This window comes from Nicotiana sylvestris, chromosome 7 (assembly GCF_000393655.2).
Source record: "Nicotiana sylvestris chromosome 7, ASM39365v2, whole genome shotgun sequence".
In the NCBI taxonomy this organism is placed as follows: domain Eukaryota; kingdom Viridiplantae; phylum Streptophyta; class Magnoliopsida; order Solanales; family Solanaceae; genus Nicotiana; species Nicotiana sylvestris.
In genome coordinates this window covers 30,633,492-30,921,849 of record NC_091063.1, presented here as the reverse complement: position 1 = coordinate 30,921,849, position 288,358 = coordinate 30,633,492, and the positions used below count along the sequence as shown (strand labels likewise).

The window sequence follows — 288,358 nt, the reverse complement described above, 5'->3', positions numbered from 1 at the left end:
TAGGAGCACAGAACCAATTATATCACATATAGGGACAATTCCCTCTTACAAGGTTAGAAAGGAGACTCACCTCGCTCCGAAGATCCATAACCGGCATTCCACGCTCTTCCGAAGACTCGAATCGATGCACAATGCTCCAAAACTAGCCAATCATTATGTGAATCCATTAATATGTGTTCAATTACTCATTACAATCCAATTTATAACAATCCCTAATCCCGATCAAAAAGTTGACAAAATTGCCCTTGGGCCCACGTGCCTGGATTCCGAAATTTTTCGAAGATAAAGTTTACCCATAGCCTCACAAACTCAAATATATAATTTACTCTCAATTTCATACCCAAAATCGTGGTCAAATTCCAAGAATATCAATTTTTAGGTTTTTCGCTCAAACCCCAAGTGTTCTACCAATTTACATGCTAAAATCCATACATAATCGATATATTTAACTCAAGATAGTGGCATTAGCTTACCTTATCGTTGATGATGAAAATCCCTTCTTGAAACTCTCCAAGAATTGCCAAGCCAAGAAAATATGAGAGAAAATGGCCAAATCGCGATTTTTAAAAGAACCATTCTGCCTCCAGCACTTCCGCACCTGCAGTCCCTCGACCGTTTCTGTGGTTCCGCAGGTGCGGCACTTCTACCGCTTCTACGGATATCTCACTAGGCCCTCCATTCCGCTTCTGAGACTCAACCGCCGCAGGTGCGGTCCCGCTTCTGCGGCTGCTCGACCGCATCTGTGGTCCCCTTCACTTTTGGCCAAAACCGCATTTGCGGCTCCTCTGGCCGCTTCTGTGGCTCCGCACCTGCGACCCTTTTCTTGTAGGTGCGGTTATAACAGCAACCAACAACTTCAGCCTTCCAAAATTTTTATTTTGGATCCGTTAACCACCCGGAATCCACCCAAGGCCCCCGGGACCCCAACCAATCATACATACTAGTCCCAAAACACATTACGGACTTGCTCAAGGCCTCAGATCATATCAAAGAACGCTTAAACCATGAATCAACCTCCAATCCAAGCTTTATGAACTTTAGAATTTCAAACTTCTATATTCGATACTGAAACCTATCAAATCATATCCGATTGACCTCAAATTTTGCATACAAGTCATATTTGATATTACGGACCTACTCCAACTTCTGGAATCAGAATCCGACCCCGATATCAAAAAGTCAACTCTCGGTCAAACTTCTCAAAAAACCTTAGAATTTCTATCTTTAGCCAAATGACTCCAAAATGACCTATGGACCTCCGAATTCACTCCGATCGCGCTCCCAACTCCAGAATCACCATACGGAGCTACTCCGAGACTCAGAATCCCAAACGGACATCGATAATGCTGAAATTCACTTCAACCCAAACTTATGAAATTCTTCCAAAATGCTAACTTCCACAATAGGCGCCAAAACGTTTCCGGGTCTTTCAAAACTCGATCCAGACATACACCTAAGTCTGAAATTATCATAAAAACCTATTGGAACCTTCGAATCCCGATTCCAAGGTCGTTTACTCTAAAATTCAATCTTAGTCAATTCTTTCAACTTAGAGCTTCCAAAATGAAAATTCTCTTTCCAAATCAACTCCGAACTACCCAAAATGAAATTTCGACTATGCGCATAAGTCATAATACCTGAAGTGATGCTGCTCATGGCCTCAAACCGCTGAACGACGCGCTAGAGATCAAAACGACCGGTCGGGTCGTTACATCAACGACCAGGATTTATTTGGTGCTGGGTCGGGTAGGCGGGTTCAGGGTTTGGGTCAGGTATTTTTAATACGAAATTGGGCTGGGGTTGGATTTAAATTAGGCTACAATTGAAATGCAAATCTGGCTATATTTTAAATAACCAATTTTCCCTATATAATTTATAATAAATGATAAATAATTTCTAAAAAATAATTTCATGTACTAAAATAATTTAAAATAAATATTTAACATTTTAAAAATATAGGAGATCAATTTTACGCATATAAATGTAATTATTCATTAATGGGGTTAATATTGCAATTATATGCAATTTAGCTTTAAAAATACAAAATGCAATTATAAAAATGCATAAAAATATTTTAACCATATTTGGGCAATATTTTAACCATATTTTGGCATAAATATAGAAATTAAATGACTAAATCACCACAACAATATCTTGAGGGATAATTATTGGGGATTTTATGAATAAAAGGGAAGGAAATAAATCAATTTAAATCCTTAAAATTATGGAAAGAACTATAAAAACCTTGTGCATGCTTATATATGCATATGTATGGTGCATGCTATTTGCTGATGACATAGTTCTGATCGATGAGTCACGAACCGGTGTTAACGAGAAACTGGAAGTTTGGAGACATACTCTTGAGTCTAAAGGTTTCAAGTTGAGTAGAACGAAGACGGAATAATTGGAGTGTATTTTCAGCACTGAGCCGGGGGAAGTGGGTGTGGATGTGAGGCTTGAATCATAGGTTATCCCCAGTAGAGGAAGCTTCAAGTACCTTGGGTCAGTTATCCATGGGGGAGGGGAGATTGATGAAGATGTTGCACACCGTATTGGGGTAGGATGGATGAAGTGGAGGTTAGCATCCGTAGTTTTGTGTGACAAAAGAGTGCCAACAATACTCAAAGGTAAGTTCTATAAAGCGGTGGTTAGACCGGCCATGATGTATGGGGCAGAGTGTTGGCCTGTTAAGATCTCACATATCCAAAAGATGAAAGTAGCTGAAATGAGAATGTTGAGATGGATGTGCGGGCACACCAGGATGGACAAGATTAGAAATGATGATATTCGGGAGAAGGTGCACGTGGCTCCCATTGATGACAAGATGCGAGAAGCGCGGCTCAGATGGTTCGGGCATGTAATGAGGAGAAGCCCATATGCTCCAGTGAGGAGGTGTGAGTGGCTGGTTGTGGAGGGCACGAGAAGAGGTAGAGGGCGGCCTAAGAAGTATTGGGGAGAAGTGATCAGGCAGGATATGTCGAGACTTCAAATTTCCGAGGACATGACACTTGATAGAAATTTGTGGAGGTCGAGTATTACAGTTGTAGGCTAGGAGCTAGTTGAGTCTTGCGTTACTTTGTTCCATTGTGAGCCTAGTCTGGTAAGGTTTTAATCGAAAATTACTAGGGGCATTGTCGTGTCTTAATATTTTCTCTTTTCGGTGCTAGATCTATTTACTAGCCATCATTTCTGTCTTGTATTTTTCTTATGCATTTTAGGTTCCAATTTTTCCTATGATATCTATGGTGAAACTAATATTCTCCCCTTTTGTTTTTCTGGTTTTTCTTATTATCTTGAGCCGAGGGTCTTTCGGAAACAGCCTCTCTACCCCTTTGGGGTAGGGGTAAGGTCTGCGTACATACTACCCTCCCTAGACCCCACTTGTGGGATTTTCCTGGGTTGTTGTTGTATGTTATTTTGAAGGTATTTATGCATATAAAAAATATAGGAAAAAATTGGGTATCAACAACTACACCTCTTTACCCGGGAAGGATGAAAGAGTTTTCGGGTAAAGAAATGATTGTAAATTTTGACCGGGCGGATGTTTTGAAGGACAGAGGCCAGACTCTGGTTTTTGAGTTGCCTACATATCCTTGGTTTTACAGGAATTAGGCCATGTGTAGTTCTGGATTCACCTGCGGAGTATGCCGATGAAATTATTGCAAGAACGGACACGCGATGTGGAAGCGGCTACGGTAAGCGATTAAAGCTCAGGACGGTTGGAGGGAACTGGAGCGAGATCGCTACCTATAGGATAGTGGTTGCTTGCCGATTACCTGCAGATAAAAGATGCTACAAACATGTGTTTGCGAAAATTTAAACATGATGCAGATTCCCTTTGGACCATGAAGGTTGTCTTTGGACAATTAAAGATGATGCCCTTGGACCATGACATACTGGGCCATGAATTGTTTAGCGAGGGATTCGCAGGCCATGAAATGATGTTCTCGGGCCATGAAGATAGTGCCTCCGAACCATGACGCCTTTGAATAATGATATGCAAGTTTGAGAGATCCTCAGGACATGGCATGGTGTCTACCGGCTATGAGGATGATGCCTTTAGACTATGATACCTTTGGATAGATTTGCAATATTTCAGGCCATGATATGCAATAATATGATGTTATCAAGATAATTGATTAGTCTTCTGAATTGGCGGGCAGGACTTATCCTGATTAAAACAAATAGATAGTAAAATAAAGCAAGATCTATGCAAAGAGGGACAGTGCTTAGTCTCATGCAAGTGGGAAGGAAAGGATTATCCTTATGCAAATGGGAGGAAGGGATTAACCTCATGCAAGTATGGAGTCAAGGATTAGACTCATGTCAGTGGGGAATCAAGGATTAGACTCATGCAAGTAGGGAGGCAGGGATTAGCCTTATGCAAATGAGGAGGCAGGGATTAGCCTCATGCAAGTATGGAGTCAAGGATTAGACTCATGCAAATAGGGAGGCAAGTATTTGCCTCATGCAAATAGGGAGTCAAGGATTAGACTCATACAAGTGGGGAGTCAAGGATTAGACTCATGCAGGTATGGAGGCAAGGGTTAGCCTCATGCAAATATGGAGGCAGAGATTAGCCTCATGCAAATGTGGAGGCAAAGATTAGTCTCATGCAAATATGGAGGTAGAGATTAGCCTCATGCAAATATGGAGTCAAGGATTAGACTCATGCAAATATGGAGGCAAGGATTGGGCTCATGCAAATGGGGAGGCAAGGATTAGACTCATAGAAATAGGGAGTCAAGGATTAGACTCATGTAGATAGGGAGGCAGGGATTAGCCTCATGCAAATGGGGAGGTAGGGATTAACCTCATACAAGTATGGAGTCAAGGATTAGACTCATGCAAGTGGGGAACATGGATTAGTCCCATGAAAAGTGCGAGCGGCGAATAAGAGTAGTATATGTCTTAGCTGGAGATGTATTCGATGTCCGATGGCCGGTCGGATAGTGAATTTGCTTTGCGTATATATGTTTGTGAGTGCTATTGTCATGTCAAATGTACCTGCGTTTAAAGAGAAGTTGTAAGTTTTGTGGGTGGGAGGTTGGTTCGCGCCTTCGTCTGCCGGCCTTGCTTTGCTTCATTTTGAAAGCCTTTTAAGTTTCCCTGGGCGACACCTGACTGTTACGGAATAGAGTTTTTGAAAATATACAATTTGATAAAAATAGAGTTATTTCAGAAATGTATTGATAACTTAGATGAACTAGTGATTATAACACGTCTCAAAGGCATTGCGGCTATATCATATTAGAATTTTGAGGGTCCTCCTCAAAATTTTGCCCTAGTTTGGTAGATGATCTTATGACCATTTGTGGATAGTAGATCTTGCTAAGCCTTCTCCGGAACTTTGAGAATCCTTTTCAAAATTATGCCCCAGTTTCTTGACCGTCTGACACATGTTGGCGTTGGGTTGGACTTGCTCCGAAATGTTAAGGACCCTCCTCAAAATTCTGCCCCAGTTTCTGATCTTGGGGGGGAAATGGAAATTTTATTATGATATGATTGAACCCGTAGGGCTGCCTACGTATCCCTCTTAAATGGGAATCAGGTCAAGTGTAGTTCAATTACATCAGAAAAGAAATATGAAATTATCTATGCATAGTATCTCTTGACTGCGTCTGAATTGATTGGTTTTGGCCAAACTTCTCCATCCATTTCTGCAAGTATGAGTGCTTTTCCTGTTAGCACCCTATGGACCATGTACGAACCTTACCAGTTGGGAGAGAATTTTCCATTGGCTTCATCTTGATGCGGGAAGATTTTCTTCAATACTAGCTACCCTGGTGCGAACTATCTTGGTTTGACTCTTTTGTTGAAAGCTCTAGACATTCGGTTCTGGTAATGTTGGCTGTGACACACTGTGTTCATCCTCTTTCCATCGATAAGGGCCAATTGTTCATAGCGACTTCTTATCCATTCTGTATCGCGGAGTTCAGCTTCCTGTATGATTCTTAAAGAAGGGATCTCCACCTCAGTTGGGATGGCAGCTTCGGTACCATAAACCAACATGTAGGGAGTTGCCCCGGTTGATGTGCGAACCGTGGTGCGGTACCCCAACAGAGCAAAGGGTAACTTCTGATGCCACTACTTGTGGTTCTCTACCATTTTCCTTAGTATCTTCTTAATGTTTTTGTTGGCGGCTTCTACGGCTCCATTCATCTGAGGTCAGTAGGCTGTGGAATTCTTGTGCTTGATTTTAAAAGCTTCACATATAACTTTCATGAGATCACAGTTGAGATTGGCGGCGTTGTCGGTAATAATGGACTCGGGAACTCCGAATCGACAGACAATATGATCTTTGACAAAATCTGTGACTTTCTTGGTTACAGCTTTGTAAGATGCAGCTTCTACCCATTTTGTGAAGTAATCAATGGCTACCAGAATAAACCTGTGTCAGTTTGAAGCAATGGGCTCAATCAGACCGATAATATCCATTCCTCAGGCGGCAAATGGCCAAGGTGAGCTTGTTGCATTGAGCTCATTTGGCGGCACTTTTATCATGTCGGCATGCACTTGACATGGAAAGCATTTGTAGACATACTGAATGCAATCTGTCTCCATGGTCATCCAAAAGTAACCCACCCTGAGTATCCTCTTAGCCAAGACGAAACCATTAATGTGCGGACCACAGGTCCCAACATGCACATCCTCAAGTAGCTTAGAAGCTTTATTTGCGTCGACACATCTTAGTAAACCCAGGTCATGAGTTCTTCTGTACAAGTTTCCTCCACTGTGGAAGAAGTGATTTGACAATCTCCGGAGCGTGCATTTCTGAGTGTGATTTGCATGTTCGGATATTCTCCTTTTGATAAATACTCCTTGATGTCATGGAACTAAGGCTTTCCATCTGCTTCTTCCTCAACATGAGCATAATATGCCGACTGAATATGGATCCTCACCGGAATGGGATCAATGTAGTTCTTATCTGGATGTTCTATCATGGATGACAAAGTGGCCAATGCATCGGCAAACTCATTATGAATTCTGGGAACATGCCGGAATTCTATCTTTGTAAACCTCTTTCTCAATTCCTGCACATGGTGCAGATACGGCAATATCTTGGAATTCTTGATGGCCCACTCTCCTTGTACCTTGTGCACAAGCAAATTTGAATCACCGATCACCAGAAACTCCTGAACGTTTATGTCGACTGCCATGTTGAGCCCTAGTATGCAAGCTTCATATTTCGACATGTTGTTGGTGCAAGGAAATCTGAGTGTAGCAGATACAGGATAGTGTTGGCCCATTTCTGATACCAAAACTGCTCTAATGCCCACTCCTTTGAAATTTGCGGCTCCGTCAAAGAACATCCTCCAAGCATCATATGCTTCGGTAATGTTTTCTCCTACAAATGATACTTCTTCATCAGAAAAATACGTTTTCAAGGGTTCGTATTCTCCTCTCACCGGATTTTCAGCAAGGTGATCTACCAATGTTTGTCCTTTGACCGTCTTTTGAGTTACATAGATGATATTGAACTCACTTAGTAGTATCTGCCATTTGGCCAACTTTCCAGTCAGCATGGGTTTCTGGAATATATACTTCAGGGGATCTATCCTAGATATGAGGTAGGTAGTGTAGGCACAGAAGTAATGCCTCAATTTTTGGGCTGTCCAGGTCAAAGTACATCAAGTGCGTTCAAGCAACAAATACCGTGCTTCATAAGGTGTGAACTTCTTGCTCAATTAATATATGGCCTGCTCCTTCATTCATGTCTCGTCATGTTGTCCCAAAACACATCCAAAGGCTTCATCCGATACGGATAGATAAAGTAGCAAAGGTTCTCCTGGTTCTGGCGGGACCAGAACTGGCGGTGTGGACAAGTACTCCTTGATCTTGTCAAAAGCTTTCTAACAATCCTCGGTCCAGCTTGTTTCGGCATCCTTTCTTAGCATCTTGAAGATGGGTTCACATATGACTGTGGATTATTCTATGAAGCGACAGATATAGTTGAGACGCCCTAAGAAGCTCATCACATCCTTTTTGCTCTTAGGTGGTAGTAACTCCTGAATAGCTTTGAATTTGGACAGATCTAGTTCGATCCCTCGACAACTGAAGATGAATCCCAGTAATTTTCCTGCGGGAACCCCGAATGCACACTTTGTGGGGTTCAATTTCAAATTGTACCTCCTTAGCCTATCCAAGAACTTCCTCAAGTCTGCTATGTGATCTGCGCCCCTCTTGGATTTGATAATGATGTCGTCCATATACACCTCTATTTCCTTGTGTATCATATCATGGAAGATGGTTGTCATGACTCTCATGTAGGTAGCCCTAACATTCTTCAAATTGAATGGCATCATATTGTAACAATACACACCCTATGGTGTAATAGAGGTTGTCTTCTCTGCATCTTCTTCATCCATCCAAATCTGGTGATAACCCGCGAAGAAATCTACAAAGGATTGGAGTTCATGCTTGGCGCAATTATCGATCAGGATGTGTATATTTGGCAGTGGGATGTCGTCCTTGGGACTTGCTCTATTTAAATCCCAATAGTCAACACATACTTGGACCTTCCCATCCTTCTTTGGAACTGGCACAATGTTAGCTAACCAGGTTGGGTACTCAACCACCATGATAACTTTGGCTTTGATTTGCTTGGTAACTTCCTCCTTGATTTTCAGGCTCATGTCTGGTTTGAACTTTCTGAGTTTCTGTTTTACTGGCGGACACATGGGATTAGTAGGCAACTTGTGAGCCACTATGGAAGTGCTCAAATCGGTCATGTCATCATATGACCAAGCAAAGATGTCCTCATATTCCTTTAGGAATTGAATGTACTCTTCCTTCTCTGTTGGTGACAAGTGAATGCTGATGCGGGTCTCATTGACGGTCTCGGCATCTCCCAAATTTACTGCTTCGGTCTCGTCCAGATTGGACTTAGGCTTATTTTCAAAATTTTCAACCTCCCAGATGATTTCCTTGGATATCTCATCTTGTTCCTCTGAGTCACTATTCTCATGTTGTGTTGCCTCATTACATGGCACAGTCACTGGTTCGTCAAGAAAAATAATAATAACGTTGTGCAAAGAAAAAGTGTAAAGATAGTAGTAAATAATAAAGAGTAAATGCATTTAATTAAAATTTGAAAAATTGTTCAGACAAAGCACGGCTCGATGAATCGAGCATTTATTTTGAAACAAGTAAAGATTAAAACGAAACTACAGGAAATTTTAAATGCCTAGAACGGCTATAGAAGTAAATTCTGCAAAGCTACCCAGGGACTTGGCGGGCTCAGGATGTTGTGGCGGTCCAGTTTCTGAGAATAGCTCCCTTCGCCACAGTCTGAATAGTGAGGCCTTCTTCCTCCTCCTCCTCAATTATGGCACTGCAGTCCATATCTTCATCCTCCAAGAACAAATTCTTCAACCCAGCTAGTGCTTCTTCCTCTGCAGTCCCCCATATTGTATCAGTTTGGTGAAAAGCTTGTTCCAAATGTGGCACTGGCTGCTCAAGAGGGGTAATATGGTCCACGCCATGGAGGCGACCAATCATTGTACTCTTACCATATATATTGGTATCCGAGCCCAAAAGTGGTACCATGTTTTTTAGCTCTATTGGTTTGGTGATACCTTGGAGGTTCTTTCCCAACCCTTTGCCGGGTTCATATCCGGACCATGCTAGTATGCTTTATATTTTGTTACTCCACCACTTATCCTTCTCGATGGCATTGACTCGCTCGATGTGATGATATGTTTCCCCTCCTAGCCTTCTTCTATGTCCAATGGCCGGGATGGTTTGACTAGTGTAGATGGGGTTACTTCCATCTCCGTGAATGATTACTTCCTGGCAGTTCCATTCAAACTTCACGTCTTGATGTAGTATGGAACGCACGGCTCCAGTAGCATGGATCTAAGGTCGGCCCAATAGAAGATTATATGAGGCTGGTATGTCAAGCACTTGGAATTCAACGTCGAACCAAGTTGGTCCCATCTGCAAGCAAAGATTGATTTCCCCGATCGTGGCTCTCTGGGACCCATCGAAAGCCTTCACATTCATGTTTCCTATCCGTATCTCGTGGAAACCTTTGTCCAACCTCTTCAATGTATCCAATGGACAAATATTTAGGCTCAAACCCCTATCAACCAGGACCTTGGCGATGAACTTGTCTTCAAATTGCACTATGATATACAATGCTTGATTATGATTCAAACCCTCGGGTGGTAGCTCATCTTCGTGGAATATAATCTTATGGCTCTCCAGCACTTACACAACCATGTTGGTCATTTCTCCACCAGTGATGTTATTGGGTACATAAGCCTTGCTCAGTACTTTCATCAGAGCGTTCTTGTGTGCCTCTGAATTCTGCAATAGTGACAAGATAGATATCTGAGTAGGGACTTTGTTCAGATGGTCAATAATAGAATACTCCTTTGCTTGTAATTTCCTCCATAGATCATCTGGCTCAGTCTCAATGATAGGCTGCCTAGTTTTGGCCTACTTACTTGAACCTCCAGGTGTTTAGGCGTATAGACTCTTCCAGTTCTAGTCATCCTTTGTGCAACGTCAGATTCCTCTACCTTGGTTTTCCCTTTCCTCCGAGCCTCGGCAACATAATCCCAGGGTATTGCTTTTGAGTTGAATAGGGGTGTGGTTGATATTGTCATAGTAAAAGGTATGACCACTTCTACTTCAAATGGAGCGGAGGTGGCTGCGGGCGGAGCCACTTCCACCTCAAATGGAACTGATGTGGTTACCTCAACATCAATTGGTGACTGAGTCTGAACCGCAATAGGAGTAAGTGTGACTGCAACCTTAAAGTCATCGCCTTCTCGAATGAACCCAATCGACCCCTTGGGGTCCCATTCTTCATTTGTCTCTATCACATGTACACCATCACCTCTATGATTAGGGAGGGGATTGTTGCGGACATTAGGTGCGACTTCCTTTGCTTGTATGACCTTGTTGTCAATTAGTGTCTGGATTTTATCCTTCAATATTTGGCACTCAGCAGTGGTGTGCCCTTTCATACCGGAATGGTATGCACAAGTTTTGTTCGGATTGACCCATTGGGATAGATTTTCTAATGCCACAACGGGAATAGGAGTGACATAACTTGCAGGTTTTAGCCTTTCATACAGTTGGTCGATGGGCTCAGCAATGGCGGTGTACTGTCTGGGTGGCTTGCGGTCGAAGTTGGGTCTTGGTCTTGGATAATTTTGGCGAGCTGGTGGTGATTGGAAGTGGGATGGTTGGGAGTTATAGGTGTGATGGATAGTGGCCGGTTGGGAATATCTGGGAGATGAAGGTTGATATGTAGGCAGTGATGCTTGGTATGTAGGTAGAGGTGTTTGATATATGGGTAGAGGTATTTGATATGGAGGTGGAGGTGTTTGATATGGATGTGTTTGATAGGTAAGTGGAGATTATAGGCCTTGGGCCACCATTACTGCCCCAACATCTCTCTTCTTTGATATGCCACTTGATTGTAGTACCTTATTCGTGGCTTGCAGTGCCTCGAAGTTCGTTACCATCCCACTCTTGATTCTCTCTTCGATTCTTTCTCCGAGTTTGATGATGTCAGAGAACTTGTGACTTTTGATAACCATCAACCTCTCATAATATTGTGGATCCTGTGCCCTAACGAAGAATTTATTCATCTATTCTTCGTCCAAAGCGGGACTGACCTTGGCTGCTTCCGACCTCCAACGAATAGCATACTCACGAAAAGTCTCAGTGGGTTTCTTCTTAAGATTATAAATGTAGAAGACATACGGTGCATTCTCTGTGTTGAACCTAAACTGGTCCATGAAATCTAACACCATGCTTACCCAATTGGACCATTTCTTGGGATTTTGGTTGATATACCAAGACAAAGCATCCCCAATAAGGCTCCTCATAAAGAGCTTCATCCGGATCTTTTCATCTTTCTCGACCCCGACAAGCTTGTCACAATAGGTCCTTAGATGAACCCTGGGACCACCTGTACCATCGAACATTTCGAACTTGGGAGGTTTGTACCCCTCTGGCAGTTCGACATCTGGCTGTATGCACAGATCTTCATAGCTCAAACCCTTTATTCCTCTATCGCCTTCAACACCTTGAACTTGTCTTGTCAACTTCTTGAGTTCTTCAGCCATGTTCTTAATGAGCAGGTCCTTCTCAGAGGATCCCGGTGCACAGGAGATCGGTTGGGTAGAATGAGGTATAGTTTCCACAAATATGGGGTTACTTTGATAGGTGCTAGGAACTTGGGTGTAGTGATGGTCATTGGTGGAGTTTTATGGATCGAGAATGGGTTGTGTGTTTTGGGAAGTGTGGTAAGTGGTGGTTGGTGGGTACTGAATTGGTTGATGATGATGTTGTGGTGGAGTTGGTATTGGCAGCGGATTGATATTTTGGGGTGGAGTTGCGTATTGATTTGGTGCGGTAGGATTTTGTGGCTGCTGGTTTTGTGTGTTCTGAGGAGGTGCCGGGTTCTTTGTGTTTTGTTGATGGATATCAGGGACATTGAGGGTGTGTGACAAATTTTCCAAGTTGCGAACCTGCTCAAGTTCTCCTTGCAATTCCAGTATCTTTTGTTCCAGTCTCAAAACCAGATCATTTGGGGTCGGAGTACTACGGCTATCTGAAGTCTCTATATTCTCAATATTCTCCTTTCGGATTCCACTTAAGTCGTCCATCTTTGATTTTCCTCTGCCTTTTGTGTTGTTTGGAGGAGGAGGATGTGGAGGGCCTCTAGATCTGGTATGATATGCTGATGAGGCTAGTATGAGTGAACCAACCTAAGGGGATGGGAATAATAAAAAAAAAAGAAAAAAAAGGTAACAAGTCAGTGAGGATTCTGAAACGTTTGCAGTATTTAAACACATATTGCGGAAATGTAAATTTGTGTCCTATTTTGGGAACCTTGTTGTGCCCGAGGTATGCCTAGTGACAAACAAACTTGGAGAACTTTTAATGCCAATAAATGCTCATTTCATAATATAAAAATAGACGAATCTCAAAACGACACTAAGATAATAATAAACTAAGTTACTATTAGCACTTGGCCTTATTACATTTTAGGAAAAGCAAGTAAATCTAGCCTATTTGGTCCCAGAAGGACCTTCCCCAGATTCTATCTTCTGAACTCCATCATATAGATCCCCTAGCTTGTGCAGCCCCAGCAGCAAGTAGGCTCTAGCCAGATGTCCCCCTTCATCTCCTTCAGCGTTCTGACAATTTTCAATTCTCTTTATGACTTTGCCTTCCAGCTCCACTATTCCTCGCACCAGGTATTCCAGTTTCCTGTTGGAAGTTATTGCCATCTCTTTTCACTCCTCAATCAACCTCACATTCATCTCATGTATTTCTCGGTGCTCATTCTCAGAGTCATGGACCCTCTTGCGTAGCCTGTTGTATTTGACTTGAGCTTCAACTTCCTCATCTATGATTATGTTCCCTCGACCGGTCCCTAGTGTCACCATTCCTTTCAGATTGTCTTTCAACCATGCCGAATAGAGAGGCTCTCACCCTGCATGATACCTGTCTAGCTCAATGGTGTTTTTTCCACAATGATTTTGCAGTGCCACATGTTCTGAGCTTGGCACTTGTAAGGGACGTCGTCATCTTGAAAGTCTGCCTTGAAATGACTCATCTTGACAACCCTTGGTACAACATGTTTTCTTTCTGCCTGCCTCATAAATCGCATAGGGACATATGGGTATATCCCTCTCAACCCAATCAGCACCAAGTGTGGAGCATCCCTAGATCTGATAATAAACTCGTCTGTTGGGAACCATTCAAACATCCACTGCACTTGTTCCTCGGTCAGATTGTCGAAGAATTCTACCCATTCTTTGGCACTTTCCGGCTGAGCAAATCTGTCTGGAATGTAATTCATCTGCTTTGGGTGATGGAAGGCAATATGGTCGTTCCAAGCCCTCCGCGAAAATTCTTGACGATAGCGACCCTTTTGGAAATGTTCCAGCAACCATAACTGTAGTAACAAAGTACAACCCTCGAAATTCTTGACCCCTCTTTGACAACGCTCCAGAGCCCTATAGATGTTGGCTATGGTCATAGGGACTATGGTATATGTCTGTAAATTAATCCCTTCCATCAGAGTCTCGGTGACTATGGCCAACCTAGTGTGGATTCTTCCCTTTTTCATTGGGAACACTATCAGGCCTAGAAAGCACACAATGAATACAAATACTCTACGGTGGATGTGACCCAAAGAAGTAAGAGAGATATCATCATGATAAGTGCAAAAAGACTTGCTATGGCCATCCCTTTCGTATAGGTATTCGAAAGGTATGTAAGATTCCTTCAAGAACACTAGGTCGACATTCTTCTTCAGCCCTATCATCTTCAAAAATCCCCTTCCCGCATGATTTTCTGGTACCAATAGCTCGGGGCTGTCCTAAGTCAATCCCGCAAGCCCTCCAATTTCCTCTAGAACAGGTGTCATTTCTATGTCACCAAAATGAAATATAGCTCTTTCACTATCCAAGAATAAAGTGGCAGCCTCGATCAGTTTGTTGTTTGGCTCAATATCTAGCAAGAAAGGCAGGTTACCCAGGTATTTCTCACATGCTTCTTGTCGCTTAAGGAAAGGTCCTCCAACCAATCTAGCAACAATGGTGGGATGTTGCTAGCCATACCGAATCTGGGGACCTCGTACCTCATTTTCTGCAAAACAAAAAGGTTAGACCTTACCCCCACCTGACTCGACTATTTATACATTTATGATCAACATATCGACATTTAGTTCTCCAAATTAATGCACAGAATGTGGTTGTGTCCGTTGGGGTTATGGAAAATCCAATAGACTTTGGATAAGGCTTATCTTAAGGACATTATGTGGACAACAAAACTGATTCGACTAGGTTTGACCATGATGCATGCATAATTTTAACCAGAGTAGGTTTCTATGCAGTTTTAGACTGGTACCCTCAAGCGGATGACTCGAGGGGGAAGGCACGAAACCATTGACTACACCGTTGATCGACTGGTTTTACTGCAAATAAGTCTTTCCGAATTTAAGGGTAGTAAATAGGAAGAGCGTAACCACTCATCAAAGCATTGCTATAGGATTTGATACGCACGAGTGGAATATAATGCGGAGCATGATTTATGCAGCAATTAATATCATGTAGTCAAGTATTTTCACGTAGGAAAAATAAATACAGCATTTAAATAATTGAAAGATAGTTACAGGAAAAAGAAACAAAGAGACAAGTCAGTTTTTGAGATAAAGAACCATAAATGCTTAACAAATAGACAGTTAAATTCAAATAAGGGAGAAGGGAACGGGATAAAGCATGTTTGGACTAATTAGTAAAAAGATAAGTTCATTATGGTAAGAGCCTAAGTATATCCCCAGCAGAGTCGCCATGTTGTCGCGCCCCCTTTTTTCCCTCCGCGGAGAGAGGTCTGGGTTTCGACATTCATGGGGTGTGATAACTCCTTTCCTTTTGGGAATTGGGTATTTGAAGAGTCTCCACCTAATGGATTATGGTGCGTTAGGGCACCTAGAGCGATTAACTCTTGGATTGGTTTGCATTACCAGAGATTAGGGTAAGGGTTCCAAGTGACCTCGATGGGAAGGTGTTAGGCACCCCTCTTGGTCCACAACTGTGGGTCTCGGCCGAACTTATAGTTACGATTTACTCCAAATAAATACTTGAAACAAATAATTACAAATAAAGCATGTTTGTATAACTCAAATAATAATAAGACAGAAGTTTTTGGACAAGTTCTATAAAACAAAGTCTTAAACAAAAAGGAATTTCGGGAAAGGGGGGAGTCCTAGGTTGGTTAGCCTATAGGATCACCCCACACAATGTCCGGTAAACACTCCTCAATGAGGGGCTACACTTGACATTAGAGCGTAGTCATCATATCCCATATCTACCCTTCACATCCCCTTAGTGGCCATTTAATGCGAGTGTTTGGTTAGTGATCTCTATTGCGTGCTATTACCCATCCCTTCTTAATGGTCCTGGAGGGATTTAGAACCTCTACCTATAGGTGGTTCTAGACAGACCCCTAAGGTTTTAAAGGTGAAAATACTAAGGCGGCAGGTAAGAACAATTAGGACTTTAGCACATAAGATAAAAGGGAGCAATTAGAGGCTCAAAGTTAGCTCCTCAAACAATACACATAAACAACACGACTCAAGCACAAATAAGGGCCTTTTGTTTAACAGTATCCTAAGGCATGATGTCTAAGTGAATATATAGAAGACATGCACTTTATTTTATTAACTCAAAAGTGACGACCCTATCAGTTGCCTACTGATTTTAAAAGCCTGTTAAACCAGAACAACATTAAGTCACAGAAATAGTCTCAAAGTTGCGAGATTTGAAAATGCCCCATAGGCTTTCCTATATGCGGAATACTGATGACTATGTTTTATATAGTGAAAGAAGGTAGGTTTTTAAAAAGGACTATTTAATCCCTATAGGCATGCTGTCTAATGATAGATTAAGGCAGTTTTGAAAGAACTCATTTTAGGGAAAATAAACCATTAATTAAACCAGATTCGAAGTGAGCCATTTGTTAACTAGATTAATTTATTTAAACTAAACTTAGGTGAGATCTATAGGCAGAATTTCTGGTGTTGTTCCCTATAGGCATAATATCTAGTTGTTTAATACTGATTCCTGAAACTTTGCAGGCATGATGACAAATGAAAAATACATGTGAACACTTGTTATAACAGAATTTGGATTGAATTATATCCTATAGGCATGGCATCTACTTGTGAAGATGATTTTAAGACTTATAAACATGGCTTCTATTATGGAATCACCTGAAACCTATAGGCATGATTTCTAACATGGTGAGACAAACATGACAAGATGTAAAAGTCCTATATGCATGTTTTCTACTTGGTAAGGTAATCATATCAAAATGTAAAGTCTTATAGGCATGGTTTCTACCCGTATTACCCCAAAAACATGTAGTTACCCACCCTTTTCACTAATTACCCCAATATTCGTTAACAAATTATTACAGACCATATGAATGAATTACATAAGTAGATAAGAAAATAAGAAGTTATTCTATAGGGAGCCTACTGATAGGCCCATATTTCCAAAGCCTCTAATAGCCTGAAATGCTCAAATTCCATAGACAATGTCATAGTCTAGGTGCATCAAAGTTCCCTAAGGATCTCAAGGATCCCGGGCAGTGCTTACACCAAGACTTGGTAACCAAAATTGAATAAGTGCAGTGTAGAAGGGCCAGCCTCAGTATGCCAGAGTTCAGAGAATTCTCAAGAGGATCCCAAGATAGTACACATACTGGAGGGGCAAAACCTATTGACTTAGGAGTAGAGTGAGAGTGTTTGACACAGTTTGAAAGGTTTCAACAGGAAAACAGTATAAAAAGGAGGTTTGTTTGAAATCGTTTATGGAGTAAAAGTTGGAGTCATGCAGTAAAACAATTTTGATAAGAGAGAGAGTTACATGACTATACAATAGTAACTCAAACATGGAGTCCAAAACTACATCAGCAATACTCAGAGGACCAAAACAGAAGGAACAAACCTACACACAGGGGTGATAGGGATTGAGGATACATAGAACACATAATTGTAAACACATAACAGGCAAAGGTCTTAGGAATTAGTACAGACATGCTCAGACACAACTGATCAGACATAGTCACAGAAACAGCAATGCTTAAGGGGGTTTAGCATAGGATTAACATGATTTCAGGTCACTCCAGAACCATACAAGTTTAGGAATGTATACTACTTGACAAGGAGACTCATACCAGAAACCAGATAGAGCAAAATCACATGGAGACAGACTACATAGAGGTGGTAACATGTTTATACTAATCCTAAGGAAGGGGAGTATATGACATGCTAATCATGCAATCATATTAATTGCAAGTTTCACAGCAAAACCATAAGTAAAAGCAAACTAGAAACCGGAGGAACTGAAACAATAAGAGAACCATATTGTTTTTGGAACTTGAACTGAAATTAGAACATACCAGTAAAGAAGACAGTAATCAAAAATGAAGGAGCAGTTGAGCATAATAGTTAGCCTTGGCTTGCAGCCGGCTAACTTAGAATAGTAGCAAGTAGCACAAAAGAGAGAGAGCAGAAAGTTTAAGTGTGAGAGAGAGAGCTTTTGAACCAAAGTGTTCGTGTGTATGTGTTAATGAGAGAGCGTGTATATATAATAGTTCGAAAATTAGGTAAAATAAGGCAAGAATCATAGTAGCATAGTAATTATGGAACTCAGAACTAATTAGAGCAAAATCAAGACAAGTACTCCCTTAAGTTAAGGGAATCAATTCAAACGGTAAGAACAAGTAACAAATAAAGAAAGAAATCAGTGTATGACTAATAGGGAAAGATTCAAACTCAGTAAGTATAGGGTAAACAATTAGGACTAAGTTCAGAAAATTTAATTAAAGAAATAGTCAGTAAGAATAAAGTACCACAACAGACAAGGTAGGCGAATCAGTTAATTTGAATAGAAGAGGTAGGAATTGAGTGTTTAAAGGGAGGTCTTCCAATCAAACCATAAAATAGGGAATCCAGAATCAGTCAAAGAGGAAGTCATGATTCAGTATTCAGCATATAAATAGAGTAAGAATAACCAGACATAGCAAACATGCAGGTCAAACAGTATCGATAGAAAGAGGCAAGTCTGAACAATCAAGATGAACATAAGCACATAGAGGTGATATAAGTTACGCTAAAAACTCTGTAAGAACATATTCGAAGCAAGATAGTCACAGAAACTCAAACAAGAAATGAGTAGTCATGCTAATACACAGAACCAAACGAAGAAGTCTAGAAAATTAGGGCTTTCAACATAGGCGAGTTGAAAAGGTAGTAAAATCATAGAATCCATCGAAATATGCAAGACATAGAAGTTTTAAACATAAAAATCGGTTTAAACAAGGTTTTAGAAGAAGTTCCGAAAATCCTAATTTTAGAAGAAGGTGAAAACACTTTGAAATCGATGATTCTTGTAAAAGAGTTCCAAGAACAGCGTAAAACATCAAAGACGCAATCTCAAATCATTTTAAAATCTTACAAATCTAGGAGATGTAGGCAGAAGTTAGGGTTTCAGACCAGATAGAGATAAAAGAACCTGTCTAGAATCCAAAGGATCTTAACAAGTACAGCATGATTTTGCTAAAAATCATACTAAAGTAGCCAAGAACATACCAATGACGAACCCTAGGTGCAAGTCGGCATGGCCCTGGGCCCTTGAAGACCTTAGAGAAGGCAAGCATGACAATAGAGGAGCCATTGGAGGCTTAGGAGTTGAAGGGAGATCACCGGAGAAGACAGGAGAAGAAGGTCAGCGGCTGAAAGGGCTAGGGTTAGGTTGAGTTGCTGAGAGAGGAGAGGAGATGAGAATACAGATGCAGCGTATTTGGACAATGAGATAGGGTTAGAGGTCGTTTGGAATAAAAAAGGTAATGGCTAATACGGGTCGTTGATCTCTCAGATCAACGGTCAGGATTTAATTGGTGTTGGGTCGGGTAGGTGGGTTCAGGGTTTGGGTCAAGTATTTTTAATACGAACTGGGTTGGGGTTGGGTTTAAATTGGGCTACAATTGAAATGCAAATCTAGCTATATTTTAAATAGCCAATTTTCCCTATATAATTTATAATAAATGATAAATAATTTCATGTACTAAATGATTTAAAATAGATATTTAACATTTTAAAAATATAGGAGATCAATTTTACGCATATAAATGTAATTATACATTAATGAGGCTAATATTGCAATTATATGCAATAGTTTTAAAATACAAAATGCAATTATAAAAATGCATAAAAAATATTTTAACCATATTTTGGCATAAATATAGAAATTAAATGACTAAATCACCGCAACAATATCTTGAGGGATAATTATTGGGGATTTTATGAATAAAAGGGAAGGAAATAAATCAATTTAAATCCTTAAAATTATGGGAAAATTTATAAAAACCTTGTGCATGCTTATATATGCATATATATGCTATTTTGAAGGTATTTATGCATATAAAAAATATAGGAAAAATTGGTTATCAACAAGGTAAGTGAAAATTGCAAGTAACAAAGAAGAAACGATAGAGAGCTTTTAAGTGTAAGAGAGTTTTTTGAACTAGTGTTCGTGTGTAGATGTGAGAATAGAGGAGAGTATATATAGTAGTCAAGAGTTAAATAGAAAAAGGTAAAGAATCAATTATGTAGCATTTAGGAAAATTTAAAGAATCAGTCATACGTAAAATCAGTAAAGTCTCCCCTAATCAAGGGGTAATCAATCAACGGTAAAGAGCGGGACAAATATTTAAGGAAAGAAATCAAGTAAGACTTAGGTACGGAGTAGGCAATTAGGCGTAAATAAACAGCAGTTCAATTAAGGAAATAATTAGTAAGAATCAGCAAATATCACAGTTAATTCAAATAAGGCAAGAAACTAAATAAGGTTGCAAATAAAGGAATAATCAAGGATCAACATATAAGTTTTAACGAAACAAATTAGTAAATCAAGAATTCAAAACAACACAGATTTAAGGAGAAAAAATATAGGTTTTCCATGAATAAATAAACAGAATGAATATAGACACATAGAATCAGTCCAGAAATTAACCCAGGAACCTTAATAAAGGCACATTAGGGTAAAATCACAAGACATTCAAATTAAATGAAGGAGAAACCATGCGAATCAAAGAGCAAAACAAAATCATGTAGCAAGTAATACTGACAAGTTCAAAAATGTCAAAAGATTGAGGTTTTAGCATAAACTAGTTAGGGTTGAGGAAAACTCAACATAATCAGTCAAAAACACATAAAAATAGAAGATGAAACATTTAAAACCAGAAAACGTTTTGGAGGAAAAAGATTTTCAGGAAACCCTAGTTTAGGAAAGTAAAAAGCCACCCGAAAATTAGAAGATTTTCACAAAAGTCATGTGAAATAAGTTCAACCCATCTCAGATCTTGTACAGATCTGAGAAGTTCAAAGGACGAAATTAGGATTTAAAAGAAATAACACAGAGATGAAGACATAGGCTTAGAAATCCATAGGTTTAAGGCGAAATAGGAAGATCTTACTCGAAATAGAATTAGAATGGCCTGAAACAGGCAAGAAAGGGCCAAAGGTGTAAGCGGACTGACCTTGGTCCCTCGAGGACCATAGAGACGGCGGTACCAGCATTGGAGAGGCCATTAGAGGCCTGGGGGTGGTGAGAAACCACCATGGACGGCGGTGGACGAGTGACAGCGAAGGAGAGTAAGGGTTAGGATTAGAGAGCATCTGAGAGAGAAGGGGAAGGGGTGACGGCGGGGTGAGAAGAGAGAATGAGTGATTTGGGGGAGGTCTTTAGGTTTAATTATGGTAGGAATAATCTGGGCCATTGATCAAAATGATCAACGGCCAGGATTCTACAAGACTTGGGTCGGGTAGGTAAGGGTTTGGGCTTGAGTTTACTAGGCTAATTTATAAGGGTATTTGGGCTAGTTAATTAGGCTGAAATTGAGATTAAATAAGGCCACTTGTCAAATACCCCAAATAAATTAATTAAAATAATTTGTAAAATAATTACTAATTATAAAAATGAATTTCATGCATAAAAATGTTTAAAAAAAAGGTTATTTAGTATTTAAAAATACAAAAGACTAATTTCTGAAAAACTAATGCAAGAATTGTATGCTTGGGCTATAATTGCAAAGTCATTGCAATTATAGCCAAAAGATGCCAATTTGGCTATTTATGGAATAATTTGGACTTAATTGGACCATAAGTAGTAAATTAAATTGAGAAATGCTTTTGAACTCATTTGTGATGTGATTTTGTAATTATTTATTAGAAATAAAATACTGGGCGAATTAACAAAAGGGGTAGAAATTATGAAAAAAATACCAATTGATGCTAATGCATGATTTTGAAGACATAGATGCATTTTAAAATTATTTTGGAAAAGATTGGGTATCAACAGCTGCCCCTCTTTATTCGGAAAGGATGAAAGAGTTGTCGGGTAACGATATGATGGCCAATTTTGACCGAACGAGATAGTTTGAGAGATTTTAGGCCGCACCTGGTTTCTGAGCTGCCTGCATATCCCTGGTTTTACAAGAATCAGGTCGTGTGTAGTTCTAGGTTCATTGGCGGAATATACCGATGAAGTCATTGCAAGAACGGATACAAATTTCGGGATAGGTGAAAGAATGGTTTACGGAAGCGGTCAAGTTTGAGATAGTTGAAGAAACTGGAGCGAGCTCGCTCCTGCTGGGATAGCAGTTGCTTGCCAGGTCACCTGCAAATAAAAATACTACAAGCATACACTTATGATTAGAATATTAGCATTTAGTTCTCCAAATTAATGCACAGAACGTAATTGCGCCTGTTAGGATTATGAAAATCCCGGTTGACTTTTGGATAAGGCTTGTCTTAAAGGGTTATTATGTGGACGACACATTAACCCAGCTAGGTTTGACCATGATGCATGCACAATATAACAAGAGTAAGGTTTCTATGGGATTTTAAACCGGTACCCTCGAGCGGACAACTCGAGGGGGAAAGGCACGGAACCATCGAATGCACCGCTGATCAACTGGTTTTACCGCAAATAAGCCTTTCCGAATTTAGGGGATGATATAAATTAGAAGAGCGTAATCACTCATCAAGCGTTGCTATAGGATTTGTTTAGGGACGAGTGGAATATGATGTTGAGCATGATTATGCAGCAATAAGCAGTAAACAACATGTTGTCACGTATTTGCACGTTATGAAAGCGATAAATACAATAGTTATAATTGAAAGCGGTCATAGAAGAAAACAAAGAAGCATGTCAGTTTCGTATTGGGAAAATAAATACTTGAAAAATAAACAGTTAAACTCACATAAAGAGGAATGTGAAAGGGTGCAGGTATTAACAAAGTAAGTCACACTTAGACAAATTCACAAAGCGGTTTGTAATGGTAAAATCCTAGAATCTCCAGCAGAGTCGTCATGCTGTCGCGCCCCCTTTTTCCTCTCCTTTCGGATTAGTCAGGGTTTTTGACATTATTGGGACAACTCGTTTCCTTTTGGGAAAAGGGATATAAGGAATTGAAGAGTCGTCATCTAACGAATTAAGGTGCGTTAGGAAACCTATTACGGGTCATTTATAACACTAATTATACAACCAGAGATTGGATAATGGCTTGAAGTTACTTCAAGGGGAAGGTGTTAGGCACCCCTCAAAGTTCACAACGGTGGGTCCCGACCAAACTTACTTTGTGAATTAATCCGATGCAAATAAACAGTCTAAGCACACATATGTAAAGGAACATTAGTTTTAATAGTTAAGCAGTCTAAGCACACATATGTAAAAGGAACATTGATTTTAATAGTTAAGCAATCTAAGCACACATATGTAAAAGGATAAGGGAGGTCCTAAGTTTTTTATCCTATAGGATCACATCTATGCAATGCCTGGTAATCACTCTTCAATGAGGGGCTACATGTTGCATTAGCGCACAAGTCATCATATCCTTTTCTACCCATTATCCCACCCTTAGTAGTTATTAAGCGAGTTTTACTTAACGAACTCTAAGCGTGATGTTACCCGTCCCTTCCTTGTGGTCCCGAAGGAGTTTGGGACCTCTAAATCTGGGCGGTTCTAGACAATCTTAAGGTATTTAAAAGGGCAAAATCTAGGCGACAATCAAATAACATGTAAGACCAGCAAATAGGGACAAGAAGCAGTTAAAGGCTCATGTTTACCTCCGCACAGATACAGCATATAAACAGCACGTCTCAAACACAGATACAGGTAGTTTTTTAGAAAGAATCCTAGGACAGGATGTCCAGGTGAACATTAATACACAGAATATGCAAAACATTCATTGGCATGGTCCTAATTGATTTGCCTACTGATTTTAAGTCCTGTAAAACTTAAGCAGTTTAACATAATCAGAACACAGTTTCCAGTTTTATATAGAGATTGGTTACCTAAGGCTTTCCTAGGCATGGGATTGTATGTAATCACAATTACAGGAGATGATTAATAGTTTTAGAAATTATTCAACCTACAAACATGTTGTTCTAGGTGACACTGATTACAACAGGTGATTTATACTGATTCATTCTTAAAGACATGATATCTATAGGGGAAGTTGCTTTTATACCTTTTTATGGGCATTGACTTATTTTAATCAAAATAAGCAGGTTCAAATAAATGCAAACAAAGTTCCTAAAAATATGGTATCTAATGCATACAAGGATGACAGTTTATTAAGGTGAGATTATTAACCTAGTAGCAGGATTTCTAAGTGGAATTATTTATGCGAAATTGAATTATGGAATAGTGATGTAAAGCATGCTGAAGTAATGAGCATATCAATCCTAAGACATGGCTTCTAATGCATATTCACAAAATATAAAACCTATAGCATGTTTTCTACCTAGGATTACCAACAATATCATATAACTACCCTCCATTTTTACTAGCCACCCTAATATCTGTTTACAGTTAATTATTACAGACAGATGATCGAATAAATTACATAAATAAAATAGAAATTAAACTATAGGGAGCTTGAAGTAGGCCTAAAGCAATCTGGTAATGCCAGGCCTTCAGTAGTCTCAAATTCCAAGGATTTCATAGCCAATTTCATGTCCATGTGTGTCAAAGTTTCCTAAGGACCTCAAGGATCCCGGAGAGTGCTCACACCCAGACTTTTCACAATAAGGATTGAGTAAGTGCAGTATGGAATAGTCAGCCCCAGTGTGCCAGAGTTCAAAGAGATCTCAAGAGGATCCCAAGGCAGTACACGCACTGGAGGGGCAGAACCTAGGGACTTAAAAGTAGAGTGAGAGTGCTTGAAATAGTTTTGAAAAGTTTTGACAAGAAAATAGTACCAAAATGGCTCTATAACTAAAGAGGTTTTTTAGAAAAAATAAGAACTGATTTAGTAGTAAAACAGTTTGAGAACCAGATAAACACTTTTGAAAAATCAGCAAGCAGCCTAATTGGTTATAGGACAAACAGGTTTAGCACCATTCAACACAAATTCCACACCGGGATATTGGGGGATTGGGGACACATAGAATACACATTAGTGTATGGTAGCAACACACAAACAACATGATGCACAGAAGTTTTTAAGAATTTTATAGGATTAAGAAGTTAGTCATAAGAATGGGTGGAAGAGACATAGAGCAAAGATCACAAACAACCATGTAGAAAAAAAACATATTAACACTGTAAAAGTTGGCACACAGTCAAAGTTACTTTGAGATACTAGACAACTTAGCAAAGTAGATTAAGCAAGAACCTAAGTGAACAGCTTAGGCAAACATCATGGGTATTCCTAGTTCAAACATGTTGGCATACTTAACAAGCAGATTGAAACATGTTGGATAAAGCAGTAGGCAGAATTAGACATACTAATCACAGGTTTTAATAGAAACCAAATTTAGACATGCTAGGTGAAACAGTAATCAGGTAGTGTAATTTAGATATGCTAGTTACATATTGAACAACATGATGGTAAACAAGAAACTGGATTGGGAGTCATAACTAATGAACTAGAACAGCAATGAAACACATAGAGTTTTGGACTTTGAAACTGAATTAGGACATACCCGTTAAGAAGAAAAAACACAGAGTATAGAGTAGATGTGGTGCAATAGCTAGCCTTGGCTTACAGCCGGCTAGGTCAGTGAAAATTGCAAGTAACAAAGAAGAAAAGAGAGAGAGTTTTTAAGTGTAAGAGAGTTTTTTGAACTAGTGTTCATGTGTAGAAGTGATAATAGAGGAGATTATATATAGTAGCCAAAAGTTAAACAAAATACGTAAAGAACCAGTCATACGTAAAATTAGTAAAGTCTCCCATAATCAAGGGGTAATCAATCAACAGTAAAGAGCAGGACAGATAGTTAAGGAAAGAAATCAAGTAAGACTTAGGTATGGAGTAGGCAATTAGGGGTAAATAAATAGGAGTTCAATTAAGGAAACAATTAGTAAGAATCAGCAAGTATCACAGTTAATTCAAATAAGGCAAGAAATTAAATAAGGTTACAAATAAAGGAATAATCAAGGATCAGTATATAAGTTTTAACGAAACAAATCAGTGAATCAAGAATTCAAAACAACACTGATTTAAGGAGAAAAAATATAGGTTTTCCATGAATAAATAAACAGAATGAATATAGACATATAGAATCAGTCGAGAAATCGAACCAGGAACCTTAATAGAGGCACATTAGGGTAAAATCACAAGACATTCAAATTAAACAAAGTAGAAACCATATGAATCAAAGCACGGAACAAAATCATGTAGCAAGTAATATGGACAAGCTAAGAATCCAAACAAAAATGTCAAAAGATTGGGGTTTTAGCATAAACTAGTTAGGGTTGAGGCAAACTCAACATAATCGGTCAAAAACACATAAGAATAGAAGATGAAACATTTAAAACAAGAAAACGTTTTGGAGGAAAAAGATTTTAAAGAAACCCTAGTTTAGGAAAGTAAAAAGCCACTCGAAAATTAGAAGATTTTCACAAAAGTCATGTGAAATAAGTTCAACCCATCTTAGATCTTGTACAGATCTGAGAAGTTCAAAGGACGAAATTAGGATTTTAAAAAAAATAACACAGAGATGAAGACATAGGCTTAGAAATCCATAGGTTTAAGGCGAAATAGGAAGATCTTACTCGAAATCGAACCAGAATGGCCTGAAACAAGCAAGAAAGGGCCAAAGGTGTAAGTGGACTGACCCTGGTGCCTCGAGAACCTTAGAGACGGCGGTACCAGCATAGGAGAGGCCATTAGAGGCCTGGGGTGGTGAGAAACCACCATGGACGGCGGTGGACGAGTGACGGCGAGGGAGAGTTAGGGTTAGGATTAGAGAGCATCTGAGAGAGAAGGGGAAGGGGTGACGGTGGGGTGAGAAGAGAGAATGAGAGGTTGGGGGTCTTTTGGTTTAATTATGGTAGGAATAATCTGGGACGTTGATCAAAATGATCAACGGCCAAGATTCCACAAGACTTGGGTCGGGTAGGTAAGGGGTTTGAGCTTGGGTTTACTGGGCTTATTTATAAGGGTATTTAGGCTAGTTAATTAGGCTGAAATTGAGATTAAATAAGGCCACTTGTCAAATACCCCAAATAATTTAATTAAAATAATCTGTAAAATAATTACTAATTATAAAAATAAATTTCATGCATAGAAATGTTTTTAAAAAAAGGTTATTTAGTATTTAAAAATACAAAAGACTAATTTTTGAAAAAATAATGCAAGAATTGTATGCTTGGGCTATAATTGCAAAGTCATTGCAATTATAGTCAAAAGATGCCAATTTGGCTATTTATGGAATAATTTGGACTTAATAGGACCATAAGTAGTAACTTAAATCGAGAAATATTTTTGAACTCATTTGTGATACCATTTTGTAATTATTTATTAGAAATAAAATACTTGGTGAATTAACAAAAGGTGTAGAAATTATGAAACAAATACCAATTGATGCTAATGCATGATTTTGAAGACATATATGCATTTTAAAATTATTTTAGAAAATATTGGGTATCAACACTTCCTTAACAAAATTGGCACACTTTGCAACCCATGTCAGTATTTACATCTAGTTGCTGCAGGAAAAAAGGTACTCAAGTACAACATGATACCCAAAGGGTATATCTGTATATCTGATTGGTATATAGTTGTACTGCACTAATATACCTAAACCAAAATCTTTGCAGAATACAACTGGTGTAACAATGCAAAATCTGTACATAATTTCTTAGATTCAACTACAACTAAAAACTACTCTCAATACAAATTCAAAACTAGTTCAATTTCTAAAAATATTTCTTCTCATTCAAATCAATGCTCGCCTGGTTCCTTAACCAAATAACAAAATAGTTCCTCTTTTTGAACGTCGTAACTCCCTTAAAAATACACCTCCAAAAATAACTTTTGTTGGTGTATTACAACAAACTAACAATGCTCTTACTACTACAAATGGCAGTAGGAGTAGGAACTAACAGTGCTACTGTAACAACCATGTTCTGCACTAATGGCTTGACTTCAAGTGCTGAAAAAATTTTGTCTCCGAAAGGCACTCCTAATAAACCAACAACTTTGAAGAAGCCGAAGAAAAGCCTAATAAAACAAACTGAAGATAGATTCCAACATTAAAATAGTTATAGCAACATATTGTACTATTACAATTGTATTCCTAGAACACACTTTTAAAAGCTAGCATTTTTACAATCTAATAATGCAAAATACCATACTTCAACCAAAACTATTAAAATCCTACAAAGTGTTCATGTTACGATTAACTAAAACCAAGAAGAGACCTATACTACTTCTTGCATTTCATTCCACGAGTATTTTTATTGCAACTGGAGCCTCAGATTCACTTGATTCGCCATGCAACTGATTGTTCCTCCCATAGTGCCATAATAGTATACCAAACCTAGCTCGAGGACCATCAACATCAAACTTGGCAACAGGGATTGGAAGACCTTCAATAATGTACTCAACAAAGCATGCAACATATACTTCACAATCTCTTAAATAAAACAAATGAATAGATATATAAAAATCGATTAGTAGTGAAAAATGTTAATATGAATGAGGAAAATAAAGTAAAAAAAGTAACTACTCTTACGAATTTTGCTGTGTTGGAAGATTTGTAATCAGTTCAATCTCAAAAGGATCAGTCAAGTCCTTCCCTATGTGCAGACCATTTTGTACTACAATGTCACTTCTTTTGTTATAAAATTCAATGTGAACTAGAAACAGTGGGAATCAATACAGCATATGCCTCTGCCACCTTTTGAATAGTTTTTTTTTCTTTCAACTACGTAGCGAGTCATATTCATAAAAACATCTCTTGTGGAATGATACATGTCCCAATATCCAATGCCACTTTTCTGTCAAATTAATTGGAAAGAGGACATGATCAACCTGGTGCCATGGAGTGTTGCAATGCATCCTAAATCCTTTGATATACTCCATGATATTGTCTGATATATCAATCAAATGATCTTTTTTCCCACCTTTTACAAATTTTGTGAAAACCCTTTGAATGATATTATTAAAAAGAGCATCTGTAGTTCTGACTTTGATTAACATATTAATTCCATATTTCACCTTCTTACTAAGATAGTACAATATAATACTCAAGGGCTGCAAAAAAAGAGTAAGAAAACATGACTAACACTAACAATATGAATGAACTACTACAACAACAAAAATAAAAATCAGTACACATACTGAACTAGATAGTGGCCTGCTAGAATAGTTTAATGTATGAAAAAACGTCTTATCATTAATCTGTTCAACTTCAAAGTCAAAAAGGGGTCCAGCGTTTGATCACCAGGTAAATACACTTCCCTATTTCGTATAAAAGAAGATATGGATAAGAAATATATCAACAAAAAGTAAAAAAAATATTAAAACAAAAGTACATGAAAATGAATACGCACTCTCCCAATTGCATGTTTGCTTCAACAAAGTTTGAGAATGCAGTCGTAAGCTTATAATCAACGGCCACTGAAATGTCATATACAAATGAAAATCTTCCTTTGATAATCTTCGAGGATCCCCCAATTGCACTAACACCAGATTGCTAGTCATTCCTATACGGTGACTGTTTTACAGCTGCAGGGCGCCTTCTCCATGTGAAAATTGCAGGAGTTGTTTCAACATCTGTTTGTGTCTAGACAATAGTTCTTGATATCAACTGATCAGGTTTAGACTTATTTACATCACGAGTTGCCAATTCATTTCCAGATTGATTTACATTACGTCTCTCTCCTTATGTAATGACAGCTTAGATCAAGTTGAGAATCAGTATATTCAAAATTAAAATCCAAGCAAGATCACCCTCGTGTCGACGTGGAGCTTAAATTAGAAAATGTTTGTGAATCAACAAATATACAAAGTTAAAAAAAATTAAAAAAAGAATTAATGAAAAGTTATATATAGAAGACATTATCAGAAGGCAAATTCACGTTACTGCCACCAACATCCACTTAACCAACACCATCAACCCGAGATGCTGAACATATAAAAGCATTATCAGCATCACTATTTAAATAAATAAAAACTATAAAAAATCTCTCATTTACATACCAACTTCAGAATTAGTAACATCAACAATCGTACCCTGTGGAGCAGTATTAGACTCAATAACAACATATGGTTGTGTCTATGCAAGGATTCCTGATGGCAACGGAGCAGGTCCAAACTTTTTAACATCATGAGATGGGTGCTTATATTTTGCTTATTGTGTAATGGCGGTGATTTGATCAATTGCAGACAAACAGTTCAAAGTTAGAATCCAAGCCAAAATCATGCTCATTTATGAAGGGGGCTGAAAAAAGTTTTAAAAAAAGGTTAGTGAATGCACAAATACACAAAGTTACAAAAAAAATAAAAACAATTTACATATACAACATTTTACCATAACACAAATCATCGTTAACTAGGACATGCCTTGTTGTGACGTTCTTCACATTGACACCATAGGGACCTCCATCTCGACCAACCACATCAAAACCATACACTAAACATATAAAAGTATAATCAAGAGTGTTATTTTCAAAAAACAACATCAACAAAAAAAATCAAATCTGTGATTTACATACTAGAAGACGCTTTGGGCATGCTATCTCCAATAACTACAGGATCATTCCAACCACGACCCCTTTCAAATTGGTCATAATCATTAGGCAACTCACGAAAGTAAGGATCATTATCCTGTTGCTTATGATAAAAATGACAAAATAACAATTTTATTATTATGTATATTACAAGAATATTATGTGCACTAAAAGTAAAGAATGTAATAGTACCTATAAGCATATATTGCATCTTTGAACAATATACTATAGCATTATATTATATAAAAGATTAATACCGCTAAATTTTCCTCTAGTTTCATTGAGTGTCTACAAATAGCTGCAAGCACCTCCTCAAACTTGGTCTCTACAAAAAGCTTCAAAACTTGTAACTTCTTCATTACCTCAGCATTGATAGGTTCGGAATCACCTCCAGCACTTTCATGCATACTTTGTGTCTTTGGTAATTGAGTGACAAAAACCTGAAAGCTATCAGGCTGTGATGACCCGGTCAGTCGTCTCATGAGTTACCGCTCTATTTTCCCCATTTATGCTTCTTTACGATTTGTTATCCGTGTTTTGTGGTATCGGGTTGGTCGGATCGAATCCGGAATGATTTTGGTAAGGTTTGAGACACTTAGTCTCTTTTAAGGAATCTTATGCTGGAAATTCAATCGGACGTTGACTTATGTGTTAGAGGGTTCGGATGTGAGTTCCGATGGTTCCGTTAGCTTTGGGAGGTGAGTTATGACTTAGGAGCCTGATCGAAATGAGGTTTGGAGGTTTAGAATAGATTTAGGCTTGAATTGTCGAAGTTGATATTTTGGCGATTTCCGATTGATAGGCGAGGTTTTGATATAGGGGCCAGAATGGAATTATGAGAGTTGCAGTAGTTCCGTTATGTTATTTGGGATGTGTGTGCAAAACTTTAGGTCATCGGACGTGGTTTGGTTGGGTTTTTTATCAAAAGTGGAATTTGAAAGATTTTAGAAAGTTTGGCTTGAATCCGATGTGTTTTGGGTGATTTGATGTTGTTTGAGGTGTTTTGATGATTGGAACAAGTTTGAATAAGGTATTAGGATATGTTTGTGCTTTTGGTTGAGGTCTCGGGGGCCTTGGGGTGATTTCGGATGGTTGACAGAAAGGTTTGAGACTTGTGAAGTTGCAAAATCTCAACTGCTTCTAGTATTTCCGCACCTGCGGATTTTGGAGGAATCATCAGGAACTGCAGATACGGCAGTGTGACCGCACCTGCGAAGGTGCAGGTGCAGAGAGTTGACCGCATATGCGGATTAGGCCTTTTAAGTGAAGAACCGCAGAAGTAGTAATTTGGCCGCATATGCGGTACCGCAGAAGCGGGTATTGTGTCGCAGATGCGAAAATGCCTGGGCAAAAATTATAAATTGTGGCCTTCGTGAATTTTAGCTAATTTCACCATTTTTATCTCGGCTTTGGAGCTTTTTGGGCCATTTGAAAGATGGATTTCAAGGGAACTTCATTGAGGTAAGGAATTGGGACCTAAAACTCATTCCTATGCTATTATTTCATGGATTGGAGCTAGAAATCATGGAAATTAAGGGTGAAAATTGGGAAACTAGGGCTTGGGAACTTAACCTTTAATTGAGGATTTGAAGGACCATTTGATGTCGGATTTCAAAACCTTTGATATGTATGAACTCGTGGGGAGATAAGGAATCTATTGATGTAAAAATTATTGAATTCTAGGACGTAGGCCCGGGGGTCGGATTTTGGTAATTTCAAGATGTAGTATTTTGATTATTTTCGTTTGGGCTTCATTCCCTTAGCCTATTTTGACGTTCTCGTTCTAATTTTGGATAGATTCGACGCGAGTAGAGGCCGATTCGAGGGGCAAAGGCATCGCGAGCTAGAGATTTGACCGCTCCGAGGTGAGTAATGATTGTAAATAATGTTCTGAGGTTTTGAAACCCTGGATTGCACATCGTAGTGCTATATTGAGGCGATGCACACGTTTGATGACGAGCGTGGGGTCGGGCACCATTGGGGATTGTGACTTAGTCCGTCCCGAATAACTACTTTACCGCGTATTTGACTGAAATCTATTTGCTATCATCATGATTTGGGTTGAATGTCATATTTGGGCCTTGTGCCAACTATTTGAACCCTTCGGGGATTTTTACTGGTATTTCCTCAATATTTTGACTTTATACTTGAACTCAGTCATGTTATATTTCACTGTTTTCGTACTCAGCCATGTTTACTCTGTTTTAACACTACATAAAATGATATTTTTTGGGCTGAGAATCATATTTTACTATTGCCCAAGTGGCTTTGAGGATTTTGACTGAGTAAGGCCGAGGGCCTATGTTATGAGGAAACATTTGATATTGATTATGAGGTCGAGGGCCTGAGATATGTACGTCACGAGGTGGCTTGATTAATTTGAGGTCGAGGGCCTAGTGATGATTCCATGAGGTGGCTTGATATTGCGCTTGGCCCGTAAGGGGCCCCTCCAGGAGTTTGTACAACCCCAGTGAGCGCGGGTACCCATTGTGATGTGAGATTGAGCCCGAGGGGCTGGTAATATTCTATGTGATTGCCTGAGGGGCTGGTACTATTCTGAGATGTTGCCCGAGGGGCGGAATTGTTGATACTGTGTCTGAGGGGCGAGCCTTTATGTGTTTACTTTTCATAATTGACTGTCAATTACCTACTTATATTGAAAAATGCTTTTCATGAAAATATATTTGAGATGAGGGATTTTACCTATCTTTCACTGATTTACTGATTTCAAATGATTTTTACTACTTCATTATAGAATGCTTTGTGCCTTACGTGATTTCTTGCTTTCAGTCTTTATTTGCATTTGTTACTCATTGAGTTGGAGTACTCACTTTACTCCCTACACCCTTGTGTGAAGATTCAGGTGTTGCTGATCCTGCCAGTGTGAGTTGAGAGCTCCCGGCGGACATTCGGAGTTCACGAGGTAGTTGTTTGACGTCCGCAGACCCGTGTTTCTCCCTCTTTATCATTTCTATTTTTGATCAGACAATTGTAATAGTTTATAGACTTATCGGATTTGTAGTAGGATTTATAGATGCTCATGACTAGTGACACCCCGGTATCGGGCTATGTTGGGTCATTCTTCCACGTATTTATGATATTATCTACTACTTCAGATTATTTTATCATGTTTCAAATGTTTCTTAATGCTTAATTGTTAATAAATTGGAAAATGGGAGGTGTCGGCTGGCCTTGTCTTCACGAGAGGCGCCATCACGACCGGGTCCGAGTTTAGGGTTGTGACAAGTTGGTATCAGAGGCTAGGTTACATAGGTCTCACGTGTCATGCGCAGGTTTAGTAGAGTCTCGCAGATCGATACGCAGACGTCTGTATTTATCCTTGAGAGGCTGCAGAACCTTTAGGAAAAACTTCATATTCTTGAAACTCTTGTCGTGCGAATTTGTTGATCCGAGTACTAAACTTCTGTTATTTCACTCTCTCATAGATGGTGAGGACACGTGCTACCGGGCAGGGTGGATGACCACCAGTTCCACCAGTTGTGGCCACCAGAGGTCGAGGACGCAGTCGTGGTCGTTGTAGGAGCAGAGCAGCTAGGGCAGCACCTGGAGATCCACCAGCTGCCCTAGTTCAGGATCAGGTCCTAGTTATGGATGCTCCTGCAGCACCAGCTCAGGCACCAGCTATGCCCATTGTGATTCCGGGTCTTCAGGAGGCCTTGGCTTAGATCTTGTCAGTTTGCACTGGCCTAGCTTAGGCGGTTTCATCCACTATAGCCACAGCTACTTCTCAAGTCAGGGGAGGCAATCAGACTCCCGACGCTCGCACACCTGAGCAGGTCGTCCAGGGACTTCAGACGCCGAGGGCACATCCAGCCTAGCCGGTTGCAGCTGCTCAGGACTATGTAGTTCCCGCTATGCCGGAAGATGAGCAGAGTAGATTGGAGAGGTTTGGTAGACTGCACCCTCCGACTATTAGTGGTGCAGAGGGAGAAAATGCCCAAGGTTTCTTATATAATTGCCAGAGGATGCTTCTTACAGCGGGTATTCTAGAGACCAGTGGGGTTTCTTTCACTACTTATCAGTTTTCTGGAGTTGTCTTTACTTGGTGGGAGGCTTTTGAGAGGCGTAGGCCTGTTGGTGCAGCACCCCTTACCTGGCAGCAGTTCTTCATTCTCTTTCTGGAGAAGTATATGTCGCAGTCCCGCAAAGAGGAGCTGCATAGGGAGTTTGAGTGGTTGCGTCAGGGAGAGATGACTGTGATGCAGTACGAGATGAGGTTCTCCGAGTTAGCTCATCATGCTATTTGGATGGTTCCGATAGACAGAGAGAGGATTATGAGGTTTGTTGATGGCCTCACTTATCAGCTTCGTATTCTCATGATCAAGGAGAGGGTGATTGGTGCTACTTTCGAGGAGGTTGTGGATATTTCCCGTGAGATTGAGTCTGTTCGTCTGCAGGAGCACGAGGAGAGAGAGGCCAAGAGGCCTCAAGGATCTGTAGTTATAGTGGTACTCTTTCGAGAGGTTAGTTTCAACACGGCAGAGGTCGTCCATTCAGGCATGCTCATCCAGCTCACCCAGTTTATCATGGGGCGTCATCGGGTCACGGTGCTCGTAGTTCTCATTAGGGCCAGTCATCACTTCCAGCTCAGAGTTCGTCCCGTGCTCCATCAGTTCAGGGCTCTTCTATGCCGAGTGCATCGCTAGTCACTCTGGTGCGAGGGTTTCCCTTCAGTCCCCTTCTCCAGTACCTAGGAGTTGTTATAAGTGTGGTGAGATGGGTCATATGTGGAGGCAGTGCCCTCGTCGTCTTGCGAGTTCATCTCAGCAGAGGGGTCAGTCATCGACTTCAGCGCCAGTTAATTCACCACCACCCGCCCAGCCAGCTAGGGGTGGAGGTTAGTCAGTTAGGGGTCTCCCTAGAGGGGGAGGTCAATCAGGTGGCGGTCAGGCCCGTTTCTATGCACTTCCAGGCAAACCCGATGCTATTGCTTTAGATGCTATTATTACAGATATTGTTTCAGTCTACCACAGAGATGCCTCTGTATTATTTGATCATGGTTCCACCTTTTCTTATGTGTCATCATGCTTTGCTCGTTATCTGGGTACACCCTGTGAGTTTCTTGCTTTACCTGTTCATGTATCTACCCCAGTGGGCGATACTATTATTATAGATCGTGTGCATCGGTCGTGTGTGGTGACTATTGGGGGTCTGGAGACCCGTATGGATCTTTTATTACTGTGTATGGTGGATTTCGATGTCATTTTGGGCATGGATTGTCTATTTGCGTATTGTGCTATTCTGGACTGTCATGCTAAGGCAGTTACATTGGCTATACCGGGTGTGCCACGGATTGAGTGGTGAGGCGTGACTAATTATGTTCCCAGTAGAGTGATCTCATTCTTGAAAGCCCAGCGTATGGTTGGTAAAGGTTGTCTTTCGTATCTAGCCTTTGTGAGGGATGTCGATACTGAGACTCCAGTATTGATTCTGTTCCGGTTGTGAGGGATTTTCCCGATGTGTTTCTTGCAGACCTGTCGGGCATGCCACCGAACAGGGATATTGATTTTGGTATTAACCTGGTGCCGGACACTCAGCCCATTTCTATTACGCCGTATCGTATGGCACCAGCGGAGTTGAAGGAATTAAAAGAACAGCTTCAGGAACTCCTTGATAAAGGGTTCATTCGGCCTAGTGTATCACCTTGGGGTGCGCCGGTTCTATTTGTGAAGAAGAAGGATGGCACTATGAGAATGTGCATTGATTATAGGCAATTGAACAAAGTAACAATTAAGAACAAGTATCTCTTGCCTCACATTGATAATTTATTCGACCAACTTCAGGGAGCGAGAGTGTTATCCAAGATTGATCTCCGTTCAGGTTATCACCAGTTGAAGATCAGGGACTCGGATATTCTTAAGACAACTTTCAGGACCAGATATGGTCATTATGAGTTTCTTGGTGATGTCTTTTGGGCTGACTAATGCCCCAGCAGCGTTCATGCATTTGATGAACAGTGTGTTCCGGCCTTATCTTGACTCGTTTGTCATAGTCTTCATTGATGATATTCTCGTGTATTCGCATAGTCAGGAGGAGCACGCGGAGCATTTGAGAGTTGTGTTGCAGAGATTGATGGGGGAGAAGCTTTATGCAAAATCTGCAAGTGTGAGTTTTGGATCAGTTCAGTGGCTTTCTTGGGGCACGTGATGTCCAGCGAGGGTATTCAGGTTGATCCGAAGAAGATAGAGGCGGTGCAGAGTTGGCCCAGATAGTCCTCAGCCATAGAGATTCGCAGTTTTCTTAGTTTGGCAGGCTATTATCGCCATTTTGTTCAGGGATTCTCATCTATCGCATCACCCTTAACCAAGTTGAATCAGAAGGGTGCTTCATTTGTATGGCCGGATGAGTGTGAGGAGAGCTTTCAGAAGCTCAAGACAGCTTTGACCACAGCTCCAGTGTTAGTTTCTCAGGTTCATATATCGTGTATTGTGATGCTTCGAGAGTTTGTATCGGTTGTGTATTGATGTAGGAGGGTAGAGTTATTGCTTATACTTCTCGTCAGTTGAAGCCCCATGAGAAAACAAATACCCCATTCATGATTTGGAGTTGGCTGCCATAGTTCATACGTTGAAGATCTGGAGGCATTACTTGTATGGTGTGTCTTGTGAGGTGTTTACTGATCATCGTAGCCTCCAGCACTTGTTTAAATAGAAGGATCTCAATTTGAGGCAGCGGAGGTGGTTGGAGTTGCTTAAGGATTATGATATCACAATATTGTACCATCCGGAAAAGGCCAATGTGGTGGCCGATGCCTTGAGCCGAAAGGCGGTGAGTATGGGGAGTCTGGCATATATTCTAGTTGGGGAAAGACCTCTTGTAGTTTATGTTCAGGACTTGGCCAATCGGTTCGTGAGGTTAGACATTTTGGAGCCCAATCGGGTACTGGCTTGTATGGTTTCTCTATCTTCTTTATATGATCGTATCAGAGAGCGCCAGTATGATGATCCGTATTTACTTATCCTTAAGGACAGAGTTCAGCATGATGATGCTAGAGATGTGACCATTGGTGATGATGGGGTATTGAGGATGTAGGGCCGAATCTGTGTGCCCAATGTAGATGGGCTTCGGGAGTTAATTCTGGAGGAGGCCCATAGCTCGCGGTATTCCATTTATCCGGGTGCCACAAAGATGTATCAGGGTCTGAGACAGCATTATTGGTGGAGAAGAATGAAGAAAGACATTGTGGGATTTATAGCTCAGTGTCTCAATTGTCAGCAGGTGAAATATGAGCATCAAAGACCGGGTGGCTTGCTTCGGCAGATAGATATTCCTGAGTGGAAGTGGGAGAGGATCACTATGGACTTTGTTGTTGGACTTCTAAGGAATTTGAGTAAATTCGATGCCATTTGGGTGATTGTGGATCGGCTAACCAAGTCTGCACACTTCATTTCCGTATGTACCACCTATTCTTCAGAGCGGTTGGCAGAGATCTATATCTGGGAGATTGTTCGTTTGCATGGTGTCCCAGTTTCCATCATTTCAGATAGGGGCACTCAATTTACATTGCAGTTTTGGAGGTCTGTGCAGCGAGAGTTGAGTACTTAGGTTGAGTTGAGCACAACTTTTCACCCTTAGACGGACGGGCAGTCCGAGCGCACTATTTAGATATTGGAGGACATGTTGCGTGCTTGTGTCATTGATTTTGGAGGGTCATGGGATCAGTTTCTACCGCTTGCAGAGTTTGCTTAACAACAGCTACCAGTCAAGTATTCAGATGGCTCTGTATGAGGCTTTGTATGGAAGGCGGTATAGATCTTTCGTTAGTTGGTTCGAGCCCGGTGAGGCTAGGCTATTGGGGACAGACTTGGTGCAGGATGCCTTAGAAAAGGTGAAGGTGATTCAGGAGAGGCTTCGTACAACGCAGTGGAGGCAAAATAGTTAATGCTGACAGGAAGGTTCGAGATGTGTCCTACATGCTTGGCAAGAAGGTTCTGTTGAAGGTTTCGCCTATGAAGGGTGTTATGAGATTTGGGAAGAAAGGTAAATTAAGTCCCCGGTTCATTGGGCTTTTTGAGGTGCTTTGAAGGATTGGGTAGGTGGCTTATGAGCTTGCTTTGCCACCCAGCTTGTCGAGTGTGCATCCGGTATTTCATGTTTCTATGCTCCAGAAATATATTGGGGATCCGTCTCATGTTTTGGATTTCAGCACGGTTCAGTTGGATGATGATTTGACTTATGATGTGGATCCAGTAGCTATTTAGGGTCGTCAGGTTCAAAAGTTGAGGTCAAAGGATATAGCTTCAGTGAAAGTGTAGTGGAGAGGTCAGTCCGTGGAGGAGGCTACCAAGGAGACCGAGCGGGAGATGGGGAGTTGATATCCTCACCTGTTTGAGGCTTCAAGTATGTTTCTTGATTCGTTCGTGAACGAACATTTGTTTAAGTTGGGGAGGATGTGACGACCCAGCCAGTCGTCTCATGAGTACCGCTCCGCTTTCCCTATTTCTACTTCTTTACGCTTTGTTATTCGTGTTTTGTGGTATCGGGTTGGTCGGATCAAATCCGGAATAATTTGGTAAGGTTTGAGACACTTAGTCTCTTTTAAGGAAGCTTATGTTGGAAATGTCAACCAGATATTGACTTATGTGTTGGAGGGCTCGGATGTGAGTTCTGATGGTTCAGTTAGCTTCGGGAGGTGAGTTATGACTTAGGAGCGTGATCGGAATGAGTTTTGGAGGTTCGGAGTAAATTTAGGCTTGAATTGACGAAGTTGATATTTTGGGGATTTTCGGTTGATAGGCGAGGTTTTGATATAGGGTTCAGAATGGAATTCCGAGAGTTGCAGTAGTTCCGTTGTGTCATTTGGGATGTGTGTGCAAAATTTCAGGTCATTCGGATGTGGTTTGGTTGGGTTTTTTATCAAAAGCGAAATTCGGAAGATTTTAGAAAGTTTGGCTTGAATCCGATGTGTTTTGGGTGATTTGATATTGTTTGAGGTGTTTTGATGATTGGAACAAGTTTGAATAAGGTATTAGGATATGTTTGTGCTTTTGGTTGAGGTTCCGGGGGCCTCGGGGTGATTTTGGATGGTTGACGGAAAGGTTTGAGACTTGTGAAGTTGCAGAATCTCAGCTGCTTCTTGTATTTCCGCACCTGCAGATTTGGGGACCGCAGGTGCGACGCCGCATGTGCGGAAGAGGAGCTGCAAAATTGGATTTTGGAGGAATCGTCAGGAACCGCAGATGCGGTAGTGTGACCGCACCTGCGAAGGCGCAGGTGAGGAGAGTTGACCACAAATGCGGATTGGGCCTTTTAAGTGAAGAACCACAAAAGCGGTAATTTGGCCGCATATGCGGTACCGCAGAAGTGGGTATTGTGTCGCAGATGCGAAAATGCCTGGGCAAAAATTATAAATTGTGGCCTTCGCGAATTTTAGCTAATTTCACCATTTTTACCTCAGTTTTGGAGCTTTTTGGGAGATTTGAAAGAGGGATTTCAAGGGAACTTCATTGAGGTAAGGAATTGGGACCTAAAACTCGTTCCTACACTATTATTTCATGGATTATAGCTAGAAATCATGGAAATTAAGGGTAAAAATTGGGGAAACTAGGACTTGGGAACTTAGGCCTTTAATTGAGGATTTGAAGAACCATTTGAGGTCGGATTTCAGAACCTTTGATATGTATGAACTCGTGGGGAGATAAGAAATCTATTGATGTAAAACTTATTGAATTCCGAGATGTGGGCCCGGGGATCGAGTTTTGGTAATTTCGGGATTTGTGTAGTATTTTGATTATTTTCGCTTCGACTTCGTTCCCTTAGCCTATTTTGACGTTCTCGTTCTGATTTTGGATAGATTCGACGCGAGTGGAGGCCGATTCGAGGGGCAAAGGCGTCGCGAGCTAGAGATTTGACCGGTTCGAGGTGAGTAATGATTGTAAATGATGTTCTGAGGGTTTGAAACCCCAGATTGCACATCGTAGTGCTATATTGAGGCGACGCACACACTTGATGACGAGCGTGGGGTCGGGCACCATTGGGGATTGTGACTTAGTCCGTCCCGAATGACTATTTTACCGCGTATTTGACTGAAATCTATTTGCTATCATCATGATTTGGGCTGAATGTCATATTTGGGCCTTGTGACAACTATTTGAACCCTTCGGGGATTTTTACTAGTATTTCCTCACTGTTTTGACTTTATACTTGAACTCAGTCATGTTATATTTCATTGTTTTTGTACTCAGCCATGTTTACTCTATTTTAACACTACATGATCTTTTAAATGATATATTTGGGCTGAGAATCATGTTTTACTATTGCCTGAGTGGATTGTGAGGATTTTGGCTGAGTAAGGCCGAGGGCCTATGTTGTGAAGAAACATTTGATACTGATTATGGGGCCGAGGGCCTGAGATATGTACGCCACGAGTTGGCTTGATTAATATGAGGCTGAGGGCCTAGTGATGATGTCACGAGGTGGCTTGATATTACGCTTGGGTCGTAAGGGGCCCCTCCAGGTGTCTGTACACCCCCAGTGAGCGCGGGTACCCATTGTGATGTGAGATTGAGCTCGAGGGGCTGGTATTGTTCTGAGATGTTGCCCGAGGGGCGGAATTATTGATATTATGCCCGAGGGGCGAGTCTTTATGTGTTTACTTTTCATAATTGACTGTCAATTACCTGCTTAATTATTGAAAAAGGCTTTTCATGAAACTATATTTGAGATGAGGGATTTTACCTATCTTTCACTGATTTAGTGATTTTAAATTATTTTTACTGCTTCATTATAGAATGCTTTGTGCTTTACGTGATTTCTTGCTTTCGGTCTTTATTTGCATTTGTTACTCACTGAGTTGGCGTACTCACTTTACTCCCTGCACCCCTGTGTGCAGATTCAGGCGTTGCTGATCCTACTAGTGCGAGTTGAGAGCTCCCGGCGGACATTCGGAGTTCATGAGGTAGCTGCTTGACGTCCGCAGACCCATGTTTCTCCCTCTTTATCATTTCTATTTATGATCAGACAATTGTAATAGTTTATAGACTTATTGGATTTGTAGTAGAATTTATAGATGCGCATGACTAGTGACACCCCTGTATCGGGCTGTGTTGGGTCATTCTTCCGCATATTTATGATATTATCTGCTACTTCGGATTATTTTATCATGTTTCGAATGTTTCTTAATGTTTAATTGTTAATAAATTGGAAAATGGGAGGTGTCGGCTGGCCTTGTCTTCACGAGAGGCTCCATCACGATTGGGTCTGGGTTTAGGGTCGTGACACAGGCTGACAGTCAGTGCAATCAACTTCAATTTCAAAGTTTAGACACGTACATCAAATGGTTGTTTCTCAGCATCAATTGGAGTGATGTTCTTTAGCTGCAATTGTTAAGCACACTAGTTAGAAATAGAAATGATAATAAAATATGGAAAGATGAAAGAACCTTATTACCATATGATACCAATATGGTATACATATATACCAACAGAGTATATCATTGATTTAGGATATTGCTACAACTACCTGTGACTAAACTATTGTACCAAAAACATTAAAAGATGCAATAAAAGTATGAGAAAATTAAAAGTATAAGTACCAATAAAACTATAAGTAGAAGAAAAGATCCCTATTACCATATGATACCATTATGGTATACATGTATACCAATATAGTATATCATGTATATGGGATATTGCTACAACTACTTATGACTAAACTATTATACCAAAACATTAAAATATTCAATAAAAGTATGAGAAAATTAAAAGTATAAGTAGCAATAAAAGTATAGGTAGCAGAAAAGATCCATATTACCATATGATACCAATATGGTAAACATGTATACCAATAGAGTATATAATTAATATGGGATATTGCTACAACTACCTTGACTAAACTACTGTACCAAAATATTAAGAGAGGCAATAAAAATATGAAAAAAATTACCTGCTCACATTGCAAGCTAGACATTCGCAAAGCAACTCGCTCATTCAGTATTGACCCATGACTACCCAATTCAAAATTTGTGGAAGTTTGTTTCCATTATGATCAGCAAAGTAACCATCCAAACTTGGGCAGCATTCATACAACTAAATCTGTAAAGCCAACGGGAAGCCACCGAGTCTATAAAAAGAAGGCTTATCTTGAAACTTGTTGGAACACAAGTCGATTGTAGTGTTATAAACATCTGTGTAATTATTAAAATTACCTCACTCAACCAAGTCATTGTAAGACCATAAAATAAACTTTGTTTTGAGTTGAGAAAATAAGAAGTTGTTCACAAAATAAAGAACTATTATCTTCAATGCATCATTTGTTTCCTATTTCTTCTTCGTAAAACAATCTACTAGGTGGGCCAATGTCACAGATGCAATCCCAAAATATTTTGAACCAGCCTATTCTCTTCTACGCTCTCTATACTTGAATCACCCTTACATTTCACCCCAGTAACGAGTGCAAATTCACCCAAACCAAAGCACAACCCAGAATCACTCACTACAATTCGCATATCATTTTTCACCTCATGATATACTTCTCTAATAAGCAAATGGTGCATAACCCGAATCTGCACAATAACTGATGGCAGATTCAAAAAATATCTAAAGCATATTTTCTTAAACATTCGAAGTTGTGTCTTTGATAAATTCTCTTTCAACTGGAGAACAACATGGCAATTGGTATCCCAATCAACCTTTGGTTTATAACTATGTCCATAGGCACAAGAAAATCCCAACACTGCAAAACATGTTCATATAACATAATTTCAAAAATAGAATTCACTTGAAAATGCAACGAAAACAACCAAAAATTTTACAACTACCATACGATACCAACACGGCATATAACTATACCAACAACGTATACAGTTCTATTGGCTAATTCCCGGCAACTATAAATGACTATACCACTATTACATAACAGATAGGTATAAAGAAAAAAAAGCAACAAGGTATGCAGTTATAAAGTATTTTCAAGATATTGTACGATACTACTATTATTAAATGAAAAACAAATAGCGAACACAGCCAAAAATGGATCCAAAAGTATATAATTGTATATAGCTATACTAACAGGGTATATAGTTGCACGAGGTTGTTCCAACAACTATCTATAACTATAAAAACTATTACATAACACACATACACTATGTCTATAGGCACAAGGGAATCTTAACAATGCAAAACATGATCATATAAATCATTCCAGAAATAGAATTCACTTAAAATTAACACAACTGACTGTAACTATAATATAATACAAAAGCATACTAGGAAATCAAAAAATAACAATATACTATATTTCAAAAGTATAGATCCTAAATTTAGGAAAATTACCTTCTTGGGTGCGACACCAATTTTTTTCTTCTTTAATTGAGAATCATCGCTACAATCAACATCTATTGGTTGAGTCTCTGTTTCAGGCGCGGATTCACATCGGCTTCCCCCTAACTCAGAACCCTCAACAACTTTACATTTTCCCTTATCATTCACAGTAACACCTGCTATGACTGGTTCAGAATTTGTGTCGAGTAATGACTGGTAAGGAATTCCATCGACTTGCGAAGCATCAATATTGTTGCCTTTTTCACCCTCTAATTCTATCTTTTTAGTTGTGTTTTCAATATGACTACTGCTAGGGTTAGGACTAAACACAGACGGAGAATCAGAAAATAATGAAAAACTAGGACCGGACATGGCTTAGGCAACAAATTCAGCAGCCACTTGGGTTGAAGAATGATGTTGTCCATGGCGCTACCATCTACGCGCGCAATGCTTCCGACCCATAGTAAAAACAACAACCCATAAATATTGATACACAAAAGTACAAAGAAAAACACAAATTCTATGATTTTGAAACCCCACTTTCACTAAAATGTACTTTCAGGCGCAAATATTTCACCCAAAAATTACTATTAGATGAAGAGATAGAACGGAATCTGAAGAAAAAATTAAAAACTCGAATCTGGATGAAATATGGGTTCTCATGGTTTGGCAATGGAGATTTGGAAACTGTTCTCTAGTGTTAAAGGACGAAGACAAGGCATTAAAGACGGTGGATTTAGGAACTGCTAATTGTGTGGGTTGCTGTGTGAAATAGTTTGGGCCGGGTGAAATAGGTAGGCCGCATAAATAGTCTGGGCCGCATGGGTAGGAACAGTAAATAGTTTGAGCATGAGTATTAAAAGGTAAATAGTTTGGGCTTAATGGGTATAAAGTGATATTTTTCATTGAAAAATAGTCACAATTTAAAAAGTAATCAAAATTTAGTCCAAACACTATTCAAAATTCGGAAAATATTTCATTGTAATATACTGGACTTCCAGCATAATATTATATTGGACTTCCAGCATAAGTTCATACACAGATACTCCAGTCTCTATTATATTATGCTGGAACTTTCCGTGTGTTGGAGTTCTAGCATAATATGCTGGAAGTTCATATGCAGGTGCACCAATCTCTAGTATATTATGCTGGAACTTTCCGTGTTACAAAAAAATAGTGACTATTTTTCAATGACTTTACAAAAACTGACTATTTTTTCATTACTAGTCCAAAAACTGGCTAGCCCGTGCAATTTTCACTATGTTTAGTAGTGATGGTCCTTTAGACCTTTCAAGTTTCAACGTTTGTTTTAGAAGAATTAACTAAATAGCCACTCACCCAATCACTTAAACTAAAAATAGTCGGTGAATGTATAATATATGCATACACTAAAGCAAATTGAAATACCAATTATACCCCTGGTCGACCATCATGTCATTTCTATAAAATAGAAATGTATAATTGCGGACAATTAATGTAATCTATGTATATGGCTAAAAAATAATGAATATGACCGACTATTTATGTAAAAATCCCGTTTTATTGGTGGAAGTAACAAGAGCCCTTATGGCCCTAGGATTTAGTTCAAATGCAGTAGCAACCTTCAGTTAAACGGTAACGCCCTGGAACAGGGAGTTCCATACTACGAGTACAACTTATTAGGCAAATAAGAGTCTCATTGTCTCCGCAATAATTTAGCTAACCACCTAGGGGTTTTGCCATGTTATAGAAAAAGATAACCAACCTTCAATTGCAATCAAAGACATTTTCTGCAGTAGGAACCAAAGCAAAGGCCTTGAATTAACAATAATAGCATACAGAAACACGATTAAGTTACCTGCTAAATGGTTGGCAGAGACTGAGCTTTTTGATTGTGCCTTGAACCAATCCTCCATTCCTTTAGAAAACGTATGAATGCAAGGCATTAACATGCCAAAAATAGATGAAAATTGTAGAGTACGAGGTGAAAGGTTTGGGACCAAACATTTCTTGACTAAGAATTGGTTCATATGAAGAGTGACGGAAAGCTATATATATAGTATAAAGAGCTAAGAAAATTAACTGATTTTGAGTCATACATCTGTACATTTTGTGACATTTGCGAGTTATTAAACGCTACTAAGCTAGTTGTTAAGTTGCTTCCCGGGAAAACAAAATAAGTGATGAATAATTAAGAACAAATTCACATTCTAGATTTCTGAGCTTCCATAAGAATAAGTATATCCGTAAAATGTAATTAAAGAAACAACATCATGTTGGATACTTGAAAATCCATTTATCTTTTCTTCCTTTGGAGATGAGAATGAGAATAACTTCGAAGCTCGTAGGAGAATATGTGCTTTAATTAAGGTGGGATCTAAAAGCTCTCCAATGACTACTGAAGTGACTGAATGAAACTAAGGAGTGATTCATTACGAATCTCAGATGTCTATAGACGACCAATGGCAAGTATGCAGAGACTCAGTAACGATAACATTAGAAAAGATCAAATGTTACACATGATTTTCTAGGAGTTCAGTTCCTATTGGAAAATATTTTCTATTGTTTCGTTAGCCAGGTATACTCATGTAACGATCCAGCCAGTCGTTTTGAGAATTTAAGCTCCATTCGGTGACGTAAGATCTTGAACAGCTTCATATTATGCATATCGACTTGCTTACATGGTTGAATTCAGTTACCGGATGATTGAGAGTCGAATTGAAAGAAGGAATCTAGTTTTGGAAGCTTAAGCGATGAGAATTTGACCGGAATTTGACTTTTGTGTAAACGGTTCTGAAATTAGTTTTGGATGATGTCAGTAGCTTCGTATGGTAATTTTGGACTTAGGCGCGCGTCCGGATTCGGATTTGGGGGTCCGTAGGGTAATTTGGAGCATTTCGACGAAAGTCGAAAAGTTGAAGTTTGGAAAATGGAGAGTTTGACCCATAGTTGACTTTTGTGATATTGGGGTCGGAATGCGATTCCGAGAGTTGGAACAACTCCGTCTTTTCATTTGGTATTTGTCTGCAAAATTTGGCGTCGTTCCAGGTTGATTTGATAGGTTTCGGCACCAGTTCTAAAAGTTGGAAGATTTGAAAGTTCATAAGTTCGATTCATGGCGTGATTTGCTTTTTTGGTGTTGTTTGATGTAATTTGAGACCTCGAGCTAGTCTGTGTTAAGTTATAGAACTTGTTTGTGTGTCTAGATGGGGTCCCGGGGGTCTCGGGTGTGTTTCGAACGAGTTTCAGATGTTTTTGGTGTCTCACACCTGCGACTTTGGAGCGCAGGTGCAACTCCGCTTATGCGTGAGCCTGATCGCATTTGCGATCTTTGAGGCCTGAAAGCTAGCTCACTTCTACGAATGTTGGAACGCAGGTGCGAAACCGCTTCTGCGGTTGATCTATCGCATCTGCGAAGGAGTCCGCTTCTGCGCTCCCGTTATTGCTTCTGTGGCACCGCTGATGCGGCTATATTGTTCGCAGATGCGAACCTAGGCCTGTAAGTCAAGTTCACAAATGCGAACGTCTGCCCGCAAATGCGATAGCGCAGATGCACTTATGTGTCGGCAGATGCGGAAGTGCTGGGCAGAACCATTTAAATCGAGGGTTTGGCCATTTTCTTCATATTTTGAGTTTTAAACTTCGATTTTGGGAGCTTCTTTTTGGGTTTTTCAATCAAATCGATTGGATAAGTTTCTTCATCTAGTATTTAATACATTCCATGCTTTATCTTCATTTTTATCATTTAATTTGTGTTTTGGGTTGAGAAAAATTTAGTTTTTGAAGAAAATTTCTAAAATGAAAAATCATGATTTGAAGGACAAAATGGTATCGGAATTTAATAAATTTTATATGATTGAACTCGTATCGGAATGGGTGTTCAATTTTTGTAAAATTTGTCGGGTTCTGAGGTGCGGGCCCGAGGGTCGGCTTTTGGACCGATTTTTGGATTTTGTTAAAGATTGAGACTTTTATGATCCAGAATAGTTTCTTATGAATTTTATTTGTGATTTGAAGTTATTTTGGCTAGAGTTGAGCCGTCCGGAGGTTTTTTCACCCGAGAAGTTTATTTTAGAGTATCGGTTTGTCTTCTTTGAGGTAAGTATCTTGCCTAACCTTGTAGGGGAATTTTTCCTTAGGATTTGAGTCTTCTATGTTGATTGTAGTCCGTGTACGCGAGGTGACGAGTGCGTACCCGGACTTATTTGTGGAAAACTGGCCTTTTAGGGTTATTAGGTCCTTATATTCACTATGCATGACGTTGTTCTTGATATGACTGAGTTCCTATTTACTAGTTTCACCTCTACATGCTTAATTTGGAATTAATTGCTTTAGGATTCACTCTTATTGCCTATTTGACTCTTATTTGACTTAACTGAAGATTTTACATCTTCTATTGTTATGATATCTTTTCATAACTACTTATCTTTATTTGAAATTATCATCATCTCATCCTATAATTGTTTAGTCTTAATTGAGGTTATGATTATCTTTCTGCTGTCTATCTTAAATTGAATTGTTGAATATTCTTCGTAATTGTCCAACCTTAAAAGAAGTTTAAATATCCATGTTTTAGTTGACTTGCCCTTATTTGGAACTATTTGACTCGTGTTAGTTTTCCTTGTTGCCAAACTGTATATTGTGGAATCGTTATAGCATATTAGTTCCTTCCTTGTTGAGCTATTCTCTGTACGCCTATCATTTTTTTACTGTGGTGATTCCTTGTGAATGAGTTCTACAGTTTCTTTGTGATTTAAAGCTCTTGAGTTGATTTACTTATCGTACCTTGTATTGCTGTCATTGTTGTTGTTGTACTTGTTGTGGTGATGCACGGGGTTTCTGCCATATTGTAACTGTTATCGCTATTGGTTGCGTTGCATATTTACTTTGGGACTACGGAACGGTATTCCGGGAGATCCCCTTGTTCTGCATATTTATTTTGGGACTACAGAACGGTATTCTGGGAGATCCCTCTGCACTGCATATTTATTTTGGGACTACGGAACGGTATTTCGGGAGACCGCCCTGCACATTTACGTTTGGGACTATGGGACGATATCCTGGGAGATCCCATGTTATTATATTTGTGTTCTGAGTTGTTGATCTTCTATGCTTACATTCTTGTAAACATTCTACGTGATGTCCGTTCTTTTCCTTATATTTACTAGCTGGTATGAACTATATTAGGATACTTGCATAGGCATATACGTAGATAAGTACCCTTATCGGATAAGAGGTTTTCTTGATATTGTTGAGTATAAACGCACACCCTTATTTACTTGCCTTCCATGTGAGAATGGCTCTATTTGGCACATGAGTCGTCAGTGCGGTTATAAGGTGTGATAAGGGCACATGATGCCAAGTGTTAGGTTCAGGTATTGAGACACGGATTATATGATTATGAGACGAGGTGTCACAGGGTGACTTATATTCGAAAGATATTTATTTGAAAAGATTATATTCGAAAGGTATTTATTTTGAAAGAACTATGTTTGAAAGATTTTTATTTGAATGAAGTATATTTCAAAATATCTTGGAAAATCTAAAGATTTCTATTTGAAAATTTATAGGTGAAAGATTTATACTTGAAGGATTTGACTAATTGATTGGAGTTTGTTGGCTAAGACCTGATGTGAGAACTGTCGTAGATGCTGAGTTATTACTTGTCTTTACTGTATTTGTGATTTTGGTTTTGGGTTGTGTTTCCGTTCTCTCTTATGTGTCCTTATTGTGGTGCTCTGCTGTTACTTTTTGTTTCCTTCCTTATTGCAATTACTGTATTTCTTAGCCATATCGCGTAGTCTTTAGGTAGAAATCATGTATCATTGTCCCTAACTTATACTTGTTCGGTTTATAAGACCAGTAGGTGTCTTGACTGTTTCTCGTCACTACTACACCTAGGTTAGTCTTGATACTTACTGGGCGCCGCTGTGGTGTGCTCATACTAGACTTCTGTTCATTTTTGTCACTATTCCACCGAAGTTAGTCTTGAGTACAACTTATTTTTGTTGCCAAATAGATTTCCAATTTTGTATGACAAATTTACTTTGTAAAGTATGTTATTCTAATACCATCTAACAAATTTATGAATTAACCATGTCGCTTACAAGTTCGATTTTGATGACGTTACTCATACTCCTATCGATAATATAATGGAAAGGAGATGTAATTTTCTTTCTAATATTAATGAAAAGGAAATGTCAATAAAAGGCTATCAATGATGTGAAGACATTAAGCATATATGGAGCTCACAAACCTTGATCATGTTTTAATTAGGAATTTTTACATTCTTATGCCATATAGTAAACTATATTACCCTTCATGCTTAACTTTTAATATAATTACCTTCTATATATCTAATTACTATTTATGTACCATTTTAGGATTTTAATGGTGTTAATTAGTCTCCTAATTTTACTCAACCGTATGTTCCCACTCCCCCAAGTTTCTCTCTCCAAATCTCACCACCTCACTCACGTATCAAACCACACCCCCACGATTTTCTCTTCAATCACTCACGATTTCTTCTTCTAAAACCAGCGTAACTCTGTAACTCCTCCACCATTGATAACCAATAAAAAGCTTTGAAGCTTTGAATTCGAATTTGGATTTTCAAAAGACATTGTTTGTTTAGATTGTATATTGTTGCAAAGAATTGAGAATTCTCTCTACGTCTCTCTCTATCTCTCAATCCCAAATTTCGGTAATATAAGAGGAAAGGAAAAGAGAGCAGCAATTCTACCATTGACAGCCATTAAAAAGCTTTAAAAACTTTGAATTCGAATTTGGGTTTTCAAAAATCATTATTTGTTTGGATTGGGTGTTGTCGCAAATAATTAGGAATATGGTTTGGAGTTTATATCTCAATTTTGAAGGGTTTTGGTGAAGATTAGTCTTGTTTTTGGCTGAATTTCAGATTGAAACTCGTCGAAGAAGAAGAAGAAGAAGAAGAAGAAGAAGAAGAAGAAGAAGAAGAAGAAGAAGAAGAAGAAGAAGAAGAAGAAGAAGAAGAAGAAGACATGACATACATTATATTATAGAAATTGTAGAAAAATTGTATTCTGTTGTTTATTTATTTTTCTTTTATTCATTTAACTATTGTATGAAAGTTGAACAACATTGTACAAAAATTATATTTAAGTGATATTATATTGTAGTTGTATATAACTTAGTAGAAATAATATACGAAAATTATAGATAAGTTGTATAATATATAAATTAGTTGTATGAAATTTATTTTTAATATGTATAAATCAGATAGAAAATATACAAAAGACATATTGTATAAATTTTGTATAAATTTTTTATTTAAGTTGTATGCTATTGCAGTTGTATTTAACTGGGTGGAATAATGTGTGAAAGTTATAGAAAATTGTAGATAAATTGTATTCCTCTCTAACGGGAGATGTTGGCATATCAAGTAACTTTAGTGTTCCAAACGAACTTGCATGAAAATAAAGATAAATTCTGTTATGAACAGTTTGTATAAATTTTGTAGATGTAAAAACATTGAAATTCAGTATTTTCATATTAATTTTTCAAATGATATGTAGTTTTATTGTAGAATAATTGTAGAAATTTGTAGATATTGTGAAAATCCATACTAATATATATTTACTCTGATATGTAGTTTATTTGTAGATAAAGTGTAGGACATTTATATACAACCAGAATTTGATATAAAATGTAACAGCACAAACATGCAACTGTGTTCTCATTGGTGATACTCAATTCCATATTGAAATCGCGAACAGTTATACACAGCGGATATGATCTTAAGTTTTTGTTATCCCTTTTCATCTCCATGTATATCGTTCCTAATTTCCATTGGAGGACAATGCTCGTTGACAATGTATTTGATTCCTATAATTTTTTTGGATATATACAACTACAATATAATATCACTTAAATACAATTTTTTACAATGTTGTTCAACTTTCATACAATAGTTAAATGAATAAAAGAAAAATAAATAAACAACAGAATACAATTTTTCTACAATTTTGCAATATAATGTATGTCATGTCTTCTTCTTCTTCTTCTTCTTCGAGTTTCAATATGAAATTCAGCCAAAATCAAGTCTATCTTCACAAAAAACCCTCAAAATTGAAATATAAATTCCAAACCATATTCCCAATTATTTGTAACAACACTCAATCCAAACAAATAATGATTTTTGAAAACCCAAATTCGAATTCAAAGCTTTTTAATGGCTGTCAATGGTGGAATTGTTGCTCTCTTTTCCTTTCCTCTTATATTACTGAAATTTGGGATTGAGAGATAGAGAGAGACGTTCTCAATTCTTTGCAACAACATCCAATCCAAACAAACAATGTCTTTGGAAAACCCAAATTCGAATTCAAAACTTCAACGCTTTTTAATGGTTGTCAATGGTGGAGGAGTTACAGATTTTCGCTGGTTTTAGAAGAGAAAATCGTGGGTGATTGAAGAGGAAATCGTGGGGTATGGTTTGATACGTAAGTGACGTGGTGGGATTTGGAGAGAGAAACTTGGGAGAGTGGAAATATTTAATTTCCCAATATTAGCACGCCTAAATAAAGAAGCCTACAGCTATAATGATTCCTTATTTAATGAATTATCTATATTTTATAAAAATACTATTAGCATGACGGGTAATATGCAAACTATAAATATATTTGGTAATATAGTTTCTTATATGTATAGGAATGAAAATTTTCCTTTTAATTATACTTAATATTATCTAAATGGTAAAATTAAAGAAAATAGACTGAGCAGATAGTGATAATTTCTTTACAAAAAAATAGGAAATATTAAAGAACACTTCTTCAATTGTAATGTAAGAAAAAACCCTTGCAACACTATTTGTCACCACGTACCATCTTCAATTTCACTCCTCGTATAACAATAAAGAAAAAGAAAGCTTATCTATTGAAGCGGACAACAATAATAACAACATACCTAATACTTCATAATCCTACATAATGAGATATGAGAAGGTTAATGTAAGGGCATAAGCAGAAAATTTTGTAAGCGGTGTCGAAAATTATAGAATAATAGAGATAATAACTTTAATTATCATACTTTTAGATAAGAAAGCTTTTAATCTATTAGTTTTGTTGAGTCTTAAATTAGAAAATGTCTTGAGTTCAATTCTACTTCATCACAACTTTTAACCACAAGATTCTCTCAAATATTTGCAAAAAATGATGTGCTAGCCGAGGAGAAAAATTAAGCACATAACCAACACAACTAAAGATAATTTATGTCAAGTGGTATCATTTTTTCTACTTATTTATTTCCTCACATTATTAATATATATATATATTTAGTAAATAAATTCGACGAAGCGGCGTTGCGTGACACTACTTCGATAAATATGCATCCGTCCCAGGATTAATGTGTACGCAAATCTTACTTGTAACTTATGGAGATAGATATAGGGGTGTTCGTTGGTTGGTACTGTTACGCCCCGCAATATCACGTCAATATTACGTCCCGCGATATTATATTACGACGATGTTATGCTCTGCAGTAATATGTTACGGTGGTGTTACCCTCTGCAGTAATATATTACGATTGATGTTACGTCCTGCAGTATTAAGTTACAACAGTGTTGTACCTGACGGTATTATATTACGGTGATATTACGCTTCGCAGTAATAAGTTACGACAGTGTTGCACCCTGCTGTATTTTACGTTGAATTTGTCGTAAGGTAATTGACATCAGTCCAAGGAAAAGATTATTTAGGGATTATAAGGATTATGCTATTTCACAAGTGATTAGTAAATTCATGAAGGTGAAAGGGGGAGCAAGTCTAAGAAAACAAATTTTATCAAAGTTAGGCATGTTAGTATAAAATACGGCACGAGCTAAAATACTCGGTATTTATAGACTAGTAATATACCACATGACCATAATAGAAAGATGTATAAAGTGTGTTAAAAGTAAGTGGTATGATAAGTAATAAATTTTTAATTATGTGATAGTTGAGTAATTGTTTATTTTAGTGGAAGATTAACTAATTAATTGATATAATTGGATAAGAATTCAACGTGTCACTAACACGTGATCCAACTAAGTGACTATTGAATCAATTGGATAAGGTGATATGTATAACTCTCATTGTTAATCCTTATCGTTGATTAAGGTACAAAGACTTGGATTGTTTGAATTATAAACCAAGGATTCTGATGGCTTGTCTCTTAAAAGAAAAATCTCAAAGAAAAATAATACACACCCTGTGGAGTTTTTGACTCAAAATCGTCATCCAGTTTTGGAGTTGTACTAAATTTGTCTCTGCAACTCCTCACCAAAAAAAAAGAAAAGAAACTAGGCGGTGATGATACTTTCTTCTCTTTTTTATCTGAGTAAATCAATGAGCAAGAGAAATACAGGGACCCGTATCTTGGAAGTGCAACACCACCTTCTATTTCACTGGTTCATGCGGCTCAGGTCTCAATTACTTATGGGGTTCGGGTATGTTAAAGCTATCCCTTCTTTCTTTTGGCATGATCCATACGATACGAATGAAACGTGCAAATGCACAAATTCCATAAATGACTCTAATCATAGAATTATTAGAGATAAATATGTTCTTGAATTTCCGTGTGTCATAATATTTTATCTTCTGCTCATGGGTCTCAGAATAATATGCAGTTGGAAAAATTTATCCGAAAGAAATATTAAAGTTATTACATATTTTTCATGCATTTCATACATGTGCATTGACCCATGACCAGATGGCGTTATATACGCGTATATATATAAATATATGTATATGGGATATGGGAAAAGGTTACGGCGTTATATACGCACCACCACCTGATCAGTTGGTATATGATGATGTTGCCCACAGTGGCTGAAATATGATTAAAACGGCGTTATATACATGTATGTATGTATGTAAATATATGTATATGGGATATGGGAAAAGGTTACGGCGTTATATACACACCACCACCTGATCAGCTGGTATATGATGATGATGTTACCCACAGTGGCTGAAATATGATTAAAACAGCATTATATACACGTATGTATGTATGTATGTATATGTATATGGGATATGAGAAAGGTTATGGCGTTATATATGCACCACCACCTGATCAGCCGGTATACGATGATGATTTTGCTCACAGTAGCCGATATGATATGATGGGATGCCCTCAGAGGCTGATTATGTTATGAAATATGTACATATGCACGACATGACATTCATGCGCATATGCATGACGCTAGAAGTAATTTATGATTTACAAAGTTAGTCAGACTTACAGGTTGAGTCATGTACTCTATATTTCTTCCATGTCTCTTATGTACTTATTTATGTGCCTTACATACTCGGTACATTATTCGTACGGATGTCCCTTTTGCCTGGGGACGTTGCGTTTCATGCCCGCAGGTCCAGATAGACAAGTCGAGAGCCCTCCAAGTAGGTTATCAGCTCAGCGAAAGATGTTGGTGCGCTCCATTTGCTTCGGAGTTGCGTGTTTGGTTAGTATGATTTAGACGTATATTGTTTGGTATGGCGGGACTCTATCCCGACCTTTATGGTATTTATGTACTCTTAGAGGCTTGTAGACATATGTCGTGTAAGTGAAAGATTGTACGGCCTTGTCGGCCTATGTTTTGAGTTTATAAATGATCATGTTGACCTATTAGGCCCGTATTTCACGAGTATATGCTGATGTAATAAGAAAGATATGTTACATTAGTACTCGGTTGAGTAAGGTACCGGGTGCCCATCATGGCCCATCAGCTTGGGTCGTAACAAAAGTGGTATCAGAGTAGTTCTGTCCTAGGGAATCTACAAGCCTTGTCTAGTAGAGTCTTGTTTATGGGTGTGTCGTGAACCACACTTATAAGCAAGAGGCTATAGGGCATTTAGGACTATCACTCTTTCTTTTTACTCTAGATCGTGTGGTAGAGCTAGTTGTAAGAATTCAAATTCCTAACTTCTATTTTACTCGTAATAAAACGATACCTACATCCACAAAGACAGTTGGTAAAAGACATGGCTATGGAAGAGTTGAGTCAGAGGAACTCGACATTGCATTATGCTTATAATGAGTAACTGTGAGGTCTTCAGCAGATCATGTGTGTACTGAAAGATGTAAGCCTCTTGATGAGGAGCCTTAAGGCAAGAATGCATATCCACCTTTATGGTGAAAGACAATGAGAGATTAAGAAGATAAATACAAGTTTCAACAAGCAAAAGAAGCAAGATGAATAAGGGTACGAGGCACCCAGTTAATGAAGGTTAACAGCATTTATAATGAGGCAGAGAAACATAAGCTTTTTGAGTTATATTCAACAGTAACAGAGGTATATACAATGGTCGCACCCATTCCAGATATGCCCTGTGGAGGTTAACAAAAGTAGTATAAGAAGATATGATGGATGAATTTATTGTGTTAGTCGACTTTTTCGAAGGATATTGCAAATGTGCTAATAGATCTCTTTATAAGACACCTAGATGGTGCACTCTAAAATAGTGCAGCCAGATATGAGTACTACTAAGACATGCACTATAAGCCTTGAAGAGATAAATATTACCTTAGTATGGCTCGCGTCCCTAGTAAAGTGAGAACGTTAAGCAACTTGAAGAGTCTCTGGATGGAGCAAAGGAAAGCTAAAAGCGAAGAATGTTGTATTGAAGTTTTCACAAGAAAAAGGATATGTAGAAATATTAGCAGAGTAATGAGAAGAGAGATAAAGAAGCATTATGAATAAGATGTGATACATGGATGAAAACAGTAGAGTGTTACAAAACCTATAGTCAAATGACGAAAGAGACAAAAAGTGATGGGCTTTAAGACAACAAAAAAGTATAGGCCATAAGGTTATATCCTCATTTCGAGAAATAAGTTCGTGACTCCAACGCAACTACCAAAAGAGAGATTTCATCCCCAGAGTAATAGAAATCAGTATGGGCTGGTAAACAAGGTAAACTAAATATGAATTAGGGACTGAATGATTGGAAAATACTCGGCATCATGGGAATTTCAGATTTCGTTCCGGCGGTAATAGAATGGACCACAGAAAATTCATGATGAACTCAGAGAATGGTCATTAAGGGAGACGTTTCCCTAAAGTAAACAATGTGAGCAAAGTTAAGCATAAGAGACGGTATGTGCCAGTTACACTAAGTGTCACCCTCGCAAGTAAGGGAATTTGTCATCCTTGGTATAGAAGGATTGTCGCAAGGTGAGTAAGGATCATTGATGTTGAGAAACGACGCTAAAGATGAAGAGGTAAAACATCTATAGGTAGATCCTCGTGGCTTCAGTTCTTAGTACACCCCTAAAGGGGAAATATGGAGTGATGTGACATTAAGTCAAAATTAAGTGGTTATAGTGACTATGGAATGGTAAAGGAAGAATGCAATAAATGAAAGAGGAATGAGATGACACTTATGCAAATCTTACAAATACGCTACGATTCGAGAATATTGAGCAAGCACGACATCAAAGAAAGGAAGTGAAGGTTCCTGCCCTAGCTGTTATTAGTAAATAAGGAGCCAGTGCGAGACATAAGTTAAGACAAAGGAAATAACCCAAGAAAGATTAAGAGGAGTATTGGTATGAGAATGGTCCAATGAGTAGTTAGTAATTGGTTAGGAAGATCCCAGTTATGGCAAAACAGGAGGTTACAGACGAGTCATCAGATCGTGTAAGATAAACATAGTAGAACCTAACATGGAGAATTCAGCTTCGAAGAATATCATTATAATACTTGAGATATATTCAAACAAGAGTCAGGTAGTTAAAGGTACCGTATGATGTTACAGGGATAAGAGAAAGTGTCACTGGGAAGGTAGTTAAAATATCAGTTCAGAAGCAACCATACAAGCACAAGGGCATAGAAATAAGCAACTACGGATGATTATAGGCAAGTAAGGACATCAAAAAGGTCCGTAATAAGCTCACAGCTTTACGAGAGTCAAGGGTTCTCCCTAAGTACTGCAATGAAAGACTAGCTGAGGAGATAAAAAAGAAGGCTTCAACCTAAGCACAACGACTGAAAGAGGAAATGGTTGTGTAACAACAATCTCGCAACAACATTGTAAGCATTCCAAAGGAAAGTGGCACCTACCGTGGCTAGTGAACGGGAAGTAAAAAATTAAAGCAATATTCGAGATTATATGAGTTGTATAAAAACTCTGGCAAGTGTGAGCACTAAGATAAGCTAAATATGCATGCAACAAAGGGGAAGAAAGATCAGGAAGGGTAATAGCTTACGTTAAAAGAAAGCTGAGAATGAACGAAAGGAATTATTTGATCAATGAACCTAAGTTGGTGACGTTATGAACGCACTTAAGAGTTTGGATTTTTATACATGCAGCATATATGTTGACAATCATACAACCGTAAAAGATTCCGGTATAAGTTAAAAGAAAGAATGGAGCCCAGGTCATAGATAAAGGAATGAATTGTTAAAAGATTGTATTATGGATATTCCATAGCGTCCATGGAGGGCTAAAGTAATAACTAATACCATGAGCCACAGATTGGAAGATAACTTAAGCTAGCATAAAGGCCGATCAGAAGAAGAAGGAAACTAAAGAGTTACGTCAACAAAGAAAATCAGGAATCTGATTATTGGACCCAGAAGTTATAGGAATCATGATTGAGAACATAGCAAAATCACTCTTAATATCAGATGTTCAAGAGAAATAACAGAACAACCATAATCTATAGTGGCTCTACAAGGAAGCCAGTTAGAAGAAGTATTAGCCTCATAAGAAGTCAGTACGAAGCTCCTACCAGATTGTGTATGTACCAAAGGTACGAGTATTATAATAGAGCTTCAAGTTATGGACGTGAATTACACCTAGGTGGAAGGGAGGTTATGAAAGAGATAGAAGATATGATATGAGATTTTAAGTAAGTAAGGTAAAAGTGAACAACGTATGAGATACTCAAATGCAGAAAGTTGTGAATAGTCCATACTTCGGATAGAAGGTTATAAGCACGGGGATTTAATATCCAGGAATAACAAGGCATCGTTAGTGGCATATCTTCCTGCCTATGGTTTCTACATATCGAGAGGTGTAGTTAAAAGAGTATAGAAGAGTTAGAGACAATGTGATGTCTCGCTTGATATTCCGGAATAACACAAGGAAATCTATGGTGCAAGCAAGTTGAAGAAAGGTTGCAAGTAGTATAAATGGATAAGTATAGGTTGCAAGCTAAAGTATGGTAGAGCAACAAGGTTTTAGGAAGACAGGAGTAAGGATAAGAAAAGGCGAGTGAGAAGGTGATGGATTAAGCCCATGAAAACAAGAAGAGCTTATGGTTTCTCTAAGTTGTAGAAAGCTCAGTATAGCCTGAATGAACTCAAAGGAGTCTAAGACTAGTAGCCTTTAGAAAAGATGGAATGCTGCCCTGGTAGTACAATGACTGTGTAATTGTGATGAATAAAGGATGACGTTTAGGCCTTCGAGTGATAATGATTTGAAGAGGATTTCATGGATTGTACGAGATTAAAATACCCACATAAGCGAATCACATTGGGATGCTATAAAATACGGTCATTGAAGTATAGTATCGCCGCTAAGTGGATTAGGAAAATCATTTCGAATATTCCTTGATGTAACGTAAGCCCTAGTGGCAAAGTATTGCGTAAGAAGTTTCAAGTTATCAGTGGTATATTGTAGATCAATAGTGAAGTGAATCAACAATGGATGGACAAAAGTCACAAAGTATGAGATGAGATTAAGTCGTCATTCTTAAGACGAACGGTAGTGAAGGTGCATTGAAGGACTGAGATTTATACCTAAAGGGTAGGCAACAAAAGTAACTGGGAACTTGGTACGCATACCTCAGTAAATGTAGATTGAAGCAAAAATTATGGTATATTATAACCCATATAAATGCAATAAAGTCATGTGAATGGGTAACCAGATCTATGAAATAAGATATGGCCATATTTACAAGTTCTACAAAGTATCGAGCAAAGGACTTCAGTATACCTATAGAGGCCCAGAGAGGCATCCTATTAAACCTTGTATATACAAAGTAACGCCTACAGATTGACTAAAAGACAAAAGGAAAAAGGAAGGATGAATCGCATAAGTGAACCTACAAAGCCAGGGTCATACAAGCTGCATGACAGGAGGTAACGGAAGTTGAAATATTAGGAAGATTTCGACCACAGGTCATGATATGAGCAAAAAGACAAAAGGGGGGGCATACCCTAGACTTTGGATTTATTCATAGAGCAACTACTTAAATGGCAAGAAGAGTATTAAGGTATTAACAAGAGCTATAAGTTATGAAAATGATAAGAGCATCAGTCAACATTCGAGGACGAATGTTCCAAAGGGGGGAATGATGTTACGCCCCGCAATATCACGTCAATATTACGTCCCGCAATAGTATATTACGATGATGTTATGCTCTGCAGTAATATGTTACAATGGTGTTACCCTCTGCAGTAATATATTATGATTGATGTTATGTCCTATAGTATTAAGTTACAACAATGTTGTACCCAACGGTATTACATTATGGTGATATTATGCTTCGCAATAATAAGTTACGACAATGTTGCACCTTGCTGTATTTTACGTTGAATTTGTCGTAAGGTAATTGACATCAGTCCAGGGAAAAGATTATTTGGGGATTATAAGGATTATGTTATTTCACAAGTGATTAGTAAATTTATGAAAGTGAAGGGGGAGCAAGTCTAAGAAAATGAATTTTGTCAAAGTTTGGCATTTTGGGATAAAATACTGCCCGAGCTAAAATACTCGGTATTTATGGACTAGTAATATACCACATGACCATAATAGCAAGATGTATAAAGTGTGTTAAAAGTAAGTGGTATGATAAGTAATTTGAGATAATTTTTAATTATGCGATAGTTGGATAATTATTGATTTTAGTGGGAGATTAACTAATTAATTGATATAATTGGATAAGAATTCAACGTGTCACTAACACGTGATCCAACTAAGTGGCTATTGAATCAATTGTATAAGTGATATGTATAACTCTCATTGTTAATCTTTATCGTTGATTAAGGTACAAAGACTTGGATTGTTCTTTAAATTATAAACCAAGGATTCTGATGGCTTGTCTCTTAAAAGAAAAATCTCAAAGAAAACTAATACACACCCTATGAAGTTTTTGACTCAAAATCGTCATCCAGTTTTGGAGTAGTACTAAATTTGTCTCTGCAACTCCTCACCAAAAAAAGAAAAGAAACTAGGTGGTGATGATACTTTCTTCTCTTTTTTATCTGGGTAAATCAATGAGCAAGAGAAATACAGGGACCCGTATCTCGGAAGTGCAACACCACCTTCTATTTCACTGGTTCACGCAGCTCAGGTCTCAATTACTTATGGGGTTCGGGTATGTTAAGGCTATCCCTTCTTTCTTTTGGCATGATTGATCACTGCCGACTCGACACTACACTATGGTAGGAAGAGCGGATCGCAATAGCTTTTACCCGAATAGAGGTTCGGGATCGAATTTCCACAGGGAGCTAGTAGTGGAGTTGTATTTTCTATCTAGCCTAGAGTTATGGTTGTGCTTCTAATGTCACTTCAATCATCTTTTAAGTTTTTGTATTTATAACTACTATTATAAAACTACGGATTAAAGCTAGAATATGCTAGGAGAATATTGCTAAGTTGTAATTAATGAGAAGGAAGAGCACTAGGGTCGTGGCATTACCTTGGTGGCTAATTGACAGGTAGATGTTACTTAGGTTCGATTGACTTATTTGGGGCTTATGCTATAACCATTGCACAATTTTATCCACTCTCACACCTCTCGGTAGAGAGAGTGATTTTGCCCAATTGACTCTCTCGAGACCAATTGGGTTGCCAAATTAGACCAAGCAACTAGGGTTCAAGTAGGGTGATTACTCTCTCGAGATTTAACCCGTTAATTGGGACTATCATTTCTCATGAGTCCATCCCAATTCCTTGTTGGGTCAATTTTGAGGTCATAAACTCTCTTTCTCAAGAAGAGTTAAACCCACAAAGCTTGAATCAGTGTTTGCAACCACCAATTCTAAATTAAATCATAAAATCAACCCAAATAACAAACACTCATAGTCAATCTAACCCTAGATGGCAACACCCATCAATTACCCACACTAGGGTTGAGCCACAACCCTAGCTAATGGGTTTAGCTACACATAATTAAAGAAGAAACTGAAGAAATAGATGAAGAACTACACATATTAATTAATTACTAAGAAGAAACTACAATAATCTATTGTTAATGGGAAGCAAATATGCCAAAAATGGCTACAACACCAAGCGCAGCTGTTCTTCTGTTCTCAGATCTAACCGCTCCTTTAAAAAAAATAGTAAAATGTTCTATTTATACTAGGTTGGAAAAACTGGACAAAAATACCCATGTATTGTCAGTGTGGGCCGCATAAAATGGATCACGGCTGCGCTGGCTCTTGGGCTTCAGTTGTTTGATGACTTGAACTGGGGGATGCGGACCGCGTGGGAGTGTACCGCGGCCGCGAAGGCAATTGGCGCGGTCCGTGCAGATGTGATAGCGGACCGCGTGAGGAAAAATGCCCTTTGCTGAACCCTATGAACGCGGACCGCACAGAGCAGGAGTGCAGCCGCGCAACTTCTCTGCGGGCCGCGTGAATCCTACCGCGGCCACATGACCTTAAGCTTGAAAATGTCCAGTCTCTGAACCTCCTAGTGCGGCCGCGGTCATTGTTATGTGGTCCGCACTAGGCCCCTTTTTCTTCACTTCTCTTGGTCTTTGATACTTGAGCAGGTTTCACTCCTTTTTGAGCCGATCTTTGACATTTCGTCACTTTGTCAATCAACCCTGCGATCAAGCACAACTTGTGAGCATTTTGGGATTGTTTTTGTATCAATTTATACTCAAAGCATAGGCAAGTAGGGACATAAACACTTTAAAATCTTAACTTATCAACTCCCACAAACTTAAACCTTTGCTTGTCCTCAAGCAAATAAATTAAGACTCACCCCTTAAAGGAACATCCAAGTAATTCCAGCTATCCTAAAATAACCTCAACAAGCATCAATTAGGACTAACAATTGCCCTCAATGCGAATGCATCATTAACACATTTAAAACTTTGAAAACTATGGATCAAGTGTGACACAAGAGCATCAAGAGTTGACACATTTCATCAAAGAGCTTTTCTCACTTACTTTGGTCATTGTGGAACCCAAACTCTCACATCCTCAACTCTCCCTAAGTGAACCTCACCTTTTAAATATTGACACACAAATCTAAGCAAATGAAATTTCACTCATCTCTCTCAAAAAGGAAGGTCACAAGTCCGACTCTAAGTACCATATGCTTTCCCCTTATGTAAGTATCCACTAATGTAAGTTCCCTTCAACTTGAGATCAAATAGGGCTTTTGTGGAGTCATTGTGAAGGCTTTTAGGCAAGGGTCGGACATATTTTTATTCATGTGGGTTCAATCTTCCCTTAATAACTTCTTTTGATTCATTTCGGCGCAACTTTCTTGGCTCTTTTTGAGGATTTCACTTCTTCACAAGGGGTTAGAGAGACACATTGTCACTCTTTCTTATACAATTCAAAACATTTCTCCTTTTTATACTTTCTCCACACCTTTTTCACTTTTATTTTCCTTGAATCCCTTTTTATTTTTGTTCACATGGGACTTTTTTTTTGTCCTTTTTCTTTTCTTGCTTGTTCATTGCCTTCTTTTCTTTCTTTTGTACCTTACTGTTTTGCTTCCTTTCTTGTCTCTCCCCCCAGACTTAGATTTTTGCCATTACTCAAGGGAAGATTTGGGTGCCAAGAGAGGGTAATCATTTAGAATGGTTATAGGCTTGTAGCATTGGTTCTTGAAAGAAAAAGGTTTAAGGCTCAAAAGGGTTAACTAGGGATTATTTCATTGGAAGGCTATGAAATTGTTCAACTTAGCATTTGGATCAAGGAGAGCCTATAATCATTTCTCAAGTCAAATTTCACCTAGGATTTCGCCTCAACAGACATTCAGGGCAAGTTCTAGACCATTGGCTCGGGACTTGGACTCAAATTTCAATTCCTCACCACACACGCTAGGGATTTGCTAAAGACATCAAGTCAAGGGACCACAATGACCTTAGTTATGATTTAAACAACAATGGTCCAAAAAGACCACATGATGATCATTTGGTCAACGCAAGAGTCTCAAAGCCACGACTTTCACCATCCTAAACACAACATTATGTCTTTGACCATGGGATCAAAGGCAAATGTGCTAGTCCCAAGTGAAGCTTTACTTGATGTGACTTTAACTACGCTATCAAAAACAAAAGAAAAATCAAAGAAACGGACTCAAACCCTTAAGAAGGTTGTCACGCCATCTATCATAGGGAAGAGCCACCCGGTTCGCACAATACTCCACCCTTGGAAAGAACCGTGGAATTAAGAAAACCAAGGGCTTATTGGAAACGCCAAAATCAAAACAAGCGGCTACGAGCCTAACTACAAAGCTAAAAACGAAAATTTTGCAAAAATAGAAAATAGAATGAATATGTACAATAGGGGAGTAGAAAATACAACGGGGGATGAATATATACAGAAATGTAAAGTTATATACAGCCCAAAGTAAAAAAAAACACAAAATCAATAAAAATAAACTAAGAATCTATAAATATACAGTCATCTAGAAAAAAATAGGGCGCACCCCTATGAATAAAAGCTGGCATTGTCCTCAATGCCAACTATCAAATAAATATCAAAACAAACGAAATGATATAGGATCTCCCTAGGCCTGGTCCATCTACATGGGATCATCAGTGGTCCCCAAGTCCTCTGTATGTATGGGAACCTCAGACTGGTTCCCAATCTCCTGCTGCTCAGCTGCTGGGACTGGGGCCTGCTCCTGAACCAGCTGACTGATAGGTGCATCACTGGAGGGGGTCTCCTGTGGGTATGGTAGCTCAATAATTGCACCAACTGAACTGGGGAGCTTCCTCTTCTTTCTTGGGGGCCTGGGTGCCTACTCCTGCTCCTGCTGTGGCTGTGGCACTGGTGTTGCTGCTGGGGCTGGAACCCCGAATAACAAGTCTAAAGGCATCTGGTCTGTCAATAGCATGTCCACATCAATCCGTAGCACTCTCACCGACTTCTTGGATGCCTTTGACTTCCTCATCTTCTTGTGCTCCTTGGAAAGCTCATTCAAAGCCTTGCCATCTGAATCCACCGCCATAGTCAAGGCGTCCTGAGTCCTCATAATCTTCTCCTGATTTTTCAGGAGCTTTTTCAGTGTGTCCTCAATGGACTGAGGAAACTGAGTAGTGAAAGTTGCTGAATGGGCCTTAACTATAGCAGACAATGTAGACAACTTGGATGTCGCAGCTGACATCCAGTTGTTCAAACTGGCTAGTGTCCGGCTCAACTGTTGGGCCGTGAAAGGATGAGTCCGGGAAGAAGGGACCCCCATGTCAACTAAAGTATTGGGGACAGCAGAGGAGGAGGGTCATGGAGGCAAATCATCAGTGGTGACAGTAGGCATGGTGGAAGGCTCTGTGGGGGGCTCAACCGAAGACACTACCACCACTGGATCCTTAGACTGGCCAGCTGGAGTAGAGGAAGGCGGCTTGTAACTTTTATCTTTGGGGTTGTCTGGCCCCTTCAAACTGTACCAGGAGAATGGAGCCACAGGTTTTACCTTGACGTCAAACGGTCTCTTTTCCACCTCCAAGTCCCGGAAATACATAGTAAGGGTGCTGGGAAAAGGGTAGTTCTGGTCATGCTCGACCCCTACTGCAGAAATGGTGCGGGACATCACATGGCCCATATTGATAGGATAACCTGCCATAATAGAGGCAATAAGAACCGCCCGGGCAAGTGGAATAGTCTGATCATGAGTAGTCGGGTCGAGCTGACTGCATACAAAGGTCAACCACCCTCTAGCCTCGAAGTTGAAAGTTATCCGAAGTATTTTGGTCCCTAATTGTAACCATTTTGGAACCGTACCTAGGATTGCCAGTTACGAAGCTAACCACGGACGAACCTCCTCGCCCATTGCTAACTTTTCATTGTACAGGGACTCATCTTCATCAATGAACCCCAAATACTCATTCAACGCCTTCCCAGTGAAAACCATATTTTTGTTTCTCACTTTCGTCACTTTAGTGCCTTTCAAGATATGAGCCACATTGCTGTAAAACTCCTTGACCATATGCTCATTTGCCTTCAAACAATTGTCTTTAAAGAACTCCCAACCCACTCGATCCAGGAACTGTCTATGCACATTGGGGTTTAGGGGTAGAAGGTCTTTGTCAATAAAGCTCCGCTCAAGTATCAACTTCCGTGACGGCCACCATTCTCTAAATTTGTGGAACGCCACCTAGCTGACAAATCGATCTTCCTAAACTTCAGGTTTTCTAGTTCTCTCAACACCCCCAACCTGGGGCACCCCACTATCCGGTACCTCATTATCACTATTAGTCCCGCCTTCTGCACTCTCCTGAGATACTGAAGTAGTGGGGGAGGTGGAGTATTCACCACTGCCTGCTGCTGAGCCATCAGACGACTCAGAAGGTATACGTTGTGGGGCTTAGGCAGTATGTGAAGTCGGGACTACAGTAGCTGGCCCTGAATCAGAAGAGAGGTCCTGAGAGGGTACGTACTCACTCCCCAATTGGTCATCTATAACAATTTGTTTCCTTGTTTTCAGTTTAGGTCGGGAAGTGAGTTTAACTTGTTTCCCTTTTCCTCCCCGGGAGGAGTCACCTCGGTCGGGTTGTTTAGCACCTCTTCCTCGTTATTTTACCATTGTCTGCAAACAAACACATCTAACATTATTAGTTGAAGCATAGGCAGTGAAACATGCGACTGAATTAAAATTGCAGAAGCAAAATGAAAGTTGCAGACACTGCTGCAGAACCAGGCACCGCGGACCGCACCATCAGGAATACGGCCGCGTTGGAGGCATTGCAGACCGCGCTAAGGTGACCGCGGGCCGCACTGAACAAAACCCCAGGAAGGGTCTTCTCTAAATCTCACACCGCGGTCCGCACAAAATGGGGTCGCGACTGCGGTGGGCCAACGCGGACCACACAAAAGTTACCGCGGCCACGTTGGACACAAGTTATTCCTTAGTCATTCAAGCATCGTGGACCACGTGGAAGCATAATGCAGACCGCGTTAGGGCACTGCAGACTGTGCTAAGGCGACCGTGGGCCGCACTGGGTTAGATTTAGTGAGTAAGCTAGGGATTGCATGCTTTTGTTCAACTTTTTACCCCTACTTGTCCCTACTCATGTACCCAATCCTTAGTTATTTCAAACTAACATGGAAGATACCCTAAACTAACAATTCAAAGACAATTGTGAAGGCAAAGAAGTTACAGACTACTGGCAAGCAATTAAAATAAAAATAAAAGAGTAATAATAAAAAATGCATGAAATGTTACCAGGATTATGAAGAATGAATGCAATCTATCCACACAAGCAAGAATCTCAGTCTTGGACGGGGATGAACAGTAGAATTAGGGTTCTGGGTTTCCAATTTGCAAAAAGGGTAAAATAAAACCCTTGGTCTCTATTTATAGAGCCCCAGTAGGACCTGTACTTACCTACCAGCGCGGCCGCACAAAAGTGACCGCGGACCGCGCTGGGTTTATTTGTGTGACCCCTCATGATGAAACCTACACAGACCGCACAAACGTGTATCGCGGCCGCATCAGCCCACCGCGGACCGCACTAACTTGACCGTGGCCGTGGTGAAGAACTTCAGAGAGTCCCCCTTTTGACTCATGCCAGCGCGGACCGCACAAAATGCATCGCGACCGCGCTGGCAATCTTCAAAGACTGCCATTTTCCAACTTTGTTTTGCACTGCTTCAACATCTCATAAATAGTTAGCTCAAAAATCCTAAGCTACACATGGGTTGCCTCCCAAGAAGCGCATGATTTAACGTCGCGGCACGACGCATGTTACCATCACATCACTTTAGATGAAGAAGCACCACTACGTAGCTGCCATCGAACTTTCCAAGATAATGCTTGACCCGGTGACCATTGAATCTGAAGACTTCACCATTTTTGTTTTTTAGATCAAGAGCACTAAACGGGGTTGTGAGCATGTGATTTTTGCCCTACAAGAACTACTCCCAAAAATTCAAAATAAAATAGTTTTGTGTTGCTTGTGATTTATTTGTATTTGTCTGTGCATGTTTATTTTTACTTTAATTAAGAAAAAATACAAAATATGTGTTGCATGTGCATTTAGGATATAATTTTACAATTAGGAATTAATTAAACAATATTTGGATTTACGAGAATGAAAATCACAAAAATATGTACTTGGCATTTTTTAGCATTTAATCTCCAATTGTGTTATTTTATTTTAGTTTGCATTTAATTGTGTGTGATAACTGTTATTAGGAATTAATTAGTATTTTTAATTTGGTTTATAATTTAATTTAGAATTTTAGTTTTATTAATTAGGAAATAAAAGAAAAAGAAGGAAAAGGAACAAAATGGAAACCGGACTGGGCCAAATTGGCCACAGCCCAATTCTTACCCAAATATGAGCCCAATACTCGCCCCAATCTAGTCCACCCCCAGCATCGAAGAAACGACGCCGTTTCAAGCCTGTCGATCCAGGCCGTTCATTTCATTTAATCCAACGGCCGCAAATCGCCCCCATGCCCCAACCCATTCCCATCCAAAGACCGATCCGGTCTCGAGGTAAACGAAACGACACCGTCTCTTTAAGTGAGTTGATCCAAGTCATCGATCTCAATTGATCTAACGGCTAGGATCAAATCACTTCCCCAGATATATAAGCCCAAACCATACCCCGCCCCCCAAGCCAAACCCCCCCCCCCCCACCTCTTCGTCTCTAAGCCTTAGAGACCAAACGAGCCCTCTGCCCCTTACCATCGTGCTCCGCCCACGAGAAATCACCTCACGGCGGTTCCGGTGGTCCAAACGACCCCATCTTTACACCACTAATTCCCCTCGACCTCCCCATTCCGAATCTCTAACCCTTATCCCTCGAATCCTGATCAGGGACTTCGAATCTTCAATCAAAGATCGACCAAAAACCCCTAACTAATCCAATCGATTCCAGGCTAACACCCAACGTCCACCTGACTTCCCTCATCCCTAAACCACCCCTAGTTCCCCTCGAATCAAACCGGAGTTTGTCGAATCTCAATTCGAATGAACGAACGCTGAGTTTTCAAATCAAGAGCATGTATTGAAGATTTGAGGCCGAAATAGGTTTTATTCGTGTGTTCTCGTTTGAGAACTCGTGATTAAGACCTATTCTGACCAAAATTGAAAGATGCCGGATTTTGTTCAAGCCGAGCTGGTCGTTCATCTTAGGTATTTCTATTCTATGTTTCATCTCATTTTTTAGGCTTCATTCGATATGTGTCTTTTCAGATTAATTTCCTGTCACGTCAATTTGTTTTGGTTTGGTAATTGGTGTGGACTCGTTAATTTTAGTCAATTGAAGCTAGTCAGTTTGTCGATTTGTTAGAACATTTTCCGATTTGTAATCGATAAATTAAGGATTAGTTCATCACAATGTTTGAATCGCTTAGTCGATCATCACATTGTTTTGAATTGCTTGGTCAGTTGAAATGTTTTGAAAATACATGAACTGTTGTTTTGGTTGTCACCTGAACCTACTATGTCATTCCCTGTAAGGATGTTCTGAATCATTAAAATCCTTGGCCTTTATTTTGTTGTTATTTGATTCAACCTGGTTCAAGCTTAAGCTGTTGTTGAGTTTGATGAATTGAATCCTACTGTTTAGGGTCTGAAATGAATCTGACATTGGTTTGAATTCAGTGTTGGTATGATAATGTTCATTAGATAGTAGTGAGTTATAAGGTTGCATTCAAAACTTAGGAGAATTGGTTATAGCTGTAGTCACAAGGTCTTCTGGGGTATTTTGGGGGTTTAAAAGTTTGGTAAATGGTCTTGCTAAGTGGGCTGTCAGTAAAGTACTTAATTAACCATTAATCTAATGTGTTAGTCGGGAACAAGACATAATGGTATGGGGGATAATGATAAAAGCTAAAAGGATACACATAGTAGAGGAATATTACAAGCTGGAAAGTAAAAGAAACATGGGGGCAATAATAAAAGATCTCTTTGACAACTGTAAAGAAAAAGGGGGCTGGAAAGGGGTTCAAGAGTTGGGTATAAATATGGGGGATCAATTTTAGAAAAAAAAAGGAAAAAAAGAAGAAAAAACAAAATTTTGGGAGCTTTGAAAGTGATCAGTTTCTTTTAGAGAGTGCTGGAGAGTTTAAGAACAGAAAACAAAAAGAAAGATATTGTTTCATTGCATCCGTAGATGTAATTCGAATTTTGGACAGTGATTCTCATTCCTTTTGATTGCTTAAGTGGTTCAGTGGTCTACTGGTTCAGTTTTGGGTTTAATACAAGCTTGGTTGAGTCTGTTTGTCTTGGTATTTGCTGTTGCTGTTGGTTTACAACCTTTCTAGGTTTTTTTTTCTGGAGTATTGATTGAGTTGCTGCTGCTGGTGTATTGCTGTTGTATTGACTGCTACTAGCCTGCTGCTGACTATTCTTTCTCCTCTTCTTGTGTTGCATTTCTCCAGGTACATATTTTAACCTGTTTTGGTGTAATTTCTCCAGTGGAATGGAAAGGCAATTGCTGTTTGACATTCATTAAAGCTTTACCGTTTTTTTAGTTTATTATGATACAGTTAGCTTTAAGATTTGTATGATAAATTTGTGCATTAATGCGCCTGTACGGGACTAGTTGGATTATTAACATGCTATGTACTGTTCTGTAACTTGTGGACAATAGGTACCTGTATAATTAGGATTGTTGTTTAACAGATTTGAGTTGTTTTGAATTGTGATGGACTGTTAACTCTAATATGTAACTCATTTCTGTTGAAATCAAGTCCATAGTGTTAAATAGTTCAGTATTCGGGTTAATTGCTTGCCACACCAAAAATTAAAGGCAAATCACAGCAAATAGGTGCATATTCACGTTAGTCCAGGTCACGTATGTTTAGTTTCGAATTGGAAATTATCCATGACTCCATGTGTGATTTAAATCATTATTGGATAAGTGATTCGTTAGAGTGAGTTATAGGTAAGACCATTCCTACTCTAATAGGGATGAGCAAACAATTGTGAGTTATGTGCTAAACCAAATGAGAATTGAGCTATGTGTTAAAATCAGTGCTACAATAGCTTAAAATGATGTCAATATCGAGTGCAAAAATTAGAAATTATGAGTTTGATGCAAGTATGATTAATTCTGTAAATTAGCTCCCCCCCTACACCCATTGATCAAGTTGGACTGTCATGACCCCTGAGGCCTAAATAATTCCTGCCCTGGCTATAGAAGTTCAATTGATAGGATACTAGGTGTATGAACCATTGCGGGCTCAGGCGGCCCATTTTCTGTGAAATGAAACTTTGGTCATGTACTGGAAATGTCCCGCTCTCTTTGTTCAACTCTGGGGCTTAACTGTTTGAAATCGAGTTATGTAATTTCGGATCTTTCACGCACATTAATTAACTAGGACTGCTTTCATTTTAGAGACGAATTAAATCGAAAATTATAGATTGTTTTAGGATGGACCTTTAAAAATAATAAAAATAAGGCGAGCTTCGCTTAATAAAAATGCATAAATTGCGGGGCCCTCATGAGATGTATATATTCAAATCCTTAAATTTCGGGAATGGGCTGTTCAGCGAATTTCACGGCTTTCCCCAAAATAATAATGCGTTAGTCTCTTTAGGCGCGTATTTTAATAACATTGCCTCCTTAAACTCGGGTGCGCATTTATGTGACCCAAATCCAAACCTCAACGGAGTCGATATGTGTCAACAACCACGGGTACATTGATGTGATATGGTTTGAGACGCGTTTTTTACGACGTTGCAATTCTCTTTTAAAATAATAATAATAAAGCGGTAAAAAGTTAGAATTTGCACATAGGTTCAACATGTATTAAAATCAGACAAATAAGCCGAATATGACAGTTGAGCGACCGTGCTAGAACCACGGAACTTGGGAATGCCTAACACCTTCTCCTGGGTTAACAGAATTCCTTACTCGGATTTCTGGTTCGCGGACTGTAATATAGAGTCAATCTTTTCCTCGATTTGGGATTCAACCGGCGACTTGGAACACCATAAATCTCCCAAGTGGCGACTCTGAATCTTTAAATAAAATCTCGTTTCGATTGTCCTTTAATTGGAAAAACTCTCTTACGCCCTTTCGGGTATAGGTAAAAAGGAGGTGTGACAGCTCTGGCGACTCTGCTGGGGACAATACCCAGAATCTCTGGTTCAGGGTTCAAGAATTCTAGCTTAGAATAATTGTTATTATTTGACTTTACTTATTATCTGATTTTATTACATGTTTTGGTTTAAATGTGCGAAATGTTGCTTTTACCGCTTTGATATTATCTGAACTGTATATAAACTGTTACGAAACCCTTCTTTTCTCATCTTCGGGGGTGTGCTCGTTGGTCGAGACTCCCTATTCTGTTAGTGTCATAACTTGATATAAGAAAGAGGCTCGGACAAGTTACTAAGCCGGATGGCCTTTTGGTTCCCGGTACGTAGCCCCCTCCTCGACTCGAGTTGTCCGCTCGGGTACACAGTCTAGAACAAATACCCAGGTTATAAACCTAGAATAACTCAGCTTCATGCCGGATCCCTAGTAGGAACGTTTGTTTGCATCACGTGCATTTGACTTTGGAAGCTCAACACAGGGGTTGGGTTTGTCTAGGACACGTGTACCAAAAATGACAAAAGACCATCCTGATGCATCTTACTTGCTACTTGTGAATTTGTTTGCTTCGGACTTGCATGCTGACCGGCTTTTGAATATTTTGAGGAAAGAGAGATAGAGGTACGAGGGATAAAGAGAGTTAATCGCCTGTTTTAAAAAAAAAACCAATGTCCAAATAGTGTCGAAACTTTGCCAAATTTTTGAGAAAATAAAAAAAAATAAAAAAAAAAGAGAGAGAGAAAAAAATAGTTTTATTTTCCAATGAAAAGAGTCTTGTTTTCAAAAGAAGTTTGTTTTATCGGCCTGAACTACGCCAGTTTGATTCTCACAGGGTGTGAGATACGTAGACAACCCCCATCGGGTCCAGCTTCACTTTTTGCGAAAATAGCCAAGAGCACAAAATCTTTACTTGAAAATAATCAGGGTGATGCCATTCTTGTTAGGAATAGCCGAATGTCCCTAAAAGGGCGCCGGAAGGCTATTTTTGCAAGAACAGCCGCATGTGGTCATTTTGTCAAGGCTTTCACCGGTTAGCCGACACAGCCTTAAAATCTTCGACCCCGAGGTGCTGAAAGGCCGTATTGGTAAAACCGGGTTTTATTTTAAATAGAAAAATGTCTATGTTGTCCTTGAGTCAATTGAATCGTGATTTTTGCTTAACCACCCTAATAAATGTGCAGAATGAGCACAAGTCAGAATTTGCACGTAACAATTGTGAACAAAATCCCTTTGGAGTTGCACATGTGGTGGGATGACTTGGGCAAATCAAGGTGCGACACAGTCAATCTATACCTGGGAGGCCTCACTGGGTTGTTGAAGATTAATCCTAGGGGGGATATCATAAAGGCCTTGGTCGCATTCTGGGATCGGGCTCACAACGTATTTCACTTCTCAGATTTTGAACTTACACCAACATTGGAAGAAATAGCCGGATAATCGGGATTCCCAAAGTTCCTCTGAGACACCAGTACCTGATTGCTCCGAGGGCCGTAGCCGTACACAGGTTCCTAGACTCTTTGAAAATAAGTAGGGGGTCCACAACCTAGACTTGGCAGCTAGATTTTGTACTTTGAAGTTTATATACAATAGATATGGTCACATAGGGGGGTTCAACAAGCCAGAGAACAAAATCTGTAGCAAAGAAAACCGCCTTAAGTGGGAAGAACATAGGTGTTTTGCATTCATGGTAGCCTTTTTGGGACTCCTGGTGTTTCCTAGAAAATACGGGAACATTGACATACGAGTATCTGGGGTTGTCAGCACTTTGCTTACTCAGGCCAACAACACCCTCGCACCCATGATAGTAGCTGAAATCTTCCGTGCTCTCACAGCCTGCAAAGCCGGGGAAAACTTTTTTGAGGGGTGCAACGTGTTGCTGCAGATGTGGATGATCGAACACCTATGTCGTCGTCCTCAATTTATGAGTTATGGGTCGATGGAGAAAACGTGCATACAGGAATTTCCTATGAGGGTTGACGGAATCAGCTTACCAGAAGGGGTCACAAAGTGGACATCGCGCCTCCGTTCTGTCACTGCAAGCCAAATAGAATGGACATTTGGATGGTTGCTTGTGGATGAAATCATATATATGCCAGCCACTGGACCCCATTTCCTTTTGATGGGACTTAGGAGTATTCAGCCCTATGCCCCATATCGAGTATTGAGGCAGTTGGGGAGATGCCAAAATAGTTCCGAAAGATGAAGATCTTAGCGGCCAAGTGGTCGAGATCGGGCCTAACGGACAATTTCATGAAGTAGCAGTCTGACAAATTTGGAGCGAGTGTCAATACTTAACAGCAAATACATGTGTACATGATCGGTCCAAAGGTGAAGTTTCACCAAGATACTTTGCTTGGTATAGGAGAGAAATCGAGTTTGGGAGACCGGCCAAAAGACCCCATCTCTAGGAGTTCGTCAAGGCATCGCAAGAACAGTGGGATTGGTTGGCTAAAGAACATGGGTACAGGGTTACAATAGGCAAATTGGAGAAGCAAGTCATGGATTTGCAATTTGAGAAAGATCTGCAGGCCACCACAGATGAGGGCGAGAAAAAGAAACTAGCTAAAGAAAATGAGGCCCTCCGAGCTCAAATTCAAAAACTAAAAGTAACGGCAGAAAATCCAGTCCGAAGTAACAGAGATGAAAAGCTCGTAGCTAACCTAAGGCAGAAAGTGAGTAACTATAGTTTCTATTTGAACAAAGCAAAAAGTGAACTGGCCGGGGCTCAAAAACAATTAGCCAAAAATGCAGATGAACGGGTATGCTTGGTTAAGCAGTTGAGAGAAAGGTACGACGATGAGGTCACGGGGTTGAAGAAAAGGGTCATCGCCACGAGAAACAAAATGATCAAACAGGCAAAAGACTTCAAGGTTGAAAGGGAACACTGTCACACGACATTGGCACAGTTAGAAATAGACTTGCAACAACTTCAGGAACAAAACTATGCAGCCAAGCAAACCTTGGAGGCCAGGGCCCAACAGATTGGGCGTTTGTTACAAGAAAAGGGCATCATAAGAGAGAAAATTAGAAACATCGCTGATTACATCATTATGAAGTTCCACATTTGTGAGGGTATGACCCGCACTACATTCTTTGCGACAGTGATGACCTTTGTTAAACAAATAATGAACAATTTGGACCGACTTCAAAGGGATCTTGCACATAGGCCCGTGGCGAGACCGAATGATGTCCCATGGACACCAGGAGCATTGATGTACTCATAATTTTCCATTTGAATCTGTATTTCCTTTTCTGTCAGAGTCTGTGAGTCATGTTGGGTTTGCATTTTCTTTCTGTTCTGAGTCTGCATTTCTTTAGAGTATGATAGCTTAATTTCGGAGTTTGTTTGTCGTCTTTGCGTCAGAGTCTGTTGGTCTTTTGAAATTTGTTGATATTGAGTCTGTGTAATCGAAGCATCTGTTTTATAAAAGCTAAAAATCCCAAAAATATTTTATTTACTTGCACACTTATCTGACAGAACTACGCACGGTCTGATTCATAAGGGGACATGATACATAGGCAATCTCTATAGGATTCGACCACCACTAAAAGGGGAAAGGAAAAATAAAGAAGGATAGAATAAAGAAAGTTTAAAAGAAGAGGCACAATTGTGAGAGGCCGGAATGACGCACGCAACCGAAGCAAATTCATGATAGAAATGGTTAATTGCCTAGGTGCATTGCATCCCAACGTGTAATTGCATATGTGTTAAACTCTAAAAAACTAATAAGTTTGTTGATTTCTAGAGAATTCAAGCAGTTAGTTTATTTAGAGGATACTGGCACATTATCATTACCAAACCAGATCAAAGGGACCAATACCAGAAATCATGTCTATCCCGGAGGTTGACACTAGTGTTGAGGTAGAGGAGTTGGACGTCAATAAAATGAAAGAGAAGATGTTCAAGCTTAAGCAACAGATGGCCGAAATGTACCAGGCCTGGTCCCAAGGGCAATCACCACCATCTTACCCAGCCAACCCGTCTTTTACCCCACCATTAGCTCAGTTTCAGGATCATCCCGCCACCAATCCAGGTTTTCCCATTTATCAACACTACCATGGCACTACTTCTCATATGCCGCAAGCTCCACCACCAAAATCGACTCCCTGCCCTCCTTCGCCAATCACCCATATCTTTGTGACATCTCCACCAGCTGCACTCCATAGATCCCCGAGTGAACCCATGTTCCAAGCTCAGGACAACCAGTATTATCCCCCGGAACCCACCTTCAAAGCTCCCGAAACCTACCCCTACGATCCACGTTCTGATCCCCCGAGAGAAGCTGAGAGACCAGCCAAAAATCCCGAACATGAAGAGATGTTCAGAAAAATGAAATGCATAGAACAATCCTTCAGGGATATGAGAGGGCTAGGAGGTCAGGTAAGTGTGGCTTACAAAGATCTGTGTTTATTCCCAAATGTACAACTACCGGCAGGGTTCAAAATGCCCAAATTTGACTTGTACAACAGACACGGTGATCCGGTGGCTCATTTGAGAGGTTTTTGCAGTAAGATGAGGGGAGTCAGAGGAAAAGATGAATTGCTAATGGCTTACTTCAGTCAGAGTTTGAGCGGAGCAACATTGGAGTGGTACACCTTCCAAGATCACGGAAGATGGTACACATGGGATAATCTGGTACAAGCATTCGCTTGTCACTTTCAGTATAATCTTGAGATCATTCCAGACCGACTATCTTTGACTAAACTAGAGAAGAAGCACAGTGAAAGCTTTAGAGAATATGGTTTCTGGTGGAGGGAGCAAGCAGCAAGGGTAGATCCCCCAATGAAAGAGAGCGAGATGGTCGATTACTTTTTGCAGGCTTTGGAGCCAACTTACTTTGGTCATTTGGTGTCCGCAATTGGCAAGTCTTTTAATGAGGTTGTAAAAATGGAGGCATGGTCGAAGAGGGGCTTAAGTACAACAAAATCATGAGTTATTCAGTGATCAAGGCAACCACTCAGGCCATTCAAAGCGGCACTGGGGGTGTACTTGGGAAGAAGAAGAAAAAAGATGTCACGACTGTTGAGTCCGGAGCCTGGTTCAGATCTAGAGGCCTGTCACCCTACTATAGCCAACCACGACCCTACCACCAAAATTACCCCCACACTCCATATAGCCCTCCACAACATTACTACCCACCGCCAGATCCCCATTTTTTCGTCTATCATGCACAAACCTATACCCAAACTCCGGCATACGCACAATGGCATGCGCCGGCTCCACAAAATCCATACCCAACTCCACAAAACACATATCCACCCCCAAAGGCCGACAGAAATCCCCCCGGGACAGGTTTTCGACCAAACCAAGCCATCAAGAATGAGAGGTCACAGAAGCAAAAGACTTTCACTCCACTGGGAGAATCATATACCACTCTTTTCCACAGATTGAGGCAGTTGGGCATGTTGAATCCAATTGAGCCTAAAATGCCAAATCCTCCCCCTAGAAATCTTAACCACTCGGTGAGTTGTGAGTACTGTTCAGGGGTCCCTGAGAATGATACAAAGAAGTGTTGGAAACTAAAAAAAATTGTGCAAGAGTTTATTAATACTCATCAGATCGAGGTTCAAGCCCCAGAAGCACCAAATATCAATCGGAATCCACTACCAACTCAACACGAGACACACATGATTGAGTTGATACACAAAGAGGGGGAGCCCAGGAAGCCCTCACAGACGGTAATAATGATCCGTTCCAGCGAAACCAGCTCAAAGGAAAAAGTAACCAGTGGGAAATCAGTGGCCCAGTTGAGAGGGGTAGATGATAAGCCAGCTGTGGTAGCCGAGAGAGGGTCGTCAAGCATTGTTGCAGTGAAACCAGAGAAAGCTAAAGTGATAGTGTCAGGGGTTGCAAGTAAACCTGTTGTGGTCGTGAAGGGTGCTCGCACAGAGCCTGTTATTATAAAACCAGTAACTCAACTTCCAGTAATCAACAGCAAAGTTGTTCCTTGGAATTATAAACGGGTGACGGTGATTTACAAAGGGAAAGAAATCAAGGAAGAAGTTTGCGAAGCACAAGGTTTGACTCGCTCGGGAAGGTGTTTTACTCCCGAGGAGTTAAGAAGAACTAAAAATGATCCAACGCCGGTGAAGAAAGCTGTAACTAAAGAAGAGACAGAGGAATTTCTGAGGAGAATGAAAGTGCATGACTATTCTGTTGTAGAATAGTTGAGGTAAACACCCGCTCAGATTTCATTACTCTCATTGCTAATCCATTCAGATGAGCACCGCCAATCACTGATGAAAATCTTGAATGAGGCCCATGTTCCTGACAAGATCTCGGTAAACCATCTGGAAAAGATAGCCAACAAGATTTTTAAAGTAAACAGTGTCACTTTTTTCGATGATGAATTGTCGGTAGAGGGTACTGAGCATAACAAAGCCCTTTACCTAACAGTGAAATGCGAGGATGTCGTGGTTACCCGGGTATTGGTTGACAATGGTTCAAGTGTGAATATCTATCCTCTCTCCGCTCTAAGCAAGCTGAAAGTACAAGAGGAGAGGATCCATAAGAACAGTATCTGTGTGCGGGGATTTGACGGCGGAGGCAAAGACTCAATCGGGGACATAATGTTGGAGCTGACCATAGGTCCAGTAGAATTCACAATGGAATTCCAAGTGCTGGATATAGTTGTTTCCTACAATTTGCTATTAAGGCGACCGTGGATTCACGCCACTAAAGCGATGCCATCAACACTCCATCAGATGGTCAAGTTTGAATGGGATAGACAGAAAATAGTGGTGCACGGTGAAGATAATTTGTGCGCTCACAATAGCACCATTGTGCCATTCATTGAAGTGGGAGATGACAAGGGACCATGGGTCTACCAAGTTTCTGACGCAATGTCAGTCGAGAAAGTTCCAGAAGGGAAATGTATCCCGAATCCAATGATAAACGCCGCATCAGTCATAGTAGCGTATGAATTGTTGAAGAATGGTTTTGTATAAGGAAAGGGTTTGGGATCAGCATTGCAAGGCATCATACAGCCCGTGTCTCTTTCTGAAAACTTGGGAACATTTGGTCTGGGATTCAAGCCCACAGCCGCAGACATAAAAAGAGCTAGGAAATTGAAACAAAAGACATGGGTCCTTCCAAAGCCGGTCCCACATCTTTCCAGATCATTTGTCAAGTCCGGTACGAGGAGTCGCCCAGTGACAGCAATTCCCAGTTCTATGATTAATCCTGACAAGGAGTTGATTGAAAGATTTGAGAAGTTGTTCGATAGTGTGAACATGGTGGAAATTGGAGAGGGTTCTAGCAACGCGGAAGTGCAATTTGTCGGGCCAAAAACAAAGCTTAATAATTGGAAGGCTACTCCTCTCCCTACTCGGAAGGAGTCTTGGTAGTTCGCTTTGATTTTCCTTTAAGTCTGTACGGATTATTCCAGGGTTGTAATCCAGATTTTGTTTTTTTTTTCTTTCTGTTTGAGTGTGCAAACTTTGTTATCTTTTATCATTCAATGAAATACAATTTCCATTTCTTCATCATTACTGATGGTTTTCCTTTTTGTTTTCTTTTCTTTTCTGTACAGTTCTTTTTACGCTGGTTCTAATGACATGTCATGCATAATAAATTCTCAGCCCAGTCTTAAAAATCAATCTGATTCCGAAATATTAGTTCAAGAAGTAAATTGTGATTACGAATCAGAATACGATAATGAGGATGAAGCCTTCGAAGAGATTAGTAAGGAGTTAATTCACTTCGAAGAAAAACCCAAACCCAACCTGAATGAAATAGACGTCATCAATTTAGGGTACACAGACAATGTTCGAGAGACTAAATAAGTGTCCACCTCGAGCCAGAGATCTAGAAAGAGTTAATCAAAGCACTCATCGAGTACAAAGATATTTTTGCATGGTCATATGATGACATGCTGGGTTTGAGCACTGATTTAGTGGTCCACAAATTGCCTATTGATCCAGCATTCCCTCCCGTCAAGCAAAAGTTGAGGAAGTTCAAAACTAATATGAGCGTGAAGATCAAAGAAGAAATTACCAAACAGTTGGATGCAAAGGTTATTCGGGTCACCTGATATCCTGTTTGGTTGGCTAATGTTGTGCCTGTGCCGAAGAAGGATAGCAAGATCAGAGTATGCGTCGATTACCGCAATCTCAACAAAGTAAGTCCGAAGGATAACTTCCCACTACCCAATATCCACATTCTGATTGACAATTGTGCCAAGCGCGAGATTGGATCTTTTGTGGATTGCTATGCCGGGTATCATCAGATTTTAATGGACGAAGAAGATGCGGAAAAGACAGCTTTCATCACGCCATGGGGAACTTATTGCTACCGAGTAATGCCATTTGGGTTGAAGAATACTGGGGCAACTTATATGAGAGTAATGACTACTGTATTTCATTATATGATACACAAGGAGATTGAGGTATATGTAGATGATGTGATCATAAAATCAAAACATCAGGCCGACCACGTCGAGGATTTGAGGAAATTCTTCCAGAGGCTTCGCAGGTCCAACCTCAAGCTTAACCCCGTCAAGTGTGTATTTGGTGTTCCATCCGGGAAACTGTTAGGATTCATAGTCAGTCGGCGAGGCATTGAGTTGGACCCATCAAAGATCAAAGCCATACAAGAATTGCCCCTCCGAGGAACAAGACTGAAGTGATGAGTCTGTTAGGAAGGCTGAACTACATCAGCAGGTTTATTGCGCAGCTCACGACAACTTGTGAGCCTATCTTCAAGTTGTTGAAGAAGGACGTTGCGATCAAGTGGACTAATGAGTGTCAAGAAGCGTTTGATAAGATAAAAGGTTACTCGACAAACCCACCTGTGTTGGTTCCGCCAGAACTAGGGAGACCTTTGATTCTTTACTTGACAGTCTTGGAAAATTCATTTGGTTGTGTACTGGGGCAGCATGATGTCACCGGCAGGAAAGAACAAGCCATCTATTATCTTAGCAAGAAGTTCACAGCTTATGAGGTTAAGTACACTCACCTGGAAAGGACATGTTGCTCCCTAACTTGGGTGGCATAGAAATTGAAACATTACTTGTCATCCTACACTACCTACCTCATTTCGCATTTGGATCCGTTGAAGTATATCTTTCAAAAGCCTATGCCGACAGGAAGACTTGCAAAATGGCATATTTTGCTCACAGAGTTTGACATAATCTATGTGACTTGGACTGCGATGAAAGCCCAAGCATTGGTCGATCATTTGGCCGAGAACCCGGTTGATGAAGAGTATGAGCCACTGAAGACTTATTTTCCTGATGAAGAGGTGATGCATATTGATGAACCAGAACAGGCCGAAAAACCAGGCTGGAAACTTTTCTTTGATGGGGCTGCTATCATGAAAGGAGTCGGAATAGGAGTTTTGCTTATTTCTGAAACAGGGCATCACTATCCTGTTACGGCTCAGCTGCAGTTTTATTGCACCAACAATATGGCTGAATACGAGGCATACATTTTGGGTTTGAGGCTAGCTGCAGACATGAATGTTCGGGAAGTTCTGGTCTTGGGAGACTCGGATCTTCTGGTGCACCAAATTCAAGGAAAATGGGAAACGCGAGATTTGAAGCTCATACCATACTGACAATGCTTGCATGATATTTGTTAACGGTTTAGATCAGTGAAGTTCAGACATATTCCAAGGGTCCATAATGAGGTCGCCGATGCTTTGGCTACCCTAGCGTCAATGCTGCACCATCCGGACAAAGCCTATGTCAATCCTTTGCGCATTCAAGTACGAGATCAGCATGCTTACTGTAACATGATTGAAGAAGAATTGGATGGAGAACAGTGGTTCCATGATATCGAGGAATACATCAGAATGGGAATATACCCAGTGCAAGCCACGGGGGATCAAAAGAGAACAATACGATGGTTGGCAAGCGGATTTTTCTTGAGTGGAGGAGTTTTGTACAAAAGAACACCAGACCTGGGAATGTTAAGATGCATAGATGCTAGACAAGCTACGTCTGTCATGTCCGAAATACATTCAGGAGTCTGCGGACCACATATGAGTGGATATGTGTTGGAAAAGAAAATTCTCCGAGCAGGTTATTATTGGCTCACCATGGAGCGAGATTGTATTAGTTTTGTGCGCAAATGTCATCAGTGCCAGATACACGGAGATTTGATTCATTCTCCGCCATCGAAATTACACACAATGTCAGCGCCATAGCCCTTTGTCGGTTGGGGCATGGATATCATTGGACCAATAGAGCCAGCAGCATCCAACGGGCATAGGTTCATTCTGGTAGCCATTGATTATTTCACCAAATGGGTTGAGGCCAAAACTTTCAAGTCTGTGACTAAGAAAGCAGTGGTCAATTTTGTTCACTCAAATATCATCTGTCGATTTGGAATCCCGAAGGTGATCATCACAGATAACGGTGCTAATCTTAACAGCAATTTGATGAAAGAGGTATGTCAATAGTTTAATATTACACACTGCAATTCTACCCCATATCGTCCCAAGGCGAATGGAGCAATTGAGGCAGCCAACAAAAACATAAAGAAGATACTTCGGAAAATGGTAGAAGGTTCTAGGCAGTGGCATTAAAAATTACCATTTGCGTTGCTGGGTTATCGCACTACTGTTCATACTTCAGTAGGGGCAACACCTTATTTGTTGGTATATGGAACTGAAGTTGTAATACCTGTAGAAGTTGAAATCCCGTCCCTTCGGATTGTCGTTGAGGCTTAGATTGATGATGATGAATGGGTCAAAACCCGACTGGAGCAGTTGAACTTGATTGATGAAAAAAGATTGGTAGCTGTGTGTCATGGCCAGTTATATCAAAAGAGAATGGCAAGAGCATACAACAAAAAGGTGCGTCCCGAAAGTTTGAGGTGGGTCAGCAAGTGCTGAAACGCATCCTTCCACATCAGGCTGAAGCAAAAGGCAAGTTCGCCCCGAATTGGCAAGGGCCATTCATTGTAACCATAGTATTGTCCAATGGTGCTTTATGTTTAACAGATATCAAAGGAAAATGCATAGACATGACTATCAATTCTGATGCAGTAAAAAGATATTATGTATGATTTCTTTGGTATAATTGTTCATTGTTTGTATTTGGCATTATTTCGAAGATCGAAATGACGAAGGCAATTTGTTATACTATCTAAACACTTTACCCTTTGTCCCCCTTTTTTAGCCTTATTTATTTCTTTCATACCCTCTTTTGGAATCAATAACGAAAAAGAGAGAAAAAGAAAGAAAAGAAAAGAGAAAAGAAAAGAAGTGGAAAATATAACAAACAAGGAAATTCAGGTGTCAACTACGTTTGACCTGATCCCTGTTAAGGGTACGTAGGCAGATTTACGGCTCGGTCATAGTAAAATAAAAATCAAAACATCCCCAAGCAAGAAACTGGGGCAAAGGTTGTATTTGTAATAAGAAATGTGATTCCAAAAGTTGTAATTTTAAACCCATGTCAAATTATTTTGGGCCTTTGATACCCTTTCTTTCTAATCCCATCCAAAAGCCCACATTACGGTCCAAAGAAAGACCTTCTGATCAGTTTTTGAGAGATGACAAGTCGAGCAAATAGAGTGATTCATATCAGGGTAATACTCCAATCCAAGCAGGGAAATTAATTAAAATGAGAGAGTCTTATTGGTGAAAACCTTCACAAGCACCCTAAGACGACGGAAGTTGAGAGAAATAAAATGAGAGAGTCTTATCGGTGAAAACCTTCACAGCCACCCTGAGGCGACGGGAGTTGAGAGAAACGAGAGAGTCTTATTAGTGAAAACCTCTCAAAGGGCACTATAAGGCGACAAGGAATTAAAAGGGGGCAAAAGAGATAAGCTTGATGGGATCCGTCGAGACATCAAGCAGAATAAAGATGTTGTTTTGGCAAAAGAGATGGGTTGCGGGACCTTTGAAATACAAAGTAGGGACATCAGAAAGATTAATTGATGTGAATATCCTGGGTTGATTAATCCAAAAATGCACGACATGACCACTGGGATCGGTTATACCATTCAGATAAGTTATTTTCTCTTCAAACAATTGTTCAAAAAGATTTTTCTTGTTCTATCTTTCGAAGTCATCGTTTTCCATTTCTTTTTTATCAATAGTAGTTTGTTTTTAAGAAGGATTTTCAGAGCTAACTACCAATTGCCAACATGGTGCAAGGTAAATGGGGATAAGACATGCGAGGATAATGTGATGGGACGAGAAAGACATCGTTGTAAGACCAAATGATGGATTGGTCTAAGTTTTCGGGGACAGTATGGAGCAAAGGTGGAAAACAACGGTTGAGAGGTTGGTGAATACAGAATCATCAAGAAGGTCGGAAGTTATCAGCCAAGTTTCAAGATGGTTGAACAACGCAGAGCATGGAAAAGAGCGAAAGGGAAAACCGTCCCCAGCAGGAGCATCCCCACGTTTTAAACTAACAAATTCTCTTTGATTTTAAGCATGGATAGGAAATGTTATTGTTGACAGAAAGACATGCCACAAGAAAGATTGTCAAACTGGGGCAGAAAATTTTCTTTCATTTTGAAAATTTTCTGGAAGTCAGGTACCCACTTGGGGAAGAAGGAAGATAACACAAGTTTGGTGAAAAGCAGTATCCCCAGCAGTTTTCGGAAGAAGGCAAAACAAGTTTTAAAGAAAGCAATTTTAGGAGGAAGATAACACAAGTCTTAAGGGAAGTAGTTCCAGAGGAAGGAAAACACCAGCTTTAAGGGAAGTAGTCTTTGAAGGAGGAAAATAACATATTTTTGAATGAAATACCGGTGTTATCCCCAGCAGTTTTCAGAGGAATGAAACATCAGTTTTGAGGGAAGCAGTTCTGAAAGAAGATAATTCAAGTTAGAAGGAAAATGGTTCAGGAGACAGGAAAGAACAACAACAATAGAACGCATTTTTAAGAAGTTGTTGAAGTCAGGAGCTCGCCTGGAGAATGGAGGTATTATATTTTTAAGAAGTTGTTGAAGTCAGGAGCCCGCCTGGAGATTGAAGGTTGTTATATTTTTAAGAAGTTGTTGAAGTCAGGAGCCTGTCTGGAGAATGGAGGTTGTTATCCTTTAAGTTATAGTTGAGGTCAAGAGCCCGCCTGGAGAATGGAGGTGTTATATTTTTAAGAAGTTGTTGAAGTCAGGAGACCGCCTGGAGAATGGAGGTTGTTAAATTTTTAAGAAGTTGTTGAAGTCAGGAGCCCGCCTGGAGAATGGAGGTTGTTATATTTTCAAGTTGTAGTCGAAGTCAGGAGCCCGCCTGGAGAATGAAGTCGTAGTAGAAGTCAGGAGCCCACCCGGAGAGCGAAGGGTTACAACAAAGATCCCCAGCATAAATTAAAGTTCAGAAGTCGGAAGGAAGGCAACACTAGTCAGAAGAAGGCGGTTCAAGCTTCGAAGGAAAAATAATTCGAAGCTCACAAGAAGGAAATAAGCAGTTCAAATTCGTCAATCAAGAGAAGACTACGAGTCAAGACAGAAAGAAAGAAACATCAGAGGAAACACCAGTCACAAAGACGTCAAAGCAACAAGAGACACAAGAGCACGGCTGAAGATCTAGATAAGATTTTGTAATTCATAGACTATAGTTTAGTCTAGCTTCTTATTTTCTTTTAGCATGGTGTAATAAGGAGGTTAGTAAGTAGCGGCAGCAGCAGCAACAGCAGTAATAGTAAAACCACAGCTCTATGGTAGTCCCAGCTACCAAAACTTCCCGAACTACATTGACCTGATTCCCTTTTAGCCAGGGATATGTAGGAAACCTTTGAAGCAGAGGTTCGGTCAAATCTTTCAAAAATGCTTCACACGGAGTAACCGAACGGGCAAAAATCGCTCGTATCCGCTCACTTTATCTTTGCACGAAAACTCTTCATGTTTCTGGACAAAGAGGGGCAGCTGTGAGCACGTGATTTTTGCCCTACAAGAACTACTCCCAAAAATTCAAAATAAAATAGTTGTGTTGCTTGTGATTTATTTGTATTTGTCTGTGCATGTTTATTTTTACTTTAATTAAGAAAAAATACAAAATATGTGTTGCATGTGCATTTAGGATTTAATTTTACAATTAGGAATTAATTAAACAATATTTGGATTTGCGAGAATGAAAATCACAAAAATATGTACTTGGCATTTTTTAGCATTTAATCTCCAATTGTGTGATTTTATTTTAGTTGGTATTTAATTGTGTGTGATAATTGTTATTAGTAATTAATTAGTATGTTTAATTTGGTTTATAATTTAATTTAGAATTTTAGTTTTATTAATTAGGAAATAAAAGAAAAGGAAGGAAAAGGAACAAAATGGAAACCGGACTGGGCCAAATTGGCCACAGCCCAATACTCGCCCCAATCCAGTCCACCCCAGCATCGAAGAAACGACGTTGTTTCAAACCTATCGATCCAGGCCGTTCATTTCATTTAATCCAACGGCCGCAAATCGCCCCCATGCCCCGACCTATTCCCATCCAAAGACCGATCCGGTCTCGAGGTAAACGAAACGACATTGTCTCTTTAAGTGAGTTGATCCAAGCCGTCGATCTCAATTGATCTAACGGCTAGGATCAAATCATTTCCCCACATATATAAGCCCAAACCATACCCTGCCCCCCAAGCCAAACCCCCCCTCACCTCTTCGTCTCTAAGCCTTAGAGACCAAACGAACCCTCTGCCCCTTACCACCGTGCTCCGCCCATCGAAAATCGCCTCACGGCGGTTCCGGTGGTTCAAACAACCCCATTTTTACACCACTGATTCCCCTCGACCTCCCGATTCCAAATCCCTAACCCTTATCCCTCGAATCCTAATCAGGGCCTTCGAATCTTCAATCAAAGATCGACCAAAAAACCCTAACTAATCCAATCGATTCCAGGCTAACACCCAACGTCCACCTGACTTCCCTCATCCCTAAACCACCCCTAGTTCCCCTCCAATCAAACCAGAGTTTGTCGAATCTCAATTCGAATGAACGAACGCTGAGTTTTCAAATCAAGAGCCTGTATTGAAGATTTGAGGCCGAAATAGGTTTTATTCGTGTGTTCTCGTTTGAGAACTCGTGATTAAGACCTATTCCGACCAAAATCGAAAGATGCCAGATTTTGTTCAAGCCGAGCTGGTCGTTCATCTTAGGTATTTCTATTCTCTGTTTCATCTCGTTTATTAGGCTTCATTCGATATGTGTCTTTTCGGATTAATTTCCTGTCGCGTCAATTTGTTTTGGTTTGGTAATTGGTGTTGACTCGTTAATTTTAGTCAATTGAAGCTAGTCAGTTTGTCGATTTGTTAGAACATTTTCCGATTTTGCAATCGATAAATTAAGGATTAGTTCATCACAATGTTTGAATCGTTTAGTCGGTCGTCACATTGTTTTGAATTACTTGGTCAGTTGAAATGTTTTGAAAATACATGAACTGTTGTTTTGGTTGTCAGCTGAACCTACTGTGTCATTCCCTGTAAGGGTGTTCTGAATCATTAAAATCCTTTTCCTTTATTTTGTTGCTATTTGATTCAACCTGGTTCAAGCTTAAGCTGTTGTTGAGTTTGATGAATTGAATCTTACTGTTTAGGGTCTGAAATGAATCTGACATTGGTTTGAATTCAGTGTTGGTATGATAATGTTCATTAGATAGTAGTGAGTTATAAGGTTGCATTCAGAACTTAGGAGAATTGGTTATAGTTGCAGTCACAGGGTCTTTAGGGGTATTTTGGAGGTTTAAAAGTTTGGCAAATGGTCTTGCTAAGTGGGCTGTTAGTAAAGTACTTAATTAACCATTAATCTAATGTGTTAGTGGGGAACAAGACATAATGGTATGGGGGATAACGATAAAAGCTAAAAGGGTACACATAGTAGAGGAATATTACAAGCTGGAAAGTAAAAGAAACATGAGGGCAATAATAAAAGATCTCTTTGACAACTGTAAAGAAAAAGGGGGCTGGAAAGGGGTTCAAGAGTTGGGTATAAATATGGGGGATCAATTTTAGAAAGAAAAAAAAAGAAAGAAAAGGAAAAAAATAAAAGGAAAAAAAGAAGAAAAAACAACATTTTGGGAGTTTTGAAAGTGATCAGTTTCTTTTAGAGAGTGCTGGAGAGTTTAAGAACAGAAAACAAAAAGAAAGATACTATTTCATTGCATCCATAGATGTAATTCGAATTCTGGACAGTGATTCTCGTTCCTTTTGATTGCTTAAGTGGTTCAGTGGTCCACTGGTTCAGTTTTGGGTTTAATACAAGCTTGGTTGAGTCTGTTTGTCTTGGTATTTGCTGTTGTTGTTGGTTTACAACCTTTCTAGGTTTTTTTTTCTGGAGTATTGATTGAGTTGCTGCTGCTGGTGTATTGTTGTTGTATTGACTGCTACTAGCCTGCTGCTGACTATTCTTTCTCCTCTTCTTGTGTTGCATTTCTCCAGGTACACATTTTAACCTGTTTTGGTGTAATTTCTCCAGTGGAATGGAAAGGCAATTGATGTTTGACATTCATTAAAGCTTTACTGTTTTTTTAGTTTATTATGATATAGTTAGCTTTAAGATTTGTATGATAAATTTGTGCATTAATGCGCCTGTAAGGGACTAGTTGGATTATTAACATGCTATGTACTGTTTTGTAACTTGTGGACAATAGGTACCTGTATAATTAGGATTGTTATTTAACCGATTTGAGTTGTTTTGAATTGTGATGGACTGTTAACTCTAATATGTAACTCATTTCTGTTGAAATCAAGTCCATAGTGTCAAATAGTTTCACTATTCGGGTTAATTGCTCGCCATACCAAAAATCAAAGGCAAATCACAGCAAATAGGTGCATATTCACGTTAGTCCAGGTCACGTATGTTTAGTTTCGAATTGGAAATTATACATGACTCCATGTGTGATTTAAATCATTATTGGATAAGTGATTCGTTAGAGTGAGTTATAGGTAAGACCATTCCTACTCTAATAGGGATGAGCAAACAATTGTGAGTTATGTGTTAAACCAAATGAGAATTGAGCTATGTGTTAAAATCAGTGCTACAATAGCTTAAAAATGATGTCAATCTCGAGTGCAAAAATTAGAAATTATGAGTTTGATGCAAGTATGATTAATTCTGTAAATTAGCTCCCCCCTACACCCATTGATCAAGTTTGACTGTCATGATCCCTGAGGCCTAAATAATTCCTGCCCTGGCTATGGAAGTTCAATTGATAGGATACTAGGTGTATGAACCATTGCGGGCTCAGGCGGCCCATTTTCTGTGAAATGAAACTTTGGTCGTGTACTGGAAATGTCCCGCTCTCTTTGTTCAACTCTGGGGCTTAACTGTTTGAAATCGAGTTATGTAATTTCGGATCTTTCACGCACATTAATTAACTAGGACTGCTTTCATTTTAGAGACGAATTAAATCGAAAATTATAGATTGTTTTAGGATGGACCTTTAAAAATAATAAAAATAAGGCGAGCTTCGCTTAATAAAAATGCATAAATTGTGGGGCCCTCATGAGATGTATATATTCAAATCCTTAGATTTCGGGAATGGGCTGTTCAGCGAATTTCACGGCTTTCCCCAAAATAATAATGCATTAGTCTCTTTAGGCGCGTATTTTAATAACATTGCTTTTTTAAACTCGGGTGCGCATTTATGTGACCCAAATCCAAACCTCAACGGAGTCGAGATGTGTCAATAACCACGGGTACATTGATGTGACGTGGTTTGAGACGCGTTTTTTACGACATTGGAATTCTCTTTTAAAATAATAATAATAAAGCGGTAAAAAGTTAGAATTTGCACATAGGTTCAACATGTATTAAAATCAGACAAATAAGCCGAATATGACAGTTGAGAGACCATGCTAGAACCACGGAACTTGGGAATGCCTAACACCTTCTCCCGGGTTAACATAATTCCTTACTCAGATTTTTGGTTCGCGTACTGTAATACAGAGTCAATCTTTTCCTCGATTCGGAATTCAACCGGTGACTTGGGACACCATAAATCTCCCAAGTGGCGACTCTGAATCTTTAAATAAAATCCCGTTTCGATTGTCCTTTAATTGGAAAAACTTCCTTATGCCCTTTCGAGTGTAGGTAAAAAGGAGGTGTGACAGGGGTCACGAACACAACTTCAAATGTCCCACTCCACTTTGACTTGAGCTTATCCGGAAACAGACGTAACCGGGAATTAAACAAGAGAACCATATCCCCAACTTTGAACTCTTTGCCCCGAGCATATTTGTCGTGAAAGTACTTCATTTTGTCCTTATACAAGGATGAGCTGGAGTATGCATGAAATCTAAACTCATCGAGCTCATTAAGTTGTTCAACCCTCAGATTTGTAGCAACATCCCATTCTAAGTTCAACTTCCTCAAGGCCCACATAGCCTTGTGCTCCAATTCCACCGGAAGATGGCAAGCTTTCCCAAACACCATCCGGTACGGGGACATACCAATCGGAGTCTTGTAAGCTGTCTGATAGGCCCAAAGAGCATCATCCAATTTTTTAGACCAATCGGTCTTATTTGCATTTACAGTTTTAGACAAGATACTCTTAATTTCTCGGTTGGAAACTTCCACTTGACCGCTAGCTTGAGGATGATAGGGGTGGTTACTTTGTGATTAACTCCATATTTGGCTAGCAATGAATCAAAAACTTTGTTGCAAAAGTGAGATCCCCCGTCACTAATGATAGCACGGGGAGTGCCAAACCTCGTGAAGATACTCTTTTTAAGAAATGCCACAACACTCCGGGCTTCATTGTTGGGCAAAGCCACGGCTTCAACCCACTTGGAGACATAATCTACCACCACCAGAATGTAAGTGTTTCCACAAGAGCTCACGAAAGGACCCATGAAGTCGATGCCCCAAACATCAAAAATGTCTACCTTGAGAATTGTATTGAGGGGAATTTCATCCCTTTTTGAAATTCCACCGACTCATTGGCATTAATCACATCTTTTGACCACATCACCGGCATCTTTAAACAAAGTAGGCCAATAAAATCCGCAACTAAGCACTTTAGAAGCCGTTCTCGCCCCACCATGATGGCCATCATAGGGTGAGGAATGGCAAGCTTCCAAAATACCCAATTGCTCCTCTTCCGGGACACATCGTCGAATCACACCATCGGTGCAAATCTTAAACAAATAGGGCTCGTCCCAATAATAATCCAAGCTATCCTGTTTGAGCTTCCTTCTTTGGTTAAAAGAGAGCTCACACGGGATGATTCTGGTAACAAGATAGTTTGCAATATCGGCGAACTACGGTATTCCACTCATTGACACCGCAAGGAGTTGCTCGTCGGGAAATGTATCATTGATCTCAAGGATGTCACAAGGCCTCCCCTCCTCCTCCAAATAGGACAAGTGGTCCGCCACTTGATTCTCGCTTCCCTTCCAGTCAACAATTTCTAAATCAAACTCTTGAAGGAGAAGAACCCATCTCATCAATCTTACCTTTGAATCTTTCTTGGTCATCAAATACCTAAGGGCGGCATGGTCGGTGTGCACAATAACTTTAGCCCCCATAAGGTAAGGACGGAACTTTTCCATAGCAAAAATAATAGCCAACAACTCCTTTTCGGTGACTGTGTAGTTCCTTTGAGCCTCATTCATGGTCTTGCTTGAGTAGTACACCGGATGGAACATCTTATTGATCCTTTGGCCTAAAACCGCCCCCACCGCAACGTCACTCGCGTCGCACATGAGCTCGAATGGTAAGCTCCAATTTGGTGCGGTGATGATGGGGGTAGTTGTCAACTTTTGTTTAAGGAGATCAAAAGCCTCCATGCATTTCTCATCAAAAACAAACTTGGAATATTTCTCTAGCAATTTGCACAACGGGTTAACTACCTTAGAAAAATCTTTGATGAACCTCCGGTAGAAACCCGCGTGCCCAAGAAAACTCCTCACCCCTTTGACAGAAATAGGGGGAGGAAGCCTTGAAATAACCTCGATTTTGGCCTTATCAACTTCAATTCCTCGCTTCGAGATCTTGTGACCCAACACTGTACCCTCTTCTACCATAAAATGGCACTTTTCCCAGTTTAGAACAAGGTCGGTATCTTCACACCGGGCCAACACTCTATCCAAGTTTACCAAGCACTCCTCAAAAGAATCCCCAACCACGCTAAAATCATCCATGAAGACCTCCATGATATCCTCCACCATGTCAGTGAAAATAGCCATCATGCAATGTTGGAAGGTCGTCGGAGCATTACATAATCCAAATGGCATTCTGGAGAAGCGAATGTGTCATAAGGACATGTGAAAGTCGTCTTCTCTTGGTCCTCCGGGGCAATGAAAATTTGTTTGTACCCTGAGTAACCATCCAAAAACAATAGAAAGCCCGGCCCGCAAGACGATCAAGCATTTGGTCAAGGAATGGCAATGGGAAATGATCTTTTCTAGTCACCTTGTTCAGCTTTCGGTAATCCATGCAAACTCTCCAACCCGTCACTGTCCGAGTCAGAATAAGCTCATTGTTGTCATTGGTCACTACAGTCATTCCACCTTTTTTTGGTACGCATTGCACCAGAGAAGTCCATGAACTGTAGGATAAACCACACCTGCGTCAAGCCACTTGATAACCTCTTTCTTTACAACTTCTTGCATAGCCTCATTTAGTCTTCTTTGATGCTCAAGTGAATGCCTCACATCCTCCTCCAATATGATTTTATGCATGCAAAAGGCGGGGCTTATACCCCGAATATCCGCTAGAGTCCATCCGATTACCCTTTTTTGCTTTTGAAGAACCGCCAAGGTGGCCTTAACCTGCATGTTAGTAAGGCAAGAAAAAAGAATGGCAGGTAAAGTAGAATTTGAACCCAAGAATTCATACCTGAGGTGTGGAGGAAGTGGCTTCAACTCCAACACCGGTGTCTCCTCAATCGATGGCTTCGTTGGTGGAGTTTTGCGGTTTTCAAGATCTAAAGATAGCCTTCTAGGCTCATAAGAATATGAACCCATACCATGCAATGCATTCACGCACTCCACTCTACTAGCATCATCATTGACATCCATGTTAAGAAGCACGACCTCAAGAGGATCTTCAACATTGATCATGGAACTTGTGTCATCCACTATCACGGCTGTGACAATGTCCACAAAAGAACACACCTCCGTGCTATTTGATTGTCTCATTGATTTGCAAACATGGAATACCACCTTCTCATCTCCCACTCGGAATGTCAACTCACCCGCTTCAACATCAACTAATGTCTTCCCCGTAGCTAGGAAAGGTCTTCCAAGAATAATCGACACTTCAAAATCCACCTCACAATCTAATATGACAAAGTCGGCCGGTAATATGAATTTATCAATACGGACAAGAACATCATCGATTATGCCCAAGGGTCGCTTCATTGATCGATCCACCATTTGAAGTCTCATTGAGGTAGGTCGAGGTTGCCCAATTCCCAAAGTCTTGAAAACTGAGTACGACATCAAATTAATACTAGCCCCCAAGTCACAAAGGGCTTTAACAAAATCCGCACTTCCGATAGTACATGGGATAGTAAAAGCTCCGGGATCCTCAAGCTTGGGTGCTATTGAATGCACTATGGCACTCACTTGATGAGTCATCTTAATTGTTTCATACTACATCGACCTCTTCTTTGTAACCAAATCTTTCATGAACTTTGCATACCCCGGCATTTGCTCAAGTGCCTTAACCAAAGGGACATTGATTGTGAGGCTCTTCATCATGTCAATGAATTTTTTGAATTGATTGTCACTCTTTTGCTTTGCTAACCAATGAGGATAAGGTGGAGGTGGCCTAGGCAAAGGTGCCTTGGCTTTTTGTACAACCGGCTCGGGCATGTCAATCACGTGTTCTCTAGACGGGTTCACGTCATCTTGAGTCTCTACCTCAGCCTCATCATTAATATCAATCCGCACATCATTGTTCGCATTTTGATTAACCACATCATCAACAATCAAAGGTACATCATCATCCTGCAACTCAACATCTTCATCCATAACTTGCTTTTGCATTGAGGCATTTACATCACCGCCTCTCCCACTTCTTGTTGTAACCGCCATCACATGATTATTATTCCCACCCTTCGGATTCACCACCATATCACTTGGTAGCGCACCCTTGGGACGAGTATTCAATGCTTGAGAGATTTGGCCTAATTGCACTTCTAAGTTCCGGATAGATGTGTTATGCGAAGCTAGTTGGGCCTCGGAATCTTGGTTCTTTTTCATCATTTGCTCGAACATGCTTTCAATTCTCCCCATATCACTTCCGAACGAACTCGGACCTTGATAAGGAAAAGGGATGGGTTGTTCTGTTGTTGGTACATGGGGGGCCTTTGAAAGCTTTGCCCCCGATTACCTTGGTTCTATTGTTCCACCCTCATTGATTGTTGTTGTTGCCCCAATTATTGTTACTACCATTCCAATTTCCTTGGTTACTTTGATTACCCCAATTGTTATTTTGGTTGTTGTTATTCCAATTACCTCCGCCTTTTTGTTGATTGCCCCAATTTCCTTGAGGACGCCATTGTTGATTTGAAGAGTTACCTATATTCCCTTGGTAGTTGTTGACATATTGGACCTCTTCACTTTGATCATCATAGCACTCATTTGAATAACCACCACCATCATTGTTGTTGTCATATTGTTCACAATTACCTTGAGGTTGTTGTCCTCTTTGTCTCCTTTTCAACATAGAAACACCTTCCATTGCATTGGCTTGGCGCGGGTTTTGGACTTGTTGCAATTGCGCCTTTGCCAATTGATTCATAGTTATTGTAAGCTCGGCGATGGCTTGGCCATGATCGTGCAATTCCTTATGCAAATGAATGACCGTGGGGTCACCTTGGGGCATATTTGCTCGGCTTTGCCATGCCGAAGAGGTGTCGGCCATTTCATCAAGTACATCACATGCCTCTTGGTAAGAAAGTTTCATAAAGTTCCCTCCGGCCAATTGGTTCACAATGCATTGATTTGTGGTGTTGATGCCCCGATAAAATGTTTGTTGAATCATAGCCTCGGTCATGTCGTTATTAGGGCATTCTTTCACCATTGTTCTATATCTTTCCCATATCTCGTGCAAAGGTTCCGTTGGCTCTTGATTGAAAGCTAGAATTTCATCCCGAAGAGCTGCCATATGACTTGGAAAGAAGAATTTGGCAATAAATTTGTCCGCCAATTCATCCCATGTTGTAATAGAATGATTGGGGAGCCTTTCTAACCAATCCAATGCTTTACCCCGAAGAGAGAATGGAAAAAGTCTCAATCTCAACGCATCCTCGGACACGTTTGTCTGCTTGCTACCCCAGCATGTATCTACGAACCCCTTCAAGTGCTTGTAGGCATTTCGATCAGAGGCACCCGTGAAATACCATCTTTGCTCGAGCAAGGTCAACATAACATTTGTGATTTGAAAGTTCCCCGCCTGGATTCGGGGAGGAACAATAGCACTGGCGTATCCTTAATTTGGTAAAACTCTAGGAGCCACTCTCGGTGGTGCCGGAGGAGGGTCTGGAATATTGTTGTTCTTATTTGCATTTACATTGACATGTCGGCCTCTCCGTGGAACTTGAGGTAAGACCTCATCTGGTTCTAGATCCTCTACCTCCTCCCCCGCTATCACATTGCCGAGAGGGTCATTTGCATTAAGAGACATTGTACCTGATTGATCGACACAAACAAAATTAGTAAACAAGAAGGAAAGAGAAGCAAAACACAAAACTAACTAAACATATAGTCAACATCGTAAGCTCCCCGGCAACGGTACCAAAAAGTTGATCGCTGTCGACTCGACACTACACTATGGTAGGAAGAGCGGATCGCAATAGCTTTTACCCGAATAGAGGTCCGGGATCGAATTTCCACAGGGAGCTAGTAGTGGAGTTGTATTTTCTGTCTAGCCTAGAGTTGCGGTTGTGCTTCTAATGTCACTTCAAGCATCTTTTGAGTTTTTGTATTTATAACTACTATTATAAAACTACGGATTAAAGCTAGATTATGCTAGGAGAATATTGCTAAGTTGTAATTAGTGAGAAGGAAGCACTAGGGTCGTAGTATTACCTTGGTGGCTAATTGATGGGTAGATGTTACTTAGATTCGATTGACTTATTTGGGGCTTATGCTATAACCGTTGCACAATTTTACCCACTCTCACACCTCTCGGTAGAGAGAGTGATTTTGCCCAATTGACTCTCTCGAGACCAATTGGGTTGGCAAATTAGACCAAACAACTAAGGTTCAAGTAGGGTGATTACTCTCTCGAGATTTAACCCGTTAATTGGGACTATCATTTCTCATGAGTCTATCCCAATTCCTTGTTGGGTCAATTTTGAGATCATAGACTCTCTTTCTCAAGAAGAGTTAAACCCACAAAGCTTGAATCAGTGTTTGAAACCACCAATTCTAAATTAAATCATAAAATCAACCCAAATAACAAACACTCGTAGTCAATCTAACCCTAGATGGCAACACCCATCAATTACCCACACTAGGGTTGAGCCACAACTCTAGCTAATGGGTTTAGCTACACATAATTAAAGAAGAAACTGAAGAAATAGATGAAGAACTACACATATTAATTAATTACTAAGAAGAAACTACAATAATCTATTGTTAATGGGAAGCAAATATGCCAAAAATGGCTACAACACCAAGCGCAATTGTTCTTCTGTTCTCAGATCTGACCGCTCCTTTGAAAAATAGTAAAATGTTCTATTTATACTAGGCTGGAAAAAGTGGACAAAAATACCCCTGTGGGGTCAGTGTGGGCCGCACAAAATGGACCGCGGACGCACTGGCTCTTGGGTTTCAGTTGTTTGATGACTTGAACTGGGGGATGCAGACTGTGTGGGAGTGTACCGCGGCCGCGAAGGCAACTGGTGCGGTCCGCACAGACGTGACCGCGGACCGCGTGAGGACAAATGCCCTTTGATGAACCCTTTGAACGCGGACCGCATAGAGCAGGAGTGCGGCCGTGCAACTTCTCCGCGGGCCGCGTGAATCCTACCGCGACCGCGTGACCTTAAGCTTGAAAATGTCCAGTCTCTGAACCTCCTAGTGCGGCCGCGGTCATTGTTACGTGGTCCGCATTAGGCCCTTTCTTCTTCATTTCTCTTGGTCTTTGATACTTGAGCAGGTTTTACTCCTTTTTGAGCCGATCTTTGACATTTCGTCACTTTGTCAATCAACCCTGCAATCAAGCACATCTTGTGAGCATTTTGGGACTGTTATTGTATCAATTTATACTCAAAGCATAGGCAAGTAGGGACATAAACACTTTAAAATCCTAACTTATCAATGATCCATATGATACGAACGAAACGTGCAAATGCACAAATTCCATGAATGACTCTATTCATAGAATTATTAGAGATATCTATGTTCTTGAATTTTCGTGTGTCATAATTTTATCTTCTGCTCATGAGTCTCAGAATAATACGCAGTTGAAAAAATTTATTCGGAAGGAATATTAATATTATTATGTATTTTTCATGCATTTCATACATGTGCATTGACCCATGATCAGATGGCGTTATATACGCGTATATATGTAAATATATGTATATGGGATATGGGAAAAGGTTACGGCGTTATATCCGCACCACCACCTGATCAGTTGGCATATGATGATGATGTTGCCCACAATGGCTGAAATATGATTCAAACGGCGTTATATACGCGTATATATGTGTGTATATATATATATATATGGATATGGGAAAGGTTATGGCGTTATATACGCACCACCACCTGATCAGGTGGTATACGATGATGATTTTGCCCACAGTGGCCGATATGATATGATGGGATGCCCTCAGAGGCTGATGATGTTATGAAATATGTACATATGTACGACATGACATTCATATGCATATGCATGACGCTAGAAGTAATTTATGATTTACAAAGTTAGTCAGACTTATAGGTTGAGTCATGTACTCTATATTTCTTCCATGTCTCTTATGTACTTATTTATGTGCCTTACATACTTGGTACATTATTCGTACTGACGTCCTTTTGCCTGGGGACGTTGTGTTTCATGCCCACAAGTTCAGATAGACAAGTCGAGAGCCCTCCAAGTAGGTTATCAGCTCAGCAGAAGATGTTGGTGCACTTCATTTGCTTCGGAGTTGCGTGTTTGGTTAGTATGATTTAGACGTGTATTGTTTGGTATGGCGGGACTCTGTCCCGACCTTTATGGTATTTATGTACTCTTAGAGGCTTGTAGACATATGTCATGTACGTGAAAGATTGTACGACCTTATCGGCCTATGTTTTGAGTTTATAAATGATCATGTTGGCCTATTAGGCCCGTATGTCATGAGTATATGATGATGTAATAAGAAAGATACGTTACATTGGTACTCAATTGAGTAAGGTACCGGGTGCCCGTCACGGCCCATCGGCTTGGGTCGTGACAGGTACGGTACGGTATTTAGATATTTCGGTTCGGTATTCGGTTTCTTAAAATGCAAAACCAATATACCTAATTAAATTCGGTATGGTTCGATTTTTCTCCTTTCAGTTTCGATTTATTCGGTTTGAATATTAACTAATGCATATAGTCATAGACTGTAGTATTCTAAATTAAAGTACTCAAAAGTACAAAACTAAACATTTGTTGACAAAAGTTTTGTTCAAAACTAGCAAATATCAACTTAGAAAAAGAAAACTTTACATAAAAGAATAAATTTGATCATTAGAAATGTCTTGTTACTTGCTTAGAGTTAATTGATGAACTTAGAGAATAAAGGAAAGCAAAATTTTAGATTTTTATATTTATGTTATAATAAATAATATGTGTAATATAATATATATTTCGGTATGGTATCGGTATTTCGGTATTCCATTTTAAAATACCTAATACCAATATTTTTAAAACTTAAACCAAATACCATACTGAATATCAAAATATTGAATACCAAATACCAAAATTTTCGATTTCGGTACGGTAATTCGGTATTTACCAAATTATGCACAGCCCTAGATAGAGAGATTGTTTTCAATAAATCTCCGGCTCAAGAAAAGCATAAGTTCAATAGTAATGGAAAAGAAAAACGATATTGTAGAAGCCATGAGAACAAAATAATAACAACAACAAGCTATTAGAGCAGGTAATTATCTTTAATTTATTTCCTTTTTATCATTAATCTTCTTACATTGATTCCCAGAAGAAAAAAAACCTACCGAATAGATCAGTTGAGAATTGAGCATAATTCTCATTTGTCAGTAGACTCACTAATCTTTTGTGTTTGGTCACAAAAAAATCCTAGAAATTTGGGAAGCGCGGGATCCCAATAATAAACTTTGAGACTCCCTCCAACTTTGAGATATTTCCCTCCAAGTTAAGCGCCAAAAGACGTTTTTACCCACTCTGGTCTGCTTTTACCAAAATGTCCCTGTAACCCTTTCATTTTATTTCTCAAGATCAACGAATGTTAAAATAACTGACCCAAAATAACCCGCCACTTAAAACATCAAAAAAGAATAAAAATAAGTCTTGTACTTTTTGCCGGAGTCAACTGGCCAAAATTTTTAAATTTTTGAAGATCCAAGATTCAATATTTTTGCTACTTCCATTTATAACAAAATTAGAAAACGAAAAAATATTCTTTCCTGCATCATTGAGGATTCAAAATATTTTGGATATTTTTTTGAGCGAAAATAGGAAACTTATATTATAGCTAGATAGGATTCAAAATGTTACAACCATAGTTAGTGTCACATAGGACACATTTGTTACCGTAGCTTACTAGACTATTACAAGCATCATTACTTAAGTTTTTAACAAAAACTACTTCTTCCACTTGGTCCCTCTTCAAGGTTGATTCCACAAAAAGAGGCGATTGAACAAAAAGTTTTCTTTTAGTTGGTTGAGCCTCATTTTGTTTTGCCATCTGGTGTGCTACTTCATTCCCCTGCCTGAAGTTGTGCCTGAGGATCACGTCCTTCTTCTGGTGCATTAACGATCTGCATGCAGCTACAATATCGTTAAATATGTTGTTTCCTTTATTAATGCATTGGATTACCTGTATACAGTCTGTTTCTACTTCGAGGGGAAATAGATTCCATTCTTGAGCAGTTTTGAGTCCTTCAAGTAAAGCAAGTAGTTCTGATTCCAGTGCTCCATTTGTATGAATGGCTTTTGCGAAGCCTACTATCCAACTACCATTTGTGTTTCTGAATACTCCTCCCAGGCCACTTGGTTGGTTTTTGTAATAGTTGGCATCAATGTTAAGCTTGTACCAACACTTAGGGGGTTTATGCCTTCTTATATGTATAGGTCTCTTTTTTAAAGGGCTTTTTGTATTGTTAGTTAGGAGCTTGTATTCAAGGGTTTTTTGTAATATAAGATTTATGTTAATGATGTTGGAGGTATTATTTTGGTTATTGTTGTTTCTATTAATCCAGGTATTTCAAAAGATAAAGGGGAAGAGGGCGTTCCAGTCTAGTAAAGCATTATGAATGTTAACGTTTAAATGTCTCACTTGGAGTAGCCAGTGAACATCATTTGTTTTGTAACTAAGATGTCATCCCACTTTATCCCAGAAAAAACCATTTGCCTTACATTTGAAAAAAATATGGAATAGTGATTCCTCTTCCGTTTTACAAATAGGGCACATTGGATCAATATTTATGGTGATGTGAGCTAGATAGGCTCTACAAGGAAGTCTATTGTGAAGGCATTGCCACTTAAAAAAATTTATTTTGTTTGGACAATTTTGTTTCCAAATCTAGTCAAAGTCTATGGGGCTAGGTTTTGACGACTCTATTAAACTATAGCAAGATTTAGCGGTGAAGATGTCTTTATTAGTTATTGACTAGATGGGGATATCCCATTTTGGCCCAGATTTTCGAATCCTAACCTTAGAAATCTGGTACTTTACAGTGTCCGGAAGGTCTATTGAGAGAGTATTAAAGTTCCAATTTGTACCATCATGAATATCTCTGAGTCTTATGTTTAAGTCATTAATTGCAAGAGGTCCTCAATTAGGCATCGTAAGTTTTTAGCTTCAGGAATCCAGTTTGTGTTCCAAACATCCATATTGGTTCCTAAATGAGGTGACCAGGTAATTCCTTTATTATACACACACCATCCCTTTAAAATGCTTTGCCAAATAAAAGAGTGATTTTTGATGGTTTTTCTGTAACCATACGTTGTGGTAATTAGGTTAACCCAAAGAGTCGTAGTATTTGAGAGAAGTCTCCATGCTAGACTTGATAACAAGTTGATATTTTTTGTTTTTGCATCTTTTATACCTAGTCCTCTGCTTGATTTAGGGTGACAAAGAGTACACCACTTTATTAAGTGAAGTCTTTTCTTTTCAGATGTAGTACCCCAAATAAAGTCCCTTTGAATTTTGTCAATATTTTTTAGGATTTTTGTGGGGAGGAGTGTGTATTGCATATAGTGGTTTGGGATTATATTGTGACATGCATTTGCTAGGGTCATTCTGCCAGCTATGTTTACAAACCTAGTTTTCCAATTAGCCAACTTGGCTCTCATTTTATCAAGGATAAAAATGTAGTCCCTAGGCCGTGGGTTTTTGGTTAGGATTGAAAAACCCAGATAGGTACCAAAATTATTGCTTTTTTTAAGCCAAGGGTAAAGACAATATCCTTAGTGGTGTTTGGATAGCAATTGTTGGAGAAGATAATTTTTGACTTAGTGGTATTTATATTTTGTCCTGAAAGGTTGCAGAATAATCCTAGACCTATTTTAATTGCCTGGCAGGATGAATTGTTTGTTTTAGCCATCAGAGTTAAGTCATTTGCAGAAAAAAAGGTGGGAGAATAAAGGACTTTTCCTGCCTATTTGAATTGGATTCCAATTTTTGACATCCACTTGATAGTTAATATACCTATAGAACATTTTCATGTAAAGTATAAAAATGTAGGGAGATATGGGATCGCCTTGTCTAGTGCCCCTACTAGGTTCAAAGAAATTTGTGATTGACCCATTTACTAGAACCCTTATTGACCAGGTGGTAATGCAGCTCATTAACATCTTAGTAAATTTTGGTGGGAATTTGAAATATCTAAGGGTTCGGTATATAAAGGACCATTCTAGGCGATCAAATGCTTTTTCAAGATCAATTTTTAAAATCATCTAGCTCTGCTTTCCTTTTATTTTTTTAAAATTGGAGATTAATTCTTGAATAATGATCGCATTGTCGGACGCTCTTCTATTCTTCATGAAGCTTGTTTGAAAAGAACTAATAATATGTTCTAAGAAGGGCTTTAAGCGATTTGCAAGAATTTTCGTAATCGTTTTGTAAATAATATTGCATAGGCTAATAGGCCTAAAAAAAATTTGACATTATTAGCATTTTGAAACTTAGGTATGAGGCAGAGATAGATTTTGTTGATGTCAGACGGGATACATTGGGTATCAAAAATTTTGTGACAAAAATTTATCACTGATTGGCCAATGTTATGCCAATATTTTTGAAAAAAGAACGGGTGTAAGCCGTCAGGTCCCGGGGCCTTGAAAGGTTTAAATGAGAAAATAGCCCTCTTTATTTCAATATCCATTAACGGGTTATCAAGAGCACCTAGGTTATAATCATAATTGTTTAACCCAAAAAATGGTTTTCAAGGTCAAAGCAATAATTTTATATGACGGGCCACAAGCAACCGATTCAATCCGAAAGATATAAAATTTTATTAATACAACGTGATAGAGAAGTGGAAAATAAATTCAATGACATATAATATAATAAAAATAAAGCATAGAAGAAAGAATTCTTATTGAATGATCCTTGATAGGATAATGAGCCGAACAGAGCTTGAAGGGCCGAATTATGGCTAACTTAGGAGCAAGATGCTATGAATTACAATGTATAGAATTATAGAGAAGAAAATTAGATTTTCCTGATGATGATAAAAGTATGTCTATTTATAGGGCTACATCTAAGTAACTAGTCTCCTTGAATTTCGGGTCCATTATGAGCATTTACTCAATCCATCCATTACTTTTGGAAGACTTGTAACAGCTGTGTAAATGCTGAAATTCCATAACTGATGAGTTAATTCCATAACTGATGAGTTAATTCCGTAATTAATGAGTCAATCTCGTGCCTGTTGAATCAATCTCGTGCCTGTTGAGTCAATCTCGTGCCTGTTGAGTCAATCATGTGCATGTTGAGTCAATCTCGTGTCTGTTGAGTCAATCTCGTAATTGATTGCCTTGTTCTGACCGTTACAATCATTTATTGCATTTATTAATAATTGATTTGTAACTGATGGTGTAATGATGGTAAATTCCATATAATCCGAAATTAATTTATTCCTTTCTCATTTGTAATTATGAGATATTCTCTCACGCCTAATCTGAGCTATTTCATGATGATCAGTTCCGGGGCTAACAGGCACGGTATGAGTATGTTCGGTCCCGGGGGTGTTTCACATATTATCTTTACATGTCATTCTTCACTTTTCTTCAAACTTTACTGACACATGTCGCCATTTAATAGACCCACATGGCAGTCTAATTTTATTAATACAGATAGTCCCCCCACTTTCCGGTTACTCACTATGATGTGACCGAAAAGTGGAAGATTTTATCCTTTTCATCCTTGCCTCTGCCTCATCAAAAACCTTGCCAGAAAAATCCAATAGGGACAAAAACCGAACAAAGGAAAAAAGAGTGCAGAACTTATATATTCAGATGATAACTCTGTCGCTTATGTTCCTTTCGTCAATAATCGGTTGGTTTACCCCTGTCTTGTTTCGGGGTTTGAAGACAAATCTTTGCCTTATGTTTGCAAAGTTTGATATATATATTTCGGCTTTATTTTCTGCCTATTTTAATGTTTGGGTTTTTGTTTCACCCTTTAACTTTGCATTAAAAATGCTTCAATGCTCCGTGACTTTTTTGAATAAGCACGAATTATAGGCTCTTTTATGAACGACACTTAATGAAGAAGATGTCTCAACTTCATAATGGTGTAAATATACAAAAGAGAGATAGGAATTTTCACATGTTTTTCTTTAACAATGTTTTGAAGAAAGTTTTTACATTTAAATTTCATAACATTTCACATATGTTTGTATATCGTATATAACTCATTTTGCAACTGTTTTTTCTTTTAACAAATTCAATATAAGCTTACATTCGTAACTGTTTTTCTTTTGCAACAGTTTTTTTTTGAATTAGTACAAGGAGATAACTATTTTTGTTTACAACAGTTTTAAATATAAGGGTATGAATTTTTATCCATAACTATTTTTATTGATAACAATTTTCAAATGAATACAAGGGTAATGCTTTTTCATCTATAATTGTTTTCAGTTACAACAGTTTTTAAGTAAGTACAAAGATGTGCATTTTTACTTGTAACTAATATTCTGCCTTTAACTTTTTTTGAAACATTTGTTTATATTTACGAATATGTTTTCAAAGGTTTTCGAGTCATGCTTGTGTTTTTGGCTCGTGACTTTGCTCTTAACTTTCGATTTTGTTGGGTAGACCTTAGGCTTGACTTGAATTTTGATTTTTCTAGTCTTCTTTGCCTTCCATATATATAGTCCCCAAGTGTTAGAGCTTTGAAGTATGAAATCTCGAGCATTTGATTATTCCTTCCACGTGGTCCATTTCCTGAAAAGGAAAAACATACGGGACTCGGAGGTATATATTTAGTGATGACTGCTTAACCCCCTTTTTTTTACCAAAAGGGTTGTAACCTAGACCAGGATTAATACAATGTTCCTCGTGTCTTTCGGGTCTAATATCATCATTTGGTATTTTAGAGAATTTATCCGAGTACTAATTTTTCTTGACACTTTAAAAAATTATTTGAGTGCTCATACTTAATCTTTTAGACTTAAAATATGTATTTGGATGCATCGTTACATGTGCGATGTCTTAATGTTGCACCTTTGGGTGTCTAACTTTTATATAAAAGAAGGCTCTCTTATATACTTTAAACGCTATGAAGAGGACGTCTCCTTTTCATTCAGGCGTAGAATAGGGTCGATTGATCCGAGAAGACTTTTAGTTTGAGGGAATATTAATCCCGGTAGTATTTACAAGAGTATTGACCCCATTAAAATTTATGGGAGTATTGACCCCGGTAAGACATTGAGTTTGAGGGAGTATTGATCCCAAATAAATATATATCTTAGTAGATTTGTCCTGAAGAGACATTTAATCTGATTGGATTTTGAATCTAAATTGGAGTATATGAACATACTTCCAAGTAGAGAGGGACACATGTCCGAAATAATATTTGAGATTTACGGGATAATCGATCCGAGTCATAATACAATTAGCCATTAAGAAAGGCTTAGATATTTAGCTTGAATGGACGTTGTTGGACCGATATAAATCGCGTGTTTGTTCAAAGTGAACTTTATTCTAGTGGCTTATTTGCATATATTTATCTTGACTTAGATGTAACATTCTCGTTTTTTTATCGTGGGATTCTTGACTCTAACATAGAGTTCTTGATCCTTTTTGTGTACGTGTAGTATATGTATTTTTGAAGAACTCATTCAACACTGTTTGAAGTGTTTATACTTGATATGAGTAATACAACTAACTGAGTTGAGCTGGTAAATAATGTCAGGTCAAATTGACTAATCTTCATGTATGAGTAATCTCCCTAGTATTTGAGTTTTGAGGTATGAGAACTCAAACACTGAAATCATAATTTGATAGTTCGCAGTCTAATAGTCCCCAGTAGGATAGTTAGTTTCGATATTGATGGACTTTCAAATGGTCCAGTTCCAACATAGGGATGGTACCGAAGCTCTTTTTATCAAATATTTTGTACTCTGGCCGGGAACTACGGAGGTTCCAAAATGTTGTCGAGGATCATGCCATATCTTGACTTGAGCTATTCATACTGACTTTGATGAGTTTTTGATTTGAAGCCTTATTACCGGAGTAATTTTCACTGCTTTCTTTATAAATTTCTCGCATTATATATTTTGTTTGTTTGGTCCATGTGGCATTTTAGCTTTTGGAGCCTTGAATATTCTCAAATATAATTATCCTCCAACAAGGCAGGTATTACGGGATGAGACGCACTCAGAGTTATCGAGAGCATGCTCATCTTTGGGTAAAGTCCCATTCTACAAGTAATAAATGAATTTATTATGCCAATTCCAAATTAAATTAGTCAGGCTTACCTCATTTTCATTCTAATTGATGATAGATCAAGAATCGCCTAAATAAGAGATGGCTCGATCCTGAGACTGTTTGATCCGGAAACGATATTTCCCAATAAGTGCTCGGAGTTGCTTTCTAAGTCAGTGATATCAGCAGTAGATCTGAGACTAACACATCCGACTCTATTTTCTTGGGCTGCATAGTTTTCTTGGATTTGATCAATCGCTAAATCGATATTTTTGCTCTGAGTCCCCAAGCTAATTTAAGCCCTGTAGCATATGCTTCATACTCGGCTTTGTTTTTAGTAATAAAATAACTTTTATGAATTATCTAACTACATTCCCTGATAGGCATTAAGCATTGCCCCTAACTCGGGAAGTTTAGTACTTGTGGACCTAATTGTGTAGAAGGTCCAGATCCCGAGAATTATCCTAGAAATAACATGTTCGGGTAATACATTCGAGCTAAAATTAATCATGAAATATACTAAATTTGTGATTTTATAGTCGTACGTGGCTGATAAACAATATCATATTCACTTAGTTCGACTACTCATTTAGCTAGCCTTCCTAACAGTTCATGTTTATGCAAAATATTGCGTAATGAAAATATAGTGACTACGGGAATTGAATGATATTGAAAATAAGGCCTTAGATTTAGGGAAACTACAATTAATGCCAATTTATCAAAATGTAGATATGTAGTTTCCGTATCTAAGAGTATTTTATAATAGATAGGAGAATGTGTACCTTTATCTTCTTGAATTAAAATTACATTTACCGAGACATCCGAGATAATTTGGTGTACCGGCAATCATCTTTCTCCTCGGAATTTTGAAAGTAATGATGCATTGTTGTTAGATAGCAAGTTTGAATGATTCGACTTTTCGGACTAAACTAATCTTTCGAAGATCTGTAACTTTATCTTTTATGATTTGACTCTAGTTTCTTCTTTTTCTTGGTCGGATTATACCGCGGGTCAATATTGAGCATATAAAACTTTTCCTCCGGTGGTACACCTGCTATGTTAGCATGGAGGCAAGTAAAGCAATTTTTGTTAGCATGTAAAAGTTTAATCACTTTACCTTTAAATTCGGTATCGAGTCTCGACCAACGTAAACCTTCCTATTTGGGAAGTCAATGATAATCTCTAATTCTTCAGCATTTGGCCTCGTGGCTTCTAATGCCTTCGGTTCAATAATTGCTTCCGAAAATATTTGTATAATTGTCCAAGGTTATTAATGAACCTTCCTTCCTCGTGTCTATTCCATCCCGCAGCTATCTCTTCTTTTTCAGTTGTTAGGTGTGGTATCTTTGTAAGCAATCTCGTGGGTGTTTTACTCATGTTCTTCCTAATCTTCGTTCTTCTCCTGTGAAATTTTATAATTTAGCAAGGTAATTCCTTGCCTGTTCGGGTAGAGCCGGATCTTTTCCAGCCCGTGAAGAAAATCTCGTATCTCTTTGCTCGGTCCTATTTTTTAGATTTTTGCATTTAGATTCGAATCACCCAAGAATCACATCCACTTGATCTCTGGACCTGTTTTTGACTTTCAATTGAATGAACATGCCTTCCTCTATTCGAAGCTTTGTATTATATCGAATGTAAATTTTACTCCTCAGTTCCGGGAAGGTCCGACATTATTCTTCTGACTCCTTCAATCATATCCGGAATCACATCGGTTTGGTTTTCGAACCTGTTTTTGGACACTTATTAGTGTCGATTCTACTTACCGTGTCTTCTTCTGTTTAAATTCCGGTGCTACAACGGTTATGCATATCATTCTTGTAGGATAGATAGGAATTCCCGGAGGTGTTCTATCGGCTCGTTCTATTTCTTGATCTGTTTCTGTAAGGTTAGAACTAAATTTTGCAAATTAAAATTACATGGTGTATCTGAACCTCCTGTTCCGGAACTGTTTCGTACAGATCCGTTATAATCAGTTCTGGTACAGATAGTTGCGGTACCAATATATCAATGTACGTTCTCTATTTTTCTCTGCTTATTACTTACATATCATTATCATGGCTATTCTTCCCTTTTTATTTTGCATGGTATGCCATCTCCAACTTGGTTGTCCTCAACTGTGTTGATTGGTAAATTTCGGCCATGATGAAGGTTTAAACTGAAAACAAGCGAATATTAACAAAAAATGTTACTATCTTTGGATGAATACCAAGTTTGCTTGAGTTCCCGGTAACGGAACCAAATTGTTTAACCCAAAAAATGGTTTTCAAGGTCAAAGCAATAATTTTATATGACGGGCCACAAGCAACCGATTCAATCCGAAATATATAAAATTTTGTTAATACAACATGATAGAGAAGTGAAAAATAAATTCAATGACAGATAATATAATAAAAATAAAGCAGAGAAGAAAGAATTCTTATTGAATGATCCTTGATAGGATAATGAGCCGAACAGAGCTTGAAGGGCCGAATTATGGCTAACTTGGGAGCAAGGTGCTATGAATTACAATGTATAGAATTGTAGAGAAGAAAATTAGATTTTTCTGATGGTGGTAAAAGTATGTCTATTTATAGGGCTACATCTAAGTAACTAGTCTCCTTGAATTTTGGGTCCATTATGAGCATTTATTCAATCCATCCATTACTTTTGAAAGACTTGTAACAGCTGTGTAAATGCTGAAATTCCGTAACTGATGAGTTAATTCCATAACTGATGAGTTAATTCCATAACTAATGAGTTAATTTCGTAATTAATGAGTCAATCTCATGCCTGTTGAATCATCACGTGCTTGTTGTGTCAATATCATGCCTGTTGAGTCAATCATGTGCCTGTTGAGTCAATCCCGTGCCTGTTGAGTCAATCTCGTAATTGATTGCCTTGTTCTGATCGTTACAATCATTTATTGCATTTATTAATAATTGATTTGTAACTGATGGTGTAATGATGGTAAATTCCACATAATCCGAAATTAATTTATTCCTTCATTATTTGTAATTATGAGATATTCTCCCGCGCCTGATCTGGGTTATTTTATGATGATCAGTTCCAGGGCCAACAGGCACGGTATGAGTATATTCGGTCTCGGGGGTGTTTCACATATCATCTTTACATGTCATTCTTCACTTTTCTTCAAACTTTACTGACACATGTCGTCATTTAATAGACCCACATGGCAGTCTAATTTTTACTAATACAATAATGACTAGGGGTGATTTTTTAATATCAACCCAATTGGTGCTAGTATGTGAGGAGGTAAAAGCATTCATAAAATAACTGCTAACATGGGCTATAATTCTGATATGGTCATTAAGCCAGTTTCCTGCTTCGTCCTTAAAGAAGATTATTTTGTTAATTCTTTTTCTATTGGAGGCTGTTATATGAAAAATTTTTGTATTAGCGTTCCCTTTATTTAACCATAATACTCTATCCCTCAGTTTCTAGTAACCATCCTCCATCCTAAGGATATCATTATAGTCCCTTTTCAGGTTGATCTCTAATTGTTGTAAAAACAAACTATTAGTGTAGTTTACTGAATTTTGGATTCCTTGGAGTCTAGCAAGAATTTTTTTTTTTGGCTTTAAGGTCCCCAAACGTATTTTTCTTCCAGGCTTAATGTTAGTCACAAAGCTTTCACTAGCCTTGCAATAATCATTGCCTTCCCAATGTCTTTTTACTATATTTTGAAAATCTGGGTGCCTACACCAAAAAGTTTCTAATCTAAAGGGTTGTTTATAATCTAAGATATTTTTCCTAGGGATTAATTCTACCAACAAGGGATTATGGTCAGAGTATGTTTTAAGAAGGTGAATAATCGAGCAGTTAGGGAACAAATCAAGCCATTGCTCGTTTGCTAAGACTTTATCAAGTCTTTCCATTATTAAACCTCTATTTAGCTTCCTATGATTTGACCAAGTATATTTACAACCCTTATAGCCAATATCAATTAGGTTACAGTTATTAATTTTTGACCAAAGGAAATTACTCCTATTGTTGTTAACCGGTCTACCCCCAAATTTTTCATTCGCTCCCATTATATCATTTAGGTCTCCCCCTACCATCCAGGGTCCTTTGTAGGAATTAGAAATACTTTCTAGATTTTCCCACATATTATTTCTTTTATTCTTATTAGTGCTAGTATATTAGAGGAGAAAAGCTAGGAGTGACGATTAGGAAGTACCTCTATAATAGCATGAGTTTCCTGATTCCTTCGCACAAAATTCTGGACAGTGACGATTTTGTGGTTATACATTACAACCATTCCTCCTTCTTGACCTTCTGATGGAACCTCAATCATTTCTGTGAAACCAAATTCACCTAGCATTTGTGCATGGTTAGCCATCCTAGTTTCCAATAGAGTTACCATGCAAGGCCTATGGGTATCAACCATCTCTCTGAAGTTTCTTCTAAACTCATAGTTATTACCACCCCTAATGTTCCATATTATGAAGTTAGTTGGACGATTCATGGCTAGGTTCAGTTGTAGGTTTGCTGGTTCCCCATTCTCCCTTGCTCTTTGTTGGAACACAGGGTTCCTCCTTATTGCTGGGACCAGAATCATGGCTCGATTGCCCACCGTTGGGTCTTGGGGAAGCCTGATGTCCATTGAGCACTTGTACAATGCTAGTGGACAGCTGAGTACATGCCTCTTCTCTTGCATCTCCATGAAAAGAAAAACTTTTACCTCGTTTATGCTTGAGAATTCCAAGATTTGTTCCATTATTGGGAACCAAGGGTCTCCCATTTCCTCATCTGGATCCTCTTCTCCTTTTGCCTCATACACATTCTGTGGTTGGAGTACAGGAGGTTGTTGTTCTACTAGTAGTTCTTGGTGGACTTGTGGCTGGGGAGGGTTCTCCCAAGGTATAAAAATTGGATTCAAGTGTGTGAGGGTTTCTGGGGAGAAAAAGGGCATGTTTCGGTGAGGGTTCTGTGGTTGCATGGGGTTGAAGTGTGGGGGCATATTCCATTGATGCATCATTGCATGCAGCAGGTGTGGGTTCATTGTTGGCGCCAACGGGTTTAGTATATTGTTTAACCATACCTGGTTCAAGTAGTTGTTCATCGCGAGTCTCATTCCTTTGAATATCATTAGAGCAAGATATTGAGTGTTGTGGAGAATGACAATGGCTTCTTGTCCATTTATTTGGACATTGAATGACACTGCATGGCCCAACAGACCCACTTCCATCCACGAGAGTGGTTGGTAATCCTAGTTTTGAGGTGGTTGAACTAGGATTATTTCTGGGTCTACCGCTTGGTGTGGGGCAGGTTGTTGAGTTTCCATATTCTACGCTCTGTGATGCCTTAGGATTTGGATTAGCATGTGCCTTCTTCTCAAGGTAGATGGTATTCTTGGCATTTTCCAGAGAGGGATCGAGGTTTCTTGTAGAAGTATTTTTGGGCGTGGTTTTTTGATTTTCAGTAGAAGTGTTGGGATATGGGCTAATGATTGGCAGATCATTTGCATGTCTAGTGTGTGGAGTGGCGTATTATATTGTGCAATATCCTTTTCAGATTTTGCTTGGATTGAGTTCTTGGGTTCTGATGCCATTTGTCCATAATGGGTGGAAGGGGTTGACATTTGGATGGCATGCTCGAACTCTTCATTACCACAAGCTATTACAGTCATTATATTAGTAGCTACTGGGGTTATCGAGTCATTAGTGGTATATTGGTCCTTTGATTGGGTAGAATTAACGGTCATAGAGTCCCTAGCTTTGGTATTAGTAGTACTAATTATATTTTTTGTGTAGTTTTCCTGCATGGCGTTAGGAACTTTAGTGTTCACCATTGCCACATGTGAATTTGATATATCCATACTGCCCAAAGAAGTTTCCAACGGATTATTAGTGTTTAAAAAAACTTTATTAATGAGATTAGTATTTTTATTATTGTTATTTTTATTTTTGACAAAAACAATGGTTTCACCCAAAACCATTTGCTCTTCTTCCAAAAGAGTAAAGTTGTTTTGAGTTTTGATGGTGGTATTCTCCATTGCTGGAGTTTTAGAGCTTTTAACAAGGAGAGACTCTTGAGTTTTAACCATATTTATGGACTTGTAATGTAAGACTTTTGTGTCTAAGTACTTACGGGTTGTTGCATTGAAACGTTTTACCGGGACACCTGTGTTGTTGTCATTTTCCACTGACTTAGGAAGCTGGTCTTTGTTGTTTTTTGGTTCCGGTCTCTTTTTTTTGTTAAAAGAGGCTGTCTTCCATCCCCCCTTTTCTTCTTCCCATTGCTCGACTGGCTGTTCCTTGTCTGGTTGGGCATGATCCGTGACTTGCATTTTGTTATCTATTTTTTCCTTGAGGATGAAGTTATACTGGGATTGGATGTGGCCCAGACGCCCACAGTTCTTGCATAAAAACTTACTCCCCTTCATAATGTATATATTGCTTGTGTTGTCCAATATAGATATAGGGTTGGACGGGGGTTTCCAGTGGGAGCTCAACACAAAGCCTAGCATAGCGGCCTCTGGCCGTGGTGGAGGTGCAAACATCAATTTTTAATAATCTAACTATAGCATTCCCAATTTTCTTGAGGAGCTTTCCATCATAAAACTCAGTTGGCAATTGTGGAAGACGGATCCAAACTGCCGAAACTATCATCTTTTCTTTATTTGCGACAAAGTCTGGTTTCCATTTAGTAATTGACAAGTAGTGGTCGTTTATAAACCATGGACCATGAGTGAAAACCTTCTCCATATTCTCTCTCTTTGTAAACTTTATGATGTAGTGGTCGTCCCCTAGATCAATTAGTGGGAAATTTTCCGTTGGTCGCCACAGTTCTTGGATCTTCTTTTTCAGGTAATGATGTAAAATTCTTTTGCCAAATAGCTTGACTATTAGTGAGAACCTCTAAGGTTCATAAATTCTTTGCTTCTCTTCTTCGGTTAGTGTTATTTCTTTAATGCCCCGTGTATTGAGCTCGATTAAATGCTCTTGCTCTTCCTTTTCTGGTAGGATTTCTTCCATTGGGTCCTCGGATAGAGTTAGGGAATTTGTAAAGTACATTGGGTTTGAGGCTAACAACATATTCTTAAAGGGCGCTTTGTCTTCCACGCCATTAATCATGGCATTATCATGGGTGATGTCTGGTGGTTTTGGTGGCGGGGGAATGGGTTTTTCTTTATTTGAGTATTGGGAGTTCATGAGAGAGAACTTAAGGTGTCTTCTTTATCCCCAACTAAATTCATGAATTTAGACTTTAAAGAGCATTGGGTAGTTCTTTTTTCTTTGAACAATAAGGACTTAAAATTTATAGTTTGGACATTGATGTTGAAAAAAGTACTCCTTTAAAACTAAAAAGCATTATTTAAAATTGATCAATTGTGTATTAATATGAATACTACTGACAAGAAAAATCAATTTAACGGAGAAGATGCCATATTTTTTTTCCCGACCAAAAAAGAAATTTGTGAAGAATAATCATTATTTCCTTTTAAAAACTTTCTAAACAAATATTTCAATACTGAAATTTAGCTCCCGTTTGGCCATAGATTTTGGCTTTACCTTTTTTTAAAAAAAAAATTTAAAATATTGTTTGTTTATAAAATATGATCATGTTTTGGAATTTCAAGTTCTCAAAAACTGGTTTAGGATAATTTTTGGGTGAAATTTATTTCTCCACTCACAAAATTTCAAATTTTCTTAGAATAAAATATATGTTCAAACATAACTTTAATTTTCAAAAATTATTTTTTAATATAACTTTATTTTTTAAAAAAAAAAATTTCATCTAAATCAATATCCAAAGGCAAGGTCAGCGTTTTGAAACATCAAATATGGCCAAAGGGCTTGCATCAAACCAATTGGAAAATAAACTCTGCCCGCTGCCCGAACCGTAAGAAGAAGAAGTTGTGCATTACCACTTCAACTTCAAGTATGAATCTATTACCACTAGCGCCTTCATAATAATACGAAGTAGAAAAGGGGCGAATCAACGTAAATACAGACCAGAGGTTTCTTCTCAGGTCAAAAGCCCACCTTATACCAATAAAGCCCGAATCAGAAAATTCTTGGAAATAAAAAAGAAAAGAAATTATATATCTACACATACAGTGAAAGAGAGAGAGAGAGAAATAAATAAGAAGGCGAAATATAGAGATTCGTCATCTGCTAGGAGTATTTCCTTTTTTTTCTTTCTTTCTCTCTGCGAAATCAACAATTCCATTCGATCCCCGCGCTTCCTCATCTCTACACAATCAAACCTCAAAGCTTATTAATACTCTTCGATTCGACTCGGAGCTTTGACTCGGCTCTGCTTTTCGATCTCTCAACTCAGCTCTCTCCCAATTTCAACTGGTATGTTCTTCACATTCTAAACCCTAACTTTCTGTTTTTTTTCTTTGATTTAATCTTTCAATTTTAATTCAATCACAACTCTACGTACTGTTCTTTCAAAACACTACATTCTATTTTTGTTCTTAATTTGATGGATTTACGTTGATTCTTCGATTTTTTTAATGTTTTTTGTTGTTCGTGGATTTCTAGGGTTTTTTCACCTGCGGAGATTGGAATTGTGCAAGTTCAATTACTTGAATTTGTTTGGGAGCAGCATGAGCATAGACAACCCTGGCGAAGAAAAAGATTATTAGGGTTTGGTTCTGGCGACTGTATTGCGGTTTTGGCGGCGGGATAGAGAAGCTCTGAGCTTTCCATGGGCGATGGAGGCGTTGCATGTGTGCCTATACAACAGCATATTATGGAGCGTTTCTCAGTTTGTGGAGGCAAGAGTAAGAACAGCAGCAGCAGCAACTTCAGTACTCCTTCATCAGCAAATTCTACTTCAAAAACTGTGAGGAAGAAGATGAATGGTAAGATGGTGAAGACGAAGAAGGCGAAAGGAGTAAACTTGAGTTCCAAGAGTAGTGGTATTAATAAAGAAATTGAGTGTAATGGTGACGTTGGTAAAGATGAAGTCGAGGAAGGTGAATTGGGTACTTTACCTGTTGAGAACGGAGAATTTGTTCCTCCTGAGAAGCCTTTTTCTCGAAAATACGAGATAAAGAGTGAAATTGAGAAGGGGGAGAGTGCATCTGATGTTAAAAGGGGCGATTATGTCAAAGGAAGGTGGCGCAAGGGGGAATGGGAGAAAGGTGACTATATTTCTAACAGAAAAGGAGAGCTTGATAAGAATGATCCCGGGTATGAACCAGGCGAATTTGTACCTGATAGGTGGCGGAAAGGTGACGGGGCAGCTGCAAGAGATGATTTCAACTATAGCAGAACACGCAGGCATGATTTTGCCAAGGATAAGGGTTGGAAAGGGGACCTTGAATGGACAACGCCACCTTTTGCCAAGGACAAAGGCTGGAGAAACGACCGTGAATGGACGCCACCTTCTGCCAAGGACAAAGGATGGAGAAATGATTGTGAATGGACGCCACCTTCGGCCAAGGACAAAGGATGGAGAAATGATCATGAATGGACGCCACCTTCGGCCAAGGACAAAGGATGGAGAAATGATCGTGAATGGACGCCACCTTCTTCAGGCAAGCATTCTGGGGAGAAAGATGTTGGTAATAGAAGTGGTGGAATTCAGCATGTGAAAAGGTTATCTAGATATGAACCTAGCATCCCAGAAAGGAATCCAAGAATTAGTTCCAAGATTGTGGGAGAAGAAGGCTCTTCCAAGATCGAACTGAAGAATGGCAATGCAAGAGAATACTTTTCAGCTAATAGGTTGAAACGGCATGGTACTGATTCAGATAAAAGTGACCGTAAGTACCGGGGTGAGTATGATGACTTCTCAAGTTCAAAAAGCAGGAAACTTTCTGATGATGGAAGTCGAGCTGTATACACGGCAGATCATGGTTTGCGGCGCTCTACTGAGAAGTTGCACAGGAATGCACCTTCTAGCCGGAGCATTCCATCAGACAGGTATTCTTCCAGGCACTATGAGACATCTAAAGGTTCTTATGACAGACATAATAGCAGTCCTCGTCATTTGGAGAGGTCCCCACGTGACCGGGCCCGCCATCTTGATAACTGGGATCGGAGCCCAGCCCGCCATCTTGATAACTGGGATAGGAGCCCAGCCCGCCGAGAAAAGTCTCCCTATGACCGAGGCCGTCACCTTGATCACAGTCGGTCTCCTTATGACCGGAGCCGTCATTATGATCACAGAAGCCGGAGTCCTAGTTATTCAGAGTGGTCCCCACAAGATCAAGGCCGCCACCATCATCGGAGGGACAGGACACCAAACTTTCTGGAGCGGTCCCCACTTGATCGGAGTAGGAATGTTTATCATCGAGACAGTGGTCGGAAAAGTGGACCAAGTGATAGAAGGGAAAATCAATTTGAAGGCAAAAGGCATGAAGGAAAGTGCAGCAGCCAAAAGGATGTCAGTGTGAAAGATCAAATTGTTACGGATTCTGAGGTTAGAAGCTGTCCTGAAAATAGTAACTGCTCAATTGTTAAAAGTGGCAATCATCCGGTAAACAATGAAAGTCTGCCTCAATGTCCTGCAGTGAATACCTTGGAGCTTCCACAGGAAAATGGAGCTGTTGAGGAGGTGGCTTCTATGGAAGAAGACATGGATATATGCAATACCCCACCGCATGTTTCAACTGTGGCAGAAGGAGCCACCGGGAAGTGGTATTACCTTGATCAGTTTGGTGTGGAACAGGGGCCTTCCAGATTATGCAAGCTGAAGTCACTGGCGGAAGAAGGATATATTGTGTCTGACCACTTTGTCAGACACGCAGATAGTGACAGGTGGGTTACTGTTGAGAATGCAGTTTCCCCGATGGCAACTGTAAATTTCCCATCAGTTGTTTCAGATGTTGTTACACAGTTGGTGAACCCTCCCGAGGCTCCTGGTAATGTCTTGGCAGATAGTGGTGATCTAGCTCAACTCGATGATCTGGCACGTGAGGATAGCTTTGCCCTTTTGTCAGAGATTGTATCATGTCATGCGGATAGTTTGGCTGCATCTGAGCCTTCAGACGAACATCATATTGATGAGAGAGTAGGGGCACTATTAGAGGGGTTTTCTGTAATTCCAGGCAGGGAACTTGAGATTGTTGGTGGTGAGTAACTCGTTCCAAGAATTCTCTCTTTTCACAGCAGGGCTTAAGTTTTTTCTCTTATAACACTTAATTTTTTTTCTTTTTCTTTTTCTTTTTTGCAATTCTCTGCTGCAGAAGTGCTGCAAATGACCTTCGAGCATGTGGAGTGGGAGAAATGGGGAAGTGCTGAAGGTAAGTGGTTTTTTTGTTTCTATTTCAACTCTTATCTTCTGGGTGATGGATGAAGGTGTATTGTTCTCCCATGTTCTTGATAAAGGAAGTTATTTGTCATCTTTTAATGAAGCTTAGGTGTAGGAGTATCTAGCTCGTGGGGCATTCAAAAATACGTCAGTAGTATGATAAATATCTTTGTTATGGATAAAAGACTCGTTATATACATTCTTTCTGGTTTCTGTATCAAAACTTGGGTTATGCAATTGGTTTATTTTGTTTCTAACTGTGTTTTCATATCTGGAGTTTGGTTTTTCCATGACTAGTAGCTTTAACATGACATTTTCTTTATATGCTTTTGGATTGCCTTAACCACATGCGGTAAGGTTCTATTATTTTGTGTGCATAGGCTGTATAGTTTATTTCCATCTTGTTGGTAAGGAACTTTATGATTAAGTATGTATTGGTTTCTCTTATGTAGGTGAACACTGTGTTCAAAGTTCTGATGAGTGCTTGTTTAGTTCGGAGGCACTGAAGGAATCCTCAGAACCAAGGACCAGTGTACCGTCATCCTGTGACAGGGAAAATGATTTAAGCTGCAGTGACACTGCTGAATTGTTTTCTGGTCTGTGGTCATGCAAGGGTGGGGATTGGAAAAGAAATGACGAAGGTACACAAGATAAGTTGTGGAAAAAGAAGCTTGTTCTTAATGATGGCTATCCTCTATGCCTCATGTCAAAATCTGGAATTGAAGACCCGAGATGGCTGCAGAAAGATGAATTGTATTATCCATCACACAGCAGAAGGCTTGATCTCCCATCATGGGCTTTTCTCTCTCCGGAGGAGTTGAATGATAGTAATGTTGTCGGAAGACCCAGTCAACCTAAACCTCCAGTGTTAAGGGGTATTAAAGGAATGATGCTTCCAGTGATCAGGATAAATGCATGTGTAGTTAAGGAGCATGGGTCATTTGTATCTGAGCCTCGCACTAAAGTTAGAGGGAAGGATAGGCATCCTCAGAGGTCATCACGACCATATGTGGCGACAGGTGATACTAAGAGGTTGTCAGAAGAAGGCATGTATCACTCGAAAAGCAGGCAGGACCAAGAATCACATGGTTCCCGTAAGAGCAGCACACCCTTAAATATTCCGAAGGACCGTATTTGCTCAGCAGATGAGTTACAATTACATTTAGGTGAGTGGTACTACCTTGATGGTGCTGGGCATGAAAGAGGGCCTTTCTCGCTGATTGAGTTGCAGGTATTGGTTGATCAAGGTGTTATACCAGAAAATAGCAGTGCTTTCAGAAAGGTGGATAAGATCTGGGTCCCAGTTGCTTCAAGTGCAAAGACATCTGATCTTTCAAAGATGTGCCAAACACCTAGTGAGACTCTTGGAGCTTCTGTGTCAGAGTTGTCGAGTTCTCTACAAAGTGCACCTGGTGGTGTTCCCTGCACATTTCAAGGTATACACCCTCAGTTTATTGGGTATACCCGAGGAAAGCTTCACGAGTTGGTAATGAAGTCTTACAAGAGTAGGGAACTTGCAGCTGCTATTAATGAGGTCCTAGATCCCTGGATAAATGCAAGACAACCAAAGAAAGAGAGCAATCCAGGTATGTGGTCCATGCTCCGGAAGATTCCCTTGTTTGCTTTCATTGTAAAGTGATTGGTTCTCTATAATGTCTAATTCATATACCCACTTTCTGTTACAACTTTGTTGCATGTATGGGCTGCTTCTTTCCTCAATTTCCTTGGACCTCCTCCTCTCCTTCCTTCATGTCCTTGTATGCATTTGTGATTTGAAAGAAATCTATTTTTGTTCCTAATTATGTCAAAAAGTCATAGAGCCTACCTGGATTCAGAATAAGACATGCTTGTGCGATTCACAAATTATATTCTAATGGCAGTTACATATTCTTTATAATGTGGCCTATTGTGACACAAAAGACTCTGATTACTGAACTAATTCTTCTTTCTTGTCTGTTTTTCTCCCCCTCTTTGTATGTTGCTTCTGATTCTCATAAGTATCTCTACCTGACAGATTTCCGTGCCAGCAAAAAGGCGAGGTTTCATGGAAGTGAAGAAGAGTATGAAATGGAAGAGGACATATCGGGATTCCAGAATGATGAATGCCAATTTGATGACTTATGTGGTGATGAAACTTTCAATAGAGAAACCATTACCAAACCTGGAATCGAAAGTGGAAGCTGGGGTCTACTGGATGGTCGTGTGCTTGCACGGATCTTTCATTTCCTTAAAGCTGATGTTAAATCTCTTTCTTATGCTGCTTTGACTTGTAAGCATTGGAGATCCACGGTAAAGATTTATAAGGGTATCTCCAGTCAGGTTGACCTGCTATCTGTTGCTTCCAGTTGCACTGATTCCATGATACTGAAAATAATGGTATGCTTTTGCTTTCATGGCATTGGACTGCTCATCTCTTCTCCTACTAGCTCCCTAACACCAACACCAACAAACCCAGTGTAATCCCACAAGTGGGGTCTGGGCAGGGTAGTGCATACGCAGCCTTACCCCCCTACCTTGTGAAGGTAGAGAGGTTGTTTCCGATAGACCCTCAGCTCAGTAAAGATGAAAAAGAAACATTAGCAACAAGCATTAAGAAAGTAGCTCCTACTAGCTCCCTAAGGAAATTTTGTAAGAAAGTAGAAACTTGTCAAGAAATTATGATTCTTCATGTGTAACACATTTTTTGTTTTTTTTCTGTCATTTTGCAGAATGGTTACAACAAAGAAAAGATAACTTCCTTGGTTTTGCGTGACTGTACCGGCATAACTCCCAGAATGCTCGAGGATGTTCTTCATTCATTCTCTTGTTTATCCTATATAGATATTAGAGGTTGCAGCCAACTTGAAGATGTTGCTGTTAAGTTTCCAAATGTTAACTGGATTAGGAGCAGGAGCTCGAATTTGAAAGTAAAGAGCCTCAAGAACATTTCTGATAAAACTTCATCATCCTATAGAACTTTTAATAGTCAGGAGAGTCAGATGGATGATTCAATTGGACTGAGGGACTATTTGGAAAATTCAGAAAAGAGAGAGTCTGCCAACCAGTTGTTCCGCCGAAGCTTGTATAAACGTGCGAAGGTTTTTGATGCTCGAAAGTCCTCCTCCATTCTGTCTAGGGATGCCCAATTGAGGCATTTGGCAATGAGAAAATCGAGAAATGGTTTCAAGAGGATGAAAGAATTTCTCGCTTCAAGTCTAAGGGAGATAATGAAGGAAAATACTTTCGAGTTTTTTGTTCCAAAGGTACTATTATATCCTCTTTGCTTAGCTGCTTTAAAATACTGTTTGAGATGCTTCTAAACCTTGACCACCTTTCCTTTAGGTTCGAGGAATTGAGGAGAAAATCAAAAGCGGATATTATGCTAGCCGTGGCTTGAGCTCTGCCAAAGAGGATATAAGTCGAATGTGCCGGGATGCACTAAAGTAAGTTTCATTTTACATATTGTGTATGATTCTTTAGCTTCACTGGGTCTTTGCAATAGCTGAATTGTGAATTTTCTTGTTTGGGAGAAAAATGCATATGTGGTCCCTCTTATCATATCCTACTTGTACCTTTGATTCCTCTACTCAATCAATCAGTCAACTACGACTCAATCCCTAACGAGTAGGGATCAACTGTATTAATCCTCTCTCAATTGTCCCCAAATTAACTCCAGGAAACTGTGTCAATTTAGTCGAATAATAAACAAAACTAGCTAAATTCTCGTAACTTCGTCAACCTGTGATCAATAGTGATTGCCTTTTCAAAAGAGGCATATTTGTGTTTAGGTCTCTTTTTTAGGGAATAGTATGTTCCTAAAGGAGTATGGATCTGATAAAATCACTATTCCCTGTTAAAGATGAGACCTAAAAGATGAAAAACTCCTATAGACAATGGATCAAATTCGTCATGAGTCCTGGGTTTACGGAACCATTAAAGCCTTGTTTCTTTAGGATTTGAGTGACTGCATACTCTTACTGAAGGCTAAATGTGCAACGAGGGACTAAAAGTGCAAATGAGGGTCAACAAATGCAGCAAAGCTGGATGGGTTTAGTAAGATTTATTGAGCACCAAGGAAGTGCTAGTACGTACATCAAAATGACTTTCATTTCCTTCAGAGGAAAGCCGTCAAAAGTATTTACATCAGTCAATCTTGATGTTACACCTAGAGTACCGAACTGTTAGGCTCTAATTTAACTAAGTGTACTGCTGTGTATTTGTTTTCAAAACATCTGAAATTTATTCCCTCCATCCTGACCAAAAATGCATAGAGGGACAGTGTTCCTACCGTCTTTAAGCTGCTTCTTCATTCTCTGCCTGTACCAACTGATTATAGCCACTGCCAATGTTGCTTGATGTATCCAGTGCACCCCAAGCACATTAACGAACAGAGTGACATGTTCCATGTTCTAGGGGATGCTTTGTCTTCCACAATGCTTTCCAAGGCTAAAACTGCATTTTTGTGTTTTAGGTTTTCCGCTTTCTCTCTTTTTGGCTGATGCATGAAGGGTAAGGTGGTAATGGAGGAATCACATACTAGAATTGTTAATATTTGTGGGAAAATTGTTCGTTTGGCACTATTGTTCTATTTTAACATAATTTCTGATAATTTTTATTGATATTTTACAAATGCTGCGGCTCAGATCTAAAAACCGTGGTGATGCCAAAGACATGAATCAAATTATTGCATCATTTATCCGTCTTGCTACTAGTTTGGAAGAAGGTCCCAAGCCATTTTGTACAAGAGATGAGATGATGAAGACTTGGAAAGATGAGTCACCTCCAGGCTTCTCTTCTAGTACAACAAAGTACAAAAAGAATCCTGCTAGAATGTATGAAAAGAAATACTTCAGCAGAAGCAATGGATCTTCCTATGTCAATGGTGTTTCTGACTATGGAGAGTTTGCCAGTGACCGAGAAATCAAAAGACGTTTATCCAAGTTGAGTGTAAAATCCTTAGATTCAGGAAGCGAAACATCTGATGATCTTTGCAGATCTTCTGGTGATACCACAAGTGATAGCGAGAGTACTGCTTCAGAGACAGAAAGTGACATGGATTTAAGATCAGAATGTGGAACAGCAGAATCAAAAGAAACTTATTTCACTCCAGATGATGGGTTTGATTCTTTGGCTGATGATCGCGAATGGGGTGCTCGCATGACAAAGGCCAGCCTGGTTCCTCCGGTTACAAGGAAATATGAAGTCATTGATCATTATGTTATTGTCGCCGATGAGAAAGAAGTGAAAAGAAAGATGCTGGTTTCTTTGCCGGAGGATTATGCTGAGAAGCTTAGTGCACAGAAGAATGGCACTGAGGAGTCTGATATGGAAATTCCTGAAGTGAAGGATTATAAACCAAGGAAAATGCTTGGAGATGAGGTGATTGAGCAGGAAGTCTATGGTATTGATCCATACACTCATAATCTTCTTCTTGATTCCATGCCAGATGAATCGGATTGGTCTCTCCTGGACAAGCATTTGTTTATTGAAGATGTGCTCCTTCGTACTCTTAACAAGCAAGTTAGGCGCTTCACTGGCAGTCACACACCAATGATGTATCCTCTGAAGCCTGTTTTCGAAGAGATTCTGGAAAATGCAGACGAAAATCAGGACAAGAGAACTGTACGGTTATGCCAATTCATCCTGAAGGCCATTGATACTCGTGCGGAGGACAATTATGTTGCCTATAGAAAGGTGAGGATAACAATTACTAGTAGTTATCAATTTTACATTTTGGGCCTTTTACTAAATGCTCATCCTTTCTTCCAACATTTGATGGATGTGCCCGTCAGGGTCTTGGGGTTGTGTGCAACAAAGAAGGTGGCTTCAGTGAGGAGGATTTTGTCGTCGAATTCTTGGGGGAGGTAAGAACAAAATGTTTAATTCTTGATTATATTTATACCTACACATTCCATCAGCTTTTCTGAGTATCCTTTTACTTAGTGATGCTTTGAGTAGTGATCGTACATTCTGAAAGATGACCTGAATTCATCTCTCTTAACGAGACATACAGGTTTATCCTGCTTGGAAGTGGTTTGAAAAGCAAGATGGAATTCGCTCCTTGCAGAGGAATAACAATGATCCTGCACCAGAATTTTACAATATATATCTTGAGAGGCCAAAGGTATCATTGGTTGATATGGAGGGTTCATTCTTTTCTCTTTTTATCTTCAAACGTTTTTCTCCAACCCTATTAATAATTTCTCTTGTTAGGGTGATGCTGATGGGTATGATCTAGTAGTTGTTGATGCAATGCACAAAGCAAACTATGCTAGTCGAATTTGTCACTCGTGCAGACCTAATTGTGAAGCAAAGTAAGTTTTGTCTTTCGCTCTAGTATTATGGTTTCCCTTAAGAGGTGTTGTGTGTGTATATATGTGTTTTTATGTATTATCCCTCTTTATTTCCCCGTACTGGATTTCAACTAACATCTTTCTCGTGATACTTATGTACCTTTTTGTGAGCAGAGTAACAGCTGTTGATGGTCAGTATCAGATTGGAATTTATAGTGTACGTCCAATTGCATATGGTGAAGAGGTCACTTTTGATTACAACTCTGTTACAGAGGTGAGTTTTTAGAATGTGTTAAGGATCTGTTTAGCTTGAAGGTTAAGCCTTCTTCTTTTCTCTCTTGTGGATAATTTGTGTTAAATGATGATGTTTCATGCTACAGAGTAAAGAAGAGTATGAAGCTTCCGTCTGTTTATGCGGCAGCCAGGTCTGCCGTGGAAGTTACCTTAATCTTACAGGCGAAGGGGCCTTCCTGAAGGTACATTCTCATACATTCTCCATCTTAATTTTAATGAACTATCTCGGTCTAGGCTGCTCCTTAAGCTCTTACTGAGGTTTTTGGTGGTTTAGAATTTTCACTTTTTGTGCTTAACATGGTATGCTTTAATCATTATGATCGACGCCTATTGTTCCAGTTCTATCACATTTGTTGGATTCAGTTTCATGCCTTTTCAGCAGTGCCACTTCTTGTCTGTCTGCAGGTGCTCCAGGAGTACCATGGGTTACTTGACCGACACCAGCTGATGCTAGAGGCATGTGAAGTGAATTCAGTTTCTGAAGAAGATTATATTGATCTTGGTAAAGCTGGACTTGGAAGTTGTTTGCTTGCTGGTTTGCCAAATTGGTTGATTGCTTATTCAGCTCGTTTGGTATGCTTTTGCTCCGAATTGACTATGGATTACCATTATATCATCTCTGTGCATTTTCTGAATTATCTATTGTGGTTGAAGGTGAGATTTATCAATTTTGAGAGGACGAAACTTCCTGACGAGATACTTAAGCATAATTTAGAAGAGAAGAAGAAATACTTTTCAGATATTTGTTTGGAAGTAGAGAAGAACGAATCTGAGATTCAGGTAAGGATTCTGTCAGCTGGAGTTTTATACTTGGTTTATATTCCCTTCTCCATCTGCATGTGCGAAGGATTTCTTTTCTTTATATAATCTTTCTTGAATGATACAGGCTGAGGGTGTTTACAACCAAAGGCTTCAGAACTTGGCTCTGACACTTGACAAGGTTTGTCTTTCTCCTTTTTGACCAAGTCTATTTTTCTTGTTTAGAGAATGGCCGAGTGAAATCTAAGAGTTGCTGGGTGCTTTGGCAGGTGCGTTATGTAATGAGATGCGTTTTTGGTGACCCAGAAAAAGCTCCCCCTCCTCTTGAGAGGCTCAGTTTGGAAGAAGCTGTTTTTTTTATCTGGAGAGGAGAGGGGTCTCTTGTTGAGGAGCTTCTTCAATGCGTGGCTCCTCATTTGGAAGATAGTGTGCTAAGTGATCTCAAGGCCAAGATTCGAGCTCATGATCCATCCAGGTTAGATGATCTTGAGACGGGCCTTCGAAAATCTTTAATATGGTGAGTGGTGTCAACCATGGTATCCTAGCTATGCACTTTTTATCAAAAAAACAATTTTCTTGACTTGTTGTTTCTTGTTCTAGGTTAAGAGATGAGGTTCGAGATCTTCCATGTACATACAAATGTCGACATGACGCTGCTGCTGACTTGATTCATTTATATGCTTACACAAAGTGTTTTTTTAGAATACGAGTATGTGCTCTATCCTATCGAAACTTCTTTTGCATATCATTTTCACTGGACATTGTGTTGGTTTTGACCTGTATATCTTCTCTCTTTGCAGGAATACAAGACTGTAACTTCACCTCCTGTATATATAAGTCCTTTAGACCTGGGACCCAAATATGCTGATAAGCTGGGCCCTGGTGTTCACGAGTATCGCAAGACATATGGCGAAAATTATTGCTTAGGACAGCTGATTTATTGGTATAACCAAGCAAATGCAGATCCAGATAATTGCCTTTTCAGGGCGAGCAGGGGTTGCTTGTCTTTACCTGAAGCTGGCTCTTTTTATGCTAAAGTCCAGAAGCCGTCCCGCCAACGTGTTTACGGCCCAAGGACTGTGAAGTTCATGCTATCTAGAATGGTAAGCTTTATATTAATTTCAGCAGAGCATCCTCTCTATTTTGTGTATTGCTAAAGAAACCTACGGGTGGATATGCCAGAAAAAAAATGCAAAAGAAACCGACAGCTAGACGTATATGTTTTAGTAGGTGAATGCCTTCTGATCATAATATGCCTAACATATCCTATTGGAGTACTCTAGAATATCAGTGTGTCCTGGTTGTGTTGGTTGCTATGCTGTTTTAGGTTTTGCTCTTCTTTCTTGGTGTGAATTTTCTTACCAAAGTATCTCATTGTTTATCTCGGCAAAAGTCTAGCATCCCACCTATGCTTGAACTGTAGCTTCAGTCGATTTCAAAGTTCAATTATTATACTAGGTTGAGTTCAATTATTATACTAGGTTGCTTCCACTTAACGCGAGTTATATTCTTTTGCCAGGAGAAGCAGCCCCAGAGACCATGGCCAAAAGACCGGATATGGTCATATAAGAGTAGTCCCAAAGTATTTGGCAGTCCTATGCTGGATGCTATTTTAAACAAGGCTCCACTAGAAAGGGAAATGGTACATTGGCTGAAGCATAGACCTGCAATCTTTCAGGCCATGTGGGATAGATGAAATTTTTCAGGCATCAGGAGAGCAGCATTAGAATGCTGCTGTGTAGGGTACTGATTCCTTAGAGGAAAGTGTTCGAGCTGTTAGTATTAACTCCTCTTCCTATTGGAACGGGGTAGGTGATTGCTTAGAGTCCCTGATTTCTTATGCTTTTTCCTCAGTTGATTCTTATGTACAGTTTTATTCGTCTTTCATTCTTGAGCAGTTTTGTAACATGTAATTCATTATGTGGAAATGAAAATTAGTGAATGAGTTAGTTCCTAATCTTTAATTAGATGGAAAAGGCTAAGGCCACTTTGTTGTCTGCTGGACGTGTATATTTTAGTGTAAGCTACGTCGGTAATTGACACAAACGAAGACAATCTACTCAACTTCATACTAATTACTAGCCCTCATTGGTAAGCTGCGTGTTGTCCTTTTAGGTGAAAATAGTTTCGATATTTTGGGCTCAAAAATATTGTCAATTCTAGCTGAAATCTCTAAAAGGGTGGCATAGACCCAAAACCTCACCCCCCCTCCCCCTTACCCACGTACACAGCTCACAAGGATAACGCTAATTTTTATAGTGTCCAGTCATCAGAAACCGTATTTGCCAGATCCAGGTTCTGTAAAACAGTACTTTCTACAGTGACGTGTACCCGAATCCCAACATAATCATCCCCTTTCCTTTTTTCTATTTACTTCAATTTCTATTTTAACCCTCCATTTTTGTGATCAAAATCCCTTTCTTTCTTGTCCTTATACAGATGAGCTAACATCGGATGAGGGTTTTTCCGTACTATGGCACGATCCAACCGCAAGCATACGTTTCCACCGTTGGATCAAAGTCCATCTAACGGCTGAAAAATAATCCGCCAAAATATTGTAAAAAGAAAAGGAATTCAAATGAAACGGCATAGTACTATTAGAGACAGACTCAACAGTAAATCACAGCTACTTGTCGGTTATATACCTCTATTTCGCTCCCGCCACGTGTCCCCTAAACCCTCTCAGCAAAAATATATAGATGAATCACAGATACCATCATTTTATAGAATCATATTTCCTCCCCCCCGTGTCTTTCTGCGTGTGTGTGAAGTTTGTTGTGTGTTTCTTGTGAGCTATGGAGAGAAAACCTCTACTTCAACCGGAGTTCAATGCCGGAGAAGCGTTTCTGCCACTTATGGCGTCTGATGAAGCCTTCATCAATGGCTTGTACAACGGCCTGAGCTATCAGTCCGTTTTGAGTTTGAGCCTCGACCACTACAATCACGGCGAAGAAGTGAAACCTCTCTCACTTTCATATTTTCACCCTTCTCTCGCAAACGATATACCATACGCTGCTGCTGCTTCTCAAATGCAGCAAAGTTCGGCGACTTTTGATTTCTCTACTACTCGAGATTTTCCATGGGTTAAGGAGACGGAGAATATTCTCGATGCTGATCAAAAGCTGAAATTACCGAAGCTGGAACCAGTAACGGAGAATCTCCAGTTGTATCCGTACAACAACGAGATATTTTTGAATGAGCCGCCGTTCAACTACTTCTCCAACGGTATCTCCGACGACAGCGGCTTAGGCTACGGCCGTCTTCCAGATCTCCGTTGCCTCGAAATGCCAAACTATTTGGATTTTCACCTCGGTGACTCATCGTCCACTGTAAACGGAGTCGAACCGGTGTCTGTTAATTCACAAGTACTCATGAGTAACCAGCTCAGTACCATGCCAAAAAGCTGCAAGCAGTCTGCTTATGGTTCATCTACAACTCGAATACGAAGACAGAAGCTAAGCGAGAAAACACGATCTCTGGAGAAGCTGTTGCCATGGGACAAAAAAATGGATACGGCGACAATGCTAGGAGAGGCGTACAAATACGTCAAGTTCCTACAGGCGCAGGTTAGAGTCTTACAGAGCATGCCTGTGCTGGTAGAAGGAGGTGCTTCGTCGTCTTCCTCTGGTTCCGAGGACAGAAATGGAAAATTCAGCAATGTAAACGAAGTGAAGGCGAATAGCTTTTACGGGCCATTGGCGAGGTTGAATAGGCAGCAGCTTTTACAGGTGGTACTGAACTCGCCTGTGGCTCAGACGTATCTGTACTCTAAAGGCTGCTGTGTTTACTCGGCTGAACAGCTGCTTCAGCTCAGGAAAATTGCTCAGAGGAACGCTTTGTACCGCCAAACGCTGTTTTACTCCGGCATGTTCTCTTAAGCCAGACCATTCCCCAGGTGCTTCAATTTGAAAATTAAACTGATCATTTTTTGTTCTCTCTGAGAGAAAGTGAAAATATAGGCTATAGGAGTAAAGGGAAAATCTGTAGATGTGTGAGAAATTAGGAACTACATTGAATAGGAACCAGTTGTTTGGAAAGGGAAGTAGTGTTAGGACTTAGGATCAATAGACGAGTAGTAGTAATAGCTTTCAGTCTATTATTCTCTTTTGCTAATCATTACATGTAAGCACGTGATATGAATCGCTTTTGGCAACTTCTTCACCTTGATCTATTGATTCTGAACCCTCAACCCCATTATGGTGTAGATCATGTCCAATTACCTCTTCAAAGAGAACAAGAATGAAACTATTATTAGATGGAAAAAATCAAACAGTGTTATCTTGTGATTTTATGTAATACCTAAATGTCTAGCATAAAGTTTAACTGTAGTTTATGGAATAATACTTTTATATAATATCTAAATATATAAAGTATATATCTAAGTTTTACAGTTGATGTCCGAATCGACACTATAATTAAAATGTACACACTCTCACAATCGAATTTCATTTTTAAGTCGAGAGAGTCGGAGCATGAAGTTCCCATTTCCTTCATATCAGTATTTTTCCACGTGGCCTCTTTAAATGATATCTAGCAGAAAAAAAAATGTAAAAGAAAAAATTTGAACATTTGCAATCATCGTTAAACACGGAAAATTTGGCAAGAGAACATCAATGTTCAATTGCTCCACAATCCACAGCTAATATTTCTACACATTGTTCAACAAAAGCAGAGGAATTAGAATATTTAGGAAGGCCACTTGCGTAAAGTTTTTTTTCTTCTTCTTCCAATGGTTAAGCTATTAAGGCGTTATATAACCTAACAATTTCAGTAGACTTTGCAAGTTCCGACACAATGCTCCTGAAATAGACAAAAACAACTACGTTTAAATCCCAAGCAATCTTCACTAACCATGCCGCTTCAATTAAGCTGATCATTTCTCCTGAATTATATGCTACTGATGATATGCTATAATTACGTATTTTAGTCGATTATTACACTCTAATTTATTGCACTTTAATTGAGTTTGCGCTTTAATCGCTAGTGTTTTACACTAACGGTGTGTTTTATGCCTTGTAAGAGTGATTTCGAGCTATATAGATGTTATGGAATGAATTTAAGTGATTTGGAGCTTTGAAGTCTGAGTAAGAGCTCAAGGAATTAAGCCGGGATCGCGTTCGGGGATTAACGGATGATAAAACAACAAAACGAAAACTCGAAGAGGCATATTGCGCACTGTCTAGTAAAATAGACCTAACGTTTTGCTCAGAACTCCATTTGGGCTCCATAATATATGGTTGGAAAGATAACTCAAAGGGATACAACTTTTATGTTTTACGTTTTTCCAAATTCCAAACAGAACAGGATGAAGAACCGCGGTTACGGTAGGACCGCGGCAGAACCGCAGCAGAAGGCAGTCGCGGTCAAATGAAGAATCTGAGAGGGTGTTTGGCCGCGGTTCTGGCGTAACTGCGGTGGAACCGCGGCAGGATGCGTAAATTTCAGATACCAAAGTGCAAAACACGGGATTTTAATCCCTAAACCCTATATTAAACCAAGGAAGCCGACCAAGAAAAGGAATTGGACATATTTTTGACATAGATTTGACCTTAGGATGCAAAGACACAATAGGAGCAAGGCTTGGGAATTCTTCTACAAGTTTTTTCTTTCCTCTTCCTATTTTTCATTGATGGTTATGACTTTTAGTATTGTAGTTTTACATACTATTATGAATAGCTAATTTGTTATCTAGGATTTTGATGGAACCTTTTGTAGGATAAATTCTTGTTATATTTTTATATAATTGAGCCGTATTATAATCTCTATTTGTTCAACTACGTTCTTATTGTAGTTAATTGAAGAACTCTCAATTAGCTGTGCCTATTTAGTATGCATAACTCAAGAGAGAGTGCATATTTAGGTAATTGTTGAACAACACCACTCCCAAAGTATATGATGGATCAATAACCGAGGGTTTAAAGGTGGGATTAGGGATAACGAAGCCTTGGGTGCGATATGAAGTGAGCTGTATTAAAAGTCAGCTAGCGTAGCTCGGGAGAGTGCGTCTAGTAAATTATCATAATTACTCGGGAGAGATTTACGGTAATAAGAGTGCTCATGATCGGTAGAGAATACTTAGGCGAAATTATAGAAGACATAGCGAGAAGGATTCCGACAATTGGGGAAATCATAACTCCAGACTTCCTTAATCTTGTCTCTAACCCTTAGTATATTTAGTTGTTAATTGAGTATTTTAATTTATTAGTTAATTAGTTAAACACAAGAATCTAAATATCTATAAGTTAGGAATTGTTCAAGCTTGTCTTCTTGGTGATAGTGAACAGTTGTAGCTAAACTTTAGTTCTCCGTGGGATTCGACTCCGGACTTGTAAACCAAATTATATTTGCAACGACCGCATTGTCCTTTTTATAAGGCATAGTTGGGCGTGATCAAATTTTGGCGCCGTTGCCGGGGAACTAACGGTGTAGCTGTAGGTGTACATATTGCTAGGTTTCAAGTTTGAACTTTTATTTTTACTTTTTTGTATTTGATTTTTTTTTCTTTTCTTTTTTCGTTTTACTTGTTGATTTTAAAAAAAAAATATGGCATCATGGAATTATGAAAGTTTTGATGTTGGTAATTCTATTTTTAATCCTCCTTATGTATATTGTGATGAAAACCACCCTTGGCAAAATTATCAAAATATGCCCGAGAGCGAATTATGTGCACCAACTCAATCTTATGTGTGAAATGTGTGTGATATGAGTGGTGGTCAAGATGGTCACTTTCATGGTTGTGCTTATATTTCTTATCTTCCCCCAACCCCTTATTATGATGATTCTATGTTTTCTTGTGAGGATAATAGGAACAAAGAACCTCGGGAAGCTGACCTAAAGAAGATCGAAGATATGTTAAAGTGTCTTATAGAACAACAAAGTAAAATACTGCTGCAGATAGAAAGGCAAGATGAAACTATTTACAACTTAGAGGCTCAAGTGAGTCAATTAGTTGAAGCTTTTAATGCTCAATATGTCAATATTATGGATAGTAGCCAGGAGCAGTTTGCATTAGAGACGGAAATTGAGGTGCCAATGGAGGGGTCCAAAGTAGAACCCCAACACTCTAACCATCTAGAATTTGAGGATGCCGATGTTGAAGAAGTAATACTAGAGTCAACCAGGGACGTTGAAGATACAAATTTAGTTGACTCTAGTGTTTTGGGTGTTGAGGAGGTCGAAAATCTTGAAGTTCATGTATTGGAACGTGTTGGACCTCATTCCAAACACTTCTCTACATTATGTTCGGACGGTGAAATGGGAATGGATCTTTACGAGCATAAAAAGGAGTCCAAGGAAGAGGTAGATGGGCCTTATATTTTGAAATTCTCAAGGCCGTCTAAGCAAGGTGCCACTCCTCGGTCGAGAGCCAAAAAGTGCATAAGACTCTATCTAATTTTTGGCTCGCAGGAATTTGTACTGCCCCAAGAGCATAATCATAAGCTTGAAGCAAAACTTGGGGTGCGATTCATAAGTTCGAAGTGAAGGCAGAAAGTGATTCACGTCGTGCCACGACGTTAAATCAAGCGCTTGTTGGGAGGCAACCCAGCTTTACTGCTTTCTTTTATTTTTTGTATTAATTTTTTTTTAATTGTATTATTTTTGTAGTGTCAATTTTTTTATTTTCTAGGAGCATGGAAAGCAAAGGTATTGGAAGGATGCAATAATAAACCAAATGGATGGAACTAAGTGTGAGGTACCCGCACGAAAGACCAAGCTTGAGAGAAGTCTGAGTATCCCATGAGCTGTTAGTGCTTCGGCCTTTGGCCTACCAAGGAGTCTCTTTTACCCTTTTTATTAGTTATGGTGTGCATTGGGGACAATTCCTAATTTTAAGTGTAGGGTGAGGAGATTGACTGGGTGACTTTCTATGCTATTTTAGTTGTGTTAGTTTAATTGAATACTTTTTTTTAAAATAGAAAAGATTGGACTTTTCCCAACGATGGATCTATTAGATAATTTTCTTGAGGGATTTAAGTCTAAAGAAAAAGTACAAAAAGATTTTCTTTTGTTAGGTAGTGTAATAATTACCCCTTGATTTTTCTTTAAACCACGGTTCTTTTCCAAGGGTTTTATTTGAACCGGGTGTAGTTAGTTTTTTTGGGAGTAGGAGCCATTGTGTTGTGTTTTGAATTGAAGCAATATCTCTTGACTTTGTTATGCCTTGAGAATAGTGAGTACTTTGGTTGTGACGCTTAAGCTCAGTTTTTGACTCTTGTAGAAGTACCTTAAATTGTATGATCTTAAAATTGCTTAACTGCTTTGACTAGAGTGTCCGTGAATCCAATCCTGAGTGAGTTATGTGTCATGTGTGTGTGAGGTTTGTTGTATTATGTGCATTGCATTTGATGCCTAGAACTTGCCCCGTGTATTTGCAAAGCAAAATAGTAGTTTTATTCAGTCTAGGAAGTGATATAGGTATTTCCTTGTTGAGCCAGATATGTATACTTTACCCGCCTAATTGTTATGTATAGTAGTTAACCCCTTTGAGCCTATAATCTTGTTTCTTTGGCAACCACATTACAAGCCTTACCCATTTGTTTGAATTAACCATCTATTTGAACCATTGTAACCTCTCATGAGCACTTGAATTGTTTATGAACTTTGTAAAAGTTAAAGTGTGGGGTGATTGGTTTGGCTTTTGAGTGGAACTAATGAAATAAGGAGAAAGGGTACACTGATTTGAAAAGCAAGAGCTACTTGAATTGAAAAAGGAAAAAAAGTTGTATTGCTGTAAAAAAAAAATCTTTGATAGTGGTGACTCTTGATATAATTGGGCTTAAATAATTTGGGAGTTGATGTATATTGATGCGAAGGTGGAGTTTGGCTTGACATAAGTATGTGGTTTGAATGTTAAAGTATATGTATTAAAGTGTTAAGGGAGGTGTAGTCACTCTTATATCTAAATGTATCCTACCTGTCCCGTATCCTACATTACAACCAAATAAAGTCCTAATTGATCCTAGATTGAATGAGCTCGATTAGTGGAGTAGTACACTACGGCCAAGCTTATGGTGCATCTTTTATGGCATATGAATGTTATTTCTGAGAGTGAGTGAATTCTTTCTATCTTGAGTTCCTAAGTGTTCTTAAATTTTATTATGTGGAACTACTCTCTTTTGTTGTGTGAGGGCACTTGATTCATGAAGGAAAGGTAATGTCAGTGACCTCTATGTTAGAGTAAGTAGGTGGGTTGTGAATAATACGTGGTACTTGTGAGTCAAATCTTGAGGTGAAGATGTTACGCTTTTGTGCTTAGTCTATTTTAAATACTCTTGGTGTGATGAGTTAGGAGAATTGTTTAAAAAGGCCGTGTCTATAAAAAAAAGTGTAGTTTGATTGCTCGAGGGCGAGCAATGGTTTAAATGTGGGGTGTTGATGATATGCTATAATTACGTATTTTAGTCGATTATTACACTCTAATTTACTGTACTTTAGTTGAGTTTGCGCTTTAATCGCTAGTGTTTTGCACTAACGGTGTGTTTTATGCCTTGTAGAAGTGATTCCGAGCTATATAGATGTTATGGAATGAATTTAAGTGATTTGGAGCTTTGAAGTTTGAGTAAGAGATCAAGGAATTAAGCCGAGATCGCGTTCGTGGATCAACGGATGATAAAACAACAAAACAAAAACTCGAAGAGGCATATTGCGTACTGTCTAGTAAAATAGACATAACATTTTTCTCAGAACTCCATTTGCGCTCCATAATATATGGTTGGAAAGATAACTCAAAGGGCTACAACTTTTATGTTTTACGTTTTTCCAAATTCCAAACAGAACAGGGTGAAGAACCGCGGTTACGGTAGGACCGCGGCAGAAGGCAGTCGCGGTCAAATGAAGAATCTGAGAGGGTGTTTAGCCGCGGTTCCGGCGTAACCGCGGTGGAACCGCGGCAAGATGCGTAAATTTCAGGTACCAAAGTGCAAAACAATTTTAAGCCCTAAATCCTATATTAAACCAATGAAGCCGACCAAGAAAAGGAATTGGACATATTTTTGACATAGATTTGACCTAAGGAGGCAGAGACACAATAGGAGCAAGGCTTGAGAATTCTTCTACAAGTTTTTTCTTTCCTCTTCCTATTTTTCATTGTTGGTTATTATTTTTTGTATTGTAGTTTTACATACTATTATGAATAGCTAATTTGTTATCTAGGGTTTTGATGGAACCTTTTGTAGGATAAATTCTTGTTATATTTTTATATAATTGAGCCGTAGTATAATCTCTATTTGTTCAACTACGTTCTTATTGTAGTTAATTGAAGAGCTCTCAATTAGCTGTGCCTATTTAGTATGCATAACTCAAGAGAGAGTACATATTTAGGTAATTGTTGAACAACACCACTCCCAAAGTATATGAGGGATCAATAACCGAGGGTTTAAAGGTGGGATTAGGGATAACGAAGCCTTAAATGCGATCTGAAGTGAGCTGTATTAAAAGTCAGTTAGCGTAGCTCGGGAGAGTGCGTCTAGTAAATTGTCATAATTACTCGGGAGAGATTTACGGTAATAAGAGTGCTCATGATCGGTAGAGAATACTTAGGCAAAATTATAAAAGACATAGCGATAAGGATTCCGATAATTGGGGAAATCATAACTCTAGACCTCTTTAATCTTGTCTCACCCTTAGTATATTTAGTTGTTAATTGAGTATTTTAATTTGTTAGTTAATTAGTTAAACACAAGAATTTAGAATATCTATAAAAAAGATTTTATGCTTGTTTCTTTCTCTTGTTTGAGACAAGTCGTGAATCTAGAATATTGTAGTCTTTTACAGTGAAAGAAGTTGGGACGAGGTTGTCAATAATAGATTACCTAGAGAAATAGGTAAAAGAAATTTCCACCCAAGATTTAATAGTTGGTCCATTCTCAGCCTCGGTAAAGTCCATCTTGTTGCAATAGGAATGAACAAAAACAAATAAGTTTTGGCTAATGTGATAAAGATACCAATTAGTGTTCCAAAGACTTTACCCCTTTTATTTATGCCAAATAGCTCAGGAACAAATATGTACGGAATAGAAAGATTCCAACCTCCCAAATAAAGAACTGTTACAAATAATGAAGAAACTAGTAGATTCAGATATGAAGCAATGTAAAATAAACCAAATTTGATACCTGAATATTCGGTTTGATACCCTGCTACTAATTCTTCTTCTGCTTCTGGTAAATCAAAAGGTAATCTTTCACACTCGGCTAGAGAAGAAATTAGAAAAACGATAAACCCGATGGGTTGACGCCACAAATTCCACCCCCAAAAGCCATATTTTGACTGCGCTATTCGCAACAACCAGATTTTCGGCGAGGTATAATCAAAGGCTCTATGCGGGCTCAAAGGCGCAAAACAGTTATTTGGAAACTCTTTCAAGCAAATGTGCATTCCCCCCTTTTTCTTGACAGCAACCTGGTGCACAAAGATCTTACGTTCACGGTCTCGGGGAAGGGCTGATTGAAAAATACAAGATAAATCAAACAAATGATGTGCTGCACTAGAAAAGGTTTCTCCATGGGACTCAATTGAGTGTCTTCTCTACCATTGTCAGGCAGTTTTCAAATTAAAATGCCATTTAAGTGGAGTTGGCTGCTGGGGAAAACTTACCAAATATGATTTCCTTGATTATTAGACAAGGATAGACACTTGTAAGCAAATGTTCTCAAATATTCAAGCATGGATCACCAAAAACGTGTAGAATGATGGATGGGGCAGAAAAACATAAGGCAAGAGAATAACTAGCAAGGTACCAATAACCACATTTCAGGGAAAGACGGAACATAATGTAATCAAACAGTTAAAAGTATAATAATAACTAGGAGTACTACTTTCTTTGAATCCTTGTTAACAGAGGTATGCTCCGTGAAATCAGAGTAAGCCATAATGCTTTCTTGTTGGATGTAAAATTACTGATTTTATGGGAGAAAAAATGGAGTGTAATTGACGCAACGGAGATGTGCCTGGAGAACTACTCCGAGTTCAGGATATGCTGTTAATTTTACACTTTTGCCTTTGGCACCCCACAAGGGCTTTTTGAGGGAGATTATTTCCACATAGTCGGTGTGAGTCATTCTCAATTGCACGAGGAGAGTAGTACAGAGTAGAAATCTTATATAACAAGCATTTACGGCGTTCAAACAATTTAACAGCCAAATCTGAATAATTGAGCAGTATCCTCAAGTATTTTGATATAATCTAGAGAAGGATTATATGCATTACAACATAACACATGTTTTCTGGGAACCCCAAGATAGCTCGTTAAAAGACTCTATATGCTATCAATAACAACGGACAAATAGCACCTTACAATATGCCTTCAAACAAAGCTCGTAAAGAAGGCATTCCATGATGCTCAAATACTAAAACTGGAAACGGATGACATATACACGATTCAGTCTATTTCGAATTATAGTAGAAAGTGATTACCTTTTATCTTCTTGTTGATCCAAACTTCAAGCAGCATTCCTGCACCAACACCAGCAGCAATAAATGACCCGTAAAAGGCGATGTTGTATGGTAAGGATCTTCGTGGAAGAAAATAATACTCAGGAACTTGTCGAATTTTTTTAGGTAGCCGTTTCTTCACAGCTGGTCCAATACCAGATTCATTACTTTCTGTTCCACCCAGACTTTTCCAGTCCATCTCTTTCATTGAGTCTTTTGGCTGTTCGGCACACATTACAGGACCCTAGCCTAGTACCCTGTTTATAAATGAAAAAACAAAAAGCTTTCAGAAAGATTAGAGCCTAAATTTGAAATTGAGGGAAGTCTTGGCACACTAGTACATTACAACATTCACTCATACAACAACATTTTGGTTTTTCATTTTGAAGATGGCTGAACCGTTTTAGGCTAACTTTTTTTTATGACAATGGTGTTGGGGCCAGCTTATGTGCACCTCGACTATGCCACCGGATACTCTCCCTCCAACCAGCATAAGTATCAAGTGACTCTATTCACAAACACGCTTAGGCATATGGGAAGAACTCACCTAGTCTCTTTTGCCTCCACCGAGATTTAACTTGAGACCTCATGATTCTCCTCCCACTTCATTTACCACTACGCCACACCTTTGGGTTAGTTTGTAAGCTACAATTAAGGCACGTGTCCCCACCTATTCAGTGTTTATGAATGACAGCAGGAAACTCATTTCATGGAAATGAAATTATGTTCCTAAATGATCTGTATACTCTTGACGGTAAGCAAGTCTTGGGTTGTTAAACTTGTCCTGTTATTATTTTAAGTTCATTAACTCAGATTAGTGAATCAGCTTTAACCAAAAATCTGGATCTCCAAGCCAGAAGACAAATTGAACAAAAATAAAGTTGAGCAACTTCATTTATCAACATATAAGCTTGTCCCCTATATTAAATGGATAAAGAGAAAAGTAGAAGTGGTTGATTCAGTGTAGCTAGCAAGAAAACTAGCATCGTACTGTTGCTCCTTTCAGTTATACTCATTTGCTTCCTTCTGATCATCCTACTCTGAAAGTCCAAATTCAATCAAAGCTTCTGTTAACATTGGAAAATGAACAAGTCCCACCCGTATAAAAGTTAACATAATAGGGATTTCAATTCTTACTAATTCTAACAGTAAGTCTTTACAAAAATTTCAACAGTAGAAATCAAGAATTACAATTGGACAAATGACATGAAATGAAATTACAATCAACAGTGTCCTGTGAAATTATTGACGAGGACTAACTATGCGAATCCATAAGCGAAAGAAAATGAAAAGTTAAGACAATTTTTTTTATCTATGCATTAGCAGAAAAAGGGATTAGGGCTTTTGAACAGCTCGATTTCAATCAAAGACAGAAATTGCGAGGAGGAGAACAAATTCGACGCAGTTTTGATTGCGTGGTCTTGGAAAGTAAACTGGCAATTAATTGAATTTAGGGTTTTTGAAGAACATACAGCTCGATTTCAATCAAAGACAGCAATTGCGAGGAGAAGAACAAAGCAGTTTTGCTCGCGAGGTCAACTAAAAATAAACTGGCAATAAGGAACAGTAAAGGAAATTTACGACAAGGAAATTACATAATTGTGTCTTCCATAAACATAAAAAATAACTTCACAATAATCTCAAGACTTGTAGTGAAATTCTACCTTTTATTTTTTCTTTAGTTTGTCCCAATTTGTCCTACACATATATGGATTCTTCTGCGCAATTAGTATTTTTCCTCTTTTATATCCATCAATAAATTATATCGAAAGTTGAACTACGAATGAAGAATTCAAATTGCTATGTATAAGCAAATCATAAATCAGAAGGGGAGATTTAGCTCTGATCAGCAATAGAAATAAGCGGAATAGAAAGTAAATGAGAAAACAAAATATATTGAATACAAATAGAAATTTGTTACCTATGGCGCGTGAGGAGGGGGAAGAAGAAAGAAGGCGCAAGAAAGAGGAGGCTTATTAGGACGACGACAAGGAGCCCTAATCACTCGAATTGGCAGGCCAAAATCACTCGGATTTTGGGTCCGAATTTTGATCCGTTAACTCAACTGGTGGTAGTCCTTCGGTTTTTTACTTTCACTAGTCGCACTAATTTAGTGAATATACCACTTTTTAGAAAATCGTAAATACTATCCTATATATATATATATATATATATATATATATATATATATATATATATATATTTATATTTATATTTATATTATATTTACTTAAAAGGCTTATCTATAAAACCTTCCATGTTAATTTTTCTATTTTTTTTATTTTCATTCACCGCCAATATGAAAACCAATTTAGGCATCTAAGAGTTTTTTCAACTTAGAAAAATAATTTACTTGTATGATAAATTTGATAAATAATTGAATTGGATTTTTAGACTTAATTATTTGGTTTTTACATTAACAAATTTATTTTTTGTTGATTCCAAGTTTTAAATATTTAATTATAACTTAAAAGAGATTATAATTATGTTACATCGTTCCAATAAGAAAATAATTATATAAGTCAATTAAAATTTAATTTGTTTAAATTACTGAATAAATATTTCTAACAGTTCAAATATGAAATAATCTTAGTTAATTTTCAGTCCTAAATATTAAAATAATTAATATGAAATATATTATAATTATGTTAAATAGTTCTAATATGAAAGGATTAAGAAGCTATTAGCTAAGATAGAACACCAAAATATTGGTCAGCAATTCCCATATAATTACTACGTTTGACCCAAAAAATATATAATGATACGACATTTTATTATAGTATCAATAAGATTTTGTTAATTGAATCCTTCCTTTGGTATCTAGCATTAAAGTTTTTACTAATAAGCTTTAAAGTAGTTACCGTAACAATGGCTGCATATATATAATTTTTAATTTTTACAGCACTTGTAGAATAAGATTGTACTTGTTCCAATGCGTAATGCTTTTTCTCTTTGACATCCTAGCTTTCGTTTGTAGTCTATATAAGTAAACTTTGATTTGAGTTTAAATTTTTAACTATTAAGATTTTACATAATTTAAATAAGGAGGGATTTTGATTACTGAATTTTAGCTAACTTGAAAGTTTAAAATATTAGGAAAATAACTTAAATTACTATTTTGTCCAGTGTAAAATCTGTTTTTAAAGGGTAAAAAAGGCGAACAACATTTCGCTAAGGGTCTTCGTGCTTTTAATATAGTATAGATAGATTATTTTAAAAAGGGTTTACGTTAATACACAAATTATGGTGTAATTTAATATATTATAAAAAAATATTTATTTTTAAAATTTATTTAATTTAAGTAATTTGATTATATAAATATTTCTTGTACTGTCAATATACTTAACTTAAATGCTGATTTAAGAAAGACAAGATTGTGAACAAGTAATTTCCGGTGTCTACTATGATGCTTCGTCTTTGGTTAACACTATTATATGAAAAATAACTTGATTTAGAAATTGGAGGTTTACTTTACCTCAATTGCAGTGATATCTTTCTTTTATTTAGCCAAATTTAAACACAAGGATAGAAAATGTTACAATATGAATGATATTGTTATGAAAATTTGGTAGCCTCGTAACTAATTCGACCAAATATAATTTTTGCTAATCCCTGTTAGCTATGTTAAATATAAAAATTACCATTTCAAATTAATTTACTTCCATCCCTTCAACCCTCCATGTTACACCTCAACCATACATGGAGATAATATATTTGAAATATATGATGCAAAAATCCATGACACTAGTTAAAAAGTATGTTTCGTGCTCAATAAACTTGCGATTGATTTTCTCCTTATTGTGCATTCATTTCCAAAAAATGAGAGATGCATATCTTTAATCATAAATAATAAAAATTTATTTAAATTCACGTGTAAGACGCACTTGTATGGGCCAAAATCTGCCCTAAGGAAATTTGGTGCAAAGCGGCACTAAGAAAAGGATCGGTCGAGGTCGACTAGGAAGCAGTGAGATTCGTAGTCAGGCTGTCAACAACGACCAAGGTCGAGCACCAAGAACAGAATAATACGGCTAGTTTTTGTAATAGGATAGTAAGGAAAATATTCTATTGAATATTCTCTGCACTTGTACTATTATGGTTTGTTAGACCATTTCCAATCCTAACACCAAATTTCACACCAAAATGGTGTAACACCCAATTTACTCCAATCACTAGAGAATTTGCCGCACTTTGTGTGGTTACAAATGACAGAAATGTATAGTTAGAAATATTTTTTTTCTAAATTTTGTTGAGATAAAGATATTTTTATTGCATAAAAATCAATTTATATGGTGCAATACAAATTTCTATTTTAGTTCTCAATCCTCTACAGAATTCGAAAAGTTTTGTTTCTTTCTATTTTAATAGTCCTTGAACTCGTCTTATAAATAGAAAAAGGTAATTCCATAACTTACTGAAATAAGGACAAACAAAACATTTCAAATAGATCTTGCTTACAGTAAGTTCTCTCTTTTTCTTTGATACCAATTTAGTTGCGTTGCCCTTCAAGCATCAAGAATTTAAAGTTCAAAACTTTTAACTAACCCACAAAGAACTCAGCTTTTGTATTCACATAAGAAGAAGAAAGGAGCATCAAGAATCTAAAGTTAAATTTTTTTCCTAAATGACCAACAAAAACTTAGATGTGTAGAGTCAGTCTCATAAAAGGAAATAAATCTAAAGTTCAAAACTTCAAACTATTTCAGTAACGGAACAATAGAAGAGTAACAGTCATTGAAGAGTTCAACATTCCCACTCTGAGGTGCCTTGTGATCTATAAGAATTTTAGTCAAAATATGGAAGCCATACTCTGAAAAGCTGATTCGACACAAGTGAATGGTGGATACGATCCAACTCAAGAGCCATTGTTAATACCTACTGGTACATGTACAGTTTAAAGAAGAAAAAAATAAAGTGAGAGTCTGACTTGTTCACACACACGTATTGCTCAAGTGACAGACAGGCCATGAGTTGAGCTCTCTACAATTCAACAAATTTGAATAAGTTGGACAGAAATAAAAAGACCGAGACATACTTCACGTGGGCATATAGCATCACAAGAGAAACCTTTCAATAGCAGGAGTTTAACCATGTCTTGGAGTACATACCTTAGATTGCGAAATCGAGCTAATTTGTAGATTCTTAATAAGAAGCGGCGTTTCAATATGGTGACTTTTTTATTTTCAGATACGGATTTTGTGAGAATTTTGAAATCGCCGCTTTATCTGTTTCCTTATTATTAGGGGCTGTAATTGAGCCTAATTTTTTAATAGTAATTGATTGATTTGTTGAGTTAAAATCAGAGGAAAATTTTGAAAAACTGAGAAATTAGATAAATATATTTGCTGGGATATGAGAGTGCCATATCAACATTCCATTCCCCTGCTTTATATATATATATATATATATATATATATATATATATATATTACACTTTTTTTTTTACACCAAAAAAGAATATTTCTTCTTTCTCTTCTATATTATATTATTATCTTCTATTTAAATTTTATTTCCTTCAAACAAATTCTATCTTTTTTCTTTTTTCCATATAATTCACATTCACCACTTATATAATCATTTATTACAAAATTATTTTAAAGGATAAATCAACTAAAAGTGAAATCATTGATAAAAGATAATTAAATAAATATTACATCATAGTCAAATTTAATTTAAGTACCACATAAATATTCAATTTTCGCCTCTATTCTCCCATAAATGCTCGATTAATGCATTACGAAGTGCGAAATACGCATCTTTATCCTTAATTTTTTTTTTGTGTTGAGCTAAAAATTGTTCAAATCAGTGATCTTCATCTACTGCCATTTCTACCGTAGGAGCTGGACATTCACATGCATCTTCAATTGGTGCATTAAGATCACGCTCGTCCTCAATTATAATGTTGTGCAGTATAATATATGTGGTCATTATATCACGTAGCACCTCTTTTCTCCAAAAACGTGATGGACCTGCAACAATTGCAAAACGAGATTGCAAAACTCTGAATGCACGTTCAACATCTTTTCGACATGATTCTTGTTTCATTGCAAAATATTTCTTCTTTGCTGAACGTGGCTCCCGAATAGTTTGCACAATAGTAGACCATTTTGGATATATACTGTCAGCTAAATAATAACCGATGTCATATTCTTTTCCTTGAATAACATAACACGCTGGAGGAGCAATACCATTAGCGAGATTGGAAAATAAATGTGATGATTCTAAAACATTAATATCATTATTGGTGCCGGGCATACCAAAATATGCATGCGATATCCAAAGGTCGTAATCAGCTACAACTTCAAGAATAATTATTGGGGATCCACTATGACATGCATATTGTCCAGCCCATGCTGTTGGACAATTTTTACATCTCCAATGCATGCAATCTAAACTGCCTAGTATTCCTGGAAAACTACATTGTTCACCGATGTACAGAAGCCTTGCAACATCGTTAGTTGTTGGTGATCTCAAATACTGATCGTCAAAAACCTCTACGACAACTCGACAAAATCTCTTCATGATTTCAATTATAGTTGACTCTCCAATTTTGACATATTCATCAGTGGCATCTGCTGGCAAACTATATGCCAACATTCTAAACACAGCTTTAATTTTTTATAGAGTGGATAATCCAAATCTACCCACCGCATCAGTGCATTGTTCGAAGTACATATCATGACCTTTAATTGCATCAACAATTCGAAGGAATAAATTTTGGGACATTCGAAATCAACGACGAAACATACCCTCATTAAAGTGTGGATTATCCGAAAAATAATCGAGAAATAAATTATTATCAGCACCATCCCGATCTCGATGGATTACCAAGTGACCTGAAATGGAGCCAACTCTCGTAGGATAATTATTTTGATATTCTTGGAAATGCTGCAACATATAATTGTTCATTTGAGTATTTTGCATGAATAGTTGCTGCTCAACTTCATCATCGGCAGTGAAAGAGATATTTTTTTTTGTTTTTTTAAAGATAATTTAGAGAATGAGGAAATCTATCCTATGGTTGATATTGGGATGAAATCCATCCAACGGTTGATATTAAGATAAAATCTATCATTTGTGTCTACTGGGAACATACTAATCCATAACCACAACTAGCTTTTATTTTTTTGTAATTATATAATCTATTTTTCCTCTAATCAATTAAAAATGCCCGTCGATCGGCAGGATACACTACAAATGAAAATAAATTATTATGTCAAGTTTATTTAGATGTTTCTCAAGATTCTGTAATGGGAATCTATCAATCTAAAGATAATTTTTGAAATCGATTCGTCGCAGCTTACAATCGTGGAAAGGAAGAAAATTAAACAAAGATCGGTGCAATGTCGACTTCAAGCAATTGAGAAGGCTGTCAGAAAATTAAATGGATGTATTCGTCAAGTCGAAAATTTAAATCCAAGTGGTTCTTCCGAAAAAGATATCGTAAGTATTTTTTTAGTTACTTGATTATACTATATTTATATATATTTGCTTATTGTTTATCTTACTTTTACTTAAATACTGCAGATTGCACAAGCAAAAACTTTACTTATGCAAGATCCGAACTTTAAAATAGGCTTTAAATTTGATCATGTGTGGGATATGATGAAATATTTTGAGAAGTTTAGCGATGTTGATTTTGGAAGAACAAAAGTAAGAAAGCATGGCTCTACTTATGTATCATCGGAGTCTGAGGCTCGTACTCCATCTTCACCGTTGGTATCGTTTCCTAACTTATCATCATTTTCACTAAAGTTAAATGAGGATGTTGCAGGTGAGGCCACATCATCACAACGACTTATTGGGGTAAAGAAAGCAAAATTGAAGAGAAAAATTGACGAAGATTAAGTGAAAATGATCCAATCGGAAAATAGTCGGCTTGTTGAAGCGATGTAAAAGTCAAGTAACTCAAGAAATGAAGCTTCGAGACAAAAAGAATACAAAGAGGAAAATAAAATTTTATTGACGAACTTGAATTCCATTGACGATCCAAATCTTCGTGAATTTTTGCGACAATAAATAAAACAAATAATCGATAAAAGAAGTCAACAATTTCAATAACCACAAGCACAACAATATTCTACCCCGTTTTCTCAAATTTTTGGTACTTTTGGTGCACCTGGAAATGACATAGCGGATTACTAAACTTATGTTTTATGTTTTTAATGTAATTTCAATTTTAATGTATCCTCCTTTGATGTACTTTTAATTATAATGTATTTTTATTTTATGTATTGTTAATTTTCTTTTTTAAATTTTAGTTTTCACTTTTCAATTTTAGCAACATTAGATATCTTACATTTGCATTTTTCATTTTTAAATAATGGTTATATTTCTTTTTATACAATTATAATAATAGTAAAATTAACTTATAATTTTATATAAATATAATATATACAAAAATTAAAATATCAAAAAAATAGGATATAAAATTAAAATTATAAAGATCTTAATATAAAAATTAATTGTATACACAATATATGATAAATTAAAAATCTAAAAAAGTAAAAAGATGAATAAAATAATAATAAATTAAATTTGGTGTTGATGAATAGTGTCACACCAAATTTGGTGTGACACTATTCACACACTAAAATTGTGCAAGATTTGGGGTTCCATTGGAGCAAAAACAATACCAAATTTTACACCAAATTTAGATTTGGTGCAAAAAATAGTGCACCCTTGGAGATGCCCTTAGAGATATGACTCATATAAATAGAAAAAGAGACAATAGTGTAGGATATGTAATATTCACTTGATAAAAATACTTTTTGAGAAGAAGATTCTCTCTCTAGCAAAGATACAAACTTTACATTTTCATCAAGATTCTTACTCACATTATTCCATACTTTTACATCAATCGAGAATAATTCTAACATTCTAGGATTTGTCTGTCATTGTCAGAAGGAGGAATCATCCACCTCATTCATTATTAGGTGAATCATTCTACTTATTTACATAAATACCATTTATTGCTTAATATTCCCCTATTATTACACACATCTTTTGGAATATTAAATGTGCATTACTCTCAGTTTTCCACCGACTTTATCTTACTTCAATGGGGCTTATGAAATAAAAGGTGAGGATATAACACCTAATGCCTCTCCCAAGCGAGGCGGGTCACCTCCTCCCCACGGCAGTATCGCAATGTACCGCAGTAAAGGAGCTTCCACGTCCGTGATGGAAGAGACGCTGCCAGCATTAAAAAAAGGTCTTCGAGTCTTGGCTAACTGACACGCTAACCAGCATCTCCACAAGCCCGCTCAGGATACAGTTATAGAAAATGCAAGGACTTGCGTTACACCAACAACAGGCGAGCAGCATGGCCCGTTTCCTCATTCGATGACAGGTATTACTCACAACACCGTTAATAGTGCAGGTGACGACACCTCACAGCCATTTTGAGGAAAATAGAAGAAATGGAGAACGAGAACAAAGCACTTTGAGACCAAATAAGAGAAAACCAAGAAAGGGTCGACAAGATAACAGGTGCCCCAAAGCTCTTACCAAAGAGAGATGTTGGTCGGTTCGTCGAGCAATAATACAGTGATGAATCCACCCTACATGCCATACCAAAGACCTTAAAATGCCGCCCTACCTGAAAATATATGATGATACGATCGATCCCGAGGACTATGTAACTCACTATGTCACCGCCGTGAAAGACAATGACCTCGCCAAGGAACAAGTATCCTCCATTTTGTTGAAAAAATTCGACGAAACCTATACAAGAGGACGTATGACGGCCCCCTGGAAAAATGCACTTCCAAATTGTGTGGTCTGCACTTTCCTATGTGTGGCCGCACTCACAATTATGCGACCGCACTTCTTTAACTGCATCTATTTTTTCCTGCAATTGTCTTATACTGTGAGTTTGAACTTAACTGAATTTTGTTACTATGTATTGGAGACAATGGTTAGATCTTGTGGAAGAGGTGATACATCAAAAGGGAGGGGTGAACCCTCCCGAGGCCGAGGCAGGGGTAGCATGCCACTCACAATGCAAAGAGCAGTAGCAAAGAAAGCAATAGTCGGGAGAGCCCCGGAGCCTGCTGAGTCCAACTCATATGTCCCATCTAAGGATGCATCAGAAGGCAATTCAGTGCAAGAACAGCCCGATGCACAGTCACAGCAAGGCAGTTTTCGAGTATACTCTAACTTAGAGATGAGCCTTCCACCTCAGCTAGCTCTTCTAAGGATTCGGAAGATGGCAGCCAGGGTTCAGAGCCCTCATCTACTCATACCCCCACCTCACCTGTTATAGTTAATGATGATGATAGTATTCTGGATGATAGTCGAGGAGGAGATACCCGAGTTGCCGGTGGTGAGAGGTCGAAGAAGAAAGAAGTATGGGAAGATATATTTGTGAGCCTGACAGCTTTTAATAGATTCCGTGAATGGTGGACTCAAAGATCACTCACTCATGAGCATAAATTTGATTTGAAAGATTTGGATAGATACAACCCCAATGTGGCAAGACAGTTCCGATAGAGAAAAGGGTGGACATGGTTCACTCAAAGCATGGTGGATGCCAAGGAGCACTTAGTCCGGGAATTCTACACCAATATGGCGCATATCAAGAAGGGGACTAAGGTGACAACGATGAGGAATTTGAAAGTTAGATTTGATCAAACCTCCCTGAACACATACTTGGGGCTGAGGATGTGGTGCCGGTACAGTATTTGGAAAAGTTTGCACTGGGTGATGCGGCTCGCCCTTGGCTAGATGAGATACTAGCAGCTCCAGGACCACCACCACCATGGATCACAATAGGGGTTTAATGGAACACCCTCAACTTTGAGGATAAGTGTTGACAGACATTTGTATATAGTCGGATAGACCCAAACCAGAATGAGAACATTCTCCCTATCCCACAGGCAGTCTTAGTTGCCTCCATCATGGTCGGGTACCCAATAAATATGGGTGCCATCATATCGGTCAACATGTCTCTAATCGGCAGGCAGGGTGAGAGCTCCTACCCATATCCAAACACCATCATAGAATATCTTAAGGATGCGGGAGTGGAGTCAAAGAGCTTTCATCCAAAGGTTTGGGCAAAACATCCCTTTACATGGTACTCTCTGAAGGACCCAAGGAACCCCAAGAACAAGGGTAACACAACTACTACTGTGGGCCAGTCTGATGAGCCTTCGATGGTAGCTGCAGATTCAGCTACCATGCCTTCCACAGTAGCCGGGCCTTCTAGCAGTACAACTGCCATATCTCCACCTCCATCTTCCGAGCCATCAGCATCAGTGTCTTCATTTTCTACTTATCCATTTACGGTGCTACGAGTCTCCCACACACTGGCGAGTCTCAGCAACTGGATGTAGACAACTGCTGCAAAAATGTCTGATCTATCAGTTCTGTTGCAGCCCAGGCATCTACCCCTGCTCCCTAGATTCCTCCAACAGTGGAGGAGACTTTGAAGACGCTTCTGGACAACCAGAAGACTATCATGGACATATTGGTGGCACATGGAATAAAAATTGAGGAGTTTGGGAAGCAGGTGAAGAAGATGAGGAAATCCTAGGTTTCAAAGAAATCATTTGACAGATTGAGACGAGAGGTGACAAAGATAGAAGCAGTTGGGGATCTTCCATTTGACTTGATAATGGAAACAGCTCCAGCAACACCATCAGACCCAGCAACACCATCAGCACCGGAGGCATCGGTTGGCCAGTCTGAGGAGCCAGACCTCGCTGTCCACACTGCTGAGGCATTGTTACAGATGTTCACCAACCCAACTACTCCTCGAGCAGAGGATGATGAGATACAATTGGAGGAGTCTGAGGGTAGTTATGCTGTTGTGGACACTGAGACCACATATGGAGTCTTCTCTATTCTTTTCCTTCCTTGATTTTTATTTTGTTAAGCATTAGGGACAATGCTTATTCTTATTTGGGGGGGAGGGGAGGGGGGAGGGGGTGTAGTCTATTTGATTTGATGACATTGTCCTGTAAATAAATGATAACATTTTCTTTTTCTTTTTATTATGTATATATTCTTCTCTCTCTAATGATGTATATATTTTCTCTTTCTTTCTCATCTTGTATATTCATTGATGCTTTCACTAGTTTACTTTATAGCTTCTTTATTTTATTTTCTTAGTAGTTAAATGTTTAGTCTTATATCTTCTTATTTACTTTAATAGCTTCTTATTTACTTTAATAGCTTCTTTTTCATTTAGTAATTTCTTTTCATGTTTAAATGATTAATAAGCCTATGGTTTTCTTAATGCCACAAAGGTAATTTTTGTGTAAACCGGGTGACTCTTCCCAACGATGGATGGCGTGACAACCTTCTTAAGGGATTGAGTCTATTTTTGGTGTTTTAGTAAGAATAGTAGTAATAATGAATAAGAGGACCTAATTGAGTAAAACTAGAAGAGTTGAGCATGCTTCACTTGGTACCAACACACTTAACTACGTGCTTATGATTAAAAATAAGTTCTTGGAAAGAAATAGCTCTAGTTAGTGAACTTTTGACTCTTGTGTTGACTAAAGCAATCATCGAGTGGTTTTATCGAACCATTAGTGATTTTCAATCTTGAATATGGTTGTTGTGGGCCCTCGACTCTTTCCTCTTTTACAATCCAGCTGTGTGAGAAGTGAGATGTTTTTGTTGCAAGTCTAAGTACCCGTGCAGATGGTCTAGCACTTGCCCCGAATGTGTTTCTAGGTGAAATTCTAAGTTTCGCTTGGTGTGAGAAGTGATCGTAGGCTCTCCTTGACCCGTTTGAAATTTTCCTTGTCCTACCAATGTTGTTATCCCTAGTCAACCCGTTTGAGCCTAAGACCTTTCTCATTTGATAATCACGTTATAAGCCTTTACCCATTTTGTAGTGACCCTCTCTTTACACCCGAACTTTCCTTAATACTCTTGAGAAACAGTTGGCTAAAACATAAGTTTAGGGGAGAGACGAAGAGTTGAAAGCTGTATCAAGGCACAAAAAGAGAAAATAAATGAAGAAAAGGAAAGGCAAAAAAGAAAGAAAGAACAAAAGAAAAATGCAAAAAAAAGTGAATAAATTGAGAGTTGAAGGGATTCAAAAAAAAGCAATGTTGCAAAGCATGGAGGAAACAAAGAAGGGGAAAAATAAATATCATGAACAAGAAAGAGTGATGTTAAGTCTCTCTAGTTCCGCTAAGGAAGAAGAAAAAGACTCAAAGAGTCGATAAAACATGAGCCAAAAAGAGAAAATGGAGTGCTTAAGAAAAGATGAACCCGTTCTATTTCAACATTTCCTACCTTAGTCCAAAAGCCTTCATTACATTCTGAAAAAGCCGTACGTGATTTCAAGCCTAGTGAACTTGCATTAGTGGTGATTTATATGAGGGGCAAGCATATGATACTTAGAGCCATACTTGTGACATTCTTTTGAGAGAGATGAACAAACTTATATGCTAACGGGGAGTAGAGGAGAAGGATTTTGGGATCCACAATGACATACATGAAAGAGCGAGCTTCCTTGATGAATAAGGTCAACTCTTGATGCTCAAGTATTACATTAGAACTATTGGTGCTTAAGACTTCAAATCATTGTCTTGTTGATAATTCATAAGTGTTGTGGGTAATTATTTATCCCAATTGATGTGTGTTTGATACACCTTAGATTAGCTGGAATAGTTCTTAACTTGTGGAGGTGTGAATTAATTTAATTACTTGAGGACAAGTAAAAGCTTAAGTTTGGGGGAGTTGATAAGTGGGGATTTTGACTACTTATTAGTGTCTTTTTACTTTTATTTTAGTCCAAAAGTGTTTAATTGTATTCCCGAAAATTGATGAAATATGCTTAATTGTAGGAATATTGGAAAATGATCCACAAAGATGAAATCCAACTCAAGAAGGAGTGATTTTGAACAAGGACAAAAACCAGGCTTAGAAGCTCAAGTGCGGACCGCAGAATGCAAAGGAAATCCAACAGAGCCTTAGTGCAAAGTGCGAACCACACAATTATTGTGCGGCCGCAGAAGCTATGCCAGAGCTCAAGTTCAGAGAAGTCTCATTTCAAGCCTAAAGATTATGCAGACTGCACATTTATTGTGCGGCTGCAGAAATCAGCCATGCGGCCGCACTCAGAATTGTGTGTCCGCAGAAGGACCCTACGCGGCTGCACTCAGAATATGAGTTTTATCATCTCTTCTACCTTGTTTTCTTCATTGCCCATTATGAGTAGCTAGATTTTTATCTAGGGTTTTGACCCAACCCTAGTGTGTAAACCTAATGGGTGTTTTATCTATGGCTTGTCTATGGTTGGGTGTTGATTATTTAACGTTGTTCTTGCTTTTTATTGTAGAATTAATGGTTGCAAACATTAGTTCATGCCTATTTGACTTGGTCTCTACTTGAGAAAGAGAGACTTAGTCTAGGAAAACTTGGCTAACAAGAAATTGGGATGAAATCAAGAGATTGATAATCCCAATTAAAGGGTTGAACCTAGAGATAGTAAAACCCGACTTGAGCATTTTATCAATTGTTTTGTTCAATACCCATTTGAACTTGAGAAAGACAAATTGGGCAAAATCACTCTCTTACCGAGAGGTATTGAGTGGGTAATTGAGCGTTGATAGCTATATAATACACCCCGACCAACAAAACAAGCTTTAAAATTTATAACCCGTTAGGCAAACACTTAAGTGAAGGTCATAGTCCTATGCCTTTTACATCATTTGAAAACAAAAACAAAAACACCATTTCTTAGTTTTAATTACTTAATGCAATCCTAGTTTAATTTAGCTATTGAAACAACTAAATTTGTGGGAGTGTAATCAAAGATAGTTCAAACTCATATACCATAATATATACTCCTAAATCCCAATCTCATAGCTCCCTGTGGAATTCGACCCTGACTCTATTGGGATATTACTATTACATCGATCGTTCCATAACCTCGAATAGAGGCGTGACTTGGACGAGATCAACCTTGTTCTAATTAACACCTATTCGACCCTCGGCCATAACTTAATACGTGTTACATTCGACCTTGTTCGAATTAACACCCATTTGGCCCTCGACCATAACTTAACATAGGTTATATTCGACCTTATTCGAATTAACACCTGTTTGGCCCTCGGCCATAACTTAACACGGGTTACATTCGACCTCGTTCGAATTAACACCTAGTCGGCCCACGGCCATAACTAAATACAGGTTATATTCGACCTTATTCGAATTAACACCTATTAGGCCCTCGGCCATAACTAAATACCAGTTATATCCGACCTCATTCGAATTAACATATGTTCGGCCCTCGGCCATAACTTAATACGGGTTACAATCGACCTCGTTCGAATTAACTCCTAGTCGGCTCTCGACCATAACTAAATACAGGTTATAGCCACAAGCAATCCGAGCTGTACGTGCCTTAACACGAGCATTCTCGAAGTTGGCCTCCAAAACTGTCCCCGCCACCATCAGCTCTCTAAATATATCTAGTTAGGCCTCGACATGGATCCACTTCTCATGCAGATTCCACGAAATATCAGGAAAAGCATAAGTGCGAGAAGAAGACGACTGAGCCTCATGGAGCAGCGCCTCTCCGAGCCTGTCCGTCTTCAGAGCACTCTCCTGCTCACAACGAAGAATGCATATTACGACCTCCAAAGCTTCCGCTTTCCTCGAAGCCCCAACCGAGCTAATACCACCTTATCTAAATCCGCTTCCTTCTCGGCGACCTCGCCACTCAGAGCGTCCGCCTTGATTAGACACTCTTCAAGCTCGACCCATGACAAGACCACTTGGGCGTGAAGATCGGCATATTGGGCCTCAACCCCCTTGCTCAGCTTGAGCTCTTCTTCTTTATCCCTCAATGCCCTCTCGAGGACGTTGCATTTTTTGATGACTCTCACCAACTCATCATCTTTCTCTTTCAGCTCGTCTCGGAGAGCTTGGAAGTTGCCACTCTCACTAAATCGCCTACAGATCTAGTGGTGCTTATTGCGGTACTCACGATACTTCCACTCCATCTTCTAGAAAATGGCCTTGAGCCTCTCCTCTCGGCGGGCACTCTTGATTTCCAAAATCACAGTCTAAAAAACAAGTGCAAACATCCAAAATGCATGAAATTTGAAAGAAAGGTCAAAAAGCTTACCCTAAGGGCGAGGCCGGTTATACTCCTTGATAGGGTAGCATCATCCAGTTCCTCGAGAGTTCTACCCTCCAAGTTGGAGAAAAGGGGACCTAAGAAAGGGGCCACGCTCTCCGCGTTCACCAGTAAGTCCTGATCCATGGGGATTGCAATGGTCTGCGTGGACCCTTCCAACCTCACTTCAACTCGGGTAAACCCCTCGCTCATAATCCGCACCTCGTCGACATCAAGATCGGAGCCTGTTTCATAGCCGTCCTTGGCAACACCCTTATCTTTCCCATCGGCAGACGAAAAAGGAACGTCAGCCGGCCGTGAGGATGACAACTCATCTCGTCGCACAGCACCCGAAACTTCCACATATGGCCCCCTAGTTCTAGCCTTGGCATCGTGAAGAGGTACGCCTTCTAAGGCCTCCGTTGATGGCGGTACCTCAAATGGAAAATCAATGTCATCTTTAAGCACCACATTCTCCGCCTCGCGATCACTACTCACTGAATCCATGGCTCGAACGGTCCCATCGCCGATGTACAATAATCTCCTTTTGCGTGAAATCAAACTCTCCTCGCTTGGTGATGACTCCTCTTGTTAATCTATTAAATGATGCAAGGGGGAAGACGTGAGTTCTGTTGCTGATGAGGTCAACGATGGAGCTGACCTAGTCGCAGCAGAAGGCAGAGTGGAAGAAGACAACCGGGCATGCCTGGCTATGGTCACAACAGGAGCATACTCCGAAGAAGTAGCTTTCCTCTTACGAAATGCGGGAGGAAGAGCCCTCGATTTTCTCAAAGGTCGAGCTGAAAAAGGAAGGTTAAAAAATTCACTTCCTACACAACCCTATAACAAGCAAGCAGTCACAAAGTCAAAATAGTTTTTAAGTAAAAAACAGACGAACTCACCGGCTGCGAAAGACGCTAGCCCGAATTTCTTGAGAAAGGCCGGCCACTCGCGAATCCCCACCGTGTGAGGTAGAACCTGGATAACCCAGTCATGAATATCCCCGACCAAAGGAGGGTCTTAGTCTCTACTGCACGAATAAGGAACGAAATGTCAAAACACGGCTGAAATTGGCAAAGCAAACACTTGATATAAAAAAAGAGAAAGAGAGAGAGAGAGAGACTTACGGGCATAATTTCAAGCCTCAAGGAAGCCGTTCGCGTTGGCCACCACATCCTCAATTTTGAAAAAGAAGTATTTGAGCTAAAACTGACGATTTGCCTTATCGTCCACCTTCACCACTAAACACTTGCTCCTTCGGTGGCGAAAGTGCAACATAGTCCCCCTATGGAAACTAGGGGTGAAGAGATGCATCAAATGACGAAGTGACACCTCGACCCTGGCTAATTTCGCATATTTCGTAAGCATGCGGATAAGCTTATAGATGTATGGAGAAAGTTGGGCCGGGTAAATGTCGTAATATCTATAGAATTCCTCTGCCAATGGGAGAATAGGGAAGTAGTAGCCGATGTAGAAAGGGTACACATAGAAAGCACGATACCCAGGGCAATGTATTTGTACCACATCGTGCTGCAGGAATTTTGAACTTTGCCTAAACTCAGCAAGTTCAGCCTCTTTCATCAATGACTCCGAGATCTCAGGGTCGTCCTCAGGCACCTTTAAAAAATTAGATCTAACTTTTTCACTACAAAGGATTATCTCCTCCACCGTAGGAAAATTCTCGTCTTCGACGGCAACAAAAACACTATTGTAAATGGGAGGCATACGCACCGCCAAAGGAACATGATCGGTTGCCCTTCCAAAACTAGAAAATACGTTAACAATTTTTTTAGAGAGGACGTTGTAAGTGCAGAAGAGTTGCGAGTAGTTGGTATCACCGAAATCAGGGAAAGCAGATATATGATAGTCAGGCAAAGAGGGCAAGAACTCTATATGAAGAATGAAGAAGAAGACATATTCGATATGTAGAATGCAAATAATAAACGAATGGTTTTATATCCCTATTTATAAGAGTTCAAGCATCAGGATCGAGAAATCAAACTGTCACTACCCAGCATAGGTACCGAAATGGCAGAGGTACGGGAAATAACGCAAGGTATCGGGAAAATGCATAATAATGACACATGATGCCGTGATATCACTCTGAATCGATGTGACCCCAATAGTTGCGGCTCATGAAAGCTTACGCTGTCACCTCGTCTGAAACACCACTACACGACTTGCTCGTCCAAACTTCCTAACCACGACAAACAGGGTCCGCTCATCAAGGCCGTCTGGGGTCGGCCTCAAGAAGCGGATGGACTAACTGTATAGGCTAAAATCCGCTCTAAGGAAATTTGGTGTAAAGCGCCACTAAGGAAAGGATCAGTCGAGGTCGACCAGGAAGCAGTGAGATTCGTGGTCGGGCTGTCAATAACGACCGAGGTCGAGCACCAAGAATAGAACAATAACGGCTAGTTTTTGTAATAGGTAAAGAGAATATTCTATTGAATATTCTTTGCACTTGTACTATTAGGGTTTGTTAGAGATATCACTCATATAAATAGAAAAGGAGACAATAGTGTAGGATATGTAATATTCACTTGATAAGAATACTTTTTGAGAAGAAGATTCTCTCTCTTTTGCAAAGATAGGAACTTTATCTTTTCATCAAGATTCTTACTCACATTATTCCATACTTTCCATCAAATCCGAGGATAGTTCAAATATTTTAGGATTTGTCTGGCATTTATCATTGTCAGAAGGAGGAATCATCCACCTCATTCATTATTGGGTGAATCATTCTCCTTATTTACATAAATGCCATTTATTGCTTGATATTCCCGTATTATTGCACACATCTTTTGGGTTATTAAATGTGCATTATTCTCAGTTTCCTACCGACTTTATCTTACGTTATACATGCTATCAAATTCTAAATCTAGAGATATTATCATTAATTAAGTTTAACTCCTCGTTAAATAAAATTAAATAGTTTAACCGAAAGATTATATTTTTTTATCAAACAGCACTGAGAGTTGATTCCGTAACCTATTTGTCACACCATTGCAGTCTAGCGATTCAGATTGATATTTTATTGGGATGTTTGATAGTACTAAAGAAGTAATTAAATATATGATGCCTGGTATTGGTTGCTAATGTTTTTACTAGACCGGACTAAATAGTAGCGGTATAGGTGTCATTGAATAGTTGTCAAATAATAACAGATTCAATCTTTTTGAAATGGAGCAGCATAAGATTCTAAGAAAATTATTAAAATCAAACAATAAAGAATACTTAAAGAAATTGAAATGAATTAGAGACAATTGAATTGATTGTTGATGATCAGTATATAATGTCCCTCACTATACAAAATACTTCTAAGCTTTGTTGATTGCTATGCACTCTGTCTAGAATCTGCTGTCTTTTGGACATGGTGTAGACACCTGATTTTTGACCCTCCCCGAGAATTTTCACATTTTTAGCGTGAATATGTGAATTTAGGTCTAATATAGCTATTTTAACTATTTTACTTTATTTCGTTGCAAAAAGAAAAATTACAAAAATATATATAAATTTTAGTTTATGTATTTCTCATAAACTTGAAAAAATACAAAAATTGTACTTTATTTCGGTACTTTATATAAATTCGAAAATTACAAAAAAATATAATTCTATTAATGTTTTGTAGTCATTTTAATTTTGGAAAAATACAAAAAATATTAATTTATATTTTATCTTTATTAAAAAAACAAAAATTACAAAAAAATAGTTTTATTAATATTTTGTAGCTATTTTAATCTTGAAAAATATTAAAAAAAGATATAGTTTTGTTTAAATATTAGTCTTATTTTGGTAGCTATTTTGCTTACATAGGATTAGTCGAACAACGTCGTGTTCTTAATCGGGTCCGGGCAAAAGAATAATATTCGGGTTCAAACTACCCGTTTTTAGGCCTAATTTCGGACCTAGCCCATAATAATCCGAGTCCACCACACGTGAGGGGACACGCGTGGGGAACACGGACGGAATCCCATACACGGGGAACCCCACCACGCTTGGGGGACACAAGTCTCGAACCCCACCACGCGTGGGGCTCATTTTTCTGGGCAAAGCTACACAAATACACGGTTGGAAAATTTTGAAGGGAGGACTTTGAAAATTTTAGAAGACCATCACTGTTCATCTTCTTCCTTTTTAGAAGATACAAGGAAAAACCTAAAAAAACCCAATTGTCAAAAACCTATCCGCAACCCCCCCTCGTCGGAACCCCAGCTCTCTGACCGTCAACCACCAGCTCCCCCCCCTCGTCGTCACTGTCCAGTCGACGACCAAACAACCAACGAACGGGACTTGGAAATTTTTTGAACAATCACTGTTCATCTTCTTCCTCTTTTGGAAGAAGACCGAAACCCTACTGTAAAAAACCTACCAGCCCCTACTCCCTCGACACTACCCGCTACCAGCAGACCACCCAAATACCACCACCCTCCACCCGACGGTCCAAACACCACCACCATCGTTCCACCTCCAAACCCTCTCCAGCTGCTTCGTCCGTCAAACACCCGTTAGCAGCCCTCCCCTTCGTCGTCACTGCCCCCTCGCACGCCTGAACCGCCAGCAAACGACCATTCGTCGCCCCAGCTGCCTCACGACCACCAAACAGAAACCAGTCGCACCACCCTATTCCCCAGCCAACGAGCTCCTGCTCGTCTCATCTTCCAGCCGACGACCAAACAACCCAGCTCAACACCACCACCAAACGCCACTGCCCAAACGACCCCTCGTATTCCCAGCCATGAACGACCCTCCCTCCTTGCCATGACTGACTCAACAACACACACACACACCAGCTGAAGCTTAACCGAAAACGTTCGAAAAAGTAGCCCAGAAGTTCTGTCCGGGGTGAGGTCCGTTGAGGTTGTCTTTGGTTCGTCGAGGTCCGGTACGTCGAGGTTGTTGTCCGAGGTTTCGTCGCAGGTCCAACGCACCAGACGTTAATCTCAAGTAGGTCATCTCTGTCCGGGTCCTTCATATTTGTTGTTAGTAATATGTATATGTATTTGTTGAAATATAGTCCTAGTTCATGCGGATAGTGCGCGAATTGAGCGAGACATATATGCATGATGTTTGCGAATGGCTATTTTTGTTAATTGACTCCGTACGGTATTGAAATTTGGCCGTGAACGTCTTTTCCTTTGTTTCGTTTGCTTAAGTAGTTATTTGACATTTTGTTTCCTCATGTTTAGATTGTTGTTATCCAAATATTCGTTATAATAGGGGAAATGTGTTAATTATTTTAGTTTGTCTTAATAGTTGTTTATACATGTGGTAGTAAATGTTGAAATTATTGTAGCAATTTTAATTCCGCGGAAAAATACTCGTTTCATCAAATAAGTTCAATTTACAACCCATGACCTAGCAAAGTAGCAAAAAATGTAGTTATTTTAGCCTTATCCTTTTCCTAAAAAAAATATAATAAAAAATAAAGAATAAAAAAAAAGAATGAGATGAGCCTCGCCGAATAAAAATACAAATTGCGGGGCCCTCAGAAAATGTATGGTTTAATTAGAATTCGGAAGGACCGTTTAGCGAATTTCACGGTCTTCCCCAAAATAATAACGCGATAGTCTCTTTAGGCGCGTGTTTAATATTTTACTTTCTTAAGCCTGGGTGTGCATTTCATGCGACCCGAATCCAAATCCCAAAACATCAAATAAAACGTGTTCCGGATTGTGGGTGCATTTCATGTGACGCAGTCCAAAGACATGTTTTAAGCGATGTTCACATTTCTTTTAAAAACAATAATAATAAAGTGGTAAAAAGTTAAAATTGGCACATTGGTTCATAATGGTATTTGAAATCAGATAAATAAGCCGAATATGACAGTTGAGCGACCGTGCTAGAACCACGGAACTCGGGAATGCCTAACACCTTCTCCCGGGTTAATAGAATTCTTTATCCGGATTTCTGGTACGCAGACTGTAATATGGAGTCATTCTTTTCCTCGATTCGGGATTAAAATTGGTGACTTGGGACACCCTAAATCTCCCAAGTGGCGACTCTGAAATAAATAAACCAATCCCATTTCGATTGTCCTTTAATTGGAAAAAACTCCCTTGCACATTCGCGGGTGCGGAAAAAGAAGGTGTGACAGCTCTGGCGACTCTGCTGGGGAACTATTTATACCCAGAACCACTGGTTCAGGGTTAAGAATTCGAGCTTAGAATAATTGTTATTATTTGGCTTTATTTATTATCTGATTTTTACATGTTTTGAGCCTAATGTGCTAAATGCTGCTTTTACCGCTTTGATACTATTTGAACTGTATATAAATTGTGCCGAAACCTTTCTCTTCTTACCTCCGGGTATGTGCTTACTGGTTGAGACTCCCTATTCTGTTAGTGTCATACCCTAAATAAAAGAGGCTCGGAAAGTTTCTAAGTCGGCTGGCCTTTTGGTTCCCGGAAAGGAGCTCCTTCCTCAGCTCGAGTTGTCCGCTCGGGTACACTGTCTAGAACACCGACCCAGGTTTTGAACATAGAATAACGTGACTTCATGCCGGATCCCTAGTAGGAACGCTTATTTGCATCATGTGCATTTGACTTAGGGGACTCAACACAGGGGTTGGGTCCGTCTAGGACAAGCAGCCTGAAAATAATTGACCATCTTTTGGCATCCTATGTGCTACATGTTGTGTTTATTCAAGGGTGAATGAGTCATTTGGCGGACCAATGATAGTTGAGGACAAATGGCACTCCTTATCATGCTGATTACGTTAAATAAGAAAGTTGCACGATTTTTTAGATAAGCATGCTATTATGTTAATTAAGCACATGAGGAACATTGTGGAATTCAAGAAGCCTTGGTATTCCACATGTCCCCACGCTTCATTTTTTGGGAAAAGCACATGGGGACCATTTGTGGAATCCAAGAAGTCTTGGAATTCCCCATCTCCCCCACGCTTCATTTTTGGGAAAAGCAGATGGGGACCATTTGTGGAATCCAAGAAGTCTTGGTATTCCCCATGTCCCCCACGCTTCACATTTTGAAAAATAATAATAAATATAAAAAAAACTTGAAAATTCAAAAAGATTTTGTATGTTGTCATCATTTTCCAAAAATTAGAAAATAACAGTGTAGAGATGTAGCTACTTATTTTTAGAAAAAAAAAACCAATATCCAAGTAGTATCGAAACTCTGCCGAAATTCTAAAAAAAAGGAATGTTTTATGTTAGTTTGTTTGATTGTTATGAGTGCAAAAATAATAGCTTGTTTGTTTGTTGTAAAAAAGAAAAAATAGAAAATGGAAAAGGGTCTTCTAAAAAATAGTTTATTTGCCCGAACTACGCGGGTTTGGTTCTCACCGGATGTGAGATACGTAGGCAACCCTCATGGGGTCCAACCCCCTTTTTGCTAAAAAAGCCAAAAACAAAAAATATAGCAAAATATATATGTCAAGTTCTAAGAAGTCGGGTGACGTTGTTTTATCAAGACATAGCCGAATGTTCCCGAAAGGGACGCCGGAAGGCTGACTTTGCATAAACAGCCACCTTTGGGTCATTTTTTTTGTCCAGTTGACCCACACAGCCTTAAAAATTTTCGTCCCCGAGATGTTGAAAGACTGTGTTTTGCAATATTGAGTTTTTTAATTTGAAAAACGATAAAAAGAGTCATAAATAAGTCAGGTGATGTTGTTTTGTCATAAATAGACGAATGTTCCCGAAAGGGACGCCGGAAGGCTGACTTTGCATAAACAGCCACCATTGGGTCATTTTAAGATATGGACCCACACAGCCTTAAAAATCTTCGTCCCCGAGGCGCTGAAGGGCCGTGTTTGCAACACCACGTTTTATTATAATTTTGAAAAAAAAAACGAAGAGTCAGCGGTCAGGTGAATACCATTTGGATTTTTAGTCGAAATAAGCTGAGCCAACTTCGGCCGCGTCTTGAACCGTTCTTGCCGAAATAGCCTTAGAGTATCTGTCAGTTGTCGAAAGGCTATTTTCGTAAAAGAACGGACAAGTTTGTAAAGTGTCATAAAATAAATCTCCCCGGCCTCAAAATTTATGTGAAATCTGGAAGGGGTCACATTTACAAAAATAACCATTTGGTTGCATTTGTCGAACAGAGAAAGGGAGCTAGCCTTTTGTTTTTGAGTTTATAAATCTCTTGATTAGAATATATGGGTTGTTTGATTTTCGAGTTTGCAGGTCATCTTTAAACCTTTGAAACCCAGTTTGTTTTATTATGAAAATTGAAAAAAGGGTGTTTAGTATTGTTTATCTTTTATTGGCCCGAACTACGCAAGGTCTGATTCATGCGGGGTCATGATACGTAGGCAATCTCCATAAAATTCAACCACAACAAAAAGAAAAGCAAAAAAAAAGAAAAAAAAGAGAATAAAAAAAAAGAATGAAAAAGAAAAAAAAAAGAAATGAAAAAAGGAAAAAAGGAAAAAATGAAAAAATCGAGGAAAAAAGAAGAAGAAAAAAAAAACAAAGAAAAGAAAAAGATGTTGTTAATAATGAGGACCAACTGAGTCCATCCTAACCCGTTTTGAATCACAAAGAAAGAAGGTGGTTGGTTTGTGGTAAGCCGGACAATGACGCCCAGAATCCTTTGCTCGCACATCATGATGCACACTTTGCGGGGATCAGGCCTGATAGCAGAAGCACTTGAATCCTATTGGGAACTTGTTGACTAAGGTTGATGATATTGAAGTTGGTAACGGTCTTGGCAGTATTGATGAGAAGATCAGTGGCTAAGATGCCAGTTTTGATGAAGTGGGAGGACGCTTCGTTCCTTGGTTAGCAAGAGAGAAGCTTGTGGTGGTTTATTTTGTTGTCATTTCTGTTGTTCGGATTATTAGGATTGTAATTCGGATTTTGTCCTGTGTCAAACCTTCTTATCTTTCCATTTTTTTGTCATAGCGGTTTGTTCAAGTTTTGTCCAGGTTGTTTAAGATTTTATTCTGGTTTGTTTTGTTTGTCTTGTCATTCAAACCATTTCACCGGTAATCTAATGCAAAATCCGGTCCTTTTTATTTCCAGTCATCTTTTGTTTAGTCCTTTTGTCATTTTATTCAACGCCGATTCTAGTGACATGACATGCGCACACAGTTTGGGCCTAGTCTTTAAAGTTAATCATAAAACCCCGGGAAGGTGATCAAAGCATTCAAAGGAAATAAGAACGGTTTGGGATTATTTGAAGCCCGAGTCATGTGGAACTGGGGCAAGTAAACACAAAGAAAACCGTTAAAAGCAAGAGTCACCAAATTGGCATGAGAGTCGTTCATGATAATGAGAGTGTCGCCCAACGGTGCTTTAGAAATGACAAAGGAAAAATAAAATGTTTAACATAATTGTCAAGTCCAGCACCATCAGAAGAGACTACAAATTTAAATTGTGTTGTTTGCACTTGGCATGTTTTGAAGACTGGAATGACGAGGGCGTTTTGTTCTGCTACCTAAACACTTTATCCTTCGTTACCCCTTTTGTGCCTTATTTATTTTTCTTTCATACCCCTCGTTCGGAATCAATAGCAACGAAGAGAAAAGAGAAAGAACGAAAACAACAAAACGAAAAAAAAAGAAAAAAAAAGAAAAGAATATATATAGTATAATATAGTATATATATATATAAAGAAAAAGAGAAAAGAAAAATGATAACAAAAAGCAAAAAAGGGAAAGTCAAATGAAAAAGAGGAATTGGGAACTACGTTTGACCTGATTCCTCAAAGAGGATACGTAGGCGCTTCACGGCTCGGTCATAGTTTTGAAAAAATGAAAAAAAATCTTCAATTAAGATATCCCCAAGCAAGAAACTGGGGCAGAGGTTGCGTTCGTTGTAAATAAATCTGGTTCCGAAAGTTGTAATTAATAACCCAGAATCGATGCACTTTTGAGCCTTTAATACCCTTTCTTTCTAGCCCTATCCAAAACCCACATTACGGTCCAAAGAAAGACCTTCTGATCAGTCTTCAAAAGATGCCAAGTCAGACAAATGAAGAGTCTTACCGGCGAACATAACATTCTGTTCCACAGCAGAAAGGGACTCTAATCTCCAACAGAAAGAGTCATACCAGCAACACTCCAAATCCCCAGCTGGAGAGAGATATAAAACGAGAGAGTCTTATTGGTGAAAACCTTCACAGGCACCATAAGGCGATGAAAGCTGAGAGAAAACCAAAATGAGAGAGGCTTGATAGTGAAAACCCTTCGGGCACTACAAGTCGAATAAGATTGGGAATCAGATGGGGAATCGTCAAGGGAAGGTCTTGAGAGACGATTGACGGCAGAGGATAGGCCACATGTGCATGTCATGACCAATAGAGTCGGTATCTGCGTTTGATAGATTTTTATTTATAGTTTCTTTTGTTAAAGAGTCATCTTTTCCTTTGTCTTTTATCTTTTTCCTTTCATAGAAAAATTCCCTAGTAGAGTCTGTTTGGTCAGAACCAGTGGGAAATGACTTCAAAATAGGCCATCAACTAGTACACCCAAGTGGTACAAGGAACAGGCGCAAAACCCGTGTCAAAAAGGGTATCCCCATCAAGATGAGATTGATAAAAGGGATGGGCCAGTGTCAGCAATTAATATCATCCCCAGCAAGTTTTGATAGCATAATGGAACACAAAGCTGGGAAAGGAGAAAGAGGAAACCATCCCCAACAAGAGTGGCATGACCGCTTACCATGTTTTTAAACTAACAAAATTTTCTTTGATTTAGAAACAGGGAAAATGAACGTTATTGATGGCGGAAAGACAGGCCATAAAGAAAATCATAACACCGGTCTCAAGGGAGCTGATCTTTAAACCAGTGTTATCCCCAAGTTTTAATAAAGGAAGCTGAATCCTCAGCAAACCGAACAAAAGATTGAAACTTGTGTTTGGAAAGGCAAAGGGCCAGGCAGGCTTCAGAAGAGTGGAGCACCAATGTTGAAGGAATTAAAATCCCCCAGCAGTGTTATCCTCAACAGCGTTATCCCCAGCTCATAACACTTATCCCCCAGCGGTAAGTAAATAATCCCCAACAAGTTTTGAGGTAAGACATTTTCAAGTTTTAAAAGATATTTCGGGTTCATCCGCCCTCAAATAGGATATGTCGGGTTCATCCGCCCTCAAACAGGATATGTTGGGTTCATCCGCCCTCGAATAGGATATGCTGGGTTCATCCGCCCTCAAACAGGATATGTCGGGTTCATCCGCCCTCAAATAGGATATGCTGGGTTCATCCGCCCTCAAACAGGATATGTCGGGTTCATCCGCCCTCAAATAGGATATGTTGGGTTCATCCGCCCTCAAACAGGATATGTTGGGTTCATCCGCCCTCAAATAGGATAAGTCGGGTTCATCCGCCCTCAAATAGGATAAGTCGGGTTCATCCGCCCTCAAATAGGATATGTTGGGTTCATCCGCCCTCAAACAGGATATGTTGGGTTCATCCGCCCTCAAACAGGATATGTTGGGTTCATCCTCCCTCGAATAGGATATGTCGGGTTCATCCGCCCTCGAATAGGATATGTCGGGTTCATCTGCCCTCGAATAGGATATGTTGGGTTCATCCGCCCTCGAATAGGATACGTTGGGATCATCCGCCCTCGAATAGGATACGTTGGGATCATCCGCCCTCAAATAGGATCTTATTTACAAAGTTATTGTTGAAGACAGGCACCCACCTGAATAACGAGAGGAATACATTCTGTCTTTTCATTTCTGTTCTAGGTCACCCGCCAGTATAATGCGGGCATATCATTTTTCATATCTTTACTACCAGGCGCCCACCTGTATAACGAGAGGAATACATTTCAATCTTTAAATTTCATATACCAGGCGCCCACCTGTATAACGAGAGGAATACATTTCAGTCTTTAAATTTCATGTCAGGCGCCCACCTGAATAACGAGAGGAATACTTTTTGTCTGTGCATTTCATATTTTAGGCGCCCACTTGTATAACAAGGGAATACATTCCACGTCTTTACCCATAGGAGATGTATTTCCTCATAAGTTATTTTTACCCATAGGAGAGGCATTTCCTCCTAAGTTTAGTTTTACCCATAGGAGATGCATTTCCTCCTAAGTTTGTTTTTTACCCATAGGAGATGCATTTCCTCCTAAAGTTTATTTTTACCCATAGGAGATGCATTTCCTCCTAAGTTTGTTTAGTTTCACCCATAGGAGAGGCATTTCCTCATAAATTTGTCTTTACCCATAGGAGATGTATTTCCTCCTAAAGTTTATTTTACCAATAGGAGATGCACTTCCTAAGTTTATTTCACCCAATAGGAGACGCACTTCCTAAGATAAGATTCACCAATAGGAGACGCACTTCCTAAGTAAGATTCACCAATAGGAGACGCACTTCCTAAGATAAGATTCACCAAGAGGAGACGCATATCCTAAGTAAGATTCACCAATAGGAGACACACTTCCTAAGTTTAGTTTCACCAATAGGAGACGCACTTCCTAAGGAGACGCATATCCTAAGATAAGTTTCACCAATAGGAGACGCACTTCCTAAGAATAATTTCACCAATATGAGACGCACTTCCTAAGGAGACGCACATCCTAAGTAGTTTCACCAATAGGAGACGCACTTCCTAAGATAAGATTCACCAAGAGGAGACGCACATCCTAAGATAAGATTCACCAAGAGGAGACGCACATCCTAAGATAAGATTCACCAAGAGGAGACGCACATCCTAAGATAAGATTCACCAAGAGGAGACGCACATCCTAAGATAAGATTCACCAAGAGGAGACGCACGTCCTAAGTAAGTTTCACCAATAGGAGACGCACTTCCTAAGGAGACGCACATCCTAAGTAGTTTCACCAATAGGAGACGCACTTCCTAAGTTTAGTTTCACCAATAGGAGACGCACTTCCTAAGGAGACGCACATCCTAAGTAGTTTCAACAATAGGAGACGCACTTCCTAAGAATAGTTTCACCAGTAGGAGACGCACTTCCTAAGAATAGTTTCACCAATAGGAGACGCACTTCCTAAGTAAGATTCACCAATAGGAGACGCACTTCCTAAGTAAGATTCACCAATAGGAGACGCACTTCCTAAGTTTAGTTTCACCAATAGGAGACGCACTTCCTAAGGAGACGCACATCCTAAGCAAGTTTTACCAGTAGGAGACGCACTTCCTAAGCAAGTTTCACCAGTAGGAGACACACTTCCTAAGGAGACGCACTTCCTAAGAATAGTTTCACCTAAGGAGACGCACTTCCTAAGAATAGTTTCACCCATAAGGAGATGCACTTCCTAAGCAAGTTTCACCAGTAGGAGACACACTTCCTAAGGAGACGCACTTCCTAAGAATAGTTTCACCTAAGGAGACGCACTTCCTAAGTTCAGTTCTACCAATAGGAGACGCACTTCCTAAGTTCAGTTTTACCATAGGAGACGCACTTCCCAAGTTCAGTTCTACCAATAGGAGACGCACTTCCTAAGTTTATTGTACCCACAGGAGACGCACTTCCTAAGTTTATTGTACCCAATAGGAGACGCACTTCCTTAAAGTTTAGTTTTGCCCATAGGAGACGCACTTCCTAAGTTTACTTTTATCCCATAGGAGACGCACTTCCTAAATTAAGATTTCACGCATAGGAGACGCATTTCCTAAATTATTTTCATTCATAGGAGACGCACTTCCTAGTTCAAAATCATTAAGGTTTCACCCATAGGAGACGCACTTCCTAAGACTATTTAACCCCTAGGAGACGCACTTCCTAAGTTTAATTTCGTGCATAGGAAACGCACTTCCTGAATTAAGTTTACTTTAGGAGACGCACTTCCTAGTTTGGCTTTTTCAGGTTATACTTTTACTTTAGGAGATGCACTTCCTAGTTTGGCTTTTTCAGGTTATACTTTATTTCAGGAGAGATTTTACACATAGGATACGCACTTCCTAAGACTATTTTACCCCTAGGAGACGCACTTCCTAAGTTTAATTTCATGCATAGGAAACGCACTTCCTGAATTAAGTTTTTATTATTAGGAGACGCACTTCCTAGTTTGGTTCGCTCAGTTTATACTTTTGCTTTAGGAGACGCACTTCCTAGTCTGGTTCATTTGAGATTTCACCCTTAGGAGATGCACTTCCTAGTTTGATTCATTTTAAGTTCGACCATAGGAGACACACTTCCTAGTCTAGTTTATTGAAGTTTACCCGTAGGAGACGCACTTCCTAATCAAGGTCTTTCAAGTTTTTTTAGGAGACGCACTTCCTAAATCGAGATTTTATTCATAGGAGACGCACTTCCTAGTTCTAGTCACTGAAGTTTTCACCCTTAGGAGACGCACTTCCTAGTTTAGCTCATTCCGATTCAACCATAGAAGACGCACTTTCTAGTTTGAGTCATTGAGGTTTTAGCAGACACATTTGCTAGCAAGAGTTTTGGTTTTACTCGTAGGAGATGCACATCTTATCCTAGTCTTTAGTTTACTCTCATCATTGCATCAGTAGGGTAAGTGAGTTACAATTTTGCTAACGACTCACAAATCTTCCCAGTACAAACTGGGTTAGGAAATTTTGTTTGTTTTGTTTGTTTTGGTTGTCAGGGACCCGCCTGTAGAACGAAGGTTGTTGTATGTCGAAGATCGAAGAAGTCAGGAGTCCGCCTGTAGAACAGAGGAACATTCTTCAAGATCAAGCAGTGACCCACTGGAAAGCAGAAGGTTACAACAGAAATCCCCAGCATTCAATCCAAGTTAGAAATAGTAGAAGCTCGCCTCAAGAATGCGAGTCAATAGTCTGGGATGATCAACAGAAGCTGGTCACAAAAACAAAAAAGAAGAGAAAAAAGGCAAGCATAGAAAAAAAAGAAAAAAGAGAAAAAAGAAAAAGAAAAAGAACCCAAAGTACGGAAGTGGAGAACAGATGTGGTCTGCTCAAGAACTAGCACCTACAACCAGCAAGTGTCAAGGTTCAAATCCAAAGTCTGTATGAAGCACCATTCAAGACTCAAGATCAAGTTTCAGAAGACTTATAGATAAGAATCCTTGTAACTAGCAACTGATAGGTTTAGTTAGTCTTTCTCATTTTCATTTTGATGTAATGACAGGACCGCGGACCGGAACCTCAACGGAACGGCACCTCGATCGGCTCTCCACCTCGATACACTTCACCATCTCTCTCATTTCCGAACTACACGTGGCCTGATTCCTGTATAACCAAGGATATGTAGGCAGCTCAGATACCAGGGCTCGGTCACATTCCCTTCCTTTCCTCAGTGTAGTCCCTCAAAATAATGGTCGGGTCAAAAACATGTCTAGTCGTTCTTTGTCGGAAAACTCTTCGTGTTTCCAGTCAAACAGGGGCAGCTGTAGACACCTGATTTTTTACCCTCCCCGAGAATTTTTACATTTTTAGCGTGAATATGTGAATTTAGGTCTAATATAGCTATTTTGACTATTTTACTTTATTTCGTTGCAAAAAGAAAAATTACAAAAATATATATAAATTTTAGTTTATGTATTTCTCATAAACTTGAAAAAATACAAAAATTGTACTTTATTTCGGTACTTTATATAAATTCGAAAATTACAAAAAAATATAATTCTATTAATGTTTTGTAGTCATTTTAATTTTGGAAAAATACAAAAAATATTACTTTATATTTTATCTTTATTAAAAAAACGAAAATTACAAAAAAATAGTTTTATTAATATTTTGTAGCTATTTTAATCTTGAAAAAATATTTTAAAAAAAAGATATAGTTTTGTTTAAATATTAGTCTTATTTTGGTAGCTATTTTGCTTACATAGGATTAGTCGAACAACGTCGTGTTCTTAATCGGGTCCGGGCAAAAGAATAATATTCGGGTTCAAACTACCCGTTTTTAGGCCTAATTTCGGACCTAGCCCATAATAATCCGAGTCCACCACACGTGAGGGGACACGCGTGGGGAACACGGACGGAATCCCATACACGGGGAACCCCACCACGCGTGGGGGACACAAGTCTCGAACCCCACCACGCGTGTGGCTCATTTTTCTGGGCAAAGCTACACAAATACACGGTTGGAAAATTTTGAAGGGAGGACTTTGAAAATTTTAGAAGACCATCACTGTTCATCTTCTTCCTTTTTAGAAGATAGAAGGAAAAACCTAAAAAAAACCCTATTGTCAAAAACCTATCCGCAACCCCCCCTCGTCGGAACCCCAGCTCTCTGACCGTCAACCACCAGCTCCCCCCCCTCGTCGTCACTGTCCAGTCGACGACCAAACAACCAACGAACGGGACTTGGAAATTTTTTGAACAATCACTGTTCATCTTCTTCCTCTTTTGGAAGAAGACCGAAACCCTACTGTAAAAAACCTACCAGCCCCTACTCCCTCGACACTACCCGCTACCAGCAAACCACCCAAACACCACCACCCTCCACCCGACGGTCCAAACACTACCACCATCGTTCCACCTCCAAACCCTCTCCAGCTGCCTCGTCCGTCAAACACCCGTTAGCAGCCCTCCCCTTCGTCGTCACTGCCCCCTCGCACGCCTGAACCGCCAGCAAACGACCATTCGTCGCCCCAGCTGCCTCACGACCACCAAACAGAAACCAGTCGCACCACCCTATTCCCCAGCCAACGAGCTCCTGCTCGTCTCATCTTCCAGCCGACGACCAAACAACCCAGCTCAACACCACCACCAAACGCCACTGCCCAAACGACCCCTCGTATTCCCAGCCATGAACGACCCTCCCTCCTTGCCATGACTGACTCAACAACACACACACACACACTAGCTGAAGCTTAACCGAAAACGTTCGAAAAAGTAGCCCAGAAGTTCTGTCCGGGGTGAGGTCCGTTGAGGTCGTCTTTGGTTCGTCGAGGTCCGGTACGTCGAGGTTGTTGTCCGAGGTTTCGTCGCAGGTCCAACGCACCAGACGTTAATCTCAAGTTGGTCATCTCTGTCCGGGTCCTTCATATTTGCTGTTAGTAATATGTATATGTATTTGTTGAAATATAGTCCTAGTTCATGCGGATAGTGCGCGAATTGAGCGAGACATATATGCATGATGTTTGCGAATGACTATTTTTGTTAATTGACTCCGTACGGTATTGAAATTTGGCCGTGAACGTCTTTTCCTTTGTTTCGTTTGCTTAAGTAGTTATTTGACATTTTGTTTCCTCATGTTTAGATTGTTGTTATCCAAATATTCGTTATAATAGGGGAAAGGTGTTAATTATTTTAGTTTGTCTTAATAGTTGTTTATACATGTGGTAGTAAATGTTGAAATTATTGTAGCAATTTTAATTCCGCGGAAAAATACTCGTTTCATCAAATAAGTTCAATTTACAACCCATGACCTAGCAAAGTAGCAAAAAATGTAGTTATTTTAGCCTTATCCTTTTCCTAAAAAAAATATAATAAAAAATAAAGAATAAAAAAAAAGAATGAGATGAGCCTCGCCGAATAAAAATACAAATTGCGGGGCCCTCAGTAAATCTTGTTTTAAAACTACTTAGAATTCAGGAGGGTCGTTTAGCGAATTTCACGGTCTTCCCCAAATAATAACGCGATAGTCTCTTTAGGCGCGTGCTTAATATTTTACTTTCTTAAGCACGGGTGTGCATTTCATGCGACCCAAATCCAAATCCCAAAACGTCAAATAAGATATGTTCCGGATTGTGGGTGCATTTCATGTGACGCAGTCCAAAGACATGTTTTAAGCGATGTTCACATTCTTAATAATAATAATTAATAAAGCGGTTAAAAGATAAAATTTGCACATGGTTCATAATTGTATTAAAAATCAGATAAATAAGCCGAATATAACAGTTGAGCGACCGTGCTAGAACCACGGAACTCGGGAATGCCTAACACCTTCTCCCGGGTTAACAGAATTCCTTATCCAGATTTCTGGTACGCAGACTGTAATATGGAGTCATTCTTTTCCTCGATTCGGGATTAAAATTGGTGACTTGGGACACCCTAAATCTCCCAAGTGGCGACTCTGAAATAAATAAACCAATCCCGTTTTGATTGTTCTTTAATTGGAAAAAACTCCCTTGCACCTTCGCGGGTGCGGAAAAAGGAGGTGTGACACATGGTACTCTGGTTTAAGATCCAATCAATTACCGAAATTCTAGCTCGTGCACAAAGTAAGGCCCAATCTTATATCCGGCCCAATTTGGTTGGGGAAAAATAAAAAATAGTCAGATTTACTACAGCTAATTGAAAATTAGTGATAGTTTCAAAATCAACCAAAATTTAGTCACTTTCTCGTGTGAAAATTAAGTTTGAACAAAAATACCTTTAAAAATCCGGAAAAAATTCTAGCATAAATATACTGGAGTTCAAAATTTGTACATGTGAAATTCCAGCATAATGTGGTGAGATTCATAATGCGGTGAGATTTATAATGCGGTAGAGTTCCAACATAATATGCTGGAAGCTTATACGCAAGAGTAATCCAACATATTATGCTGGAAATTTTCGTGTTTCAATTGGGTACTTTTGTCCAGATTTTGTCGTCCGCATTAAATAGTGACTACTTTTCAATAACTTTGCAAACACCGGCTATCTTTCAATAACCACTCGTAAAAATGGCTATGTCATTCCATTTTGAAAATTTGGTTCCAATCTGGATCTTTACACAAATATCCGATTGAATTTAATATTTAATTTTCTGACCGGTGTATATTAATTATACACGATTATATGTATACATGCATTATACATATGCTGGCTATTTTTAGTTTCGCTGTTGGTTTTGCGATTGTTTAGATCTATGTTGCGGACTCTCCAAAATACTACCGCACCTGTATCGAATCCTCCAAAAAATATACTACTTTTGAAGAACCAAATACGTACCCGAAAATATTTTCGGATAGTGTGAGCAACACAGATTTAGGTTAATTTTTCAATGGAAAATTTATAAGCATACTAAAGAAACATAAGCACATCAGAAATGTCAATATTTAAACAAAATAATTTCTTTCCATAGTCACTATATATATATATATATATATATATATATATATTATAATATAATGAGAAAAAGTGGCTTCTCGTACTGTCTAATCTTGTGGGGAACTGGCTTTTTAGTTGTATGAAAGCCTATAGATTCTTGCTTCTTGCTCAAGCTAGGAACACTGATGCTAGCTTGTGCAAACTACTTAAAATATTCTTGTACACCTTCTTCTCTCCCTTTCGATCCTTTCCTTTTCTATAGCATCGTGATCGTACTATTTTATTAATATAAGCTCATGAAACTGAGAACTTTAGATGAAATTATTATAAGTATTTTAGGATTTAAAGAAAATGGTTTTCAAGTATCATTTACTTGCAGTTTATTCAGTAGGAGGAAAATATAATTTAAAACTAGAAGATTTAGAATTTATAGATTTTAGATCTCTAAGATTTCAAATGACATGTTTTCATAAACTCAAAATAACGAATGGAATGAATCATGATTTGAGTTTGTCTTAAATCAAAATTTCCTCTAAGTATATCCCAATAGATAACGAAAGATATACTTTTTTGAATTTGAAGTAAATGGCGTCGAATCCTGTATCTAAATCAAAATTTCCTCTAAGTATATCCCAATAGATAACGAAAAATTGTTTTATCTTGAGGAAGAGTTGAATTAGAAGAGGGGTACTAATAAAGGCAACCTGGTATACAAAGTATTTCATATTTATGATACGAACAATTAGATAAATTACCAATTCTGAGGTGGGGAGGGTAAAGTAATTCTATGTGTACCTTAATTTCAAAGTCAAAAAAGCGAATGGAAACTCACCGATTTTATCTTTCGTCCATTGAGAGATGCCTAAGCCACATTATTCTTTACTCCTTAGCTGGTTTATACCCAACTCTTTTTCTATGCAAAATAGGGAATCCCAATAGAAGGAAAAAGCAGGCAAAAAAGCACAAACAAAGCTAGCATTGTATGGACAAAAGAAGCTTTTCTTAAAAGCTACAGATATACTTTGGTATTATTAATTTTTGTATATAACATTACTGAGAGCCCATTTCATTATATCTCACTATTTATACTATGGTATATCTCATGTAAACATACATTTTTCTGTTCCTTCCCTTCTGTTTTAATTTGCTGAGGGTCGTTGAAGTTGATTAAAAAAAAATGGCTAAGATGTTTGGTATTTTTGCATGCTTACTGATTGTGGCCTTAGACGCCATAGCTGGGATTCTTGGAATCAAAGCAGAAGCAGCTCAAAACCAGGTATATCTATCTCTTCCAAACAGCAATGCAAGCAAGACATTCTCAAACCCTCCTCGAAAAATTTGTGTTTGATGGTATATGATGTTTAACTTCTATATTCTGATATTATAAAAGAACTTTTGTAACATCACGTTCACCTAAAAGATAGCTACAACTGTCCATAATAGGTGAAACTAGTTATTTGAAAAATCACACTGATAACATTACTCTGATAGTAAATGCATATTTATATTGTCAGAAGTGGCGGATCCACCGTCAACCAAGGGGTCTCAATCAACACTCCATCGCCGGAAAATTATATAGTATTGCTAGATAATTTTTTTTGTTTTATGTCTATTTATTATAAGTTAACTCCCGTTGACTTTTTGATATATTTAATGTTTTATATTTGACACTTTTTAGTGAAAATTCTGGTTTCGTCGCTGATTGTGAGTATATATAACTCCCGTTTTGTTATTGTTTTGTGGATATTGGAACAGGAAAAGCACCTGAGGTTGTGGTTGTTGGAGTGTAAAGAGCCAAGTCATAATGCATTTGTATTAGGAGTAGCTGCAGTTTGTCTTCTTGCAATAGCACATGTTCTAGCCAATCTTCTTGGAGGTTGCAGCGTTTGCACTACTGATGACATTAAGAAAGCTCCCCCAAGCAGGCAACTTTCAATAGCTTGTCTTGTTTTTACTTGGTATGTCTTCAACCCCTTCATTCATCAATCCTGGAAATGCATTTTAAGACTAATCTTGTCATCTTTCTTCACCACATTTAAGATGAATTCACATGTACAACTAACGTTAAGAAAGGACTACTTAGGTGGGGGAAGGCAGTTTTCAAATTGGAAATGTGTAATATGTTTTATAATCTATGTACATTTCTTCCGTTTCATCGATTTTGTCTGGATCCTGCCTCTCTTCGGAAAAAAAGTGAAGGGGAAGGATAAGGATCTTCTTCGGTGGACCCATCTTGTTCGTGTTTAGTCCCCTTCATTTAGAGAAGGTTGTGCGGTTTAAAGTTTATAAATAACCAGTTTGAAAATGTTTCTAAAAACTCTCTTGTTAGATCAAATCTGAAGAAGTTTTTTTTTTTTTTTACCTCCTTTATCTACCATAGCGCTGCGAATTGTTTTTGGATAATTGTATAGGTGGAACAATTTCTATGCTTGGATCGAGTGATTGAAACATCCACGGACCTAAATCGCCAAGATAAGGAAAAAAAATATCTCGTACTCGGGATCTTTTTATTTTGATTATCTATCTATATATTTATTTTATTGGAATAATTAATACTCCAGTATAATATATTAAGAAGTGGAATGGAATTCCTCGTTGGGATGGGGTAAAGGTGGTAGATCGAATCAGAACACTGTCCATGATTTGAGGCGAAATGTTACGTGTAAGTGTAATCAAAAGGACAGAATACAGAAAATTAAATCTATCCTACTTTTTGACAAAGCAAAAATGACTAGAGTCAAAATATGTCCCTATATGTTGCCTAATATGCTTTCTGGGGTTTCAGGATCATAATGGCAATAGCAATGGGACTGCTTGTAATTGGGACAATGGCAAACAACAAGTCAAGAGCTTCCTGTGGGTTTACACATCATCACTTCTTCTCTATTGGTGGAATTTTGTGTTTTGTCCATGCCATCTTTTCTGTTGCATATTTTACCACAGCTTCAATGATACTCGCCCCATAGTCCAATATTATGAACTTCTTTTCCCACGGCAAACCCTTTTTTAAGATTGCAAGTTCTTGATTTTCTACACATTTCATTTTTTTTTTTTTTAGTTTCGTCTTCTTTCTTGGGGCTGTCAGATAGTGGAATATATTTTGGTAGAGTGAAACTCTCTGGCTTAGCCTATGATTGTGGATCGTAGTTAGAAGAATTAGTATTGAAGACTATTATTGATAATCAATGTTCTTGATATGTTTTTTACTAACAGTTTGTTTGGATGATTGTTACATATCGCTTCAATGTATCATATATATTATATTGTATTATTTTGATGAATACGACATTTGGATGAATTATATCGTTTACCGTCATTTCATAATGTCATACACTAGTAATATGAATTATGAAAAGAAAAAAAAAGTTACAGTTAGGATAAAAAGGATAGAACACGATTTTTTTTTGCTAATAAGCTACGATTTTTTTAGCTTCAAGCCGACGACTTTGCAGTTTTGTGTTGTTTTAAGTTTGCTGCTGAAATTCACGTACCTTTCTGTATAAACTTTACAAAGCTTAATGATTCGGAGAAAAGTGTTGTACCAAGTTCCGATCTTTATCTGGAAAATGGGATTCCTAATACACCTTCTGGGTGTCGAAAATCAAACTGCCTAGCACCTTTGCTGAAGGAAGAGGAGAATTATGAGAGCCATAGCATCATGGATGAAAACAAATGCTTTGAGGTAAGATATTTGGTATACAGTACTTTCCATATTTAATACTAATAAGGAAGGGAAGATGAGAGAAAAATAAGGTCACGATGAAACCACACCAAATCGGTGTTACTTTTCGTCGTTACGTACGAATGATTTAGCGATACGATAAAATAAAATTTAAGTAACAATTCAAATAAATATTGCATTTAAAATAACAATACAATACAATACAATAGGTAACAATCATCCAAACAAGCTGTAAGGGCTAAAAAAGAATAGAACCCTAAAAGGAAAGAATATTAAGATAAAGAAATTGAATATTAAAAGGAAAGAACATAGAGCAAAATAAGGAAATCACTCTGACAATGCAGCAAACCCCAATCCATTAGCCCTTCCTAAAGATACTGTTATGACTAAGATCACACTAACTGTGTCAAGAGTATTCAGATGAATTCCAAAGAATTGAATGAGTGCTGCAAATGGCACACGCTTAAGCACCGCATACTTAGTTTTAAGGAAATACAGGATGATGCACTAAATATATGATTTATATAACAATAAGCTCCGTCAGAATAATGCAACCAGAAATTTATACGAGGGGATTCAAAAAAATTCTAGGATGTCACGGTTGGACTCTAACCTATGACCTAAAGTAATTCCGAAACGCCTCTACTACTATACTTGAATTTTTCTACATGTCAAGGGGATTCAACAGCTCACATATAACCGAAAAAGATCATTTCTACTCTATTTACATAGTTTAATTTTCCAGCAAATTAAGTCCAACACCGTTTAACTTAAGCAGCAGAAAAACTCAGCATATAAGGTAAGTGTGCATCAAGTACAACAACAACAACAAACCCAGTGTAATCGCACAAGTAGAGTCTGGGGAAGATAGTACGTGTAAGCAGACTTTACCCCTACCTTGAGTAGAGAGGTTGTTTAACATAGACTCTCAGCTCAAGAGAGGCATAAATGTCCATCAAGTAAATATCCAAATCCAGCAACTGAAGTAAAAGTCTCAGCAAGCACCAAAAAGGATGGTGCAAAGTAATTCTACAGGAACAGAGGCCAGAGGAGAGGAGATAAAAGGTTGGGATGTTGGACCATAAATAGAATGAAGGTGAAGTGAGATAAGATGGAGCTATGGTGCTTAATGGAACAATTTGATATCTAGGTCTCGGTCTCCCTGGAAAAAGGTATGACAGACAGATATATAACCATACAATTAAACTAGGATGGCTGACATGAAAATAATGCTACAATCATTCCGTGCAATACAACATGCTAAGGATAGAATGACTGCCTAACTGACAATATTAGAAGGAAGCAAGTGTCATCTCACAAGGGCTCAAAAAGTTCACAAGATAAAAGTCAATGAAGAACAGATTAAAAGAGATGTATGATCCTTTTATTTTATGACCGAGAAATTAGTTTGGGGCCGATCCTTTGGACCAACCGCAGCCTTCGAAACTCGGTGGATAATGGGCCCGCCCCTCTACCCTTCTCCACTTAAATATCAGGCTTTGCTTTGCATGGTGTGGGGGCTTGAGATGTATGATCCTATAAAGCTGGACAATTCTTTTTTATAAGGTAAATTGGAAAAAAGTACAGTGCAGGTAGCACATATAGAGGATAAAGTGAGAGATCGCCTGAGATAGCTTCGCCGTGTGTTATGCAAACCTCCAAATGCACTGGTCTATAGGTTTCAGAATACGATAATTGAGATTTTAACAAGGGATAAGATACACCTAATCTCACATGGAGAAAAAAGTCTTTTAACACCTACGTGTTTGAAAGCAATGTAGACTTGGTTAAGAACAAAACAAAATGGAAGAATAGATCTTTATGAGTGATGTAAATTAGTTGAAGGCCAACCCAAGCTCAAAAACTGAGAAAGATAACATTTTAGTATTTCTTTCTGGAATAGGAAACGATAATTGAACTTTGTTCTGGTGGAATTTCTACTTCAGCTGCTTGCTTCCACCATACAGATAGGATGCATGATTTGCAATATATGACACGAAAATTTAGGAAACTAAACTCCCACTCACGACCCATGTAACATGTGTATGCATTTCATTGCAAACTTTTTATAGAGCCAATCACACTCGGAACAAACAGAGGAAGCAAAACTAAAGATCCCAGATAAACCATTTCACTTGTAATAAAACTAAAGAAGCAAATAACATGTATGAACTAAACTGAAAAAGAAAATCTAACTTGCAGGATCAATCATAAGTTCATTAACACGAAGAAGAAATTGTCTTGAGAGACGAGAACATATGAACCAAAAACGTAAAAAGCTCCACAGACTAGGTACCCAAAAGTTTGCATCAAAAAGAACAAAATAATCCATCAACATCTAGTTACCTCTCCTTGCATCAACCACCAATTTGTAATGCTCCCTAATCAAATCTAAGCGCTTGAGCATTAAGTCATCTTCATCATCGTGCAGTTTCTTCCACTTTTCCTCCAACACCTTAGCCTTGTCACTAGCAATCAAACTCATATTCTCCTTAAATATATCAACACCATTCGGAAAGATAGAAGACATGGCTGGCAAACTAAAGGATGCAGCTAAATTTGGATACTTAGACCGAAAATCCTGTCGATCATCAACCTTTACTACTACATCCTCCTTATCTACCTCTTTTACAGAGGGGCGTTTCTCGTCTTCCTTAGGCTTCTCATCATCCTTCAGTTTAGTCAAGGTACTAACTTTAGCACTTTTCTTAGGTTCAGCAGTACTCCTCTTAACAACATCAACAGTCTTTTTAGCTTTCCCATTAGTGCCATTGTTAACAATCTCATTAATTCCATTAGTATTACTGGTTCCAGCATCACCCCAAATCTTCTTAGAAAACTCAAACATTAAATAATCATGAGGCTTAGAGAAAACAGGGTCGTCACTAATTTTCACATTAGTTAAAAATTTCTTTTTTAACCTTCTAAGCTTATCAGTAACTTGACTTTTTGAAACTTCAACTTGCAATTTCCCTTTAATGAAGTCATGAAAAGCAGACATATCAGTTGCATTTGGTTCAGAACCTTTTTGGGCTTTGAAGTCAGCCATACCTTTGAGTATAGCAAGCTGATCTTCATCACTCCATAGCCTGCTAGGTGTAGTAGCAGCTGATTTCTTCTCCTCAGAAACCTTACTATCTTCTTCAGAAATCTTGGGCTTTTTATTGGGCCTTGAGTGTTTTTCTTTTAGCGCCTGTTGTTGTTGGGTTTCTTGAGGCCTCTTTGAAAAGGGTTTTGATGGGGATTTTGCAGTGGGTACACTGGGCTTGACGGTGAAGTCGGAAGCAGAAGGGGAAGGTTGGGATTGACCCGACTCTGAATCGGAATCGGATCCTGACCCATCTTCAGTTCCGGATTCAGAAGAAGAAGATTGAGGTTTGTTTTGTGGGGTTTGAAGGGGTTTTTGGGAAGTGGGTTTTTTTTCAAGAGGGGGGGCTGTTTTGGGTTCTTCTTCATCGTCACTTTCGTCTTCACCAGATTCTTCTTCTTCTTCCTCTTCGGATTGTGCTGCTTCTTCTTCTTCTTCTTGGGATTCTTCTGCTTGTTGTGGGTCCTGTTCTTCAGAAGAGGAAGCAGAAGGAGGCTGGTCTACTAACCGAGATTTGCTTTTGGGAGCCATAGTTTAGAAGAGAGCAAAGGAATAGAAGAAGATTTTTGGGTTTTGGCCGTCAGCTGCCTTTCCTGAGGTCAAGACAAAGGTAAGGGTGTAACTTAAGGCTGAACCCGGGCCAAACGGGCCTGGGCTTGAGGCGGGCCGGGCTGAGGCGGTCTCGGGCCAAACGGTCCCGGACTTCATGGTCCCAATGTGTGGAACCGGCTCACGGTGGTCCTAAGCCCACATGGTCCCGGGCTAAATGGGCCTAAACGAGCCTAACGGGTTTTTTTCGTTTCGGGCTAATTTTTTATTTTTTTTTTATCTAAGGGACTTTCTTGTAAACTTATATATGTATATACTATTATAAATTACTTATATATAAATATATATAGTATGTATATATAAAGGTGTATTATGTGTATATATAATTATATATTGCCTTATGTAATATATATTGCCTTATATATTTTACTATTACGACATTAACAAAGAATGTCAATATCTTTCTTAGTCTTCCTCCCCCAATGGAATGAGCACAACAAGGTACTAATACCATCATTAAAAGGAAAAAAAACTAAGGAAGATGTGCCAAAATACAAGTTACATGTTAGTCTATGTATTATCTCTAACAAATCTCATAAATCCTTCAAGGTCCGGAGGAATTTCCGTTGGTGGTGGTGGAAAAGAAGCTTGTTCATCACCGCTTCCGGGCGAAGTAGTATCCTGCGCAAGTTCCGCTAGCATTTCTTCATAAGCTTCATCTATCTCCGGTTGTGATTCTGCAAGTCCAAAATTTCTTCTTTCCGAACGGATCCAAGCTCTCCCTCATAGACGCTCTATGATCACCGATTTGAAGTCTCGCTTGACTGAATGCGCTCTCTGATGCCACTGTTGAAGTTTGAACACTTAAAATATCTCGAGCCATCCTTGAAAGAACCGGATAGTGTTTTTATTTGTCCTTCCACTATTCCAAAACATCGAAGGAGACGTCGGGATTCTCTGATTCAAGTCCCTGCGACAAATAAACTTGAAACTCATTTAGTTGTGAACTATCACCAAAATTATCACCTTGAGAACCCCTAAACTCCGTCCAAGAACTAAGGGCTTTTAGGCCCGCAGTTCTTTTAGATGCTTGCGAATTAGACGAAGTAGTAGTTGGAACATTTGGTCTAGCTTGATCTAAGGCAAGTCGATAAGCATTATAAATTGCTTGAGCATTTATTTTAATTGAGGCTTTTGCATCTCCAAGTATAACAAATTCCTCAGCTGAAAGTGATAAAGCGTTATAAATTTTTGAATACCAAAAGTGAGGACCTCCTAATTTCATTGTAAGATTTAACAATGCAGCAACACCAAAAATAGGGGGGATAGGGAAAAAATATTTTTTAAACTTAGCTTTCATTGAATTAATAGCTTCTTGATAAATTACTCCACCCTCTGAAAATTGAGTAAATAAATCTACAAGTACTGCAATATAAACTAAACAGTTAGAAATAGTAGGATAATATTGGCCAGATAATTCATTTGTAGCAATATGAAATTGTTCTAAAAAGTCTACAAGCATTTTAACATTACTCCAATCTTGATTTGTAAGGTGCTCATCATCATCATCATCACCACCTACACGAGCATTATACGTTGCGCTTATTGGGTTCCTATATTCATATGCAACAACTAAACTTTCATACATGTAATTCCATCTAGTTGGACAAGGTTTAGGAACCTTTCTTTCTCTAAGGCCAAATTCATCACATTTTTTAAAATAGTCTCTAAGTCTACTTCTACGGTTTGAATAAAAAAGCCAATTAAGAGCCATTTTAACCTTTTCAATTTCTACATTTAAAACTTTCATACCAGCACCGACGATTAAATGGTAAATATGACAAATACATCTAACATGAAAAATATTACTAAATGCAGGATTTAGTGTAGTTGTAAGCAAGCCTATAGCGTTAGTGTTACTAGAAGCATTATCCATTGAAACCGACATAATTTTATCTCTAATGCAAAAATATCTACAAATATCTGCAACTGTGTTAGCAATAAACTTACCTGTGTGGCGTGAATTAATTATTCTATAAGCAATAATGCGCTTTTGCATTATCCACTCCTCATCTATCCAATGACTTGTAACAGTTAGATAATCACAATCATTACCACTTCTACCAATATCAGTAGTAATAGTGTCACGACCCAATCCCCGAACCCGGTCGTGATGGCGCCTCTCGTGAAGACAAGGCCAGCCATACCAAAACGGAACACTTCTTTTAAACAGTTAATCATCATAAACAGTAATAACATATAATATAACACTCATAAATTGCGGAATTTTAACGTTAACAACAGCAGAAACCATCCCGACACAGCCCAAACCGGGGTGTCACAAGTCATGAGCAACTAAGAAGTCCGGATACAAGTCTACTGAACACAAAATCCGATACAATAGTTCAGAGAAAAAAAACATGGAAATGATAGGATAAGGGAGGCACGGGGCTGCGAACGCCAACAACTACCTCGTAGTCTCCAAATCACTGCCTGGACTGGGAGAAATCAGCACTCACGAGCGGACTCTGCGATGCCTGAATCTGCACACATGGTGTAGGGAGTAATGTGAGTACTCCGACTCAGTGAGTAACAATTATAAATAATGGCTGAAAGTATGAAAACACGTAAAGACACAAAGCAATTCCATATTAAGTAGTAAAATCACTTAAGTAGTAAATCAGTGAAGAATCAAATGATTTTCCTTTTTAAAACAAGTAAAACAGGTAATTTAACAGGTAAATAACAAGTAGAAATCCGCCCCTAGGGCACAGTATCAATCGTTCAGCATAGTATCAGCCCCTCGGGCTCACTCTAAGTACAGTATCAGTCCCTCGGGCTCACTCTCGGAATAGTATCAGCCCCTCGGGTTACCTCACAATCACTCATATCAGCCCCTCGAGCATAACATCAATCACTTAGAACAATGGGTACCCGCGCTCACTGTGGGTGTGCAGACTCCGGAGGGGCCCCTTACGGCCCAAACGCTATATCAAGCCACCTCGTGGCATCATCACTCGGCACTCAGCCTCATATCAAGCCACCTCGTGGCATATAAAGTATCTTCGGCCCTCGGCCTCATATCACTCAGCATATCCTCACATAAGGCCCTCGGCCTGACTCAGTCCAAAATCATCACAAGCCCCTTGGGCATTAGTAAAACAGTAGTTCTCAGCCCAAAACATGATGTAGAAATATCATTTAAGTTTCAAATCTGAGTAAAAGTGGCTGAGTTTGTAAAACAGTAGATATCAATAGGACTGAGTTCAAATAATAAGTCAAGCAGTGATAGAAATCCCCGAAGGGTTCAAATAGTTGGCACGAAGCCCAAATATGGCAATCAGCCCAAATCATGATGATAACAATTGAATTTCAGTCAAATATTCGGTAAAATCATCAATCGGGATGGACCGAGTCACAATCCCCAGTAGTGAAAGACCCCACGCTCATCATCCAGCGCGTATCTTGCCTCAATATAGCACTACGATGTGCAATCCGGGGTTTCAAACCCTCAGGACATCATTTACAACCATTACTCACCTCGAACTGGCTAATTCTCTAGCTCGCGACGCCTTTGCCCCTCGAATTGGCCTACACGCGCGTCAAATCTATCCAAAATCAGAACAAATACGTCACAATATGCTAAGGGAACAAAGCCCAAGCGAAAACATTCGAAAAATATCAAAAATCTCGAAATTAGCAAAACCCGAGCCCCGGGCCCACATCTTGGAATCGGGTAAAATTTACATTTTCAGAATCCTCATACTCTCACGAGTCTAACCATACCAAAATTATCCAATTCCGATACCATTTGGTTCTTCAAATCATCATTTTACATTTTTGAAAGGTTTCACAATTTTCTTCCGAAATTCAATCTCAAATCACGAATTAAATAATTAATTTAGTGATAGATTCATGTGTTCTAGCCAAATCTGAATTAAAATCACTTACCCGATGAATTTCCTGAATAACCTTCGAAAAATCGCCAAAATCCGAGCTCTCTAGGTTAAAATATTAAATAAAACCCAAGACCTCGTATTTATAGGTACCCTTCAGGTTTCAGCTACCGCGTCCGCACCCACTTTTGTGCGGTCCGCGCGACGCCTACCGCGGTCGCGCCCGCTTTTGTGCGGTCCGCGCGACGCCTAACGCGCCCGCGCCCGTTTTTGTGTGGTCCGCACAGCACTCAACGCGGGCATACTTATTTTTGTGCGAACCGCGTGAGTGAGTTTCGGGGCCTGCAACCCCATGTAGACCTGCTACAGCTATGATTTTTGTATTAAAACATCCCGAGACATACCCGGAACTCCCAGAACTTTGAACCAATTGCACCAACACATCCATGACATCGTTCAAACTTGCTCAAAACTTCGGAATGCTCACAACAACATCAAATCACCAATTTAACATAGGATTCAAGCCTAAGAACTCCAAGAACTCTTAAATTATGCTTTCGATCAAAAGGTCTATCAAATATCGTCCGAATGGCCTGAAATTTTGCACACACATCCCAAATGACACAATGAAGCTACTACAACTCTCGGAATTCTATTCTGACCCCTATATCAAAATCTCGCCTATCAACCGGAATTTGCCGAAATATCAATTTCGCCAATTCAAGCCTAAATCTTCTCTACAACTCCAAAACCCATTCCGATCGCGCTCCTAGGTAACAAATCACCTCCCAAAGCTAACCGAACCATCAGAACTCACTTCCGAGCCTTCTAACACATAAGTCAACACCTGGTTGACTTTTCCAACTTAAGCCTTCTTAAAAGAGACTAAGTGTCTCATTTCTTACCAAATCCTCTCCGAACTCGAACTAATCAACTCGATCACATAAAACACGGACAACAAAGCGTAAAGAAGCTGAAATGGGGGAAACGGAGCGGTAACTCATGAGACGACTGGCCGGGTCGTCACATCCTCCCCAACTTAAACAAACGTTCGTCCTCGAACGAGTCAATAAACATACCTGAAGCCTCAAACAGATGAGGACATCTGCTCCGTATCTCCTGCTTGGTCTCCCAGGTAGCCTCCTCCACGGGCCGACCTCTCCACTGCACTTTCATTGAAGTTATATCCTTTGACCTCAACTTCCGAACCTGGCGACCCAAAATAGCTACTGGCTCCACATCAAAGGTCAAATCATCATCCAACTGAACCGTGCTGAAGTCCAAAACATGAGACGGATCCCCAATATACTTTCGGAGCATAGAAACATGAAATACCGGATGCACACTCGACAGGCTAGGTGGCAAAACAAGCTCATAAGCCACCTCCCCAATCCTCCGAAGCACCTCAAAAGGCCCAATGAACCGAGGACTCAACTTGACTTTCTTCCCAAACCTCATCACACCCTTCATGGGCGAAACCTTCAGCAAGACCTTCTCACCGACCATGTAGGACACATCTCGAACCTTCCGGTCTGCATAACTCTTCTGACGCGACTGCGGTGTACGAAGCCTCTCCTGAATCACCTTCACCTTCTCTAAGGCATCCTGAACCAAATTTGTCCCCAATAGTCTAGCCTCGCCGGGCTCGAACCAACCAACCGGAGATCTACACCGCCTCCCGTACAAAGCCTCATATGGAGCCATCTAAATACTCGATTGGTAGCTGTTGTTATAAGAAAACTCTGCAAGTGGTAGAAACTTATCCCATGAACCTCCAAAGTCAATAACACAAGCATGCAACATGTCCTCCAATATCTGAATAGTACGCTCGGACTGTCCGTCCGTCTGAGGATGAAACGCTGTGCTCAACTCTACCTGAGTACCCAACTCTCTCTGCACGGCTCTCCAAAACTGCGAAGTAAACTGAGTACCTCTATCTGAGATGATGGAAACCGGAACACCATGCAATCGAACAATCTCCCGGATATAAATCCCCGCCAACCGCTCTGAAGAATAGGTAGTACACATATGAATGAAGTGCGCAGACTTGGTCAGCCGATCCACAATCACCCAAATAGTATCAAACTTCTTCAAAGTCCGAGGAAGACCACTCACAAAATCCATGGTGACCCTCTTCCACTTCCACTCGGGAATAACCATCTGCTGAAGCAAGCCACCCGGTCTCTGATGCTCATATTTCACCTGCTGACAATTGAGACACCGAGCTACAAATTCCACGATATCTTTCTTCATTCTTCTCCACCAATAGTGCTGCCTCAAATCCTGATACATCTTCGCGGCACCCGGATGAATGGAATACCGCGAGCTATGGGCCTCCTCCAGAATCAACTCTCTAAGCATATCCACATTGGGTACACAAATCTGGCCCTGTATCCTCAACATACCATCATCATCGATGGTAACATCTCTGGCATCATCATGCTGGACTCTGTCCTTAAGGACAAGAAAATGCGGATCATCATACTGGCGCTCTCTGATACGATCATATAAGGAAGACCGAGAAACCACACATGCCAACACCCGAATGGGCTCCGAAATATCCAATCTCACGAACCGATTGGCCAAGGCCTGAATATCAACTGCAAGGGGTCTCTCCCCAACTGGAATATATGCCAAACTCCCCATACTCACAACCTTTCGGCTCAATGCATCAGCCACTACATTGGCCTTTCCCGGATGATACAGAATAGTGATATCATAATCCTTAAGGAACTCCAACCATCTCTGCTGCCTCAAATTAAGATCTTTTTGCTTGAACAAATGCTGAAGACTGCGATGATCAGTGAACACCTTACAAGATACGCCATACAAGTAATGCCTCTAAATCTTTAATGCATGAACTATGGCAACCAACTCCAAATCATGAACGGGGTAGTTCTTCTCGAAGCATCATAATACACAATATATAAACCTGAAGCTGATGGCAAAACTAACACTGGAGCTGTGGTCAAGACTGTTTTGAGCTTCTGAAAGCTCTCCTCACACTCGTCCAACCATACAAATGGAGCACCCTTCTGAGTCAACTTGGTCAAGGGCGATGCAATGGATGAAATTCCCTGAACAAACCGGCGATAATAGCTTGCCAACCCAAGAAAGCTACGAATCTCTGTGGATGAGGACGGTCTAGGCCAACTCTGAACCGCCTCTATCTTCTTTGGGTCAACCTGAATACCCTCTTTGGACACCACGTGTCCCAAGAAAGCCACTGTACTGAGCCAAAACTCACACTTGGAGAACTTTGCATAAAGCTTCTCCTCCCTCAATCTCTGCAACACAACTCTCAAATGCTCCGCGTGCTCCTCCTCACTACGCGAGTACACTAGGATATCTTCAATGAATACTATCACGAACGAATCAAGATAAGGCTGGAACACGCTGTTCATCAAATGCATGAATGTTGCTGGGGCATTGGTTAGCCCGAAAGACATAACAAGAAACTCATAATGACCATATCTTGTCCTGAAAGCAGTCTTAAGAATATCTGAATCCCTGATCTTCAACTGGTGATAACCCGAACGGAGATCAATTGGAGAATACCCTCGCTCCCTGAAACTGATCAAATAAATCATCAATGCGAGGAAAAAGATACTTGTTCTTAATTGTTACTTTGTTTAATTGCCTATAATCAATGCACATTCTCATCGTGCCATCCTTCTTCTTCACAAATAAAACCGGTGCACCCTAAGGGGATACACTAGGACGAATGAACCCCTTATCTAGGAGTTCCTGAAGCTGTTCTTTCAATTCTTTCAACTCTGCTGGTGCCATACGATATGGCGGAATAGAAATGGGCTGAGTGCCCGACACCAGGTCAATACCAAATTCAATGTCCCTGCCGGTGGCATGCCCGGCAGGTCTGCAGGAAACACATCGGAAAAATCCCTCACAACTGGGACAGAATCGATACTAAGAGTCTCAGCTCCAACATCCCTTACAAATGCTAGATATGAAAGGCAACCCTTCCCAACCATACGCTGGGCCTTCAAGAAAGAGATCACTCTACTAGGGATATAATCAGTCATACCACGCCACTCGATCCGCGGTACACCCGGCATAGCCAAAGTGATTGTCTTAGCATGACAGTCTAGAATAACACGACATGGAGATAGCCAATCCATGCTCAAAATGACATCAAAATCCACCATGCTCAATAGCAATAGATCCACTCGGGTCTCCAGACCCCCAATAGTCACCACACATGACCGGTATACATGGTCTACAACAACAGTATCACCCACTGGGGTAGATACATGAACAGGTAAAACAAGAAACTCACGGGGCGTACCCAAATAATGAGCAAAGTATGATGGCACATAAGAAAAGGTGGAACCGAGATCAAATAATACAAAGGCATCTCTGTGGCAGACTGAAACAATACCTGTAATGACAGCATCCGAAGCAATGGCATCGGGTCTGCCCGGGAGTGCATAGAAACGGGCCTGACCGCCCCCTGATCGACCTCTCCCTCTAGGCTCAAAGCCATAGATCAAAACACGCACTATAACTTATAACGCGTATTCTTTGTTGCTTCCATAATACCATAGTGAGATTAGACTCAGTCCTTCATAAGCTCTTGAACACCGACCATCGGGTACTTTAACTCTATGCAAATCTCGCATTCACTCTCGTAACAGTTAAGCCCACTCTACCAAGTGACCCAAATTTAAAATTCAACACATATGTTTCACTTGTGAATGAGATCTTCTAACAGACAACATAAGGATCACACAATCTCAGAACACCGCAGGAGACAACCTGCCTGCTTCGCCTCAATATAACATTTCTGTATACCTTCCACAGTCATACACATTACACAGTCACTTAATTCTTTTTTTTTCCTGAGTCTGAACTCATACAGCAACATGAAATTGACTTCACTCCAACTAGGAGACATGAAAAGATTCTTCACGCGCCCATAACTCGGGGCTACGCATCCAACCACAATGGAAATCAAACGCTTAATAGTTCATCCATCATCCATCAGACCTTCCTCGTCACTTCCAAGTCATATAGATACCTCCCGCAGTACCAACATACTCATCACATAGTTGTCAACCATCACTTCTACTAACAGGGACAATACCACACATATAAGTTCAAAACACTTGCTCACACAATCAGCACCTCGGTGCTCAAGCCGTAGGCAAAGATCCGGCCTCAAGTCCTCTAGACTGGCCCAACATCAAACTCACAGAGATTATATCTCGCCCCTCGACCAGGGAATCACAAGCCATCAAGGCATATCTGATACTAAGCGCTCATGCGCACATACGAACGCGTGGAAGGAATTTCAAGAGTTACTTTTTCAAGCTGAATCAAGGACGCACGATAAGAATTCAAGAATGCAAAGTTTTCCTAAAGGTTCTGCAGCCTCTCGAGGATAAATACAGATGTCTCCGTACCGATCTGCGAGACTCTACTAAACCTGCTCATGACTCGTGAGACCTAAGTAACCTAGGCTCTGATACCAACTTGTCATGACCCAATCCCCGAACCCGGTCGTGATGGCGCCTCTCGTGAAGACAAGGCCAGCCAGACCAAAACAGAACACCTCTTTTAAACAGTTAATCATCATAAACAGTAATAACATATAATATAACACTCATAAATTGCGAAATTTTAACTTTAACAACAGCAGAAACCATCCCGACACAGCCCAAACTGGGGTGTCACAAGTCATGAGCAACTAAGAAGTCCGGATACAAGTCTACTGAACACAAAATCCGATACAATAGTTCAGAGAAAAAAAACATGGAAATGATAGGATAAGGGAGGCACGGGGCTGCGAACGCCAACAACTACCTCGTAGTCTCCAAATCACTGCCTGGACTGGGAGAAATCAGCACTCAGGAGCGGACTCTACGATGCCTGAATCTGCACACATGGTGCAGGGAGTAATGTGAGTACTCCGACTCAGTGAGTAACAATTATAATAATGGCTGAAAGTATGAAAACACGTAAAGACACAAAGCAATTCCATATTAAGTAGTAAAATCACTTAAGTAGTAAATCAGTGAAGAATCAAATGATATTCCTTTGTAAAATAAGTAAAACAGGTAATTTAACAGGTAAATAACAAGTAGAAATCCGCCCCTCGGGCATAGTATCAATCGCTCAGCATAGTATCAGCCCCTCAGGCTCACTCTCAGTATAGTATCAGCCCCTCGGGCTCACTCTCGAAATAGTATCAGCCCCTCAGGCTACCTCATAATCACTTATATCAGCCCCTCGGGCATAGCATCAATCACTCAGAACAATGGGTACCCGCGCTCACTGTGGGTGTGCAGACTCCGGAGGGCCCCTTACGGCCCAAGCGCTATATCAAGCCACCTCATGGCATCATCACTCAGCACTTGGCCTCACATCACTCAACATATCCTCACATAAGGCCCTCGGCCTCACTCAGTCCAAAATCATTACAAGCCCTTTGGGCATTAGTAAAACAGTAGTTCTCAGCCCAAAACATGATGTAGAAATATCATTTAAGTTTCAAATCTGAGTAAAAGTGGCTGAGTTTGTAAAACAGTAGATATCAATAGGACTGAGTTCAAATAATAAGTCAAGCAGTGAGGAAAACAGTGATAGAAATCCCCGAAGGGTTCAAATAGTTGGCACGAAGCCCAAATATGGCAATCAGCCCAAATCATGATGATAACAATTGAATTTCAGTCAAATATTCGGTAAAATCATCAATCGGGATGGACCAAGTCACAATCCCCAATAGTGAAAGACCCCACGCTCATCATCCAGCGCGTATCTTGCCTCAATATAGCACTATGATGTGCAATCCGGGGTTTCAAACCCTCAGGACATCATTTACAACTATTACTCACCTCGAACTGGCTAATTCTCTAGCTCGCGACGCCTTTGCCCCTCGAATTGGCCTTCACGGACGTCGAATCTATCCAAAATCAGAACGAATACGTCACAATATGCTAAGGGAACAAAGCCCAAACGAAAACATTCGAAAATATCAAAAATATCGAAATTAGCAAAACCCGAGACCCGGGCCCACGTCTCAGAATTGGGTAAAATTTACATTTTCAGAATTCTCATACCCTCACGAGTCTAACCATACCAAAAGTATCCGATTCCGATACCATTTGGTCCTTCAAATCATTATTTTACATTTTTGAAAGGTTTCACAATTTTCTTCCCAAATTCCATCTCAAATCACGAGTTAAATGATGAATTCAGTAATAGATTCATGTGTTCTAGCCAAATATGAGTTAAAATCACTTACCCGATGAATTTCTTGAAAAACTTTCGAAAAATCGCCAAAATCCGATCTCTCTAGGTTAAAATATTAAATAAAACCCAAGACCTCGTATTTATAGGTACTCTTCAGGTTTCAGCTACCGCGGCCGCGCCCACTTTTGTGTGGTCCGCGCGACGCCTATCGCGGCTGCGCCCGCTTTTGTGCGGTCCGCACGATGCCTACCGCGCCCGCTTTTGTGTGGTCCGCGCGATGCCTACTGCGGCCATGCCCGCTTTTGTGCGGTCCGCATAGCACTCAATGCGGGCACACTTATTTTTGTGCGGACCGCGTGAGTGAGTTTCGGGGCCTGCAACCCCCTGTAGACCTGCTACAACTATGATTTTTGCACTAAAACATCCCGGGCCCTACCCGGAACTCCCAGAACTTTGAACCAATTGCACCAACACATCCCATGACATCGTTCAAACTTGCTCAAAACTTCGGAACGCTCACAACAACATCAAATCACCAATTTAACATAGGATTCAAGCCTAAGAACTCCAAGAACTCTTAAATTATGCTTTCGATCAAAAGGTCTATCAAATCTCGTCCGAATAGCTTGAAATTTTGCGCACTCATCCCAAATAACACAATGAAGCTACTGCAACTCTCAAAATTCTATTCCGACCCCTATATCAAAATCTCGCCTATCAACCGGAATTTGCCGAAATATCAATTTCGTCAATTCAAGCCTAAATCTTCTCTACAACTCCAAAACCCATTCCGATCGCGCTCCTAGGTCACAAATCACCTCTCAAAGCTAACCGAACCATCGGAACTCACTTCCGAGCCTTCTAACATATAAGTTAACACCCTGTTGATTTTTCCAACTTAAGCCTTCTTAAAAGAGACTAAATGTCTCATTCTTACCAAATCCTCTCCGAACTCGAACTAATCAGCTCGATCACATAAAACACGGATAACAAAGCATAAAAAAGCTGAAATGGGGGAAATGGAGCGGTAACTCATGAGATGATTGGCCGGGTCGTCACAAATAGCAATGCGACAATCTATATGAGTAAATAAATAGCGCAAATATTGTTCATATTCATGTTTATATTTATAAATACCGCTCTTTACGGTTGTGCGAGGCCATCCTTTATAAGTAGGATTAAAAACTCTTCTAATATAATGCACAAAATGAGGGTTAGAAGAAAAACTATAGGGTAAGCACATAACAGTAACCATTTTTACCAATTCTTCACGATCTTTATTTGGATCATAATATAAAATGCCACCGGTAACAGTGTTAATTCCCAGTTGAACTAGATTTGAACCTGTACTAGGGTTAACCGTAGTATCTACACTTGTCCCCTCTTGCGCAGTTTTCATTTGTAAAAATCTAGCTTTATCTCTAGGGTGTTTCAAAATGTGTCTAGTCAAACTACCCGTACCGCTACGGTCTCCAGTAAATTTATGAACTAGTTGAGACCCACAAGTTTTACACTTAGCCTTATTTTGTTCTCTTAGTTGAGTAAAAAAGTGCCAAACAAGAGATGTTTCAAGCCGTTTAGCATGTTGTCTATTAAAAGTAGGGGTTACTACAAGAGGGTCAGGCGGGGCATCATTTGGGTTATTAACAGGACTAGTAGGTATCATCTAAATCTGGTTGTGTTTCATCCAAATCATCATTTTCCTCATCATTTTCAAAGATAGTTTCATTAGGATAAAGAACATTCATAACTTCTTCATTTAATTGTTGACCTGGTGCAACATGTTTACTATCGGAAAATTGAAAACAAGGGTTATCGCTATCAAGAATAACAGGTGGAGGAGGACGGATAATAGGTCTAGGTCCGGGAGCCGGGGGAAGAGTAGTAGCTTGGCTACTAGATTCACCAATTTTAGATTTTCCCTTACCGTTACCACCAATTTTTTTTTTAAAGAAAATGCCATATTAATTATAATTATACTAAATAAAACTAACAAAACTATAATATTAAAACTTAAGAGTTGGAACGAGTTTACCAAATTGACGAACAACTTCTTAAAAATTGAATATCGTTGAAGACTTGAATACTTCAATTCACCACTTCACAATTTTTCACGAAATTGCAATAATAAAGTAAGCAATTATAGAAGAAAATTAGAGAGAGATTGAGAGAGATTGATGAATTTGTGAGTAAAAATAAAAGAATGGGGGGGGGGTACTTATAGTTGAGAATTGGGAAAAAGTGTAATTATAAAAAGTTTGGGGTTAAAACAAAGTTTGGGGGCCAAATGGCTATTTTTTAAAGTGCCAAACGGTTGAATTTTGATGGCCAACGGCTAGATTTAAAAATCTGACCGTTGATTTTTTTTAAAAAAATAGCAGTTGGGGCCCGTTGGGCCCGGTTGAACCGACCCAAGCCCGCCTGTCAGTCCCGGGCTTAACGGTCTCGGGCTCACGGGCTATTTGGGTTGGACTGGCCCGCTACGAGCTTATTCACCACTAGAGACCGGGCCCGCTTAAACCGGCCCGTTTGGCCCGCGGTCTCAGGCCGGACCCGAACCACAATACAGCCTTAGTGTAACTTGTATTGTGTAGTGTTTTCAACTTATATGCATGTCAAGGTGGCTCCTTGTCTTTATCAATTACCCACTTCCTCAAGGATTCGAAAAATACTTAGCATACATCTAGTGCACCACTACACGTGTACCATAATAAGTAGGAGTAATTAAATATTGTACCATAAGGTGAATGTCTATATTTTAGAGAAATTTTAGAGATTTTACTTGGTGGCTAAGTCACTCTTTCCCTATACATAGAGGGTTGTATTCCATTGTAATTAATCCCAAATCAATAAGAATTCTCTCCTTATTTATTAGCACGAAACTCTAATCAATTGAGTAGAAGTTTTTGGATTGAGCATAATGATTGTCAATTGTTCCATGAACTTCCTTCATAATTAAATTCTGGATTTAAGGTAAGTATTTTACTTTACTTTTCTCTTTTAAATTCTTGACATTTTATAATTTGATTTTAAATACAAGCAAAAACGATAAATTTTGATTGTAACTCTAATGGAATTAGTAAGAAATTATAACCACCCAAAGTGGTAAAATTTCTCTGTCTTGCCATGATTAAATTCATGTATGATTGTGGGCAAAGAATTGGAAACTCGTCCTATTGAATTTGCTTCATTCTCATTCCCTTAAGAGAATATGATAGCAGTATGTGATAAGTCTGAAAGAAGACAAAATTATTACTATAAATGTATCAATGGATGTGGACGTGACAACAGACGAAATTATAATCATCATCATTGTGGTAATGCGAACAATAAGGATTCTCTAAATAATCTTTCACTTTGTGAAAATAATGTTTGTCATCGATTTGACATGAGATTTTATAAAGCACATATAGATGATTATGGTCCATTTCATGATGTGAATGTGACAACATGTGATTTATGAATACATATTCATTTTTGGAAAAATATGAACGTGCTAGTGGTAGTGAATATACCACACTCACCTCTAGAATGAGGCTTGAAGGGAAATAAGAAAATAATGTCATTATTATGGAACGAATGGTCATCGGTCACGTACTTATTGTACGCCAAAATATTTGGGCAATGTTATTATTAAAAGACAACGGTAATGCAAGAAACAGATCTTGCATATAATTTTGACCATAACCATAATGATATAACTTTTTCTTTAAAAGAGATATTCACCATATGGATGTTGATGAATATGTGGTAGTACCAAATTAATTGAGAGCTCTAGAAGAGCCAATTATTAATATTCTGGAGAAATAAAATTGATTATCAATAAGGTGTTGTGTCGTATTAAATCTCAAAGAAACATATTGAGTTTCTAAATTATTCGCGAAAGCGGTTGGTTATATTGAGACTATAAATAAAGGAAAGATTTAATATTTTCTATTACTACAACTTGTAGCGGGACAATATGTATGTGAAAAACTACCCGCTTTATTCTACAGTTTATACTACACAAATAAAAGAATACCACAATAAAGTGGATGTTTATTGATATAAAAACTAATATCATAATAAACTTGGAGTTTATTGATAATTGCACACGTCATGGTATAAATCTGAACTTTATCAATATCGATAATTTATTCAGTTGCCATGATTGCTTTAGCCATGTTAATTTAAGTATGATGTACAAAAATAAAAAAGAATTCATATGGGTAAATATTAAAGAACTAGAAAGTTCTTTACGAATTCTCTTAGATGCATCTATGAGATGGTTACATGTGCGATTATTTTTAACCCACAACCTGGTATTTGCAAGGTAACTTGCTCAATAATTTAATTTAGAGCATAATTTTCAGATTTATTCAAGATAGTTCATCTTGATAAGTTGGTTTACATTGCAGATGGTTTAGAAAAATAATTTATTGAGTGCATCCACTTAATATCTAAGTTGTTGCTTATGAGAACAAAGTTATCTATATCAGTATGATATAGGTTATATACGAAAGTATAACATTCTTCCCTCACAAGTGGTTCAGGGCAGGAACCAAATAATTTCATCTTATTATTATTAATCTGAGGTGTATATTTTGATTAACACCATAACACACAAAGTTAGATTTTCAAAGTTGAAGAAGCAAATTAGTTTTTCTAACATGAGCGGGAGACATGATAAACGGTTGAGAAAAGATTAATGGAAAGAATTATTATTTGTACATCTAGATCCTCGAATAAGATAATATGAACTTGAAGTTCATAAAAAGATAATTCATCTGCAATATATTGCAAAATATGTCGAGCGCATTTGCTGACCCAAAGAAAGTAACTATATTCTCAATGCAAATGCTCCTATTAGTATAAGTCCTAGAATGACAAATAGCATGTTTGGCCAAGCTTCTAAAATAGCTTATTTTGAGAAGTGATTTCCTCAGAAGTACTTTTAAAAAAAGTGCTTTTGCTGAGAAGCAGTTTGTGTTTGGCTAATTAATTAGAAAAGCACTTTTGAGCAGTAATTAATGTTTGGCCAAGCTTTTGAAAACTGCTTCTAAGTGTATTTTTCTCAAAAGCGCTTCTCAAAAAAATGCTTTTGAAAAGAAGCTACTTTTTTCTGCTTCTCCAAAATTACTTCCGCTTCTCTTCAAAAGCACATTTTTCCTTCCAAAAGCTTGGCCAAACACCTCAATTTTTGTCCAAAAGTGCTTTTGGCCAAAAAAGCACTTTTGGCCCAAAACAAAAGCTTGTCCAAACAGGCTAAAAGTCTATGGAGCGCTTAAAGCTTATAGATAATCAGTTTCAAATAGAATTCTTGACAAAAAAGATGAGCAAATGATCAAAATGATCATAATAAGGAGGCAAGTGATCTAGAAGATCACATGACATAACACTTCATAAAATCTCAGGAGAGATTCGGGTACCTGAAAATATGAATGAAGAGATCTCTGAATCTGAACATTCCTAGCCTGATTACCTTTCCTCTGCCGGAAATAGAATACTGAATCTCTGAATCATGCACTGTATAAAACCTCCTTTCAGGTCATTCACTGCCTCGACGCCTAGACAAGCATCCTACCATTACACAAATATTGTGCGATAGCAACGTACAAATTGTCATAACAATCAATGCCAAATTTCAAAACCTTAGGTAATACTGATACTGAGCTGAAACGACAAGACGGCCTTCCGAAAGACGATGGTAATAGCCCAACCAAATATGCGGGTAGAAACGTCTTGCACCATATCTGTAGTACCATGACAATTCCTCGATTCCCGATCTATAAAAAGTGCTTCACGTCGCATAAGATCGAATAGGAAAGAAATAAAGGTACAAGCCTCAAAAGGATCAATTCGCACGATGAGGAATCAAGAAGGGAAGTACTCCTAACAGCCTTGTAGCCGTTCGAAGATAAGTACAGAAGTCTCCCTACCGATCCGCAAGACTCTACTAGACTCGCTCATGACTCGTGAGACCTAAGTGAACCTAGTGCTCTGATACCATGTTATCACGACCCAAAATCCGTTAAAGGTCGTGATGGCAGCAGACACCACTGTCACGCAAACCAACAATAAATAGTTAATTAAATTCTCATTTTTATATTTTTGAGATCATAAATTTTCTTCAACTTAACTAGTAAAAGATGAACTTTATAGAATAATAATAATGTTTTTTCAATTTCAATACTGAATATCCCATCATCATCCCAGAATTCGGTGTCACGAGTGCATAAGCATTTACTAGGAATTAAAATAAAATACAATAACTGTCCGGAATATAAATTTGGATAAAAAGGAAATATACAAGTACTCTAAAGGAGACTCTGCTGGCTGTGGATCGTCTCATAAGATGCAGCTCACCTAAGTCCCCATATCAACCACGCCGCTACGCCCACTAGGACACTAGACGTACATGTGCATGTACAACAAAATGTACAACAAGTGTAGTATGAGTAGGAAAACAACGCATATCCAGTAAGTATCCTGTCTAATCTCAAAAAAGTAGTGACGAGAGGTCAACTCCGACACTTACTATGGCCAACAATAATATACTGATAATATGATAAATTATGAATTTCTTTAAGGCGACTGTAAACTCAATAACATGAAGCAAGTAAACAATTTTTTTGTTAATAGGAGATTTCCAAATTTATTTTCATCTTTTAACAATTTATATCTCCGGCCAATGAGGCCACATCAATTATCAAAAATTCCAAAATAGTCAATTAAGTCATGCGCAAATCATGTCGAGGTCGTACGGCCCGATCCAACATAATATTTAAATTGTGCACTGCCGAGGGTCGAACGACGCAAACCATAGATGCATCTATTTACCCCGCTCGCGAATCATACATGTGACGCGGTTAAATATAAATTTAAGAAATTACCCAGCTCGTGGATCATAGATGCAACGCGGTCAAATATAAATTTAAGGAGTTTCCTCACTCGCAGATCATACTTGCGACGCGGTCAAATATAAATCTATTATTAAATCATAATCCTTTCTTGATTCTTTTCAAAATAAAGACAATTCAACTTGAAACTTTTAAATCCTTAAAAATCCTCACCTTAATTCCATTAGATACAATTAACAAATATAATCAAGTAACGATGTCCACAAAGCATGGTGTAAACCTAAAACTACTTGGACATAAACAAGAATAGTAGCTACGTACGGACTCTCATCACCTCGTGCGTATGTAGCCCCCCACAAATAGAAGTACAAATTGAATCATTTCACCTATGGGATAAATTCTCTCTTACAAGGCTAGAAAAGAGACTTACCTTGCTCCGAAGTTCCATAACTAGCTCCAACATCGCACTAACACCTTAAAATGGTGTTCGTCGCCCCAAAACTAGTCAAACAATGTGCAAACAATAAAAATATACTCTAATACTCATAATAAATCAATTTGTAACAACTCCTAACTCTACTCGAAAAGTCAATAAAGTCAACCCTCGGGCCCACGTATCCCTATTCCAAAAATTATTGAAAATAAATATTACCCATAACTCATATGGTCTATATCCAGAAATTCATCCAATTTCATCCATGAATCGACCCTCAAATCAAGGATTTACCATTTTTCAACTTTGGCGCTCAAAATCTCAATTTCTACAATCCAAACACTAATAAAAATAGAAACTAACAGAAATAATCATGTATAAACATCAAAATAAGTGTCATACATTTACCCATTTGTTGAGACGAGAACAACGCCGTAAAAATCACCTCAAACGGAGCTCTAGAACTCAAGATATGCCTAAAATACGAAAATTCCCAGTTTAAAACACTGCCCAGGCGATTTTTCTTTATCTCCTTCGCGGGAGACCTTCGCGTTCGTGAAGAGAAATTTTTCGTGTTAACCGTTCAACCCATAAATCCTTCTTCGCATTCGCGGAATCTCTCTCGCGTTCGCGAAGAACAAATCTTCGCACCAGAAAACAACAATTTTGTCCGACACAGAAATGAGTATAACTCTCTCATACGACATCAAAATTTGACGATTCTTATTGCTATGGCTCCGTAATTATGATGCAGTTTTGATGGTTTAATCCAATCACAAATCAAAGATCGTTTGCTCAATATAGTGCTATTTATGCCTAAAGAAACGACACTGAAACATCAAATAATAGCGCGATACAACCCAAACACCTCAGAAACACACCTGAGGACCCTAGGACCCCGTCTAATCATATAAATCAGTTCCATAACATAACACAGACCTTCTCTAGACCTCAAATCATATCAAACAACATCAAAATCATGAATCACACCCCAATTCAAGCTTAATGAACTTTAGAACTTCCAACTTCCACATTCGATGCCAAAACCTATCAAATCACGTCTGATTGACCTCAAATTTTGCACACAAGTCACACTTGACATTACAGACCTACTCCAACTTCCAAAATTGGAATCCGACCCGGATATCAAAAAGTCCATTTCCAGTCAAACTCCTCAAAAACCTTCAAATTTCTAACTTTCGCCAAATGACCCTAAAATGATCTACGGACTTCCGAATCCACTTTCAGATGTGCTCCCAATATTATAATTACCATACGGAGCTATTCCCAGACTCAGAATCCCAAACGGACATCAATAACATTGAAATGCACTTCAACCCAAATTTATGAAATTCTTCCAAAATGCTAACTTTCACAATAGGTGCCGAAAAGCTCTCGGGTCATCCAAAATTCGATCCGGACATACACCTAGGTATAAAATCATCATACAAACCTATTGGAACCTTTAAATTCCAATTCCAAGGTCGTTTACTCAAAATCCAATTGTCAGAATCTTCCAACTTAATGCTTCCGAAATGAGAATTCTTTTTCCAAATCAACTCCGAACTTCCCGAATTTTAGTTTCGATCACGCGAACAAGTCGTAATACCTAAAGTGTAGTTGTTTGTGGCTTCAAACAGCCGAACAACCAGCTATATCTCAAAATGACCGATCGGGTCATTACAGATAATTTGTTTATCAAATATCTACCAACGATCTTTTGAAGATGGTGCACATGATTGGAATGCGAAGGTTCAAAGATATGATTTAGTTGTCTCATCAGGGAGAGTTAATACGCATTGTACTCTTTTTCTCTTATAAGGTTTTATCCCACTGGATTTTTGTAATTTCTCACAATTTCAGTGAGGACAAAATGGTCAATAGCCAAAAAAAAGAGAGCAAAATGGGCCGTAGCCCTAAAAGAAGAAATGACCATCAAACTTAAGCAAATAAAAGGGGCTTGAGGAAAGGAAAGGAACAATGTTGGAGCTTCTGCCAAAACAGAAGCTATTGCAAAATTTTGTAGCAAACAAAAAGAGGGAAACAAATCCTTTGAGCAGCAAAAAAAGAAATTAGAATTCAAGATGGAATCTTCAGCAATTAGATCCTTTTAAAAGGAGAAATACAAAAGAAATGGTCACTTGAATCAACAAAGACCATAGCCAACACAGAGAAAGAAAATATAGGAAAAGAACAAGAATGGGGAGAAGAGAATGAAGAACTCAAGGTAATCCTTTTAGACTCCAGACTTAATTAGTTTCTGTATGTCATGGGAAAATTAGGTATTGAATTTTTGATGGATTGAGATGAGATTTCTAATTTAAAAAAAAAAATTAGAAAAATAATAAGAGAACTCATGGAACTTTTCATGAACCGAATGAATGAATAATGTGACTGTTCTTTAATTAGAAGATTATGGATTTGTTCGAGTTACCCATAGCATGGGTAAATATAATTTGATGAAGTGAGAGTAAAACATGAAAGTCTGAGGGTTGGGTATTTTAAATTAGTTATGAATTAGCCTAAACAAGGAAATTAACATGAGATCGATATAATGTGATTATAGATTGATTGAAGGAAGCCATGCAGATTGCTCGAGGTGACGCGTTTGATGTTTCGACACGAGTATTGTGAGTAGTAATATTACCACAATTTGTGTTTTCATAACATGCATGTTTATATATGATTTTGAAAATAAATGTATTATCGATGCTTTGAAATTGCATGTGGGACAAGTCCTTTACTTGATATGATACCGAACAATTTACTGAGATGTTTACCGATTAATCTAAATGTTTTTATCGATACTAGATATGTTTTACTGTTGCTTGAGATGCTACAACTATTTGAAGTATTCTCACTATTATTTGACATGTTTTACTGTTACTTGAGACATGATTACTGTTACCGAAATAAAATTACCAGATTTGATAAGGAACGATATGCCCTTAATTATTTTGAAAATGCTTTTGTACGAATATTTACTATTTACAAGAAAGAGTATTAATGGGAGGAGACTTTGAAGGATCCCATAGCTAACGGCGGGTTCGTTAGACCTGGTGCACCTTGTATTTACCGATTACCAAGTACAGTTAGAGCCCTAGCTAGTGGGAAGGTAGAACAACATACAGTTACAGTTTTCTCTCGAGTAGGGACCTACAATTATATTTGACTCCTTTTACGAAGGGGTCCATGTCACACCTCCTTTTTCACCTACACCCCCGAGGAAGGAGTGTATAAGAGAGTTTTTCCAACTTAAAGTGACAATCGAAACAGGATTATTTTATTTAAAATCAGAGTCGCCACTTGGGATAATTTATGATGTCCCAAGTCACCGGTTCAAATCCCGAATCGAGGAAAAGATTGACTCTGTATTACAGTCCGCGAATCAGAAATCCGAGTAAGTAATTCTGTTAACCCGGGAGAAGGTGTTAGGCATTCCCGAGTTCCGTGGTTCTAGCACGGTCGCTCAACTATTATATTCGGCTTAATTATCTGATTTTAATACATGTTTTAGCCTATGGTTCAATTTTAAATTCATCGCTTTTATTCATTTTTAAAGAAAATTGCAACGTTATTAGAACACGTCTCGAACCACGTCACATAAATGCACCCGTGATTTTGACATATTTTAACATCGTTGAGATTTGGATTTGGGTCACATAAATGCGCACCCAAATTTAGGAATGTAAAATTATGAAACTAACGCGCCTAAGCAATTACGAGCTGTTAACTTTGCGAGGGCCATGAAAATTTGCTAAATGGCGTGCCTCGAGTTCTAAGAATTTTAAAAGAAAACAATTAAATGAGGGCCACATATTTAAGATTTGATTTGGCGCGGCACACCTCAATTCCATTTTTAAAGGATATTCAAGTTAAAATTCGGAGGGCCATAAACTATTTGTCTTATCTAGTATAGATCACCTCCCAATTATTTAATAGTCTAATTAATTAACACTAAAAAAAGGGAAAGAAATGTTTATTTCAAAACTAATAGAGGACTTATGTTAGTAGAGAAACAATTGGGCAAAGGGATTGACCCATCGCCAATCGTGCAGACGGTCCAATAGAAAAGAGAATAATTTAAACCCCATTCGGAAGGGACTGTCCAGTTTTGGGCTCAAGGACGAGCCCAAATTCCGCAGGCTCTATAGCCACCCAATGCATAACCTCAACATCGAATCCCCATGATGCCTGAAACGGCCAATATGCCATGCAAATGTCAAATGAATGATGACATCAATATTTATTGGGCTCAAACTTGAGCCCAGATGCAGGCCCTATTGTTGAAACCACGACATGCCCTAATTTGAAGACATTGCAACTGAAAAGAGGTACTCAAGATCGAGTCCCTGAAGGCATCAACTTTTCGCATAGAAAAAGAAAGTTCATCATTGGTTTAAACACCAAAAGCACAGCTTCATTTTTGACCATTAAACTATATGCAATCTTAAATCTTTAAGCCTCAAACTAGTTTTAAGCATTGTGATGAATTAAAACTCAAAGAATCGGGGAAAAAAATGTTCTCAAACTACTAAAGAATCCCATTTACTCATAACTAACTGCTGAAACAACAATTACCAGTAAAACATCAGCCAATTCGAAACCACCTGCCAAGCTTAAACACACTCACATGATACTCCAAATTTTAAACTTAAACTAACATTGAAAACATGGTAACAGAACCTTTAAAACACTTTAAAAGATCAATACTATTATACAATTAACCTTTCATGATTTCCATGCTTCACGAGTGACAAGAGTCCAATTATTGTAGCATACCTAAACTACTAAAGGCAATATCAAATTTGCATCTACAGACAACAGTAGAACCTGACAATTCCAAAATACCTTACATTTAACTAAAAGGGATTACAAGGAAAGTTTAACGTATATTAAAGCTAAAACAACAAAATAAGGTCCAAATACATCAAGATTTTAATAGTCCATAATTAATTAAAACTTGAGAATTTGGCTACTCCAACAGCATCATGAATCAAATGAACAAGACATAAATATCGTGAAAGAAAAACAGCTTTGGCACAAAGAGAACTACTGCTAAGTTTTTAAAGACTGCTTTCATTTCATCTTCAAACTGGAGTTTACATCATGAGGGATTCAAAACTTATACCTAGAATTTGCAATAAAATAGGAGAAGGATAGTCAACAATAGCAAAACAAAGCAACAACAAATGAATTAACCCAGAAATAACCGAGGGAAAACAGCTTTGAACCCCCAGTACTCTCAAACAATACCCATAAATCAAAAGCAACCAAAACTTGAAACAAATCTCTTGAAAATCAACCAAAACGCAAGTCATTTTAACCCTTGATTATCCAGAGATGATTTCAGAAGTAGGAGCCTCAAAGATTACCAAATTTTATAAATGGAATAGTATTTTACTAACTATTTTTCAGCCGTTTTGCTTTTTTTTTTGTTTGGATTTTTTGCTCTTGAAGTCTATCAAAGTAATAAAATTTTTGCAGCTTCTGTATTTTTAGATTTCCAGCCTTCAAAATCTGCCTTGAGTTCTAAGTAACAATGCCTTTATAGGCAAGCTACTAGGGCTGCAGAAATAAGCTAAGTTTTGCACCTAAATCCTTTTGAAGTTTTCATTTTAGCTTAGAAGCCCCTAGGGTAAACCTCAGAATTTCAAAATAGCCCCCACCCCAGCTTTTAGGAAGTTTCCTAGTTCTGTTATACAAGATTCCCAAGCCTAGACTACCCAAATTACCCCTTAATGACCCTGTTATTACCTCTGAAAACCAAACCCAAAAATGGGTCAGAATTGACCCAATAACCCAAACCCCAAACAAACACTTATCTATTTGAAGAGAAAATTTGCAAGCCATGATAACATGAAATGATTTCAAAGCAAACCGACTAAATTACTGGTCAATTAACATGACTAGGCAGGGAATTAACTAAGTTGAAATAACCTAGTTTAAACTAACTTGGGTGACTAAACAGAAAGGCAAGATCGAAGAATTAGCCATGCTATTAACACAACGGACTAAAGAAATCAGAAAACATGCTTTCACGAAGAAGAGAAAAACAGTGAACAGAAGACCAATTTAAACTCGAAAGATTAATCGAGTTTCAGCCAAATTAGTATAAGAAAACTAAGCTAAAGAAAAGGGGAAGGAGAAAGAGAATAAGACAGTAAAAGAAAGAGAAGACAAGAGGAGAAAGGAGTTTACCGATTCAGACTTGAAATCTATCGGAGACAAAGGACATAACAAAACTAATGTCGATCGTTTGAATACAAACTTCAAAACTCGAAGAACAGTGTCCTATGACCATGCATGTACCAGGTCCGAGAAAACGATTTTTGAACTTTCAGGGCTCGAACTCAGATTTAGGATTCGAGAAGCTCCGGCAAGATTCGAGGGAAACAAAGTGAGGATTTGGCATGAGGGGGTCGTGGTGGCTATGTGGTGTTAATTTGGGGTCATTCGGGTGAGTTGGAGTTTTGCTCTTCCTCTTCGATTCAAGATTCGAAGAGATCTGTTAGGATTCGAGGGAGGGGTTTTGGAGATTTGGGAAAAGGAGACGGAGGGGAGTCTATGGCATTAATTTGGGGTCGATTGGAGTACCGCCGCCGCGGAGACGATTTCTGGCGGGCGATTCCGGCGGAGGCGATGAGGTCTGGTGAAGGAGATGAGAGGGGTGGGGGGGAAAGATTCAGACATTTATATATCACGATGAGGTTAGTTCTGGACCGTCAGATCAACTAACCTCGACGATCGAGATCAAAGGATAGCGAAACGATGTTGTTTCTAGTGAAGGGGGAACCGAACCGGGTTGGGGTGCGGGTTTGGGCCGGGTTTCGGGTGGTTTGGACGGGTTTCACATTGGGCCTGGAAAGAATTGATATAAGTGGCCCAAAATCAACTCCTCTCAATTCTTTCCTTTTCTCATTAATTCACTTTCTTCAAAATTCTTTTCGTTTTCTTCTTCTTTTTTCATAATTAAAATTAAAACCTAACTTAAATCCTATTAACCTGAAAAATACTACTTAAAATTATCACATTTAATTAAAAACAAACTAAAAGAAAAACTACTCAAAATCAAAGTAAAAATCCAAAGGTGCAAATTAAACTATTTTTGTGATTTTTCCTTTTTATAAAACAATTTAATTACTAAATAATTCTTAAAATGAAAAATTAACTCCTAAATGCACATGCAACGCATTTTTTGTATTTTTCACTAATTAAAATGCACAAACAAAAATGCAAACAATTAACAGAAAATGCCATGAAAATCCACAAAATTGCAAACACCGAAAGAAATTATTTTATTTTGAATTTCTGGGAGTAATTCATATAGGGCAAAAATTACGTGCTTACAGTTGCTCCTCTTTGCTCGGAAACACGAAGCGTTTTCGTGCAAAGATAAGTGAGCGGATACGAGCGATTTTTTCCCGTTTGAATACTCCATGGGAAGCATTTTTGAAAGAGTTGACCGCACCCTGCTTCTGAGGTTGCCTACATATCCTTGGCTAAAAATGAATCAGGTCAGTGTAGTTCAGGAATGTCTGGTAGCTGGGACTACCATGAAGTTGTGATTTCACTGTTGCTGTTGCTGCTACTACTTACTGCATCCCCTTATTACACCATGATAAAATAATAGTAACTAGACTATGCTATGATCTATACGCTACAAAATCCTCTCTGTAACTTCAGACTTGCTCCTGTAATTCTTGTTGCCTTGCTGACTTGTACTCTCCCGATGGAATACCTTTGTTGCCGCTTTGAATTGTAATCTGAGATGTTTTCCACTTCTCCAGGTGGATGCCTGACTGCCAACTACACTTTGATGATTTTTTCCTTTCTCCGATTGGACACTTGACTACTAACTTGAATGTATTCCCTGCTCTCCAGGTAGGCTCCTGACTGCTAACTTGAAATGTACTCCCTGCTCTCCAGGCGGGCTCCTGACTTCTAAACTGAAATGTATTCCCTACTCTCCAGGCGGGCTCCTGACTGCTAAACTTGAAAGTATCCCCTGCTCTCCAGGCGGGCTCCTAACTTTAATTTGAAACGTATTCCCTGCTGTCCAGGCGGGCTCCTGACTTCAACTTGAAACGTATTCCCTGCTCTCCAGGTGGGCTCCTGATTGCTAAACTTGAATGTATTCCCTGCTCTTCAGGCGGTCTCCTTATTGCTAAACTTGAATGTATTCCCTGCTCTCCAGGCGGGCTCCTGACTTCAACTTGAAACGTATTCCCTGCTCTCCAGGTGGGCTCCTGATTGCTAAACTTGAATGTATTCCCTGCTCTCCAGGCGGGCTCCTGACTTTAACTTGAAATGTATTCCCTGCTCTCCAGGCGGGCTCCTGATTGCTAAACTTGAATGTATTCCCTACTCTCCAGGAGGGCTCCCGATTGCTAACTTGAATGTATTCCCTGCTCTCCAGGCGGGCTCCTGATTTCAAAATAGACAAAACAGAGGATTTGAAGGTTAAACTTAAATTATAGTCCCTTGTTCTCCAGGCGGGCTCCTGACTTCAACTTGAAATATGTTCCCTGCTCTCCAGGCGGGATCCTGATTTCAAAATAGATGAAACAGAGGACTTGAAGGCTAAACTTAAATTGTACTCCTTTGTTCTCCAGGCGGCTCCTGACTGCTGCGCTTGAAAGTATTCCCTACTCTCCAGGCGGGCTCCTGACTTCAATGAAATAGATAAAACAAAGAAAATATTCTACCCCAGTTTGGAGGTTGGTCATAGATGTGAGTGTTAAACTGAATCATATTACCAAATATTACTAAGAATTCGAAAGCTAGGTCCCATTATCCAGAGGGGTCCTGACAATTCTTACCTAAACGACAATTTTAAATCTAAGTTATATCTTCTAAAGGTGTGACTTCCGCTAAATCTTGTTATCTAAGAGGGTCTTAAAGCTACATCCCATTATCCAGGAGGGTCCTGAAACTCAAAATCAAATCTTGTCCTAAAAAAATGCTTTTACGACTGAATTATATTACCCAACGGCAGAGCTTACGATGCATCTTGTGATCTAATGGAAATCCTAAAACTAAGTCCCATTATTCAGGAGGGTCCTGGAAATTCCTAATTGAATCCTATCTCAAACATGCAAACTCATAAGCTAACTTATATTCCTTTTTGGGGTACATTTATGCTAGATTATGCTATTTCTGAACTTTAAACTAGGTCCCATTTTCCAGGAGGGTCCTGAAAATCAAAAATCAAACCTGTTTGCTGACTGCCTTTCTCCACGGAGGGTTTCTCCGAAATAACCGAAATTTCTGCCCCTGTTTAATCAAAGAAAAATCTTGTCAGTTTTAAATATGGTGGTTGGTTGATGGCATTCTTTGCTGAAGGTCTCTCTGCTGCATTGTTTTGTTTTGACTGGCTTCCCCGAACTGGCCCTGAATCGCTTGACTTTCCGACTGACTTTCAAAACCCAATGACTTTGGATGACCCGAGTGTTCTACACCAGAACCGTTGTTTCACACCTCTGACCCCTTTAACTGAATCCCTACATCTCTCATGAAATTACCAAATCATTTTGCCGATGGAACTCTTGCTGGCACTTTACCCTATTTTACATCATGCTATCTTTGGTATGCTCTGACCACGTTGTGCTTTGCAATCCTGAAGCTGGTAGTGAGCTTTGAAATTCCTTCTTATTTGCTTAACAGAACTAATATTGGGAACATCTTAGAGAAATAAACCCAAAAGAAATGAAATACAATGACTTTCAGAGCTAAAGATAGGAAAATCCAAAACTGGACGACGGACTGAAGAGGAAAAAGAAGAAGGACTTATCTGGACAGAGCAGCTGGAACCAATGATCATGACATGTATTTTGGATTAATCGGCCCAATCTGTTCAACCAATCAACTTTCAATTGCCATACTTTGTTGCCCCGGAATTTCCATAACCTGATTTCTTCACCCAAATCCTGACATTGTTCATCCTGCGGCGTCTTGGAGGGTTTCCACCAGCAGACATCCCTCATCCGTTCATCTCTCAACTCACTTTCGCCTTATGGTGCCTGTGAGGGTTTTTACCCATAAGACTCTCTCATTTTGATTTCTCTCAGCTTCCGTCACCTTACGGTACCCGTGAGGGTTTTCACCAATAAGACTCTCTCATTTTGATTTCTCTCAGCTCCCGTCGCCTTACAGTGCCCGTGAGGGTTTTCACTAATAAGACTCTCTCATTTTTGACTTCTTTTCCCTCTTTGGACCAGAGTGTTGCCCCTGATGTGGATCACCGCTACCTGCTTGACTTGGCATTTCCCAAAGACTGATCGGAAGGTCTTTTTTTGGACCGTAATGTGGCTTTCGGATGGGTTTAAAAGGAAGGGTATAAAAAGCTCAAACCAATTTGATTGGGTTCAAATTTACAACCTTCGAAATCATATTTCTGATAACAACCACAACTTCTGCCCCAATTTCTTATTTGGGGACTTTTGGCTTTTTACTTTGCTGGGACCGAACCGTGAGGCTACCTCCGTATCCTTAAAAGGAATCAGGTCGAACATAGTTCATGACATAGGAATTACTTTGTTTGTTGTGATTTTTCTTCTCTTTTTCTTTCTCTTCTTTTCCTCTTTTGTTTTTCCTTTTGTTGTGTTTTCCTTTTTTTCTTTTCTTTTTCTTTTCATTCTTTTCTTTCTCCTTCCATTCTTTTTTTTCTCTTTTCTTTTTTCTTTATCTTTTCCTTTTCCTTTCTCTTTTTCTCTCCTTCCTTTACTTATCTTTACGTTTGTGTTTCCGATATTTGCTATTGATTCCGAAGAAGGGGTACGAAAGAAAATAAATGAGGTCAAAGGGGTAACGAGGGATAAAGTGTTTAGATAGCAGAACAAAATGCCTTCGTCATTTCAATATTCGAGACATGCCAAATACAAACAAGTACAATTAACGAAAGAAATCATACATAATATCTCTTGATTGCATCATAATTGATAGCCATTTCTACACATTTGCCTTCTACATCTGTCAAATACAATGCACCATTAGACAACACTCTAGTCACAAAGAACGGCCCCTGCCAATTTGGGACGAATTTTCCTTTTGCTTCAACTTGATGAGGAAGAATGCATTTCAATACTAACTGCCCCACTTCAAACTTTCGTGGACGCACCTTCTTGTTGTATGCTCTTGCCATTCTCTATTGATACAACTGGCCATGACACACTGCTGACAGTCTCTTCTCATCGATCAAACTCAATTGTTCTAAGCGGGTTTTGACCCACTCCTCATCATCGATCTCAGCCTTCGCAACAATTCGAAGGGATGGAATTTCCACTTCTGCGGGTATTACTGCTTCAGTGCCATACACCAACAAATAAGGAGTCGCCCCTACTGAAGTACGGACAATAGTGCGGTAACCCAGCAATGCAAACAACAGCTTTTCATGCCACTGCCTAGAACCTTCCACCATTTTCCGAAGTATTTTCTTTATGTTCTTGTTGGCCGCCTCAACTGCTCCGTTTGCCTTAGGGTGGTATAGTGTAGAATTGCGATGTGTAATCTTGAATTGCTGACATACCTCTTTCATTAGATGACTATTGAGATTAGCCCCATTGTCTGTAATGATCACCTTCGGTATCCCAAACCGGCAAATGATATTTGAATGCACAAAATCAACCACCGCCTTCTTGGTTACAGCCTTGAATGTTTTAGCCTCTACCCACTTGGTGAAATAATTGATGGCCACCAGAATAAACCTATGCCCGTTGGACGCTGCTGGCTCGATTGGTCCAATGACATCCATTCCCCAAGCAACAAAAGGCCATGGTGCAGACATTGTATGTAATTCAGATGGTGGAGAGTGAATCAAATCTCCATGCACTTGGCGCTGATGACATTTACGCATGAAACTAATACAATCTCGCTCCATGGTGAGCCAATAATAACCTGCCCGGAGGATCTTCTTTGCCAGCACATACCCACTCATGTGCGGTCTACAGACTCCAGAATGTATTTTGGTCATGATAGTCGTGGCCTGTCTGGCATCTACACATCTTAATAGCCCGAGATCTTTAGTTCTTTTGTACAAAACTCCTCCACTGAAGAAAAATCCACTTGCCAAGCGACGAATTGTTCTCTTTGATCACCTGTGGCCTGTACCGGATATACTCCCCTTCGGATGTATTCCTTGATGTCGTGAAACCAAGGCTCCCCATCGATCTCTTCCTCCACCGTGTTATAATAAGCATGTTGATCACGGACCTGAATATGCAATGGGTCAATATAAGCCTTAACCGAATGATGTAACATCGATGCCAGGGTAGCCAAAGCATCGACGACCTCATTGTGGATCCTCGGAATATGCCTGAACTCTATTGATTGAAACCGTTGACAAAGATCATGCAAACATTGCCGGTATGGTATGAGTTTTAAATTCCGTGTTTCCCATTCTCCCGAATCTGGTGTACCAGAAGGTCCGAGTCACCCAAGACCAAGACTTCCTGGACACCCATGTCCACAACCATTCTCAAACCCAAAATGCATGCCTCGTATTCTGCCATATTGTTAGTACAGTAGAACCGAAGCTGTGCTGTAACAAGGTAATGATGCCCTGTTTCAGAAACAAGTACCGCTCCTATTCCAACGCCTCTCATGTTAGCAGCACCATCAAAGAAGAGCTTCCATCCTGGCCTTTCAATATGTTCCAACTCATCAATGTGCATTACCTCTTCATCAGGGAAGTAAGTCTTCAAAGGTTCGTATTCTTCATCCATAGGATTCTCAGCCAAATGGTCGACCAATGCTTGTGCTTTCATTGTGGTCCTAGTCACATAGATAATGTCAAATTTTGTGAGCAATATCTGCCACTTTGCGAGCCTTCCCGTGGGCATGGGCTTCTAGAAGATATACTTCAACGGATCCAAGCGAGAGATGAGGTAAGTAGTATAAGAGGACAAATAATGTTTCAGCTTCTAGGCTACCCAAGTTAGGGCGCAACACGTCCTCTCAAGCTGAGTGTACTTAACCTCGTAAGATGTGAACTTCTTGCTGAGATAATATATAGCCTGCTCCTTACTTCCAGTGATGTCATGCTGTCCCAACACACATCCAAATGAATTGTCCAAGACTGTCAAATACAGAATCAAATGTCTCCCTAGTTCTGGTGGGACCAACATAGGTGGGTTTGACAAGTACACCTTTATCTTATCAAATGCTTCCTGATATTCATCTGTCCACTTGACTGCAACATCTTTCTTTAACAATTTGAAGATGGGCTTACAAGTTGTCATGAGCTGAGCAATAAACCTGCTAATGTAATTCAATCTCCCCAACAGGCTCATCACCTCAGTCTTGTTCTTTGGGGGTGGCAATTCATGGATAGCTTTGATCTTTGACGGGTCTAATTCAATACCTCGGCGGCTGACTATGAATCCCAACAACTTTCCAGACGGAACACCGAACGCGCATTTTGCAGGATTGAGCTTGAGATTGCACCTGCGAAGCCTTTGGAAGAACTTTCTCAGATCTCTGACATGGTTAGACTGCCTTCTAAACTTTACAATCACATCATCCACATAAACCTCGATCTCCCGGTGTATCATGTCGTGGAATATGGTTGTCATTGCCCTCATGTAGGTTGCCCCAACATTTTTCAAACCAAACGGCATGACCCGATAACAGTATGCTCCCTAGGGCATGATGAATGCTGTCTTTTCTGCGTCCTCCTCATCCATTAAGATCTGGTGGTAGCTCTCATAACAATCCACAAAAGAACCAACCTCATGTTTGGCACAGTTATCAATCAATATATGGATGTTCGGTAGTGGGAAATTATCCTTGGGACTTGCCTGGTTGAGGTCTCGATAATCAACACACACCCTGGTCTTGCCATCCTTCTTTGGCACAGGCACTACATTGGCTAACCAAGTGGGATACCGAGTGACCCGAATGACCTTGGCCTCAAACTGTTTGGTGACCTCTTCCTTAATTTTCACACTCATATCAGTTTTAAATTTCCTCAGCTTCTGCTTGATAGGGGGGAATACCGGATCAGTGGGCAATTTGTGAACCACCAAGCCAGTGCTTAAACCTGGCATGTCATCATAGGACCATGCAAAAATATCTTTATACTCGAACAGTGTTTTAATTATCTCCTCTCTGAGTTGTGGTTCAAGATGGACACTTATTTTAGTTTCCCGGACATTATCTTGGTCCCCTAAATTGATTGCTTCTGTATCACTCAGGTTAGGCTTGAGTTTTTATTCAAAATGGCTTAATTCTTTACTAATCTCTTCAAAGGCTTTATCCTCGTCATATTCCGATTCAACATCACACTTTATTTCTTGAATTACTATTTCAGAATTAGATTGGCTTTTAAGACTGGGCCGGAGATTCCGCATGCATGTCATATCATCGATGCTAGTATAAAAAGAACTGTATAAGGAAGAAAGGAAAACAAAAATAAAACTATCAGGAAGAAAGGAAAAGAGAAATTGCATTTCATTGAAATTAAAAATAACAGGGTTTATACATCCGAACGGACAGAACATAGAATCTGAATTACAACCCTGGAATAATCCAGATAAATTGAAAGAAAATCAAAGCAAACTACCAAAACTCCCTCCTAGTGGGGATATGAGTAGCTTCCCAATTGTTAATCTTTTCATTGGGTCCAACAAATTGCACATCCGCCTTGCTAGAACCCTCTCCAGCTTCCAATACGTTCACATCGGCGAATATCCTCTCGAACCTTTCCATCAAATCTCCATCCACATCAACCACCGAACTAGGGACCGTCGTCACTGAGTGCTTTCGGGTACCCGGCTTGACAAATAATCGGGAAAGACGCGGGACTGGCTTTGGAAGGGCCCATGCTCTTTGTTTTATTTTTCTGGCTCTTCTCACGTCTGCGACTGTGGGCTTGAACCCTAGACCAAATGTATCCAAGTTCTTAGGAAGAGAAACCGGCTATACGATACCCTGCAGAGATGCACCCAAACCCTTGCCCGACACAAAATCATTTTTCAACATTTCAACGGCTACCATGACTGATGCAGCAACTACCCTTGGAGTTGGCACGCACTTCCCTTCAGGAATTTTCTCTACCGAAACCATGTCAAAAACCTGATAAACCCATGGCCCCTTGTCGTCTTCAAACTCTATGAACGGAACAATGGCATCACTGGGAACACACAAATTATCTTCGCCATGTACAACAATTTCCTGTCTATCCCATTCAAACTTAACCATTTGATGCAGAGTAGACGGGACCGCTTTGGCAGCATGAATCCAGGGTCGTCCTAACAGCAGATTGTAAGAAATAGCCACATCTAGCACCTGGAATTCCATAGTAAATTCAACTGGCCCTATTGTAAGCTCGAGCACTATATCCCCGACCGAATCTTTTCCTCCACCGTCGAATCTCCGAACACAGATAGTATTCTTGTGAATTCTCTCATCATCCACCTTCAACTTGTTCAGAGGGGAAAGAGGGCAAATATTTGCACTAGAACCATTGTCAACTAGTACCTGAGTAACCACTGAATCTTCACATTTCACCATCAGATAGAGGACTCTATTGTGCTCGGTACCCTCCACGGGCAACTCATCATCAGAAAAAGTGATTCTGTTTACCTCAAATATCTTGTTAGCTATCTTTTCCAAGTGGTTTACTAATATTTTGTCAGGAACGTGGTCTTCGTTCAAGATCTTCATCAATGCCCGACGGTGCTCGTCTGAATGGATCAATAATGACAAGAGCGAGATCTGAGCCGGTGTTTTCCTTAACTGCTCCACAATGGAATAGTCCTGTACTTTCATCTTTCTTAGAAATTCTTCTGCTTCTTCCTCGGTCACCGCTTTCTTCACGAACACTGGATTATCTTTTGAGGTTTTAGCTTTTCTCAACTCTTTGGGGGCAAAACATCTCCCCGATCGAGTCAAACCATGAGTCTCACACACTTCTTTTTTAACCTCTTTCCCCTTGTAAGTCACTGTCACTCATTCATAATTCCATGGGGCTGCCTTGCTGTTGACTATGGGTAATTAAGTTACCAGTTTGATAATGACAGGATCTGTGCAAGCGCCCTTCACAATTGCCCCAGGCTTGTTCGTCACTCCTGGAACAACCACTTTTGCTCTTTCATGTTTTCCTGCAACGTCACTTGAGGACCCCTTCTTGACCTCCACGGATGGTTAGTTATTTGCCCCGTTCAACTTGATCACAAACTTCTCACTTGTTGACTTTTCAAATGGCTTGGCTTCACTAGCCCGAATCATCATGACGGTTTGTGAAGGATTCTTAGGCTCCCCTCCCTTATGCACTATCTCAATAATATTAGTCTCATGATGGGCCGACAACGGGTTCTGGTTGATGTTGGGTGCCTCCGGGGCTTGGAAATCAATCCGATTAGTATCAATGAGCTCTTGAATAGCTGTTTTCAACTTCCACCATTTCTTTATGTCGTGAACCGGGGTCCCTGAACAATACTCACAACTCACCAAGCGGTCAAGATTTCTGGGAGGGGGATTCGGCAGTTTAGGCTCGATCGAATTCAACATACCCAACTATCTCAGTCGATGGAATAGACTAGCATATGATTCTCCCAAAGGAGTGAAGGTCTTCTATTTCTGCAACCTCTCATTTTTAAAGGCTTGATTTGGCCGGAAACCTGTTCCAGGGGGATTTCTGTAGGCTCTTGGGGGTGTATGGGCATTTTGTGGAGCTAAGTATGGACTTTGTGGAGCTGGCACACGCCATTGTACATGAGCAAAAGGTTGGGTATAGGTTTGTGCGTGATGGACGGAAAAATGGGGATCTGGCCGTGGGTAGTAGTGTTGTGGTGGGCTATATGGAGTGTAGGGGTAAGTTTGGTGATAGGGTCGAGGCAGGTTGTAGTAACGTGGAAGGTTCCTGGAACCGATCCAAGCTCCCGACTCAATTATCGCAACGTCCTCTTTCTTCTTCTTCCTGAGTACACCTCCAGTACCGTTTTGAATGGCCTGGGTGGTCGCTTTGATTGCTGAATAACTCATGATCTTGTTGGACTTGAGTCCTTCCTCAACCATGCCTCCCATTTTTACAACTTCATTAAAGGACTTGCCCACTGCTGACACCAAGTGACCAAAATAAGTGGGTTCCAAAGCTTGCAAGAAATAATCAACTATCTCACTTTCTTTCATCGGAGGGTCAACCCTCGCTGCTTGCTCTCTCCACCGGAATCCATATTCCCTGAAACTCTCACCTGGCTTCTTCTCAATCTTTGTTAATGACAGACGGTCTGGGATAATTTCAAGGTTGTACTGAAAATGGCAGGCAAAGGCTTGGGCCAAATCGTCCCATGTGTACCACCTGATGTGATTTTGTCTGGTATACCATTCTAATGCCGATCCACTCAAACTTTGGCTGAAATATGCCATCAACAATTCATCTCTTCCACCTGCTCCTCTCATCTTGCTACAGAATCCTCTTAAGTGTGCTACTGGGTCACCATGCCCGTCGTACAGATCAAACTTGGGCATTTCGAACCCTGCTGGTAACTGAACATCTAGGAACAGACATAAATCTTTATAAGCCACATTTACTTGACCTCCCAACCTCCTCATATCTCTGAACGATTGTTCTAAACTTTTGACCTTTCTGATCATCTCTTCATGCTCGGGATTTTTGGGTGGCTTCTCGGTCTCTACCGAGAGATCAAGATGAGGTGTGTAAGAATATGGTTCTAGAACTTTGAAGGTGGGTTCAGGGGGATAGTACTGGTTGTCGTGAGTTTGGGATAGAGGTTCACTGGAAGATCGGTGTAATGTAGCAGGTGGAGGTGCCACAAAAACAGGTGTGATTGGTGGGGGAGGGTATGGGACTTGTTTGGGTGGTGGAGCTTGAGAAGTATGGGAAGTGGTGCCATAGCATTGTTGGTAGAGGGGAAAGGATGGAGATGAGTTCACAGTGGGAGGCTCCTGAGGCTGGGCTGATGGTGGGATATAAGAAGGGTTGGCGGGATAAACCGGTGGTGGATGCCCCTTTGCCCAGGCTTGGTACATTTCAGCCATCTGCTGCTTTAACTTATACATCTCTTCCTTCATTGCATTAACATCCAGTTCTTCCACCTCTTTTGACGGGTCAATAATACTTATCTCCGGTTCTTGGTTGGCCATATTCAGCCTGTCTTTTGATCGGGTGTTGTATGAGTGAGTTGCCAGAATGCCAATCAACTAACCACCTGCCTGAACTCAATACATCAACAACAACCTTGTTAGTGGTTAGGGCTTTAACAAATCAGTAATCGCACATTTAGGGAATGAATGCACCTAAGCAGTTAACCGTTTCTATCATGCATTTGATCGACTGCTTGCATCATCCTGGCTTTTCTTTCTTCTATTTTTTTTTCATTTTGACCTTTGATTTTCTTTGTTTTTATCCTTTCATTTCCCTCATGTTCTGCCATTGCTTCTTTCTCTTATTTTTCCTCTCTTTTCTTTCTTTTTCTCTCTTGTTTTTCCTTTTTTTTTTCTTTTGGTTATGGTCGAATCCTATGGAGATTGCCTACGTATCATGACCCCGCATGAATCAAACCGAGCGTAGTTCTGGAAGATAAGTACGAAAGTAAATAATAAAACAATTTTGGGATTTTCAATTTCATAAAAAACAAATGCTTTGATTATAAAGACTCAACACTAACAGACTCCAAGAGAAACTAACAGACGCTGATGAAAAGATGAAATACAGACTCCAAAAATAAACTATCATACTCCGACAGAAGAAAATGCAGACTTGACAACAAATGACAGACTCCAGCAAGAAGAAAATATAGACTCAATACAACTGACAGACTCTAACCAAAAAGGAAATACAGACTCAAATAAAAAATCATGAATACATCAATGCTCCTGGCGCCCGCGGGACATCATTAGGTCTCGCCGTGGGCCTATATGCAAGATCCCTTTGAAGTCGGTCCAAGTCGTTTATTATCTGTTTAACAAATGTCATCACTACCGCGAAGAAGGTAGTGCGAGTCATATCCTCACAAATTTGGCACTTCATAACGATGTAATCTGCGATGTTTCTAATTCTTTCTCTTATGACACCTTTTTCTTGTAACAAATGCACAATCTGCTGGGCCCTGGCTTCCAAAGTTTGCTTTGCCACATGATTCTGTTCCTGAAGTTGTTGCAAATCTATTTCTAATTGCGCCAATGCTGTATAACAATGTTCTCTTTCAGCCTTGAAATCTTTCGCCTGTTTGATCATTTCGTTTTCTGTGGCGATGACCCTTTTCTTTAATCCTGCAACCTCATTGTCGTACTTTTCTTTCAACTGCTTAACCAAGTGTGCTCGTTCATCTATGTTTTTAGCCAATTGCTTTCGAGACCTGGCTAGTTCACTTTTTGCCTTGTTCAAATCGAAACTGTAGTCATTCACTTTCTGCCTCAGGTTATTTATGAGCTTTTCATCTTTGGCACTTCGGGCGGGGTTTTCTACTGCTACTTTCATTTTCTAAATTTGGGCTCGAAGGGCCTCATTTTCTTTGGCTAACCTTTTCTTTTCTCCTTCGTCCGCCGCGACTTGCAAGCCACTCTCGAATTAAAGCTCTCTAACTTGCTTTTCCAATTTTCCTATTGTGGCCCTCTACTCATTCTCCTTAGCCAACCAAGCCCACTGTTCTTGTGACGCCTCAACGAATTCCTAAATGTGAGGCTTTTTGGCTGGTCTTTCTGGTTTGGCCCTTGTAGTTTTCTTCTTTCTATACCAGGCAAGATAGGCGGGTGAGACTTCGCCTCTAGATAGGTCACGCACTCGAGTGTTCACCGTCAAATACTGGCATTCATTCCAAATAGAACGAACTGTTTCTTCATGAAATTGGCCGTCAGAACTAACCTCGACCGCATAAACGCTAAGATCTTCATCTGGGTGCATCACCTGACACCTTCCCAACTGTCTCATCACCTGGTAAGGGGCGTAGGGCTGAATACCTCGCAGAACCATTAGGAGGAAGTAAGAACCAGTGGCGGGCATATACACAATTTCTTCAACAGGAAGCCAACCCAATGTCCATTCTATTTGTCCCGCAATAACGGAACGAAGGCGGGATACCATCTCCAAACCCTTCTGACAGCTTGAACCCTGAAATCCTTGTGTCAAACTCTTCAACGCAACTTTTCTTTGTAGATCCATAACTCATATAATGAGGGCGATGACACAGGTGCTCGATCATCCACATTTGTAACAGCAAATTGCATCCCTCGAAGAAATCAGCCCCAGCTTTACATGTTGTGAGAGCCGGTATATATCAGACACTATCATAGGGGAAAGAATGCTCTTGGCATTGGTAATCAGGACCTTGATGACTCCGGCCACTCGCACATCGATATTCCCGTCTTTTCGGGGAAACACTACAAGGCCTAGGAAAGCTACCATGAAGGCGAAACGCTTGTGCTCATCCCATTTTGTTCGGTTTCCTTTGCTACAAACCCCGATTTCCGGATCGTTGAACCCTCCTACATGCCCGTACCTCTGATATATAAAGCATAGAGTGGAAAAACCACCCTCCAACTCGGCGTACGAGACTCCCTTGCTTATCTTTAATAAATCCATGAATTTGTGAGAGCTAACGGCTCTTGGAGCGATCAGATACTTATGTCTTAGCCCTTCAGTACTTCCCATATAACCTGCTATCTCTTCCAAGGTTGGGGTGAGTTCAAAATCCGAAAAGTGAAATACGTTATAGGCCGGGTCCCAAAACGTAACCAAAGCCTTTATGACATCTCCTCTGGGTCTGATTTTCAACAACCCGGTGAGACCTCCCAAATGTAGATTGACTTTATCTTGCTCTGATTTTCCCAGATCCTCCCACCACATATGCAACTCCAAAGGGATCTTGTTCATGACTGTTATCGGCAAACTTGGACTCGTGCTCATTCTGCACATGTATTAGGGTGATTAAGCAAAAATCAAGACTCATTTGACTCAAAGACAGAATTGTCACTTCTTTTCTCTTTTTTTTTATTTAAAAATAAAATCCAGTTTTGCAAGTACGGCCTTTTAGCACCTCAGAGATGAAAATTTTAAGGCTGTGTTGGCTAACCGGTGAAAACCTTGAAAAAATGACCACATGCGGCTGTTTCTGACAAGAATGGCACCACCATAATTATTTTTTAAATAAAAGTAAAATTTTTGTTCTTTTGGGCTATTTTTGCAAAAAAGGAAGTTGGACCCGATGAGGGTTGCCTACGTATCCCACATTCAGTGGGAATCAAACTGGCGTAGTTCGGGCAAATAAAACGAACTATTTTCGAAAACAAAACTCCTTTCTCATTTTTCAATTCGTTTTCTCTTTTTTTCAAAAATTCAGCAGAGTTTCAGCGCTATTTGGACACTGGTTTTTCTTTAGACAGGTGATTCACTCCCTTAACCCTCTACACTGCTATTTCTTTCCCAAATTCTCTCCTTTCATTCCAAATCCGGTCAGCATGCAAATCCAAAGCAAATAAATGCGCAAGTAGCAAGTAAGATGCATCAAGATGGTCTTTTTATTTCGGGTGCACCAGTCCTAGACAGACCCAACCCCTGTGTTGAGTCTCCAAAGTCAAAATGCACATGATGCAAACAAATGTTCCTACTAGGGATCCGAAATAAGGCTTTGTTATACTAGGTTTAAAACCTGGGTTTATTGTTCTAGACCTGGCTTACCCGAGCGGACAACTCGAGCCGAGGGGGATTGCGTACCAGTAACTAAAAGATCATACGACTTTGCAACTTGTCCGAACCTCGTTCTATTTGGGATATGACACTAACAGAAAGAAGTCACGACCAGCGTGCACTCCTCGGAAGAGAGAAAAGAGGGGTTTCGTAGCAGTTTATACACAGTTCAGATAATATCAAAGCGATAAAAGCAACATTTAGCACATTAGGCCCAAACATGTAATAAAATCAGATAATAAATAAAGCCAAATATAACAATTCATCTAAGCTCGAATTCTGAACCCTGAACCAAAGATTCTGGGTTCGATCCCCAGCAGAGTCGCCATATCTGTCACACCTCCTTTTTCACCTACACCCCCGAGGAAGGAGTGTATAAGGGAGTTTTTCCAACTTAAAGTGACAATCAAAACGGGATTATTTTATTTAAAATCAGAGTCGCCACTTGGGATAATTTATGGTGTCCCAAGTCACCGGTTCAAATCTCGAATCGAGGAAAAGATTGACTCTATATTACAGTCCGCGAACCAGAAATCCGAGTAAGGAATTCTGTTAACCCGGGAGAAGGTGTTATGCATTCCCGAGTTCCGTGGTTCTAACACGGTCGCTCAACTGTTATATTCGGCTTAATTATCTGATTTTAATACATGTTTTAGCCTATGGTTCAATTTTAACTTCACCGCTTTTATTCATTTTTAAAGAAAATTGCAACGTTATTAGAACACGTCTCGAACCACGTCACATAAATGCACTCGTGATTTTGACATATTTTAACATCGTTGAGATTTGGATTTGGGTCACATAAATGCGCACCCGAATTTAGGAATGTAATATTATGAAACTAACGCGCCTAAGCAATTACGAGCTGTTAACTTTGCGAGGGCCATGGAAATTTGCTAAATGGCGTGCCTCGAGTTCTAAGAATTTTAAAAGAAAACAATTAAATGACGGCCACACATTTAAGATTTGATTTGGCGCGGCGCACCTCAATTCCATTTTTAAAGGATATTCAAGCTAAAATTCAGAGGGCCATAAACTACTTGTCTTATCTAGTATAGATCACCTCCCAATTATTTAATAGTCTAATTAATTAACACCAAAAAAGGCAAAGAAAAGTTTATTTCAAAACTAATTGAGGACTTATGTGAGTAGAGAAACAATTGGGTAAAAGGATTGACCCATCACCAATCGTGCAGACGGCCCAATAGAAAAGAGAATAATTTAAACCCCATTCGGAAGGGACTGTCCAGTTTTGGGCCCAAGGACGAGCCCAAATTCTGCTGGCTCTACAGCCACCCAATGCATAACCTCAACATCGAATCCTCATGATGCCTATGCCATGCAAATGTCAAATGAATGAGGACATCAATATTTATTGGGCTCAAACTTGAGCCCAGATGCAGGCCCTATTGTTGAAACCACGGCTGGCCCCAATTTGAAGACATTGCAGCTGAAAGGAGGGACTCAAGAAGGTATCAACTTTTCGCATAGAAAAAGAAAGTTCATCAAAGCACAATTTCATTTTTGACCATTAAACTATATGCAATCTTAAATCTTTAAGCCTCAAACTAGTTTTAAGCATTGTGATGAATTAAAACTCAAAGAATCAGGGAAAAATAATGTTCTCAAACTACTAAAGAATCCCATTTACTCATAACTAACTGCTGAAACAACAATTACCAGTAAAACAACAGCCAATTCGAAACCACCTGCCAAACTTAAACACACTCACATGATACTCCAAATTTTAAACTTAAACTAACATTGAAAACATGGTAACAGAACCTTTAAAACACTTTAAAAGATCAATACTATTATACGATTAACCTTTCATGATTTCCATGCTTCACGAGTGACAAGAGTCCAATTATTATAGCATACCTAAACTACTAAAGGCAATATCAAACTTGCATCTACAGACAGCAGTAGAACCTGACAATTCCAAAATACCCTACATTTAACTAAAAGGGATTACAAGGAAAGTTTAACCTATATTAAAGCTAAAACAACAAAATAAGGTCCAAATACATCAAGATTTTAACAGTCCATAATTAATTACAACTTGAGAATTTGGCTACTCCAACAGAAAAACACACAAACTACATCATGAGTCTAATGAACAAGACATAAATATCGTGAAAAAAAAACAGCTTTGGCACAAAGAGAACTACTGCTAAGATTTTAAAGACTGCCTTCATTCCATCTTCAAACTGGAGTTTACATCATGAGGGATTCAAAACTTATACCTGGAATTTGCAACAGAATAGGAGAAGGATAGTCAACAGCAGCAAAACAAAGCAGCAACAAATGAATTAACCCAGAAATAACCGAGGGAAAACAGCTTTGAAACAAGTTTGAACCCCCAGTACTCTCAAACAATACCCATAAATCAAAAGCAACCAAAACTTGAAACAAATCTCTTGAAAATCAACCAAAACTCAAGTCATTTTAACCCTTGATTATCCAGAGATGATTTCAGAAGTAGGAGCCTCAAAGATTACCAAATTTTCTCAATGGAATAGTGTTTTACTAACTATTTTTCAGCCGTTTTGCTTTTTTTTTGAATTTTTTGCTCTTGAAGCCTATCAAAGTAATAAAATTTTTGCAGCTTTTGAATTTTTAGATTTCCAGCCTTCAAAATCTGGCTTGAGTTCTAAGTAACAATGCCTTTATAGGCAAGCTACTAGGGCTACAGAAATAAGCTAAGTTTTGCACCTAAATACTTTTGAAGTTTTCATTTTATCTTAGAAGCCCCTAGTGTAAACCTCAGTATTTCAAAATAGCCCCCACCCCAGCTTCTAGGAAGCTTCCTAGTTAAGTTATACAAAATTCCCAAGCCTAGACTACCCAAATTACCCCTTAATGACCCTGTTATTACCTCTGAAAACTAGACCCAAAAATGGATCAGAATTGACCCAATAACCCAAACCCCAAACGAACACTTATCTATTTGAAGATAAAATCTACAAGCCATGATAACATGAAATGATTTCAAAGCAAACCGACTAAATTACTGATCAATTAACACGACTAGGCAGGGAATTAACTAAGTTGAAATAACCTAATTTAAACTAACTTGGGTGACTAAACAGAAAGGCAAGATCAGAGAATTAGCCATGCTATTAACACAACGGACTAAAGAAATCAGAAAACATGCTTTCACGAAGATGAGAAAAACAGTGAACAAAATACCAATTTAAACTCGAAAGATTAATCGAGTTTTAGCCAGATTAGTATAAGAAAACTAAGCTAAAGAAAAGGGGAGGAGAAAGAGAATAAGAGAGTAAAAGAAAGAGAAGACAAGAGGAGAAATGAGCTTACCGATTCAGACTCGAAATCTATCGGAGACAAAGGACCTAACAAAACTAATATCGATCGTTTGAATCCAAACTTCAAAACTCGAAGAACAGTGCCCTATGACCATGCATGTACCAGGTCCGATCGAAAACGATTTTTGAACTTTGAGGGCTCGAACTCAGATTTAGGATTCAAGAAGCTCCGGCAAGATTCGAGGGAAACGGAGTGAGGATTTGGCATGAGGGGGTCGTGGTGGCTATGTGGTGTTAATTTGGGGTCATTCGGGTGAGTTGGAGTTTTGGTCTTCCTCTTCGATTGAAGATTCGAAGAGTTCTGTTAGGATTCGAGGGAGGGGTTTTGGAGATTTGGGAAGAGGAGACGGAGGGGAGTCTATGGCATTAATTTGGGGTCGATTGGAGTACTGTCGCCGGCGGAGACGATTTCTGGCGGGCGGTTCCGGCGGAGGCGATGAGGTCTGGTGAAAAAGATGAGAGGGGTAGGGGGGAAGATTCAGACATTTATATATCACGATGAGGTTGGTTCTGGACCGTCAGATCAACTAACCTCGACGGTCGAGATCAAAGGATAGCGAAATGACGCCGTTTTTGGTGAAGGGGGAACCAGACCGAGTTGGGGCGCGAGTTTGGGCCGGTTTTCGGGTGGTTTGGACGGGTTTCACATTGGGCCTGGAAAGAATTGATATAAGTGGCCCAAAATCAACTCTTCTCAATTCTTTCCTTTTCTCATTAATTCAATTTCTTTAAAATTCTTTTCTTTTTATTCTTCTTTTTTCATAATTAAAATTAAAACCTAACTTAAATCCAATTAACCTGAAAAATACTAATAAAAATTATCACATTTAATTAAAAACAAACTAAAAGAAAAACTACTCAAAATCAAAGTAAAAATCCAAAGGAGCAAATTAAATTATTTTTGTGATTTTTCCTTTTTATAAAATAATTTAATTACTAAATAATTCTTAAAATGAAATATTAACTCCTAAATGCACATGCAACACATTTTTTGTATTTTTCACTAATTAAAATGCACAAACAAAAATGTAAACAATTAACAGAAAATGCCACGAAAATCCACAAAATTGCAAACACCGAAAGAAATTATTTTGTTTTGAATTTCTGGGAGTAATTCATATAGGGCAAAAATCACGTGCTCACTGTCCATACCGTGATACAGATTACATGATCCTTCCTTGGAAACCTCTCACACATAAAGAAGTTGTTATGACACAGTGCTTACCGAGTTTATTGCCGAATTGTTAAATTGATTTCTGTTACAGGAAACACATGATGAGACTGATTATTCTTACTGCTTTGAAAGAGCATTTTATTTTTATGATAATTTCTAAATTTTATTTTACAAGCATGTATTTCTGACTTGTCTCCAATCAAAAACGATTGTGGTTAAGGGTTATTACTCACTGAGCTAGCGACTCACTCCCCGCTATTTTTTTTATACAGAGACAGCAGTTCACGCGAACGAGGATTTCGTTAATTAGAGTATACGAGTTGATAGTTCCTGGTGAGCCCCGCACTTGTTCGTGTGGGTGAAGAGTTTATTTATTGTTAATGTATTTTTTTTGAACTCTTAGAGTCGCTCCATAGTCATTTTTATTAGTGTCATGAGTATTCATTGGTTATATTGGGCTAGTTACTAATATTGCACTTCTTTCCATATTTTAGAGTTGGGCTTGGTATTATTTTATTGATAAGGTTGGTAATGTTGGAGAAAACTTCGTTTTTGGTTAGTTCATGAAGATTGTGGTTGATTTAGGTAAATATTGTTTGGTTGTTAATTGTTCATGAGACAGGAAAACTTTTGGATAGTCCTAAAATAGGAAAAATTCTGTCCGATTTTCTGTAAAATATCGATGAGGCTTACTTGGGAACACTTGCTCCTAAGCGCTGGTCATGATCCTAAATAGGGTCGTGACAAAGTTGGTATCAGAGCTAGGTCATTATTGTGACTAATGGAGCACACTCCGATAGTAGAATCTCAATTATGGTTATGTAGCCGGCTATTCCCATAATCGTGATTCTGCGAGGGCGTGATAGGATATGTCTTGTCTTTCTTTCTTAATCCTCCATACGTTTGTGGCGGTTAGGGTTAGATAACTGAATCTATCATTATTTATCCTATTTGTGTATGGATCAGACCAATTACCCTATAATAGAATTTGGCTAGAGGCTCAAACTTCAAAGACGTCAAATTTTGCCAATGGACATGCAACCATATCCAAGCAAAGAAATGCTACATAAGTAGTATACAAGACCAGTGAAAGGTTCATTGTACCGTATGAGGTGCTTTCTGGTAAGATGCGTAACAGGGTTCATTTCGAAAATTTATACTAGTCCACCACTACAACAATAGAGGAGTGCTATCACAAAAAGAAAGAGATTTTTATGGATATAATAGATAAACATGAGAAGAATGAGGAACAGAATAGGGGCTCTAAAGTCCTCATGCACCTAGAAGATTATGAGGAACAACAAAATATTCTTAATAAAGTTCCTAAAGTTGAAACTACTAAGTTTATTATTTCTGATAGTTCAAAGGATCCTTAAAGGTTTTAGTAGAATACTTACCATGTTATAAGCTATAGGATATTTCATGAAGAGGTCTACGGAACAGGAAACTTTTAGACTAGAGAACATGGCGAATACATGAAATGCTACTGTACTCTTAGAGATGCCAACAAGAGCAACACAACTAATTTGGGAATAATTTCACTAAAGTGTTTATGAATCACTTCCTTCTTGACAGTTTGGGACGTGAACTTGCCTGCTAGATCATTTTAGAAATTGATTTAGACGTTGGGTATAATTACATATAACACCAAACTTTCTCATCTGGATACGCAAGCAACATCTTATGTTTAAAGGCTTGTCGAAAGGTTGATTAGTTGTTTAAATAAGAAAGTAACTACATACGTGAAGACTTAAACCTCTTTTTTTGCAGTTGAATTTACCAGAAAGATTGAAAATATGGACATGATAGGCGTGCAAGAACTCACATAAGAAGATCGAGATTAGAATATCTTTTAGTATGAATTTTAATATGAGTCAAAGATTTAAAAATCAAAAATATTTAGAGATATTAAGCGATCCTTTTTGGGTTGCCACATCTGTGAACAATTTATAGTAGTTAGACATGTGTTTAAAACTTTTAAGATTAAAGTTAAGAGAAGGAAACCCTAGCTAACCAAGTTGTACTTGATATGGTTGACTCTAACATACAGATGGATATGGATTAATTATGTTCTTTCCATGCTACCCTCGATTACAATGGAAAGACTATTAGGTTTTTTGAACTTTAAAAGCTGGTTTTGTCCAAAAAGAGGATTATAAGTTTTAAAGACGAGAAAATTATGTATTTTGAAGACTAAGCTTATAGAAGAAAGGTTGTTTGGATCTCATAAATACGGTAAGGTGCACAAGAGAAGAAACACTTAGTTTGAGAAAAAAAAGATATCATAATGAGAGATTCTCTAATGTATCCCTAAAGATTTACTATGACTACCTCCAATATGAGAAATAGACTTCGGTATTGAGCTGATACCTGACACGCTAAGTATATCATACGACACCAACGGAGTTGAGAGGGCTAAGTGAACCATTACAAAACCTATTGGATAAAAGTTTTATCATACCAAGTGTTTCACTATGGAGTGCACCAATATTGTTGAAAAAAAGAAAGAAAGAGGGGAAATAGGTTCGTGAGAATGTAAATTAACTACATACAATTGAATAAGATGACGATACACAATATATGCCCATTGTCTCGTATAGAAACTTATTTGATTAGTTACAACTAGCCGCCTACTTTTAAAAGATTGATCACTAATCTAGTTATCATCAGTTTAAAATAATAAAGGAAGATATTTCAATATCAGCCTCTAGAACTCAGTACATATATTATGAGTTACTTGTAATGTCTTTTAAACTAGCCAATGCTCCAGCCGTTTTCATAGATATAATGATAGTGTTCGAGTTGTTTCTAGGAAAAAAAAAGGGATCATAGTTTTTATTTATGACATTTTAGGTATATTCTCATAGTCAGAAAGAACATAAGTTCCACTTAAAAAAAATGTGTTAAAGACGCTGCCAGAAAAAAATTAGCTCTTTGCCAAGTTCTTGAAGCGTGAATTTTAGCTAGACTCAATTTAGGTATATTGTAACTAAGAATGTGATTATGGTATTCTAAGAAGATAGAAACAATTCAGAAATAGCAAAGATCTACTATTCCTATAGAGATCTGCAGCTACTTGGTGTGGTGGACCACTATTGGCATTTGGTATAAGATTTTTCTAAAATAGCAGCACCACTAACCTAGTTAACACCAAAAAAAATACAAAGTTTCAGTGGACCAAGGAATGTGAGCAGAGCTCCAGGAACTCAAAACATGTTTAACAACCATATTGGTATTAGCGTTACCGTAAGGTTATGAAGGACTATTAATATTCGGTGATGCTTCGAGGGTGGATTAGGATATGTTCTCGCTTCTCACACATATGGTCGCGTTATAGCTTATGCTTTGGGGTAGTTCAAGAAGCACGAGCTAAACTATCTTGCAAATGAATTAGAGTTGGTTGCAGTGGTTCTAGATTTCAAAGAATTACTTATACTGCGAAACTTGTGAGATTTATACTGATCACAAGAGCTTAAATAACATTTTTCAACACATGCATCTAAATCTTCGATAGTTTTAGTAGATGAAATTACCTAATGACTATGATTATTTTATTTGGTATCATTATGGAAAGACCAATATGATGGCTGATGCATTGAGTAGAAAAATCTATGAGCAATTTGGCACATATAACTTTGTAAAAAGACCTTTGGCTTAAAATATGTAGAGACTAAATGGTACTTGTATCAAGTATAGAACGGAGAATTAAGAGACATTGTTGGCTTGTGATAAAGCCAAGTCTTCACTAGTATAACACATAAAGTTCACACAATATAAAGACGAGCAATTATGTAAATATCGAGATGAGACCCTATCTAGTAAAAGAAAAAAATATGACTATTGATAGTGATGGTATTCTTCGACTAAGTAGCAGGTTATGTGTACCAAATATAGATGGATTAAGACATGTTATTCTTGAGGAGCTCACAAATCTAGATACACTGTACATTTAGGGTTCACTAAAATGTACCATAGCTAGAAGAAAATTGTATTTCGGAGAAAAGAAAGGGGAAAGATTATTTTTTTCCTTGTTTCTAACTATTTGACTTGCTAGCATGTCAAGGCAAGCATTTGCGACTTGCAGGACCACTACAACAGCTCGAGTTCCAAAGTGAAAATGAAATAGAATTTAGTAAATTTTGTGACAGACACCTCAAATAATTAGAGGTTATGATTATACCTAGGAAATTGTAAATTAACTTATATAGTAGGCACACTTCTTGCTAGTCAAAACTCCTTATAATGAGGTAAAATATACATAGATACATGAATGGAAAATTGTCCGAGTCCACAGGTTCTATTATTCACCATTCCTTATAGAGAATTAAAATTTACCTCACACTTTTGGAAATCTTTCCAAGAAGTATTGCGTATACGAGTAGATTTTTATAATGCATTTCATCAGCTAGCAGTTGGATAATCTGAGCGTACCATATAGATCTTGAAGATTACATTGAGATCTTTCATTCTTTATTTTTGAGATAGTTGAGATACTTATCTACAACGTTCTAACTGAATTTGTTTATAATAATATCTTATAGTTAAGCATCTAGATGGATCTATATAAAGTCTTGTATGTTGGGCGATGTCATTGTCTTATCGGTGGATTTTTAACTCGATGACACTAAGTTATTAGGACACTATATAAAGCCTTGGTATAAGAATTGGTTGATAAGTCCATTTGATTCAGACGGAGATTGTTCACATCACAAAGCAGATGAAAGTCTTGTGTAGATAAGAAAAAAAATAGACTTAGAATTATACAGTTGGAGATCGAGTTTTTCTACGAGTCTCTCCCATGAAAGATGAGATGCGATTTGGAAAAAGAGGTAAGTTGAGCCCAAGATTTATAGGGGTGTCTAATATACTTGACCGGGAAGAAGTTGTGGCATACCAATTGGAACTTCCTCTTGAGTTATCTTTTATTCATCTAGTGTCTCTTGTCTCGATACTAAGAAAGTACATATTAAACTCCTCTCAAGTACCTAAAGTATTGAACTAAACTGCTTCATGAGAAGTTGTCTTACAATAAGGAGCCTATGGCTATTGCCGATAGGCAAGTAAGAAAGTTATTATCAAAAGAAATGTTATTCGTGAAAGTCATATGGAGAAATCATATTGTTGAAGAAGTTATTTGGGAAGTAAAAAAATGTACACAAGTAAAGTATCCCCACTTATTGCAATCTATAGGTATGCATTAGATTTAAATTCGGGGACCAAATTTCATAAGGTGGGGAGATTGTAATATCTCACAATTTAAGTGAGGACAAAATGGTCAATATCCAAAAAAAGAGAGCAAAATGGGTCGTAGCCCTAAAAGAAGAAAGGACCATCAAACTTAAGCAAATCAAAGAGACTTGAGGAAAGGAAAGGAACAACGTTGGAGCTTCTGCCAAAACAGAAGCTATTGCAAAATTTTGGAACAAACAAAAAGAGGAAAAAAAATCCTTTGAGCAGCAATAAAAGAAATTAGAATTCAAGATGGAATCTTCAGCAATTAGATCCTTTTAAAAGGAGAAATACAAAAGACATGGTCACTTGAATCAACAAAGAACATAGCCAACACAGAGAAAGAAAATATAGGTTAAGAACAAGAATGGAGAGAAGAGAATGAAGAACTCAAGGTAATCCTTTTAGACTCTAGACTTAATTAGTTTCTGTATGTCATGGAAAAATCAGGTATTGAATTTTTGATGGATTGAGATGAGATTACTAATTTTAAAAAAAAAACTAGAAAAATAATAAGAGAACTCATGGAACTTTTCATGAACTGAATGAATGAATAATGTGACTGTTCTTTAATTAGAAGATTATGGATTTGTTCGAGTTACCCATAGTATGGGTAAATATAATTTGATGAAGTGAGAGTAAAACATGAAAGTCTGAGGGTTGGGTATTTTAAATTAGTTATGAATTAGCCTAAACAAGGAAATTAACATGAGATCGATATAATGTGATTATATATTGATTGAAGGAAGCCATGCAGATTGCTCGAGGTAACGCGTTTGATGTTTTGACACGAGTACTGTGAGTAGTAATCTTACCACAATTTGTGTTTTCATAACCTGCATGGTTTATATATGATTCTGAAAATAAATGTATTACCGATGCTTTGAAATTTTATGTGGGACAAGTCCTTTACTTGATATGATACCGAACAATTTACTGAGATGTTTACCGATTAATCTAAATGTTTTCATCGATACTAGGTATGTTTTACTGTTACTTGAGATGCTACAGTTATTTGAAGTATTCTCACTGTTATTAGACATGTTTTACTATTACTTGAGACATGATTACTATTACCGAAATAAAATTACCAGATTTGATAAGGAACGATATGCCCTTTATTATTTTGGAAATGCTTTTGTACGAATATTTACTATTTACAAGAAAGAGTATTAATGGGAGGAGACTTTGAAGGATCCCGTAGCTAACGGCGAGTTCGTTAGACCTGGTGCACCTTGTATTTACCGATTACCGAGTACAGTTAAAGCCCTAGCTAGTGGGAAGGTAGAACTAGCATACAGTTACAGTTTTCTCTCGAGTTGGGACCTACAATTATATTTGACTTCTTTTACGAAGGGGTCCATACAGTGATACAGATTATATGATCCTTCCTGGGAAACCTCCCAAACATAAAGAAGTTGATATGCCACAGTTCTTACCGAGTTTATTACCGAATTGTTAAATTGATTTCTGTTACAGGAAACACATGATGAGACTGATTATTCTTACCGCTTTGAAAGGGCATTTTATTTTTATGATAATTTCTGAATTTTATTTTACAAGCATGTATTTCTGACTTGTCCCCAATCAAAAACAGTTGTGGTTAAGTGTTATTACTCACTGAGCTAGCGACTCACTCCCCGCTATTTTTTGTATACAAAGACAACAGTTCACACGAGCGAGGATTTCGTTAATTAGAGTATACGAGTTGATAGTTCCTGGTGAGCCCCGCACTTGTTCGCGTGGGTGAAGAGTTTATTTATTGTTACTGTCTTTTCTTTTGAACTTTTAGAGTCGCTCCATAGTCATTTTTATTAGTGTCATGAGTATTCATTGGTTATATTGGACTAGTTACTAATATTGCACTTCTTTCCGTATTTTTGAGTTGGGCTTTGTATTATTTTATTGATAAGGTTGGTAGTGTTGGAGAAAACTCATTTTCGGTTAGTTCATGAAGATTGTGGTTGATTTAGGTGAATATTATTTGGTTGTTAATTGTTCATGAGACAGGAAAACTTTTGGATAGTCCTAAAATAGGGGAAATTCTGTCCGATTTTCTGTAAAATATCGATGAGGCTTACTTGGGAGCACTTGCTCCTAAGCGCCGGTCATGATCCTAAATTGGGTTGTGACAATTTTCCTTGCAATATTTTTAACGAGGCAACCAAAAAGAGTATTGTTAGATATGTGTACTCTTTTTCCTTCTCTAGAAATTTTTCCCAACGAATTTTATTTTAGTTAAGGTTTTAATGAGACACATATCTGTTGAATAGACACTCAAGAGGGAGTGTTATAAATAGTATTTTATTTATGGTGAATGTCTATCTTTTAGAGAGATTTTAGGGTTTGTTACTTTGTGTCTAAGTCACTTTTTTCTCATAAATAGAGGGTTATATGTCATTGTAATTCATCCCAAAATCAACAAGAATCATCTTTCTTTACTTTTCTCTACAATACTATTCTTTTTTTTTTATTGTTTTATAACACGTTATCAACACGAGACTCCAATCAATTGAGTAGAGGTACCTACATTGGTCACCAGTAGGTAGCAATATGCAATAAGTCTGAAAGAAGACAATTTTATTACCGTGAAGGTATTAATAAATGTGAACGTGGCAATTGACGAAATTATAATCGCTATCATTGTGGTAATGAGAATAATAAGGATTCTCAAAATAATCCTTTACTCTGTGAAAGTAATGTTTGTCATAGATTTGACATGAAATTTTGTAAAGCACATATAGATGATTATGGTCCATTCATGATGTGAATGTGACAACATCTGATTTATAAATACATATTTATTCTTGGAAGAATATGAACGTGCTAGTGGTAGTGGATATACCAAACTAATCTCTAGAAAGAGGTTTGAGATGAAATAAGAAAATAATTTCATTATTATGGAATAAATGATCATTGATCACGTACCTATTATGATTATGCCAAAATCTTCTAGCAATGTGATTATTACATGTGAAAAGTAATAGGAGCAACATATTTTGTCTATAATGATTGTGACTGTGATCATAATGGTATAACTTTCTCCTTGAAAGAGATATTCACCATATGGATGTTGATGAATATGTGGTAGTACAAAATTAATTGAAATCTCTAGAAGAGCCAATTATACTACTTTGGAGAAATGAAATTGATTATCAATAAGGTATGACGTCGTAGTAAGTCTCAAAGAAACTTATTGAGTTTCTAAAGCATTCGCGAAAACGATTGGTTATATTGACTATAAATAAAGGAAAGATTAAATATCTTCTATTACTATAACTTATAGCAGGGTAATATGTATGTGAAAATTCACCCACTTTATTCTCCAGTTTGTACTACACAAACAAAAGAATGCCACAATAAAGTAGAAGTTTATTGATATAAAAACTCATATCATAATAAACTTGGAGTTTATTCATAATTTCATACGTCATGGTGTAAACTTAAAGTTTATCAATATTGATAATTTATCTAGTTGGCATAATTGGTTTAGCCATATTAATTTAAGCATGATGTGCAAAAATAAATGAGAATTCACATGGGTAAATATTAAAGAACTAGAAAGTTCTTTATGAATTATCTTATGTTGCTTGTTCTCATTAATTAATAAACCAACTAAAATTGGGATTGAATCCCATGAATGCTGAAAATATCAAAGGTGAATATAGGCCCAATTCACATGCCATGTATACCACATAAAATACATCTATGAGATGGTTATATGTGCGATTATTATTAACCCGCAATCTGGTGTCTGTGAGGTAACTTGCTCAATAATTTAATTTCGAGCATAATTTCTATAGTATTTTCTATTCAATACAGTTCATCTTGAAAAGTTGGTTCACATCACAATTGGTTTAGTAAAATAATCTATTGAGTGCCTTCACTTAATAGTTAAATTATTGTTTATGAGAACAATTTATTTATATCAGTTTGATATACACTATATACAAAAGTATATTATATTCTCCCCTTACAAGTGGTTCATGGTCAGAAATCAAATAATTACATCTTATTATTATTAATGTGCGGTGTATATTTCAAGGTGCAACATATTAATTCGAGTTAATATGGATAATTTGTTTATCAAATATCTACCAACGATCTTTTGAAGATGGTGCACAAGATTGGAATGCAAAGACTCAAAGATGTGAATTGATTCTCTCATCGGGGGGAGTAATACGCGTTGTACTCTTTTTTCCTTATAAAGTTTTGTCCCACTGGGTTTTTCTTGCAAGATTTTTAACGAGGCAACCAAAAGGCGTATTGTTAGATATGTGTACTCTTTTTCCTTCTCTAGAATTTTTTTCCCACTGGATTTTATTTTTGTTAAGGTTTTAACGAGACACATTATCTGTTGAATAGACATTCAAGGGGGAGTGCTATAAACAGTATTTTATTTATGGTGAATATCTATCTTTTAGAGAGATTTTAGAGTTTGTTACTTTGTGGCTAAGTCACTTTTTTCCTATAAATAGAGGGGTTCTATTTCATTGTAATTCATCCCAAAATCAATAAGAATCTTCTCTCTTTACTTCGCTGCAATACTATTCTTCTTCGTTTATTGTCTTATAATATGTTATAAATAGTATTTTATTTATGCTGAATGTCTATCTTTTAGAGAGATTTTAGAGTTTGTTACTTTGTGGCTAAGTCATTTTCCCTATAAATAGAGGGGTTCTATTTCATTGTAATTCATCCTAAAATCAATAAGATTCCTCTCTTTACTTTTCTCTGCAATACTATTCTTCTTCTTTTATTGTCTTATAATATTTATAATATATTTATACTTTCCTTCTTTTGGGTTCTCTTTCTCTTCTTTTGTATTTTAAGATTTTTCTATTTTTAAAATAGGGTATACGCTTAAGGAATATGAGAGAAAATATTACTTTTAAATACGAATGAGCATTGTAAAAGCATTACCTTTTTAGTATTAAGAACAACAATGAACAGAACATCTAGTTCTCTATGTATTTCTGTAATATTTTGTGATATTATAATTAATAGAAGAAAATTAAATCTAAAAAAATCGAAATCATTCTTTTACAATAGAGAAAATCTATTTTTTCCATTTTATGATATTTTCAGTTTCATTCTTAGCCAAATTCTCTTTTAAATTATTTAATGCTAAAATTTTCAATCAGAAATTTTAAAAGATATTACAATTTTTTATAGCATTTTCTTAAAAGCTGAAAAAAAGTTACCAACCTTTTTTCTTCTTAAGTGACCATCTTGAATGTCAATTAATTGGGTTGAAGTTCAGGTCATATGTGTGGGATTTATAAACTTCCAGCGGTTTGCTCAGAAGAAAAAAATTATAGGAACTCCGGAGAATGAGGAAAATTTTATTTTGTATCTCATACAATTGATACTAGTTGTATGAGACAATTTTTTTGTCCCACTATTTTGTGGATCCAAAAATATAAGATTGAGGTCCACAAATTTATGAGACAAAAATGAGCCTCATACATCTAGTATAAGTTGTATGAGACACAAAATAAAACTTCTCGGAGAATGGAGTACATGAAAGGGAAAATAAGCAACTTTTTCCCATGGAAAAGAGAGAAGAGATAGTAGCGTCTGGAATTGCCGTGAAGAAACAGTTTGGTAACAAACCAATGGGCTACGACTGTTGTGGTAAAATCGAAATCATTCTTTTACAATAGAGAAAATCTATTTTTTTCCATTTTATGATATTTTTAGTTTTATTCTTAGCCAAATTCTCTTTAAAATTATTTACATCTTAGTTCTTACAAAATTGAAAAAAAAAATCAGTTCATTTCTCTCGGTAACTCCTTGTAACATTCCACGACTTCCATCCTTCATGTGAAGATCTTGCAGTGCAATATCTATAACAGAACCAATTTGTTTAACCAAAAATCTGAGTCTTTGGTCAAAGCTAAAAAGAAATTCGGGTTACTGATAATCAGGAGACAAAAATAAAATACTTTTGAGAATGATGGTAAAAAAGCAAATAGATGTGTATTTCAATAAATTCTCAATAGTATTCCGTGTCCTTACAAATGATGATACTTCTTCCTTTTATAGATAATTCTAGGTAAAGGAATGAAGCCTCAGCTTTAATGATATAATCATGAGTAATAAATGACATTAAATAAGCCGTTATACAATCATTCCTATTAAATACCAATTTTGTAACGTATCAAGTATTTAATAATGAATTTGGACTCCTTTCTGTCATCAGATCTTTGCCTTCAATGCCTTCTAGTCCGTTGGCTGTAAATAATTTAAATTGGTACGAGACTCGTATCTATACGTCGTCTCGTGCCTATTTAAATTCTTCTTCCCGTGGTTGTCTCCATCCGTGCCTCTTAGTCAATTGTTGCGCTTTGACCATTTAACTAATCCACGTGTCATGCCACATCATCTTTAATATAAACTCAGTTTTTTCCCAATACAGATAGTCCCCCCACTTTTCATTTTTTTATCAATTAAATAATTGGGAAGTGGATCTTCATGTAAAAGGAATTTTTGCCACAATTAATGCTCATGACAGTATTAACGCCTCAGCAGTCTTTTCCATTTAATGTTCTGCCCATGTGTCATTTTCTAATTGATTCCGCTATTCATACCCTTTTTCGAGACTTCTTCATTCTCACTATTTACGAAGTGATAGCTGCCTTTATTATAGGCTTTTCATCATTACACTTCTAAAGTTGACGGTTCCCATTTTACACATAACTTTTTCTTCCTTTGTCTTCTTCACAAATCTTCAGCACATACTTCCTTCTTAACAATGTCTTCCTCAAACCCTAACCGTAAAAAAGTTCCAATTCTAGATCAATTCCCCAATGCCCCTGTTAGACACAGAAGAGGCGGAGGAGGTAGGCTTCGAACAGGGTTAGAATCTACGCGAGGCGGCTCCTCTGGTTCTTCTTCAAGGAGTTCTATCCCAAAAGCCCCTTCTTCTAAAAGTAGGGAAATTCTTGATTCTTCTCAAGAACCCTCAGTTGATGATATAGTTCCCAGCGATTTGTCTTTTGAAAGTGACAAAACGTCTCTTCAAAAACAAATTACAAATTTAGAAAGAGCCGATACTTACCCAACAATAGTAACCGAGCTTACAATCCCCACCATAAGAAGAGATTGTAACTGGAAGGATAGTCTCCGAATGTCAATTCCTTCCCCAAATCAAAGAATTTCCTCTTTTAGAAGTGGGTATTCTTCTGTTTATACTTACCCCTTCACTTTAGGTTTTAATCCTCCGATTGACCCAGTTATTCTCGATTTTTGTCGTTTCTTTACAATTTGTTTGGCCCAAATCGGTCCATTAGTGTGGAGAACAGTGGCTTGTTTGAGATATTTATCCTCCAAGGCCAATGTCAATTTCACCTTTTCTCACCTCATTCATCTATACCATCCTAACTTAATACGCCATGGGGTTTTTACCTTAACTGCAAGGAGCAAAAAAGTTTTGGTAAATCCTGAGGATGACAAAGATCGTGGATGGTATATCCGTTACGTTGCTGTTCGTACGGTGGACTTGATTGGCGAAACAAATATTCCCTTCCCTGAGAAGTGGAATTTTGAACGTAGGTTTCCTTTTATTTACCGTACCTACTTTTGAGAATTTCAAAAGAAAGTTTGTTTTTAACCTCGTCCCTTCTTGGTTTTTTGTAGCAACCATGGGAGATGTGGAACCTATTCCCAACTTCCGTAGTTGGGTAGACTCACTTTTGAAGATTGCTTCTAGGGAGCAGAGAACTTGGAAATCAATTTCTTCCTTACATGGCTGGAAGGTCAAAACACATGGTATCCCCCTTTTTATATGAAATTTTTTTGACATGTTAAGCACTTTTTCCTCAACTTTAATCATGTATATCCATCCTTTAATCAGGATTTGGCATTAGAGGAATGACGGCTGAAGTAGCTATGGCCATTCGCATGTCTGCGAATGTTGCTCTTGATTTGGATAAGGCACGAGCCTTGCTGCCTAAAAGGAAAGCTACAAAGGAAAGTTCTGAAGAAGAAGAGGAGGGTACCTCCCTAATTACCAGGCCAAGGGTCAGGAGACGAATAATCATTGATGATGAAATTGAAAACACTCCTGCTCGAACCTCCACCACCGAGCCTGTTTTGATTCATTCTGACGAGGATGCCGAACCAAGAGATAATAATGAGTCAATTCAGCATCTTTTTGACAGTGGTTTCGGGAGTGACGAGCTCGGCCCTGTTTTTGATGAAACTCCTCTTTCCTCATTTGTTACTATTTCCTCCATTCCTCTGCCAACCGTAAGTATTTCTTTACCAGTTTTGACGACTTCCGTTCTTTTGCCAGTTTCTACCGCTCCTATATCCGTTCCCTTGGCTGTTTCTACCGCACCTGCTTCCGCTCCTGCGTTGGTTTCTACATCTTTTCCTTCCATTCCTTCCATTGCTCCTCTTCCCTCTGTTCATCATACAGAGACAGGTTCTAGCAGTGGAAGTATGACTATGAGAAGTGTTACTTTGGAGGTTCCTGCCAATCATAGCCTCTTGAGGAAGACCGGTAGAGCCGATGTTTGGCTCGAACCTCTAATTGGAGATATCGAGAAGAAGAAGATGGAGAGCCATAGCTGCTTAACTCTGATGAATGACGTAGTTCATTCTACTTTGAAGGTATTTTTACCAACAAGTTTTTTTTTTAATTATCTTCAATCTCTCATTTCTATGAGTTATCTCTGTAGGCTAACCTTATTGGCACGGAATTAATGGGAAGAATTTCCCTACTGGAAAGAAAAGCCCGTGAGTCTGAAAAGACTGTCCAAGAGGCCGAAGAAATAGCTAGGGGAGCCCAGCTTGAAGCAACCAATTGGAAGGAGCAGTTCGAGAATGCTCAAGGGACCATAGAGGAGTTGCAAGAAGATAAAAATCTCCTGGAGCAGCAAAACCGTGGTTTAACTTCTGAACTGGCAACTGTCAAAGCCTCTTCAAGCCAATTGAAAAGAGACAAAGAGCTTTTGGAATGCTCTTTGTCAGAACAATTATCCAGGGCTAGTGAAGAAGTTAGGGAGCTGAAGGCACTTTTGGCTAGGAAGGAAGAATATGCAGGAGAGTTAGTGCAAAGCTTGACTCAAGCTCAGGCTGACTTACAGACTTCTTCTGACGAGATTCATGCCTTGAAGAGTTCTCATGCTTCTCTTGAAGCTTCCCTTGATTCCCATTTAGCTGAATACCAAATCTTAAAAAACGATCTTACTATGTGGGAAAAGGAATATGGACTTCTAGAGGAAAATTTTAACATAGAGGTGAGTTGGGCTTTCCTGAAATCTCGTCGTGATGCTTTGACGGAAGCTGCTCAAGAAGGTTTTGACTTGCAGTCTAAACTGGCCAAAGTCGTAGATACCATCGAGAAAAGACAACAGTCTACTGATACTCCTTCTCCTGCATTTGAAGTTCCTGGAATAGAAAAACTTTTAAATGAAGAAGTGACTACTGCAGCAATTGGGATTACAATTCCTGCTTCAGCTGAAACCGTTCATGTTGCTGCTTCTTCAGAAGTTGCCACCGTGCCTGTGGCTGAAAGTGAAATTAATATTGCAACTTCGGATGTGCTAACCCCTTCAATTGGATGATGGTTTTATCCCTTAGTTTTTAAGGGATTTTTTGGTGAAAGTCCCCAGTTATCATAATGGGGCACTTGTATAAACCTTTATTGACTAAGTTTCTACTTAGTCTTTTTAATTATATTAAGAAGTTTCGTTAGTACTTCAATGTGTTCTATTCTTGCCTTTTCCTTACTTATTTAGGACTTATAGAGTAGTTTAGCATTTTTATCCTTTGAAAATGCTTTATGATTCTTCTCATGACTTATTAACATGAGGCTTATAAAAGAGGGCCCTTTTATTTTATCGACACTTAATGAAGAAGACGTCTCAACTTCATAATGGTGTTATAATACGATGAAAGAAATAGGAATACACACGTTTTGTATGAAACAACTTTGGCAAGTTTTTTTTCATAAACTTTTAACAAGTGTTTGACTGTTACATGTATTACAATACATCTACAACTTTCTCGTAACTGTTTTTCTTGTAACAGATTTGTGAATAACATAAAATAAACAAGGTTTTTCTTCATAACCTGTTTCAGTACATAGTCATGACCCTATCTTTACATATTAAGAAGGGTTTGAGAGGTGACTTTGTTTATGAGTTTGAGAGATGACTCTGTTGTTCTCATGAATGCTGAAGTTTTCTCAACACTTGACTTCTATTGTTCGATATTCGTATCTGCATTTCTACATGTATCTGTGTACAATATTGTAGTCCCCCAAGTGTTTGAGCGGTGAAGTATGAAGCCTCGAACACTTGTTTATTTCTTTTACTTTAGCCCTTTTTCCTGAAACAGAAAGATATACGGGACTCGAAGGTGCGATTATAGATGAAGACTGCCTAACTCGTGTGTATTTCCATCAGATTAATTGTAACCCTGGGCTAGGAATTTAAGAATACTCCATTTTGCCTTGCAGGTTGTGACTCATCATTTGGCACGAGTTAGGATATTTTGCCTAGCATCTAAAATCGTTAGTAAAATATTAATAAACCAAGAGAGAAATTTTAACATGATGATACCTGACCGTAGGTACTTTCTCAAAAGTAATATCTTTTTAAGTGGACAACATTCCAATGTGAGGGTAAAACTTTACCATCCATTGTTTCCAACTGGTATGCTCCTTTTCCCGCAATGCCACGGACTTTGTATGGTCCTTCCCATGTTGGACTTAGCTTTCCTGAGTTAGCAGCTTTTGCAGATTGGAACACCTTTTTAAGCACGAAGTCCCCAATTTTGAAAAATCTGAGGCGTGCTTTCCTATTGTAATATCGTTCTATTACTTGCTTTTGTGCTGCCATCCTTATCAAAGCAGTTTCTCTTCTTCCTTCAAGTAAATCTAGGCTAACCCGCATCTCTTCATTATTAGATTCCTCCGTTGCCTGATCGTATCGTGTTCTTGGCTCACCTATTTCAACTGGAATTAAGGCTTCCGTACCATAAACCATCGAAAATGGTGTTTCTCCAGTGCCTGTTTTGGTCGTTGTACGATAAGCCCATAGTACTCCAGGTAACACCTCAGGCCAATTACCTTTTGAATCTTGTAACCTCTTTTTCAAGTTATTGATAATAACTTTGTTAGTTGATTCTGCTTGTCCATTCCCCACTGGATGATATGGCGTAGACGTTATTCTTTTGATCTGCCAACTTCGAAGAAATTCTGTAACTTGTGCTCCAATAAATTGTGGTCCATTGTCACACACGATCTCCTTTGGTACTCCAAAGCGGCATATTATATTTCGCCATATGAAGTCTTTAACTTCTTTTTCTCGTACCTGTTTAAATGCCCCTGCTTCTACCCATTTAGTGAAATAATCTGTAAGTACAAGTAGAAATTTTACCTGACCTTTTGCTTGTGGAAGTGGACCTACGATATCCATTCCCCATTTCATAAAGGGCCATGGGGCTAAAACAGGATGTAGTAACTCAGCTGGTCTATGCATATTATTGCCGTACCTTTGACATTTATCACATTTGGACACGAAACTGGTTGCCTCTTCTTCCATCTTAGGCCAATAATATCCTGTGCGAATTAACGTTCTTACCAGTGACTGTCCTCCTGCATGATTCCCACAATGTCCTTCATGTACTTCTCTCATGACATATTCGGTTTGAGAGGGACCGAGACACCTTGCTAGTGGTCCGCCGAACATCTTTCGATAAAGATTACCTTGATATAAACAATATCGTGCAGCTTTTTTGCGAAGCGCGTAAGCCTTTCCTTTGTCATTAGGCACGGTTCCGTGCTGTAAAAAGGCAACAATTTCATTTCTCCAATCCCATGTTAGATGATTAAAATTTACCTCGTTTTTATCAGATTCAAGAACGGAATGAAATAGATGTATGACTGAAGCATCTGTATTGTTTGCCACGTCTGCTGCGGATGCAAGGTTTGCTAAAGCATCTGCCTCTACATTCTCATCTCTTGGGATCTGCACTACTTTCCAAGTTTGGAATTGCTTTATTAACTCCCGTACCTTTGCGAGGTATTCTTGCATTCGTGACTCTCTGGCTGTATAAGTCCCCAGCATCTGATTAACCACGAGTTGAGAATCACTCTTGATTATAATCTGTGTTATGCCGAGTTCTCGTGCCAATTCTAAACCTGCAATTACAGCCTCATACTCTGCTTCATTGTTAGTTATAGAATGACATTTTATAGCCTGTCTAATGGTCTCACCCGCAGGTGGTACGAGGACTATTCCTAGGCCTGCCCCTTTTACATTAGATGAACCGTCAGTGTATAAAACCCAAGTCCCCAGGTTCGCACCATTAAAAACTAGTAATTCTTTTTCTGCTTCTAAATGCATCCCCTGGCTAAAATCAGCCACGAAATCAGCTAGTACTTGAGACTTTATAGCGGTCCTGGGTTGATAAATAACTTCATACTCACTTAGTTCTATAGCCCATTTTGCTAATCTTCCTGAAAGTTCGTGTTTATGCAAAATATTTCGAAGCGGAAAAGCAGTAACTACAACAATGGGATGACATTGAAAATAAGGTCTTAACTTTCTAGATGCCATGATCAAAGCTAATGCTAATTTTTCTAGCTGTGGGTATCGTGTCTCAGCTTCCAATAAGGACTTACTTACATAATAAATAGGAGATTGTTTACCTTGGTCCTCGCGGACTAAAACAGCACTTACTGCGACTTCAGATACGGCCAGATAAATGAGAAGTTTTTCCCCCACCTTCGGTTTTGCCAACAACGGTGGTTTTGACAAATAAGCTTTCAAATTTCTAAGGGCTTGTTGACAATCTTCATTCCATTCAAAATGATCTTGCTTTTTAAGTGCAGAGAAAAACTTAAAACACCTTTCTGAGGATTTGGAAATAAATCTCCCCAAAGCTGCAATTCTTCCCGTTAATCTTTGTACTTCCTTTTTATTAGTAAGGATATCCGGGATTTCTTCTATTGCTTTGATCTGAGAAGGATTCACTTCAATACCACGATTAGAAACAAGAAAACCCAAAAACTTACCTGATGCAACACCAAATGCACATTTTTCTGGGTTGAGTTTCATATTAAATTTTCGCAAAATTTCAAAAGTAACAGATAGATGAGAAATATGATCATGAGATTGCTGGGTTTTGACGAGCATATCGTCTATATATACCTCCATTGTTTTCCCTAAATGTTCTTGGAACATTTTGGTGACCAACCTTTGATAGGTTGCCCCAGCATTTTTGAGGCCAAAGGGCATTACTTTATAACAGTAAGTCCCCCTGTCTGTGATGAAAGAAGTTTTTTCTTCATCACCAGGATCCATTTTAATTTGATTATATCCCGAGTATGCATCTAAAAAACTTAAAAGTTCATGACCTGCGGTTGCATCAATTAGTTGGTCTATATGCGGTAAGGGAAAGGAATCTTTTGGACAGGCTTTATTTAAATCGGTATAATCCACACAAACACGCCACTTACCATTTTTCTTGGGTACAACCACCGTGTTAGCTAACCAAGTAGGATATTTTACCTCACGGATTGATCCGATTTTTAATAATATTTGGACTTCATCCTGAATCACCTGGTTCTTGAAAGCACCTTGTTTCCGTTTCTTTTGCTTTATTGGTGTGAAAGAAGGGTCCTCATTGAGTTTGTGAGTCATCATATTTGGTGGTATCCCTGTCATATCAGCGTGGGACCAAGCAAAGCAGTCTAAGTTAGCTTTTAAAAATTCGATTATCATACCTCGCATGTTCGTGCTTAAATTGGCCCCGACATAAACCTTCCGTTCAGGCCATTGATCAAATAACATCACTGCCTCAAGCTCTTCAATTGTCGTTTTGATGCTTTCATTTTCTTCAGGTTCTTGAATTGTGTCAGGTCTTGAGTCCAAATCCGTCTTTTCCTGTTCAGTTGAAGTTTGATCTTTCTTACCTTCAACTATTTCCTGTAATTGCTACTTTTCTTTATTTTTGGTGCTCGTACTTGTTACAACGTTGACACTTTTAGCCATCTGTTGATCCCCACTAATTTGGCAAATTCCCCATGGTGATGGGAATTTAATAACCTGATGTAGAGTTGATGGGACAGCGTCCATATCGTGTATCCATGGTCTCCCCATGATCATATTGTAGGCCATTTCCATATCAACTACCTGAAATTTAGTTTCCTTCACAACACCCATAGCAAAAGTTGTTAGAAATACCTCACCTTTTGTTACTACACTTGAATTGTCGAAGCCTGACAAGGTGTGCGCCTTGGGTATCATTTTGTCTTCAGCTTGCATTTCTCGTAGTACCCTTAGTAATATAATATTTACAGAACTCCCTGGATCAATCAAAACTCGTTTTACATTAGTATCATGTACAAGTAAAGATATTACCAGTGCGTCATTATGTGGAGTTGTCACTCCTTCGGTATCTGCGTCATCGAACGAAATACTTTCATTTTCAAGGACCTGCCGCACCCGTTTCCCGTGTGTAATCGTTACCTTAGAAACCTTGTTGGAGGCTGTGTAGGTTACGCCGTGAATATCTTCTCCCCCGCTTATGACATTCACTGTCCTCTTGGGTGAAGGAGGTTGTGGTGGCTCTTGTCTGTTTTTCATATAAGCTTGTTTTCCTTTCTCACTAAATAACTCAGTGAGGTACCCTTGCTTCAATAAATGATCCACTTCACTCTGCAGGAATCTCATTCTGAAGTTTTGTGCCCGTGATCGTTGTGAAATTCGCACCAATGATCCGGATTGCGTCTACTTGGATTTGACCGCATCTCTTTTGGCCACCGTACCTTATCTCCCATGCTTCTTAAAACAGCTACGAGCTCGGAGGTAGAGACATTAAAATTATATCCACCGAATCGTGCCTTTAAACTTCTGTCATCATCTCGTGATTCTTGTCTGTTCCGATCATTCCTGAACTTTGAAGAAGAGCCAGAATCCCGGTTCCTCGATTTTTGATCATATTGCTGGCTATCTTGTTTCGACCGTGGGTCCTTTCCTGCAGGTCCCATATATGGATCGTACCTGTTTTTACCTGATCTTTTTTCGGTTTCTGACCTTCGGGTACCGCCCCTTTCTTCATGATGAAGCTTAGGTACGGTATCTTCTTCGATTCGCAGCTTCGTGCTATACCTGTTGTAAACATCATTCCATGTGGTTGCAGGAAATTCTCGAAGACTTTCTTTGAGTCGTCTCGTGGCTTCAGAACTTTTGTCATTTAAATTACTTGCAAAAGCTATAGCAGCCCAATTGTCAGGCACACGAGGTAGAGTCATTCTTTCACGCTGGAATCTATCAACGAAGTTTCTAAGCAACTCCGAATCCCCTTGTTTGATTTTGAAAATATCTTCCATCCTTTTCTCAACCTTTTGTGCTCCCGAATGTGCTTTAATAAAAGAATCTGCAAGCTCAGCAAAAGAATTAATAGAATTTTCAGATAAAAGAGAATACCAGGTTAATGCACCCTTGGTGAGTGTTTCTCCAAATTTCTTGACCAATACTGATTCAATTTCTTGTTTGGTCAAGTCGTTGCCTTTTACGCCGGTTGTAAATGCAGTCACGTGGTCACGTGGGTCTGTAGTACCATCATATTTCGGGATGTCAGGCATTTTGAACTTTTTCGGAATTGGAAGGGGAGCAGCACTAGGCTTCCATGGTTGTTGTGAGTATTTGTCCATGTCTACTCCTTTTATTACAGGCGGAACTCCAGGGATTTGTTCAATACGCTCATTTTGTTCCTTAAGCTGTTTATGCAAGGTTAGTACTAAATTTTGCAAATACGAATTATTTAAATTACCTGGTCCCCCTTCTTGTGGTTCACTGGGGGTTGCTCCGTTTCCAGAATTATCAAGACCAGAACGGGGGTTCTCCAATGTATTATTATTAGGAGTTGGTGTAGGTGGCGCAGCAGGCAATCGACTAACAAGTGCCTGAAGAGCTTTGCCGACCTGTGCATCAATTAGCTTTTGCAAAGCTTCAGTTGTAACTCCTTCAAAATGTTCAGATTGCTCTTGTTGATCAGCACGGGATTCAGTAACAGGAGTGCCTTCACGAGATTGACGTGGTGAATTTAGAGGAGAGGGAACCACGTCATCTTGATTTTGATGTATTTGATTCTCATGGTTTCCCAATGTGTTATTACTATTGTTGTCGGCGTTGTTGTTTGACATGGTGACGACAATAGATAAGATATAGCTTAAAAGGAAAGATTATCAGATTCCCGGTAACGGAACCAATTTGTTTAACCAAAAATCTGAGTCTTTGGTCAAAGCTAAAAAGAAATTCGGGTTACTGATAATCAGGAGACAAAAATAACATACTTTTGAGAATGATGGTAAAAAAGCAAATAGATGTGTATTTCAATAAATTCTCAATAGTATTCCGTGTGCTTACAAATGATGATACTCCTTCCTTTTATAGATAATTCTAGGTAAAGGAATGAAGCCTCAGCTTTAATGATATAATCATGAGTAATAAATGACATTAAATAAGCCGTTATACAATCATTCCTATTAAATACCAATTTTGTAACGTATCAAGTATTTAATAATGAATTTGGACTCCTTTCTGTCATCAGATCTTTGCCTTCAATGCCTTCTAATCCGTTGGCTGTAAATAATTTAAATTGGTACGAGACTCGTATCTATACGTCGTCTCGTGCCTATTTAAATTCTTCTTCCCGTGGCTGTCTCCATCCGTGCCTCTTAGTCAATTGCTGCGCTTTGACCATTTAACTAATCCACGTGTCATGCCACATCATCTTTAATATAAACTCAGTTTTTTCCCAATACAATGATATTAGTTCGTCAATAGTTATTGTGCTAACTTTGTTTGTTTTTTTAAAGTAAAAAATGGTAACATTTGATGTATATATCTTTTGAAGGTTTATTTTGTTAGAATTTGTTATGGTCTAAGTTTTAAACCGGAGAACTTTATGAACATTATTATCACTTGCTGTACCTTTTCCTTAATATTATTTTTCAAAAATGGAAAACGTCTTTTTTGTCTTTTTAGTTTTTTTTTATCTTTAATGTGTTTAAAGATGATCACACCCAATATACATACAAATATTATATCCCAACAATTAACGTTCATGAGGCGTATATGTAATTTAAAGCAAAATCACATAAACCTATATTTTGTTAAAGTGAAAGAGAAAGGGGAAGAAATGAACCGTACAAAATGTGAAGTATTAATTACTCGTACTTACCTGCGAAGTTTAAAGCGGAAAGAGACTTCTGGTATGAGATGCATACTATAGAAAAATACATCATTTGCCCAATAAATCATAGTATATGCCAAAACACAGAGAATTGAAAGAGTAAAACAGATAAAAAGTGAAAGGCAACCTGAATAACATTATTTATTGAGGATGAAGGTTATTAGTGTATGTGGAGTTTAAATACACATGAAAAACATTCGGCCTATTAATAAGTTAAGGTAGAATTATTTGTAAGATATTAAAACAATTGGAGATTATAGACTTGAAAAGTCATTGTTTACCTCGAAAATACGAGTAACAATTAAATTTGATTAGTGATTTTAAAGATATGTGATTTAGTTCAATACCAATTAGTAATCAGGAAATATGAAATGGAAATGAAAGACAGAAGTGAATCAAACTAATATTACTTAGCAGTAGTGATCTCGAGGTGGCTTAGGGCAGTAAGAACGATTAAGTGATAAAAATAAAGCAAGAACAATGGAGCTAAAGGACAATGCGGATGAACAATAGGCAAAAAGGTAGAAAATATATTCTTTTCTCAGTGATGATAACGTCTCTTACAAATAATTGGGGTCCCCTTTATATAATAGGGGAGCCCTAAATAAGGAATATTCTATTTACAGTAAGGAATATTCTTGGTATAGCTGTCTAACCGCTTAATACGGAATAGTACAATCATATTCCGGGATTTGCGACATGACTTTGGGGACGTGACATGAATCTAATTTGTTCTGGTACAAATCCTTAACGGTACTATTTTGAGGTTGAGCACACTCGATCTCGGTATGCATCATGCTCCACTCTCGAACTCGGGTCTAGTCCCTCGAGCTCGAACCTGGTCTTATCCGTACTCGGACTTCGGACAACCTCATAAGCATATAGATCGAACGCATTCGATCTCGACCGTATACAGATAGTCCCCGCGTTTCTTAGAGTAAGATGATAAGAAATGTTTTTGATCCTCATTTTCCCGAAGTCTTTAGTGATGACGTCATTTATGTGATGTAGGCGTTCGAAGTAACCGAAATGTCCCGTCGGTCCCCTTCTCTAAAAACATTGAATGCACGCTAATATTGGTCAGCCACTAGTGCCACCGAACCGTCGTTGCCCTTCTATAAATATGAGGTGATTCCTGTGAGTAAAGAACTTTACTCTTTCTTCACATCTTTCCCATCTTCATCTCTTTCTCTAATCACATATTTCCACCGCCTCTTTAAGCATCGGAAAACACCAAGCTCTTGCAAGAAACACCACATCCTTGTGCAACCCGTATTCTTTAGCTTATAACCATGGCTAAAACTTCCAAAACGGTCCCTACAAAGGATAAAACATCGTCTTCTTCTACCTCCCGGCCGGCCAAACCGGTGGTGCCGCCAACTCTTGAGGAAATCATCCCTGGTCCTTGCATAATTAAGAAGGACTTTAGTATCGAGAATCCCCCTAATGTCCCAGGCCGACGCAAGCACGCATCTCGATATATTAGCTTGATATCAAAGAAGATCATCAAGGATGTGAAGAAGGACTATAGCTTGGGAGACGAGGTTGTGATTCAGATCCCGAGCCCCGAGGAAAGCATTACTACCCACGTGGAGGGTTTTTTAAGTGTTTACACTTATCCCTTCACACTGGGTTCCCTCGATCTGGTGGTGATTGACTTCTGCAAAACACACGAAGTCACCCTCGGTCAGATTCACCCCTCTTTTTGTCGTATCATGATCATGCTGCGGTATTTTTTCGAGAAGGCCAAGGGGTTGGAATTCACCCTCAGCCACCTGATTCGATTGTATAGGCCCCAGTTATTCGAGGGCTTATCAAGCTGTAGCTTCAAACAACGAAAGCCTTCTTTGCCAGTACTGATGAAACCAAAGATCGGGGTTGGATGAGCCGGTTTGTTAGAGTAAGAACCTCAGATGTCATCCCCGAGGATAAAATGCCATTCCCGGAGAGGTGGAACTTCAATTGTAAGTGGAGTTCGTTTTCCCAGTATCTATTTATATTTTTCTTTCACATTTCTAAACATCTTTATCCTTCTTTTTACAGCCAATTCCTGGGTGCCCCAAGCAGTGCCCGACCTCGAGGATTGGGTCCAAAAGTTAGCTGCCACCTCTTCCTATGATGAACGCAAGTGGTATGAATAATCGAAGGGCCAGTGGGAGGCCAAAAACCATGGTGAGTGCTTTTCCCAAGTTTCAAACACTCTTCGTATATTATTAGCGTCAACTTACTAACGTTCATTTGAGTAGGCCTTGGTGATGCATCCGAGATGAGGCCAGCTCCGCCGGGGAAAAGACTAAGCCTTCAATTCTGAAATCGAAGAGGGACAACAAAAGGAAAAGGGTTTCGAAGCCTGAAGACCCTCAAGATAAGAAAATCCCTGCTCGAAGGTTGCGGAAAAGGTTTTCTCAAATGGGGGAAGATTCGGCCCATGATTCCCTAAATGATGAAGAAAATGACGGTGAAGAGTCGGCATTGGTGCCTCAAACCAGGAAACCGATCGAGGCTGCCAAACCTTCCGAGCTGGAAACCTCATCCCGTGGTAAGGGAACCCCAAAGAAAGATGCGGGCAAGGCCCCCTATCCTCGAAGGTTGAGATTGTCCCTCCGTCTTCAACAACTATCCCGGAGGGAGTAAATACTGAGACCCCCGAAGCTAATGAGAACACCCCGAGTGAAGAGCTCGGGGTCGCGACAACAGGTCACTCCCTTTCTTTGCCAACTTATTTCGAGGGGGAAATCGAAGAAGCCAACGCTCTGCCTATGCCCGATCCGAGCAAGGTCATCGAGAACGATCCCTTTCAGGGTTGCTACGCTGGGATTGAGGATGCCAATGACCTTAATGATGCATCCACCATCTTCGAAGAGGCTCAACATCTCCTCTCCTAGGTAAGTATTTACTTCCATTATTGTAATCTTTGTGAGCACGTGATTGTTGACCTATATGAATTACTCCCACAAATTCAAAAAAAATAAATTTTCCCATTATTTGCGATTTCGTAGATTTTTGTGGCATTTTGTCGACTGTTTGCCTTTGTCTGTGCACGTTATTTTATCTAATTCATGGAAATACAAAAATATGTTGCATTTGCATTTAGGATTTAATTTTATATTTGTTAGACTAATTAGCAAATTAAGTTGTTTTACAAAAATGAAAAAAATCACAAAAATAGTTTACTTTCGCACTTTTAATTTTAATTTTTGAAATTTTGGTAGTCTTCCCTTCAAATTTGGTTTTAAATTATTGGTGGTAATTGTTAGTTGGAATTAATTAATTCAATATGGTAGGATAACTTGATGTAGGAATTAATTTAGGATTTTATTTTTAGTTGTAATTTAAAAGAAATTAGAAAAGAAGAAATGAAAATAAAAGGAAGTGAGAAAGGCTGTATTTGGGCCAACTTGTAATAGCCCAAAATTTCCCCTCCAATACCTGTTTAACCCAGGTCCAGACCCGCCTCACCCGGTCCAGTCTCCCCCCCACAAACCAAAACGACGTCGTCCTGAGTTCTGGTAACTCAAATCAATCCCGGCCCTTTATTTTGCTCTATACAACGATCCAAAGCATATCTCTACTTTCTCTTAAGATTGTCCAAAATCCTCAAAATTAACCTAGTACCATCTCCATCTCTCATCTCTCTCATACAACTCTAGCGCAGCCCTAAGGAGTTTCCGCCATTTTCGCAGGCGAGATAGCTCCAACCACCACCAAAGTCCGGCCATTCAACCATCACCCCTCCTTGCATCCTAACCCACCATCATTTTCCCAAAATCCTCGTTAAATCGGACTTGTTTCAAATCTGAACTCAAAGAAGAAGAAAATCTCTCAAGTCCTCGAGTTCTTGTGAACGATTGGGCTTGAAACGAGTATTGCTCGTTTGTTCTCAAAAGAACATACGGCTAATACCAGTTTCGAGTCAAATCGGAGTCACTTGAAGTTTATCAAGCATCGTCCGTATGGACATCTAGGTACTTTTGATTTTGCCCTTTCGTCTCCATCTTCTATTTTTGATCACATGCTCGTATCCTTCTGCATCTTCTCTTCTCTGTCCATTTTCTTTTACTTGTCCCTCCCCCTTTCTCCTTTTTTTTGTAGTTTGATTTCTTGGTTGGAACTTGGTGAAGTGTTAAAATACTGAATATAGGTTTCTTTGCTTATATGGGGGTCGTACTTATTCCGTGAGCTCTTCAATCTGCTTGTAGATATTCTCGTGAATACTGTTTAGTTGTGTATATGACTCATTTAATTTCTAATTTGTTTTTCTAGTCGTATACTTGACCTTTGTTAAATGTGTTAATTTAGCTTAGTTATAGTTCATTAGCTAATTTAAAAGGGGGTCAGTCGTTTAGCTAAAAGGTCCATTGTGAATTTGTTCAGTTGTGTAATCTTTCTGACTTTTCACTGAACAACCAACATAGGGTTCTGAATATGTTTGGGCCTTGGGTTCAATGCCGACCCATTGGCAAAGAACAACCCATTCATTTGGGAGTTAAGCCATTGGGTCAATTCGACCCATGTTCTATCTAGGTTCTTAAAGGTAAAAACAGAAGTTTAAAAGGGTAGTTTAGGGAAAGTGGCTAGGGGAATATTGTGTAACTGAATGAGAAGCTTCTAGAAAGTTGGGGAGAGAGATTATTCTGAAATTCTGACATTTGAACTAAGGGGAGTTAAGCAAAATCAAAAATTGACTAAGGTTTGCTAAGCTATAATGAAAATTCCAAAAGGGGAAAAATGCAAAAACTGTTTCCTAAGAGCTGCCCTAATGCCTTGCCTATAAAGGCACCAAGACTTGCTATTCAAGGGGGAGTTTTTGGAAGAGGCAAAAATCCAGAAAAATCAAAAACGGCTGCTGCCCTTGAAGAAATTCTGAAATAACTTATAATTTTGGGATTTTATGAGAAACTACTGAAAATTTTGTTTGGGTTTTGGTTATTCTAATCCTAATAGTTAGTTGAAATCACTGAACCTTTGATAGTTTTGCATTCTGGGCTAAAAATGGGTTGAATTCTGGATATTTTGAAGCTGGTTTGGGTTTACTATTTGGAAAACACGGTTTTATTGCTGGGTTGAGTTGGTTTCTGCTGCTATTCCTCCTGCTGAGTTATTGCTCCTATTGTTTATTGTTGCTGTTGTTTTCTTCTGGATCTCCACTCTGGTTTCTGATTCTATTTTTGCTATATCCAGGTATTTTCTGAATCATTGTCCACAAGTGATGTATCTTGAGCTGAAGCCTGACTGAATACAAGTCGCATTTGAATTTCATCGCATTTGTTTTCCTTTGCCTTTTCAGTGTTTTGTAATAAGTCCTGAATTACACATGTTATTTTGGTTGTTTCATGTCTTTAGTATGCTATATGAATGACTTGAGCTCTTTAAGAATTTGGGTTTTGATTTTTGATTCAAGTAAACTGTGCTAGTTCATTAGATTTGTTACTGTTTGGTATTGAGGAAGGTGAACGGTTTTGAAGTTTTTGTTAGGCTGTGTTTGAGTTTAGATTTGGATTTAAGCATGAACATCAGTAAAATGCATTATCAGTATAGTTAAAATTTTGGCGGGCATCTTCAGTAGTTTTTGAAACTTCCCTATGTTCTAGTGATTGTGGTATTATGAAGCTCGTCCTTTGTTCTTAAATGCAAACAGTATTTATTGCTGGTGGGGACTCGAGATGCAGTCTTGATCCCTGATTTGGATTTTGGCAAGGTTTGGGCCTCCTAAGCTCGGGCTTTGAGGTCCTTAGCAAGAGAAGATAGTGTACTATGGTTGCTCGAGCTTGTTCCTTGAGCCCAGTGTTTCTTTTGTTGCTGTTGGATTTTCTAGTAGTGGGTTGGATTCAAAATGCATGTCATATAAATTGGAAGCTTAGTTAGTAATTAAAACTCAGAATTAAATGCTAGTGTAATTTCATATTTTCATATTTTTTTGGTTGATTGTCATTTAATTGATTTTGCATCAGTTTTGATTCTGAGAATTGGACCTAAAAGCTGGCCCAATTATGGCGTTCGAAAATTAGAATTGGTTTGCGTACTATCTGCTCTGGGATGTCCTTGTCGTCACTAAATTGGGCTCATTTTGGGGCCAAGCTTGGAAGCCTTGTAATCAGGCTGCCTACCTCTTGGCTATTTGAGCTCATGACATTTCTTCAAGTTCAGCTCTTTAGTTAGTTGTTATATGAGTTTGAATGGTCAATTAAAATCCCTTGAAGTTTTCTCTTAATTAGTTGGTTTTCATAAATGAATTGAGGTGAGTCGTATTAGATAACACAAATAGCTTATGGCCCTCCAAATTTAGTTTGAGATCCCCTCTACAATTGGAATTGAGGTGTGCCATGCCAAATAAAATCTCAAAAATGCATGACCCTTATTTAATTAATATTTTAATCCTTTAGAAATCGAGGTGTGCCATTTAGTTGAATCTTCCATGGCCTTCGCAAAGTTGAAAGAGCGTAGTTGCTTTAGGCATGCTATTTAAAAATTACTTTTCTAAACTCGGGTGTGCATTTCATGTCACCCAAATCTAAATCTTAACAACGTTAAATAAAATGTGTCTCGGACTGCGGGTGCATTTCATGTGGCGTGGTCCAAAGACGTGTTTTAGATGACGTTGAAATCTTCCTTAAAACATTTAAAAACGGTTTAAAGCTAAAATGCACATAGGTTTAAAAGTATATTAAGAATCAGATAATAGGCCAATGATAACAGTTGAGCGACCGTGCTAGAACCACGGAATCCGGGAATGCCTAACACCTTATCTCGGGTTAACAGAATTCCTTACCCGAATTTCTGTGTTCGCGGACTGTAAAACAGAGTCAATCTTTTCCTCGATTCGGGATTTGAACCGGTGACTTGGGACACCATATATTATCCCAAGTGGCGACTCTGAATCTTTAAATAAATAATCCCGTTTTGATTGTCACTTTAAGTTGGAAAAACTCCATTATATACCCCTTTACGGGGGTGTAGGAAAAAGGAGGTGTGACAGCTCTGGCAACTCTGCTGGGGACCAAACCCAGAATCTCTGGTTTAGGGTTCAGAATTCGAGCTTAGATGATTTGTTATGGTTGGCTTTATTTATTATCTGATTTTGTTACATGTTTGGGCCTAATGTGCTAAAAGTTGCTTCTACCGGTTTGATATTCTGTGAACTGTATATAAACTGCTACGAAACCCTTCCTCTCTCTGAGTCTTCTAAATCATGGAGAAGTGTGCACTTCGTGTGACTTATCTTCTATTAGAGTCATATCCCAAATTTTAGAATGAGGTTCGGACAAGTTGCAAAGCCGGTGAAGCTTCTGTATTCTTGGTATGCTGCCCCCCCCCCCGGCTCGAGCTGTCTGCTCGGGTAAGCCAGGTCTAGAACAATAAACCTAGGTTTTAAACCTAGTATAACAAGACCTCATGCCGGATCCCTAGTAGGAACGTTTGCTTGCATCACGTGCATTTGACTTTGGAGACTCAACACAGGGGTTGAGTCTGTCTAGGACAGGTGTACCAAAAATGAAAAAAGACCATCCTGATGCATCCTACTTGCTACTTGTGCATTTATTTGCTTCGGATTTGCATGCTGACCGGCTTATGAATAATAGGAGAAAGTTGGGAAAAGAGAATAGCAATGTGATGGTTAAGTGAGTTAATCACCTGTTTTGAAAAAACCAATGTCCAAATGAATTGAAAAAAAAGAGAAAGTATTGTTTTCAAAAAAAATTGTCAGTTTTGTTTTATCTGCCAGAACTACGCCAGTTTGATTCTTACCGGATGTGAGATACGTAGGCAACCCCTATCGGGTCCAACTTTCTTTTTGCAAAAATAGCCCAAAAAGAACAAAATTTTTTATTTTTATTGCAAATAAGTAAGGTGATGACATTCTTGTCAAAAATAGCCGAATGTCCCTCAAAAGGGCGCCGGAAGGCTTTTTTTGCAAGAACAACCGCCTTTAGTCATTTTCAAATTTTTGGCCGGTTAGCCGACACAACCTTAAAATCTTCATTTTCGAAGTGTTGAAAGGCCGTATTGGCAAAGCCGGATATTTTTGTGAAAATTTTGAAAAAATGATCATTTTTCTTGAGTCAAAATGAGTCATAATTTTCTTTTAAAATCACCTTAATAAATGTGCAGGATGAACACAATTCAAAAGGAACCTTTCTCAGTCCATGAAGAGATCCTGTTGGAGCTATATATTTGGTGGCATGATTAGGCCGACGATAGCAGAAAAATTGTGACAAAAACGTTGGGCGGTCTTGTCGGGCTCTTGAAAGTTAAGCCGAGAAAGGACATAATTGAGGCCTTGATACCATTTTGGGACCCAACACATAATGTATTCTACTTTGCTGATTTCGAGCTAACTCCTACACTGGAAGAGATAGCAGGCTACGCCGGTTTCGAGGGGAATCTTAGAAGTCAATACCCGGTGGCACCTAGAACAGTAACCCCTCACAAATTTTTGGACTTGTTAAGCATCAATCGGGACATCCGAGACGGAAATTTGGCCAAAGGATTCTGTACCTTCTACTTTCTGTACCGACGTTACGGGAATCTCCGTAGCTTCGAGACACCAGATACCGATCTTACTCACGCAAGAAACCAAGACAAGTGGGAAGCTCGGAGAGGATTAGCTTTTATAATGGCATTCCTGGGTATTTTTATTTGCCCCAGAAAAGATGGGAATATAGAGTTGGGGCTCGTGGGGATAACTGAATTTATGATGAAAAAGGCAAATGGGACCATAGTGCCGATGATCTTGGCAGAAATTTACCGAGCTCTGACCCTTTGCCGAGAAGGAGGAAAGTTCTTTGAAGGGTGCAATATGTTGTTACAACTGTGGATGGAGGAACACCTTTGCCATTGCCCGGGATATCTAAATTGTGGTATGACTGGTCTTGAATGCATTGAAAAACATGAAAAGCGGGTAGAGGGTTATAAGTTCCCGGAGGGTACAAAAGCATGGCATGCCTACTTGAGATCCTTGTCTGCGAACAAGATCGAATGGACGTTTGGTTGGCTCTTGGTCGGTGAAGTGATTTATATGTCGGCTGAAGTGTGTTTTCTGTTGTTGATGGGTCTTCGGAGTATCCAACCTTATGCTCTGCACCGAATTCTACGTCTGTTAGGCCGATACCAGACCATCCCACATGATGAGGATTTGAGTCGATAGGTCATTGAGTTAGAACCAAAAGCTGCCTTCCCAGAAGAAAAAGTGCGTTGGATTTGGCATCAGTGCAGGTTCTTAGAGCCTAACACTCAAGTGCGAGATCTATCTAGAGGTGAGTTAGAGCCCAGTTACACCATTTGGTATGGTAAAAGATCCCGAGTTCATCAGGAGCCCGAAAGGCCCGCAAAGAGACCCCATGTCCAACAGTTCACTGACGGAGCACAAGTGTAAGGGGACTGGTTGACCAAAGAAAACGAGTACAGGGCTACCATAAGCAAGTTGGAAAGGCAAGTCAGGGACCTTCAGTTTGAAAATGGTTTGCAAGCCGCGGCGGATGGGGGTGAAAAGAAAAAGCTAGCCAAAGAAAATGAGGCCCTTCGAGCCCAGATTCAAGAAATGAAAACAGTAGCTAAAAATCCCAGCAGAAGTGCAAAGGATGAAAAGCTTATAAAGAACCTTAGGCAGAAGGTGGATGAGTATGGTTTTGATTTGAACAAAGCAGAGGGTGAACTAGCCAGGGCTTGAACAAAATTGGCTAAGAATGCGAAAGAACGAGTGCGCCTAGTTAAATAGTTAAAAGAGAAATACGACAATGAAGTTGCGGGGTTGAAGAAAAAGGTTCATCACCGTTGAGAACAAAATGATCAAGCAAGCGAAAGACTTTAAGGCTGAAAGAGAACACTGTTATACAGCAATGACACAGTTAGAAAGAGACCTGCAACAACTCCAAGAACAGAATCAAGTAGTCGAACAAACTTTAGAAGCCAGGGCCTAGCAGATTGGGCGTTTGTTGCATGAAAAGGGTGTCATAAGATAGAGAGTCAGAAGGATCGCCGACTACATCGCGATGAAGTGCAGTAGCTGTGAGGATATGACTAGATCCATGTTTTTTGACACTGTGATGACCTTTGTCCGCCAGATAATGGAAGATCTCTACCACCTCCAAGGGGATTTAGCGCGCAGGCCCGTGGCGAGACCGAATGATGTCCCGTGGGTCCTAGGAGCAGTTGAGGCGTTGATGTATTCATAATTTTCATTGGATTCTATTAGTCCGTCTTCGAGTCTGTGTTTTCGTCTTTTTGTTTTTGAGTATGTATTTTCATCTTTTCATCAAAGTCTGATAGTGTCTTTTTGAGTCTGTTAGTTTTTGAGTCGTTGTAATCAAAGCATTTTCTTTTTATGAAAATTTGAAAATCCCTACAATATTTTATTTTTACACTTATCCCCCAGAACTATGCTTGGTCTGATTCATGCGGGGTCATGATACGTAGACAATCTCCATAGGATTCGACCATAACCAAAAAAAGAGAAAAGAAGAGAAAAAGAGAGGAAAGACAAAGAAAAAAAAACAAGAAAAGAAAAGAGAGAGAAAAGAAGAAATCGTGATAAGGAAACAATGGCAAAACAAGAGAGAGAAATGAGAGAATAAAAACAAAGAGAAATCAAGCAGAGAAAGGCATGAGTGAAAAAAAAGAGAAAAGAGACATTGCAAATAGAAATAAGGAAAAGTCGGGATGACGCAAGCAACCGATCAAATGCATAATAGAAACGGTTAACTGCTTAGGTGCATTCACGCCTCAAATGTGCGGTTGCCTATCTGTTAAAGCCCTAATCGCTAACAAGTTTGTTATTGATGAAATTCCAGTTCAGGCAGGTGGTTAGTTTGATTGGCATTCTGGCAACTCACTCCTACAACACCTATTCCAAAAACAAGCTGAACATGGCCAACTAGGAACTTGAGGCAAGTATTGTCGATCCGTCAAAAGAGCTGGAAGAATCGGAGGTTAATCTGAAAGATGAGTTGTATAAGCTGAAGCAGCAGATGGCTGAAATGTACCAAGCATGGGCAAAAGGGCACCCACCGCCAGTTTATCCCTATAACCCTGCTTTTGTCCCGCCATTGGCTCAGCCCCAGGAACCTCCCACTGTGAACTCATCTCCGACCTTTCCCCTCTACCAAAAATGCTACGGCACCACTTCCCATACATCACAAGCTCCACCACCCAAACAAGTCTCGTACCCTCCTCCACCAGTCACTCCTATTTTTGTGGCACCCCCACCTGCTGCATTACACTGATCATCCAGTGAGCCTCTGTTCCAGACTCACAACAACTAGTATTACCCCCGGAGCCCACATTCAAGGTTCCCGAACCCTATTCCTACACTCCTCATTTTGACCTCCCTACGGAAACCGAAAAACCATCTAAAAATCCAAAACAGTAGGAGATGTTCAGGAAAGTTAAAAGCCTGGAACAGTCATTCAGAGACATGCGGGGGTTGGGAGGTCAAGTAAGTGTGGCCTACAAAGACCTATGTCTGTTTCCAAATGTGCAATTGTCGGCAGGGTTTAAGATGCCCAAGTTTGATTTGTATGATGGGCACGGTGATCCAGTGGCGCATTTGAGAGGTTTTAGTAGCAAAATGAGGGGAGCTGGCGGGAAAGACGAGCTGCTAATGGCGTATTTCAGTCAGAGTCTGAGTGGTTCAGCGCTGGAATGGTATACTCGGCAGGATCACGGAAGATGGTACACATGGGATGATCTAGACCAGACATTTGCTTCTCACTTCCAGTACAATCTCGAGATTATTCCGGATCATCTGTCTTTGACGAAACTTGAGAAAAAGCACAATGAAAGTTTCAGAGAATATGGTTTGCGTTGGAGAGAGCAAGCAGCGAGGGTTGACCCTCTAATGAAAGAAAGTGAAATGGTGGATTATTTTCTGCAGGCCTTAGAACCTACTTATTACGGACATCTGGTATCAGCTATAGGCAAGTCCTTCATTGAAGTGGTAAAAATGGGCGGTATGGTAGAAGAAGGGCTCAAGACAAACAAAATTATGAGCTATTCGGCGATCAAGGCAACCACCCAGGCCATTCAAAGTGGAACTGGGGGAACAATTGGAAAGAAGAAGAAAGAGGATGCCGCAACGATCGAGTTAGGAGCTTGGTTCGGACCCAGGGGTCCATCATATTACTATAACCAGCCTTGACCCCACCACCAAACCTACCCTCATACCCCATATAGCCCACCACAACACTACTACCCACCACCATACCCCCATTTTTCTGTCCATCATGCCCAAACATACACTCAACCTCTTGTCCACGCGCAATAGCGTGCGCCAACCCCACAAAATACATACCTAGCTCGACAAAATACCTATCCACCCCCAAGAGCCTACCAAAACCCTCTTGGATCAGGTTTCCGGCCCAACCAAGCATTTAAGAATAAGAGGTTGCAAAAGAAGAAAACCTTCACTCCATTGGGAGAATCCTATACCAGTTTGTTCCACAGGTTGCGACAATTGGGTATGCTGAGTTCGATCGAGCCAAAACTGCCAAATCCTCCCCCGAGGAATCTTTATCACTCTGTGAGTTGCAAATATTGTTATGGTGCTCCAGGGCACGACACAGAGAAATGCTGGAAATTGAAAACAGCTATTCAAGAGCTCATTGATACTAATCGGATTGAGGTCCAAGCTCCGGAGGTGCCCAATATCAACCAAAATCTGTTGTTGGCCCATCATGAGACAAATATGATCGAGATAGTGCATAGGGGAGAGGAGCCTAAGAAGCCTTCACATACCGTCATGATGATTTGGTCCAATGAAGTCAGGCCAGTTGAAAAGCCAATAAGTGAGAAGTCAGTGATCAGGTTGAGCGGGGCAAACAGTGAACCATCTGCAGTAGTCAAGAAGGGGACCCCAAGTGATGTGGCAGTAAAATAAGAAAGAGCAAAAGTGGTTGTGCCAGGAGTGGCGAAAAAGCCTGTTGTAATTGTTGAGGATGCCCACATAGATTCTATCATTATCAAGCCGGTCACTCAATTACCGATAGTCAACAGCAAGGCGGTCCCGTGGAATTATGAACGAGTGACAGTGACTTACAAGGGGAAAGAGATTAAAGAAGAAGTTTGTGAGACCCATGGTTTGACTCGATCGGGGAGATGCTTTGTCCCCGAAGAGTTGAGAAAATCTAAGATCTCCAAAGATAACCCGGCGCTAGTGAAGAAAGTTGTGACCGAGGAAGAAGCAGAGGAATTCTTGAGAAAGATGAAAGTGCAAGACTATTCCACTGTGGAGCAGTTGAGAAAGACACCGACTCAGATTTCACTATTATCATTATTGATCCATTCAGACGAGCACCGTCGGGATTTGATGAAGATCCTGAATGAGGCCCACGTTCCTGATAAAATCTCAGTAAACCACTTGGAAAAGATAGTTAACAAGATATTTGAGGTAAACAGAGTCACTTTTTCTGATGATGAATTGCCCATGGAGGGTACTGAGCATAATAGAGCCCTCTATTTTACGGTGAAATGCAAAGACTCCGTGGTTACTCAGGTACTGGTTGATAATGGTTCTAGTGCAAACATTTGCCCTCTCTCCATTTTGAACAAATTGAATGTGGATGATGAAAGAATTCACAAGAACAATATCTACATTCAGGGATTCGACGGTGGAGGGAAAGATTCAGTCGGTGACATAGTGCTCGAGCTGACAATCGGACCAGTTGAATTTACCATGGAATTCCAGGTGCTAGATGTGGTTGTTTCTTACAATCTGTTGTTGGGTCGACCCTGGATTCATGTTTCCAAAGTAGTCCCGTCTACACTGCATCAGATGGTAAAGTTTGAATGGGATAGACAGGAAATCGTTGTGCATGGCGAGGATAATTTGTGTGCTCCCGGTGATGCCATTGTTTCATTCATTGAGGTTGAAGATGATAAGGGTCCTTGGGTCTACCAGGTTTTTGACACGATGTCTGTAGAGAAAATTCTAGAAGGGAAGTGCGTCCCAACTCCGAGGGTAGCTGCTGCATCACTAGCAGCCGTTGAAATGTTGAAAAATGGTTTTGTACTGGGTAAGGGTTTGAGTGCATCTCTGCAAGGTATCATACAGTCGGTGTCTCTCCCCAAAAACTTGGATAATTTTGGTTTGGGGTTCAAGCCCACAATTGCGGACATAAAAAGAGCCAGAAAGTTGAAACAGAGGGCCTGGGTCCTCCCAAAGCCCATCCCACGTCTCTCTAGATCACTTGTCAGGCCTGGCACCAAGAAACGCCCAGTAACAACAGTTCCCAGTTCTATGGTTGGTCCTGATAAAGAGTTGACTGAAAGGTTCGAGAAGTTATTCGATGATGTGAACATGGTGGAAGCTGGAGAGGGTTCTAGCAAGGCGGATGTGCAATTTGTTGGGCCCAGTGCAAAGATTAACAATTGGGAAGCTACACCTCTCCCCACCAGGAAGGAGTTTTGGTAGTTTGCTTTGATTTTCTTTCAGTTTATCTGGATTATTCCAGGGTTGTAATTCAGATTCTATGTTCCGTCCATTTGGTGTATAAACCTTGTTATCTTTTAATTTCAATGAAATGCAATTTCCCTTTTTCTTCATTCCTGACAGTTTTGTTTTTGTTTTCTTTTCTTCCTTGTACAGTTCTTTTTATGCTGGTTTCAATAACATGACATGCATGAGGAATTTTCGGCCCAGTCCTAAAAGCCAACCTAATTCTGAAATAGTAATTCAAGAAATAGAGCTTGATGATGAATCAGAATATGATAAGGATGAGGCTTTTGAAGAGATTAGTAAAGAATTAAGCCATTTTGAAGAAAAACCCAAGCCTAACCTGAGTGATACAGAATCAATCAATTTAGGGGACCTAGATAATATCAGAGAAACTAAGATAAGTGTCCATCTTGAACCTCAACTCAGGGAGGAGATAATTAAAGCATTGTTTGAGTACAAAGATATTTTTGCATGGTCATATGACGACATGCCGGGTCTAAGAACTGACTTGGTGGTTCACAAATTGCCCACTAACCTGGCATTCCCTCCTGTCAAGCAGAAGCTGAGGAAATTCAAAACTGATATGGGTATGAAGATCAAAGAAGAGGTCACCAAGCAGTTCGATGCAAACGTCATTCGGGTCACGCGGTATCCCACTTGGTTAGCCAATATAGTACTTGTGCCAAAGAAGGATGGCAAGACCAGGGTGTGTGTTGATTATCGTGATCTCAACAAGGCGAGTCCCAAGGACAACTTTCCACTGCCAAATATCCATATTCTGATTGACAATTCTTCCAAAGGCTTCGCAGGTACAATCTTAAGCTCAATCCTGCAAAATGCGCATTTGGAGTGCCGTTTGGAAAATTGTTGAGATTCATAGTCAGCCATCGAGGTATTGAATTGGACCCGTCAAAGATCAAAGCTATCCAAGAATTGCCACCCCTAAGGAATAAAACTGAGGTGATGAGTTTATTAGGGAGGTTGAATTACATCAGCAGGTTTATTGCTTAGCTTACGACAACTTATGAGTCTATCTTCAAACTGTTGAAGAAGGATGTTGCGGTCAAATAGACAGATGAGTGTCAAGAAGCATTTGATAAGATAAAGGGGTACTTGTCGAACCCACCTATGTTGGTGCAACCTGAACCAGTGAAACCTTTGATTCTATATTTGACGATTTTGGACAACTCGTTTAGTTATGTGCTGGGTTAGCATGACATCACCGGCAAGAAGGAGCAGGCCATCTATTATCTCAGCAAGAAGTTCACATGTTATGAGGTTAAGTACACTCACCTTGAGAGGACATGTTGCGCCCTAATTTGGGGAGCACAGAAGTTGAAGCACTATTGTCATCTTACACTACTTACCTCATCTCTCATTTGGATCCACTAAAGTATATCTTTCAGAAGCCTATGCCTACAGGGAGGCTCGCAAAGTGGCAGATCTTGCTTACAAAATTTGACATCATCTATGTGACTAGGACCGCGATGAAAGCCTAGGCATTGGCCGATCATATGGCTGAGAATCCAGTGGATGAAGAATATGAGACTTTGAAGACTTACTTCCCTGATAAAGAGGTAATCCATATTGATGAGTTGGAACCAGTTGGAGATCCAGGTTGGAAACTTTTCGTCGATGGAGCTACTAACATGAAAGGCATCGAGATAGGGGTTGTACTTATTTCTGAAATAGGGCATCACTACCTTGTTACGGCTCAACTTCGTTTCTACTAAACTAACAACATGGCTGAGTATGAGGCGTGCATTTTGGGTTTGAGGTTGGCTGCAGACATGGGTGTCCAAGAAGTCTTGGTCTTAGGATACTCAGACCTTCTGGTACACCAGATCCAAGGGGAATGGGAAACACAGGATTTAAAACTCATACCGTACCGGCAATGTTTGCATGATTTTTGTCAACGGTTTCGATCAGTAGAGTTCAGGCATATTCCAAGGATCCATAAAGAGGTTGTCGATGCTTTGGCTACCTTAGCATCAATGTTACATCATCCAGATAAGGCTTATGTGGACCCTTTGCATATTCAAGTCCATGATCAGCATGCTTACTGTAATGTGGTGGAAGAAGAACTTGATGGTGAGCCTTGGTTTCATGATATCAAGGAATATATCAGGATGGGGGTGTATCCAGTACAAGCCACAGGTGATCAAAAGAGAACAATTCAGCGGTTGGCAAGCGGATTTTTCTTCAGCGGAGGGGTTTTGTATAAAAGGACTCTAGATCTTGGATTGTTGAGATGCATAGATGCTAGACAGGCCACAACTATCATGACCAAAGTACATTCTGGAATCTGTGGACCGCATATGAGTGGGTACGTGCTGGCAAAGAAGATTCTCCGAGCAGGTTATTATTGGCTCACTATGGAGCGAGATTGTATCAGTTTTGTGCGCAAGTGTCATCAGTGCCAAGTGCATGGAGATTTGATTCATTCTCCACCATCTGAATTGCACACAATGTCTGCACTATGGCCTTTTGTTGCATGGGGCATGGATGTCATTGGACCAATCGAGCCAGCATCGTCCAATAGGCACAGGTTTATTCTGGTGGCCATTGATTATTTCACCAAGTGGGTTGAAGCTAAAACTTTCAAGTCTGTGACCAAGAAAGCAGTGGATGATTTTGTGCATTCAAATATCATTTGTCGGTTCGGGATCCCAAAGGTGATCATCACAGATAACGGTGCTAATCTCAACAGTCATTTGATGAAAGAGGTGTGTCAACAGTTTAAGATTACACATCGTAATTCCACCCCATACTGCCCTAAGGCGAATGGAGCAGTCGAGGCATCTAACAAGAACATAAAAAAATACTTTGAAAAATGGTGGAAGGTTCCAGGCAATGGCATGAAAAGCTGCCTTTTGCATTGTTGGGTTATCGCACTACTGTTCGTACTTCAATAGGGGCAACTCTTTATTTGTTGGTATATGGCACCGAAGCAATAATACCCACAGAAGTTGAAATCTCGTCCCTTCGGATTGTCGTTAAGGCCGAAACTGATGATGATGAGTGGGTCAAAACCCGCCTGAGCAATTGAGTTTGATTGTGAGAAAAGATTAGCAGTAGTGTTTTGACGACCCGGTCAGTCGTCTCATGAGTTACCTCTCTGTTTCCCCTATTTTTGCTTCTTTATGCTTCGTTATCCGTGTTTTATGTGGTCGAGTTGATTGGTTTGCGTTTGGTGTGGTTTTGGTAAGAAATGAGACACTTAGTCTCTTTTAAGAAGGCTTAAGTTGGAAAAGTCAACCGGATGTTGACTTATGAGTTAGAGGGCTCGGATGTGAGTTCCGATGGTTCGATTAGCTTTGGGAGGTGTTTTGTGACTTGGAGCGCGTTCGGAATAGGTTTTGGAGTTGTAGAGGAGATTTAGGCTTGAATTGGCGAAATTGATATTTTGGCAATTTCAGGTGGATAGGCGAGATTTTGATATAAGGGTCGGAATGGAATTCCGAGAGTTGCAATGCTTCGTTGTGTCATTTGGGATGTGTGTGCAAAATTTCAGGTCATTCGGACGAGATCTGATATTTTTGAGCGAAAGCATAATTTAAGAGTTCTTGGAGTTCTTAGGCTTGAATCCTATGTTAAATTGGTGATTTGATGTTGTTGTAACTGTTCCGAAGTGTTGAACAAGTTTGAACGATGTCATGGGATGTGTTGGTATAATTAGTTTGAAGTTTCGGGGGTCCCGGGTAGGTTCCAGGATGTTTTAGGCTGAAAATCATAGTTGTAGCAGCTCCAGGAGGGTTGATGCGGCCCACGGAGGCTGAAATCTGAGGGGTACTCTATAAATACGAGGTTTTGGGTTTTATTTAATATTTTGACCTAGAGAGCTCGGATTTTGGCGAACTTTTGAAGGTTTTCAAGAAATTCATCGGGGTAAGTGATTTTAACTCAGATTTGGCTAGAATACATGAATCTATCACTGAATTCATCATTTAATTCGTGATTTGGGGTGGAATTTGGGAAGAAAATTGTGAAACCTTTCAAAAATGTAAAATGATAATTTGAAGGAACAAATGGTATCGGAATTGGATAATTTTGGTATGGTTAGACTCGTGAGGGTATGAGGATTCTGAAAATGTAAATTTTACCCGATTCCGAGACGTGGGCCCGGGGCTCGGATTTTGGTAATTTCGGGAATCGTGCCCTTTGTTGATTATTTTCGCTTGGGCTTTGTTCCCTTAGCATATTGTGACATATTCATTCTGATTTTGGATAGATTCGACGCTCGTTGAGGCTGATTTTAGGGGCAAAGGCATCGCGAGCTAGAGATTTAGCCGGTTCAAGGTGAGTAATGGTTGTAAATGATGTACTGAGGGTTTGAAACCCCGAATTGCACATCGTAGTGCTATATTGAGGTGAGACACGTGCTGGATGATGAGCGTGGGGTCTTTTACTACTGGGGATTATGACTTGGTCCGTCCCGATTGATGATTTTTACCACGTATTTGACTGAAATTCATTTGTTATCATCATGATTTGGACTGATTGCCATATTTGGGCTTCGTGCCAACTATTTGGACCCTTCAGGGATTTTTATCACTATTTTCCTCACTACTTGACTTATTATTCGAACTCAGTCCTGTTGATATCTATTGTTTTACAAACTCAGTCACTTTTACTCAGATTTGAAACTTAAATAATATTTCTACATCATGTTTTCGGCTGAGAACTAATATTTTACTAATGCCCAAGGGGCTTGTGATGATTTTTGGACTGAGTGAGGCCGAGGTCCATATGTGAGGATATGCTGAGTGCTATTAAGCTGAGGGCCTGAGATACTTTATATGCGACGAGGTGTCTTGAGTGATGTGAAGCCGAGAGCCGAGTGATGATGTCACGAGGTGGCTTGATATAGCGTTTGGGCCGTAAGGGGCCCCTCCAGAGTCTGCACACCCACAGTGAGCGCGGGTACCCATTATGATCTGAGAGTGAGCCCGAGGGGCTGATACTGTTCTGAGTGATTGATACTAAGCCCGGGGGGTTGATACTGTTCTGAGCGATTGATACTGTGCCCGAATGGTGGAGTTCTACTTGTTATTTACATATTAAATTACCTGTTTTACTTGTTTTAAAAAGGAATATCATTTGATTTCTTCACTAATTTACTGCTTTAAGTGATTTTACTACTTGATATGGAATTGCTTTGTGCCTTTACGTGTTTTCATACTCTCAGCCTTATTTATAATTATTACTCACTGAGTCAGAGTACTCATATTACTCTCTGCACCATATGTGCAGATTCAGGCATCGTAGAGTCCGCTCTTGAGTGTTGATTTCCCCCAGTTCAGGCAGTGATTCGGAGACTACGAGGTAGTTGTTGGCGTTCGCAGCCCCGTGCCTTGCTTATCTTATCATTTTCATGTTTTTAGAACTATTGTATCGGAATTAGTGTTTAGTAGACTTGTATCTGTATTTCTTAGTTGCTCATGACTTGTGACACCCCGGTTTGGGCTGTGTCGGGATGGTTTCCACTATTGTTATCGATAAATTTTTGCAATCTATGGATATTATCTTATGTTTATTACTGTTTATGATAATTAACTGCTTAAAGAGGTGTTCCGTTTTGGTCTGGTTGGCCTTGTCTTCACGAGAGGCGCCATCACGATCGGGTTTGGAAATTGGGTTGTGACAAGTTGGTATCAGAGCCTAGGTTACATAGGTCTCACGAGTCATGAGCGGGTTTAGTAGAGTCTCGTGGATCGGTATGGAGACGTCTGTATTTATCCTCGAGAGGCTACAGAACCTTTTTAGGAAAAACTTCATATTCTTGAAACTCTTGTCGTGCGAACTTGTTGGTTCGAGTAATAAACTTCTGTTATTCCATCCTCTCACAAATGGTGAGGACGCGAGCTACCGGACGAGGTGGACGACCACCAGTGCCACCAGTTGAGACCACCAGAGGCCGTGGACGCGGTCGTGGTCGCGCCACAGGCAGAGCACAAGGGCAGCACCTGTAGATCTACCAACTTCCCTAGATCCAGATCAGGCTCCAGCTATGGATGCTCCGGCAGCACCAGTTCAGGCACCAGCTGTGCCCATCGTGATTCCAGGTCTTCAAGAGGCCTTGGCACAGATCTTATCAGTTTGTACTGGAAAGGCTTAGGCAGTTTCAGCCACTATAGTAGTAGCTACTTCATAGGCCGGGGGAGGCAATTAGACCCCCGCTGCTCGCACACCTGAGCAGGTAGTGCAGGGACTACAGACACCGAGGGAACCTCCAGCTCAACCAGTTGCACCAGCTCAGGAGTTTGTTGTGCCAGTTATGCCGGATGATGAGCAGCATCGTCTTGAGAGGTTTGGTAGACTCCATCCTCCGTCATTCAGTGGTGCTGAGGGCGATGATGCCCAGGGTTTTCTTGATAAGTGGCAGTGAATGCTCCGTACAGTAGGGATTCTTGAGACTAGTGGTGTGGCATTTACCACCTTCCAGTTTACTAGGGTTGCCTTCACTTGGTGGGAGGCGTATGAGAGGCGTAGGCCAGTTGGAGCAGCGCCCCTTACTTGGCATGAGTTCTCCACTCTCTTCTTGGAGAAGTATATACCGCAGTCCCGTAGAGAGGAGCTGTGTAGACAGTTTGAGTGGTTGCGACAGGGGGATATGACTGTGTCACAGTATGAGTCGAGGTTTTCTGAGTTGGCTCGTCATACCATTTGGATGGTTCCGACAGATCATGAGAGGATCAGGAGATTTGTTGATGGCCTTAACTATCATCTCCGTATTCTTATGACCCGAGAGAGGTGTTGGGTGCTACATTTGAGGAGGTGGTCGATATCGCTCGCGAGATTGAGACGGTTCACCGTCAGGATCGAGAGGAGAGAGAGGTCAAGAGGCCTCGAAGATCTGGCAGTTATAGTGGTACTCCTTCGAGGGGCCAGTTTCAGTATGGTAGAGGTCGTTCTTTCAGGCCTGCTCAGTCAGCTCACCCAGGTTATCGTGGGGCATCTCCGGGTCATGGTTATCACGGTACTCAGCAGGGCCAGTCATCACTTAGTGCTCTTCCAACCCAGAGTTCATCTCATGCCCCGTCAGCTCAGGGTTCTTCTATGCCGAGTGTATTAGCTGGTCACTCCGGTGCGAGGGGTTCCCTTCAGTCCCCTTCTCTAGCACCTGGGAGTTGTTTTGAGTGTGGAGAGTTTGGACATGTGTGGAGGTAGTGTCCTAGATGTATTTCTAGTTCATCTCAGCAGAGGGGTCAGCCTTCGACTTCTGCTCCAGTTACCTCACCACCCGCCCAGCCAGCTAGGGGTAGAGGTCAAGCAGCCAGGGGTCGCCCCAGAGGGGGAGGTCGATCAGGGGGCGGTCAGGCCCGTTTTTATGCACTTCCAGGCAGGCCAGATGCTATCATTACAGGTATTGTTTCAGTCTCCACAGAGATGCCTCTGTATTATTTGATCCCGGTTCCACCTCGTGCTATTCTAGACTGTCATAATAAGACAGTCACTTTGGCTGTGCCGGGTGTACCGTGGATCGAGTGGCGTGGTGTGACTGATTATGTTCCTAGTAGAGTGATATCTTTCTTGAATGCCCAACTTATGGTTGGGAAGGGTTGTCTTTCATATCTAGCGTTTGTGAGGGATGTCAGAGCTGAGACTCCTAGTATCGATTTTGTCCCAGTTGTGAGGGATTTTCCCGATGTGTTTCCTACAGACCTGCCTGGCATGCCACCGGACAGGGATATTGATTTTTGTATTGACTTGGTGCCGGGCACTCAGCCCATTTCTATTCCGCCATATCGTATGGCACCAGCAGAGTTGAAGGAATTGAAAGAACAGCTTCAGGAACTCTTAGATAAGGGGGTTCATTCAGCCTAGTGTGTCACCTTGGGGTGCACCGGTTTTGTTTGTGAAGAAGAAGGATGGCACGATGAGAATGTGCATTGATTATAGGCAATTGAACAAAGTAACAATTAAGAACAAGTATCCTTTGCCTCGCATTGATGATTTATTTGATCAGCTTCAGGGAGCGAGGGTGTTCTCCAAGATTGATCTCCGTTCTGATTATCACCAGTTGAAGATAAGGTATTCAGATATTCTTAAGACTGCCTTCAAGACCAGATATGGACATTATGAGTTCCTTGTGATGTCTTTCGGGCTAACCAATGCCCCAGCAGCGTTCATGCATTTGATGAACAGTGTATTTCGACCTTATCTAGATTCGTTCGTTATTGTATTCATTGACGATATTCTGGTGTACTCACATAGTCAAGAGGAGAACGCAGAGCATTTGAGAGTTGTATTGCAGATATTGAGTGAGGAGAAGCTTTATGCAAAATTCTCCAAATGTGAGTTTTGGCTCAGTTCAGTGGCTTTCTTGTGGCACGTGGTGTCCAACGAGGGTTTTCAGGTTGATCCGAAGAAGATATAGACGGTTCAGAGTTGGCCCAGACCGTCCTCAGCCACAAAGATTCGTAGCTTTCTTGGATTGGCAAGCTATTATCGCCGGTTTATTCAGGGATTTTCATCTATCGCATCGCCCTTGACCAAGTTGACTCAGAAGGGTGTTCCATTTGCATGGTCGGACGAGTGTGAGGAGAGATTTCAAAAACTGAAGACATCCTTGACCACAGATCCAATGTTGGTTTTTCCATCAGCTTCAGGTTCATATACTGTGTATTGTGATGCTTCGAGAGTTGGGATTGGTTGTGTATTGATGCAGGAGGGTAGAGTTATTTCTTATGCTTCTCGTCAGTTGAAGCCCCATGAGAAGAACTACTCTGTTCATGATTTGGAGTTGGCTGCCATAGTTCATGCATTGAAGATTTGGAGGCATTATTTTTATGGTGTATCTTGTGAGGTATTCACCGATCATCGCAGTCTTCATCATTTGTTCAAGCAAAAGGATCTTAATTTGAGGCAGCGGAGATGGTTGGAATTGCTTAAGGATTATGAAATCACTATATTGTACCATACGGGAAAGGCCAATGCGATGGCTGATGCATTGAGCAGAAAGGCAGTGAGCATGGGGAGTTTGGCATATATTCCAGTTGGGGAGAGATCCCTTGCAGTTGATGTTCAGGCCTTGGACAATCGGTTTGTGAGTTTGGATATTTCGGAGCCTAGTCAGGTGTTGGCATGTGTGGTTTCTCGGTCTTTCTTATATGATCGCATCAGAGAGCGCTAGTATGACGATCCGCATTTGCTTGTCCTTAAGGACAGAGTTCAGCATGATGATGCCAAAGATGTGACCGCCGGTGATGATGGTGTGTTAAGGATGTAGGGCCGGATTTGTATGCCCAATGTGTATGGGCTTAGAGAGTTGATTCTGGAGGAGGCCCATAGCTTGCGGTATTCTATCCATCCGGGTGCCACGAAGATGTACCAGGATTTGAGGCAGCACTATTGGTGGAGAAGAATGAAGAAAGATATTGTGGGATTTGTAGCTCGGTGTCTCAACTGCCAGCAGGTAAAATATGAGCATCAGAGACCGGGTGGCTTGCTTCAGCAGGTGGTTATTCCCGAGTGGAAGTGGGAGAGGATCACTATGGACTTTGTTGTTGGACTTCCTCGGACTTTGAAGAAGTTTGATGCTATCTGGGTGATTGTAGATCGGCTGACCAAGTCCGCGCATTTCATCCCTGTGTGTACTACCTATTCTTCAGAGTAGCTAGCAGGGATTTATATCCGGGAGATTGTTCGGTTGTATGGTGTTCCGTTTTCCATCATCTCAGATAGAGGTACTCAGTATACTTCCCAGTATTGGAAATCTGTTCAGCGAGAGTTGGCTACTTTGGTGGAGTTGAGCACAACTTTTCATCCTCAGACAGATGGACAGTTCGAGCGTACGATTCAGATATTGGAGGACATGTTGTGTGCTTGTGTTATTGACTTTGGAGGTTCATGGGATGAGTTTCTACCGCTTGCAGAGTTTGCTTACAACAACAGCTACCAGTCGAGTATTCAGATGGCTCCATATGAGGCTTTGTACGGGAGGCGGTGTAGATCTCCAGTTGGTTGGTTCGAGCCCGGCGAGGCTAGACTATTGGGGACAGATTTGGTTCAGGATGCCTTAGAGAAGGTGAAGGTGATTCAGGAGAGGCTTCGTACAGCGCAGTCGCGTCAGAAGAGTTATGCGGACCGGAAAGTTTGAGATGTATCCTACATGGTGGGTGAGAAGGTCTTGCTGAAGGTTTCGCCCATGAAGGGTGTTATGAGGTTTTGGAAGAAAAGGAAGTTGAGTCCGCGGTTCATTGGGCCTTTTGAGGTGCTTCGGAGGATTGGGGAGGTGGATATGAGCTTGCTTTGCCACCCAGCCTGTTGAGTGTGCATCCGGTATTTCATGTTTCTATGCTCTAGAAGTATATTGGGGATCCGTCTCATGTTTTGGACTTCATCATGGTTCAGTTGGATGATGATTTGACCTATGATGTGGAGCCAGTAGCTATTTTGGGTCGTCAGGTTCGGAAGTTTAGGTCAAAGAATATAGCTTCAGTGAAAGTGCAGTGGAGAGGTCGGCCCATGGAGGAGGCTACCTAGGAGGCCGAGCGGGAGATGCGGAGCAGATACCCTCACCTGTTTGAGGCTTTAGGTATGTTTTTTGACTCGTTCAAGGACGAACGTTTGTTTAAGTTGGGGAGGATGTGATGACTCGGTCAGTCGTCTCATGAGTTACCGCTCCGTTTCCTCTATTTCTACTTCTTTATGCTTCGTTATTCGTGTTTTATGTGGTCGAGCTGATTAGTTTGCGTTTGGCGTGGTTTTGGTAAGAAATGAGACACTTAGTCTCTTTTAAGAAGGATTAAGTTGGAAAAGTCAACCGGATGTTGACTTATGAGTTAGAGGGCTCGGATGTGAGTTCTGATGGTTCAGTTAGCTTCGGGAGGTGATTTGTGACTTCGGAGCACGATCGGAATGAGTTTTGGAGTTGTAGAGGAGATTAGGCTAGAATTGGCAAAATTGATATTTTGGAAATTTCGGGTGGATAGGTGGATTTTGATATAAGGGTCGGAATGGAATTTCGAAGGTTGTAGTAGCTTCGTTGTGTCATTTGAAATGTGTGTGCAAAATTTCAGGTCATTCGGACGAGATTTGATAGACTTTTTGAGCGAAAGCATAATTTAAGAGTTCTTGAAGTTCTTAGGCTTGAATCCTATGTTAAATTGGTGATTTGATATTGTTGTAAGCATTCTGAAGTGTTGAACAAGTTTGAACGATGTCATGGGATGTGTTGGTACAATTAGTTTGAAGTTTTGGGGGTCCCGGGTAGGTTCCGGGATGTTTTAGGCAGAAAATCATAGCTGTAGCAGGTCCAGGAGGGTTGCAGGCCTCCGAAACCACCCGCGCGGTCTGCACAAAAAGAAGTTCGGTCGCGTTATGTGCTATGTGGAATGCACAAAAAGAAGTACGGCCGCGGTAGGCGTCATGCGGACCGCACAAAATGGTGTGCGGCCGCGGTGGGGAACGATTCACTGGTCCTACTTCGGAAGCTCATATCTTTTGATCTACAAGGGATTTCGAGATAATTCAAAAACATAAGTTGTAGCCCTTCATGTCTAGTTTTCATAAAGATAAAGATATCGTAATTTGGACATCTGTAGAAAAGGTTATGGCCAAAACACTAAAGCCTATCATTACAGAGGAAGGCGTGTGCGGCCGCGGTTGTTTTTGCGCGGACTGCGGTCGATTTGGTGCGGCCCGCGGAGGCTGAAATCTGAGGGGTACTTTATAAATATGAGGTTTTGGGTTTTGTTTAATATTTTGATCTAGAGAGCTTGGATTTTGGCGATTTTTCGAAGGTTTTTCAAGAAATTCTTCGGGGTAAGTGATTTTAACTCAGATTTGGCTAGAATACATGAATCTATCACTGAATTCATCATTTAATTCGTGATTTGGGATGGAATTTGGGAAGAAAATTGTGAAACCTTTCAAAAATGTAAAATGATGATTTGAAGGACCAAATGGTATCGGAATTGGATAATTTTGGTATGGTTAGACTCGTGAGGGTATGTCAATTCTGAAAATGTAAATTTTACCCGATTCCGAGATGTGGGCCCGGGGCTCGGGTTTTGGTAATTTCGAGAATTGTGCCCTTTGTTAATTGTTTTCGCTTGGGCTTTATTTCCTTAGCATATTGTGACGTATTCATTCTGATTTTGGATAGATTCGACGCTCGTGGAGGTCGATTTGAGGGGCAAAGGTGTCGCGAGCTAGAGATTTAGCCTGTTCAAGGTGAGTAATGGTTGTAAATGATGTACTGAGGGTTTGAAACCCCGGATTGCACATTGTAGTGCTATATTGAGGTGAAACACGCGCTGGATGATGAGTGTGGGGTCTTTTACTACTGGGGATTGTGACTTGGTCCGTCCCGATTGATAATTTTTACCATGTATTTGACTGAAATTTATTTGTTATCATCATGATTTGGGCTGATTGCCATATTTGGGCTTCGTGCCAACTATTTGGATCCTTCAGGGATTTTTATCACTGTTTTCCTCACTGCTTGACTTATTATTTGAACTCAGTCCTGTTGATATCTATTGTTTTACAAACTCAGCCACTTTTACTCATATTTGAAACATAAATGATATTTCTACATCATGTTTTGGGCTGAGAACTACTATTTTACTAATGCCCAAGGGGCTTGTGATGATTTTTGGATTGAGTGAGGCCGAGGGCCATATGTGAGGATATGCTTAGTGATATGAGCCCGAAGGCCTAAGATACTTTATATGCCACGAGGTGGCTTGAGTGATGTGAGGCCGAGTGCCGAGTGATGATGCCACGAGGTGGCTTGATATAGCGTTTGGGCCGTAAGGGGCCCCTCCAGAGTCTGCACACCCACAGTGAGCGCGGGTACCCATTATGATTTGAGAGTGAGCCCGAGGGGATGATATTGTTCTGAGCGATTGATACTGAGCCCGAGGGGCTGATAGTGTACTGAGAGCAAGCCCGAGAGGCTGATACTGTTCTGAGCGATTGATACTGTGCCCGAAGGGCGGAGTTCTACTTGTTATTTACCTGTTAAATTACCTGTTTTACTTGTTTTAAAAAGGAATATCATTTGATTTCTTCACTGATTTACTACTTTAAGTGATTTTACTGCTTGATATAGAATTGTTTTGTGCCTTTACGTGTTTTCATACTTTCAGCAATTATATATAATTATTACTCACTAAGTCGGAGTACTCATATTACTCCCTGCACCATGTGTGCAGATTCAGGCATCGCAGAGTCTGCTCCTGAGTGTTGATTTCCCCCAGTTCAGGTAGTGATTCGAAAACTACGAGGTAGTTGTTGGTGTTCGCAGCCCTGTGCCTCACTTATCTTATTATTTTCATGTTTTTATAACTATTATATCGGAATTAGTGTTCAATAGACTTGTATTCGGATTTCTTAGTTGCTCATGACTTGTGACACCCCAGTTTGGGTTGTGTCGGGATGGTTTCCACTGTTGTTATCATTAAATTTTTGCAATCTATGGTTATTATCTTATGTTTATCACTGTTTATGATAATTAACTACTTAAACAGGTGTTCCGTTTTGGTCTGGCTGGCCTTGTCTTCACGAGAGGCGCCATCACGATCGGGTTCGGGAATTGGGTCGTGACAAGTGTGTTATGGCCAATTGTATCAACAGAGAATGGCAAGAGCATATAACAAGAAAGTGCGTCCACGGAAGTTTGAAGTAGGTCAGCTAGTATTGAAACGTATCCTTCCTCACCAAGCCAAAGCAAAAGGCAAGTTTGCCCCTAATTGGCAGGGGCCGTTCATCGTAACGAGAGTGTTGTCCAATGGTGCTTTTGTATTTAACAGACATAGAAGGCAAGTGTGTAGAAATGGCCATCAATTCCGATGCGGTCAAGAGATATTATGTATGATTTTCTTTGGTTAAATTTTATTTGTTTGTACTTGGCATGTTTTGAAGATTGGAATGACGAAGGCATTTTGTTCTTCTATCTAAACACTTTATCCTTTGTTATCCCTTTGGGCCTTGTTTATTACCTTTCATACTCCTCTTTTGGAATCAGTAGCAAAGATCAGAAACGCAAGCATGAAAGATAAATAAAGGAAAAGAGATAAAAGAAAAGAATAAAAAGAGAAAGAAAAGGAAGAAAAAAAAAGAAAAACAAGAAGAAAAGAAGATAACAAAACAACAAGAAGAGAAAAAGAAAGAAAACGAGAAAGAAAAGAAAGAGAAAATCACAACAGCAAAGTAGTTTCTATGACATGAACTACGTTTGACCTGATTCCTTTTAAGGATACGTAGGCAGCCTCACGGTTCGGTCCCATCAAAATAAAATCCCGAAAGTCCTCAAGCAAAGAAACTGGGGCAGAAGTTGTAGTTGTTGCAAGAAATCTGATTCCAAAAGTTTGTAATTTTGAACCCATTTGAATTATTTTGAGCCGTTTACACCCTTTCTTTCTAACCTTATCCAAAAGCCCACATTACGGTCCAAAGAAAGACATTCCGATCAGTCTTCAAGAAATGCCAAGTCAATCATGGAGAGGTAATTCATATCAGAGGCAACACTCTGGTCCAAGCAGAAAAATGTTGAAAATGAGAGAGTCTTATTGGTGAAAACTCTCACGGGCACCATAAGGCGACGTGAGCTGAGAGAAATAAAAAATGAGAGTCTTATTGGTGAAAACCCTCATGGTTACCGTAAGGCGAAAGTGAGTTAAGAGATGAACAAATGAGAGAGGCTTGTTGGTGAAAACCCTTCATGGCACCGCAGGCTGAACAAGGTCAAGGTTTTGGCGAAGAAGTCAGGTTATGGAAACTCCGGGGCAACAAAGTATGGCAACTGAAAGTTGATTGGTTGGACAGATTGGGCCGATTAATCCAAAATACATGTCATGATCATTGGTACTAGTTGTTCCACTCAGATAAGTCTCTTTCCTTTTTCCTTTTTAGCAAGTCATCCAGTTTTGGATTTTCTTTATCCTTAACTCTAAGGGTCATTGCATTTCAGTTCTTTTGGGTTTCCTTTCTCTAAGATGTTTCAATATTAGTATTGGTCAAGCAAATAAGAAAGGATTTCAAAGCTCACTACTAACTTCAAAAATTGCAAAGCACAGTGTGGCCAGAACATACTAAAGATAGCATGATGTAAAGTGGGATATAAAGTGCCAGCGAAAGTTCCATCGGCGGAATGATTTAGTAATTTCATGGGCAATGCAGAGGTTCAGTTAAATGGGTTAGAGGTGTAAAACAACGGTTCGGGTATAGAACACTCGGGTCATCCAAGATCATGTGGGTTGAAAGTCTGTCAGAAAGCCAAGCGGTTCAGGGTCAGTTCGGGGAAGCCAGTCAAAACAAAGCACGGCAGTGGAGAGACCTTCTGCAAGAATGCCATCAACTAACCACCACATTTTAAACTGACAAGATTTTTCTTTGATTGAAACAGGGGCAGAAAGTTTCGTTGTTTCGGAGAAACCCTCCATAAGGAAAGGCAAGCACCATACAGGTTTGACCGTAAACTCTCAGGACCCGCTTGGATAATGGGATTTAATTTGAAGTTCTCAGATCCCTCCTGGAAAATGGGACCTAGTTTAAAAATTCAAAACAATCATGAGTAGCAAAATATCGTATAGATGTACCCCAAAGGAATATAAGTTGGCTTTAAAGTTAGCATGTTTAAGATAGGATTCAATTAGGAGTTTTCAGGACCCTCCTGGATAATGGGACTTAGCTTTAAGACTTCCATTAGATAACAAGATTTAGCGTAAGCTCTGTTGTAGGGTAGTGTAATTCAGCCGTAAAATTATCATTTTTTAAAAAAATAATACTTGATTTTTGGTTTTCAGGACCCTCCTAGATAATGGGGTGTAGTTTAAGACCCTCTTAGATAACAAGATTTAGCGGAAGTCACACCTTTAGAGGATATAACTTGGATTTAAAATTTTTGTTTAATTAAGAGTTGTCAGGACCCCCCTGGATAATGGGACCTTGCTTTAAAATTCTTATTGATATTTGGTAACATTATTTAGTTAACACTCACATATGTACCCAGCTACCAAACTGGGGCAGAAAATTTTCTTTGTTTTGTCTATTTTGTTGAAATCAGGCACCCACCTGGAGAAGAAGGAGAATCAGTTCAAGTTCAGCAATCAGGCGCCCACCTGGAGAGCACGAGAATATAATTCAAGTTTGGTAATTAGGCGCCCACCTGGAGAGCACGGGAATACAGTTCAAGTTTTGGCAATCAAGCGCATACCTGGAGAGCACGGGAATAAAGTTCAAGTTTGGCAATCAGGCGCCCACCTGGAGAGCACAGGAATACAGTTCAAGTTTTGGCAATCAGGCGCCCACCTGGAGAGCACGAGAATACAGTTCAAGTTCAGCAATCAGGTGCCCACCTGGAGAGCACGGGAATACAGTTCAAGTTCAGCAATCAAGAGCCCATCTAGAGAGCACAGGAATACAGTTCAAGTTCAGCAATCAGGCGCCCACTTGGAGAGCACGGGAATATAGTTCAAGTTCAGCAATCAGGCGTCCACCTGGAGAGCACAGGAATACAGTTCAAGTTTAGCAGTCAGGCGCCCACCTGGAGAGCACGGGAATACAATTCAATTTTTTGGCAATCAGGCATCCACCTGAAGAAAAGGGAAAGAATCTCAGATTACAATTCAAGTCGGCAACAAAGGGACTTCACCTGGAGAATACAAATCTACAAAGCAACAAGAATCACAAGATCAAGTTTGAAGATATAGATAGAGCTTTTGTAATTCATAGATCATAGTTTAGTCTAGCTTCTTTTTATTTTGTCATGGTGTAATAAGGAGTTCAGTAAGTAGTAGCAGCAACAACAACAACAGCAACAGTGAAATCACAGCTTCATGGTAGTCCCAGCTACCAAAACTTCCCAAACTACACTAACCTGATTCATTTATAGCCAGGGATATGTAAGCAACCTCAGAAGTAGGGTGCGGTCAAATTTTTCAAAAATGCTCCCCACGGAGTATTCAAACGGGCAAAAATCGCTCGTATCCGCTCACTTTATCTTTGCATGAAAACTCTTCGTGTTTCCGAGCAAAGAGGGGCAGATGTGAGCACGTGATTTTTGCCCTATATGAATTACTCACAAATTCAAGAAAAATAAATTTTCCCATTATTTGCGACTTCGCAGATTTTTGTGGCATTTTGTCGACTGTTTGCCTTTGTCTATGCATGTTATTTTATCTAATTCATGGAAATACAAAAATATATTGCATTTGTATTTAGGATTTAATTTTACATTTGTTAGACTAATTAGCAAATTAAGTTGTTTTACAAAAATGGAAAAAATCACAAAAATAGTTTACTTTCGCACTTTTAATTTTAATTTTTGAAATTTTGGTAGTCTTACCTTCAAATTTGGTTTTTAATTATTGGTGGTAATTGTTAGTCGGATTTAATTAATTCAATGTGGTAGGATAACTTGATGTAGGAATTAATTTAGGTTTTTATTTTTAGTTGTAATTTAAAAGAAATTAGAAAAGAAGAAATGAAAATAAAAGGAAGTGAGAAAGGTTGTATTTGGGCCAACTTGTAACAACCCAAAATTTCCCCTCCAATACCTGTTTAACCCAGGCCCAGACCCGCCTCACCCGGTCCAGTCCCCCTACAAACCAAAACGATGTCGTCCTGACTTCTGGTAACTCAAATCAATCCTGGCCCTTTATTTTGCTCCATCCAACGATCCAAAGCATATCTCTACTTTTGCTTAAGACTATCGAAAATCCTCGAAATTAACCTAGTACCATCTCCATCTCTCATCTCTCTCATACAACTCTAGCGCATCCCTAAGGAGCTTCCGCCATTTTCACTGTCGAGATAGCTCCAACCACCACCAAAGTCCGGCCATGCAACCATCGCCCCTCCTTGCATCCTAACCCACCACCATTTTTCCCAAAATCCTCGTTAAATCGGACTTGTTTCAAATCTGAAATCAAAGAAGAAGAAAATCTCTCAAGTCCTCGAGTTCTTGAGAACGATTAGGCTTGAAACGAGTATTGCTCGTCTGTTCTCAAAAGAACATACGGCTAATACTAGTTTCGAGTCAAATCGGAGTCATTTGAAGTTTATCAAGCATCGTCCGTATGGCCATCTAGGTACTTTGATTTTGCCCTTTCGTCTCCATCTTCTATTTTTGATCACATGCTCGTATCCTTCTGCATCTTCTCTTCTCTGTCCGTTTTCTTTTACTTGTCCCTCCCTCTTTCTCCTTTTTTCTTTAGTTTGATTTCTTGGTTTGAACTTGGTGAAGTATTAAAATACTGAATATAGGTTTCTTTGCTTAAATGGGGGTCGTACTTATTCCGTGAGCTCTTCAATCAGCTTGTAGATATTCTCGTAAATACTGTTTAGTTGTGTATATGGCTCGTTTAATTTCTGATTTGTTTTTCTAGTCGTATACTTGGCCTTTGTTAAATGTGGTAATTTAGCTTAGTTATAGTTCATTAGCTAATTTAAAAGGAGGTCAGTCGTTTAGCTAAAAGATCCATTGTGAATTTGTTCAGTTGTGTAATCTTTCTGACTTTTCACTGAACAGCCAACATAGGGTTCTGATTATGTTTGGGCCTTGGGTTCAATGCCGACCCATTGGCAAAGAACATCCCATTCATTTGGGAGTTAAGCCATTGGGTCAATTCGACCCATGTTCTGTCTAGGTTCTTAAAGGTAAAAATAGAAGTTTAAAAGGGTAGTTTAGGGAAATTGGCTAGGGGAATATTGTGTAACTGAACGGGAAGCTTCTAGGAAGCTGGGGAGAGGGATTATTTTGAAATTCTGACATTTGAACTAAGGGGAGTTAAGCAAAATCAAAAATTGACTAAGGTTTGCTAAGTTATAATGAAAATTCCAAAAGGGGAAAATGCAAAAACTGTTTCCTAAGAGCTGCCCTAATGCTTTGCCTATAAAGGCACCAAGACTTGCTATTCAAGGGGGAGTTTTTGGAAGAGACAAAAATCTAGAAAAATCAAAAATGGTTGCTGCCCTTGAAGAAATTCTGAAATACTTTATAATTTTGGGATTTTATGAGAAACTACTGAAAATTTTCCTTGGGTTTTGGTTATTCTAATCCTAATAGTTAGTTGAAATCACTGAACCTTTGATAGTTTTGCATTCTGGGCTAAAAATGGGTTGAATTCTAGATATTTTGAAGCTGGTTTGGGTTTACTATTTGGAAAACACTATTTTATTGCCGGGTTGAGTTGGTTTCTACTGCTATTCCTCCTACTGAGTTATTGCTCCTTCTGTTTATTGCTGCTATTGTTTTCTTCTGGATCTCCACTCTGGTTTCTGATTCTATTTTTGCTATATCTGGGTATTTTCTGAATCATTGTCCACAAGTGATGTATCTTGAGCTGAAGCCTGACTGAATACAAGTCGCATTTGAATTTCATCGCATTTGTTTTCCTTTGCCTTTTCAGTGTTCTGTAATAAGTCCTGAATTACACATGTTATTTTGGTTGTTTCATGTCTTTAGTATGCTATATGAATGAACTTAAGCTCTTTAAGAATTTGGGTTTTGATTTTTGATTAAAGTAAACTATGCTAGTTCCTTAGATTTGTCACTGTTTGGTATTGAGGAAGGTGAATGGTTTTGAAGTTTTTGTTAGGCTGTGTTTGAGTTTAGGTTTGGATTTAAGCATGAACATCAGTAAAATGCATTATCAGTATAGTTAAAATTTTGGCGGGCGTCTTCAGTAGTTTTTGAAACTTCCCTATGTTCTAGTGATTGTGGAATGATGAAGCTCATCCTTTTGTTATTAAATGAAAACGGTATTTATTGCTGGTGGGGACTCGAGATGCAGTCTTGATCCCTGATTTGGATTTTGGCAAGGTTTGGGCCTCCTAAGCTCGGGCTTTCAGGTCCTTAGCAAGAGAAGATAGTGTATCATGGTTGCTCGAGCTTGTTCCTTGAGCCTAGTGTTTCTTTTGTGGCTGCTGGATTTTCTAGTAGTGGGTTGGACTCAAAATGCATGTCATATAAATTGGAAGCTTAGTTAGTAATTAAAACTCAGAATTAAATGCTAGTGTAACTTCATATTTTCATATGGTTTTTTGGTTGATTGTCATTTAATTGATTTTGCATCAGTTTTGATTCTGAGAATTGGACCTAAAAGCTGGCCTAGTTATGGCGTTCGAAAATCAGAATTGGTTTGCATACTATCTGCTCTAGGACGTCCTTGTCGTCACTAAATTGGGCTCATTTTGGGCCCAAGCTTGGAAGCCTTGTAATCGGGTTGCCTACCTCTTGGCTATTTGAGCTCATGACGTTTCTTCAAGTTTAGCTCTTTAGTTAGTTTTTATATGAGTTTGAATGGTCAATTAAAATCCCTTGAAGTTTTCTCTTAATTAATTGGTCTTCTTAAAATGAATTGAGGTGAATCGTATTAGATAACACAAATAGCTTATGGCCCTCCAAATTTAGTTTGAGATCCCCTCTACAATTGGAATCGAGGTGTGCCATGCCAAATAAAATCTCAAAAATGCATGGCCCTTATTTAATTAATATTTTAATCCTTTAGAAATCGAGGTGTGTCATTTAGTTGAATCTTCCATGGCCCTCGCAAAGTTGAAAGAGCGTAGTTGCTTTAGGCGCGCTATTTAAAAATTACTTTCCTAAACTCGGGTGTGCATTTCGTGTGACCCAAATTCAAACTTAACAATGTTAAATAAAATGTGTCTCGGACTACGGGTGCATTTCATATGGCGTGGTCGAAAGACGTGTTTTAGATGACATTGAAATTGTTACAACCCATATCCACATGTGTTAGTTCATGACATATATTAGTTAACATAAATCCAAGAAGGAATTATCTTTGAGATGATAAGAAGTCAATCCTATTGGTCTTAAGTGATACAAGAGTGTATAAGGGTGATTAACCAGTATTAGAAGTTAAACGAATCAAGGATGTTGTAACTCGTATTTTCAGGTAATCTAGCGGTGCTTAATACACTCAAGAGGTCATTTATTAAGGTATTTTAATCATATAATATCCGTATCATAAGTCTTGAAGTCAAACGAGTTATGAAACAAAAGTCGACAAAAGTTGTCGCAACTTAGGTTCATAATTTTACTTAAACATTGGGTCAAATATTTCTAATCTTTTCTCATAATTTACAAGGAATTACGGGGTGATCTACCAACCAAATTAAATATCTATGAGTCTAGTTTCCAACTCATTAAACCGTTCATCGATACGATCTCGGAGTAGAGAGATATTCGCATTTTCGCGAGACTGCGTCAAGCACCTCTCTATGGGGCCCACTAAGTCGGTTTAAGATATTTGGACCTATATAGGATGACTCCAACCCGTTTTAAGTCATTTCTTTTCACTATTTTCAGACCTTAGAACCCTAGGAACATCCTCTCAAGGTTCTCTCAAGATTCAAGACCCAAAAAAAGGGCAAACAACACAAATCAAGTGTCGGGAATTCCGTGGCGCTAGTAAGTCTCTTGTTCTTCTTGTTGTTGCTCATTTTTGTGTCGTTCCAGCTCGTGTGGGAGGTTGTTTTAAAGGGTTTATGTTCTGTAAATACTCCCTCATGTTCTTAATATCAATCCTAGGTGATTTCAAGCCTTCTAAAGTGATTCTAGTGCCGAAAAACACTAATTGATCGCTAGTTTCGCTTTTTTGTTGTTGTGGCAGCATTGGAGGGATATTTCATGGAAATTTAAGGTCAAATTGGAGTTGTTCTTTCTGTATAAAGGTAAGGAACCTCTTACTCTATATGTATTTAAGATTATCCAAGTTGCAGCTAAGCCATTGAAGCTAGAACTTGTGAAATATATATCGAAAGGCTTGGAAGTAATGTTATTGTTTTGTGGACTGTTTTGCGTTGTTGTTGGGCTGCGTATTTTACTACTATCTTGTGGAGTTTTGGAGGAGGAAGGGTGTGGAGAAACACCATATATATGTAGGGTTATGGGCTGATAGTTATTCGTAACATTTCCAGGTTGTTTGACACGACTACGGTGGTCGTCGTATGTATGGAGTGATTAGGCTGTGTGTGGACTATTTTGGGAGGCTCAATATGTTTATTATTGATGTTGTTTGGGCTGTTTGGTGACTGTTTTGAATGGTGTGAGGTCATATATATAGGGGAGGTGCTGTCCGTTTCATCGTAAAATAGGTTGTGGTCGATACATAATAGTTATGACGCTTAAATGATAACGATAGTATCGTTTCTCTTATTGTAGACTAAGGAGTTTTGACAATTGCATAGCTTGAGATTGGGGCAGTATATACAAGGTATGTGAGGCTATCCCTTTCCTTCTTTTGCACGACTCCGATTGTACATAATGTAATGAACGAGCTTCCAAGATACTCTACTCTTAGAAGCTAGTAGTACTTACATTGTTTTCCCTCTTATGGAACGATTGATGTTAATGTTGCTTCTCTTATTCTTATGTTATCAATGTTATTGGTACTTCCTGATTCTTATAAGGTTCATAGTGAAGAGTTAGTCCTAATAACGTGTATAGAGGATACCGACCTTACGTCACTCCGAAAGGTTTAGAATGTGATTCCATGAGTCGAGCATGCATTATATATATGTATCTATTTTACTCTACCGAGCCACGCTATAGTTGGCCGGGTACGGCACCTATTGTGCAACCACTGATCAGTTGGGTTTTACCGAGCTCCACGTGGCCGGGTACGATTCTACCGAGCCTATTATGGCCGGGTACGATATGATGATGATGATGCCCACAGAGGCGAATGCTTTAAAGGTTTATGTATTTATACATATGTATCATGCATTTCATGTAAGTAGCCCTCAGAGGTACTAAGATGTTACAGGTTGTATATTCTCTATCCTTGCTTACATTACTGATCGTATTTATGGTTCCTTGCCTTACATACTCAGTACTTTATTCGTACTGACGTCCTTTTATTTGTGGACGCTGCATGTCGTGCTGCAGGTCCTGATAGACAGGCAGGTGCAGCTCCCCCACCACAGTAGACTGTCCAGTTCAGCGGTGATTGGCGAGATCCCTTCTCCGGACTTGCCTTGGTCTTGGTATGCAATTTTTATTATAGACATTATGGGTATGTCGGGGCCCTGTTCCGGCTATGTTGCAACACTTATGTTCTTTTAGAGGCTCATAGAAAGGTGTCGGCTCATGTATAGTTTGGTATGCCTTGTCGGCTAGTTTTTGTTGTATAGTCTTTCATAGTAGCGTGGTAACTCATACCTTATATGTAGTTTCTTGATTGTCTGGTCATCCCCTGCTATGTATGTTTATGCCGTCATATTTTATTGCTGGTTGTCCATGATCTAGGTCTACCATTTATATTGATCTCGTCAGCCTTAAAAGATAATAATGAAGGTTAGATGAAATGTACGTTGGTTCTCGGCAAGTGTGGTCGGGTGCTAGTCATGGCCCTTCAGTTTGGGTCGTGACAGAAATCTTCCTTAAAACATTTAAAAACAGTTTAAAGCTAAAATGCACATAGGTTTAAAAGTGTATTAAGAATCAGATAATAGGCCAATGATAACAGTTGAGCGACCGTGCTAGAACCACGGAATCCGGTAATGCCTAACACCTTCTCCCGGGTTAACAGAATTCCTTACCCGGATTTCTATGTTCGCGAACTGTAAAACAGAGTCAATCTTTTCCTCGATTCAGGATTCGAACCGGTGACTTGGGACACCATATATTATCCCAAGTGGCGACTCTGAATCTTTAAATAAATAATCCCATTTCAATTTTCACTTTAAGTTGGAAAAACTCCTTTATATACCTCTTTACGGGGGTATAGGAAAAAGGGGGTGTGACAATCTTCTCTTTATTTTTCTTTTGACTGATATGTCTCCATTTCACGTATAGGCCATCGTAAAGTTTGGAGCTGAGCAATGTGAGGCCGAGCTCAAGAAAGTTTTGGGTGAAGAAAAAGCCCTAAGGCTCCTCTGTAGCCAAAAGGAAGAGTAGCTTAAGAATCTCTGGACCGCATTGGCCAAAGCTCAAAAAAGCGAGTCCGAGCTAGATGAGCAACTGTGATTTTAATAGAGTTCGGTCTTCTTGGCCCTACTTCAGAGGCTAACACTTCGATATCTCAGTTGCAGTAAAATCTAGAGATGATTGGGTAGCTCCGGGGCGAAGTTGATCAAGTTAGAGCTGATTGTCATCAGTGGAAGAAGAACATGGATCAACTTGCTGCTGATAAAGAAGCTGCTAGAACCCAACTGGCCTCGGCTGAAACTCAGCTCCGAGGCATTGAAGCGAAGGGTCTAGCTCAGGCCAGGAAAATCGAGGAGTTAGAGGCTGAGCTATCTAGAGCTCGGGCCGAAGCTGTACAGGCTAAGGCTAAAGCTCAGAAGACGAAGGTTGCGGCTAATAAATCCATTGGCATATACTTGAGGTAAGCCGCGGCCGTTCAAGATGAGTTGAGGGAGGCTTCCAACCAGGGAAAACAGATCAATGAATTGGCTAAGTACCAAGCTCGGAGGGAGACTCTTGAAAAAATCCATGCTCGAGGGTTCAACCTTGCCGAGGAGATACCCGAGGCAAAGGCACAGGAAACCGATGCTAGGTTTCTTGTCTCCTCCGATGATGAGGATGTAGCGAGTGGCTCCGGGGATGAGGAAGGTGAAGAAGATGTTCTCGAGGAAGAGGAGACTCCCGTAGATAGAGCCACTGAAGATGACGCTCCCGGGGGTGTGACCCCGAAAATAGATTAGGTTTTCTTTTTTGTGCAAGGGCCCCTTATGGGCGTTGTAAATATATTTTGTAAATTTTCCTTACGAATATAAAGTATCTTTTTGCTCTATCCTCGACTTGTGTTGAATTTTATTTTGTCCCCGTTTGTGGAAAATTTCGATGATTCAAATACTCAACTCGAGTATCGGTTCAGACTCGTAACGTAATAAACCCTTAAGTTTTTATTGCTCAATATAATACCCCTTAAGGTTTTAGATGGTCCTAGAGATAAGCTTAAATCAATTTGATGCGAGCTCAGAACAATAGGACTCTTGGGTCCGAGTTGAGTGAGAACGAGGTCTCGGACTCCTATATGCTTTTGGCCTTTAAGCTCTTTTAAGCTGGCCCTTAGGCTTTTATAAAATTAGCCCTCAGTATCTTTAAGTTGGGCCATTTCGGCCTCTAAAATGGCTATATAATTTTTCCCTCATTTCGGCTAAAAGACTTAGTGAAAATTAAATTATGCCTTAGCATGTGTTTTCGTACCTATTGGGTTTTTCAAAGGTTTGACGTATCGGAACCTTATTAGTAATTTGTTTGCGGAAACATAATTGAATACCTCTTGAGGTATTTCCAAAGGTCGGTGTTATTGAAGCCCTTGGATTATTTGAGGGCTGGATTTATTGAAACCCTCAGATTTTTTGGGGGGCTGAATTTATCGAAGCCCTTCATATTTTCCCTTTGCCGATGACAGCCTGATTTAACCGGTTTTTTAATATTTGAAGGTCGTTAATTTATAGCGGAAGTCGGACATCTCCGAGCCACATTATTTTGGTCGTAGCCTTTATATGACTGTAGTCTTTAGTGTGACCGTAGCCTTCGGGTATATCACTTGGAATTTTCGATAACTTTCCGAACTTGTTCGGAGAGTTAGTCCCCAAGTATATTGGCCTTGGCCTTTGTTTCGAAGGGATGCCCCCCTTTGAGGTCTTATAAGTCCGAGTTTTTGATGACTCGGATTTACTGATTGTCGATGACAGTTCCTGAGCATTAGGGGGTGCTTTTATGCTTCTCTTGAGCCGTTTCCCGTAGGATTATAAGTGCAAAGCTCGTATAATAGTAGACTTTCTTTGAGACACAAGGTGTTTTTGATATTAACCGAATGCTTCTTCAAATGATTGATACAAGCGTACATGTTTTTCTGTCGGGGCTCGACTATTCTATATGGACACAGTTCATTTGACCATTTGTCCCATTACAAAGTTCTCTTATCGAGGCCCTTTTAGGCATGAAGAATTTTCCTCAAAATATAACTATCCGAGGGTGATGCCCCCCAGTATTCGAGGTTGATTGAAAAGAAGCCTTGGATACTATTGAGTTTTCCTTAGGTAGCACATAGTTGTTGCCTCGTTAAAAACCTTGCCGGTAAAACCCATTTGGGACAAAATCCAATCTAAGGGAAAAAGAGTGCAATGCATGCTTTAAAACCTAAGGTCTTCGTGTAAAAAACGATGCCTTCGAGGTCGTATGCCTTCGATCCTAGATCTTAGCAGTAGTATTGTTTGAGCAATGATATGTTCCAATTGTTTGCTAGTTGTTGACCTTCCATTGCACCAAATTTGTAAGATCCTTTACCGACAACTCTGAGGACTCGGTACGGTCCTTCCCAATTCGGGCCTAGTTTCCCTTCATTTGGGTCTCGAGTATTGAGGGTGACTTTCTGTAGGACTAAGTTCCCGATTTCAAAATGTCGAAGGTTGGTTCTTCTATTATAGTATCTTTCAAACCTTTGCTTTTGCACGGCTATCCGAACAAGCGTTAATTCTCGCTTTTCATCTAACAATTCGAGGCTAGCATTCATGGCCTCGTGGTTTGACTTCTCTGATGCATGTCTAAATCTGGCATTGGGTTCCCTGACCTCGACGGGGATGAGGGCCTCAGAACTATATACTAGAGAAAATGGGGTGGCCCCCGTGCTAGACTTCGATATCGTCTGATATGCCCAAAGAATCTCGGGTAAAACTTCTCTCCATTTTCCCTTCGCATCATCTAACCTTTTCTTCAAGTTCTGAATGATAGTTTTATTTGTTGACTCGGCTTGCCCGTTTTCAGTTGGGTGGTACGGTGTCGATAAAATCCTCTTTATTTTATGAGCTTCGAGGAACTCCTTTACCTTGCTACCGATGAATTGTTTTCTGTTGTCACACACAATCTCGGCAGGTATCCCGAATCAACATACGATGTGGTCCCAGATAAAGTCAATGACTTCTTTTTATCGGACCTTCTCGAAGGATTGTGCTTCTACCCACTTAGAAAAATAATCAGTCATAAACAAAATGAATTTAGCTTTACCTGGGCCATTGGTAGAGGGTCGACTATATCCATTCCCCATTTCATGAAAGACCACGGGGATAAGACTGAATGGAGTTGTTCTCCGGAATGATGGATTATCGGTGCAAATCGTTGACACTTATCACATTTTTGACAAACTCCTTAGTATCTTTTTCCATGGTGTCCCAATAGTATCCTGCTTTGATAATTTTGCGGACCAAAGATTCGGCACCGGAATGGTTCCCACAAGTGCCTTCGTGGATTTCTCGTAGAACATAATCGGTGTCCCGTGGCCCCAAGAACACCGCCAATGGTCCATCAAATGTTCTTCGGTAAAATGTTCCATCTTTGTCTAATGTAAACCTAGTAGCCTTGGCTCGTAGGGCCCTCGATTCTTTGTGGCCCGATGGGAGCTTTCCATTTTTCAAATATTCGATATACTTGTTCCTCCAGTCCCATGTTAAACTTGTTGAATTTATCTTGGCATGGCCCTCTTCAACCACAGACTTTGATAGTTGGACGACAGTCCCCGGGACGATGTCATCTTCTTCCATAGAAGATCCTAGATTAGCAAGTAGATTGGCCTCACTTTTTTGTTCTCGAGGTACGTGATCCAAAGTCCACTCCTTGAAGCGGTGCAAAGTTACCTATAGCTTATCCAGGTACCACTACATTCTATCCTCTCGAACCTCGAAAATCTTGTTTACTTGATTTACCACCAAAAGAGACTCGGCTTCGATGACTTCTTCTCCCAAGCTTTTGGCTAGCTCGAGACCTGCAATCATGGCCTCATACTCGG

At 39.3% G+C, this 288,358-nt stretch overlaps 5 protein-coding genes, 1 long non-coding RNA gene and 1 pseudogene across 6 annotated transcripts; 5 read left to right on the top strand and 2 right to left on the bottom strand.

Moving 5' to 3' along the window:
• The first annotated feature begins 106,386 nt into the window (after positions 1-106,386).
• On the top strand, positions 106,387-282,265 carry LOC138872490 (uncharacterized). The gene is made up of 3 exons (XR_011400885.1): positions 106,387-106,477; positions 281,929-282,030; positions 282,233-282,265. It is a non-coding gene; the product is annotated as an uncharacterized lncRNA (long non-coding RNA).
• On the top strand, positions 113,986-126,530 carry LOC104237915 (histone-lysine N-methyltransferase ATXR3). Its single transcript, XM_009792148.2, has 20 exons — positions 113,986-114,300; positions 114,490-117,029; positions 117,144-117,200; positions 117,661-118,794; positions 119,223-119,584; positions 119,917-120,450; positions 120,530-120,630; positions 121,831-122,881; positions 122,980-123,051; positions 123,201-123,311; positions 123,401-123,501; positions 123,655-123,754; positions 123,861-123,956; positions 124,180-124,347; positions 124,429-124,554; positions 124,661-124,714; positions 124,803-125,050; positions 125,134-125,242; positions 125,334-125,636; positions 126,053-126,530. Exons 2-20 carry the CDS (start codon positions 114,656-114,658, stop codon positions 126,227-126,229), a joined length of 7,278 nt encoding a protein of 2,425 aa, XP_009790450.1. The 5' UTR covers positions 113,986-114,300; positions 114,490-114,655; the 3' UTR covers positions 126,230-126,530.
• On the top strand, positions 126,882-128,600 carry LOC104237916 (transcription factor bHLH117). The gene has a single exon (XM_009792149.2). The coding sequence runs from the start codon at positions 127,329-127,331 to the stop codon at positions 128,409-128,411; it is 1,083 nt and encodes a 360-aa protein (XP_009790451.1). The 5' UTR covers positions 126,882-127,328; the 3' UTR covers positions 128,412-128,600.
• On the bottom strand, positions 142,654-143,871 carry LOC104237918 (uncharacterized; annotated as a pseudogene).
• LOC104237919 (uncharacterized) lies at positions 144,347-144,981 on the top strand. Its single transcript, XM_070150428.1, has 3 exons — positions 144,347-144,352; positions 144,490-144,736; positions 144,884-144,981. The coding sequence occupies exons 1-3, from the start codon at positions 144,347-144,349 to the stop codon at positions 144,979-144,981; spliced, it is 351 nt and encodes a 116-aa protein (XP_070006529.1).
• On the top strand, positions 172,856-175,127 carry LOC104227317 (protein VASCULATURE COMPLEXITY AND CONNECTIVITY-like). The gene is made up of 3 exons (XM_009779542.2): positions 172,856-173,193; positions 173,673-173,875; positions 174,703-175,127. Exons 1-3 carry the CDS (start codon positions 173,095-173,097, stop codon positions 174,881-174,883), a joined length of 483 nt encoding a protein of 160 aa, XP_009777844.1. The 5' UTR covers positions 172,856-173,094; the 3' UTR covers positions 174,884-175,127.
• LOC104227316 (STOREKEEPER protein-like) lies at positions 177,796-179,276 on the bottom strand. Its single transcript, XM_009779541.2, has one exon. The coding sequence runs from the start codon at positions 179,216-179,218 to the stop codon at positions 177,938-177,940; it is 1,281 nt and encodes a 426-aa protein (XP_009777843.1). The 5' UTR covers positions 179,219-179,276; the 3' UTR covers positions 177,796-177,937.
• Positions 282,266-288,358: the final 6,093 nt, after the last annotated feature.

Bases quoted from the DNA above. Each gene is read 5' to 3' on its own strand.
- LOC104227316 (XM_009779541.2), bottom strand. From the start codon at position 179,218: ATGGCTCCCAAAAGCAAATCTCGGTTAGTAGACCAGCCTCCTTCTGCT.
- LOC104227317 (XM_009779542.2), top strand. From the start codon at position 173,095: ATGGCTAAGATGTTTGGTATTTTTGCATGCTTACTGATTGTGGCCTTA. The intron at 173,194-173,672 runs GTATATCTATCT...ATATTGGAACAG, and splicing joins CAGAAGCAGCTCAAAACCAG to GAAAAGCACCTGAGGTTGTG. The intron at 173,876-174,702 runs GTATGTCTTCAA...CTGGGGTTTCAG, and splicing joins GCTTGTCTTGTTTTTACTTG to GATCATAATGGCAATAGCAA.
- LOC104237916 (XM_009792149.2), top strand. From the start codon at position 127,329: ATGGAGAGAAAACCTCTACTTCAACCGGAGTTCAATGCCGGAGAAGCG.
- LOC104237919 (XM_070150428.1), top strand. The intron at 144,737-144,883 runs GTGAGGCCACAT...CAAGAAATGAAG, and splicing joins GTTAAATGAGGATGTTGCAG to CTTCGAGACAAAAAGAATAC.
- LOC104237915 (XM_009792148.2), top strand. From the start codon at position 114,656: ATGGGCGATGGAGGCGTTGCATGTGTGCCTATACAACAGCATATTATG. The intron at 120,631-121,830 runs GTAAGTTTCATT...GCTGCGGCTCAG, and splicing joins ATGTGCCGGGATGCACTAAA to ATCTAAAAACCGTGGTGATG. The intron at 123,312-123,400 runs GTATCATTGGTT...TTCTCTTGTTAG, and splicing joins TATATCTTGAGAGGCCAAAG to GGTGATGCTGATGGGTATGA.